General features: G+C 47.7%; 1 protein-coding gene across 2 annotated transcripts; it reads right to left on the bottom strand.

Moving 5' to 3' along the window:
• Positions 1–21576: 21576 nt before the first annotated feature.
• Positions 21577–198794, bottom strand: LOC142316937 (cytochrome P450 2C8-like). Of its 2 annotated transcripts, none has more exons than XM_075352721.1 (10): positions 198706–198794; positions 132124–132317; positions 130110–130272; positions 124112–124261; positions 94503–94663; positions 88898–89071; positions 84976–85117; positions 54807–54994; positions 22077–22218; positions 21577–21958 (listed from the first exon to the last, which is right to left on the bottom strand). In XM_075352721.1, exons 1-10 carry the CDS (start codon positions 198740–198742, stop codon positions 21759–21761), a joined length of 1551 nt encoding a protein of 516 aa, XP_075208836.1. In that variant the 5' UTR covers positions 198743–198794; the 3' UTR covers positions 21577–21758. The 2 variants fall into 2 exon arrangements, with proteins under 2 accessions (XP_075208836.1, XP_075208837.1); XM_075352722.1 differs by lacking the exon at positions 198706–198794 and adding an exon at positions 133231–133296 and having other exon boundaries at positions 21579–21958.
• Positions 198795–206603: the final 7809 nt, after the last annotated feature.

The raw sequence follows: 206603 nt of genomic DNA, 5'->3' as shown, positions 1-206603 counted from the left end.
TTGTCCACTTCTGTCCGCCTGACGGTAGAGTGAACCCTGTGGGGTTGGAGTCTCTGGTCCTGTCCCCGGTTCTCCCTTTGCTATTGAGTCTTCAGAATTTTTGGGTCAGCGAGGTCCTTGATGGTCCCCTCGCTGGGCAGGTGTTAACAGGTCGGCTTTAAGCTCTTTCCTGTCCTAGGGTCCTGTACCCTATCGGTGTGTAGTTCCGGGAGTACTCCACCGTACTCCACCGGCAACTACTCTCCTCGGTACCAGGTTACCGTTAACCTAAGTCAGGACGTTGCTTCACTTGCACCTTCCTCCCTTACTACTTTCAACTCTCTCTGACTACTCTCCACAGTCTGCCCCTCCCACCTGGTCAACTAGTGGACTGGTCTAGCATTACCTCTAGGCGGCCATCCATTGGTCTGACCCTAGCTATGTATTATTGTATGGGCAATTGTTGGGGAAAAACTGGGATCACCTGGGTTTTGGTGTTACCGGTACTGGTCTCTTGGAGCCCTAGGGGGTAGGCCCTGCATCCTTGAGGGGATGCAGAACCTTGTAGAGCCCTGATGGCTTCAGGGGCGCTACATTCCCCCTTGGTTAATTCCAGCATGTCCTCGGGCTGCAAGTGAAACTGGTTACACTTTTTATTTGCAACATATAACACATAACATAACAGGTCTCCCCACGCAGGGGAGGTTCATCACTTTAACGTTTCATTAACTGGAGTACCCCTCCCAGCACCCACCACCCAAAGATCCTGGTCCTAGAACCCTCTAAGGAGGCAGGTCACCGGTACCGTTAGTGACCCCGGCCTCTCCTGGTAGCGGTGCTTTAACAGGGTCCACTGGTGGGTGTACTCTGATGGTGCACAACTGGTGCAACTTTATACAGGTTAAGAGTTTTTGGCTGCTGCCAGTCCTGCAGCCTGGGGTCCATTTTTATCAAACACATGACTGGTAAACTTTTTCAATTTTTCAGGAACAGTTCAACAGTAAACAAAACAAACTGGTAGCATAGCAGGTAACAGCTACCAGGGTGCTGGATAGGGGCCATCTGGTTCACTTGGCTTCCTGGGATCAGCACTCCAGGAACAAACACAACACATCTCAGGAGTCCGGTCCACAGCTGGGGATGGAAGCGGTGCAGCTGACGATAGTATGGTCTCAGGAGGCTAGGCTGGCTGGTGCTCCACAGCCAGATTGGGGATGGGTTCTGCCTCTGGATGGGTCAGTAAAGTCAACAGGGTCTGCATCCCTACCTCCCGGCGCTGCTCTGCGTGCACGGCCCGATTCTTGTGGACCCACACTGTTGCCACCATTCTCCGTCCTGGTGCAGGACGGCTGGACTCCCGACTCCCCGGAGCAGCCATCTTGTTTTTCCTAGTGTCCAGAAACTTTCTTGCAGAGTTCTGGTGTCCCTGCACCAGCTTCCGCCCTCACATCCTGGACGCTCCCAAGGGGCAGGGTTTCATTTTGCACCTTTTGGTCTGCTGTGGCACAGTTATTTTTCAGAGCAAAATGGCGGTCTTTTTTTTCAAGGAATAAAGTACATTTCATAAAACACAGTCTTTAAGGCACACATCACCCGGTTTGACCGGGTCCAGTTCAATCCTGTTCGTGACGCCAGGAAAAAGGGTTGTCGTGCCCAGGCAACTGGGGGTCCCCGTCCGGTGGTTTGTCCACTTCTGTTCGCCTGACGGTAGCGTGAACCCTGTGGAGTTGGAGCCTCTGATTCTCTCCCCATTTCTCCCTTTGCTGCTGAGTCTCTCCCCGGTTTTCCCCTTTGCTGCTGAGTCTTCGGATTTTTAGGGTCAGTGAGGACCTTGATGGTCCCTTGCTGTGCAGGTGTTAACAGGTTGGCTTGAAGCGCTTTCCTGTCCTAGGGTCCTGTATCCCGTCAGTGCGTAGTTCCAGGAGTACTCCACCGTACTCCACCGGCAACTATTCTCCTGGGTACCAGGTTACCATTAACCTGAGTCAGGACGTCGCTTTATGACTCGCCCACCCCAGGGCTATGGGACACCCGGTGCCGGGCCGGACTAGTCCGGGAGTCGTCAGTGGTGGCGGGGCCCGACTCCGTGACCCTGGCGGGAGTCAATTAAGATGGCTGGTGACTTGGGGGTGATTAAAGTTTATATTCGTGACGCCACCTGTGGTTTGCGGCCATTAAGCCGCCGCTGCTGTATGAGGCCTCCGGGGTGATGGAACGGCAGCAATGGTGTTACTGCTCCCCACAGGTGGAGTGGTGCCCCGGGGCAACAGTTAGTGCTTGTAAGTGTCTATGCAGATAAATAACTGAGGCAACGCCAGAGGGTGCAATTCCAAGGTTTTTACTCACAGTTCCTGACTTGTGTACACTGGAGCCTCTGGACTGCTGGGACCCACCGTCAGGGACCTCCGCTGATCCCGGGTAGATCTGGGGGCAAAAGCCGGTACACCCTTCTATTGTGTCCTTTCTTCAGCTGACTTCTCAAGCCTTGCCCTTATTGGCTGAACCTGGCTCGGCCTCCACTACAGCCTCCGGGCTAGGGGCTTGCCTGTTGGTCGTGTACCCCCTTTCTAGAGGTTCTGCAGTGGGCTGTGGCCCGGGGAGCTTGCAGCTTTCCCTGGACCTCGGTTTTTACTTTTGGAGATGACTTTTCCTCCTCTAGTTTCTAGGGACCGTCCCCTGTGTGCAGCTTGATCCCTCCACCGAATCTTATTGTGGAACAGGCCACCAGCCTGAAAGCTTTTAGTGGCCCTGGAATCCTTTCTGTTCTGCTGTGGTGTCACCTGAGCCTATCTGGGCCTTAGGGTCTTCACCAGGAAGCGTCACTTTCTGTCTTTCTCTCTCTCTCAGCTCTCCTCCTTCACACTCCTCCTCTGCCTCCCGCAGACTGACTCATCTCCGCTCTAAACTCCAACTCCGACTAAACTTGACCTTCCTTGTCTACTCTGCTCTCGGGTGGCTCCTCCCACCTCCCCAGTTGCTAAGATACCACCCTATGGGAGAAGGGATGGGACTTACGGCCCCTCCCAGCATGCAGCATGGGAGGGTAGCTGCCACTATCCCCGGTCCCTGTGTGTACCTAACAATGGGTGTAGTGCAGATTTGTCTGTGGACCGGCGTTCACCCCTTTCCTTACCCAGGATGGGACATCACACCTCTGGCTGGGGTGCAATGTTCCTGTGGCGACGGAAGCCTCAGGGGCGCCACATTTACTTCCACCTTCCTCCCTTACTACTGTCAACTCTCTCTGACTACTCTCCACAGTCTGCCCCTCCCACCTGGTCAACTAGTGGACTGGTTTGGCTCCACCTCTAGGCGGCCATCCATTGGTCCCTCCCTAGCTATGTACCATTGTATGGTAGATTGTTGGGGAAAAACTGGGATTACCTGGGTTTTTGGTGGTACCGGTACTGGTCTCCCGGGGTCCTAGGGGGTAGGCTCTGCATCTTTGCGGGGATGCAGAACCTTGTAGAACCCTGATGGCTTCAGGGGCTGTACAAATGCATTTTACCTGGCCTTATACATTGTCACCAAGAAGCAAAAGAAGTAGCAGAACAGAAGATAGCTTTTCCCCAGCCTCGCCCCTCTGCCAATCCCTTCACTGGCTTCCCATTGCCCAAAGACTCCAGTTCAAAACATTACCATGACCTACAAAGCCATCCACAACCTGTCTCCTCCTTACATCTGGGACCTAGTCTCTCAGTACCTACCTGCACGCAACCTCAGATCCTCACAAGGTCTCTTTCTCTACTCCCCTCTCATCTCTTCTTCCCAAAATCGCATACAAGATTTCTCCCGTGCCTCCCCCATACTCTGGAATTCTCTACCGCAGCATATCAGACTCTCACCTACTGTGGAAAGCTTAAAAAGTAACCTGAAGACCCACCTCTTCTGACAAGCCTACAATAACCCTCAGTCCAGTACACCAGTACACAACCAGCTCTGTCCTCATCTAGTGTACCATCACCCATTCCCTGTAGACTGTGAGCCCTCACGGGCAGGGTCCTCTCTCCTCCTGTAGACTGTGAGCCCTTGCGGGCAGGGTCCTCTCTCCGCCTGTAGACTGTGAGCCCTCGCGGGCAGGGTCCTCTCTCCTCCTGTAGACTGTGAGCCCTCGCGGGCAGGGTCCTCTCTCCGCCTGTAGACTGTGAGCCCTCGTGGGCAGGGTCCTCTCTCCTCCTGTAGACTGGGAGCCTTTGCGGGCAGGGTCCTCTCTCCTCCTGTAGATTGTGAGCCCTCGCGGGCAGGGTCCTCTCTCCTCCTGTAGACTGTGAGCCTTTGCGGTCAGGGTCCTCTCTCCTCCTGTAGACTGTGAGACCTCGCGGGCAGGGTCCTCTCTCATCCTATAACAGTCTGTTTTTGTAATGTTCGTGATTGTTTTACTTGATTTTTATGTATACCCTTTTCACATGTAAAGTGCCATGGAATAAATGGCGCTATAATAATAATAATAATTTTTTTTGTTCTTAAAATTTAGCAAATAAAATGTTCAAATTGATAAATTACAACAGACTATCCTGCACCTTCTTAGCTGAATAAATTTCAGACCCAACATGATTAGATACATTTTCAATTTCTAGTCCCTACAACGACTAACATTACTATCCGATTCTCGCCCTACAACATTGAAATGTTTTCCAGGCTACTGTCCAAATCAAATCATCTGTTTATTTGTTAGAAGGGCGCGTGATTTTAAAGAAGAACCACAGTTGACACAGAAAATCATGACCCAACCTAACAAGAAATGGAGCACGTTTTGACCACCATGATTTTCTGCTGCTTCAAAATAGAATTACGGGGACGCACAACCACCCATCCAAGAGGCAAGGGTGCTTAACCACGTAAGGACAAAGCTACTCGGACTTTAGAAGTGGATGCTCGAGGGTGCATTGTGGAGAGTTTGGTGTCACTTCCCAGAGTCTTAAAATAGAGAGTGTCCAACCAGGTGACTAGACCTTCTTATCGGTAAACAATTAATACACCTGCAAAAATTTGATTTCAGCAGATGACTTGGACGCGGCCAGGAAATTTGATTATTTAATGCAAGTCATACTATATGTTCCTTAATATGCTGCAAGATGTCTCCAGATCCGAGATAATAAGCATTGGGTGAAAGAAAGGAAATCAACTCAGCACTTGTCTGTCAGTCTGGTTGTCACCACAGCATGATGTCAATGTGATGGCTCAGTAAAACCAGCCCCTTGCATAGGGGGTAAACTGTTCTTCATTAGGCTAGACGCTCTGTTAAATCAAGAGAAGTTAACCAATGTTTCTTCCCAGACTGATCGAAGCTCTATTGTCTGTTAGGCCCCTTTCACACGTCAGTGATCCTGGAACGTTTGTGCTTTTTTTAAAATGTACCAGAATCACTGACATACGTAGACCCATTATAATCAATGGGTCTGCTCACACATCAGTGATTTTCCACTGAACGTGTCTCCGTGCAGCGTGCACGTGTGGCCGTGATTCTGCACGGAGATATGTCAGTTTTTGTCTGGCATCACTGATGACCCACGGACCACACTATGGTGTGATCCGTGTGTGATCAGTGAAACATGTGCCAGAAAATCACGGACATATTAAATATTCAAAATTTTCAACTTACCTGGCCTGCGATTCGCTGTGCCTGCTCCGCTCTCGGCAACTCTTGCCTGGCTCATGAATATCCATGAGAGCAGGAAATGCCGACCAGGAAGTAACTGCACAGAGCGTGGGCGGAAGCTGGAGAGCCGAGGAGATCAGCACCATGGACAGCAGCAGTGAAGTCAGGTGAGTAACGTCCATATGCAATCACGGGATCACGGATCACGGATTGCACATGGACAACCCACGTGTGCCGTGAATCACGGAACACGGAGGGACATGTGTGTGTTTTACACGTCAGTGAAGAACGTCAGTGTTTTTCACTGACGTGTGAAACGGGCCTAAATGTGTATCCCCTCAGCCCCTTTCAAAAATGATGCGGTCAAATTGAACTAGCAACTAATGAAAGAGCAGCCATCTCCACCAATCTTGTAAGACCCAACACCTTGAAAAGGGACTTGCTTCTATCACCAGTAGTATTATTCTACATGACTCCAACCGAAGAGCTACGGTTCCAGCTGAGGGAATCACACAGCTTCAAGATTAGGACATATACCACATGAACTCAGCTGAGGTGCTATGGGACCAGCTGGAGGATAGAAAAACTGCTTCAAGATTCATTCCTAAGGATCCCATAGCAGTCTAAAATCAACAACCCCAGTCCCAAGCAGCCTGATCCAGGAGTTTTTGGATGCAATTGGGCCCAAAGCCTCAAGCAAGGAGAGGGCTTGTGTTTTTCAATCAGTTTTGGGAGTTCTAGTTTACCTACTACCAGCTACTCGAGCAGGACTACCAAACCACCCAAAAAATGCCCCACCAGGACAAAGGTTTACAATCAAAGCCTGTGACTTGCCCAATCTACGGGGCTATTATACGTGCTGGCGCTTTGGACATATGGACAAAGATTGTCTTCAAAGCGGGGCCCAATGCCTGGAGCCAACCTGCTGGCCCAGCTGAAAAACAACTGCCAAGGTAAGCCATCAGAGTTTGAGGGATGCTACACCTGGGATACACAAGCAGTGGAAGATGTGATCTACCCGGTCGGACAACCTGCCCCAGCCAACCTCTATTGCCTATGCTTGATGGTCCAGCCGTCTGTTGAGACAAGCCTTCAGGATCTGAGTGATGCTACGCCCAAGATACACCTGCAGCGGAGGAAGTGATCTACCCAGTCGGACATCCTACCCCAGCCAACTTCTAGTGCCCTATGCCTGGAGCTCGCCTGAGGGTCTAACTGGTCAACATCTGCTGAGACAAGACATTGGGATCTGATGGATACTACCCCTGAGATAAACCAGCAGCGGTGGAGATGATCTACTCAGTCGGACACCCTATACCAGCCAACCTTCATTGCCCCATCCAGCCCATCAAGTTCGGTGACATACAGGCTGAGGGGCCTTGAGACACTGAGTCTTCCATCACCCTGGTCAGCCCAGATAATGTTTCCCCAGAACACCCTTTACGAGTCTGCCAAGTGACCACCTCCCTGGCTGACTGTCAGCGCTCGGACATCACATTGGCAAATGTGCAGTTGGACTGGGGGACCTACCGTGGAGAAGTTGAAGTGGGGCTCATGGACGGCCTCTCCATACCTGTTATTTTGGGGAATGGCCTAGGACAAGAATTATCCAGCCATTTTGTCACAGCCATCACCCGCAACCAAACCAAGCTGCACCTTGATGCAGATCCTTCTGTCACCTCTTCTGAGGATAACTCACTTCCCCAGCCTCCATCACCCTGCTCTGAGCTGACTACAGTGTAACGCCGAGTCCTGCTACCTGCGCGGCACCCCCACACATCCCTTCTCCCAGGTCTCAGTGGGATCGCCGCTGTCAGTTCAGATGTAGCAGAGCTGGAATCGTCTTGGGACCTCACATAGATTACATCAGACCTGGGTCTTTTGGGGTTAATAAACTGGTGAAAGAGTATTTTTTTTTTTGCATATTATTTCAAATAAAGAATTTTTTTCTTTTCACTTACAGATTAGTAATGTGGTGGGGGTCTCATAGACATTTCCCATTACTAATATAGGGCTGAGTGGCAGCGAGGAAAGCAGTGAATAATAGTGGGATAATCAGCAGCCTTGGAAGTACAGCTGCAGGAGCAGTTATAGCTGTGGGTAGACTCGGTAAGTATGTCATGCTTTAACCCTTTTGCTTTTTTATACAGTCATTTCCCTGGCCAATGCTTGACATGGCTGTGATGGGTCCGAGAGTGGGTTTTCTGCAATCGAACACTTACCGAACATTGCCAACTTTTCAGCAAAGTGTTTAGTAAGCCGAGCCCTAACGAATCGGCCAAGGGTCGAACCGAATCTGAGATTAGCGAACGCAAACCGAATAGGTTCACTCATCTCTACCCGTCTGTACTATCACTGGCAGAGATACTATTCACAGCAATTTATTGAGGCAGAAATAAAAGCAAGGAAACAAAAAAGTTCAGCGCTTATATCAGCTCATCACTCCTAGAAAAGTCTTGCTGCAGCCAGTGCATGGAGAATCCAGTCCGGCTACTGGCTTGACAAAAGGTGTACGAAAAGAAGAAACTTTCCAGCACTCTTCGAAGTAAAAAATCCAAAGCTGAAGTTAAAACATCACGTTTATTGTGGAGTTTAAAATAGAAAAAATGAAAACCAAGCAGAAGGCACAGTCTACGCGTTTTGAGCACGCAGGCTCTTAATTCTGACAAATTGTGTCTGCAAGACGCAGGTACATCTACAAATAAAAAATAAAAACACAGACAATGAAGTGTTGACACCGATTTTAGAGAGAACCCTAAGATAAATACAAGTTCAATTTTAACCCTTAATAGGAAGTACAAGACATAGAAATAAAAGCACCAAAAGCCCAAATGTATAACTGCACCAAGAGCCCAGACGTATACCTGCACCAAGAGCCCAGACGTACACCTGCACCAAGAGCCCAGACGTATACCTACACCAAGAGCACAGACATATACTGGCACCAAGAGCCCAGATGTATACCTGCACCAAGAGCCCAGACGTATACCTGCACCAAGAGCCCAGACGTATACCTGCACCAAGAGCCCAGACGTATACCTGCACCAAGAGCCCAGACGTATACCTGCACCAAGAGCCCAGACGTATACTTGCACCAAGAGCCCAGACGTATACCTGCACCAATAGCCCAGACGTATATCTGCACCAAGAGCCCAGACGTATACCTGCACCAAGAGCCCAGACGTATACCGGCACCAAGAGCCCAGATGTATACCTGCACCAAGAGCCCAGACGTATACCTGCACCAAGAGCCCAGACGTATACCTGCACCAAGAGCCCAGACGTACCTGCACCAAGAGCCCAGACGTATACCTGCACCAAGAGGCCAGATGTATACCTGCACCAAGAGCCCAGACGTATACCTGCACCAAGAGCCCAGACGTATACTTGCACCAAGAGCCCAGACGTATACCTGCACCAATAGCCCAGACGTATACCTGCACCAAGAGCCCAGACGTATACCGGCACCAAGAGCCCAGATGTATACCTGCACCAAGAGCCCAGACGTATACCTGCACCAGTTCTAATTGTCTTGTGCCAGACACAAGCGAAAATTTATGTATGAATTTTATATTAATTGGTGTTTATAGTTCCAGATGTAGGAGGTGTGTGTGTATATATATATATATTTATAATATAATATATATAGCGTGGCATAACTACTGCGGTCGCAGGGGTCACCATCGCAATCGGGTTCGCAGGCTTAGGGGCCCGGCCTGCAGATCAGCAGCCAACTCCTCTCCGAGAGAGGAGCTGTGCTGTTCTGTGGCAGGCCACGCGGCCACTATATGAGTCGGGGGGCCCGGTGTCAGCGGCGACGGCAGTGGCATCGGACCTCCCCCTCCACTCCATGCTCCACCATTCTCCCCCTGTGCCTGCACTCAACTTTACAGTGCAGACAAGGGCGGTGACATCACCACTGTGCGACTACAGCCCGGGCTCAGACTGCAGAGCGCAGGGCGGGAGAACACTGACCGGAGCTGCAGGGGAACGAGTAGAGAGGTGAAGACGGAGCAGCAGGGGAATGAGGAGAGAGGTGAGGGCTTATTGTTTGATTTTTTTTAATTAGTGAGCACACGGTAGCCACTGCCAGCATCATGGGTCTGCATTATACATGGAGGTCTATGGAGCTGTATTATACATAAAGATCTATGGGACTGCATTATACATGGAGGTTTATAGGGCTGCATTACACAGAGGTCAATCGGGCTGCATTATACATAAAGATCTATGGGGTTGCATTATACATGGAGGTCTATAGGGCTACATTACACATGGAGGTCTATGGGGCTGCATTACACATGGAGGTCTATGGAGCTGCATTACACATGGAGGTCTATGGGGCTTCACTTCACATGAAGGCCTATGGGGGTGCACTACACATGGAGGCCTATGAGGCTGCACTACACATGGAGGCCAATGGGGATGCACTACGCATGGAGGCCTATGGGGGTGCACTACACATGGAGGCCCATGGGGCTGCACTACACATTGGGGCTTATGTAACTGCACTACATATGGAGGTCTATGGGGCAGCACTACACATGGAGGTCTATGGGGCTGCATAATGTAATATGAAGGACACCCTATATCTTATGGACTATTGGGGTGCATTATACATGGAGGACTATGGGGCTGCATAATGCAATATGAAGGTCTATGGGGCTGCATTATAATACATATAGGACTATGAAGGCTGAATTATAAATATATGGAGGACTATAGGGCTACCTTATACAGGGACTATGCTGGTGCAGTATAATATATGGAGGACTGTGTCGTGCAGTATAATATATGAAGGACTATGAGGGAAGTATAATATATGAAATTCTATGGGTTGAATTATAATACATGGAGGACTATGGGCCTGGAGGACATTTGGCGGCTCGGTGTCTGAGTGGTTAGCACTACAGCCTTGCAGCGCTGGGGTTCTGGGTTCTAATCCACTTAGGACAACATCTGCAAGGAGTTTGTATGTTCTCCCTGGGCTTGCGTGGGTTTCCTCCGGGTACTTCCATTTCCTCCCACATTTAAAAAGACATACTAATAGGAGTCATATGTTGTTGTGAGCCGCTCCGAGTCTTCAGAGATGGGGCGGCATATACGTTCGACCAATAAATATATGAAGGCTTATTAGGGCTACCTTATACATGGACCATGGAGGTGCATTATAAAACATGGAGGACTATGGTGGTGCATTATAATATATGGAGGACTATGGTGGTGCATTATAATATATGGAAGACTATATGGTGCAGTATAATATATGGAGGACTATGTGGTGAATTATAATACATGGAGGACTATGGTGGTGTAGTATAATATATGGAAGACTATATGGTGCAGTATAATATATGGAGGACTATGGGGTGAATTATAATACATGGAGGACTATGTGGTGTAGTATAATATATGGAGGACTATGGGGTTAATTATAATACATGGAGGACTATGGGAGTTGCATTATAATAATTAGAGTGTTATAAGGGCTACTTTATACATGGAGGACTATGGGAAATACATTATAATACATTGAGGATTAAGGGGTGCATTCTAATATAAGAAGGGTTATGTTGGACCCTTTATACTATATGGAAGGCTATGTGGGGGCCATTATTGTATTTGGAGAACTATATACGAGGGGGGACAAAGACACAAGCAGGGGATGGTACTTTTTTGTGCTGAGGGAAAAAGGCTCCTTCCCTCAGCACCCAGCTTTCCCATGCTCTGCTATACATCTTCTCTCAGCACCCAGCTTTCCCATGCTCTGCTATACATCTTCTCTCAGCACCCAGCTTTCCCATGCTCTGCTGTACATCGTCTCTCAGCACCCAGCTTTCCCATGCTCTGCTATACATCTCTCAGCACCCAGCTTTCCCATGCTCTGCTATACATCGTCTCTCAGCACCCAGCTTTCCCATGCTCTGCTATACATCTTCTCTCAGCACCCAGCTTTCCCATGCTCTGCTATACATCGTCTCTCACCACCCAGCTTTCCCATGCTCTGCTATACATCTTCTCTCAGCACCCAGCTTCCCCATGCTTTGCTATACATCATCTCTCAGCACCCAGCTTTCCCATGCTCTGCTATACATCTTCTCTCAGCACCCAGCTTTCCCATGCTCTGCTGTACATCGTCTCTCAGCACCCAGCTTTCCCATGCTCTGCTATACATCTCTCAGCACCCCGCTTTCCCATGCTCTGCTATACATCGTCTCTCAGCACCCAGCTTTCCCATGCTCTGCTATACATCTTCTCTCAGCACCCAGCTTTCCCATGCTATGCTATACATCGTCTATCAGCACCCAGCTTTCCCATGCTCTGTTATACATCTTCTCTCAGCACCCAGCTTTCCCATGCTCTGCTATACATCTCTCAGCACCCCGCTTTCCCATGCTCTGCTATACATCGTCTCTCAGCACCCAGCTTTCCCATGCTCTGTTATACATCTTCTCTCAGCACCCAGCTTTCCCATGCTCTGCTATACATCTTCTCTCAGCACCCAGCTTTCCCATGCTATGCTATACATCGTCTATCAGCACCCAGCTTTCCCATGCTCTGTTATACATCTTCTCTCAGCACCCAGCTTTCCCATGCTCTGCTATACATCGTCTCTCAGCACCCAGCTTTCTCATGCTCTTATATGGGAAAACTGAGTGCTAAGGGAAAGATGTAATAGCAGAGCTGGGGGAAGCTGGGTGCCGAGGACAAGATGGATATCAGAACATAGGAAAGCTGGGTGCTGATAGAAAGAGGCATTTCAGATCATGGGAAACCTAGGTACTGAGGGAAAGAGCTAAGTGTCAGCATCATTATCCTGTACCCCGAGTGTCGGTGCCATTATCCCGTGCCCAGAGTGTTGTGGGGGGGGCCCGGTCCAAACTTTGCACCGGGGCCCATCAAACTCTAGTTACGCCACTGTATATATATAGATATATATATATATATATATATATGCAGAGCCAACTGTATGTAATGTTCAGTGCCACCTAGTGCTGAAGCCTAATAAGATAAATGTATGTTTTTATGTGTTTTACTGCAGATTGTATTTTTCTGTATTTTGGTATATAAGGTGTGATTCATATATGACCAACGCATAACCATATAGTGTAAAGCATAGAAATGTTAGCAGATATTAGAGTAAGGTAGAAATGTGAAGTAGGATATAAAATAAATAGTTTATTAGAAACAGGAACTGTTATGTGCAGGTGCAGCAGCGCAGTGATACACTGGCAACCGAGGAGACAGGACAGAAAGGGAGTTCTGTAGAGAGATTCCTGAGGTATATGTGCCCTGGAAATGTGAGGGCTCCTCCATTGTATCCTGAACACTGGTGGACAAACCGCTAGTGCAGCCGGTGCACCTACAACGGGGTCCAGAGGTGAGTGGGGGCCCATGCAAGGCGGGTAATAGTGAGGGCAATCTGGCCACTTGTTCGGAGCCCGACGCTCCGGTGGGCAATGGTCAGATTGCCCTCATCTCTCAAGCGGTGAGCTGGCAGGGAGCGATCCTGCTGCTCTGCTGCACAGTATATACTGGGTCCATTCTCTGTGGCTAGAATGTAGTTGCTCCTGTGAGGTGCTGATGTCACCAGAAGGGGAGGGGCTTCCTCCTCCACTGCGGAGCTGATCTCCATCTGTTGCTCCATCTGTTGTTGGAGATGATGAGGAGTTGTGCAGAGGTCACACAGAGGACTGCAAGGCTGTAACAAGGAGCCAGGGGCTAAGGGTGAGCAATCGATGGCAGTGTTTGTTTTTTGGGGGGCACAGGATAACTGAATGTTCTTATATGATGGCAGCATATTGGGGAATTGCACAGAAAAGGTGCTGCATATTGGGGAATTGCACAGAAAAGGTGCTGCATATTAGGGAATTGCACAGAGAAGGTGCTACATATTGAGGAATTGCCTAGAGAAGGTGCTCTATATTGGGAAATTTCCCAGGGAAGGTGCTGCATATTGGCGAATTCCATAGGGAAGGTGCTGCATATTGGGGAATTCCATAGGGAAGGTGCTGCATATTGGGGAATTGCACGGAGAAGGTGCTGCCTTTTGGGGAATTGCATAGGGAAGGTGCTGCATACTATGGAATTGCCCAGGGAAGGTGCTGCATATTGTGGAATTGCCCAGGGAAGGTGCTGCATATTGTGGAATTACCCAGGGAAGGTGCTGCATACTATGGAATTGCCCAGGGAAGGTGCTGCATATTATGGAATTGCCCACGGAAGGTGCTGCATATTATGGAATTGCCCAGGGAAGGTGCTGCATACTATGGAATTGCATAGGGAAGGTGCTGTATATTGTGGAATTGCACAGGGAAGGTGCTGCATATTGGGGAATTGCAAGGTGCTGCATATTGTGGAATTGCCCAGGGAAGGTGCTGCATATTGTGGACTTTCCCAGGGAAGGTGCTGCATATTGTGGAATTGCCCAGGGAAGGTGCTGCATATTGTGGAATTGCCCAGGGAAGGTGCTGCATATTGTTGAATTGCCCAGGGAAGGTGCTGCATATTGTGGAATTGCCCAGGGAAGGTGCTGCATATTGTGGAATTGCCTAGGGAAGGTGCTGCATATTGTGGAATTGCCCAGGGAAGGTGCTGCATATTGTGGAATTGCATAGGGAAGGTGCTGCATATTGTGGAATTGCCCAGGGAAGGTGCTGCATATTGTGGAATTGCATAGGGAAGGTGCTGAATATTGGGGAATTGCACAGGGAAGGTGCTGCATACTATGGAATTGCCCAGGGAAGGTGCTGCATATTATGGAATTGCATAGGGAAGGTCCTGTATATTGTGGAATTGCACAGGGAAGGTGCTGCATATTGTGGAATTGCACAGGGAAGGTGCTGCATACTATGGAATTGCCCAGGGAAGGTGCTGCATATTATGGAATTGCATAGGGAAGGTCCTGTATATTGTGGAATTGCACAGGGAAGGTGCTGCATATTGTGGAATTGCACAGGGAAGGTGCTGCATATTGGGGAATTGCATAGGGAAGGTGCTGCATATTGTGGAATTGCCCAGGGAAGGTGCTGCATATTGTGGAATTGCCCAGGGAAGGTGCTGCATATTATGGAATTGCACAGGGAAGGTGCTGCATATTATGGAATTGCCCAGGGAAGGTGCTGCATATTGTGGAATTGCCCAGGGAAGGTGCTGCATATTGTGGAATTGCCCAGGGAAGGTGCTGCATATTGTGGAATTGCCCAGGGAAGGTGCTGCATATTGTGGAATTGCCCAGGGAAGGTGCTGCATATTGTGGAATTGCCCAGGGAAGGTGCTGCATATTGTGGAATTGCCCAGGGAAGGTGCTGCATATTGTGGAATTGCCCAGGGAAGGTGCTGCATATTGTGGAATTGCCCAGGGAAGGTGCTGCATATTGTGGAATTGCCCAGGGAAGGTGCTGCATATTGTGGAATTGCCCAGGGAAGGTGCTGCATATTGTGGAATTGCCCAGGGAAGGTGCTGCATATTGTGGAATTGCCCAGGGAAGGTGCTGCATATTGTGGAATTGCCCAGGGAAGGTGCTGCATATTGTGGAATTGCCCAGGGAAGGTGCTGCATATTGTGGAATTGCCCAGGGAAGGTGCTGCATATTGTGGAATTGCCCAGGGAAGGTGCTGCATATTGGGGAATTGCACAGGGAAGGTGCTGCATATTGGGGAATTGCACAGGGAAGGTGCTGCATATTGGGGAATTGCATAGGGAAGGTGCTGGATATTGTGAAATTGCCAAGGGAAGGTGCTGCATATTGTGGAAATGCCCAGGTAAGGTGCTGCATATTGGGGAATTGCACAGGGAAGGTGCTGCATATTGGGGAATTGCACAGGGAAGGTGCTGCATATTGTGAAATTGCCCAGGGAAGGTGCTGCATATTGTGGAATTGCCCAGGTAAGGTGCTGCATATTGGGGAATTGCACAGGGAAGGTGCTGCATATTGTGGAATTGCCCAGGGAAGGTGCTGCATACAGGGTAATGGTTTTACATACATGGGGCTGGATGGGAAAGGCTGTGTACAGAAAGGCTGTGTAGGAAAGGGGTTGGTGTTACTCTCTTGGGGAAGGAGGGGGTGATGTTACAGTTGTTAGGGGGCTGTCTGCTTGGGGGCTTTATGCTGAGGGGGCTGAGTGGGGAAGGATTAGGTTTACTTGCGTTATGCTGCAAGTTGGGGGGCTGCATGGAGAAAGGGGTGATGTGTGCTGGAGAGCTGCGTGGTGAAGGTGGTGATGTTACATGCATGAGGCTGCATAGAGAAGGGGGTTATGTTATATGTGGTGGGCTCTGCTGGGGGGGCTGAATGGGGAAGTTTTATGGTTACTTGTGTAGGGCTGCGTGGGGAAGTGGGTAATGTTACATATGTGAAGAAGGGAGTGATGTTACGTATGTGGGGAAGGTGGTGATGTTACCTATGTTGGGAAGGGGTTGATGGTACGTATGTAGGGAAGTCCTCCCCATCCCACAATTCATTATATAGTCCTCAGTGTCCTTCCCATCCGACAATTCATAATATTTACCTGATACTGTCCTTCCCACCCCATAATTTATTATGTGGTCCTCAGTGTACTTCCCACTCCACAATTCATTATATATAAGATATGGTAATGTACATAGCAAAAGAGGGCACTATAATGTACTGTATATGTATATACACATACATAAATATCTATAATTTGTAGCTTTGTCACCATAAAAGGAGGAGGGACCCAGGCACAATTTCGTGCATGGGGCTCCAAGCTGTCAGTCTGCCCCTGATCCTGACCCTAAAGGGGGCTTTACACGCTGCAACGTCGTTAACGATATATCGTCGGGGTCACGGTGTTTGTGACACACATCCGGCGTCGTTAGTGACATCGCAGCGTGTGACAGCTAGGAGCGACGATCAACGATCGCAAAAACGTCAAAAATATTTGATCGTTGACACGTCACTGCTTTTCATAATATGTTGGTGGTTCATGCCGCTGGTTGTTTATCATTCCTGCGGCAGCATACATCGCTGTGTGTGACACCGCAGGAATGACTAACATCTCCTTACCTGCGTCCACCGGCAATGAGGAAGGAAGGAGGTGGGCGGGATATTCCACCCGCACATCTCCGCCCCTCCGCTTCTATTGGACAGCTGCCGTGTGACGTCGCTGTGACGCCGCATGAACCGCCCCCTTAGAAAGGAGGCGGTTCGCTGGCCACATCGACGTCGCAAGGAAGGTAAGTCCGTGTGATGGGTGTAAGCAATGTTGTGTGCCACAGGCAGCGATTTGCCCCTGACACACAACCGACGGGGGCGGGTGCGTTCGCTAGCGATATCGATAGCGATATCACAGCATGTAAAGTGCCATTAAGGCTCCCTTCGTGTTGGCCAACATAGACACTATCCGAGGCGGTAAGGGATACAGGAAGCTGCAAGCAAAGAAACTGGGAAATGCAGAAGTCAGACTCCGCTGCTGGAAGGCTAAGGCTATATGCGCACACTACAGTTTTAACTGTACCCAAACTGCAACCAAAACTGCACCTTGGCATAGAGAGCCTGGAAATGTAAAACAAAGCCACTTGTAATGATGGTGCGTTTTTGCCGCATTTTTGTTAATGAGTTTTTTTAAAGGACAAACAAAATATGATGGGACAGGATAATTGATGGATAGCTAGAATAGATGGATAGAAAGAATAAATAGAAAGAATAGATAGATAGGTGTGGTCTGTGCCTGCTGTACCTGATGCCCAGTGTCTGATGACCTCTGCTTGATGTCTGGAGCCTTACCCGATGTCCTGTGTCTGATGACTTCTACCCGATGTCTGGAGCGCCTGACCCGTGCCTGAGGTCCTACTCCTGGTGTCTCGTGCTAGATGTCTGCTAATGCTTACCCTGCCCATTCCAGTTCAGGTCCCTGCTCTGTGTTTCTGCTTCCCCAGTGTGGATGTCACCCTGGCCTGCTCAGCTACCACAGTCCCAGTCGCTTGCCAAGCCCCTCCCTCTGCTTAAGGGTTTTTCCGGGTTTCCTCCTGTGGTCCAGTGGGTCCACTCTACTCTCTGACACTCGCTGCTCTCCTAGATTCGCTGTTGGTGAGATCATGACAAGTTCAACCCCCCCCACACACAAGTTGCCATTAGGGAGGTGTTTGTGTGTGGGTATCCCAATTGGCAAATCTTTGTGGTGATATCTCTGTAGGCAGTATGTCTTTCAGTGGTGGTATCCCAGTAGGTAGTTCTTTGTGTGGTGGTATTTCAGTAGACCAATTTTTGTAGTGGTATCTCAGTAGGCAGGTCTTAATGTAGTGGTATTTCTGTAGGCAGCAGGTTTTTGTATGGTGGTATCTCAGTAGGCAGGCCTTTGTGTGATGGTATTGTAACGGGGTGCCGGGGGTGCCTCGGGGGTTGTAGTCGTGGCCCCATTTTCTATCAGGCTAACCCCCGGCTCCGGCGTCACTATTGGGACAGGAGATTGTTTGGTGGGGCAGAGTGTGGTGGTGCAGATAACGTCGTCAGATGTACAAAGACTTGGCAGACGTAGATCGGTTGAACCAGAAGGCATGTTTATTGTATGCATCTTCATAACAGAGGCAATAATCAGATGGTTTCACGACTTCTGCTGGGGGAAAACCTTTTCTGGACGTCTCCTCTAGTGGGGATGTGCCCGGCTACTCCACTTCACCTAGGCTCCCACTCCGGCTATCACAGTCTTGACCCACACAATTCCTGCTTCACCTTTGAGGACACGTTCTCTTTCCTTTCCTTCGCTTTTCTGTCCACCCAGCTCCCACACTCTGCCCCTTCTGCTTCTTCTCTCCCGTCCCGGACTCAACTGCCTTCCACACACGCTTCTCTCCCTTCCCCCTAAGCTGCCGGCTCCTCCTCCCTCCTGTACAGTTTCTATGGGGACAGCCGTCCCACCCGGGCTCTAGGGGAACACCCACTACACAGTAAAGACATTTTTATTAATAACATCAACATTAACATTACTATCTACCCCAGCGTGGGGTATCTTCAGGGGGAAAACTGCACCTCCTTGTAAGGGGTCTGCCCACCCCTTACAGTATCCCAATAAGCAGGTCTTTCTGTGAGTGTATCTCAGTGGAAGGTCTTTGTGTGGTGGTATCAGAAGTAAAAAAGTCTTTGGTGGTATCAGAAGTAAGAAGGCCACTGTGTGGTGGTATCTCAACAGGCAGGATGGACTTTAACATTGCACATATGTCCATTTTTTTAACTGAAATGCCGCTTATAACATGTTCAGACACCCCCCTAAATATGGGACTATTTTATTAGAACAATAGAAATCATCATCACGTCTTCTGTACGGAAAACATCATAATTCTGTAATTCTCTAAACCGCTTCTGGTGTCAGTTCTTTGCCACTTTCGTGGTCCTTGTTTGCAATGAGTGAATGGAAACTCTTCCCTATCTATATATATAATTGCCTTATTCTGTCTGTCTGTCTGTCTTGCTCCAAAATTGTGTCCTTACGGTGACAAACAGCGGATTGGCCGCTGGGCTCGCCATGGCCCCGCCCCCCGTACGGATTGGCCGCTCGGCCTGGACCCGCCCCCTCACGCATTGGACGCTCGCCCCAAACAGCGGATTGGCCGCTGGGCTCGGCATGGCCCCGCCCCCACACACGGATTGGCCGCTCGGCATGGACCCGCCCCCTCACGCATTGGACGCTCGCCCCAAACACCGGATTGGCCAGGTGAGCGCATCAAGGTCCTGCAGCAGCGAAACACACACGCACACACATAACAACAGACACACACACATCAGATCACACTCACTCTCACACACACATCAGATCGCATCCACGTCCTGCAGCGGCGGAACACACGCACACACATAACAACAGACACACACACATCAGATCACACTCACTCTCACACACATCTCACACACACATATCAGATCGCATCCACACACTCACAACATCCCGTGATATCGCTTGCTTCTCGGTGACCTTCCAGGACCTGCCGGAGGATCACATGGCCGAAGCATGTGGTATCTCCGGATGTTGTGATTGTGTGAGCGCGTATGTGCGATATCGTCAGTGTGTGTGTGTGTATGCGATCGGATGTGTGTGTGTGTATGCGATCGGATGTGTGTGAGTGTGTTCTGATGTGTGAATGTGTGTGAGTGTATGCGATCGGATCTGTGAGTGTCGGCAGAGGAGCACGGCGTGCAGCACAGCTGCTGAGACCGTCCACCAGTGGGCACAGGGAGAAGTGGGGTGTGTGTGTGAGTGTATACGATCAGATGTGTGCGTGTATACTGTCTGATGTGTGACTGTGGAGCACGATGGGGGGTGCACAGCATGGGGGATAGAGCACGATGGGGAGTGCGCAGCATGGGGGATGGAGCACGATGGGGAGTGCGCAGCATGGGGGATGGAGCACGATGGGGAGTGCGCAGCATGGGGGATGGAGCACGATGGGGGGTGTGCAGCATGGGGGATGGAGCACGATGGGGAGTGCGCAGCATGGGGGATGGAGCACGATGGGGGGTGCACAGCATGGGTGCACAGCATGGGGGATGGAGCACGATGGGGAGTGCGCAGCATGGGGGATGGAGCACGATGGGGGGTGTGCAGCATGGGGGATGGAGCACGATGGGGAGTGCGCAGCATGGGGGATGGAGCACGATGGGGGGTGCGCAGCATGGGTGCACAGCATGGGGGATGGAGCACGATGGGGAGTGCGCAGCATGGGGGATGGAGCACAATGGGGGGTGCGCAGCATGGGGGATGGAGCACGATGGGGAGTGCGCAGCATGGGGGATGGAGCACGATGGGGGGGGTGCGCAGCATGGGGGATGGAGCACGATGGGGAGTGCGCAGCATGGGGGATGGAGCACGATGGGGAGTGCGCAGCATGGGGGATGGAGCACGTTTGGGAGTGCGCAGCATAGGGGATGGAGCACGTTTGAGAGTGCGCAGCATGGGGGATGGAGCACGATGGGGAGTGCGCAGCATGGGGGATGGAGCACGTTTGGGAGTGCGCAGCATGGGGGATGGAGCACGATGGGGAATGCGCAGCATGGGGGATGGAGCACGATGGGGAGTGCGCAGCATGGGGGATGGAGCACGATGGGGAGTGCGCAGCATGGGGGATGGAGCACATTTGGGAGTGCGCAGCATGGGGGATGGAGCACGATGGGGAGTGCGCAGCATGGGGGATGGAGCACGATGGGGAGTGCGCAGCATGGGGGATGGAGCACGTTTGGGAGTGCGCAGCATGGGGGATGGAGCACGATGGGGAGTGCGCAGCATGGGGGATGGAGCACGATGGGGAGTGCGCAGCATGGGGGATGGAGCACGATGGGGAGTGCGCAGCATGGGGGATGGAGCACGATGGGGGGTGCGCAGCATGGGGGATGGAGCACGATGGGGGGTGCGCAGCATGGGGGATGGAGCATGATGGGGGGTGCGCAGCATGGGGGATGGAGCACGATGGGGGGTGCGCAACATGGGGGATGGAGCACGATGGGGAGTGCACAGCATGGGGGATGGAGCACAATGGGGGGTGCGCAGCATGGGGGATGGAGCACAATGGGGGGTGCACACCTCCCCCCAAAACACACACCGTCACACACGCACTGCACAACACACCACACACACACACTGGGAACCACAAACACCGCCCTAAACAGACACCCACACACACAGACAACGCTGCACACACACAACACACAAACACCGCGGCACACACAAATATACGCACATACCGCACAACACACACATTGCACAAAACATACCTCCCACCAAAACACACACACACACACACCCCACACCCACACAATCCGCGCAACACACACACACAACGCTACAGACACAGCGCTCCACAAACAACGCAACACACAAACAACACCGCTCTCACCCCCCGCCACACCCAGACAACACCCAGAACATGTACAGCGCCCTACACAAACACTTGGAAAGTACACACAACAACATCTATATATATATAACAAAAATCATACATTAACTACACAATACGTAAATTCTAGAATACCCGATGCGTAGAATCGGGCCACCTTCTAGTATCCTATATGTGAGCAAGAATGGTTCACATTTGCTGTGAGCAAGTAGAGATCTTAAAATTATCAAGAATATAAAGTTTTAGATCTTTATTTGTACAGTAATGAGGCTTTATCGGCACATGCCATTTCCATGTGTAATCTGGAGGAGCCGCTCGCCCTCACGTCTTCTTTTAGGTGGTGGAGGACACAGCCCGAGGTTCAGCACAGACCTCAGAGAGGAACATGGCTTTGTCCTTGTCCTGCTTCAGCTTATTCCAGTCCTGACGTTCTGTTCCTGGGGGGAGGGTGAAGGTGAACTTCTGAAGCAGAGCGGAGAAGAGGAGGAAGATTTCCATGCGGGCCAGGCCCTCCCCGGCACAGATCCGCTTCCCTGACAGAGAGATTACACGCAGCTGATTATTTTGTGGTGTAACATATTAATACATCCAGGAACATTACCCGCCCCTCATCCTCATATCAATTAGCTCAAAATATAGGAAACACCTCACCTGCAGAAAAAGCCATGAAGGCCGGTTTTAGCTGAAACTGTCCCTTCTCATCCAGGAAATGCCCAGGATTGAAATCTTCTGGGGTCTCCCACTGGGTGGGGTCAGACAGCACTGATGATAAGAACGGGATTACTGTAGTCCCCTGTAAAGATAGAAGCATATAATGAAAGGAAGTATAATGGGGGTCGTTTATCTACTTATGAGTCTATCGGGGGAGGGGGGGTTGGGTGGTGACTCTCTGACTGTGTATAATGGGGGGTCTATCTCTGAATGAGACTCATGGTGTTTATCTGTAAGTGTTTATAATGGATGGGACTGGTCTGTCCTGGTCTAGAAGACTGGATCTAATACTATATAAATTTAGGGTGGGGGCTGATAGTTCTCCATCTTGTGGTCACTGCAGATTAATTCTGCTTCAGCCTCAGGTCAAACATCAGAAACATGAAAAGCTCTGCACTCCATTGGATGTGTAGTAATAATAAGTGACATTTTCACTGTTTATAATAAATCTTGACAAAGTTGCAGATTTTTTTTTTTTTTTAAAAAATAAGAATTGTTTTCTATACATCCGATGGCTGCTGTGGTTTTTCTGTTTTTGCTCTCAGCCTTATGATGCCTGGTTTTGCAGTCTAGTACAAACAAACTCATAGATGTTTCTCTCTCCAATTAATTTTTAAGTTAGTCCTCTCATCTGCTGAATTCTAACTCCGCTTTCTGTTTTTAGCAATGCAATGATATATTTTATCATTTGATCTTAATGAAGTTGTTTTTGGATGATGAAATATTATATCACTTGCTCATGAGGTTTATGATCATGCTAGTGTTAAAGAAGCCACTTTGTCTTGTCAATTCAGCCATTTTGTCAACTTATATAAGACAGTATATAAATTTATTATGTTCTATTGAAATATTCTGTTACAAAACAATGTATTGGCCTATGTCCTCTTTGTTAAAATATGTGATTTGTCATGATCTTCCCTGCCATATCCTTTCACATGTCCTTTGACTCCCTATCACATCCTTTCACTCCCTTACTAATATCCTGGATTATTATTCTGGAAATATTATTTTGTCCATTCTTTTTGTATTCTTTGTCTATTTCTCAGAAATATGCCAAAAATTAATGAATTACCTTGATAACATGTTATCCACCCAAATCCCACATTGTGTAATCTTGTATCCCGTATTGTGTAACCTTTTTTTTTTATACGTCAGGAGAGCTATATAAACCTCCTGTTAAAAATAAACAGTGTGACTTTGCAAATTAAAGACTTGTCTGTCTTGGTTTGTCAAGCGTCTCCACACACGATATGGCTGCCGATCCAACCAGCTGACTACCTGAGAGAAAAGAGTCTCCCATCTCTCACATTTTGGAGGCCCCAGCGAGATTCAAATCTTTCCTCTTTGAATTCATCCGAGACTGAACAGAGCAGTCTGCCTCCTTGCTTGAACAGAGAATACTATCAGAGTATGCAATCATGTTTGTTTTTCTGCAACTTATTGCCTTCTGCGGTCTAAAGTTAGCTGATTGATTAATGAGTTAAATTGACCCAGATCTAGGCACAAAGCTTGCTATATAAGTAAACTCAGCTAAGGGGAAGCATTTGTGCAGATTTTAAACAAGTGCTGATTTTAATAAGTGAACCGCAGTTATTCATGGCAGTTATACAGGGCAGGAGACAGTGTTATGATCCGGAACCATGGAAGACCACCACAAATCATTGGCAAAAAGGTGACAAGAGCATTGGCAACTAATCTGGCCGCCATCCCCTTACTAACCATCACAACTAGAAGTAGCCGAGGGGTGCACTAACATCCTGTGCACCGCGAACCCAGCCGGAGAACTAACTATCCTAAAGGTAGGAAAGATGAATAACTCTCTGCCTCAGAAAATAGACAAGAATAGCAAGCCCCCCACATTCAAAGACTGCGGTGATATAGGAAAAACACAATACACAGGTAGATGACAGGATTAGCAAAAGGTGAGGCCCCCGCTGACTAAAATAGGAAAGGACAGGATAGGGACTGATGGTGGCCAGAGAAAAACCCTGCAAAATACCAACTTCCTGATAGTACAAAAAGGCCCTCAGATCGCTCGATCTGAACTCCGTCCTATACCAGGTGCCCTTGTCATACCAATGAACAGAAAACAGAAATTATAACATTCAACAAGCCACAAACACATGGACCCAAAGGAGCTATACTCCACACAGAACTGCAGGGAATTCCTCAACAATCCACTGAGGGGGAAAATCCCTGGAAGGAAATAAACTGAAACCAACCACAACAAATGACAAACCCAGATAAGCAAAAGAACCAGACAATAAATAAAGAGCAAACACTTATCTGGAGTAGATGTGGTGTAGAGCAGGATTAAGCAGGCAGGAGATATAAAGAACAACTGACATCCGGCAACAGCCTGCAATCAGACCAGGACTTAGGGTACCTTCACACTTAGCGATGCAGCAGCGATCCGACCAGCGACCTGACCTGGTCAGGATCGCTGCTGCATCGCTACATGGTCGCTGGTGAGCTGTCAAACAGGCAGATCTCACCAGCGACCAGTGAACAGCCCCCAGCCAGCAGCGACGTGCAAGCGACGCTGCGCTTGCACGGAGCTGCCGTCTGGAAGCTGCGGAGACTGGTAACTAAGGTAAACATCGGGTATGGTTACCCGATGTTTACATTAGTTACCAGCGCACAGCTGTGTGTGCAGGGAGCAGGGAGCCGCGCACACTGAGCGCTGGCTCCTTGCTCTCCTACCATAGCTACAGTACACATCGGGTTAATTAACCCGATGTGTAATGCAGCTACATGTTCAGAGAGCAGGGAGCCGCGCACACTGCTTAGCGCTGGCTCCTTGCTCTCCTAGCTGCTGTACACATCGGGTTAATTAACCCGATGTGTACAGCAGCTACATGTGCAGAGAGCCGGAGCCGGCAGCACAGGCAGCATGAGAGCTGCAGAGGCTCGTAACTAAGGTAAATATCGGGTAACCACCTTGGTTACCCGATGTTTATCTTGGATACAGCTTACCTCAGCTGTCAGATGCCGGCTCCTGCTCGCTTCATTTGTCGCTCTCTCGCTGTCACACACAGCGATCTGTGTGTCACAGCGGGAGAGCGGCTTTGAAGAAAACGAACCAGGGCTGTGTGTAACGAGCAGCGATCTCGCAGCAGGGGCCAGATCGCTGCTCATTGTCACACACAGCGAGATCGCTAATGAGGTCACTGCTGCGTCACAAAAAGCGTGACTCAGCAGCGATCTCGGCAGCGAGCTCGCTGTGTGTGAAGCACCCCTTAAATAAGCAGAGAGTTAGCAAAGGAAACACCCACTGCACAACACACCTGGTCCAAGTGCAAACCATTCCTGGCCACCAGAGGGAGCCTCCCAGCAGCCAAAACATAACTAACATTCACAACAAGACAGGTAAGGCATGCAAGACAATCAAAAAAACTTGCTCCAAGTACATGTGTTCTTCAAAATGTTTCCACCCTATGTATTAGTATCATTTATGTGCTAGCTGCTTTAATTCCTCATTTCTACCACTCTTTCATACACCCAGTAAACTCCATCCATATCAGTCCTTCTCTCCTCCCCTCTCCTATGTACGGCTCTCTCATGCGCTTCTCAAAATTATAAGCCATCCAGATCCATTCACTCCCAACCATGAAACTTAATAGACACTCTCATAAATCTCTTAACCACATGCTCACTCTCTCTATTCTCCTTCTCCTTTTAGCAGAAGGTATTGCACCTAATCCAGGACCTTCTTATAATAATAAGTTAAATTTCTTCCCTAGTATGCTCAGAAAAACCCTAAATCTCATTAATATTCCTTGCATAGCATACTTTCTATCTCCTTTACCTGTGCCCTCTGGAACCCACTCTCAGCGTGTAAGAAACTCTCCTTCATCCATGACTCTTTCCTTTCCAATTCCCTTCACCTCCTGGCTCTTACTGAGACCTTTATTCAGCGGTCACACACCACCGTTGCTGCTCTCTCATATGGTGGCCTACAATTTTCTCACACTCCAAGACTTGACAACAGATCAGGTGGAGGGGTTGGTCTGCTTCTCTCTCCAAACTCCTTTTTTCAGGTCATCCCTCCTGTTCCCTCACTTACCTTCCCTTCTTTTGAGGTGCACACTGTCAGGCTTTACAGACCCTTTTCCCTGCAAGTAGCAGTTGTGTATCGCCCTCCAGGCCCAACCAGTCAGTTCTTGGATCATTTTGCCACCTGGCTTCCACATTTCCTAGCTTGCGACCTCCCCACTCTTGTCATGGGGGACTTTAACATCCCTATTCATGATACCCTCTCCCCAACTGCTGTTCATCTTTTATCTCTAACCTTCTTTCTTGGCCTTTCACAACTAACTAACTCTCCTACACATGAAGGCGGGAATACACTGGACCTGGTCTTCTCCCGCCTCTGCTCAGTGCATGATTTCACTAACTCCCCCCCTCCCACTCTCTGACCACAACCTTCTTTCATTCTTGGTCAAGACCTGTCTACCCACTCAGGACACCCCCACTTACCTCCCATATAGGAATATACATTGCATTAACACTCAGAAATTTCTGAAGTTGCAGTCATCATTGGCCCAAATAGCCTCCCTCTCATGACCTGACTTTGCTGTAAAACATTATAATGAAACTCTAGGGTGCCCTAGATGAAGCTGCACCTGCTACACGCAGAGCAACTGCGCATTTGGCAGCAGCCCTGGCACACATTGCAAACACGCTTTCTCCAGCGGTGTTCCAGGTGCGCTGAACGTCTGTGGAGAAAATCCAATCTAGCCGAAGATTTCATCCATTATAAGTTTATGCTCAAAACATACAAGGCTGCCGTTCACCTCTCCAAACAAGCGACTTCAACACCCTCATCACGTCTCTAGCCAACAATCCTAAACGACTCTTTGATACTTTCCACTCCCTGCTCGGACCGAGAATTCTGGTCCCAAGCACCAACCTCAGCGCAGACGACCTGGCCAATTATTTTAAAGAAAAAAATTGACCATATACGCCAGGAAATTTCCTCACAAACTCATAACACCGCACATTGTCTGCCCTCCTACACAACATCTAGCTCACTTTCCTCCTTTGATCCGGTCAACGAAAAAGAAGTCACCAGGCTCCTCATCTTCTCGGCCTACTACCTGCACCAGTGACTAGAGTTGAGCGATGTTCAAGGTTCGCCAATTTCATGTTCGAGTGATTTTTGGGGTGCTCGAGATCGAACTCGAGCTTTTTGCTAAAAGCTCGACAGTTCGAGTTACGTTCGATAACGGTTCGATCACCAAAAGCAGGGCTTTTTACAGCTACAGTGTGCAGGGAGCCATCGCTGGCAGCCTGCGTAAGCTGGTAACCAATGTAAATATCGGGTATCTAAGCAAAGCGCTTTGCTTGGTAACCTGATATTTACCCTGGTTACGTGTGCAGGGAGCTGACACTTCCCCGCTGGGCAGCGCCCCCTCCTGCACACGGCATGTACACACACACACACTCACACTCACCTGTCCCCAGCCATGCAGTCCCCGGCACTGACGTCCTCAGCGCCACATGGCCTTGCTAGGCTCCACTCACTTCGCACTCCGCCGCCCGCACACATGGCCCCGCTAGGCTCCACCCACTTTGCACTCCGCCGCCCGCACACATGGCCCTGCTAGGCTCCACCCACCTCGCACTCCGCACACATGGCCCCGCTTGGCTCCACCCACCTCGCACTCCGCACACATTACCCCGCTTAGCTCCACCCACCTCGCACTCCGCACACATGACCCTGCTTGGCTCCACCCACCTCGCACTCCGCACACATGGCCCCGCTCGGCTTACCTGTGGTGATGAAGTCCCGCCCTCTCGACCTCAGCGCTGTCACTGTCCTCCATGGACGCCGCTTGTCACATCTCCTCCTCTCGCTGTAGACCTGAGACTGTGACTAGCGGTGACGTCACTGGATCCCGTGATACTTGGCTGTGAAGGCGGCGGTCATTGAAGTCAGTGACAGCTCTGCTGTCAGCAGTGCAGGAGATCGTCACTGCAGGTAATGTACCTCGCTCCTGATAGCAGCACTTGTCATGCCTTGAATTGACCTGGGCAGACCTATAGATGTTAGCTCAGGTCACTACATTGCTCTCCCAGCCAATGGGGAACATTCTGTTCTTCATTGACTGGGACAGTGACTATGGTATGGATCGTCATGGGAACCACTTGGATTACAGCAGACCTGGATTTGTTTTTCTTATTAATAAATTGGTGAAAGAGGGAATGTGTTGGGGAGTGTTCTTTCAAATAAAAATGTGTTTGTCGTCTATTTTTTTTTTTATTACTGACTGGGTTGGTGATGTCGGGTATCTGATAGACGCCTGACCTCACGAACCCCAGGGCTTGATGCTAGGTGACATTACACATCTGGTATTAACCCCATATATTACCCCGTTTGCCACCGCACCAGGGCACGGGATGAGCTGGGGCGAAGCACCAGGATTGGCGCATCTAATGGATGCGCCACTTCTGGGGCGGCTGCGGCCTGCTATTTTTAGGCTGGGGAGAGTCCAATAACCATAGACCTCCCTAGTCTGAGCATATCAGACCCCAGCTGTCCGCTTTACCTTGGCTGGTGATCCAATTTTGGGGGGACCCCACATGTTTTTTTGTTTTTTTTTATTATTTATTTAATTTAAAATAAAAGCGTGGGGTGCCCTCAGTTTTGGATTACCAGCCAAGGTGAAGCTGCCAGCTGTGGTGTGCAGGCTGCAGCAGTCTGCATTTTCCTAGCTGGCTATCAAAAATAGGGGGAACCCTACATCATTTTTTTTAAAATGTATTTATTTTTTGGGCTAAATACAAGGCTAAGCACCCCTTAGTGCCACATGAAAGGCACCAAAGGGTGCAAAATTACAAAATGCAGGAGAGTGGGACATGATGTGTCTTTCTGCCATTATAATGACAGAAAAGACTGATATGAAGTGTACAAGCACAAGAAAATCACCAGAGCACTCTACGCTGTGAAAAGCAGTAGAACATGGCACTGGAGTGAACATGTGACCGCCTCATGTAGGTTGAAGCTTTGACATACGGACCGTATACGGAACGGAAACGGATGCCACACGGATGCACCCGTGAAAAAAACGAACAGTTTTTTGCGGACCGCAAAAACGGATCGGTCGTGTGAATGAAGCCTTATTCTGATCTGCCGTTTATAAACAGCAGGCAGAAATAAGTGAATAGCGCCCCCCAGTGTCAGAAAATCTCTGGGGTTTCAGGGGGTAGCTGAGACCCTGGAGATCATGATTCAGGCCGGTTTTTCCGGTCCCCGCTCATGTGATCACCGGTATACACCGTATACCGATGATCACGTTACAGTAAATGACAGCGCCAGTAAAATATTATTTATCTCCCATCTGGCATGAACAAACATGTCAGATGGGAGATAAATCTCCTCCCCGGTCCCCCGGTGTAGCCAAAGTGCCCCCCCCCCCAACTCCCTCCCGGAAATCCAAGATGGCCATGCGCACAGCAGCGCGCCGGCCGCATTCACCCTACTCCTCTGATTTCTGTCGCATATACCATGACACATGCGACAGAAGACTCCTCCCCAGGCCCTGCCAGGTCACCCCCTATAACCCCACCGGTGTTCCCCGGTGTCCCACGGTATCTGTGCAGCGTTGATCTCCCGCGGCCCCACTCCTTCACAATAGACGCTGCCGCATGCACAGAGTGGCTGTCAGCTCAGCTTCCTGTGTTCAGACACAGTGAGTGGTGGTAACCATACATCTGTAAGCTACTGCAATGCCCTGCTCATGAGGAAAGGAACATAGTTGATCAGGAGAGCTATACTACATTTCCAAATGGAGGTATTTGATTTTATAGTTGCCCTGCTGAACGACTAGCAAACATGAGAGTCCGTTATACGCCACAAGAAAACATGTCTAAATAGCGAGCTCTGTTGTTTAGTATTCATTCAGCTAGATAACTGGACTTAAAGGGGTATTCCATCTCCAAGATCCTATCCCCAATATATAGTAGGTGGAATAGCAATAATATCAGCAAATGGAAATATAGAATAGTTCTCCTGATTAGGCATGCCCTTACCTCATGAGCAGGGCATTGCAGCTTTGGTAGCAACACTTACGACATGGACTCTGCTGCTGTGGACCCGGGGAGAGTGGGTGCAGATTCATTGCACCCACACTCCTCACATGGAGGGTCTGCACTCCTAGAAAATGGGGGATACGTTCTCTGAGCATGTCCCCCCATTTTCTAGACGGTCCAGAGTCATCATGGGACCCCCTTATTTTTTTTTCCTTACAATAAATTGGTGAAAGAGGGAATGTTTTGGGGAGTGTTTTTTTTCAAATACATTTTTTTTTGTCTATATGTTTTGTTAGTACTAACAGTTTGTGATGTCAGGTATGTGATAGACACCATCACACCACAAACTGCAGGGCTTGATGTCAGGTGACCTTACAGCTAGTATCAACCCCATTTATTACCCCGTTTGCCACCGCACCAGGATACGGGTTGAGCTGGGGTGAAGCGCCAGGATTTTTAGGCTGTGAAGGGCCAATAACTATGGACCTTCCCACCCTGAGAATTCCAGACCACAGCTTTTTTTTTGTAATTATTATTTATAAAATAATTATAAAAAAGAGCCTGGGGTGACCTCCACCTTGGATCATCAACCACGGTAAAGCTGCCAGCTGTGGTTTTCAGGCTACAGCCGTCTGCTTTACCCTAGCTGGCTATCAAAAATGGGGGGGACCCAACGTCATTTTTTTTTAACTATTTTTTAAAATAAAAAAAATTAATGGGGTTCTCTGTATTTTGATTGCCAGCCAAGGTAACGCCAGGCAGATGGGGGTTGCAACCCGTAGCTGTCTGCTTTATCTGCGCTGAGAATCAAAAATACCGCAGAGCGCTGCGTCTTTTTTTTTTAGAGATTTATTTTTACAGCACTGTGATGTCAGGCAATCAAAATACAGGGAAGCCCTTTTTTTGTTATTTAAATAAATAATTAAAAAAAATATATATGGTCTTCCGCTGCATTTTTTGTATTGCTAGCTAAGAGTAATCCAAGCAGCTACTGGCTGCTAACCCCCACTGCTTGGTGTTACCTTCACTGGCAATGGAAAATCCAGGGAAGCATTTTTTATTTTTTTTGCCAAAAAACTACAAAAAAAATTACGTGAGCTTCGCCATATTTTAGTATGCTAGCCAGGTACAGCAGGCAGCTGGAGATTGGAATCCGCAGCACAGGTTAGCCCGAGGTTTCTGTAGTAAAAAGAATCCCAGCACTCAAAATGAAGACAAGGGGGGAAAATTATGCAAAAAGTGAATTTATTGATTACACTGCAAAAGGAACCTAACCAGAGCAACAGCACCAACGTTTCGGCATAGAGCCTTTCTCAAGGTTGTTGCATCACTGGTCAGAGTAAGGAACCACGGGTCTCGAAGGACAACCGGGGGTTTGCAAATAATGGCAAGGTTCCACACGTTTTTGCAGGGTATGCTCGTGGGTGAAGGGGTGACAGGATCACAGTGTGAGGTGAGAGGACGCCTGCAGTGGAGATCCGGGACTGGCATCAGTGGCAGGGAGAGAGGCTGCAGCGGCGAGGTTTCTGGGCCCCTCTGCTGCGAATCGCAGTCCGCAGCCGCCCCAGAAATTGGCGCTCTCATAGAAGTGCCATAATCTGGCGCTGTCTCCAACTCTTCCAGCAGCCCTGAAGCCGGGTGGCTTGCTGGGTAATAATGAGTTAATACTAGCTTTGTTTTACTAGCTAGTATTAAGCCAGAGATTCTTAATGTCAGGCAAGTTTGACCCGGCCATTAAGAATCTCCAATAAAGGGTTAAAAAAAAGACACCACACAGAGAAAAAATACTTTAATAGAAATAAATACACAGACACACTTAGAGACTCCATGTTTATTACTCCCTCTCACTCCTCCACGAGACATGGTCTTCTGTCTTCTTTCTCCTTCAACCCATGCAGCTCTGCTACATCAGACAGCACAGCATGGGAGGAAGAGGCTGCTGCTCCCCGTGCAGGCTTTTCACTCCGTGAGTGATCAGTGCTGCTGGCTGTTAGCGGTACTGTCACCGCTGACAGACGGGTTGCCATAATAATGGTGCTCCGATCACGTGATTCCCGGTGCCGCAGCGGCTGTTAGCGGTGACGTCACTGCTAACAAGCGCGTTGCTATGGCAACGGTGATCTCTGTTATTTACCGGCTGTGTCATCCGGTCAATAATGGAATGGGGAAGCAGAACGGGGAGTCGACCGTGTGCCAAAGCATGTCGCCGGTACACGGCGATACACAAACGTGCACCGTGTACCGGAGAGCATGACGTCAAAGCCATGTGACCAGTCTGTAGCCAATGAGATAATAGACACGTGACTGGTCACATGGCTATTTTGACGTCACGATAGGTCCTGCATCACTGCTGGTTACCGGGAGGACGCAGCGATTACCGATGGAAAAGCTGCAGGAGACAGAGTGCAGGACGGATCGTGGGCACCGGTAAGTGTTATGGCAATGTTTATTAACTGTATGTGTACATTTATAATCTGTTTTTATGTGTTTGTGATTGCCTCCCATTGTTTTCAATGGGGTTCGAGAGTTTGTCGAACGGCTCGTCGAACGGCTCACCGTTCGACGAACAGAACCAAACTCGAACTCCAGGGGGGTGGCTCATCTCTACCAGTGACCCTATTCCCTCACATCTCCTTAAATCTGTCACCCCGGCTGTCACCACTCACCTAACTAAAATATTCAATCTCTCTCTCTCCTCTGGTGTCTTTCCCTCCTCCTTCACACACACCAGCATACACCCATTACTTAAAAAACCATCCCTGGACTAAGACTGTGCCGCTAACTACAGACCTGTCTCTAATCTCCCCTTCATCTCCAAACTCCTGGAACGTCTGGTCCACTCCCGTCTAATCCGTTATCTGTCAGATAATTCTCTCCTCGACCTTCTACAATCCGGTTTCCGCTCTTTACATTTTACTGAAACTGCTCTTACTAAAGTCTCTAATGATTTACTAACAGCTAAATCTAATGGTCACTACTCCGTGCTGATCCTCCTGGATCTCTCTGCTGCATTCGATACTGTGGATCACCAGCTCCTCCTCACATATTCTCTGCTCTATCGGGCTCAAGGACACCGTTCTTTCCTGGTTCTCCTCTTACCTCTCTGACCGCTCATTCACTGTATCCTTTGCCGGCTCCTCTTCCTCTCCTCTTCCCCTTAAGGTTGGGGTTCCTCAGGGTTTAGTCCCAGGCCCCCTCTTTTTCTCTCTATACACTGCCCCTATTGGACAAACGATCAGATTTGGTTTCCAGTACCGTCTCTATGTTGATGACACCAAACTGTATAAATCTTCTCCTGACATCACCCTTGCATTATTACAAAATACTACCGATTGTCTGTCTGCTATCTAAAACTGAACCTGTCAAAAACTGAACTTCTCCTGTTTCCTCCCTCTCCTAACTTCCCATTCCTAATATTATCATTTCTGTGTGTGGTTCTACCATTACGCCCCAGTAGCACACCCGCTGTCTTGGGGTTATATGTGACTCCGATCTCTCCTTCACGCCACACATTCGTTCACTTGCTCGTTCATGTCACTTCCACCTCAAAAATATCTCTAGAATTCGACCTTTTCTTACCGTTGACTGCAAAAACTCTTACTGTCGCTCTCATTCATTCTCGCCTGGATTATTGTAATTCTTTACTAATTGGTCTCTGTGTTACTAAACTCTCCCCTCTCCAAACTATTCTGAATGCCGCAGTCATGATCATTTTCCTCTCCAACCGCTTCACTGATGCATCTGCTCTGTGTATAAAGTGAAGGGAAATTTGAAGTGACAAATATATCTATAAACCCTTAAAACATCATTTTATTATAAAATTTAAAACATCCAAAATACACACTATAGAACCTAAAGTGCACAGGTGGAGAAGGGAGGAGGGTAAAGGATAAAGTAACCCCTAAATATAAACCTCCCTCCTGTCCACTACCTCACGCGGGGGTTGGCACCCTAAAAGCACGATATGGCGCCCCCACTCACCGCCGGCTATCCTTAGCCTGCCCTAGTTAACCCTAGCGGCAGGTATGAAAGGTGCTCAAAAACTCATAAAGTGCATAAGTGCGGATAGCTAATGAGGTATAAAAAGAGGATCATGTAAATCAATTGGCCTTAGAGGTTAGGCGAGAATGCGCCAGAAAACGTGGAGGGGACCTTAATAACTGTCTCCTAACCACTCCCTACCTCAAGCGGGGGTCGGCACCCTGAATACACGATAACATATGGCGCCCCCACACCACGAAGGCTGCCCCTAAAGAGTCCCTATTGCACCCTATCAGACAATATGCATACAAATATAAAGTGCCTGTGCTGTGGGCCTAAAGTGCATAGTGATAAATAACGATAAGGAGGCACTTATACTAGGATGCAATAATAAATTTACAGCAGCATTTTAAACCAGAAAGTGCATGTGCTTAATCAAAGATGCAGGGGACTAAGAAAGGGGTGTACTCATCACTGATACATGATCCAATTGTCGCCTTTGGTTGCCTCAACGCGTTTCTCCCTCCAGGGTCATCAGGAGGCCTGATATTCAACGTGACAGACAGATGTAAAGATGAGCAGATGAGAAAAGGGGCCTGATGCCAGCAGCTCCCTTTTAAACTGAACCAGGCACCTCTGGGCCCACCCCCTCCCAGCCCCACCCCCCCATCCATCCACGCCCCATAGATATGGATAATATACCTAAATGTCCATGATTCATCCATCAGCATGTTTATCAACATTTGGTGCCACAAAGGCGTTACTCACACGCCTCGTGGTGACTAATGTAATCCTCCCTCCGGCCAATTCAGGCATGTGGAGGCCGTTTGCGTTCCAGGGTGAACCGCATCACATGACCGGGACCGCATCACATGACCGGAAGTGACGCTACGATATCCAGCATCAAACCGGAAGTGATGCGGTAACATCCGCGATCATGTGACCGGTGTTTGCCTTCCAGTCTGGAACGCACCACCATGTTAATAACTGGTGCAATAGGGGCTGAGAACCCCCCTTCTCTCCTCCAAACCACTGCTGAGTATATAAACCATGGGCATCAGTCATCCCTCATCCATATAGACGACCATACAAGGACAATAGATAAACAAAGTATACAAATGTATACATAGATAGTTTCTGTCCCTTCATCAATTATTCCAATATTTCATTATGGTTTAATTATTTACTGATTAAAGTCTCAAAAATGAGGCACTAATGTTCTTATGTTGAAAAAAATGCCATTTAATCATGTGGACAAATAAAACAAAAAATACCCTTAATGAAACACAAGGGAAAAATATTGGTCGGGAGTAGGAAAAACAGGGGGGGGGGGGGGAGGGGGGAAGGGGGAAGGGGAGGGCCCGCCGTGCCAGGCATCACATATGAATGTCAAAAATGCACAAAAATGTCATTTAATGCAAAGTATTTACCTCCCAGTTGCGGGATACAGACCAGCATGACCATCACAAACCAACAAAGTAGCATTCCTGGGCTTAAAGGAAAGAAACATACGATAATTGCTCATTAAGCCCCCCAGGGTGTACCGACTCCATCCTGAAGATCCACTCACACTCCTTTCTCAGGAGGATCCTGTCATGATCACCCCCCCTAGGGTTCTTTTTTACCACCTCTAGTACACGGAAGGATAACTGATGGATATCCCCTCCATGATGTCCATTCATGTGTCTCCCTAGCGGCGTATCACGCTGGTTGCGGACATCACCCAGGTGTTCCCCAACTCTCCTACGTAGTTCCCTCTTAGTCTTCCCTACGTAGTCTAGGGGGCATGAACAGGTGGCCACATATATCACCCCTGTGGTCTTGCAGTTACAGAAACTCCTCAGAAAAAATTCTTTGCCATTTTTGGCACTGATCACAGACTTTGAGGGTTTCATGGAGCCACAGTATATACAGTCACCGCATCTGAAAAAACCACAGAGACCTCTATTGAGCCAAGTGCCCACAGGTTGTGGTCTTGTATACCAACTGTGAACCAATCTGTCCCTGATCGATCTACCTCTCCTATATGTAACACTCGGTTTCTGGGATATCATCCCCCTCAAATCTGGATCCAGCGTGAGTACATCCCAGTGTTTTCTCAGGACTCCTAGCACCCGCTCATTCTGGCAATCAAAGGTGCCAATTAATCTGGTGATATCCTCATTGCATTTATCCCTATTGCCACATCTATGCAGGAGTGCTGCTCTGTCCTGTTTCTCTGCAAAATCACGGGCTGTATGTAGAATCTTGCCAGGGTAGCCTCTATCCAGGAAGCGTCGGGTCATGTCCCTAGCCTGTGTCCTAAAGCTCGTCATGGTGGAGCAATTTCTCCTCAGGCGCAAATATTGGCCCTTCGGGATACCCATCTTTAAGGGAGTCGGGTGGTGGCTATCCCATCGAAGTAGATTATTTGTCGCAGTAGGTTTGCGATAAGTTCGAGTGGAAAGACCACCATCCCGCTCCTTCAGTATAGTAACGTCCAGAAATGGCAATTCATTAGCATTAATCTCAAATGTGAAATGGAGCCCCAAATCATTGATGTTAAGCTGTTCTACAAATTTTTCAAACAGAGCACTCGTCCCTGACCACAAAACAAAAACGTCGTCAATAAATCTAGTCCATAAAATAATATGTGTCTGCCACCAATGGTCCTCATCAGTAAATACGACGGTTTCTTCCCACCAGCCCAGGAAGAGGTTAGCATACGAGGGAGCACAAGGGCTCCCCATAGCTGTCCCCCTGAGCTGGTGGAAGTACTTACCGTCGAACTTAAAGACATTATGATACAGCAAAAATTTAAGGAGACTCAGAAGGAACCGAGTATGATTGGAGCATTCAATATTTCTGGTGTTTAAATAATACTCAACAGCTCTAAGCCCCAAGTCATGTGGTATATTACTATACAGTGCCTCCACATCAATGGAGGCCAAGAATACCTCCTCCCCTACAACAATGCCATCAATTTTGCCCAACAGGTCTGCAGTATCCCTTGTGTAAGAAGGGAGTGAGATGACAAATGGACGGAGAATCTCGTCAATATAGATACCACTGTTTTGTATATATGAATCGACTCCAGATATTATAGGACGCCCCTTAAGTACATCAAGACCCTTATGAACCTTGGGCAAGGCATAGAAAGTAGGTAGCATCGGGGAAACAGGCTTCAAGAAATCAAATTCACTGTTTGATAGTAAACCACCTTCCCTGGCCTCCTCAAGGATCACCACAAGGGCTGACTCAAAATCATTCATGGGGTTAGAGGGGAGAACCGCATAGATGTTTCTATCCCCCAAAATGCGCTGACACATCCCCAGATATTTTTCATGGTCCATAATTACAAGGTTTCCACCCTTATCAGATGGTTTCAGTACGAGGTTATCATTTTTCTCCAGTTCCTCTAGTACTGACCATTCCTCACTAGAAAGATTACTCTCTGAATTGCTTCCCCCTTTACGTGGGATCCTTTTTAGGTCCCTTTCCACCAGTTCCAGAAAGATATCAATATTTAGGGTGTCACCTTGTGGAGGCATTTTCTTGCTTTTCCCCCTAAGTCTGGTGAATGGACCAAGACCATTTTCTGAGGTGGTGCTCTGTTCTTGCAGAAGCCCCATCAATGATTGATAGCCCTCCAAGTCTTCCTCTGTCAGCCCCATCCGTTTGCAATTCTCCCTATCATTGTTCAGAAAGAACTTCCTCCACTTCAACTTCCTTCCAAAGAGTTGTAGATCTTTCACCCAATGGAAGCAGTTGAAGTCATTTGTGGGGACAAACGATAGGCCCTTTTTCAAGACATCATATTGTTTCTCACTCAATGAACAGCTAGATAGATTAATGATTTGATTCCTGTTGAGTCCACCCTGCACTATATCACTAGACACTAGTTCACTCGACTCCTCAATTGATAAACCTTGGATATCCCCTGTTCTAAAAAAGAGGGTGCCTTGGATGCATTGGATGAAGCCGAGGATGAGGAGAAATTTGATTCCTGTCCATAAGGTCTTGAGTTTCCTGGTCCCTTCCCAGAGTACCCCTTTTTTCCCCGCCATCTCTTATTATACTGCCCCCTTCTGTTAATCCAGCCCTCTGCTCCTGTTTTTTCGGTATCTGAATATTCCAAGTCTGATGAGGAGACGTCCGTCTCCCTCTGGGCTTGGCTGGCAAAGTGATAGGCCTGATTTGTGTTGAATTCCCTTAGATCCCTCTGAAACTGTAGATGTTTCCTCTCCTTCAAATAACCCTGATACTTTTCGATTGAGGTCTGTAGGGTACTTTCACGTTTATTAAAATCAGGATCCGATTTGCATTTAAGTATGCTTTCAATATCTGTATTCAATTTGACCGTAGCTTGTTCTAGAAGAGCTTTTTCCTCCTGTAGGAGGATGGTCATTAGTCTAAGGGAAGATTCGACCGACTCTTTTTGCCAAGCCTCAAGGAGCTTTGGACTTGAGGTACGGGGGGATGGACGGATATTTATCCTGAGACCCTTAGGGACAATTTTGTTTTTTAGGTAATTTTCAAGTGCTTTAATTTCCCACCAGGACTTAGTGTACTCTTTGTAGGAGAGGTACAGATCATTAAATTTAGTTCTCAAGGAAGTAATTCCAATACCACCTTCCGGGGTTTCTTTAGTGCAGAACGCCTGGTTTGCGTCCTCCACCCAGGAATCACTATTTATTGGTCCTGACAAAAAACTGGCCATATTAAACAATATATAAAGTGAAGGGAAATTTGAAGTGACAAATATATCTATAAACCCTTAAAACATCATTTTATTATAAAATTTAAAACATCCAAAATACACACTATAGAACCTAAAGTGCACAGGTGGAGAAGGGAGGAGGGTAAAGGATAAAGTAACCCCTAAATATAAACCTCCCTCCTGTCCACTACCTCACGCGGGGGTTGGCACCCTAAAAGCACGATATGGCGCCCCCACTCACCGCCGGCTATCCTTAGCCTGCCCTAGTTAACCCTAGCGGCAGGTATGAAAGGTGCTCAAAAACTCATAAAGTGCATAAGTGCGGATAGCTAATGAGGTATAAAAAGAGGATCATGTAAATCAATTGGCCTTAGAGGTTAGGCGAGGATGCGCCAGAAAACGTGAAGGGGACCTTAATAACTGTCTCCTAACCACTCCCTACCTCAAGCGGGGGTCGGCACCCTGAATACACGATAACATATGGCGCCCCCACACCACGAAGGCTGCCCTTAAAGAGTCCCTATTGCACCCTATCAGACAATATGCATACAAATATAAAGTGCCTGTGCTGTGGGCCTAAAGTGCATAGTGATAAATAACGATAAGGAGGCACTTATACTAGGATGCAATAATAAATTTACAGCAGCATTTTAAACCAGAAAGTGCATGTGCTTAATCAAAGATGCAGGGGACTAAGAAAGGGGTGTACTCATCACTGATACATGATCCAATTGTCGCCTTTGGTTGCCTCAACGCGTTTCTCCCTCCAGGGTCATCAGGAGGCCTGATATTCAACGTGACAGACAGATGTAAAGATGAGCAGATGAGAAAAGGGGCCTGATGCCAGCAGCTCCCTTTTAAACTGAACCAGGCACCTCTGGGCCCACCCCCTCCCAGCCCCACCCCCCCCATCCATCCACGCCCCATAGATATGGATAATATACCTAAATGTCCATGATTCATCCATCAGCATGTTTATCAACATTTGGTGCCACAAAGGCGTTACTCACACGCCTCGTGGTGACTAATGTAATCCTCCCTCCGGCCAATTCAGGCATGTGGAGGCCGTTTGCGTTCCAGGGTGAACCGCATCACATGACCGGGACCGCATCACATGACCGGAAGTGACGCTACGATATCCAGCATCAAACCGGAAGTGATGCGGTAACATCCGCGATCATGTGACCGGTGTTTGCCTTCCAGTCTGGAACGCACCACCATGTTAATAACTGGTGCAATAGGGGCTGAGAACCCCCCTTCTCTCCTCCAAACCACTGCTGAGTATATAAACCATGGGCATCAGTCATCCCTCATCCATATAGACGACCATACAAGGACAATAGATAAACAAAGTATACAAATGTATACATAGATAGTTTCTGTCCCTTCATCAATTATTCCAATATTTCATTATGGTTTAATTATTTACTGATTAAAGTCTCAAAAATGAGGCACTAATGTTCTTATGTTGAAAAAAATGCCATTTAATCATGTGGACAAATAAAACAAAAAATACCCTTAATGAAACACAAGGGAAAAATATTGGTCGGGATGGGATAGCCACCACCCGACTCCCTTAAAGATGGGTATCCCGAAGGGCCAATATTTGCGCCTGAGGAGAAATTGCTCCACCATGACGAGCTTTAGGACACAGGCTAGGGACATGACCCGACGCTTCCTGGATAGAGGCTACCCTGGCAAGATTCTACATACAGCCCGTGATTTTGCAGAGAAACAGGACAGAGCAGCACTCCTGCATAGATGTGGCAATAGGGATAAATGCAATGAGGATATCACCAGATTAATTGGCACCTTTGATTGCCAGAATGAGCGGGTGCTAGGAGTCCTGAGAAAACACTGGGATGTACTCACGCTGGATCCAGATTTGAGGGGGATGATATCCCAGAAACCGAGTGTTACATATAGGAGAGGTAGATCGATCAGGGACAGATTGGTTCACAGTTGGTATACAAGACCACAACCTGTGGGCACTTGGCTCAATAGAGGTCTCTGTGGTTTTTTCAGATGCGGTGACTGTATATACTGTGGCTCCATGAAACCCTCAAAGTCTGTGATCAGTGCCAAAAATGGCAAAGAATTTTTTCTGAGGAGTTTCTGTAACTGCAAGACCACAGGGGTGATATATGTGGCCACCTGTTCATGCCCCCTAGACTACGTAGGGAAGACTAAGAGGGAACTACGTAGGAGAGTTGGGGAACACCTGGGTGATGTCCGCAACCAGCGTGATACGCCGCTAGGGAGACACATGAATGGACATCATGGAGGGGATATCCATCAGTTATCCTTCCGTGTACTAGAGGTGGTAAAAAAGAACCCTAGGGGGGTGATCATGACAGGATCCTCCTGAGAAAGGAGTGTGAGTGGATCTTCAGGATGGAGTCGGTACACCCTGGGGGGCTTAATGAGCAATTATCGTATGTTTCTTTCCTTTAAGCCCAGGAATGCTACTTTGTTGGTTTGTGATGGTCATACTGGTCTGTATCCCGCAACTGGGAGGTAAATACTTTGCATTAAATGACATTTTTGTGCATTTTTGACATTCATATGTGATGCCTGGCACGGCGGGCCCTCCCCTTCCCCCCTTCCCCCCTTCCCCCCCCCCCTGTTTTTCCTACTCCCGACCAATATTTTTCCCTTGTGTTTCATTAAGGGTATTTTTTGTTTTATTTGTCCACATGATTAAATGGCATTTTTTTCAACATAAGAACATTAGTGCCTCATTTTTGAGACTTTAATCAGTAAATAATTAAACCATAATGAAATATTGGAATAATTGATGAAGGGACAGAAACTATCTATGTATACATTTGTATACTTTGTTTATCTATTCTCCTTGTATGGTCGTCTATATGGATGAGGGATGACTGATGCCCATGGTTTATATACTCAGCAGTGGTTTGGAGGAGAGAAGGGGGGTTCTCAGCCCCTATTGCACCAGTTATTAACATGGTGGTGCGTTCCAGACTGGAAGGCAAACACCGGTCACATGATCGCGGATGTTACCGCATCACTTCCGGTTTGATGCTGGATATCGTAGCGTCACTTCCGGTCATGTGATGCGGTCCCGGTCATGTGATGGGGTTCACACTGGAACGCAAACGGCCTCCACATGCCTGAATTGGCCGGAGGGAGGATTACATTAGTCACCACGAGGCGTGTGAGTAACGCCTTTGTGGCACCAAATGTTGATAAACATGCTGATGGATGAATCATGGACATTTAGGTATATTATCCATATCTATGGGGCGTGGATGGATGGGGGGGTGGGGCTGGGAGGGGGTGGGCCCAGAGGTGCCTGGTTCAGTTTAAAAGGGAGCTGCTGGCATCAGGCCCCTTTTCTCATCTGCTCATCTTTACATCTGTCTGTCACGTTGAATATCAGGCCTCCTGATGACCCTGGAGGGAGAAACGCGTTGAGGCAACCAAAGGCGACAATTGGATCATGTATCAGTGATGAGTACACCCCTTTCTTAGTCCCCTGCATCTTTGATTAAGCACATGCACTTTCTGGTTTAAAATGCTGCTGTAAATTTATTATTGCATCCTAGTATAAGTGCCTCCTTATCGTTATTTATCACTATGCACTTTAGGCCCACAGCACAGGCACTTTATATTTGTATGCATATTGTCTGATAGGGTGCAATAGGGACTCTTTAGGGGCAGCCTTCGTGGTGTGGGGGCACCATATGTTATCGTGTATTCAGGGTGCCGACCCCCGCTTGAGGTAGGGAGTGGTTAGGAGACAGTTATTAAGGTCCCCTCCACGTTTTCTGGCGCATCCTCGCCTAACCTCTAAGGCCAATTGATTTACATGATCCTCTTTTTATACCTCATTAGCTATCCGCACTTATGCACTTTATGAGTTTTTGAGCACCTTTCATACCTGCCGCTAGGGTTAACTAGGGCAGGCTAAGGATAGCCGGCGGTGAGTGGGGGCGCCATATCGTGCTTTTAGGGTGCCAACCCCCGCGTGAGGTAGTGGACAGGAGGGAGGTTTATATTTAGGGGTTACTTTATCCTTTACCCTCCTCCCTTCTCCACCTGTGCACTTTAGGTTCTATAGTGTGTATTTTGGATGTTTTAAATTTTATAATAAAATGATGTTTTAAGGGTTTATAGATATATTTGTCACTTCAAATTTCCCTTCACTTTATATATTGTTTAATATGGCCAGTTTTTTGTCAGGACCAATAAATAGTGATTCCTGGGTGGAGGACGCAAACCAGGCATTCTGCACTAAAGAAACCCCGGAAGGTGGTATTGGAATTACTTCCTTGAGAACTAAATTTAATGATCTGTACCTCTCCTACAAAGAGTACACTAAGTCCTGGTGGGAAATTAAAGCACTTGAAAATTACCTAAAAAACAAAATTGTCCCTAAGGGTCTCAGGATAAATATCCGTCCATCCCCCCGTACCTCAAGTCCAAAGCTCCTTGAGGCTTGGCAAAAAGAGTCGGTCGAATCTTCCCTTAGACTAATGACCATCCTCCTACAGGAGGAAAAAGCTCTTCTAGAACAAGCTACGGTCAAATTGAATACAGATATTGAAAGCATACTTAAATGCAAATCGGATCCTGATTTTAATAAACGTGAAAGTACCCTACAGACCTCAATCGAAAAGTATCAGGGTTATTTGAAGGAGAGGAAACATCTACAGTTTCAGAGGGATCTAAGGGAATTCAACACAAATCAGGCCTATCACTTTGCCAGCCAAGCCCAGAGGGAGACGGACGTCTCCTCATCAGACTTGGAATATTCAGATACCGAAAAAACAGGAGCAGAGGGCTGGATTAACAGAAGGGGGCAGTATAATAAGAGATGGCGGGGAAAAAAGGGGTACTCTGGGAAGGGACCAGGAAACTCAAGACCTTATGGACAGGAATCAAATTTCTCCTCATCCTCGGCTTCATCCAATGCATCCAAGGCACCCTCTTTTTTAGAACAGGGGATATCCAAGGTTTATCAATTGAGGAGTCGAGTGAACTAGTGTCTAGTGATATAGTGCAGGGTGGACTCGACAGGAATCAAATCATTAATCTATCTAGCTGTTCATTGAGTGAGAAACAATATGATGTCTTGAAAAAGGGCCTATCGTTTGTCCCCACAAATGACTTCAACTGCTTCCATTGGGTGAAAGATCTACAACTCTTTGGAAGGAAGTTGAAGTGGAGGAAGTTCTTTCTGAACAATGATAGGGAGAATTGCAAACGGATGGGGCTGACAGAGGAAGACTTGGAGGGCTATCAATCATTGATGGGGCTTCTGCAAGAACAGAGCACCACCTCAGAAAATGGTCTTGGTCCATTCACCAGACTTAGGGGGAAAAGCAAGAAAATGCCTCCACAAGGTGACACCCTAAATATTGATATCTTTCTGGAACTGGTGGAAAGGGACCTAAAAAGGATCCCACGTAAAGGGGGTAGCAATTCAGAGAGTAATCTTTCTAGTGAGGAATGGTCAGTACTAGAGGAACTGGAGAAAAATGATAACCTCGTACTGAAACCATCTGATAAGGGTGGAAACCTTGTAATTATGGACCATGAAAAATATCTGGGGATGTGTCAGCGCATTTTGGGGGATAGAAACATCTATGCGGTTCTCCCCTCTAACCCCATGAATGATTTTGAGTCAGCCCTTGTGGTGATCCTTGAGGAGGCCAGGGAAGGTGGTTTACTATCAAACAGTGAATTTGATTTCTTGAAGCCTGTTTCCCCGATGCTACCTACTTTCTATGCCTTGCCCAAGGTTCATAAGGGTCTTGATGTACTTAAGGGGCGTCCTATAATATCTGGAGTCGATTCATATATACAAAACAGTGGTATCTATATTGACGAGATTCTCCGTCCATTTGTCATCTCACTCCCTTCTTACACAAGGGATACTGCAGACCTGTTGGGCAAAATTGATGGCATTGTTGTAGGGGAGGAGGTATTCTTGGCCTCCATTGATGTGGAGGCACTGTATAGTAATATACCACATGACTTGGGGCTTAGAGCTGTTGAGTATTATTTAAACACCAGAAATATTGAATGCTCCAATCATACTCGGTTCCTTCTGAGTCTCCTTAAATTTTTGCTGTATCATAATGTCTTTAAGTTCGACGGTAAGTACTTCCACCAGCTCAGGGGGACAGCTATGGGGAGCCCTTGTGCTCCCTCGTATGCTAACCTCTTCCTGGGCTGGTGGGAAGAAACCGTCGTATTTACTGATGAGGACCATTGGTGGCAGACACATATTATTTTATGGACTAGATTTATTGACGACGTTTTTGTTTTGTGGTCAGGGACGAGTGCTCTGTTTGAAAAATTTGTAGAACAGCTTAACATCAATGATTTGGGGCTCCATTTCACATTTGAGATTAATGCTAATGAATTGCCATTTCTGGACGTTACTATACTGAAGGAGCGGGATGGTGGTCTTTCCACTCGAACTTATCGCAAACCTACTGCGACAAATAATCTACTTCGATGGGATAGCCACCACCCGACTCCCTTAAAGATGGGTATCCCGAAGGGCCAATATTTGCGCCTGAGGAGAAATTGCTCCACCATGACGAGCTTTAGGACACAGGCTAGGGACATGACCCGACGCTTCCTGGATAGAGGCTACCCTGGCAAGATTCTACATACAGCCCGTGATTTTGCAGAGAAACAGGACAGAGCAGCACTCCTGCATAGATGTGGCAATAGGGATAAATGCAATGAGGATATCACCAGATTAATTGGCACCTTTGATTGCCAGAATGAGCGGGTGCTAGGAGTCCTGAGAAAACACTGGGATGTACTCACGCTGGATCCAGATTTGAGGGGGATGATATCCCAGAAACCGAGTGTTACATATAGGAGAGGTAGATCGATCAGGGACAGATTGGTTCACAGTTGGTATACAAGACCACAACCTGTGGGCACTTGGCTCAATAGAGGTCTCTGTGGTTTTTTCAGATGCGGTGACTGTATATACTGTGGCTCCATGAAACCCTCAAAGTCTGTGATCAGTGCCAAAAATGGCAAAGAATTTTTTCTGAGGAGTTTCTGTAACTGCAAGACCACAGGGGTGATATATGTGGCCACCTGTTCATGCCCCCTAGACTACGTAGGGAAGACTAAGAGGGAACTACGTAGGAGAGTTGGGGAACACCTGGGTGATGTCCGCAACCAGCGTGATACGCCGCTAGGGAGACACATGAATGGACATCATGGAGGGGATATCCATCAGTTATCCTTCCGTGTACTAGAGGTGGTAAAAAAGAACCCTAGGGGGGGTGATCATGACAGGATCCTCCTGAGAAAGGAGTGTGAGTGGATCTTCAGGATGGAGTCGGTACACCCTGGGGGGCTTAATGAGCAATTATCGTATGTTTCTTTCCTTTAAGCCCAGGAATGCTACTTTGTTGGTTTGTGATGGTCATACTGGTCTGTATCCCGCAACTGGGAGGTAAATACTTTGCATTAAATGACATTTTTGTGCATTTTTGACATTCATATGTGATGCCTGGCACGGCGGGCCCTCCCCTTCCCCCTTCCCCCCTTCCCCCCCCCCCTGTTTTTCCTACTCCCGACCAATATTTTTCCCTTGTGTTTCATTAAGGGTATTTTTTGTTTTATTTGTCCACATGATTAAATGGCATTTTTTTCAACATAAGAACATTAGTGCCTCATTTTTGAGACTTTAATCAGTAAATAATTAAACCATAATGAAATATTGGAATAATTGATGAAGGGACAGAAACTAATCTATGTATACATTTGTATACTTTGTTTATCTATTGTCCTTGTATGGTCGTCTATATGGATGAGGGATGACTGATGCCCATGGTTTATATACTCAGCAGTGGTTTGGAGGAGAGAAGGGGGGTTCTCAGCCCCTATTGCACCAGTTATTAACATGGTGGTGCGTTCCAGACTGGAAGGCAAACACCGGTCACATGATCGCGGATGTTACCGCATCACTTCCGGTTTGATGCTGGATATCGTAGCGTCACTTCCGGTCATGTGATGCGGTCCCGGTCATGTGATGCGGTTCACCCTGGAACGCAAACGGCCTCCACATGCCTGAATTGGCCGGAGGGAGGATTACATTAGTCACCACGAGGCGTGTGAGTAACGCCTTTGTGGCACCAAATGTTGATAAACATGCTGATGGATGAATCATGGACATTTAGGTATATTATCCATATCTATGGGGCGTGGATGGATGGGGGGTGGGGCTGGGAGGGGGTGGGCCCAGAGGTGCCTGGTTCAGTTTAAAAGGGAGCTGCTGGCATCAGGCCCCTTTTCTCATCTGCTCATCTTTACATCTGTCTGTCACGTTGAATATCAGGCCTCCTGATGACCCTGGAGGGAGAAACGCGTTGAGGCAACCAAAGGCGACAATTGGATCATGTATCAGTGATGAGTACACCCCTTTCTTAGTCCCCTGCATCTTTGATTAAGCACATGCACTTTCTGGTTTAAAATGCTGCTGTAAATTTATTATTGCATCCTAGTATAAGTGCCTCCTTATCGTTATTTATCACTATGCACTTTAGGCCCACAGCACAGGCACTTTATATTTGTATGCATATTGTCTGATAGGGTGCAATAGGGACTCTTTAGGGGCAGCCTTCGTGGTGTGGGGGCGCCATATGTTATCGTGTATTCAGGGTGCCGACCCCCGCTTGAGGTAGGGAGTGGTTAGGAGACAGTTATTAAGGTCCCCTCCACGTTTTCTGGCGCATCCTCGCCTAACCTCTAAGGCCAATTGATTTACATGATCCTCTTTTTATACCTCATTAGCTATCCGCACTTATGCACTTTATGAGTTTTTGAGCACCTTTCATACCTGCCGCTAGGGTTAACTAGGGCAGGCTAAGGATAGCCGGCGGTGAGTGGGGGCGCCATATCGTGCTTTTAGGGTGCCAACCCCCGCGTGAGGTAGTGGACAGGAGGGAGGTTTATATTTAGGGGTTACTTTATCCTTTACCCTCCTCCCTTCTCCACCTGTGCACTTTAGGTTCTATAGTGTGTATTTTGGATGTTTTAAATTTTATAATAAAATGATGTTTTAAGGGTTTATAGATATATTTGTCGCATCTGCTCTGTGCCAGTGTGACGCCCTGGACCCCAGGGGTCACAGGTCACTACACACACACCCTTCCCTGGACAGGTCACACCAGTCAAACTTAAAATCCTTGTTGCCATCCTCCAGGGTTGATGTTCACATCAGGTGGGGTGGAGCAGGCGGATGGCCCCACCCACCGAGGAGTTCACAGGCTGGAAAAACACGCAGTTGAAGGAGAGTCCCGTTGTGGGCAGTAGAAAAGAGGAGAAAAAACTGTTGGTGTCTGAGTCAGAACCCGGGCACGTACAGCAAGGTCGGCAGATGGTGGTGGCCGTCCGCAGGAGTTGGCGAAGGTCAGCGGAACCGTAGGACCGGGGTCGGGCGGTGGCCCGCCGGTACCGAAGCGGGGACCCGATTGGAGCCAAGCACCAGGCAGGGTTCTCAGACCCCGACTAGTCTTAAAGCCAACCTCTAGTCAAATTCTCTGATTGCGGTCTGGACCTCAGGGGTTCATTCCCAACCAAGTCCCGAATGAAGGCAACAGCCCAACCAGTACAGATAAGCTCCACTGCCAAGGGCCAAAGATCCAAAGGGCCAGCGTCTGCGGGCAAAGGGGCTCCTCCGGCACATATACGTTGGGGAGAGGACTACCGGTGCCCAGGCATTGGAGTCTGTGAAGATGTAATTTACCCTCTCACTGTATATGCTGTGATACTATGTCATGATATGTATATTTTCCTGGTTGTATTAGTTGTAATTCATGTATTTCCTTGGGGGAGCTACTGATCTCAATGTGTCTCTCTCATACAATTGCAGTCTTGGCATCTAATGTGATTATGTAAATAGCCTGTCCTCTTCTTTCCAGAGTTGTGTATCTAATCTGTAATTGAATTGGCCAGTGAAGGAATAGTCATTGTTCTGCACAGCAGGGGATCCCTTCATCTACTGTGGCTGGCAGACATATCGGAGCCCTGTGATGGACCAAACCATTGATGATAGGATGTGTGACCCCCACCCCCTGAATATGGTGGGCTGGTCAAGGAGCACAGACAATGCATTTCCCTTTTTGTAACTTCAGAGTGAGCTGAAACTTGAAGGGAGCAGGAGCTCCAGCCTGTGTGGCTGTGGACACGGACGGAGCTAGGCCTGTGTGGCGGCCCGTGGGATTGTGTGGAACTCTTTGGACTACTGTAAGGACGATTGCTTTGTAATCCGGTCCGAGGATTGTCGGGAAGGGCCCCCGAATCTGTTTTACGTGGACTTATCGTGTGCTGTTCCAGTGTTCTTGTGAATAAACCTGTTGGATCGTTCCTCGGCCTGTTGTCTCTCCTTGCTCTGCTGTACACCCCTGTCACAGAGTCAACATTCAAACACAGGTGCAGGGAAACGACAGCCACCATCACCCCATCCAGGAAAACACTGCAGCCGACTGCGGGCCCCGTCCATCCAGCCGTTTGGTTTTCCAGAGACTCTGTCCATCTGTATCTGAGTGAGTACACCAGTGCCATCTGGCACCACGCTGTGCTGCACCGCGACCCTGCACCCTCCGAGCCCCATCCTACTGGAAAGCAATCAGCCACCGGGCCCCGGGACCAACAGCTCCTACCCACGGAGGGGTCAACACCTAGCTGCTCCCCGCCATCGCTCCCGGGAACCCCGTCACCAGCAGCGGTGGTGCCCACTATCACCACGACCCGTGGGTGGCGTCACGAACTCTATACAAATCCCCAATTCCTCCCATTTTCACTCGTGGGTGAGGAGCGCTGCTCGAGCCCCGGGTCCGGCCCCACTCGAGCCACCGAGGAGAAGGCACCAGATCCGAGCGCGATCTCCCCAAGCAGCCCCCGCGACGGGGAAGCTGGCCCCCGCCCTCGACAACTTGGCGTCACGAACAGGATGGAACCAGTCTACTTACCAGTAGAAGTGCGCCTTGTGGTTTTCGTCAGCGGAGTCCCGCTGAAAAATCTGAAGATCCGCCATTTTGGGCGTGAAGATTTCCCGCTCGAGACGTCTTCCCGAGCAGTGAAGGAGCGAAAAGTGAAGCCCCGCCCCCGAGAAGGTGAAGTGCTGTGAAAAGACCAAGGGGGGCGGGCGAAGATTAAGCCCCATGTGACGCTGGGGATAAGAATCAGGGACGCCAGGATTCTGCACCCGCCTTCTTCCAGGAACCCGTGCGTGCAACACCCCGAGCAAGAAACATGTCCGCCCTGTCCGGAAGGCCTGGATTCCCGGAGCCCGCGCCTGGAACATCGGCGTGGGTGGAAGCCCGGACGACCCTCATGTGTTCCTGGCTGCAGGTCCAGGTGAGGTCCCTGATGGAGCAGTGGACAGCCGAGATGGGGGAGATTGCCGCGGCTGTGCGAGCGCGCGAGATGGGAATGAATTTGGAGGAGAGGGCGAGCGACCCAAGCCCCTATGTCCTTGAGGGACCGGCCTCTGCGGCTGAGGGACCCGGTCTGCCCCCGATTCTCCTGTCACCCCCTCCGCTCCCTGTATCGGCCCCAGCTTCTCCTCCGCTTGGCCTGCCACCCCCAACATCGGCGGCGGAGTCCGTCCCAGACGCCCTGAATGACCCGCCTGTAGACACAGCCCGCGGGCGGACGTATGTACGGCCTGCTCCCGTCCCACTCCCGTGGAAGGAGGACTCCCGGAGGAAGCCCGTTCCCGAAGAGGCCCTACTGCTCCCGGAAGCAACCGCGCCTGAGGAGGCCCAGGCCTCGGCAGTCCACCCGGCCAAGATGGAGGTGCCCGGTGCTCAGAGGACCACCCGGCGGGCAAAGCTGGCCGCTACCCAGACCCAGGCCTCGGCTGAGGCGGCGCCGGGTTGTTGCTGCAGGGCAGCATCTCAGGCCGCGACACAGCAGGGTTCCCAAAGCAAAGTGCCGATCGTGGTTGGCACAGGGGAACTCCAACTGGGCCCAACCCGTGTGCCCGAGGGGCAAGCAAGCGTCCCCTATTGGGAGCGGCAGCGGAGCTAGCTGGGCCGGGAAATTGAGGCCCGGGAGAAGAAGAAAGCTGAGGTCCTGGCCCGCACAATCAAGGAAAAAGACCACTTGAGATGTGCCACCTTCTTACTGCGGGGCCCGAGATACGAGGGCCAGGTTCGGCGCTTTGACCCCGATAAGGGATACGGATTTCTATACGAGCCGGGTCTGGAAAAAGAAGTATTTGTGGCCCGCCGAGACGTGTACCCTCATCTGCCTTTGGGCCACCCAGACCGTGACCTGATCCCCGGTGAGCTGATCACTTACACCTGCCACTGTGGCGAAAGGGGCTGGTTTGCCCTGAATGTCCAGAAGAGGGCACGGCAGGTCGACCCGCAGCACTCCCGGACCCCTCCCCCATAGTACAGCCCAGATATGGAGCTGGAGGAAGAGTATGAGGAAGACGACCAAGTAGGCAGCGGATCCCCGTTGCAAAGGTACTGTCCCCGTTGGGATACTACAGCAAGTCCCCGTTGGGACCTATAGTTATGTTGTGGCAGCGCTGAGCTGTTGAAGCGCCTGTTGGGACTCATGTTGTCATCTTTGCCCCCACTCCCAAAGAACACGGCTTGAGAACTTGCAGGCCACCCAAAAACTATTGGGTTTGTAAATATTCTGCCCCACTTGCCCTTCCCACAACTGCAAGTCTCCGGAGAGGCTGGTTGGAGGAAGGACCCGCAGCAGAGCAGGCTGGGGTCCGGTCACCACCAGGACCGGTGACCATCCTCCGGGTCGGGGGTCCCCTTGGACGTGGGGCCCCTGAATGACTGCCGGGTGCAAGACACCGTACCCGTTCCCGCTTGGGTAGCCTGGGCCAGGTTCCTGTTTCCGGACTAGGGAAAAGGGGTGCTGCCCATTTCTTAGGGGCAGCATCAAGGTCTAGGATGCTTGGGTGGGAAAGCGGAAGGACATGGACCCGTTCCCTGTTAGTAATAAAAATGTTCCCGTTTGTAACGGTTTAAGAAAGTGCCTCCCGTAAGGGAAGAAATGAAAAATGCTTAATGTTTACATGTTTTTGTTCTCATGTTTCCTATATTTTTCAGAAAAATAAAACCGGTGGTGGACGGGCAGCCCACGGACGGTCTGCATTAAACCAAGGGGGAATGTGATGCCCTGGAACCCAGGGGTCACAGATCACTACACACACACACACACACACCCCTTCCCTGGACAGGTCACACCAGTCAAACTTAAAATCCTTGTTGCCACCCTCCAGGGTTGATGTTCACACCAGGTGGGGCGGAGCCAGGCGGTTGGCCCTGCCCACCGAGGAGTTCACAGGCTGGAGGCGGGAAAAACACGCAGTTGAAGGAGAGTCCCGTTGTGGGCAGTAGTAAAGAGGAGCAAAAACTGTTGGTGTCTGGGTCGGAACCCGGACACGTACAGCAAGGTCGGCAGACGGTGGTGGCCGTCCGCAGGAGTTGGCGAAGGTCAGCAGAACCGTAGGACCGGGGTCAGCGGTGGCCTGCTGGTACTGAACCGGGGAGCCGATTAGAGCCAAGCACCAGGCAGGGTACTCAGACCCCGACTAGGCTTAAAGCCAACCTCTAGTCAAATTCTCTGATTGCGGTCTGGACCTCAGGGGTTCATTCCCAACCAAGTCCCGATTGAAGGCAACAGCCCAACCAGTACGGATAAGTGCCACCGCCAAGGGCCAGAGATCCAAAGGGCCAGCGTCTGCGGGCAAAGGGGCTCCTCCGGCACATATACGTCGGGGAGCGGACTACCGGTGCCCAGGCATTAGAGTCAACATTCAAACACAGGTGCAGGGAAACGACAGCCACCATCAACCCATCCAGGAAAACACTGCAGCCGGCTGCGGGCCCCGTCCATCCAGCCGTTTGGTTTACCAGAGACTCTGTCCAGTGAGTACACCAGTGCCATCCTGCACCATGCTGCGCTGCACCGTGACCCTGCACCCTCCGAGCCCCATCCTACTGGAAAGCAATCAGCCACCGGGCCCCGGAACCAACAGCCCCTACCCACGGAGGGGTCAACACCTAGCTGCTCCTCGACATCGCTCCCGGGAACCCCGTCACCAGCATTGGTGGTGCCCACTATCACCACGACCCGTGGGTGGCGTCATGATTGAACGCTAAACAAATCCCCAATTCGTCCCCTTTTCACTCCTGGGCGAAGAGCGCTGCTCGAGCCCCGGGTCCGGACCCTCTCTGTCTATCACCCTGTTAAAACCTTAATTTAGATTGATGCCATTCATATGATACGCATCTATCCCTTTGACACCTGTATTCCAAATTAGTAATTAAAAAGCTGTATCGCATGCAATATCTATATCTACACAAACCAAAGACAACCAGTCATGATCGATGCAGAATTCTGAATTTATTGAGGAAGTAAAGGGGATAATATTCAAAGACCCTTGGCTGAGGGCCAGGGGTGCCTACTATAATCCTATTAGTTAACTTGCAAAAACAGCTTACATCGAGTAATATATATGTATGCATTTCATAATGTTATATTAAGCTAACTCAGCATGTATAAAAATAAAAGTATGTCTTATGATAAAGTGGAAAGTCCCATGTCTGAAATTGCCAGACATGGGTGTGTTTAGATAGATCAAGCTAAATCAAGCGCCATTTTATTAGTCCAGTATTTTCTTGATTATATTCAATATGCATTAAATCCCATCCATAACAACCCCACCCGTCTTCTGCAGAGTGCTGCACCACCCTACATCTCCTCCCTCTTCTCTGTCTATCACCTACCCGTCCTCTCCACAGTGCTGCACTGCCCTACATCTCCTCCCTCATCTGCATATCACTTACCCGTCCCCTCCATGGTTCCGCACCACCCTACATCTCCGCCTCATCTGTCTATCACCCCACCTGTGCCCTCTGCTCTGCTAATGACCTAAGACTGACATCCTCAATAATTCGAACTTCCCACTCCCGTCTTCAAGATTTCTCACGAGCTGCCCCAATGCTCTGGAACACACTACCAAGAACAATACAATTAATTCCCAACATCCACACCTTTAAGCGGGCCCTAAAAACGCATTTCTTTAGACTAGCCTATCACCTCACTGCCCTGATCTAATCTAGTCCCTTTCTGCCCTTCATAAAATTTATTTCAGGTTCTTGTCCCCTGTATCTTCTGGTTTCTTCCTCTCCATGTACTTTTTTATACTCTGTACTTGTGTAAATTCTGTCTGGCGACCGGTCAATGCAGCTGGTTTTAAATCCCCTATTAAATCGATGGCTGGACCATATATGACAAGCTTTTCTCCCCCCTTTTGTGCCTCCCCTATTCCCTCAGATTGTAGGTTTACGAGCAGGGCTCTCACTCCTCTTGGTAATCGAATTATGTTATTCTGTAATGTCTCATATTGTCTGTACATGTCCCCTCTGAATTGTAAAGCGCTGCGGAATATGCTGGCGCTATAGAAATAAAAATTATTATTATTATTATAATTTGTTTAGTCTAATTAAGATCAATATTCGTCAGCAGTGAGCTCACATGACCAGAGAAGCCACCATGAAAGCTGTCAGTACGAAAGACCCCTTAAATATTTCTGCTTTTTCCAGTGAATTGGGAATCTAAGAGGCATAGAGTGGAGGTGGCCACCAGAGAAACTTCTGACTACAATCTTCTCGCGCTGCATAAGGCGTCCTCAGCTCCCAGTGGTTCTTATCTTAAAATTGCTAAGTATAATTTAAAGTGACCTACACCTGCGGTTACACTACAGGATTATATTAGGGACAGCCAGAGGCCGATGTCTCGAATCTCGTCTTATCTATTGGGCCATGAAGAACTATAACTTAGTGACCCTGGATCTGCGTCCCCTTCTTGTGAGTCCTTCGACTTCTGCTACAAATACTGTGATGAGAAATGGTTTGAAGACTAGCCTGAAAACATTAAATATATGGATAATAGTCCAACAGGTTCTGTACCTTAGGGATGGTGAATCCTCGGAATTGGGTCTCTTCGGTCACCGCATGATAGTTAGGCACCGGTGCCAGGTCCATGACCCTTTGCATCTCATGGACGACAGCATTGGTGTATGGCATCTGTGCCCTGTCCATCATCTCAGGAGCATGCGCTGACCCAGTAACCTCATCGATCTCCTGCTGGACTTTAGCTGGAAAAACATAGAAAGATCTTACAGAAACAATGCAAAGTCTAGAGTAGTACCATAATATCACATGGGGGTTCATTACCCAAAACTCTGATGGCAGGTTTCTTTTAAATTATTAAAAGAGAAACAAGTCTTAAAATTGATAAAGAACAAAATCAAACAAGAGTCAAAAATATAAGATTTCGTAATTTTTTATTGAGTAGAATAATCCAATATTACATCTGTAAGCAGCATAAGTATGTGCACCCGTAAGAGAAGAACATAATTTGAAGGTGAAATTAGAGTCTGATGTTTTCAATAAATGGGTGTGACCAGGGTTTTGCATCCTCATGTTACCTCTAGGGGATGTGGGATCATGATTTCATAATTGATTAGCGTGGATTTACTTTCTTTTGACGCTGAAAGGGTTAAAAACCCTCTCTGGTCTGGCTGAGATTACGCATTACCGTAATCACAGCTTCAGCATCGTATCATCACTCACTTCCACTATATTTACTTCTGGCTTCACTCCATGCTGGTTATAATTCTTCTATTCTGACCACTTTGAAGGAGCTTGAGGAAGCCAAAAAGCCTCTGGAGAAGCGGAGGTGTTTGTTTCTGTTGAATTGGAGACGTTTCTTGCTGGAAAAGCTGAGAAGTGCTATTTCTTGTGTCTTTCCCCATCCGTTTGTCTTAACTTCCTCGTGTTATTTTATAGCAATAGTGAGACCAGTGTCTCACTGTCCTACACATTAGTCAGGGTGAGTTCAGAGTCAATGAGGGCCTAGGCACATGACTGTGCCCCGGGAGGGGGCGACCCAACTAGGGACATTAGGGAGTGCATGAATCAGACTCCAGACTAAAGTGAGTGTTAGGGAGAGGGAAGTGGGGTTACTTCCTATCACCTGGGTCTTCCATTGTACTTTTTCCCTGGTTTTCTCTTTGTGTTGAGCCGCTCGGCAGGTGTCCTCTTGCACCCAGAGTGACATTATAATTGGCCCACATTTTTTTGTGATCTTATGATGGACCTCATCTAGACCATTGCACAACAGATGCAAAGTCTGTCACTTGAACTGACAGACCTGTGAGCTATTGTTTTGCGGCAACATTAGCAAATTGCTGGTCTGGCAGTCAGCCATGCTGAACCTAAACCCAAGGTGGTTCTCTCAGATAGGTTTTCTGTGGTTGGCATAAGTTTGTGTTTTTTTGTAACGCCTGCAAGCTCTATTTTAAGCTTCAACCATACACTTCTGGGAGTGAGGAACAATGCGTAGGAATTTTCATCTCCATCTGACAAGGAAATCTTCAATTCTGGCCTTTCACTTTCGTCTGACTCAGTTGCTTTGAACATTTTTTGTGTCTGTGTGCTCTCGTCTATGATGACCTGGACTATCTCTCTTTCTGAGTTTAAGCTAAATAAGCTCCCGCAGGGGGACCGGCTGTCGGAGGAGTTGTGCTCAGATTTCTGTAGATGAGTCACTGATACCAGGTGGAATGACCATGCGCTTTGAAGCCATTTTTGGCATGGTCAGTCTGAAAAGCTAAAAGACACACTGGTACTATATGAAACTCCCCAGTCATTGGAGGCCACTATGGCCCTAGCCATATGGAGCGATAGACGCCTTAGCTATAGACCTGCAATGATTCAACCTCCAGTAGTTGTCCCCGGGGCTGAAGTTTCCCAGGAGAGCTTTGATGAACCCATGCAGCTCGGAGGGCCTCATCTCAGTCTGGGTCTTTTACAGTTCACCACAAGATGGGGAGTGGAGGGGGGTTTCTTTTGTGGTTGAAGAGGTCATTTTATCTATAAACCCATGAGAGGGGGTGACCATCGAAGAAAATTTTGTAATAGGGAGTCTTTTTGGATTTTTAAATTGGGTACTCTGATTCCACATGGCATGAATTTTAGAAAATACCTCATCATGCAGTATTCATAAGAGGCAATTCCTCCCCCCTCCCCCTTCGGGGTTTTTTTTTTCCCCTCTCCTCAATTGGATCTAATAAACAAATAAAAAATAATAAACAAAAAATTATATATCATTTTTGCCCACTTAGTATTTGATCCAATAATAGATAGTGAGAAGAAGGTGAGACGGGGTGTTATTGGGGAGAGGAATCCTTTCTCTCTTGATCTCCTTTTTGCATATATGTTTTTTGTCTGTAATATAATTTTTATTAATTTTTCTTTTTTTTTCTGGTTCTTCCTCCATCGTATTCATTATTTTTATTTTTTCACAGACTGCTATAATGTGTAGTTTTTTTATTCTTTGTCTCTATTATGTTTTGTTATATATGTTTCACACATTCACTTTGAATGGACTGATAATCCATATCCCTTAATTAGAGCACCTGCTCTGAGGACGTGGTGTGCATGTGGTTTTAAATCACCTCTACTGGAGACCTTCCTTCATTCCATGACTAAGACCTCTACTGGTCGAAACATGTAGGAATTTTTCCTCTGTCCTTGGATCACTTTTTCCTGTACCCCCACGCAGTGGTCTGTATTTTTGTATTTTTATTCTGGATTCAATAAAGTTTGGAGTTTTACTACTCGAGTCTCCCTGCTAAGGCGCTGGATTTGCTTTTGTTCCTGCATTTTATTGGGGTCTGTCCTTCTGTACCTGTGCAAAAAAAGCGTTGGAAAACTTCTAAGCCAGGTTGTGTGGAGGATTACAACCTGGGTGTACATGTCTCTTCTGCATGTATATCTCATCTTACTTGCTGAAGTGGATTTAGTTATGGCAACTATGATAATTTTTGTCCTTTTAGATAGTGGTGTTGGAGCCAATATGGTGGATTCTCGGTTTGCTCAGACCCATGGTCTCTCCCATAGTGTCCTGATGAAGTCCATCCCTATATTTGCTATTGACATTTCACCTTTTGGTCAGGGAAGGTTTACGCAAGTTAAGCATAATGTGAACCTTTGCATAGAGGCTCTTCACAAGCAGCTCCTTTCCTGCTAGGGCTTGTAAGGTCTTCCTACTCCCATTGTCCTGGGCCTTCCCTGGGTGGTGATGCATAATCCTGTGCTTGATTGGCAGTTGAGGGAAATACTCAGGTGGAGTGATTTCTGCAAGAATAATTGCCTAAGTATGATTATCTCTACTGTCTTCACTAAAACTGTAACCTCTTTCTGTCCAATTTTGTGGATGAAGTCTAGGAAAAGGGGTGCCATGTACACCCTCTTTGCCGTGCGTAAAATTGTCCCATTAACTTGCTCCCCGATTCAAAATTACCCAAGACCAGGTTATACAATCTTTCTGGCCCTGAAAGAAGGCAATGAAAGATTATATGTGAGAGTCTTGCTAAGGCTAAGTTCACACACTGCGTTTGACGCTGCGTTATTGTGCGGTTTTTGCGGCAAAAAACGCACAAAAACGCACCCGCGGGAAAAAACACGGCAAAAAACGCATGCGTTTTTGCTGCGTTTTGGTGTGTTTTTTTTCCGCGTTTTGCTGCGTTTTTGCTCACTGCGTTTTTATGCGTTTTTTTATCAGTGAACAATGCCATTAAAGATTGTTGAAAAAAAAAAAAAAGAAAAGAAAAAATGTCTGATGTCATTTCCTTCTTCAATATGTTCTTCATTCTCCACTAGTGTATGCAGGACAGCAGACAGCTGCAGAACTACAAGGCTCAGCATGCTCCCTCCAGGACTGTATGCTGGAGGGAGAGGCAGGGGGAGCAGAACTACAAGGCTCAGCATACTCCATCCACTAGTGGATGCAGGGGAGCAGACAGCAGCTGCAGAAATACAAGGCTCAGCATCCTCCATCCAATAGTGTATGCAGGAGACTAGACAGCAGCTGTCAAACTACAAGGCTCAGCATCATCCATCCAATAGTTAATTAAAAGAAAATAGGAGTGTTTACACATAATACAGTACAAAAATAGCTTTATTATTACAAAAAATAAATGACAGTTGACACACAATAAAAACACTTAAAACAGAGTGTTACAGCGTACATAGCTCACAAATATAGGAGGAACAACTACAATGCCCTCTATTGCCGCCTGATTAGGGATGGTAGTACTGATTGGGACTCATAAATATGAACAATCCCGGTCAGGTGTCTTTTCCACATGCATGTAATTAATTGTTTCATACAATGAATATTCCGCTAGATCTGACTTGATTATTAGATATCTATAACTCCTAGTCGGAACAATATATATTTATACATACATGTGAATTGTCAATTCATATATTAAATCCTGCGGCTATGCCTAATCATACAAAAATGACTTATAAATCACCCACCGGGCGTAGTATAGATTCAAATTAAAGTGGCCAGATGCACCACAAGAAATCTGATGTATCCACGACCACGCCTGATGTTTCTGTGGAAGAGGAAACACTTAGGAATTTGAATTCACTCCTGGAAGAACAGGACTACACTAGCAGAGGTAATTACCCTAAACACTTGTATCCTAGGTCACAGACGTTCCCTCCTTTTTCACTAAGCCCAGCCATTGAGATCTTCACGGACCTAGTAATCCGTGACTTAAGGGAAATTCCGGCGACACGATCTACAGATAACCTTACGAAAATAGAGCGTGGGGCTCTCCAGGAATTACAATCACTGGATGATATAGTTATTAAACCGGCTGACAAAGGAGGGAATGTCGTGTTGTGGCCTAAACGGATGTATGAAAAAGAAGCATTTAAACAGCTTAGAGATAAAACAACCTATATCAAGCTGTCAGGTAATCCCACTGTGGCATATGCAGCAGAACTTGATCTGATGCTGCATGATGCTTTCACACAAGGAGTAATTCCTAAGAATATCTATGACGGCCTTAGTGTTAGATACCCTAGGACGCCTACGATTTATTTCACACCCAAGGTTCACAAAAATGCCACAGAGCCACCAGGGAGACCGATAGTGTCGGGCTTGGAGGGTCTTAGTGACCCAATAAGTAAATTTGTGGACTTTTACCTAAAACCCCTGGCAGAGGCCTTGCCATCGTACGTCCGTGATTCCACGGATGTGCTTGCAAGGCTTGATGGGATACATCTAGAGGAGGACATGTACCTCGTGACTGCAGATGTGGAATCCCTGTATACGTGCATTGGGCACGGACAGGGATTGGAGGCGGTGCGTTTCTTCCTCGGTGGCAGCAACTGGGATGGCTCAATATGTGAACTGGTACTCATGCTTCTGGAGTTCATCCTCACTCATAATTATTTTTCGTTTAAAGAACAATACTATCTACAGAGGAGGGGTACCGCGATGGGGGCGGCCTGTGCACCTTCGTTTGCAAACCTCTTTCTGGGGTTTTGGGAGAGAGGTTTGTGGGGGGGCGAGGGTGCACAGGCTGCGGACCATGTACCCCTCTGGATTAGATATATAGATGATATTTTGTTTATTTGGCAAGGGAGTGAGGATGGGCTTCAGGAGTTTATGAGGCATTTGAATTCGAATAATATGAATATCAGGCTGACCCATGTGTATAGCAGGGCTAAGGTGGACTTCCTGGACATCAGTATCGAAGTTGACACCAATGGTAGGATACAGACGGATCTGTTCAGGAAGCCCACCGCAGTCAATGCCCTGCTGCATGCAGGGTCTAGTCATCATTATAGTACTATTAAAGCCATCCCAGTTGGACAATACCTGAGGACGAGACGCATTTGTTCCACTATGGAGAAATTTGAACATCAAGCAGGCCTCCTTAGGGAACGTTTTCAGTCACGAGGGTACAGCAGAAGGTCCATTAAGCAGGGCTACAATAGGGCAAAAAAGTCAACACGTGAGTCACTCCTGCAACCGTCCTCCAAGCCCCGTAAAGTGGATAATAACATCAGATTTATTACTTCTTATAATTTACAATCTAATAGGGTAAAAGAGATTTTGCAGCGGCATTGGCCCATATTACAAACAGAGCCTAGTCTGCAGAATCATTTGTTGAATTATCCCCAGATGACCTATAGGAAGGGGAAAAACCTTAAAGATATGTTGGTTAAAAGCCACTATGTGGCCAATACACAAAAACTAATTGGCGCAGGCCCACCGGTCAAAGGATTTTACCCATGCGGAGACTGTATGGCCTGTGCCAACATGTCCAGAGCCAAAGTCTTTGGGTCATCTGGGGGTGATAAAGAGTTTAAAATCAATCAATATATCACCTGTTCTACAATGCAGGTGATATACTATGCCACCTGTGGTTGTGGTCTTATATATATTGGTCTGACATCCCGACAATTGAGAGTAAGGACCAGGGAGCATGTTAGGGATATTATTGCGGCTAAAAATATCACAAACCTTGAAGAACTTAAAACAATCCCTCGGCACTATAAATTAAAACACAACTGTGATCCGAGATCCTTTATAGTAAAAGGTATAGAACATGTTACCATGGGTACGAGAGGGGGTAATATTAAAAAGAAATTACTTCAGCAAGAATGCAGATGGATCACAGTGCTGCAGACCATGCACCCTGTAGGATTAAATGAGGCAAATTCCTTTGCGTGCTTTCTCTAGATGACTCCCTATTCAACATCAATGATCATATGAATATCAATATATTGTTATCTGAACTTGTTTGTGCCATCTCCTCTGCTCTCTCGTTTGCACAATTTTTAATCGGTGTTTTAATATAAATTTTTTATTTTATTACAGCTCTACGTTACTGCCTTGTATCAACTTGGTGCCTCTTCCCATCATCTATTATAGACTGGGCATTGACCTATTGAAAACGTGTGACCGCTGCCATCTATGGATAAATTATACTGAGCACGTATCAAGGAACTATCTGTCATTATGCTAATGTACTTGATGTGTGACATTTAATCAGGCTTTAGAAAAAGCTTTTTCATTATGTGGTATATGTGAGACCTGCCCTGCATTTTATATTTAGGGGCCGTATATTGCGGCCTTTTAGTTCTTATGTTAAAGGGCGTTGTTAGGATTTGATCCCCGCATTGTCGGGAATATGCTGCCATATACGGTGATAGTTACCAGTGAGGATTGCCTGCTGCCACATAGTTTTGTGTTGGTAGATGGCGGTAACATCACGGCTGTGGATCTGAGCGCTTGTTCGCTTCGCTCCGCCCCCTGTCCGGGATTGCGCCGCTGTCTATGGGCAGTATATGGGTGCTGGTTATTGTGAATCAGCATGCGTGTGCTCAGCCGGTGACGAGCGGCGGTCCAGGGGCGGTGGGCGGACGGAGGCGGGCACGCGCCGCCAATGATCCACAGCTGATTACATCGGGTCATGGTGGCTATATAAGATACGAGGTGCCGATTAACGAGTAGCCCCCTGAGGAAGCTCGATGTGAAATGCGCATCGGGGCATTGGAGGAAACAACTACCAGAAATTAACATGGGTATGCCTCGCCTAGCCTGATCTTTCATCTCAGCAATTGATCTATGTACCCTGAAAATCTGGCGATTATGCCTCTGTTAGATATAATGAACAGGGAGTAGTCATATGCTGTATGAGGCTGAGGGCTCTAACTTGTATAGTGGTTGATGGTGAATTAACATCACATTGCTGTTTGTTTAAAGGCTGTATCTTACCATGTCACTGACATAGTGCATATGGATAAACTGTGGTTTTTTACATCACTTAGCATTTGGCTTCCCATGGTTTATGTCTAATGAGACTGGTGACTTTCAGCCTTACATAGAAGGTATACCATCTGGCCACTTTAATTTGAATCTATACTACGCCCGGTGGGTGATTTATAAGTCATTTTTGTATGATTAGGCATAGCCGCAGGATTTAATATATGAATTGACAATTCACATGTATGTATAAATATATATTGTTCCGACTAGGAGTTATAGATATCTAATAATCAAGTCAGATCTAGCGGAATATTCATTGTATGAAACAATTAATTACATGCATGTGGAAAAGACACCTGACCGGGATTGTTCATATTTATGAGTCCCAATCAGTACTACCATCCCTAATCAGGCGGCAATAGAGGGCATTGTAGTTGTTCCTCCTATATTTGTGAGCTATGTACGCTGTAACACTCTGTTTTAAGTGTTTTTATTGTGTGTCAACTGTCATTTATTTTTTGTAATAATAAAGCTATTTTTGTACTGTATTATGTGTAAACACTCCTATTTTCTTTTAATTAAGTATCCAATGGAGTTAGCATAAAATTTTGCGTAACAATGAAAAACTGGGTTATTTTTTGTTTGAATCCATCCAATAGTGTATGCAGGAGAGAAGACAGCAGCTGTCGAACTACAAGGCTCAGCATCCTCCATCCAGGACTGTATGCAGGATTTCTTTGCCCCCCCCCAAAAAAAATGACATGGGCTTTGCCATATTTTTGTATGCAAGCCGGGTACAGCAGGCAGGTACGGGCTGCCCCCAACCCCCATCTGCCTATTTGTACCCGGCTGGGAACCAAAAATATAGGGAAGCCCTTTTTTTTAATTATTTCATGAATTTCATGAAATAATTAACAAAAAAAAAATGACGTGGGCTTCGCCCAATTTTTGTGTCCCTGCCAGGTACAACTAGGCAGCTGGGGATTGGAATCTCCAGCTCAGGGTGCCCAAGCTTTCTGGGCACCCCTGCTGCGAATTGCACTCCGTAGCCGCCCCAGAAAATGGCGCTTTCATAAAAGCGCCATCTTCTGATGCTGTATCCAACTCTTCCAGCTGCCCTGGTGACGGGTGGTTCGCTGGGTAATAATGGGGTTAGGGCTAGCTGTATATTAATAGCTGGCCCTAAGCTCGAAATTCATGGTGTCACGCCAATATTAGACATGGCCACCATGAATTTCTAGTAAAGATAAAAAAAAAAAAACACAACACACAGAAAAATATTTTTATTAGAAATAAAACACAACACAATTAGTGACTCCATCTTTATTGAAATAAAGAACCCCCCTCCACAGTAATCCTGGGTCAAGGGTCCCGCGCCATCAAATCCGGATCCAATATCATCTGATCGGTCTGATGGAAGGCAAAGCGATCAGATGATGTGTCAGGTTCAAGGGCCTGAATCACATCACACATGCATCAGTGCAAAAAAAAAAACAAAACACACACTTCTGTGCAGCGTTGTACTTGTTTACCGGAGGAAACTCCAGTAATGCCAGGCCTGGATTCAGGTACCTGCACTGCACTCCGGAGCTGTCACCTTAGCTCCAGAGAGCAGCCGAGACTGTACAGTGAGCGAGCGCCGAGTGACTGATTCCCCGGCACTTGCAGTCAGTTCATGACAGCTGCAGACATCCCGGGCTAATCTCCGGTGCTCTCACCTGAACTCCGGAGATCACTCCGGCCTGTCTGCAACTGTCATGAATTGACTGCAAGTGCCGGGGAATCAGTCACTCGGCGCTCGCTGTACAGTCTAGGCTGATGCATCGGTGCAAAACCCCCCCCAAAAAAACCACTACACACGGAGCTGCCGGTAATCATCTGATGAAGTCTCCTGATGGCATCAGCTGATCGCCCGGCCGGCTGTAAAAAGCCGGCATCACCACGAGACTTACGATCAGCTGATGCATCAGGTGACCGCATCAGGTGATCCACCGCCAGGTCCTGCAGGCATCGGACGTGCCCGGGAGTCTGCACACAGCCGGAGCGGAGGTGGCGGTACTGGGAGAGGAGCTGGGAGCGGACATAGCATCGGGAGTCTGCAGGCAGGTGAGTATGACATTTTTCTACTGTTCACTTTTGATTTAGCAGCAGCTTCCATGTCCCGCCCGTACATGGCGCCGCACGGGAGCTGACATGGCACAGGGCTGGAAATGGAAGCAGCGGTAGCGGTACCAGGAGGATTCACGCTTCTGTGTTTACTGACAGAAGGAATCCTCTTCCTGTACATGTGACTTTACTACCCACCCCTTGCGTTTATAGCTGTGTTTTTAGTCATAAAAATGCACTAAAACGCAGCTATATTTGCAATCTGCGTTTCTCATTGCGTTTTTCAACATCCCATTGCACTCAATGAATGAAAAACGCGGTGAAAACGTGGAAATAATTGACATGCTGCGTTTTTTTGGGCACCACAAAAACGCAGCTAAAAAAAACGCTGTGTGCGGACAGCAAAAATGAAAACTCATAGACTTTGCTGGGGAAGCAAAGTCATGCAGTTTTCTGAGCAAAAACGCACCCGAAAAACGCCTCAAAAAACGCACTGTGTGAACTTACCCTAAAGGATTGATTAAACCTTGTCCTTCTCTGGTGGCAGGGTTCTTCTTTGTTAGAAAGAACAATTGGAGTCAGTGTCCCTGTTTAGATTTTCATGGCATGAATGTTATTACTATCTGGGAACCGTATCTTCTCATTCCTGATTTATTTAATCAGATTATTGGATCTAAAGGATTCTCCAAGTTGGATCTCTGGAGAGCCCATAATCAGATTAGAATCAGAGATGGGATGAGTGTAAGCAACTTTTAACACTTCTGAAGGTCAATATGAACCTCTGGTCATGCTTTTTGGTCTGACTAATGCTGGGTCGGGGTCGGGGCTGTGTTATCTCAAAGGCCATGTCCTACTAAGTGGCATCCATGTGCCTTTTTCTCAAAATAGTTATCACCGGCTGAAAACAAATATAACATTCGTAATAGAGAACTTTTTTAGCCATTAAGTTGGATTTTGAAGAGTGGCATCATTTTTTGGAGGGGGCAGTGCACACCATCACAGTGATTACCGAGCATAAGAATCTGCTATACCTCGAATCCGATAAACGTCTTAGTTCTAGACAAGAAAGGTGGTCTTTGTTTATTACAGGTTTACTTTTGTTGTCACTTACAGTCCTGGGGTTAAGAATGTTAAAGCTGATGCTTTGTCCCGGAGTTCCCCTGGGGGAGATGTTTCTGAAAACTCTGGTCTTATTTACAGGAAGGGGTCGTCATCTCCACTGTGAGCTCTTATTTTAAGGATGACGTGCGGAAAGCTCAGGGGAACCCCCCTGCTGCTTGTGTGACGCCCCTGGACTATCAGGACGTCGCAGGGTATTGTGCAATCTGCCCTTCTGTGCAATATTCACCTCCCTTTCGGTTATGGGTCCCCAACCTATGGTGTTGCCTACAGCAGCTAAGCAAAAAGGTCCTAGATACACTCTGCACCACACCCACCAGACACACTAAGGGACGGCCTGAGTGGAATAGGGTCGCCCACCTGGGGGGGTCAGGAAGGGGAGGTAAGGAGTGTAGTCAGTAGTCAGTCTGGAAGTAGCCCTTGAGCTGAGAGGAGCTCTGAGGAGGTCGGGAGCGGGGACTCCCATCTGAACACTGTCTAGGTAGCAGACGGTGGTCGGGGCCTAGAGGGGTGGACCCCCAGTCGCTGGGGATCGTGGCAAGGGGCACAGACTGTCGAGGAGGACAGCCGGCGGCCTTGCACCATCACCGGGCAGGGGCCAAGACACAATGGGGTACGTGAACCACAGGTCAGGGAGTAGCTCCAAGCAACCTGACAATTTACCCGACGAGAACGGAGCCTTCATGATCCGCTCTCCACCTACTCCAAAATCAGGGTACTAGCGCAACAAGGGGGATAGGACTTTCCACAAAAATGGTCCAGGAAATCCCAAGCGTGAACCCTGAGAGCAAGCTTCCACAGTTAGTCATACTGGGGAGCGGGACCCAGCAAGTTTCACACTACCGGGACCACCAGAGAAGTAAACTAGGTGCCAGGAGGCAGGTGACAGACCAACAAGCAACACCATCAGGGATGGGACCCAAACTAGCCCCCCTCAGCGGCAGCGGTGTCCAGAACTTTGGTTTACCCAGTTGTCGATGTCAGCTTAATGGACTGAGTGAGTACACAAGTGACCCCCTACATCCCACGGCCTTCCTCTCTCACCGAGTCCCGGGGCATCCCCCCTACCCGTGGAGGGTCCCAACACCTGGGTGCCCCCCGTCATCACCCCGGGTACTCCCCAACGGCAGAGGCGGTATCCCCCTCTAGTTACCGCATACCACGGGTGGCGTCAAAACTTGATAACCATCTCCTGTAAATATCCCCCTTCATTTGAATGGCCGCACGACCCCCGGGTCCGGAGACCCTCGGGCCACCGAGCACCCAGATCCGAACAGCCCAGCTGCTGCTAAGGGGGTGGCACACTTGTCCTTCAGGGAAATAATTTGTGCCTTTAGGCCCTGTGCGCACACTGCGTTTTTTGCCGTGGATTTGCCACGGTTTTCGCTGCAGAAAAGGTGCGGGTTTTGCTCATAAAGTTCCTGCAGTTCTTCTCCAGCAAAATCTAAGAGAAATTCAAAATGCTGTGCGCACACTGCGGATTTCTTCTCTATAGGTTTAGCTGCAGAATTTCTGCAGCAAAAAGAAGTAGCATGTCACTTCTTTTCTGCAGGTACCTGCGGTTTTGCTATTGAATAATGGTTAAAAACCGCAAGGACCAACTCACGGAAAAACCGCACCAAATTCACACCAAAAACGCAAGAAAACGCGGTGCGTTGTTTTGCCGTAGGTTTGGAATTCTGCCAGAGTTTGCAGATTTTGCAGAAGAAACACATTTTCCCAGTGCGCACAGACCTTTAAATTTGCTCCTCGAAATTTTAGGGGAGCAAAATAACATCCAGGTAGTAAAGCGACATTGAACCTTCTTTCTGTTTGTTTTTGGAGGCAAAGATTGCATAGAGCTGTGGTTAATTTTGTGTCCACCTGCAATGTTTGTGCACATTCTAAAACCTTTATAGAACAGGAGAACACAGGAGTTTTTTGTGAAATAGAATTTTTAATATATCAAAAAGATTTTTTTGTATTTTTCACAAGAGAGTAACGGCAAACATGATATAAAACAGATACACACATTCAAAAGGTATGAAAAAAGTGAAGGACATAAAATTAAGGGCACCAGGGAGCATACTGACATAGGTTAGGATCATGATCGCATAATAGCCGCACGTAATGTAAACATTCCTCTTATAGGTAAGGTTGTAATCAATAAAGTGCTTTGTGCAAAATACTACCAACAATAGGGAGACTAAAAAGAGCTCAAATGTAAAAATACAGAGTGAAGGGCAATAATCCCCTTCCATAAAGTGCTAGAGTGCAACATAGCAGCTACAAAAGAAAAAATATAATAGATCCAAACATGGATTGCATACCAGAGAAGATTAGGCATAAGTCGCTCCAAATGGCTCGTGACCCCCAATGAAGAGAATTTCCCCTGTGCCCATCACCAGCATCTTTGGAAAGTGCAACCTTCAAACACCAGACAACTGGAGCAGCTTGCTTTTGAGGAGCCGCCAAAATACCTGTCAAGAGGCGCAGAAGTCTCATTGACAGTTACAGGAATCGGGAGCCGATTGGAGCCAAGCACCAGGCAGGGTACTCAGACCCCGACTAGGCTTAAAGCCAACCTCTAGTCAAATTCTCTGATTGCGGTCTGGACCTCAGGGGTTCATTCCCAACCAAGTCCCGATTGAAGGCAACAGTCCAACCGTTCCGGATAACGCCACCGCCAAGGGCCAGAGATCCAAAGGGCCAGCGTCTGCGGGCAAAAGGGCTCCTCCGGCACGTATACGTCGGGGAGCGGACTCCCGGTGCCCAGGCATTGGAGTCAAGACACAAAACACAGGTGCAGGGAAACGACAGCCACCATCAACCCATCCAGGGAGAACACTGCAGCTGGCTGCGGGCCCCGTCCATCCAGCCGTTTGGTTTACCAGAAGCTCTGTCCATCTGTGTCTGAGTGAGTACACCAGTGCCATCCGGCACCGCTCTGCGCTGCACCGCAACCCTGCACCCTGCGAACCCCATCCTACGGGAACGCAGCCTCCCACCGGGCCCTGGGACCAACCGCCCCTACCCATGGAGGGGTCGACACCTAGCTGCTCCCCGCCATTGCTCCCGGGAACCCTGTCACCAGCAACGGTGGTGCCCGCCATCACCACAACCCGTGGGTGGCGTCACGAACTCTATCCATCCCAAAACCAATCCAAATCCCCTTTTCACTCGTGGGCGAGGAGCGCTGCTCAGGCCCCGGGTCCAGCCCGCTCGAGCCACTGAGGAGAAGGCACCGGATCTGAGCGCGATCTCCCCGAGCAGCCCCCTTGATGGGGAAGCTGGCCCCCGCCCCAGACAATTGCCTCAAAAGGTCATGCAACAAAATATTAAGTTAAGGAGGAGGAGGGGGAGGGCGCCAATGGGAAGGAAGGCGCTTGTCTAGAAATGTGACGTGGATGACTGCATGCGAGGAGCCTTTTCAGCACTAAAGACCGCCCTCATCGCTGCTTCTGTCTTGGCCGCCCCGGACTATAAGCCCAGGTTCCTCGTGCAGACAGATGCATCCACATTCAGGATTGCGGCAGTTCTTAGCCAGGTGAACGCCGCTGGGGAGGAAAATCCTGTCGCATTTGTCAGCTGGAAAATACTGGATCGGGAAGTTGCCTATGCTACCATCGAAAAGGAGTGCCTGCCATTGTATGGGTAGTAAAAAAAAATGCAACCATACTTGTATGGCACAGACTTTACAATTGTGACAGACCACAACCCCCTCACATGTTGTGATGGAGCTTGCTCCTACAACCCTTCAGCTTTTCCATACAATACAAACGGGGAAGAGAACACCAGAACACTGGACTGTCTTAGTGTAGCGATGGCTCTCCTAGTACGCAGGCGTTCCTCTGCGTCCTAGTGCCATGTCCCAGCTTCCTCCTCTTCTCTGCACATCCATCCTCATACTGCATCCCCGGTTCGTCCTTCCTGCAGATGCCCACATGTCTATTTCCTGGTCTCCAGCCTAGACGGCACTCGCTCATGTTTCCTATCCTTTAAGGAGAAACGTATGTGTAAGATCTGTTAACATTTACATATATGGGTTAGAAGACTGTGGACTTTTCCTTGTTATGCTGCCACCTACTGTCAAAACAAAGAACAGCGGGCACAAACCCCTGCTACTTCATTTACTTGGTACAGTCCTGAACAGGATGTGCAGAGGAGCTAGTTTTGTTTGGTAGCTGTTTTTATGCAGAGAAGTGTGTGTCTGGACGTGCGGAAGAAGGCAAGGCCGCATTCTGCCCTGCTGAACAAGGTCCAAGTACCTGAGTGTTGCGTGACATCTCCCCAAGACACAGATCCAAGAAAGGCTGGATGTGGAGTGAGGAGCCAGACAGCACGGGCAAATTACAGATCCGGGACAAAGACTGAACTTTAGAGGTGTCTGCCGGCGGAATACGGGCCCCAACGGTGACGAGGTACCCCACGCTGAAACCTGCAGTTAAGTGTGCACACTACTTTAGTTAGGGACAGATAGGAAAAGACTCTGCACTGTGTTATATGAGTAAGGTAACAAGGACTCTGCGTTTTTTTTGTTTAATAAGGATTTCTGTGTTTTGCTTTTGGGAGTACAATCTGAGGCTTCCTATCCTTGACAAGCTATTCAAAGTGGTTGTATGTATATTGCATTATATCTACTGCTGTGCACATTCCCGCTTTTCTCTCCCTCCGTTCCCGCACTATTCCTACACCTGTGTTGTGCAATATGTTATTAAATTTGCATTGATTAACCCCCGTGGTTCCGTGCAGTCCTTGCGTATCCCGTTACCTGCAGGTTATTACATTTGGCGTAGTCGGCAGGATACGCAGGCTGGTACGGAACAATGGACGGACAGGGGTGTGTCCCTGATGGAGGTGTTCTAATACAACCTGATGGGGGAATACCAGCAAGGCAGCTGTCCCTGGGGGCTATGCTGACCCATATACCAAAATTTACTGGCAGCAATGTACCTCTCCATGACTGGGCGCAGAGAGTGAGGGGCATGTTGAGAGTAGCAGGAGTGACTGCTGAAAATCAAGGGGAGATACTGTTGATTGCCCTTGAAGGCCATGCTCAAGAGACCATTTTATTGCGCCCTGAGAGTGAACGAAAGACGTTAGAGCAGGTGGTGAAGATTCTTGAGAGAGTGTATGGCGGGAAACCAGAAGCAGGAGATTTACAGGCGCAACTGTTCTACAGGCTGCAGGGTGAAGAAGAAGGTCTGCCACAGTATGCAAATGCACTCCAGAGAATAATGAGACAAATGCTTACAGCAGAGCCAGAGCTAGCACAAACCCCCGGTTATGCTGACCGTACCCTACGAGATCAATTCCTCCGTGGGTTACATAACCCCAAGATCAAAGGTGCCCTCCGTGAACGGCTCAGGGTAGAAAAAAAACTAACTTTCCAGCAGATATTGGAAGAAGCAGTCTCCCGCACACAAACTAAAAAATTGCAACCCGCAGAACGCCTGGGGTGAAGTTTGTATGCATAAGGTAGTCCCGGGTGAGAAAAACCGAGAACCGAGCCAGCTTGAGGCTAAAGTGGATCAGTTACAAGAGACGGTTACTGCTCTACAAGAGTTGCTGAAGAATATGCAAGCCCCGGCGTCAGAAGTAAGAACGACAGCACCGCGGCCAAATACCCGCACGCATACCTATCAAGAAGAGAGGGGACAGATCGAGCAGAGACGATCAAGACCCGCTGGAGACTACCAGTGTTGGAACTGTGGAAATCGGAACCATTTATTCCGACACTGTCCGGAGAGGAAGACGTCTCAAGAAAGACCGCCGTTAAACTAGTGCCTCCCTCCATGGATGGGCACATGGCGGGGAGACCAACTGAGCTTAGAGAAAACCAACGCCCTGAAGATATAGCAGCCTGCACGCCGACGATCACGGCCGAATTTGAAGGGAAAGAAGTAAGATGCCTGATGGATACTGGATCCCAAGTGACCACCATGCCAGAACAGTTCTTCTACCAACATTTTGGACAAACTGTATCCATTGACAAAGGGGCACATATCAAACTGAGGGCTGCAAACAATGTTCCCATTCCGGTTGTAGGGGTCGTGTGGATGGACATACGTGCCTGTGGCCAGAACTTAGGCAAAAAAGGGATTGTGTTAACGAAGGGCCGGTACGAAAGAGAGGTGCCAGCTATCGTTGGCATGAACGTCCTGAAAGAATTAGACCAGTTGCTCTTCAACAAGGGGGCTGTGATTACTGGAAGACAACAGTTGCTAACAGGCCCGCCTAAAAGGTCTTCCAACACCTTATCCGTGCCCGAGGACTGTGGAAGAATGGTGGGAGCCGCTACCCGGTGGGGAGGGTTCGAGTCCCAAGACAGACAACAATTACTCTACCTCCAAATCGTGAGACAGTCCTCACCTTGCCAGTCGGGGCCCACCGTACACTCGAGGGGATGGAGGTGTTGGTGGAGCCTTACCGTGGTGAAGAGAACGGAGACGAACCGTTGGTGGCTCGCACTTTAGCAACAGTGAGAAATGGAAGGGTCCCTTTCCGTTGCGTGAACACCGGTGAACAGGCCTACACCTTGACCTCGGGAGTTGTTCTGGCCCATGTCTGCCTGGCGCCTGAAGAGGTGGCGGCCGCAGAATCGATTGAATTGCAGCCCATGGCAGGGGAAGCCTGGACTTGGGCTGTTTCTATGGAAAGAAAAGAGAAACCCACTGATCAATGGAACAGTTGCGTCATCTTAGGGCAGATGGGAGTGGACCTGAGCCCCTTCGCTTTGGAGCAAGCCCAAGCCATAGAGGACTTTATTTGGGAGAATCAAGCCACGTTCTCCCGTCACGCAGAAGATTTCGGCTGTACTGACAAGATTCAGCACGAAATACCCACAGGAGATGCCCCACCGATCAGGGAAAGGTACAGACAAATACCCCCAAAGTACTACCAAGAGGTAAAAGAGCTTTTGGCGCAGATGCTGAAGAGCGGGGTGGTAAGAGAAAGTCAGAGTCCATGGGCTGCCCCAATCGTGCTGGTCAAGAAAAAGGATGGGTCTACCCGCTTCTGTGTTGACTACCGCAAGCTTAATGGATGCACGGTTCGTGATTCCTACCCTCTGCCCCGGATAGAGGAGTCCCTGTCGGCGTTGGGAAAGGCACGTTACTTCTCCTCCCTCGATCTGGCCAGCGGATATTGGCAGGTCCCTGTGGCAGAGAAAGACAAGGCCAAGACCGCATTTATTGTACCCATGGGACTCTTCGAGTTCAATCGCATGCCGTTTGGACTAAATAATGCCCCAGGAACTTTTCAGCGCCTCATGGAAAGTTGCCTTGGAGACATGAACTTCGAGGCCACATTGATTTACCTGGACGACATAGTAGTGTATTCTGCAACCTTTGAGAAACATCTAGAAAACCTGGGCCAAGTGTTTCAGCGGTTACGGGCCCATGGGCTTAAACTAAAACCAAAAAAATGCCAGATCTTTCAGGAAGAGATTGAATATCTCGGACACAAGGTGTCAGAAGCCGGCGTACAGCCCTCCGATGGGAAAGTGAGAGCAGTGCTACAATGGCCCACACCCAGCACAGTGCGAGAGGTTCGAGCTTTCCTGGGGCTAGCCAGATATTACCGTCGCTTTATCAAAGATTTCGCGAAGGAGGCAGAACCTTTGCACGAATTGCTCCGAGGGACTGCGAAAGGACCAAAAGCACAGAAAATTTGCTGGGGACCAAGACAAGCAGAAGCCTTACACCGATTGAAAGAGGCCTTGGTTAGCGCCCCTGTGCTTGCCTATGCAGACTATAACCTCCCTTTTCGGTTGTATACAGACGCGAGCCTCTACGGCCTGGGTGCAGTACTGGCCCAGGTACAGAATGGTACTGAACGGGTGATTACACATGGAAGTCGGACGTTGCGAGAAGCCGAGCGCAATCCCGAGAATTACAGTTCCTTTCGGCTGGAGTTACTGGCACTAGTATGGGCAATAACCGAAAGGTTCTCGGAATATCTCACGGGAGCCCAAATTGAAGTCTATACGGATAATAATCCCCTGGCTCACATCTCCACCGCCAAACTGGGAGCAATGGAACAGAGGTGGCTGGCACGACTCTCCAGATACAATTATCATGTGCAGTACCGCTCCAAGCATGAAAATCAGAATGCGGATGCCCTTTCTCGTGTTACCACCGAAGCCCCAGTGGGGGAGAGAGATGAACAGTTGGAGGAAGACGAAATTCCGGACTTCAGTAAATTCACCGCTCAAGTGGTAGAGGCTCGTATGCTGGAAATTACATCGGGCACGACATCACGCCTGCTTGGCCAAACCAGAGAGGAATGGGTGAAAATCCAGTCATCTGACCCAGAACTGCTTCAAGTGAAAGAGTGGGTGATCCAGCAGCGCAAGCCTAGAAAGGAAATACGGGCCACGCTGTCGCACGTGGCCCTCCAGATTCTCAGCCAGTGGGATAAGCTGTCGGTGCAAGAAGGGATGCTGTATCGGAAGGTGCACCTAGCTACAGAGTTGGAAGTACGGTGGCAAGTAGTGATACCCCAGAAGATGGCAGTACCACTGGCCCGAGAGGCGCATGAGAAGGGAGCCCATTTCGGACCGGACAAGACTTACCAGTGGTTGCAAAGAATAGTATACTGTCCTCAGATGCTTCGGGCAGTAGAAAAGGCCTGTAAACTGTGCCGTTCCTGCGAGTTAAGTAAGGCTCCCCCACAGCGAGCACCAGTACAGACTATTGTAACCAAAGAGCCATTGGAAGTACTCATGATCGATTATCTGAAGATTGGTCACTCCCACCGGGGCTATCAGTTCTGCCTTGTGATGACAGATCACTTCTCCAAATTTGCGGTGGTGACACCCACCAGAGATCAGACAGCTGAATCAGCTGCTCGAGCCATCAGTGATGACTTTATCCGGGTGTACGGCTGCCCCAAAAGAATACATTCCGACCAAGGGGCTTGCTTTCAGGGCAGTGTCATGAGAGAGCTGCAAAGGATTTACGGAATGCAGAAGTCAAGGACTACACCTTATCATCCGCAGGGCAACGGAGCCTGCGAGAGATTTAACCGGACCCTCCTACAAATGCTACGCACGTTGGAGGATGATCGTAAGAATCACTGGCCCGGCTATCTCGCAGAACTCGTGTGGGCGTACAATAATCGTGTCCACTCCACCACTGGGTACACCCCATACGTACTACTGTTTGGAAGAGCCGGAAGAGGCATTGAAGAGCTCAACCTGGCTCCCCCCGAGATCAGCAAAGGTCAGAGCGTAGGTTCCTGGGTTGACTGTCACCGTCGACGGCTGGAGAATATCCATCGAATTGTCACCAAGCGGCTGCAAGAAAAGACACACCCGCAGCGGAAACCTGTGTGTGAAGCCACGTTCGTGCCAGGAGACCGAGTACTAGTTGCAGAGAAACACCCGAGACACAAGTTGAGTGAGCGCTGGAAAACGGAGCCGTACATTGTGATCAGAAGAATCTCTCCCCATGGATCAGTATACGAAGTGAGAGGCGAGCAAAGAGGCGGCACCCTCATCCTGCATCGTAATATGCTGAGGCCCTGCTATTCAGAAGACAGGACCAGACAAAGTACCCCGGAGACGGTGCCTGTGCCTGTTCCTGTTACCTTCGAAGAGGGCTCTGATGATGAAGAATGGTGGCGGGCCCCGACCAACCCAGCAGACTGGGAGAGATCCACACCCCCATCCGTTCAAGACACAGGTGCCACCCCTGCAGAGCAGGAGTCACTAATCTCCAGAGATGGGGACGGGAATACTGTACTCCCTGATACGGCGCCGACGTCTGGTGACTTAGCTGTAGTACCACGCCGGACTGAGCGGGCTAACGCTGGTATTCCCCCTGATCGGTACTTGGCAGATGAATTTGTGTGTTCTGTCACTGGATCCTGTTTTAAGACATTGGCTCCCAAGCACCAGGTTGTGAAGCAGGGCAGGAGTTGCCACCGTGTGCCCCTGTGCAGAGCGCCTCAGGAGAGTATCGGCCGGGATGGCCGAGGTTAAAGAGGGGGGAAATGTAAGATCTGTTAACATTTACATATATGGGTTAGAAGACTGTGGACTTTTCCTTGTTATGCTGCCACCTACTGTCAAAACAAAGAACAGCGGGCACAAACCCCTGCTACTTCATTTACTTGGTACAGTCCTGAACAGGATGTGCAGAGGAGCTAGTTTTGTTTGGTAGCTGTTTTTATGCAGAGAAGTGTGTGTTCGGAGGTGCTGAAGAAGGCAAGGCTGCATTCTGCCCTGCTGAACAAGGTCCAAGTACCTGAGTGTTGCGTGACATCTCCCCAAGACACAGATCCAGAGAGGCTGGATGTGGAGCGAGGAGCCAGACAGCACGGGCAAATTACAGAGCCGGGACAAAGACTGAACTTTAGAGGTGTCTGCCGGCGGAATACGGGCCCCAACGGTGACGAGGTACCCCACGCTGAAACCTGCAGTTAAGTGTGCACACTACTTTAGTTAGGGACAGATAGGAAAAGACTCTGCACTGTGTTATACGAGTAAGGTAACAAGGACTCTGCGTTTTTTTTGTTTAATAAGGATTTCTGTGTTTTGCTTTTGGGAGTACAATCTGAGGCTTCCTATCCTTGACAAGCTATTCAAAGTGGTTGTATGTATATTGCATTATATCTACTGCTGTGCACATTCCCGCTTTTCTCTCCCTCCGTTCCCGCACTATTCCTCCACCTGTGTTGTGCAATATGTTATTAAATTTGCATTGATTAACCCCTGTGGTTCCGTGCAGTCCTTGCGTATCCCGTTACCTGCAGGTTATTACATATGCACCCTGCTAAGGTTTTCCCAACCTGTCCCTGGGTTCACCGGATACTGAAGGCTCTCCCCCCTGATGAGAGGAGCCAGAGCATCTCATTATGTTTGCTACCTAGTACTTGTGTGTTGGTCCTGTCCCTTTGCTCTCGTCTGCAAGTCTCCAGCACCAGTCCTGCTTGTAGCCAGTTCTGCTGTGCTGTATTCCTGTTTGTTTCCTGGACCCATCTTGTCTGTTCCCTGTAGTCCATTGTGCTGATGAAGTCCGGTGTTCTACCCGAGTCTGGTCACCTGCTTAAGTCTGATATCCTGTCTGAGTCCAGCTAACCTTGGGTCCTGAGTATTTAGGTACCTGTGTATCAAGGGACCGGTGTATCCATATACCGGCATGTCCTGAGCCTGAAGACTCCAGCCTTATTTGTGTTTGCGGTACCTGAAGCCTTGCTGTGTTCTGCACCTGAAGTCTTTCTGTGTCTTGTACCTGAAGCCTGTGAGCTACTTTAAGTCTGTGTCATGTGAATAAAGCCCTGTTTGTATCTTAAATTTGAAGTCCTGAGTACCTGTTGTGCTTGCTCCAACCTGCTGCAGTCCATGCCTATTTTGCCTGACCTGCTGCGATTCATGCCTGTTGTGCCTGCACCACCCTGCTACAGTTAATGCCTGCTGCGCCTGATGACCTGTGCCTGAGAATCAAGTCTGGAAGGTCCGTACCTGCTTGTACCCTTTCTGCCTGCCCCTTTTCAGACTGTGTTCCTTGTGCTGCCCTGTTTGCTGCTGTTCTCCTTGTCCTGCTGTCACCCTGTACCGTTTAGCTGCCACAGATCCGGTCACTGCCTTTGGAGTGGTACATGTCACGGTGCATGTTTAGTTAAACTACTGTCACTAAAGGGTAAGCTTGGTTTCCCCCTGTGGTCTAGTGGGTCGACTCCTCCTCGATGCCTCATCCATGGCAGTGAGCGTAACACCTGGCAAAAAGTGCCATAGACTCCCAGAGGAGAGAAATGTGGACTAAAATGATGTGGGCAGAAGTTTGTGTAGACCTCATTGTGTGCTCGTGTGACGCCCGGGAAAAACCAGGTTGTCACAGAGTCTGCACAAATCTTCCAGGTGCAGGACTCTCTCCTCTCTGGTCACCAACACAATCCCCACACAGGTACACAACACCAACCATCAAACCCTAGTTTCCCCCCAGGACAATAGGGACAGCGAGACGGAAGCCCAACAAGGGGGATGGGGCATCTGCCTGTTAAGATCCCATGGGTCAGTTCTCGCGGGCCACAGCTCCCACAGGCAAAGTCACCGGGAGTGGACTTCCCCGTTTCATGCGGACTAGTCAACACACAAGACACAAACCTGAAATGCTGGAGGAAGGGCCCTTGTTCTGTTCTACCAGTGTGCAGGACCCGAGCACACCCCTCCGGAGGCTACCGGTTACCGGCAGTTGGTTTACTATCTGGACTCTGTGTGACTTTATTCAAAACAGTGAGTACACCGGTATCATCCGGTCCAACCCAGCAGACTGCGCCCCATCACTCCATCTCACCAACACCTGGGCCTCGGGACAACACCTCCCCTACCCGTGGAGGGGATACCATCCTGCTTCCCCGCTCCATCAGCCCCGGCCACCCCATACCAAGGCAGCGGCGGTGTCACCAACAATCACCGCAACCCACGGGTGGCATCACTGACACAGCCTCCCCCATATCGACTTAGCCCCCCTTTTAACTTGCGGGCGACGGAGCGCTGCCCAGGCCCGGATCCAGCTGCCACTCGAGCCACAGCAACCGCCCGGATCCAAGCGTCTCTCGTGAGCTCTCCCTGCTGAGGTCGGTTCCCCGCCCGCAACAGTCACTTATTAAAAAGGGGCGAGAGGTTGTGATATGGTGGGTTGGGTACCATTTGGTCTATGTTCATATTTGTACTGATTTAAGGAGGAGTGTTGCCTTGTTTCCCTGTACTATCCTTTATAGAGTCTTAATCACATTGGCTCAGTTACCATCTGCAGCCTGGATGTGTCCATGCCTCTTGATGAACCCCTGCTGACATTTCCTGATTGTCCATTCATGATACCCACTGAGCGTTTATACATTTTATATACACAGTGAGTCCTTGTGAGATGAGCGAATCGGTCGCGGTTCGGCTCGAGCTTGGTTCGCCGAACGGAGGTCTGGTTTGAGTTCGGTTCGGCGAACCGGATCGGCGAACCACTCAAACCCATAGGAAACAATGAGAGGCAATCACAAACACATAAAAACACATTATAAATGTACACATACAGTTAATAAACATTGCCATAGCACTTACCGGTCCCCGGGATGCATCCTGCACTCTGTCTCCCGACGCTTTTCCATCGGTAATTGCAGTGTCTTCCCGGTAACCAGTAGTGATGCAGGACCTATCGCGACGTCAAAATAGCCATGTGACCAGTCACGTGTCTATCATCTCATTGGCTACAGACTGGTCACATGACTATGACGCGTCATGCTAGGACCTGTCATTGCATCTCTCTGGTACACGGTGCACGTTTGTGTATCGCCGTGTACCGGCGACATGCTCTAGCACACGGTCGACCCCCCGTTCTGCTTCCCCGTTCCCTTATTGACCGGCTGACACAGCCGGTCAATAACGGAGATCACTGTTGCCCTAGCAACGCGCTTGGTAGAAGTGACGGTGACGTCACCGCTACCACACGCAGCGGCACCGGAATCACGTGATCGGAGCAGCGTCGCTATGGCAACCCGTCACTTACAGCCGGGAGCCTGTGGTCACTCTCACAGAGTGATTTCTGCATGAAGCACAGCGTCCTTTCTCTCATGCTGTCTAATGTAGCAGAGCTGCATGTGTTGAGAAAGAAGACAGAAGAGCAGGATCGTGGAGGGGTGAGAGGGAGTAATAAACATGGAGTCTTCAAGTGTGTCTGTGTATTTATTTCTATTAAAGTATTTTTTTTCTGTGTGGTGTTTTTTTTTAACCCTTTATTGGAGATTCTTAATGGCCGGGTCAAACTTGCCTGACATTAAGAATCTCTGGCTTAATACTAGCTAGTAAAACAAAGCTAGTATTAACCCTTATTACCCAGCAAGCCACCCGGCTTCAGGGCTTCTATGAAAGCGCCATTTCTGGGGTGGCTGCGGACTGCAATTGGCAGCAGAGGGGCCTAGAAACCTCGGGCTAACCTGTGCTGCGGATTTCAATCCCCAGCTGCTTAGTTGTACCCGGCTGGACACAAAAATGGGGCGAAGCCCACGTCGTTTTTTTTTTTTTTTTAATTTCATAAAATTCATGAATTAATTAAAAAAAGGGCTTCCCTATATTTGTAGTTCCCAGCCGGGTACAAATAGGCAGCCGGGGGTTGGGGGCAGCCGTACCTGCCTGCTGTACTTGGCTAGCATACAAAAATATGGCGAAGCCCACGTCATTTTTTTTGTAGTTTTTTGGCAAAAAAAATGCTTCCCTGGATTTTCCATTGCCAGTGAAGGTAACACCAAGCAGTGGGGGTTAGCAGCCAGTAGCTGCTTGGATTACCCTTATCTAGCAATACAAAAAATGCAGCGGGAGCCCATATATATATATATTTTTTAATTATTTATTTAAATAACTAAAAACAAAAAGGGCTTCCCTGTATTTTGATTGCCTGACATCACAGTGCTGTAAAAATAAATCATTAAAAAAAATGACATAGCGCTCCGCGGTATTTTTGATTCTCAGCGCAGATAAAGCAGACAGCTCTGGGTTGCCACCCCCATCTGCCTGGCGTTATTTTGGCTGGCAATCAAAATACAGGGAAGCCCATTCATTTTTTTTATTTAAAAAAATAGTTAAAAAAAATGACGTTGGGTCCCTCCATTTTTGATAGCCAGCTAGGGTAAAGCAGACGGCTGTAGCCTGAAAACCACAGCTGGCAGCTTTACCGTGGTTGGGGATCCAATGTGGAGGTCACCCCAGGCTCTTTTTTATAATTATTTTATAAATAATAATAATTACAAAAAAAAAGTAGGGTCCCCCCCAAATTGGATCACCAGCCAAGGTAAAGCGGACAACTGTGGTCTGGTATTCTCTGAGTGGGAAGGTCCATAGTTATTGGCCCTTCACAGCCTAAAAATAGCAGGCCGCAGGTGCCCCAGAAGTGGCGCTTCACCACAGCTCATCCCGTGCCCTGGTGCAGTGGCAAACGGGGTAATAAATGGGGTTGATACTAGCTGTAAGGTCACCTGACATCAAACCCAGCAGTTTGTGATGTCATGGCGTCTATCAGATACCCGACATCATAAACTGTCAGTACTAACAAAAAAATAGACAAAAAAAAGTCTTTGAAAAAACAGTCCCCAAAACATTCCCTCTTTCACCAATTTATTGTAAGTAAAAAACAATAAGGGGCTACCACGACGACTCTGGACCGTCTAGAATATGGGGGGAGACACTCAGGGAACGTATCCCCCATTTTCTAGGAGTGCAGACCCTCCACTCTCCCCGGGTCCACAGCAGCAGAGTCTATGTCGTAACGGTTGCTACCAAAGCTTCAATGCCCTGCTCATGAGGTAAGGACATGCCTAATCAGGAGAACTATTCTACATTTCCAAATATTGATATTTGCTGATATTATTGCTATTCCACCTACTATATATTGGGGATAGGATCTTGGAGATGGAATACCCCTTTAAGTCCAGTTATCCAGCTGAATGAATACTAAACAACAGAGCTCGCTATTTAGACATGTTTTCTTGTGGCGTATAACGGACTCTCATGTTTGGTAGTCATTCAGCAGGGCAACTATAAAATCAAATACTTCCATTTGGAAATGTAGTATAGCTCTCCTGATCAACTATGTTCCTTACCTCATGAGCAGGGCATTGCAGTAATAATATTAATAATGAATTCATTTATATAGCGCTATTAATTCCACAGCGCTTTACATACATTGGGAACACTGTCCCCATTGGGGCTCACAATCTAAATTCCCTATCTATATGTTTTTGGAGTGTGGGAGGAAACTGGAGAACCCGGAGGAAACCCACGCAAACATGGGGAGAACATACAAACTCCATGCAGATGGTGTCCTTGGTGGGAATTGAACCCAGGACCTCAGCGCTGCAAGATTGCAGTGCTAACCACTGAGCCACCACAAGACTGCAGTGCTAACCACTGAGCCACCGTGCTTCCCATTTAGCTTACAGATGCATAACCACCACTCACTGTGTCTGAACACAGGAAGCTGAGCTGACAGCCGCTCTGTGCATGCGGCAGCGTCTATTGTGAAGGAGTGGGCCGCGGGGGATCAACGCTGCACAGGTACCGTGGGACCGATAGGGGGTGACCTGGCAGGGCCTAGGGAGGAGTTTTCTGTCGCATGTGTCATGGCATATGCGACAGAAATCAGAGGAGTAGGGTGAATGCGGCCGGCGCGCTGCTGTGCGCGCGGCCATCTTGGATTTCCGGGAGTGGGTCAGGGGGGCACTTTGGCGACACCGGGGGACCAGAGGGGACCGGGGAGGAGATTTATCATGTTTGTTCATGCCAGATGGGAGATAAATAATTTTTTACCGACGCTGTCATTTACTGTAACGAGATCATCGGTATACGGTGTATACCGGTGATCACGTGAGCGGGGCCCAGAAAAAACAGCCTAAATCATGATCTCCAGGATCTCAGCTACCCCCTTAAACCCCGGAGATTTTCTGACGCTGGGGGGCGCTATTCACTTATTTATGCCTGCTGTTTATAAACGGCAGATCAGAATAAGGCTACATTCACACGACCAATCCGTTTTTGCGGTCCGCAAAAAACGGTTCGTTTTTTTACGGGTGCGTCCGTGTGGCATCCGTTTCTGTTCCATATACGGTCCGTATGTCATCCGTGTGCCTTACGTTTGTTTGCGTACTGCAAAAAAACTGAAGGAGGGAAAATACATAAATTTACCCAGGATCTGTGACGCCCTGGACCCCCAGAGGTCACAGGTAACAACACACACCCCCACCCCAGTGAGGCACCAGCAGCCAACAAGTCCTGACCGCCTCCCTCAGGTCTAGCCAGGCACACCAGGTGGGCGGAGCCAGGCGGATAGGCACACCCTCCGAGGAGTCTGCTGGCCTGAGGCAGGGAAAGGACAAGTGAGTCGAGTAGGGAGAGGAGTAGGGAGAGGAGTAAAAGTGGCGAGCTGAGAGTCAGGGGCCTAGGACCCCTTGGAACAGTCAGGTAGGCAGACGGTGGTGGCCGTCTGCAGGAGTCCGGTCAGGGACTGAACTGCGGAACCGTAGGGATCGAGAAGAGGGTGGTGACCCTTCGGACCCGAACCGGGGAGCTAACAAGTCAACCGGAGCACCAGGCAGGGTACTCAGACCCCGTTCTAGCCCAGAAGCAACTGGGCGCAGACAAATTTACTGATTGCGGTCTGGACCTCAGGGGTTCATTCCCACCCAAAGTCCCGATAGACGGCAACAGTCCACCGATTCTGGATAAGAGCCACCGCCAAGGGCCAGAGATCCAAAGGGCCAGCGCCTGCGAGCAAAAGGGCACCTCCGGTACCCAAAAGCCGGGGAGCGGATTACTGTTGCTGAAGCATAGGAGTCACTATAGCAAATTTAAAGGTGCAGGAGAAAGGCGACATCACCAACCTCACTGGGGACACGCGCAGCCGGCTGCGGGCACCGATCTACACCGAACTTGGTTTACCATTGACTCTGTGTGGTTTAATCGTGAGTACACCAGTGCCATCAGGCACCGCACCGGGACCAACAAACCCCCTACCCACGGAGGGGCAACACCTAGCTGCGACCCACCACCAATCCTGGACGAGCCCCCTCACCGCAGCAGTGGTGCCCATCACCTCACCACGACCCGTGGGTGGCGTCACGAACTGTTACCGGTCACCGTGGCTCCGGCCGTGAAACCGGTCCACCCCAAACCAAACAACCAAACCCCCCCTTTCCAGAGCGACGTGGCCCCCGTTCCGGAGGCGCTCGAGCCACCGACAACCCGAGCCCGGATCCGAGTGGCTCGGCGTAGAGCAGCCGAGCCCCCAGGGCGGTACAGATCCATAGCTTCAACCTACATGATGCAGTCACATGTTCCCTCCAGTGCCATTTTCTACTGGTTTTCACAGCGTAGAGCGCTCTGGTGATTTTCTTGTGCTTGTGCACTTCATATCAGTCTTTTCTGTCATTATAATGGCAGAAAGACACATAATGTCCCACTCTCCTGCATTTTGTAATTTTGCACCCTTTGGTGCCTTTCATGTGGCACTAAGGGGTGCTTAGCCTTGTATTTAGCCAAAAAAAATGAAAAAGAAATGACGTGGGGTTCCCCCTATTTTTGTAGCCAGCTAGGGTAAAGCAGACGGCTGCAGCCTGCAGACCACAGCTGGCAGCTTCACCTTGGCTGGTAATCCAAAACTGAGGGCACCCCACGCTGTTATTTTAAATTAAATAAATAATTTTAAAAAAAAACCATGTGGGGTCCCCCCAAAATTGGATCACCAGCTTGGAGTCAAGCGGGGTAATGTGTGCAGAGTGCCAGGTGGGCGGAGCCAAGCGGGGTAATGTGTGCAGAGTCCCAGGTGAATGGAGTCAAGCGGGGTAATGTGTGCAGAGTCCCAGGTGGGCGGAGCCAAGCGGGGCCATGTGTGCGGAGTGCCAGGTGGGCGGAGCCAAGCGGGGTAATGTGTGCAGCGTCCCAGGTGGGCTGAGCCAAGCGGAGTAATGTGTGCAGACTCCCAGGTGGGCGCAGCCAAGCGGGGCCATGTGTGCGGAGTGCCAGGTGGGCGGAGTCTAGCGGGGTAATGTGTGCAGAGTGCCAGGTGGGTGGAGCCAAGCGGGGTAATGTGTGCAGAGTGCCAGGTGGGCGGAGCCAAGTGGGGCCATGTGTGCGGAGTTCCAGGTGGGTGGAGCCAAGCGGGGTAATGTGTGCAGAGTACCAGGTGGGCGGAGCCAAGTGGGGTAATGTGTGCAGAGTCCCAGGTGGGTGGAGCCAAGCGGGGTAATGTGTGCGGAGTGCAAGTGGGTGGAGCCTAGCGGGGTAATGTGTTGCGTAGTGCAAGTGGGTGGAGCCTAGCGGGGCCATGTGTGCGGGCGGCGGAGTGCGAAGTGGGTGGAGCCTAGCAGGGCCATGTGCGCTGAGGACGCCAGTGCCGGGGACAGCATGGCTGGTGACAGGTGAGTGTGAGTGTGTGTGTGTATGTGTGTACATGCCGCGTGCAGGAGGGGGCGGAGCCCAGCGGGGAAGTGTCGGCTCCCTGCACACGTAACTAGGATAAATATCGGGTTACTAAACAAAGTGCTTTGCTTGGATACCCGATATTTATCTTGGTTACCAGCTTACCGCAGGCTGCGAGCGATGGCTCCCTGCACACTGTAGCTGTAAAAAGCCCTGCTTTTGCTGATAGAACCGTTCTCGAATGTAACTCGAACTGTCGAGCTTTTAGCAAAAAGCTCGAGTTCGAGTTCTAACTAGAACACCCCCCAAAGTCACTCGAACCGTGAACTGGAGAACCGCGAACCGCGCTCAACTCTACTTGTGTTATTACATAGTGATGTCCTTACCTTGGACTTCTGGATAATTACTGATTAAAACCAGGGAGAAATTCAAAGTTATGGTGGTTGAGTCAGTGCCACCTGCCATGAGTGAGATGAGGGTCATTAAGAGGCTGGTCTCGTTGAAATTACTCTCTGACCTGTTTTCCTCCTGTTAAACAGATATAAGATGTCAGCATTAAATCAGTCACTGGTTAGGTACAATGTCATCGTCCAGAGAAATCAGAGGCACCATAGATGATCCTTGTAAAACTGCAACCTTTCTCAAGCCTAAAAATTCCAGTCTAAAGTGGACCAGAGATTGAAGTTTTATGAGGACCATCTCTTCTGCCTTGGATTTTTCTGGATTTCTACTGTTTTTGGACCTAGTATGAAGGCCTGCAGAGCAAGCACAAGTTTATCAATGATGCACGGGATTTATATAATGGGCTGAGCAGTTACAATGTAGTCATTTATCTATTTATTACCCTCACTCTGTACAACTTCCATTTGGCCTGGGGCTGGAGTGGGGTGGGCCAGTTTCTGCACTAATTTAACTATGCTGTTTATTGCATAGATTTCGTTCCCTGACCCATCCCTTTCTTGCATCGTCTATATTAGTCAACTTCTCCCACCATTCTTTGACCCAACGTTAGTTCCTAGTCTGTTTATCTGCTAGCAACCGTTTCTTGAGCTTGTCAGTATTGATTCTCCCACTACCGACCCTGCTTGCATACCCAACCAGTCTGACCTCTGCACTCCTGACCATGGCCTTGTACTGTCAACCTGCACTGCCTGCCCTGACTGTGGACCATTTGACCACATCTCTGCTCACCTCTTGTACCTCGCTTCCATGCCTTTGATATTCCAGTCAATTGCTCCAGTTCCTGGGAACTGTTCTGGAGTGGTACATTGTGTCCAGAACCCTAGTGAAGACCCATTAGATACTTAGTCATTAGGGATGAGTGGAGAGCGCACGAGACAGAACGCGCGAGACAGAGCGCGCGAAAGAGTGTGTGTGAGTGTGTGTGTGAGAGTCTGTGTGAGTGTGTGAGAGTGAGTGAGAGGCATTCTGTTTGTCAAAAAAGCGTTTGGGTTTGGGAGCTGTTCTGGCGACTACGTAAAAGCCGCGTGCTGCTCTGAGCACGTTATTCCAAGACACCAGAAATACAGTCACGCAACTTCTACATACTGTTTCTGCCTTTTCCAATCCATTTCAGCTTGTTCCTCAGTCACCAAAGCTCGCCATTAGGTCCAACATGAAATTATTCGAGTTTCCTATAGACTTACATTGCGCATCGAGTATTCGCAAAAAGTGGAAAAGAGCCGAAATATTCGTCGGATATTCGCGAAGGCGGATATTTAGATATTCGATCATTCCTAGTAGTCATGTTTCTTCTGAGTAAGCCCAGCCCTGGCCACCCATGGGTGTGACATTACGTTTGGACTCAGTTGACAAGTCTGGATCCCAAGCCTTTTGCTCATATCTTATGCGAGGAGGTCCGCTCACAGCGCAAACCTCATGACCAACTGATGCAGACCATTAATGTGGTGGCAACCCAGCTGCAAGGTCTGTCCTCCACTATGTCTGCCTTCTTCCTGCACTTTTGGTTTGTGTCTTGTGTGTTGACTAGTCCACATGAAACGGGGAAGTCCACTCCCGGTGTCTTTTCTGTGGGAGCTGTGGCCCGCGAGAACTGACCCGTGGGATCTTAACAGGCACTTGCAGACGCCCTTTCTCCCGCGTTGGGCTTCCGTCTCGCTCTATCTGGGCTGTCGGTGGGACAAGACTTGGAATCTTGTCCCCTGCTGGTTAATTAGAAAGGTGCTTGAAGCTGTCCTTGCCCTAGGGTCCAGGTACCCTGACTGTGCACGGCCTCCGGACCGGATTCCCACTGTCGGCACCGGCGGGCTACAAACCTACCCCGATCCACTTAAGGTCTCCCGCGATCGGATCTCCGTCACCTGTGGCCCTGCTCTGCCGTCTGCCACCTAGTCAGCTCAGTTAGTCCAGTAGTCCGGGGCTCCAACCCCTGACCACCACTTCACCATCCTCTCACTTCAACTGTCTCCACTTCACTGTCTAGCACTTGACTGTCTGTTTCACTCCACTGACACCTCAGAACTCCTAGGTGGGCGACACCATCTGCCTGGCTCCGCCCACTGGTGTGTCCCTATTGTCCTGGGGGGTGACTAGGGTTTGATGGCTGGTGTTGTGTATCTGAATTTGGGGTTGTGTTGGAAGGCCAAGGAGGAGGGGATCCTGCATCTGGAAGATGGATGCAGTCTTCTGTGACAAGACAGATTTTGTCAGGGCATCACATATATATATATAAAAGAAATCCAATATGGTGGCATACAGTATAAACCAGCAAGGAGGCTAGGATGGAGTACATATATACACTAAAGAGGCCCAGGATGGGAGACTTTAGTACAGGATCGAGGACATTACTACATAATGGGGGGGCAAAATGAATGTCCTTATAGGATGTAGAATGCTACAAGGGCCCATACATCTGACCAACACACAGTACATTCTAAGGCTATGTGCGCACTTTGCGTTTTTACCTGCATTTCAGCTGCGTTTGAACTGCAGCGTTTTCATGCCAAAATGTCTGCGTTCTGCTTTTCAAGCAAAGTCAATGGGACATTGAGCTTTCTTGTGCGCACTTTACCGTTCAAAACGCTGCGTTTAATGTGCATAAATTTGGGCAAAAACTCAGCGTTCAAAGACGCAGCATGTCAATTGTTTTTGCCATTTTGGCTGTGTTTTGATAACATTGAAGTCAATGACAAATGTCAGAACGCATCAAATCTCAAAATTCTAGCATTTTACATGCTTTTTGGATGCTGAAAACATGCGTTTTTGACTTTGAAAACACATGTTCTTTGAACTTACTATTAATGGAATGATATGTCCCTTTACACACATACATAGGGGTACTTTGCACACTACGACATCGCAAGCCGATGCTGCAATGCCGAGTGCGATAGTCCCCGCCCCCGTCGTTTTGTGCGTCACCGGCAATTAGTTGCCCATGGCGCACAAAGTTGTTAACCCCCCCTCACATGTACTTACCTCCCGGGCGACGTCGCTGTGGGCGGTGAACATCCACTTCCTGAAGGGGGAGGGACGTTTGGCGTCACAGCGACGTCACACAGCGGCCGGCCAATAGAAGTGGAGGGGTGGAGATGAGCGGGACGTAAACATTCCACCCACCTCCTTCCTTCCGCATTGCTGGTGGGACGCAGATAAGCTGTGTTCGTCGTTCCCGACGTGTCACACGGAGCGATGTGTGCTGCCTCTGGAAAAATGAACAACCGGCACGCAGAAGGAGGAACGACATTTTGAAAATGAACGACAAGTCAACGAGCAACGATAAGGTGAGTATTTTTGCTCGTTCACAGTCGCTCGTAGCTGTCACACACTACGATATGTCTGACGATGCCGGATGTGCGTCACTAACGACGTGACCCCGATGACATATCGCCCGATATATCGTATCGTGTGACGCCGGCATTAGTTGTGTCTAGCAACCATCATGGCCTCATGGGCACAGCGCTCTGTAGCAGATAGTGTGTATAATTCACATTGAAGAGGACAATAATAGTCACAGATCACAGGATCATAGGGAGAACTTAAAGGATCAGAGGATGAGGGCCCCATCCAACACTTCAACCTCAGTATTTTCCCTAAGCTACTATGGTATGTCGCCAGTGCACAACTCCTGGAGCACAGTACCACAGAATGACACGCAATGTGTGACCATAGCGACCCGTGTCTCCCCAGCTCCACGGTGCAAACTCACAAGCACCCACTGACCCCAACTCCTTCCCTCATCTTTCCTGCCCTGCGATGACCGTGATGGATATTACTCTTATATTGAGTGATGTCATTAAAGGGACCGAGCTGTGACCCCCTAACCCTGTATGTGGAATCTCACATCAGTACCTCTTTAATCTTCAGCAGGAAGTAGTCAATGAAGTCTCGGGGGGCGGCTGGATTCAGACTTCGCTTGTGCTCTTCAATGTATTTTTCAACAAATGATTTAATCTGTGATCTTTCCTTGAAGATTTTGTCCCGGAGAAACGGGATCTTGAGGAGAACTGGAAAAATATTTCCAATCTGCAGGAGGAAAAATACGTAAAAATGTGTGAGCTGCATCATATGGAGACTGTTCTGCACATGCAACATTCACCATGAGGATGAGGAGGTCGGATCAGGAGCCCGGAGACTGCAGCGGACACTGGAGTTTACCGTGTGTAACACCGACAGATACAATGAGGATAATGAGGGGAGAGTAAAGGCCCCGTTACACGTAACGACATATAACGATATATATCGCCGGGGTCACGGATTCCGTGACGCACATCCGGCATCGTTAGCGACGTCGTTGCGTGTGACACCAACGAGCGGCCGTTAACGATGGAAAATACTCACCAAATCATCCATCGTTGACACGTCGCTCATTTTCAAAAAATCATTGATTGTTGAGGACGCAGGTTGTTCGTCGTTCCCGAGGCAGCACACATCGCTACGTGTGACACCCCGGGAACGACAAACAACAGCTTAACTGTGGCCGCCGACAATGAGAAAGGAAGGAGGTGGGCGGGATGTTCTGCCCGCTCTTCTCCACCCCTCCGCTTCTATTGGGCGGCCGCTTAGTGACACTGCTGTGACGCTACACGCACCGCCCCCTTAGAAAGGAGGCAGTTCGCCGGCCACAGCGATGTCGCTAGGCAGGTAAGTAGTGTGACGGCTCCTAACGATATTGTGCACCACGGGCAGCGATTTGCTCGTGACGCACAACCGACGGGACAGGTGCTTCCACTAGCGATATCGCTGCGTGTAACACCCCCTTAATGGTGAAAGGAAGACAAGTCCTGACAACATTACAGCATCCGTCATAGTGATCACTCATCTGTATATTTCTAGAGAGTAGAGATTGCAAACCCAAACTGCAAAGTCCAGGGTTTGTGTGAAGAGGTGGCCGGATTCCCACCCCGGAAGCCACAATCATAACTGTATATATTGATGTATAGAGTAATGTAAGAATGTAAACTATATTGTAAAGGGAAGATTTTGCCATCCAGTGACCAGTTAAGATAGTGTTACAGAAAACAGATTACAACGGTAAAAGAATGAGTTAAGCTGTGGGAGTAGCCCCCAGGGGAGGAGCTGCTTCCTGTGCTTAGAAAAGAGACTCCATCTGACTGTAAGGGGTGCTTCACACACAGCGAGCTCGCTGCCGAGATCGCTGCCGAGATCGCTGCTGAGTCACGCTTTTTGTGACGCAGCAGTGACCTCATTAGCGATCTCGCTGTGTGTGACAATGAGCAGTGATCTGGCCCCTGCTGCGAGATCGCTGCTTGTTACACACAGCCCTGGTTCGTTTTCTTCAAAGGCGCTCTCCTGCTGTGACACACAGATCGCTGTGTGTGACAGCGAGAGAGCGACAAATGAAGCGAGCAGGGAGCAGGAGCCGGCGTCTGACAGCTGAGGTAAGCCTGTAACCAAGATAAACATCGGGTAACCAAGGTGGTTACCCGATATTTACCTTAGTTACCAGCCTCTGCAGCTCTCACGCTGCCTGTGCTGCCGGCTCCGGCTCTCTGCACATGTAGCTGCTGTACACATCGGGTTAATTAACCCGATGTGTACAGCAGCTAGGAGAGCAAGGAGCCAGCGCTAAGCAGTGTGCGCGGCTCCCTGCTCTCTGCACATGTAGCTGCATTACACATCGGGTTAATTAACCCGATGTGTACTGTAGCTAGGAGAGCAAGGAGCCAGCGCTCAGTGTGCGCGGCTCCCTGCTCCCTGCACACACAGCTAAGCGGTGTGCGCTGGTAACTAATGTAAACATCGGGTAACCATACCCGATGTTTACCTTAGTTACCAGTCTCCGCAGCTTCCAGACGGCGGCTCCGTGCAAGCGCAGCGTCGCTTGCACGTCGCTGCTGGCTGGGGGCTGTTCACTGGTCGCTGGTGAGATCTGCCTGTTTGACAGCTCACCAGCGACCATGTAGCGATGCAGCAGCGATCCTGACCAGGTCAGATCGCTGGTCGGATCGCTGCTGCATCGCTAAGTGTGAAGGTACCCTACGTTGAAGCTAGGGCCAGAGAGAGCTGAGTGTGACCAGGTATGCCAAAATGGGCAGGACTCCACAAACTACTCGGCGTAAAGACTTCTGGATGTCTAGAGCATAAGGCTCAGGGCTGATATTGTAAAGACACCAGAAAGCCCCCTTCCCTATAGAGGTAGAAGACAAGTAGGCACCGGGAGGAAGTCAGGGAGCCCAAAGGTAAGAGAGGGAAAACTGGTAATGCTAGTGAAGACTATACGTTCTGTGCAATACAGAGTCAGCCCAGTTCTTTAGCGCTGAAACGTCTTAGACGTTTGGGGCAAAACACTTGAGTAGGGGGGCTAGTGAGGTACCTCAAAGGACTCCCAATGGAGGAGGAGAGGACGTGGAGCTACAGGTGTGTGAGAGAAGAGACTCTGAAGGTGGTGATAACCCAGTGAAAGAAACTGAGCCATTGAACTGTGTTGTAACATGAAACGGAGCCATTGAGTGTGCAGTATGTTCTCATTGTGACATGTTTCCAGAGGACATTAGTGTTGCTACCAAGTAAAAGTTTTTATATAAAATAAAATCCAGTGTCGCCTGATTTGCATGTGGTAGGACACCTGGGGTGGAGGAGACTGAAGGCAGCAGTGAACCAATAAGTGTACCGCACCCCACAGTGTTAACCGGGAACACATATTCTCTGTAGTGATACTGCAGGGAAAGCTCACCCACAACTACCACTTACATACTATAGGAGGATAAGGCTGCACATCGAACTTAGATAATGGTATAATGCCTCAAGCATATGGAAAAATATTGGAATATACAATGAAAAATGCTACTTGCTAATTTGAACATGTGAATAATGAAATGCATACCTGACATGAATATTAGGAAAAAGGAGATATTTAGCAATCGCATTGATCAATGTAACTGAGCCCCAAGACCTCGTCAAGGTATATCTCTATATTGGGGTCCCTAGCTGTGTGACCCTAACTGTGTGTCATCTCATTGCAATTAAAAACTGCTATGGGTGGAGAGGGGTAACTAAGGACTTTCTTATATAGGAGATGTTCAAATTAGCAAGTAGCATTTTTCATTGTTCCAATTATTCCAATATTTTTCCATATGCTTGAGGCATTATACCATTATCTAAGTTCGATGTGCAGCCTTATCCTCCTATAGTATGTAAGTTTTGGCTTGCACTCATATATATATATTAGTGCTCACTTCAGTTATCCTATTCAGTTATATGTAGTTTTTTTTTTTTCTGAATGTGAACACAGCTCCGCCCCTTTCGGCCATGTTTTTTCCATCTCCTATATAAGAAAGTCCTTAGTTACCCCTCTCCACCCACAGCAGTTTTTAATTGCAATGAGATGACACACAGTTAGGGTCACAGAGCTAGGGACCCCAATATAGAGATATACCTTGACGAGGTCTTGGGGCTCAGTTACATTGATCAATGCGATTGCTAAATATCTCCTTTTTCCTAATATTCATGGCAGGTATGCATTTCATTATTCACATGTTCAAATTAGCAAGTAGCATTTTTCATTGTATATTCCAATATTTTTCCATATGCTTGAGGCATTATACCATTATCTAAGTTCGATGTGCAGCCTTATCCTCCTACACCCACAACTACCGACCCCTGGTACCCTACATGCGTACCGGACACTTAGTGTCCGGTGCTCAAAGCCAAATATTGACCTTTCCTGGAAGTCTGTGGTGAAGCTCGGAGTTTGATGCTGACTTAAGTTTATTGAAAGGCTGCAGCACAATGTACATGCTCTGGGTACTTTGGCAGCCATCACAACCATGCGGAGTATTGGCATGGTTGTGATTGGTCAGCAAACCAAGCGACCTGGCTTGTATAAGCACCGGATCACGGGTAGTGCCACCATTTTGCTTTGGCTAGCGAAGGGACAGGATGTAGCTTGAGTGAGGGGCAGTGTTGGGTCAGTCCTCTCTCTGCATACTCATGAAAAAGGCTCTGTGAGGGCACTCTGCTCCAGGCTTTGTGGGGGGCTCTTAAAATAGGGTCTGTGGGGGGAATTTTAATCAATGATATCACTGACGAGAGGTGGACAGACAGGATAAAACATGACCTTTAATGTTTATATAAAAAAATATATTCCACTACACCTAACAAAGTACGAACTTTACTGTTTGGCTCCGCTCATCTCTAGTCATGATGAAGAGCAAACAGCCATGATCATCTGTGGCACCCCTGAGGTTTCCGTCGCCACAGAGATATTGCACCTCAGCCAGAGGTGTGATGTCCCATCCTGGGTAAGATTGAGGTCATATGCCGGTCCATAGACTAAAACTTGCACACAGCAATTGGTAGGCATACACTGGGTCAGGGATAGTGGCAGCCACCCCCATAGATGTATTCATGGGGCCATAAGTCCCATTTCTGGTCCCAATAGTGTGGGTCCTAGTCAGTGGGTGTGTGGGAGGAGTCAGCAAGTGTGAGTAGACAAGGCAACCAGGAAGTTCAAGTTCAGTCAGCCTGTCAGGCAGTGAGAGAGAAGGAGTGAGGAGGTGGGCTGTCAGGAAAGGACAGCAGATAGAGGAGAAAGTGACAGAAGTTCCTGGTGGAGATCCTGGGGTCTAGTTAGGCCCAGGTGACACCTAAAGAGAGAAAAGAAAGTATTCCAGGGCCACGGAAGGGCATATTGGCTAGTGGCCTGTTCCACTGAAAGATCGGGTGGAGGGATCTGGCTGCATTCGGGGACGGTCCCCAGACAGAGGGAAGAAAGACAATTCCTCATAAAGTAACACCGAAGGCCGAGGGTGGTTGCAAGCGCCCAGGGCCACATCCTGCCACAGATCCCCGGCAAGATACAACTACGGTTAGCCACCTTTGTACAGGCCCTGTGGTGGAGGCCGAGACCAGTTCAACTAATAGAGTCAAGGCTAAGAAGACAGTCAGGAGAGAGACACAGGAAGGGTGCACCGGTATTGACCTCTGAACTACCCGGGATCAGCGGAGGTCCCTCACAGTGGATCCCAGCATACCGTCGGGCAACTGGTTTGTCGACACCTGGACTCAGAAACAGTGAGTAAAAGACCTAAAGTGCAAGCCCTGTGTCATCTGATTCATTCTGCACCTCGTCCACAAACACCATAGACTTTACCAAGCACCTAAAGATTGCCCAGGGGTATCCGCTCTACCTGTGGAGAGCAAGAAACACCTTAGCTGCCATAACATCAGCCCCGGAGGTCCCTTCCAGCAGCTGCGGCTCCATAGCTGCAAATTACCACAGGTGGCGTCACGAATCTTATATAAACTTTAACACTATCATCACCCCCCAATACCGCCACATTAATTGACTCCACTAGGGCCACGGAGTCGGGCCCCACCACCGCTGACTACCCCGGACTAGTCCGGCCCAATACCGAGTCACCTAAGGCCCTGGGGTGGGCGAGTCACATCTACATCAGAATTTCAGTCATATCGGCCTTAGCGGCTCCTTTACCTCCTGTAGGGGCGAGTGTAAGTCAGAGACAAATTTCCTTGCGACTTTGATCAGTTCCTTTAATTCTGGGCTTTTACAGTGGAAATCTTTGCCAAGTATGGTGCAGCTGATGATGTTCGCCACAGTGCAGCCCAGGAGGGTAAAGGGATTGAAGGGTTTTCCTAAAAAAGAAAATAATGATTAGTGATGGGCGAGCATTAACACACTCAGATGCTCTTCTAGAGTAATCAGTATAATGCAAGTCAATGGGAAACTTTTTTTTTTTTTTCTGGCAGCACGGGGAAGACACCTGGACTCCCAGGTCGCTGCTGGGAGCAATGTGGTCAGAGGATTAAACCACTTTTATGGAGAGATGATAAAATATACAAAACTGAAGATATCAAGGATTTTACAGGAAAAACGTTAGGTAAAATGCTTTCCTGTATAATGATTTGTATATAAAGAAAATATAACTACGAAGAAAAAACACCTGCTCCACCCCTTTGGCTGTATTCAGACATAGTGATTTTGCTGTGTTTTAGCACATTCATTATTTTCAATGGTGAAAAAATGCTTCAAAAATGCTGCAAAAGATTAACATGGTGCTTCTTCCAAAAAATGCTGCATTTTTCCATTTCAGTCATGAAAAAAAAAATGAATCGTGTGCATGAGATTTCTCAATTTTTTTTCTCGTTCAGGAATGCGTCTCCTAGACTGGTGACGTTTTTGTACTAAGTAGAAGGCCTATCAAAAATTGAAAGGAGGGAAGGCAATACACCCTGGAACAAACATAGAGGAGGGCCTGAGAAAATATTTATTTTTCACATTTGTAAGGTGTGGGACTCCAAGACTGGTAATGCCTATACACTATGTACAAAATTAGAAAGAGTTAATAGGTACATCTGCTTGTTAACTGAAAATATGGACATGCTGACTGTTCTCAAGATGAGCAAGGCCTGGATTGGCACCGACTTCTCAACCCCAGCAGATGACAGCAGAGGAGCATAAAGACAATTCTATTTTTTTCTGGTGTATTCCCATACACCCCTTCCCACCCCAATAAGGGTATATGGTTCAGAGTTATCATGCGGCACTCGCATGTAATTTTTAGAGGGCCAGCAACCGGCTCTCACTCATTTTTTAGACAGCCAGGAGCTGGCCCTTCATACTGATTCCCGAGCTACCATTATTTTTCTTGGCTTTTAGTCCCTGCCTTACACCAGCACATGTCCCATATAATCACATGCTCTTCCCGACGCAGTTACTGGGAAGGTCTACAGGACAGGAATGCTACATTTGTCTGACAGCACACTGGGGGAGCCTTGTGGAGGCTGGGAAAGAGTTGGACCCTGGGATAAAACACATTGGCATCTCCAAGCGTGTCCATATCAGTCGCAAGTTAGAATCACTGCAGCACTGGCTCAGTGAAGCGGCAACAGGCTATGGTGTCACAAAGAGGTTTTCACAGGCATCGCCAACTGTCTTGGCAACGTCAGACTCTTGGGAAGTATCAGATTCCTTCACTCGGCTTGCTATCTACCCTGATGTCTGTGATGAGCACAGGGTGACTCAGGTGTCGAGGCACAGACCTGTTGTTAATGGGCAGGCTAGCAAGAGTTAATCTCTGCCAGATTGCTTGTTGGTCTCCTTGGTTACATGCTATGGGAGAGCCAGTCACGCTCGCTCTTCTCCTATATATGCTGGCTGTCTGATCTCATGTTGCCAGCTATAGCTTGGCTATATCTGGCCTTTGAGTTTCTTATGCAGACTTACAGGTGGATGTGATATTATTGTTGTATGTGATTGTGATGTTAACCCTTGTTGTCCTTTTGCAAAGACCAAAGAGACAGCTGTAGCTGTGGAAGTGGAAAGAGCCACAGAGGAAGGAAAGTCTAGTCTAGACCAGGGGTCTCATCAGGAGCGGAGAGCTCGACTGAACCTCCTTATAGGGCCAGGATTGAAGACATAGAGTTTGACTTGTTTCAGAAGAATGAGAAATCCAAGGTGAAAGGTGACAAACTCAAAGGCTCTGAGTCTGGGGCTGAGCCTGAGGAGAATGTAATTCAAGAGGAAAAAGGGTGTAAAAGAAGCAAGGAATGGTACGATGTCCATGAAGGCAAAGGGATTTGTCCAGTCTTTAAGTGCCATGGTGGATGTGCTCGAAGACTTGAAAGAAGCCTGACCAATGAAACAGTGCATGAAAAATTTAAGAAGGCTGTGGGGAGTCTAAAGTGTAATTCACCCCAGGTGTAGGCAATTGGTGGAGTGGTCTGCAAATGAAGCCACAGAGAAGTTGGTGGATATTATAAGTGACATGCAGCCATGAAGTATTCAAGTGAAATGGATGATCACTTTTAAGAAGAAAGAAGCCACTAGATTCTTGGAGTGTATGAAGTAGCTGACCACAGTGTTTCAGGAAGTGGTGGCAGTGAAAAAACAGTTAATTGGGCTTGCAACATGATCACTGAGAAATAACAGTCAGCGAGCTAAGAAAATTCTGGGTATCAATGCAATCAAATTCAAAGAAGACAAGGTAATACTTAAAATTTATGGAGAAACTGCAGATGCAATGAAAAGAATTCAGAATTATATGGAGTTCTGGTGAAATCTTGTTTGGAAAAAATTGAAAAATCAGTTAGTAGACTGAGGATAAGTCTGGTGAGATAAGAGTAATAATTGATCATAATGAAGCCAAGGTACCCTATGAAATTGGTATAGTTCCATTTGTCACTGTTAGAACAAAAGACTTTCGTGAAAATATATACAGTACAGACCAAAAGTTTGGACACACTTTCTCATCTTTAGAACAACTGTTAAGAGGAGACTTTGTGCAGCAGGCCTCCATGGTAAAATAGGTGCCAGGAAACCTCTGCTAAGGACAGGCAACAAGCAGAAGAGACTTGTTTGGGCTAAAGAACACAAAAAATGGACATTAGACCAGTGGAAATCTGTGCTTTGGTCTGAGTCCAAATTTGAGATCTTTGGATCGAACCACCGTGTCTTTGTAGAAAAGGTGAACGGATATAGTCTACATGGCTGGTTCCCACCGTGAAGCATGGTGGAGGAGGTGTGATGGTGTGGGGGTGCTTTTCTGGTGACACTGTTAGGGATTTATTCAAAATGGAAGGCATACAGAACCAGCATGGCTACCACAGCATCTTGCAGTGGCGTGCTATTCCATCCGGTTTGCGTTTAGGTGGACCATCATTTATTTTTCAAGAGGACAATGACCCCAACACACCTCCAGGCTGTGTAAGGGCTATTTGACTAAGAAGGAGAGTGATGGGGTGCTACGCCAGATGACCTGGCCTCCACAGTCACCAGACCTGAACCCAATCGAGATGGTTTGGGGTGAGCTTGACCGCAGAGTGAAGGCAAAAAGGCCAACAAGTGCTAAGCATCTCTGGGAACTTCTTCAAGACTGTTGGAAAACCATTTCCGGTGTCTACCTCTTGAAGCTCATCAAGAGAATGCCAAGAGTGTGCAAAGTAGTAATGAAAGCAAAAGGTGGCTACTTTGAAGGACCTAGAATATAAGACATATTTTCAGTTGTTTCACACTTTTTTAAGTATTTCATTCCACATGTGTTAATTCATAGTTTTGATGCCTTCAATGCAATGTGAATCTACAGTTTTCAGAGTCCTGAAAATAAAGAAAACTCATTGAATCAGAAGGTGTGTCCAAACTTTTGGTCTGCACTGTAAGTTCTCCTAAAATATCACCCGGAATACCTTTTAAGAACTGAAATAGTTGAATCTGGAAGGATGGAGGACTGCAGAACAACGTCAAGTTAGGCTAAGATCACATTTCCGTTGTTTTATATCAGTGACATGCGTTGCTTGACGCTTGTGACTGATGTGTTGTACAACGGATGCCAAATTGGAATTAGAAAGCGGATTCCGTTCGCTCTCAAAAGTCGGTGGCCGACTAATGAGAGCGATCAGCTGATCTCCCGGCCACCGGCTTTTGAGAGCGATCAGATGATCTCCCGGCCGTCGGCTATTGTGAACGATCAGCTGATCGCTCTCATTAGCCGGCCGTAGGGAAATCAGCTGATCGCTCACAGCAGCCGGCTGCCGGGTGATCAGCTGATTGCTGACAGCAGCCGGCCGCCGGGTGATCAGCTGATCGCTCACAGCAACCGGACGCCGGGTGATCAGCTGATCGCTCACAGTAGCCGGCCGCCGGGTGATCAGCTGATCACTGACAGCAGCCAGCTGTCGGGTGATCAGCTGATCGCTCACAGCAGCTGGCCGCCGGGTGATCAGCTGATCGCTCACAGCAGCCGTCCGCCGTGTGATCAGCTGATAGACTCACAGAAGGCGGCAGCCGGGTGATCAGCTGATCGCTCACAGAAGGTGGCTGTCGGGCGATCATCTGATCGTTTGGCCGCCGAGAGAGATCATGCGCAGCGAAATCCTAAGGATTCCGCTGCTCAAAAAAAGTTACACTCTGCGTTCCTGCTGCCCGATGGTCAGTCGTTACACGACTGATCAGTCGGGCGGAGGATGCATTGGAGGGTATCAGTCACAATCCGCCGCTCATACAAGTCTATTGTAAACAACGGAATCCGCCAAACGGATTACGTTGTTTATCAGAGCGGCGGATTGTGACTGATGCAAAACAATGGAAATGTGAACCTAGCCTTAGTATGAGGTGGCAACCGCTTTCGGTCTTGGGCCCAGAGATGGAGAAGTGTGGTCTACCCGGTAAACATGTTGCCTCGGATGTCAGAGGAAGCAGGTTCTATGGTGGGAGGGGCCAGCCCCCTGAAAGGAAATCTGAAAGAAATATGGAGGGAGTGATGGGTCTCTAACCAAGGATGATGATAGGAAAATGTATCAACGGAAAGACGGCCAACGATACCCTGGAAGAATTGGCCAAAATAGATCTGTAAAAAGAGAATGCGGAGGTTCTAAAAGTGGCAAATCTTCTTTCAGCTCGATGCTGTGAGACTATGACAGCAGCCCTTCTAGCGTACTAGGTAATTCAGAGTCAGACCGGACAGTAGTTTCAACTATAAGTGAGTTTCACTTCCATACTAACCATAGGAGGCAGTCATGGAGAGAGGTCTGACAAAGCGGTGTATCTAATAGATGGGTTGACTAAAAAGGGTCTGGTGACAATGAAAGACTGTGTTTTAAGGGTTGAAGCCCAAAGTAGACAGATAAAACTCTCTGGTCTAGAAAGAAATGATGCCAAGTCTCACGCCTTTAACCGTAGGGGAGCAATATGAAAGATGCTGATGTTGTGAATGGCAGGTATGTGTTAAATATACTTTCTTAAGTATATATTTTTCAAGTTCCAAAACTTGTTCACCAGATGTAATATTCAAATGAAAATATGATGATAATTATTATAAAAACATATAATGGTTTAATGGATTGTCTTCCAGAAGTATTACAGTTACAAAATACAAAATATGTAAGTCCATTTCACTTTTAAATCAGTAGGTTTAGTGTCTTTCTCACCCAACTTTGCTTGTATCCTGAATGGATTAAGTCATAATGTGACTACTGCAGTGTAAGAAAGCATGTGTTGTGCCCATGAAGTCTTTCAAGTGAGTGAGCCCCCCCCAAGTGTCATGTAATGAGGTACTTATATGTGTAGCTTGGCACCTGTTTTGTCAATCTTAGGAACTTCTGTCCTTACAACGTGGAATCACCAGAAATAACACATGTGAAATCAGCAAATGTATATCTGTACCCCATACAGTGAATTAGTGATTAAAATTGAGCTTTTTACGTTCTTACATTCATATACCTTGAATAAAACCCTCAAAGTAGATACATTCATCATTAGGATAATAGACCTTCTTTTCTTCTTTGTCTTTTGCAATAGCAAAATAATAATAATCAATATTGCATTATTGTTATAAGATCAGTAATATAATAATGTGGATTCATGTTATGGTACGCCGTGAGTGATATTGATATAAAACTCATAATTAAACTTCCCTAAATCGAAAACGACGCAAACGGCTCCGACCATCATCTGATGTCATCTAGTCATCACATGGTGTCATCTTATCTTCATCTGATGTCTTCTGGTCATCACAGTGTGTCTTCTCATCTTCATCTGATGTCATCTGGTCATCATGTGGCGTCTTCTCATCTTCATCTGATGTCATCTGGTTATCACGTGGAGTCTTCTCATCTTCACCTATCATCTGGTCATCACATTGTGTCATCTTATCTTCATCTGATGTCATCTGGTCATCACAGTGTGTCTTTTCATCTTCATCTGATGTAATCTGGTCATCACGTGGCGTCTTCTCATCTTCATCTGATGTCATCTGGTCATCATGTGGTGTCTTTTCATCTTCATCTGATGTGATCTTGTCATCACGTGGCGTCTTCTCATCTTCATCTGATGTCATCTGGTCATCTCGTGGCGTCTTCTCATCTTCATCTGATGTCATCTGGTCATCATGTGGTGTCTTTTCATCTTCATCTGATGTGATCTGGTCATCACGTGGCGTCTTCTCATCTTCATCTGATGCCATCTGGTCATCATGTGGTGTCTTCTCATCTTCATCTGATGTCTGTTAATTATTTCCGACATAAACACAGTCTTTAGATGATAAATCCTTCTGAATATAATATGACTGCATATCGATGTGATACAGTCCATTGTTGCATTAATTATTGTTTAGTCCGTAAACTTTATTCTTTGTTGCAAAATCCATATTTTTAATCAAATTTTGATAAGAAAGCAAAGTCCATAAATGAAACATCAAATAGCTTCTCATATTTGACTAGTGTCAGTTGGACTTTCTTTGGTCGCCTTGGATATTTCCGGAATCCTCTGTGCTGCCTGTTGTCAGTTCTACAACAGTTGTTGTGACTTCTTTGGTCAGCATGGCAGGGGTTAACTCTGACACTTCCCAGCTCTTCGTATCAACCATAGCTTAGAATAGTCCTAATGCACAGAACATGTCAGATTTGCAGATTCCTGACAATACGGTATAGTGAAGCTTTGAAGATGATAAAGATCACTGAGACTTTATAATCACATTCTTCGTCTTGACATCATAGGCACCTGTTTTGTCAATCTTAGGAACCTCTGTCCTTACAACGTGGAATCACCAGAAATAACACATGTGAAATCAGCAAATGTATATCTGTACCCCATACAGTGAATTAGTTATTAAAATTGAGCTTTTTACGTTCTTACATTCATATACATTGAATAAAACCCTCAAACTAGATAAATTCATCATTAGGATAATAGACCTTCTTTTCTTCTTTGTCTTTTGCAATAGCAAAATAATAATAATCAATATTGCATTATTGTTATAAGATCAGTAATATAATAATGTGGATTCATGTTATGGTACGCTGTGAGTGATATTGATATAAAACTCATAATTAAACTTCCCTAAATCTAAAATGATGCAAATGGCTCCGACTATCATCTGATATGATCTGGTCATCACATGGTGTCTTCTCATCTTCATCTGATGTCATCTGGTCATCACGCGGAGTCTTCTCATCTTCATCTGATGTCATCTGGTCATCACGCGGAGTCTTCTCATCTTCATCTGATGTCATCTGGTCATCACGCGGAGTCTTCTCATCTTCATCTGATGTCATCTGGTAATCAACCATAGCTTAGAATAGTCCTAATGCACAGGACATGTCAGATTTGCAGATTCCTGACAATACCGTATTGCTTTGAAGATGATAATGATCACTGAGACTTTATAATCACATTGTGTGTCTTGGCACCATAGGATCATCATCCGCTGCAGGCCTGAGGTGGTGAGTGTGGATTGTGATTCACAGTCTGATTTACGACTTTACCTTTGAGATCTCTGAATAGCAGCTTTTTTCTTCTTGCAACTTTTGTAGAATCACTTGGATTTAGGAATAGTACATGTCTTTATTAAACATTGAAGACTTTTATCATAATTCTAGTATCTTGATTGTAAACTTCATTCCCTAACAATATCCCAAATCTGGCGATGTTCTCCTAACCTATAATGTCACAGCGTAGCACAGTACTCAGTATTACCATGTCATTATTATCATCATCATCAGTGGATTAATATAATTGATGTTTAGAATAATAAAACAATAGTGGATAAGAATACATGTGATATAGCATCTTTCATGTGATAACATTCTAATGTCATTGATATAATTACCTTATTAACCCTTAAGTGTCAATGTGTTTAGATGCAACTAGTGTTTTCATCTTTATTACTCAAATTTATTTGATATATATTATTTTATTTAATAACCTACCAATATAAAGTACATTTATAACCATAAACCAGAATGTATGAATATACAGTGGAACTTTGGATTAAGACTAACTTGCTTTGAGAGCATTTTGCAAGACAAATGTGTAACTTGGTTTAAGAGCAATGATTTGCAAGAAGAGCAAATCCTCACCCAGCACACTTCCGGATCCATCCTTTCACCCGCTCTGGAGGCAACTTTCTGTACATATGTACTGTATACCATTGTACGGTATATAGTATATAGCATGTCTATTAATTTGCATTGGTGGATACAGTATTGTACTTTCTTTCTGTTAACCAGTACCGCCCATTGCTTGTATGTTACCAACAATTCTATTGTATGCTGATGTGCAGTTTAATTTGTTTTATGATTTTTACTGTCCAGTATTTTGTATTAGTGACTGTGATAATTTCATATGAATACAGGACATTATTTTGTATTACTGTCATACGTTGGTATAAATACAGTAAATATTTTTGGGTCATGGAACGAATTGTCTGTGTTTCAATTACAGTAGAACCTTGGTTAACGAGAACAATCCGTTCTGGGACTGTGCTTGTTAACCAAGTTACTCGTTAGGCAAAAAATTGTTTAAATTGTTTTTTTATTTTTATCTCTACTGGCTAACACGGAACAAAGATATATTTTACCTGTATCGTTAGGCAAAGCAAGATTTCCCATAGGAAATCATTGCAATGCAGACAATTCCTTCCACAACTTGTTAAATGTCCCATCCTGGTCCCTGGTTGTGCCATTCCACAAATGCACAAACACACACAAACTCACACGCACATATTATATGCTCACCTTACCTTCCGTTCCATTGCCGGCCTGCTGGGACTTGCTGTTCAGTAGCACGGGCTGTGTATCAGGTAACCATGACGACAAGGGAGGAACTTCCGCACCCAGAGTGCTGACATCAAAGGCAGGAGCCTCTGATTGGTCAGCGCGCTGCCTTTGAGTAGCGTCTGACAGCGGAAGTTCCTGCCTTGTCGCCGATGGTTACCAATACACATCCTGGAGCAGTGAACTACAAGACCCAGGAGGCCGGCGATGGAACGAAAGGTACACATATTATGCTCACCTTACCTTCTGTTCCATCGCCGGCCTCCTGGGACTTGCTGTTCTCCGGTACAGGCTGTGTATCGGGTTACCATAACGACGAGGGAGGGACCTCCGCTGCCAGAGCACTGACGTCAAAGGCAGGAGACGCATGTATCTGATTGGCCAGCGCACTGCCTTTGAGTAGCGGTGACAGGAAGCTCCTGCTTCGTCGCTATGGTTGCTGATGCACAGCCTGGAGCGGCGAACTACAGGACCCAGGAGGCCAACGATGGAACTGAAGGTACACATATTATGCTCACCTTACCTTCCATTCCATCGCCGGCCTCCTGGGTCTTGTAGTTTGCCGCGAGGACGTCACGATGTACCCGGGAACTACAAGAACCATGAGGCTGGCAATGGAATGGAACGGAAGGTAAGGTGAGCATAATACTGTATGTGTGTTTGTGCGTGCTTGTGTGTGTTTCTGTGGACTGTAAGTGCGGGTCAGAGCGCGGTGGATGTACGGAACCGGAACTGTGTGCGGTGAGGATTTTGCTCCTACAGCAAAACTTTCTCATAAATCAAGTTACAAATTTACAGACAGCCTTGCTTGTTAAGCGAAATTCTCCTTAAGTGGGTTACTCGTTAAGTGAGGTTCCACTGTATATCCTGTGGGAAAATGTGTTTTGATATAAGAGTAACTTGGTTTAAGAGCTCACGGCCGGAACCAATTATAGTCGTAATGCAAGGGTCCACTGTACTGTATAAGTGAATGAAATATTTCTTTCATAGAATTGAAATCTTTCCTTTTAATGGTTTAATTTCTTCATCAATCACATTTAATAAAATAATATCCTTATACTAAACATTTCTCTTATAAATATTAATGTGTTCTTTCAATTGAGATGTAAAAAAAAAATAGAATAACAAATAAAAATGTATACTAAACATTTTGAATAAAAATAGGAATAAGATTAAAAATAAGGCCTTCATTATATGGATGACAGATTGATATCCTCAGTAACACATGCCCTTAATATTACCAATATGCTGTATGATTTCCATGTATGTCCCATCATCAAATTATCAAAATAATGAAGTTATGTAACTTTGCATATAGTATTCTTATTACCAGACTCCATTTTATTATATAACAATGAAAAACAACAACAAAAAACAACCTCTACTCATAATATGTATTGCATGGTGTGCACAGTACCAATATTCCAAGCTGTACTATTTGAAAATGAGATTTTTGGCAAAAAATTGCAATTTTTCGAGCTACCCCGCCACGTCACGGCAAATCTCTTTGGGACAGCCCTAGAGGTTGTTGTTTTCCATTTTATTATACCCAATTTTAATTCCATTGAACCTTATTAATATTTATTCTCTATCAAAATGTTATGAAAAATATATGAATCAAACATAATTATGTAATTGAGATAAAAAAACACATTCCCCCTTTAATACCATGAAATATGATTTTATGAAATGATTCATAGATCAAGATCAGAATTAAAAGTATTTTTGTAAATCTTCTGTATAAATCTCCAGATCACCTTTATATTGAATTATTTGTTTCAAAAGGATGTTTCCCAATCTGTGTAATCATTATAATAAAATAATCAAAAATTCTCAAAAAGTAAATACATTGGAAATAATTATTCTACACCATTGGTCTTCTGTATATTTACTACCATTGATGCGTTATTGCTTTTCCACAATTACCGTAGCTAGTCATGATAACCATTATAAGGAAATAAGGGGTGCTTCTTTTAATCGGGGTATAGCTTTACCGGAAGGTGGAGAAGGGGCACTGTGATGGCTGCAGGGGCTGTGCTGGCTGCAGGGGCTGTGCTGGCTGCAGGGGCTGTGCTGGCTGCAGGGGCTGTGATGGCTGCAGGGGCTGTGCTGGCTGCTGTCACTGTAATGGCTGCAGGAGCTGTGCTGGCTGCTGGCACTGTGATGGCTGCAGTGGCTGTGCTGGCTGCTGCCACTGTGATGCCTGCAGGGGCTGTGCTGGCTGCTGGCACTGTGATGGCTGCAAGGGCTGTGCTGGCTGCTGGCACTGTGATGGCTGCAGGGGCTGTGCTGGCTGCTGGCACTGTGATGGCTGCAGGAGCTGTGCTTGCTGCTGGCACTGTGATGGCTGCAGGGGCTGTGCTGGCTGCTGGCACTGTGATGGCTGCAGGGGCTGTGCTGGCTGCTGGCACTGTGATGGCTGAAGGGGCTGTGCTGGCTGCTGGCACTGTGTTTGCTGCAGGGGCTGTGCTGGCTGCAGGGGCTGTGCTGGCTGCTGGCACTGTGATGGCTGCAGGGGCTGTGCTGGCTGCTGGCACTGTGATGGCTGCAGGGGCTGTGCTGGCTGCTGGCACTGATGGCTGCAGGAGCTGTACTTGCTGCTGGCACTGTGATGGCTGCAGGGGCTGTGCTGGCTGCTGGCACTGTGATGGCTGCAGGGGCTGTGCTGGCTGCTGGCACTGTGATGGCTGCAGGGGCTGTGCTGGCTGCTGGCACTGTGATGGCTGCAGGGGCTGTGCTGGCTGCTGGCACTGTGATGGCTGAAGGGGCTGTGCTGGCTGCTGGCACTGTGTTTGCTGCAGGGGCTGTGCTGGCTGCAGGGGCTGTGCTGGCTGCTGGCACTGTGATGGCTGCAGGGGCTGTGCTGGCTGCTGGCACTGTGATGGCTGCAGGGGCTGTGCTGGCTGCTGGCACTGTGATGGCTGCAGGGGCTGTTCTGGCTGCTGGCACTGTCATGGCTGCAGGGGCTGTGCTGGCTGCTGGCACTGTGTTTGCTGCAGGGGCCGTGCTGGCTGCTGGCACTGTGATGGCTGCAGGAGCTGTGCTTGCTGCTGGCACTGTGATGGCTGCAGGGGCTGTGCTGGCTGCTGGCACTGTGATGGCTGCAGGGGCTGTGCTGGCTACTGGCACTGCGATGGCTGCAGGGGCTGTGCTGGCTGCTGGCACTGTGATGGCTGCAGGGGCTGTGCTGGCTGCTGGCACTGTGTTGGCTGCAGGGGCTATGCTGGCTGTCACTGTGATGGCTGCAGGGGCTGTGCTGGCTGCTGGCACTGTGTTGGCTGCAGGGGCTGTGCTGGCTGCGAGCACTGTGTTGAGTAGGGCAATGCTGCAGGCAGGCGGCGAGTGTCTCAGATGGGCTGTCGGCAGTGTGGTCTTCAATTAATGGAGCCTGGAGTCGACGCGTGCGCATACTGCGCTCTCAACTCAAGATCTCATCTGCGCATACGCCGCCTCCGGCCCATTGATCTCCCAATAGAAAACAACACCCGGTGATGGTACATGCGCAGATGAGATCTCGGCTTGTCATTGAGCCAATAGCTCAATCTGCGCACGCGCTGACTCCAAGCGCCATTTCTTTGAAACCCTCACCAAGGACAGAGCATCTGGGACACCTGCTACACCGCCTGCAGCTAGCTTCACCCTGCTCCACCAACGCCCCTGCCTCCTGTGACCCTGCTCCACCACCACTGCACCCCCCTGGTAAGACACCACCGGATTATAAGACAGACCCCTTTTTGTTTTTACCTTTTTTCTTTAAATAAAGGTAAAAGAAAAGGTAAAGACATGTTTTGTTCAATTCTACTTTGGAAAGATTCTAAATAGAAAAAAATATAAAATTAATATAAAATGTATAAAAAACTTAATACTCAAGATATCTTATACATTTGTTATGTCTTATTAAATGTAAAATATTATTACTTTCATTAATATAAAGAAATCTAATGTATTAATTAAACTCTAATTTCTTTATCACTATGGAGGTATAGATAGAATTATGCTGAATCTAATCCAAATATACTATATATATATATATATATATATATATAATTAGCTGTTCTCAGTCAGCTAACGCTAGACTCAAGGGTATACAGCTCTCCTCCCCCCAAGGGTATATAGCTCACTTCCCTTGAATAGCTCCCCCTAAAGGTATACAGCTGTCCTACCCCAAATAGTATACAGCTGTCCTTCCCTCAAAGGGTATACAGCTCTCCTCCCGAGGTTAAACAGGTCCCTTCCCCCAACGATATACAGCTCCCCTCCCCCCAAGGGTATACAGCTTTCCCCCAAGAGTATACAGCTCCCTTTCCCCCAAGGCTATACAGGCTTCCCCCAAGGGTATACAGCTCTCTTCCCCCCAAGGGTATACAGCTCTCTTTCCCCCAAGGGTATACAGCTCACCTCCCTGGTACACAGCTCTCCCCAAGGGTATACAGCTCTCCTCTGAGTGTGCAATGTACACAAAAGGATTTGTCTCTGTGACAAGACCTGTAATGATGTCACATAGAGGGGAGGAGTCAGGAGTCACATGATCAGTTCCTCAGTGGTGGCGATGACGCCATAATCAGCGTAATCATCTCGCTTCTATTTCTACTCAAATGCTCTCTGCTCACAATTAAAGAGGAAGCTTTGCATGTGAACCTTGTGGAGATGGAGGGAGTACACAGGGGTTTACGTGATTGCATACCCTGACTTCTTACCCTGAAAATGTTGCCATTTAGACTTGTGGAGGTTTTCTGCAGCCTGATGGCGCTGGCTGTCCTGAGGTACTCGATCCCCAGCTTCCAATATATTTCCCGTTGTGCCGTCCCAGCCTTATACCTGCACATGTCCCATAATATCACCCATGTTCTGACCAATGCAGTTAGGTTGCAGCAGTAGTAAGGAGTGGTACCTTAGTTTTCGTTGATGTTGGGTATTGTTGGTTTCGGTTTTCCTTAATTTTTTCCACTGAAAATTTAACTCGGTTTTCATTTGTTGCCTCAGTTTTTGTTGTTTTTTATCAATATGTCCACATGATTACACTGCTAATTTTGCGACAACAATTCTCCTGCTCCGTGTGCATTGAGTGAGTATCACTGTCATGGGGTCCTTCTCAGATATCCCACAATCAACAGAGTGAGAGATGGATGAACAATCCAAAGCATATTTATTCCATGCAATACAGAATGACCATCAAATAATCCACCACACAGAGGGTAAAATAGTCCAGAAATGGAATAAATGTTCCGGGGATGAGTCGCAATCCTCCAGAAGTCCTTCTCCAGGGAAATCGGGGTTTCTCACAGTCTCTCTGGGGTGCTGCCTGCATCCTCAGAGGATCAATCCTTCTCTCCTGTCCTTCCCAGCCTGACTGACCAATTCTTCAGGTAAGCAGAGAGTTTAGGTGGATCACAGGTTCCCCTCCCCCAGACTTAGGGACAGAAACACTACAGGGGGTGATTACCTACAGACAATACAATGTACACACAAGGAATACACAGAATGGACAGTGAACCACGCCTAAACTATGAACCTACACAACATGATACACAACCCCCCATATTCCACCATCACAATCACTCCGCTCATCAAATTGAAAATGTATGTAACAAATGTAAGATGAAATGTATTTATTCTTTACATTAGTATTTTTTAAATCATTTATTATTCCTTTTATATTAATTTTATATTAATTTCTTATTGTTTTTAGCATGAAACACTATCTTTATTCCCTATAAAATGTGTTTTTGGTATGTATTTTGCAGTGTCTAAGACAAATTAATTGGATTTACATTGATTCCTATGGAAATAATTGCTTCGGTTTTCAGGATTTCACTGATTATTATTATAATTATTATTATTATTAATAATTATTACTATTATTATTATTATTATTATTATTATTAATTATCCACGAAAACCGAGGTATTTATAGAAGGACTGTAAATCAATGTATCCTAACTACAGTTTATGCCTCTAATCCAAAACTTTCACTCCTCTAGTAGCTATCCCTACGTACTATCCCTTCTCCATAAGCTTGCCCTACACTAAATGCAGTAAAGAGTGGTGTTATTATAGAATTAGCCCAAAAAAAGGCTGTTGGTGTACTGTTGTATCAGCAGGTACTGTCACTGTCCCTTCTCCAGCAGAACCTCTTCCTACACTGTTTCCGAGTACAGTGCTCTGAGCATGGCGTTACCGGGTCTTATATAGGTGATGGCTGATGGATGATGGCTGACCAATCAGAGTAATTACCATGATTGACAAGCAATCCATGCATGTATGTACAACACAGCTGGAGAAAAAGAGTTGAACCATACATCCAAAAATCATCAGATGATGATCCCCAGTGCCACGCGCTCGCTGCCTAGGAGTAACTGTTACGGGGGGCTGTCTGATAAGAACCTAAAGGAGTATCAGACAGTCAGGGTCCACCGTGCAAAGACTCTGCTGCAGACTATGGCAGAGTGCAATACCTCTGTTAACTCACAGAAGGATATAATAAGTAAGTAAAGCAATTCCTCCCTTACTTGGAGGGTGTGTGGAATGATCTCTGTTAATAATCACAGAGACAAAGGCAATGTGTGCGAAATGGCACCTACCTAGGTCCGCTCTTCTAGTGGTGCAAAAGAGACGAACAGCAGCGTAAGCCGCACAAAGCTCCTACCTGCGTTCGCTCCACTAGTGTGCGAGGACACGAACCACTAGATATGGCACCTGCCTAGGTCCGCTCTTCTAGTGGTGCAAAAGAGACGAACAGCAGCGTAAGCCGCACAAAGCTCCTACCTCTGTTCGCTCCCCTAGTGTGCGAGGATACGAACAACTGCCAGACGCAGTATAAGGAACGTTACCCTAGCGGCAACGTCCACCTACGAGTCGAACCACAAGGCCCAGCCAGACCATGTGCCTCAGGCACCTGCCTATGTCCGCTCCCCTAAGAGGTAAGGATACGGACAGCAGCCGAAGCTGTAAGGTATAAGAACGCTACCCTGCCGGTAGAGCTCACCTAGTATAGACAGAGGAATGCCTAGAGGAACGCGCACAGAGCGTCTACTCTTATGCATGAACCAAGAGGACTGAGCGCCATGCGGCGTGTGTCAGGGTCTTATATAGACTCTGTGCCTCATCCAAGATGGAGGACACCAGAGCCAATCCGCTGCCAGAACGACAGGAGTGACATCATGCTGGCCTATCACTGAGCAAGGCATCACAAGCACATGACCAGCGACCAATCGGCATAGAAGGTGTCAGAGACATGTGACCTCGTGTCAGCGATGATGTCACCCGCACATGTGCAATGGCTCCAAGATAGGACTTAGTCTCTGGCGCTCGCACATGTGCAGTAGCAAGAAATCTGGACTTAGTCTCCAGCGCTCGCACATGTGCAGTAGCAAGAAATCTGGGCTTAGTCTCCAGCGCTCGCACATGTGCAGTAGGAAGAAATCTGGACATAGTCTCCAGTGCTCGCAGCAACCGTAACAGTACCTCCCCCTCAAGGGCCCCCCTCCCGGCGACGCAGGTAATCGGCAACTAAGTCGGGAGCATGGACAGCCTCCTCAGGCTCCCAAGAGCGATGTTCCGGGCCGTAACCCTCCCAATCTATCAAGAAGAACCTGCGCCCTCTAACCATCTTAGAACCAACTATGGCTCGTACCTCATAGCTAGAGCGAGAGGAATCAGAGGCAGGAGAGTGCACTTCACGAGCGTGAGGTAAAATAGCCGGCTTTAGCAGTGAGACATGGAATTTGTCATGAATCCTAAGATGGACGGGTAACTTCAATTGGTAGACTACAGGATTTACCTGTCGAAGAACCTCATAAGGACCCAGGAAGCGAGGAGCAAATTTGACAGAGCTCACTCTAAGTCTCACGTGTTTTGCAGAGAGCCACACAAAGTCCCCTGGAGAAAAGACAGGAGCCGGGCGACGAAACCGATCGGACACCGTCTTCATACGGTCCTTAGCTGCTTGGATCGACTCTTGAGTCCGATCCCAAACTTCTGTGGCATTAGTTGCCCAGTCGGCCACAAGAGGAGGAGGTGCAGCAGCGGGAAACGGTACCGGTACCCTAGGGTGTTGCCCATTATTGAGTACGAACGGTGTCTGCCCAGTGGCCTCAGCCACGAATTGTTAAGGGCAAATTCTGCCCAGGGTAGGAGGGAGGACCAGTTATCGTGGTTCTCAGCAACAAAGTGTCGAAGGTATATAATCATAGATTGATTGGTACGCTCAACCAAACCATTGGTCTCCGGATGGTATGCCGAAGAGAGATTCAACTCAATTTGCAGAAGGCTACAAAGATCTCGCCAGAAACGGGAAGTAAATTGAGGGCCTCTATCACAAATGATACGATCTGGCATCCCGTGAAGCCTAAAGACATGCTTGAGGAATAGTTTGGCTAGTACCCTGGAAGATGGGATTCTCGATAACGGTACGAGATGAACCATCCGGGAGAAATGGTCCGTAATGACCCACACAAATCTATGTCCCTGTGAACATGGAAGATCACCCACAAAATCCATGCCTACCACCTCCCATGGTCTATCTGGCACTGGTAAAGGATGCAAGAGCCCAGCCGGTCTCTGCCGTAATGGACGGTTGCGAGCACACGAGTAGCAGGAACCAACATATCTCTTGACGTGGCTGGCTAAGTGTGGCCACCAATACCACCTCTCCAGTAACTCTCGTGTCCGCCTAATACCAAAATGCCCACCCACCTTTGAGGTGTGGGCCCATGACAGTATATCATTCTGTCGATCAGGCGGAACAAAGGTCTTGCCCGGTGGGATTTGGTCTAACGTCACAGGGGAGAGCGTATGAAAAACCCTGGAGGGTAGGATAAGACGAGGTTCGTCAATCTCTTCCTGGGTAGAAAGCATAGAGCGAGACAGGGCGTCTGCCTTGTTATTCTTACTCCCAGACAGATAGTTGATGGAGAAGTGAAAGCGGGAGAAAAACAAGGACCAGCGGGCTTGGCGAGGATTCAGACGCTGAGCGGTTTGTAAGTACGTCAGATTCTTATGGTCTGTATAGACCTGGAAAGGATGTTTTGCTCCTTCCAGCAAGTGACGCCACTCCTCCAAGGCTAATCTCAAGGCGAGCAGTTCCCTATCCCCAATGGTATAGTTTCTCTCTGCCGGTGAAAAGGTTTTCGCAAAGAAGAAACACGGCCTTTTTCTACCTGCACCGTTCTTTTGATACAAGACCGCACCAGCACCCACTGAAGAGGCATCAACCTCCAAGAGGAAGGGCTTACTCTCATCGGGTCTTTGAAAAACGGGAGCAGTTGAAAAGTGTCTTTTTACTGCCTCAAAAGCCTGAGATGTCTCAGTAGACCAGGCTTTGGGATTAGCACCTTTCTTAGTCAAGGCCACCAAAGGGGCCACCAAAGTAGAAAAATGGGGTATGAACTGCCTGTAATAATTTATGAATCCTAAGAAGCGTTGCACCGCCTTCAAGGAATGAGGTTCGGACCATTGCAGGACCGCAGAGAGCTTTGCAGGATCCATAGCCAGGCCCTCTTGTGAGATAATGTAACCCAAAAAAGGCAATGAGGACTGCTCGAATACACATTTCTCGAGTTTAGCAAACAATGAGTGCTCCCTTAAACGGGAAAGGACACGAACGACATCCTGGCGATGAGTCTCCAGATCAGGAGAAAAAATCAGGATGTCGTCCAGATACACCACTACTGAGGATAACAGTAAATCCCTGAACACATCGTTTACGAAGTCCTGAAATACTGCGGGTGCATTACATAACCCAAAAGGCATGACGAGGTATTCATAGTGACCGTCTCGGGTGTTAAAAGCGGTCTTCCATTCGTCACCCTTTCGAATTCGTACCAAGTGATACGCACCCCGCAGATCCAACTTCGTAAAAACTTGAGCTCCTCTCAGTCTGTCAAAGAGCTCCGAAATTAAAGGTAATGGGTATTTGTTCTTTATTGTGATTGCGTTGAGACCCCTGTAATCTATGCAGGGACGCAAATCACCCTCTTTCTTCCGAACAAAGAAAAACCCAGCTCCTGCGGGAGAGACAGACTTACGAATGAACCCCTTCTCTAAACTCTCTCTTATATAGGTCGACATGGCCTCCGACTCAGGTATCGACAGGGGGTAAACCCTGCCTTTAGGTGGAACCGAACCTGGGATAAGGTCTATGGCACAGTCATACGGCCTATGGGGTGGAAGAACCTCAGCACCCTGTTTGGAGAACACGTCAGCGAAATCCAAATAAGTGTAGGTGTGGAGGTCACCTGAGCTGTAGTATGTTTGTTTAAACGTAATAAGAATATCTGTGTATATAACTAAATCAAAATCTAGATGTAGATGCAAAATTATCTGTCTGTCTATGTAGCAATTGCACAGATCTATAGTATAATTCAAAGTTGTATAATCATGAAGGAGTTAACTAAAGATGATGAAGCCAGGATGTGAAGCTACAAAGTCTTATCAGTAATGTTCACATAGAAAGAATGTTTTAATGAACATCTGTTGGGAGAAATAGGGGAGTGACACTCCCACAAACTCTGTGTATCATTTTCAAGGCCGAAGGTGCCTTCTGTAATAATTAAGTTTCTTTCAATATAATAATGTGCTCAGTGGGTATTGCTGACTCAAGGAGAGAGCATGTTGTCTGTGTGTTCTTTGTCTTATATACATTGATATATATCGGCACTGGTATACAGCATTAATGGGGCACCGTCTCTGGATCCTAAACGAAGACGCCATTAGCAGTCTTGACCCAAAATTCCTCCCTTGACAGTTTGGCGCACCCAACGTGGAGCTCCTTCAAGGACGCAATACCGACCTGCAAATACCGATCGTTTGGATGTCACGGACTGAGACCTCCCTCCGCTCCAACCAGGCTGATCACCTCCGACCCCACGGGTAAGTGTTACATACTGTGTATTCACTACCGTTGTGGTTGGTTTTGGAGAGGAGGGAGTGACGGGCTGTGTGTCCATATCGGTGTTAAAAGGTACCTGATTGTGACTCAGGGGTGTTGCCCGCTGGAGCTTAGAGCACGATCCCAGCCCTGAGGTGTGGATCGAGTGTCACAAGGGATCCAGAGGACGGTTGTTAGGGCAGGAAAGATGGTGGTGGCTGGATATAGCTAGTTAGACTGACCCGGTCTGTAATTAAAGACGCGGGGGGGTTCCCGAGATCGAAGATAGTGAGTTAGGACGTTTAAATATTGGTACAGCTGACCAAGTCTGGAGGCCGGGACTTGTTTGTATGTGCATATGCATTCTTGTACGACCTCCTCCGTGACACGGAAGATTTTCACGTGACCGAAGATAGTGAGTTAGGACAATAAAAAATATTGGTGCAGCTGATCAAGTCCGGAGGGAATACATTTTGTACCCCTCCTCCGTGACGCGGGATACCCTTATTACTATATAGCTGAGGAGTTGCCAGCTAGTATAGAGGTGTAGCCTTAGGTGCCGGCCGGACTCTAACGTACACCGCATAGTCATATTAGTGTAATCCAGACACCACCAACATAGCAAAAATGTTCAGACAGAGGAGACAGAAAGCTGAGAGGCCTGAAGGTTCACAGAATGTGTTGGAGCTAGTTGCAGAGAGAGAAGGGAAGAAAGCTGTACGCCATGCCTTGGAGATTTTTAAAATGTTAGAATTACCAAAAGGAGGTCGGTTACAACCGTCACTATGGGCAACAGCATTGAAAGCAAAAAAGGGCAAGTTAAAAGACAGGAGATTGTTGAATGATGCAGAATTGTTTGGCAGAATATCGCAGGCATTGCTATCAGAAAGATATATTGAAGTCAAAGAAGAGGATGAGCAAGGGGATGTTGTGTTTTTCTATATGTTACCCGAGTCTGAGGACAGATCTGAGGGTCCTCCGGCAGGTTGTTTTGTTGCTGCCCCACAACCTGATCCCCATTCTATTCCCCGTCCCGGAGATATTCACAGATGCTGCAGTCACTAGACAGCATCCCTTAACCCTTTCCACACCCATACCCATTTTCCCTCCCATACCTGCAATGCCGTCTCTCCCCTCACCGGCCAGTCTGCCATCACACTCCCCAATTACCAATCCCCTCCCCTTGGATCCCCCTTTTTCCCTTAGGACACATAGTGAGCCTTACCCCGAACCTGACGAGGAACAGCCCTCATTTAAATATGTCCCTTTCAACCCCACCCAGTCAGCGGCATTAATCCCCTGCCTGCCAGATCCCAGCATTAACCCTATGCGATTTTATAGGAAGATGCTACAGGTCCATCAGTTATACTCAGCTGCCCGGAAGGACCTTGTTAATCTCACCAAAGTAAAAGCAGGAGACAGTTTTTGGCCCTTAATGGAGCCCCATCTCACAATGCCCCCAGGCACTGATGACACCATTTTCCAAAGTGGACAACAGTATTGTGCCGCTTTAAAAAGATGGGCTCAAGATCAATTGGTATATACAAATGTGCCGGTGCAGCCCCCGCCACAGCCCATGCCCCAACAAAGTCCAAACCCCGTATACGTAGCTCCCAATCAACAAAGCCAGCAACAGAATTGTTGGCGTTGTGGTCAGCCCGGTCACTATCAAAGAAAGTGTCACACCCCCAAATCTCAGTGTTTGGCCAGGTACCCTCAAAACCGTAACCAAAACTTGCAACACATAAATTTACAATAAAGGTGTTCCCTGTAGATTCAGTAATGATCTACCTGAAGCCAGGTGTGCCTTTTCCCAGAGTATCATAGTATCCCTTTAAATCAGTCCCAGGAGATTTTCCAAGATACTGCCCACAGTCCGGCTGCACCCAGGAGTCTGCCCCAACCTTCCCTAATGACACAGGGGGGAGCCCCGGACTGCTTGCTTTTGTTGCAGTGATTTCCAGTCCCAAGCTATCAATTTTAATGATGCTCTCGCACTCCTGCAGGGATTTGTGGGAGGGTATACAGTACGCTGCTAGTTATTATAAGTTGTAAAAAAAAAAAGTAGTTTCAGCAGATTTACAAAGCTGTTTCTGTCTTATGTACTAACAAGTGCTTTTTCCGGCTGGTGGAGTGGATTTTGTTTAATCCTTAGAGTTCAAAATTTCATAGGAGATTGTCAATAGTATTCTGCTGCTATTTAAATAATTAAATTAATTTTGCAGGGAAAAGTCTATTTTTTAAAATATACAAATTAGGTTTTTTTTGTTTTTATGGTTATGTTTTTGTTTTCTATTATTTTTGCATACAAACTGCCAATATTGATTATTTTCCTTTTTCTTTTGTAGATACAGAATATCTATGAACCCTGTTGTAAGGTTCCAAAATTTCCCAGTAGAGTATAAGTTATATTTATTTGTTGGTTAATCATATTGTTTACTGTTATAGATCTATATATTTTGTCAAAGTAGTATATATAAAAAGGGAGGAAGTAGATATCTATTATATTTTTCTAGCAGCAGACATATTGGATAGGCTTTAAAGCAGGCTTTAAAGCTGGCCTTTCTTTTGCAACAGTTATGTCATGTTTATTGGATTATTATGAATGTAGGAATATATGTCTGTTATAGGAATGATCTAATCTATATTTCTTTTAGTTTTTGTTTTTATAGATGAAACCAGATGATGGTCGATTCTGCACTGGATATGCTACAATTTGCACAACATGAGGTAGTCTAAATTTAGGCCACTTCCTCCCCTTCTATCGGTACGAAAGGAAGTGACGTAAGTGCCTCTCTAGATGGGTGGAGCAGAGGTAGGTAAGATAGTCAAAATGTGTATGTAGGATGTAGATCTTTCCTGTTGTCAAATAAGCTAGGCACGCCAAAAAGAAAGTCTAGATCTGAGCTGATGGAATCGGATGGAGATCCCCGCACAGGTGCAGCGGACCAAGAAGCAGTGAACGGGCCTAGAGTTGAGGAGTCCTTTACCATGCATAAAGACCATGCCTCGGTGACACCGGTCACGTCAGTGACTTCTGTCACTCCTTGTGTTCTTAAATCCCTACAGGATCAAGTGAACCAATAAGGAGTGGAGTGCGAGACGCAGGGAGCCGGCTGACTGAGGAAGGTCTGTGGATGAAGGGCGGTAAGCTTTCTCTGCCATGAGATCTCTTCTTAATGATGGCCCAAGTAACATGGACTAACATCTGTGAAAGTTGGATATCAGTGTGCGCTTTGGTGACGCCAGGGTTCAGTACCCAGGTAGATAAACTCACCCGGTCTTGTGGAGCACGTTTTTAAAACAATGAGGAAAAACTGTAAAGAGTCCGTAGAAACACCCTGCACCTGCTCTACCCATTCTTAGAGACTGCAAACTGATTATAGATGTTTATCATGAGCACGTTGTATGCAAGTCTGTGCGTGTTGTGTAGATTTCTTTCCAGGTCTGGTCAGAGGCTTTCCAGTGCAGAAAACGACGTCATTGCTGAAAATCCACATAATGCAAGTGGTATGTAAACAAACAAACAAACTGATAAGTTGTAAATCAATGCGTGTTGTATTTCTCTTTAGTGTGTGTTGTGTTTCTCTTTAGTAATAAACAGGTTCCAATGTAAAATGTTTTTCTTTGGTCTAGCGCAAACCATGTATAATTTTCATTTGATTGACTAATTAGAGAAATAAACAAGTCTATTTTCTAATTCCAGATCTTAAATCAGAGTTAGTAGTATATGGTTTTCGGTCAGGAGACTGATTAAGAAATTTCGATAAAGCTCAACGGCAGGACAACATAGATTCACGCCCCGCATTGCAGAAGGGTCGATCCACAGAAGCTGCACTGAGCGTCCTGCTTATATTTATCCTTTACGAAAAACCTGTACAGTCCCAAACCATCATTGCCGAAACAGTTAGAAGAGAGGACTTAGAGAACCTTGAGACATGGGAAAGTCCAACTACAAAGGGTGAGGACTCGCCTAGGGGTCCTTGGTCTCAAACCGGTGAAGAAATCCCATTTCCCTCTCCACCCATGCCTCAACGTTCAGTCAGGCAGGATTTACCAACAGATCTTTCTTCCTCTTTTCCTAAGGGAACACAGTACCCTTAGTATTTGGAAATGGCAGAAATAAGTCAAGGGGAGACTGTTGAAGGTACGAATTGAGTAACCTAAAATACTTAATTCAGCCATTTCATAGACCCAAAAATGTGGTTTGGTTAATGTAATCTAACCATTACAAATGTTTTTGTTTCCTACTAATTTCAGTAATTTTCCTTAATACAAAATGCTAGATATGGAAAATCTCATTTCAGGAAAAGTTTTGGAAGAGCCTATCCCATCAGGCTGATGTCTCTCCGGCCTAGTCTGCTGAGCACTGGCAGTGACACGCGAGTTGACGTCACATCTCAAAAACCAATGGACCCGACACAACCGAAGCAGAAAGCGGCTGCTATTCAACCCATTATCCCAGAAGGTTTTTCCAAGTCTGGGCCACAAACTGTTCACATGAAGCCTCATCATGTTTTGTTGTTTTTTTATCAAGAGCAGATTATCCAGGTTCACAAAGTTGCCCTAAGTGGACTAGCACTGACTAAGCATCCTCCTTTTTGTTTAATATCCAGAAAGAAGAACCATGGACAATTTTCAAATGTCCTTTTGTTTTTTGTTTTTTTAATTATGTGTTAATTTTTAAATAAGGTTTAGATTCAATTTTTCCTAATCAGGATAATGTGCCCTAATAAGAGTAATAACGCCAATTCTAATAGCCCCTATAAATCATAGAGTTATATTTAATAAATAAAAATAAGTACTTAAGGGGGGAGCTAAAAAAAAGCCTATAGTGTTAAATTAAACAACCGATTTTATGAAAAGCCCGCATATATAGATATAGATATAATTAAAGTCCCAAGGGCAGTAGGTCACAAATAAGTCCCAAATAATAAAATATATCTAAATGGGGAAAATTTTTAAATTTAAGGTTAATAATATTCACAGATATTTTATTAAAGGGGGGACTGTGGAGGTCACCTGAGCTGTAGTATGTTTGTTTAAACGTAATAAGAATATCTGTGTATATAACTAAATCAAAATCTAGATGTAGATGCAAAATTATCTGTCTGTCTATGTAGCAATTGCACAGATCTATAGTATAATTCAAAGTTGTATAATCATGAAGGAGTTAACTAAAGATGATGAAGCCAGGATGTGAAGCTACAAAGTCTTATCAGTAATGTTCACATAGAAAGAATGTTTTAATGAACATCTGTTGGGAGAAATAGGGGAGTGACACTCCCACAAACTCTGTGTATCATTTTCAAGGCCGAAGGTGCCTTCTGTAATAATTAAGTTTCTTTCAATATAATAATGAGCTCAGTGGGTATTGCTGATTCAAGGAGAGAGCATGTTGTCTGTGTGTTCTTTGTCTTATATACATTGATATATATCGGCACTGGTATACAGCATTAATGGGGCACCGTCTCTGGATCCTAAACGAAGACTCCATTAGCAGTCTTGACCCAAAATTCCTCCCTTGACATAGGTATGGGAGAGAGATCAGTAGATGCAACCGCAATGACCTTAGGTGGTAAGTGAAGACATCGGGACTGACCTTTCGAACCCCAACTAATAATGCTGTCAGACTCCCAGTCAATGTGAGGAGCATGAGTCCGAAGCCATGGGAGACCCAGAAGGACGTCGTCTATACCCTCAGGCAAAACAAGAAAAGAAATCTCCTCTATGTGACCCTGAGACAGGGAAAGGCGCAAGGGAACTATCCTCAATGTAATGGAGTCAGACAACATAGTTCCATTAACAACACGGACAGGAATAGGCGCCTCCAACATGATAGAGGGAATATTGTGTCCCTTTACAAATCCTGAGGACACACAAGTCCCGTCAGCTCCGGAATCCACAAAAGCCATAATAGGCCATGTATTCTCAGATAACGAGAGCTGACCTGGGATACAACACTTAGAGGGTGCAGAAGACGTCTCTAGTAACCCCCCTCTAATGGTTACTAGGCCAGGGAGTTTCCCTGACGACTAGGACACTTGTTGGCATAGTGCCCAGCCTGACGACATACGTAACATATAGGAGGACCAGACTTGCGTAATCTGGAAGACGTATGACCTAACTCCATAGGAGTGGGAGATGTTTCAGATGCTGATGAAGATGGTAGTGGACCCTCAACAACTGGAATAGCCCGATGCTTAGGGCGTAAGGAAGAGACCTCGAGTCTACGTTCCTTATGGCGTACATCGATCCTCGTTGCTACTGTGATCAAGTCCTCCAGAGAAGCAGGGACCTCACGAGTAGCAAGAGCATCCTTGACATAGCCTGCCAACCCTCTCCAGAAGATAGGAATCAACACCTTCTCTGGCCAATCTAGTTCTGCCACCAGAGTTCTAAAAGCAATGGCATAAGAACTAGTGGATACCGAACCCTGATATAGATCTAACAGTCTCAGGGCCGCATCATGGGTAACCTGCGGACCCATGAATACCGCCTTAAGAGCATCAAGAAAGTCTTGATGTCTCAGAGTAACCACATCAGAGCGCTCCCATAGGGGAGTCGCCCATTCTAAGGCTTTGTCCTGAAGTAAGGAGATGATAAAGCCTACTCTGGACCTCTCTGTAGAGAAGCGAGAAGAGTTGACCTCTAGATGTATCTGACACTGACTAATGAAACCACGACATGATCTGGCATCGCCAGAATATCTGTTTGGCAGAGCAAGTCGAGGATCATGTGCAGATGTCACCATGGTCTGAGGTTTATCCTCTATACTCTTGAGCCGTGACTCAAGTACTTGTATGTAACGGTGTAACTGCTGATATTCTGCCATAACTGCCAGACCCTTGGCTCAGTCCTAATGTTACGGGGGGCTGTCTGATAAGAACCTAAAGGAGTATCAGACAGTCAGGGTCCACCGTGCAAAGACTCTGCTGCAGACTATGGCAGAGTGCAATACCTCTGTTAACTCACAGAAGGATATAATAAGTAAGTAAAGCAATTCCTCCCTTACTTGGAGGGTGTGTGGAATGATCTCTGTGAATAATCACAGAGACAAAGGCAATGTGTGCGAAATGGCACCTACCTAGGTCCGCTCTTCTAGTGGTGCAAAAGAGACGAACAGCAGCGTAAGCCGCACAAAGCTCCTACCTGCGTTCGCTCCACTAGTGTGCGAGGACACGAACCACTAGATATGGCACCTGCCTAGGTCCGCTCTTCTAGTGGTGCAAAAGAGACGAACAGCAGCGTAAGCCGCACAAAGCTCCTACCTCTGTTCGCTCCCCTAGTGTGCGAGGATACGAACAACTGCCAGACGCAGTATAAGGAACGTTACCCTAGCGGCAACGTCCACCTACGAGTCGAACCACAAGGCCCAGCCAGACCATGTGCCTCAGGCACCTGCCTATGTCCGCTCCCCTAAGAGGTAAGGATACGGACAGCAGCCGAAGCTGTAAGGTATAAGAACGCTACCCTGCCGGTAGAGCTCACCTAGCATAGACAGAGGAATGCCTAGAGGAACGCGCACAGAGCGTCTACTCTTATGCATGAACCAAGAGGACTGAGCGCCATGCGGCGTGTGTCAGGGTCTTATATAGACTCTGTGCCTCATCCAAGATGGAGGACACCAGAGCCAATCCGCTGCCAGAACGACAGGAGTGACATCATGCTGGCCTATCACTGAGCAAGGCATCACAAGCACATGACCAGCGACCAATCGGCATAGAAGGTGTCAGAGACATGTGACCTCGTGTCAGCGATGATGTCACCCGCACATGTGCAATGGCTCCAAAATAGGACTTAGTCTCTGGCGCTCGCACATGTGCAGTAGCAAGAAATCTGGACTTAGTCTCCAGCGCTCGCACATGTGCAGTAGGAAGAAATCTGGACATAGTCTCCAGTGCTCGCAGCAACCGTAACAGTAACCCTAGACTCTGATCTCTCTTTCAAGCCACACATCCAAGCCCTTTTCACCTCCTGTCGGCTCCAACTCAAAAATATTTCCCGGATCCTTACATTCCTTTCCCAAGAAGCTGCAAAAACCCTAGTACATGTCCTTATTATCTCCTGTCTGGATTATTGCAACCTTCTACTCTGTGGCCTCCCTTCTAACAGTCTCACACCCCTACAATCTATTCTAAACTATGGTGCCCGGCTAATCCACATGTCCCCCCGCTACTCTCCGACCTCTCCTCTCTGCCAATCCCTTCACTGGCTTCCCATTGCCCAACGACTCCAGTTCAAAACCCTAGAAATGACATACAAAGCAATCCACAACCTGTCTCCTCCCTACATCTGTGACCTTGTCTCCCGGTACTTACCGCACATAACCTTCGATCCTCACAAGATCTCCTTCTCTACTCCCCACTCATCTCCTCTTCCCACCACCGCATCCAAGATTTCTCCCGTGCCTCCCCCATACTCTGGAATGCTCTGCCACAACACATTGGACTCTCACCTACCTTGGCAAGCTTCAAAAGGAACCTGAAGACCCACCTCTTCCGACAAGCCTGCAACCTGCCATAACCCTCAGTCTGATACAGCGCCGCACTATCAGCTCTACCGTCACCTACTGTATCCTCACCTATCCCTTGTAGACTCTGATCCCTCGCGGGCAGGGACCTCTCTCCTCCTGTACCTGTTTGTTTCTTGTATTGTTTATGATTATTGTACTTGTCCCTATTATGTATACCCCTTTCACATGTAAAGCGCCATGGAATTGATGGCGCTATAATAATAAATAATAATAATCTAATGCTGATGGGCAAAAATATATATACCTGAACATGAGGTTCTTGGTTCAGCATTCTCATCAGACTGAATGAAGCCCACTGGCATGTCACGGCGAACTTTTGAATAGATCCCTAACTTACATGAAGCCTTAAAAGGTGCAGTGCTGCATGTCAACCACCACCGCAGCGACAGTGCACCAGCAGGGCTGGTGACCTGGTGCCTCACAACACCCATGCTGCGGTGGTTTTATGTTGGTTGAGTGGTGTGGCCTCAAGTCATGGATACTTATTCTTGCACCAGGTCACCTGACTTGCTGGTGCACTGTTGCAGGGGTGGTGGTTGGCATGCGGCGCAACACCTTTTAAGGCTTCATATAAGTTAGGGACCCACTCACAGGTTCGCTGTGATGTGGCAGTGGGCTTCCTACAGTCTCAATGTTGAACCAAGAACCTGATGTTCATTAGATCAACTGATGATTTTTGGATGTGCGGTTCATGTCTTTTTCTCCAGCTATGTTGAATCCCTGCATCTATAGCGTCTGGAAAACAGCCATAGGGACTCGAGCATGGCGCCTTAGTAACAGGATCCTCTGGCTAGTACCAAACATACCGAGCAGCCCGATGCTTGATCGAGTACAGAGCAGTGCCGAGCACACTCGTCTCATCCATTTCCTGTGGTGCAATAAAATAATAATAATAATAATTCAATATTAACCCCTTCTTCACTGCAGAATTTACCCATAGACCTCTGTAGATGGCCACACATATCGGGAATCTACAAATAACCTGGCAGGCACTATGAAGACATCATGGTCACACAGTATACCGGGGCACATTTCTGCCTCCCTTTGTGGAGTCCAACGCTCCCTGTACATGTGCTATAATTTGTATAATCAGAGATGTCTTGTCCCGTAACAATCCGCAAAGAGCACTCACCTGCTTTCTCTCTCATGGCTTCGATGAGGTTCTTAGATTCATTGAACACGCGTCTTTCCATGGACGTCTTCCCCATACCGCAATTTCTCAAGGCGTTGATAGTGAACCTGCGGAGCTGCCGCCATCTCTCTCCGCTAAGGCTGGGGAAACCTGTGGAGCAGAAGATGTGAAATATAATTTCAGTTCTTCATGCAGCATTGCTGAAAAGATAAATAAAGCAAGGAGCTGGAAAAGTTGAAGAGTTTGAGATCTGCAGAGGGTCAGAGGTCATAAGTGCCCAAAAATTACCATTCAAATCTGTGAAATCACCAGACTGAAGACAAAAAGAGCAAGAAACACCAGGAGCTCGGAGAGTAGAGTCCTAAAACGTAAATTCTGTGAAAGGTCCTCACCACCATCAGAAAGTGAATCCAGCAGTGACCCTGCAGACTTGTGATACTTGTTTGATAAAGGTTCTCCAATTTCAAATTTGTTACGACTGTTCGGCTCGGGGTCGGTAACACCAGCACTTTCCCCAAGAGTCGACAATGTTCGGTTTTGTTCGATAACTGATCGCGTTTTCGAAAATGGCTTGTCTAATAACATCTTATGCTTTTTGATAGGATTGTGGCACTGTATGATGAATGGGGGAACCTGTTTAATGATTGGAGGGGGTGGGAGAAGCCAGAGGAGCAGCGCTTATTTTTTTATAAGTTTATTTGCAGCTGCTCCTGCAGCCAATCATGCGCAGAAAACATCCACAGATTCGGACACAAGGCCTTGTCATTGGCTACCTAAGTCAAATGTCCTTCTGGATATAAAATGAAAATAAAATAAATCAATGCCAATTTGTTATTGCTAAAGCTTAGGGAAGGTGCTGCTACCGGAGGCGTTAGACAGTGAGCTTAGCTAGGGGTTTAATCATAGGTAGTTGAGATAGATAGGAAAGTAATAGTGTAGAGTAGGGATGTGCAGTCTAGGGAAAGGTGTGTGCTATAAATCGGCATTTCATTATAAAAATAAGGATTGCTACTTGTAGTGCCTACTAAAAAGTTGCCAGTGAACAATCTAAATAGGTATTGATACTTATTTCTGCCTCCTCCAAATTAGCCAGTGAACCACCTTTCTAGGTGTTGTAGCTTATTACTGCCTGCTCCAAAGTACCCTGTAAACCACAATTCTAGATATTGTTACCTAGTAGTGCCTGCTCTAAATTTGCTAGAGAACTAGCTAAATAGGTCTTGGCACTTTTCAATGCCTAATCCAAATTACCCAGTGAACCACATTTCTAGGTATTGGTACTTTTCGGTGCCTTCCCAAAATTACCATCTCAGGCAAGAAATAAAGAATTTATCTTTTATGTCAGGTGTCTGACAGGTGTGGGCATAGGGTTGCGAAGTATTTGTTTCAATGGGTAGGGTACATCAACCACGAGTGGTGAATCATGACTAGGTTGTGGTGAAAGTGTGAATAGGCGGAGTGTTCAAGGTGTATGTGTGGGACGTTCTATTGTTAGTCAAAGCTCTTGTGAGCAAACACCCGCCCATCCTATCCCAAGAGAAATGAGAACAACGTCTGTTACTGGACAGGCTACTACACTAGATTTTTAGCACATTGTTTCAACTTCAAAATGAGGGTGATAAAAAGCATGTGCTAGAGTGGATGGCAAGCGCTGCATCAAGTGGCCTCTCCTCCTCTTCCTGCATCTCAACATCACACACAGTTCCTTCCTTTGAGGTGTCACCCCAATTACACTTGTTTGCGCCCGCATCTTTCAGCCTACCAATTAACCAGTTGATATGCAATGTGGCTATATGGTGGAATTCCTCTCTGCACCTGTTGCAGTGACATTGGTAGCAGCAGCAAGGCTTGGTGTACTATATCATGAGGCATAGCCTGGGACACCGCAGTCCAGATGTGGGGCAAATCACAATTGCGGAGAGGGCACAGATAAAATACCTCTGCACCCTCCTTGACAGTTTTCAAATGGCTGCAAAGATGGTTAACACTGATGATGCTATCATCAGCATCACTATTCCGCTCATCTACATGTTGGAGAACACTTTCAATAGTCTGTGGGAGGAGGTGGTGGTCCCAGAAGAACATTAGGAAGAAGAGGAGGATGTGAAAGGGATACAATTTCCTGTCAGGTCCGCACAGTTATCACACAGGCGGGTGTCATGGGAGAGTAGAGTCCATGGCTGGAGGCGGGCTCATGGTAGCAGACAAAGTGGTAGTGAAGGTGCAGGAGCCGAGGAACAAATGGAAGAGGAAGAGGTGATGGGCACAGAAAACTCCAGAGACAAAAAAGATCTTGATACCATCTCTTTTGTCCATGGTTGGTGGGAGGGGACAGAGGAGGCAAACTCGAGTGTTACACCACCACCAACAGAACATGGACTTGGACCTCATGAAAGCCTCCGACACATGAGCGCCATCTTGCTGCAACATGATGTCCGTATTGTCAGAATTAGAAATAGTGCTATATGGAGATAAGGTATGCACACCAGTGACTATGTAAGGGGAATATATGAAAAGCAGAAACTGCTGTGTGAATACTGACATGAAAAATCCAATAGCTATATGTAAGAGTGAATATGTGAAAAATGGAACCTGCATTACTGCCATGAACATATGAATCAAGAGAAATTTAGCTACTGAATTGATCAATGCAATAGAGCCCCAACACTACGCCAAAGTATTTCTCTACGTTGGGGTCCCTAGCTAGTGTTTGTCCTCTCATGCAGTTAAAAAACTTACCGAGTATGGGAAGCTGAGACCCAGGCTATTTTATACGTATAATGTGGACTGGCAATAGGTGTGGTGGGGAGGGTTCACAAATGAAAGACTACAAATCAATCAAGAAATAATGTCTGGAACACCATTCTGAGTCTGAACTGGGTGCAAAAACCTAAAAAATCTACACTATATGGAGATAAGGTATACACACCAGTGACTATGTAAGGGGTATATATGAAAAGCAGAAACTGCTGTGTGAATACTGACATGAAAAATCCAATAGATTAGATTAGAAATAGTGCTGACTGCTGGGTCGCCTCTCTGTTAGATCCACTGGAGGACAGAAGAGATCCAGCAATTCGGAATCTTCTTTTATTATGCAAAAAAATTAAAATTGCGGGACATGGTAGAAAAAAAATAAAAAAATAATACATAGGGACAACATAAACAAACAAACTTGTATTGGACTATCTCCAAAGTGATTGTATAGTTTGTGTCCAAGCACTATGGCATCTTATGTCATTTCCTATAGACCATGTGTGAAAATGGAACCAATCACATCAAATATGGGAAAACACGCATAAAAATGTAAAAAATGTATGTATAGTGATGTGTTAAATAATGTCTGATATTCAAGCTAGTTGGGGACCTAGTTTGTAACAGGTATATTCACTAGGCTTCTTTATTTAAGAGGGCTCTTCTGTGATCACCTCCTTGCTTGGATCGGCATATTAACTCTTTCTATGCCTTGAATTTTGCATGAGGACAAATTTCCCTCATGCTGTTTGGTAAAAGGTTTTGACACTGCTGAACATTTAGTAGATAATTTATTTCTTGCATCAGATAGATACCTGCGTATTCGCTCTTTTAGTGCACCTGTAGTACAACCTACATATTGTAGTCAACACATTGTACAAGTAATAAGGTACTCTGCAAAGCTGCTATTACAGTTCATGTCATTTTTAATATTGTAAGGATTATTGGTAACCGTGGAAAAAAAATGTTTGGAAGGATTAGAGTACTGGAAACAAAGACAAATAGTATGTGCGCAGCGGTGCATTATAATATATAGAGGACTATGCGGGTGCGTTATAATATATGGAGGACTATGGGGTGTGCATTATAATATATAGAGGACTATGTGGGTGCATTATATTATATGGATGATTATGGATGGTGTCTAATATATGGAGGACTATGTGGGTGTAATATATTATATGGAGGATTATGGATGATGTATAATATATGGAGGACTATGGGGGTGCATTATAATATATGGAGAACTATGGATGGTGTATACTATATGGAGGTACTATGGGGTGCATTATTCTACATGGAGGACTATGCAGATGAATTATGCAATTTGGCGGCCTATGTGAGGCATAATAAAACATGGAGGACTACGGTCGGACATTTTACCATTTGGAGGACTATGCGGCTGCATTATTCTATATGGAAGACTATGGGGTGCATTATAATATATGGAGAACTATGCGGGCCCATTAAACTATATAGAGGACTATGAGGTATATTATAATATATGGGATGTGCGTTATACTATTTAATATGCAATGTGTGGCACATTATACTATTTGGAGAACTATAAGAGAACCTTTATACTTAATGAAGGGTTATTTATTGGAGGCTATTATACAGTGTGAAGAGGTGTGAGGGCCATTGTTGTTGTGAACACATTTGGAGTGAGTTCCGGTTTGGGGCTCCCTCTTGTGGCCAGTGCTGGTAGTAGAGTTGGTCTGCTTAACAGAAGCCAGACAGCTGATGATGATTGGAAATCAGGCTGCTCAGACTGGGGCTATATAACTGAGTAGTGTCTCTTGCTCTGGGCCGGTGATTAATGTTGTCTCCTGTAATGCTGTGGATATTCTGGAGCCTGTCCTGTCTTCTGTTTCCACCTGAACTCCTTGAAAATAAGTTTGGTCTTTGTACCTTTTGTTGGTTGATTCCATTTCCTTGTTATTAATTTCTGTGGTACTAAGGCTTGTCTCCTGGTTTTGCTTTTGTGGAGTTCTGGGTGGAGTTGGATCATTCCCTGCTGGGAATGTCTGTGTACCTTGCTCCATCTTCTGCACTGTATTTGTGTCATGCTTGGTATTAGTTTCAGTCCTTCCTCTATATCAGTGTTTTGCTTGGATTCCAGTAACACCAGAGTACTGATATAGTGGGGGAGAGATCGAGTGGTCTCAGCTTTTTTCATATCAGGTGTGTTGGTTTTTTCAGGGGATTGTGCGGCTGCAGACAGTGCTCTTTTCTGTCCTTTCCTATATAGTTTGGGCCTCATCTTTGCTGAATCTGGTTTCTACCTGTGTACTGTGTTTCATCTTGTCTTATTTGGGGGTTATCTATATCTTTGGGGAACTGCTCCAAGGCAGATTAGCTTTCCGTGTTTTTCTCTCTTTAGGAATAATTAGCTCTCCGGCTACGTCGAGGCGACTAGGTCATCGTAGGCTTGTCCCACAGCTGCTTCTATTTGTCTTGTCAGTTACAGGTCTGCAGTTAGCTGAGTTTCCAACCACTCTGGTGATTCTCTGGGTATCCTAGTTTTTGCCCCTTTTGATCCTCCTCGGTCACTGAATCATAACACATTGTACTGTGTGGAGGGCTGTTTGGGGGTCACCGTTGGGGTCATACTGTGTTGGGGTCACCATACTTTCTGTAGTTTAGGCGGTACAGTAGGGTGATCATACTGTGTGTGGAGGGTACTGTGGAGGACTTCACTGTGGGGGATCATACAGTGTTTGTGGGACACTTTTGTTGGCATCATACTTTATGGAGGCAATGAAAGGGGAATTTAGGGGCTTCAACAGGTGAAAATTAAAATTGTGCGATATGTTCTTATGTGACCCAGAGAAATATTATGTTTTTTGTTTGTTATATTTAAGGGGGGGGGGGACCAATTAAATCTTCTGCTATGGGGCCCGTTCTGCTCCTGCCAGTGTTGTAATCCACTGCCTGCAGTTTTGGAGCACCTGCACCTGCACTACAATATGACTGTCCCCAGGTGACGGTGAAGCCTCCCTCTCCTCCCACCATGGATGGTCCCTGGGGGCTAATGGCACCTTCTCTCACACAGAAGGGAATTGCTTAGAGGGTTTTCCCAGTCAGATAGAGCAGATGGTTGTGTTTGGTTCCTTGAAGCAGGATCACGAGGATGTTGCTGTAACTTTCTATATGGAGCAGGTGATAAAGCCCCCAGAGACCCCCATGCTTCACCCTCGCAGTGTCAGCACAAAGCAGAACTTAAAGTGACATTTCTCCTTACTGTATCCATTAGAGTAGAGCTCACTGACGGGTGAGAAGGGACGGCCGCTGAACTCCTCGCCTTGATTTAATAAGGCGTCCTTCACCGCTTCATAGCCATAGACGACCACAATTGGATCCGTTAACTTCCAGATTGTGAACACCGGACCGTATTTTCTGTAAAGCTTTACACAAAACATAAAAAGGTTTATAATGGTGCAAAATGGCAACAAATGATCTAATCTCCCCACACCAGGATCCAGAGGGGCGGTATGGTATGGTGAGGGCACTGTATGGTATGAGTGATGGACATACCTCCCAACCGTCTCGGATTCTGCAAGACTTTCCCGATTTGAGGGCTCTCTCCTGCAGTCCCATGGCTCACAGCTGATGTCCCGGCTCCTCCCCTCAGTGCAGTGAATAAATTAAATTAAATTTGCATCTGCTCTGGTTTACCGGGAGGCTGGGACTCAAATTTGTGAACTCATTATGCATAAGCAGCAACTCTACCACCGAGCTACAGCCTCTATTGAAAAACATAGGAAGATTTGATAATCTTGACCTCTGTATTGCAGTAGAGAAACCAGAACTAGAAGCAGATTATTCAGCTACAAAGATGATAGATAGATAGAGGGATAGATAGATTATAGAGACATACATGATAGATAGATATTTAATAAATAGATGGATACATGATATATAGATATATAATAGATAAAATTGGGATAGATATATAATAGATACATGATATGTAGAAAGATAGATGGATAGATAATATACAGAGGGAAAGATAAATAGATGAATAGATAGATAGATGATACAAGATAGATAGATAGATAGATATAATAGATGGATAGATAGATACTGCATCTCCTTGTAAGTGAAGGAAAGAGTCAGATTCATTTCTTCCCACAAAACTACTATAAAGAAATGAGAAAATACAAATACAATTGTATTTTTTTATTTCACCACCTTGGATTCAAACCACCAACTTTCAAACATGTGTCCAGTTGCCTCCTAGCTGATCTAAGCTATTCAGCCACTAGGAATGATGATGTCAGAGGGAGGATATTATATAGATGAACCTACTGTACAGCCTCTCACACAGGACACAGAGCTCCATTGTACAGAGCAGCGTCTCTATCTCCTGTATTCTACAGGGAGAGGAAAAAAGATTTTTCCTTTCTTCTAATAAAATTACTAAAAAATAACTAATAATGTAATTTTATTACACTTTTTTTTTATAAAATAATAAACATCACAAATCAGCAAATAACATGGACATATTTGGTGTCCCTGTAATCATAATGACCCGAACAACGCAGCGATCAGATTTTTGACGAGGATCAGTAAATGGCGGAAAAAAAATTGCACAATTCATTATTTTTCTTTATTAAAACCCATACAAAATGTAATACAAATGTATTGTTGAGGCTGTGTTCACACGTAGCATAAATGCTGCGGTTTTTTTTCTTTTCAGGTGTCCGCAATTGTCCCCCTTATTTGATACATGTTTGGTGCAGATGTGAATCCTGAAGCTTATAAAGAAAAAAAACTCCAAATCCGCACAGTTCAGCAGCGTGTTTAGACGCAAAAGGGGAATATGGCCTTATAGGCACACATAAGCAACATGTCATATAGTGACACGTATAAATATAAGACAATTCTGCCTGCTATGACTATGAATGAACAGTCTGCGGCATCTGCTGAATGACCCTTACTGCCAAAGGGGTGTGGCTAGGGGCGTGGTCAAAATTTGTTACGGCATGCTGCGCGCACTGCAGACTTTGTCCCTCTTTCCTCTTTTCAAAAGTTGGGAGGTATGGTGATGTATGGTATAGGCACTGTATGGTGTGGGCACTGTATGGTATAGGCACAGTATGGTATAGGCACTGTATGGTGTGGGCACTGTATGGTATAGCCACGGTATGGTATGGGCACTGTATGGCTCTCTATAGTGTACATTGTAGAGACTACTAATATCACACCAGTAGCTGTAAAAATCTGCTAGTCCTGAGATCTCCAATATCACATACCTCGGGGAAGTATTTGCAGGCAGCACTGTCTCCAACATATTTAGGGGTACCCAGAAGCGGCAGAGGAGCAGGACCAGGGGGTAATAGCTGAAATTTTTTCTGCTTTTTCCAAAAGAAGAGAAGGAAAATGAAGATGAAGAGGACGGAGACGGCAACAGACAGCAGAGGGGAGACGATCATTATCCTGGAGGGTCCTGAAGGAAAAAATATATATATAACATGTGATTACAACATTGTATCCACTATACACAGCATCGCTCCTCCACCTCACAACTGCTACATAGTGATATATCCTGCAGATTATTACACCACTGACCTGTACAGATCTGCAGAACATTGCTACTCCACCTCCTAACGGCTATGTAGCATACCTTCCAACTTTGGAAGACCAGAAAAAGGGACAAATGATGCAGAGCACCCCCTAGCCACACCCATTTGGCAGTGAGGGACATTCTTTCTTTCATAGAATTTTCTCCTCTTGATGTAGCTTCACTATTAGGGATGAGTGGACCTGAACTGTAAAGTTCGGGATTTGCACCAGACACTAGAGATGAGCGACCCCACCACAGTTCAGTTTGCTGATCCGAACCGAACATAGGGTACTTTCGCCGAACCTTTATCAAACCAAACTTCGATTCTTTATCAAACCTTTGGATTCAATGGGACGCCAAACATAAGGCATAGAAAACACCTTTGGAGGGGGGGAGGGAGTTGAAAAGCTTCCAAAACAGCAAAAATACGGTTTACAGTGCAGCGCCACTGTTTTGGCATAGCCATTAGCTTTCTAGGCTATTGACAGAAGAAATGTACAGGAGGATGAGAGACAGGTGTAGGGCTGGTGCTCCCATACCACTGCCAGTACAGACAAGACACAATTTGGAGACTTACTATATGTAGTAGTCTCGGCATTCAAAATCCTTTTAGGGACAATAGCATTAGTAATGTTTTGCTTTGACCCATAGCAAAACGATTCTGGAGGTGGGTGGGTGGTGTTTTTTTTTTATTCTCCATGAACAATACATCTCAGAATGCAGAATATAAGTCAAATTTCCAGTAGCTTGCAAAATGCTGCACATCACTCAGACACCAGCACAGCGCGATACTCACCAGGGTGATTTTGACGTCAATTCCTGAGCCTGAATACCGAGTCTCAAGCCTGAGGTTTGCTCATCTCTACAAATAATAAAAGTTGAGTCATCCTTTGCTGTCCCAAAAAAGGCCCAGGCTAGTCAACTCTTCCTACATGTTTGTGCGTGAATCGCCAATGTAACATCCTCACCTTCCTCCTCCTCATCTGCTGAGCTACTCAGCTACGTGCCTTTACGTTCACCCTAAGTGGGACCTACAACTTTATCTTCAGGCTCCATGTTGTCCCGCTGCTCCCCTTCCTGACCTGACATCTTAGGACAGTACGCATGCGCCTTAGAATGTTCCTTCAATCAATCACGACGGAGCAAACATCCACAAGATTCAGACACAAGGGCTTGTGTCATTGGCTGCTTAAGTCACATGTCCATCTGCATATAAATTGCAGACGTGGCATTGGCACCATTTTGTAAAGGTGAAACATTAGGCAGGGTGCTGCTGCCTCTGTTGCCGCTGGTGCTGCTAGACAGGGAGCTTAGCTATTGGTTTAATGATAGATAGGAGAGCAATTGTGTAGAATTGGGACATGCAGTGTAGGGAAAGCTGTGTGCCACAAATCGGCATTTAATGATAGAAATAGGGGTAGGAACTTGTGAATGCACAGTTAAGAGTTGCCCATGAATGATTTAAATAGCTATTGCTACCTATTACTGGCTGCTCTCAATTAGCCAGTCAATCACATTTCTAGATATTGTTAGTTAGTACTGGCTGCTATCAATTTGGTAGGGAACTAGGGAAAAGGTCTTGGCAGTTTTCATAGCCTGCTCCAAAATACACAGTCAATCATAGTTGTACATATTGTTAGTTACTGATAAAAAGTTGTAACAGCATCCGCATAAAATGTCAAACTTTATTCCAAATCAATAAAAAAGAAAAAATGTTAAAAACAGCAGTGTAGACAGAGACCTACGCGTTTCGAGTTGAAAACCGTCTTTAATCCTTACATATCTCTACAGATTACAAGGTATTAGATATTAAATTCTTGATTAGACAAATACACACAAAGTGAGATAACTCTCACAATCAACATTAACCATGACATCGCCAGGGAACATGACTGACATGAACAAACACTACTTGGATTCATTACCCAATGGAAACAAACAAAAAAAGTGATTTGCATATAAAACAAAAGCTTTTTCCAAAACGTTTATGTAGAAATAAATGCATTTATCTGTGTATGTGCACAACTTATGTCCACATTATATATCCATTACAATAATAAACACACACAGAAACATACAGAGAAATATAAATTCAGTACAAACGTGCAAATATAAAAATAAATAATTCAATAAATACAAAAATTTCTAAAGCTCAAATAAATAATAACCAAAAAGGCCATGAACAATTTATAATAGTGGATAAACCCACCCAGTATCCATTCAAATCCATGGACAAAACTTTGGGCAACAATATTCAATAACATCAGATAATAAATCAGTGGCCAAATTTAGTCCAGGAAAACTCATAGGCATCAAACAAAGTGTCTTCAGTATCATCAGGTAGATACGGCAGCAGGCGAAACTTGGACATTCAAGATATGGTATCTTTAAAACTCCAAGTAAAAGGATCAGCAGCAGAGTAAAGGCCCATTTACACACAACGGTATCGCTAACGAGATATCGTTGGGGGTCACGGTGTTGGTGACGCACATCCGGTCTCATTAGCGATGTCGTTGTGTGTGACACCTTTTTGCGATCAGTAACGATCGCAAAAAGGTGTCAAATCGTTCGTCGTGTACACGTCGTTCATTTTCAAAAAAATCGTTCCTCATTTCGAATGCAGTTTGTTTGTCATTCCTGCGGCAGCACACATCACTATGTGTGACACCGCAGGAACGAGGAACAACATCGTACCAGCGGCCGCCGGCAATGAGGAAGGAAGGAGGTGGGCGTGATGTTTCGCCGCTCATCTCCGCCCCTCCTCTTCTATTGGGCGGCCGCTTAGTGACGTCGCTGTGACACCGAATGAACCTCCCGCTTAAAGGAGAGATTGTTCAGTGGCCACAGCGATGTCAGTGAACAGGTAATTGCGTGTGATGCTGCCGTAGAGATATTGTTCGCTACGGCAGCGATCACCCCGTGACGCGCCACCGACGTGGGTGGGTCCTATCGTTCGTGACATCTCTAGCGATGTCGCACTGTGTAAAGCCCGCTTTATTCCAGGAAAGGTGATAGACATTCAAACAAGGTGTCTTCAATACCATCACATACAATGGATCAGCAGGCAAAGTTTGTCCAGGAATGTCAAAGCTCAAAAACCATACAAACAAGGTTAAGAAATATAAAAAAAAATAAAATAAAAATCATCAAACCTAAGCCCAAAGGTTATCATAAATAGTCCACTGGGTACGTAATCTTCATTAATATTGCAATAAATAAACAAAATTAAACAAACATATAAACCATCCAAAAAATGAATGGAAATAATGATGCAATATTGCGATGTAAATTGAAATGTCTCATGGTGAGTGTTTAGCGGAATGTAAACTACATACCAAGAGATGAACGTTGCTTGAATGAAGGAAAACCATTGTAATAGTGAATATACAATTAGATGCAGAAAACTTGTCAGACTAAAGGGCGCGTTACATGCAGCGACATCGCTAGCGATGTCGCTAGTGAAAGCACCCGCCCCCGTCGTTTGTGCGTCACGGGCAAATTGCTGCCCGTGGTGCACAATATCGTTAGGACCCGTCACACGGACTTACCTTCCTAGCAACGTTGCTGTGGCCGGCGAACAGACTCCTTTCTAAGGGGGTGGTTTGTGCGGCGTCACAGCGACGTCACACGACAGGTGTCCAATTGAAGTGGAGGGGCGTAGAGCAGCCGCAGAAAAGTCAAGCCCACCTCGTTGCCGGAGGATGTAGGTAAACTGCTGTTCGTCATTCCTGGGGTGTCACGTGTAGCGATGTGTGCTGCCTCAGGAAGGACGAACAACCTGCATCCAGAACAAGGAACGATATTTGGGAAATGGACGACATGTCAACGATCAACGATTTGGAGAGTATTTTACATCGTTAGCGGTAACTCGTATGTGTTACACGCAACAATGTCGCTAACAAGGCCGGATGTGCATCATGAATTCCGTGACCCCAATGACATCTCGTTAGCGATGTCGTTGCGTGTAAAGTGGCCTTAACTCATAGATTGTGGATCGAAAAACAGATCCATTATCACGTAGTAAATACTGCTGTCCTGGAAGTTGCTAAACAATGATGACGTAGAAATTAAAAAACAACCCCTCCCCCCCCCAAAAAAAAACAAAAAAAACCTGCAAACAAAAACCTAAAATTTGGTAGACATGGAAAATCTTAATAGAGAAAGAACAAATGTGTTTTCAAATTTAAACCAAGTGGATGTTTATCCATGATACCTCCCTTAAGGAAAAGGGGTTCTAGGTATTGTTAGTACTGCCTGCTGTAAATTCGCTAGTGAACAAGGTAAGGGGCCTATAGATCAGGGAGATATGCTCCCGTAAAACCCAAAATAGATGCTACACTCAATATTTAACCCAGGAACTGTCTGATGTAGAAGCGGCGGTGATATTGAATCCAATAGAGGAAAATACAAAACTTTTGGAAAAGATGCAGGCGGCATTGGGGGAAAATCTGCTATCAGCGGCAACTAATAAACGCTTCTTCCTCAAACAGAAATTCTATATAGAGGGGGAGGGAGTAGGACATCTACTAGCTACAGTCATTAAGGCACAGGATAGCTCTTCCTATATTAATAAAAAGGTAACGGCACTGGTGGTGTGGTGGAAGATAGCGAGGGTATAGTTGAGGAAATGCATGCATTTTACTCTCGCTTGCATTGCTCGGGCTGTGATTATACGATGGATGAGATTATGCAGTATGTGGATGTGCTACCTCTTCCCAAATTATCCAATGAGGATAGGGATCTGCTGGATAGGGATATTCTGTGCAGGACTTGGAAGAGGCACTTGGCCAGACACAAAATGAAAAGGCTCAGGAGTGGACGACTTTCCTGGAGAATTTTTCAAAACTTACATTCCTTTGTTATCACTCAAATTGCTCAAAGTATTTGAGGAGGTGGAGAGGCAAAAGGTTTTATTATCCTCCGTGAAAGAAGCCCTAATTGTCCTAATTTTAAAGCCAGGAAAGAAATAATTTATCAGTCGGGTGTCTGACAGGTGTGGGCGTAGAGTTGTGAAAGATCAGTTTGAAAGGTGAAGGGTACATCTGTCGCGGGCGGGGAGGAGGGTGTCAGCACACCGCACTCACCCCTTCTGCTCGGGTCCGGCAGTTGCTCCTGGTGGCTCGAGCCGTGGGCCGGATCCCGGGGTGTCTCGAGCGACACTCCTTGCCCGTGAGTGAAAGGGGGTGTTTGTTGGGTGTGGGGATTGTTATAGTTCGTGACGCCACCCACGGTTGTGGTGATTGCACCACCGCTGCTCAGTGTGGGGGTCCCGGGGATGGTGATGCGGAGCAGCCAGGTGTTGTGTTGCCCCTCCGTGGGTAGGGGTTGGTGATCCCGGGGCCCGGTGATGAGATGTGAAGTGTAGGGCCTGGAGGGCGCAGGGGCGCGGGGGCAGCGCTGTGCCTTGCGGCACTATGGTACTCACTCAGCCTGACACACGGACACAGTTTGTACGGTAAACCAACGGCTGGTAGGACGGTCCCACAGACGGCTGCACCTGCACTCCCGGTAGGTAACGGTGACGTTTCTCTTCCTTGCACCTATGTTGTCTGATGGTAGCGGTGGATTCCCTCCGGTTACCCGCTCCCCGACTGCAATCTGGGCCGGAGGAGCTCTACACTTTGCCCGCAGGCGCTGGCCCTGGGGAAACTTGTGCCTTGGCGGTGGCGGTGTCTCCCCGGTAATGGTCGGGCTGTTGCCGTCAATCGGGACTTGGTTGCTGGGGGATCTGCGTCCCCGTCACTGACGGATTTGGCAAATCTGGCGACTCCTAGCCTTGCCGGGGTCCGAGAGGCCCCTGCCCTGGTGCTGACTGTCCTTCGGAACACTGCTCCAGACCACCGGGCACACAGCCAACGGGGTCCTTCCAGGAACTTCCAAACGGTCCCCCTCCAAACAGTCACCGCCGTCGCTGACCTTGCTGTTCTAGCCCTACACACAGCTGGGCTCTCAGGCTTTGCACACTCTCTGCGCTGTCACCACTTCTTGCTTTCCTCCTTTACTCCTTTTCTTTCCTCCACTTTCACTTCTTGGTTGTTTACTCTAGCCCCTGCCTGGGCTACTCCTCACTCCTTCCACTTCCTCCTCCCTGACAGTTCTGCCTGAAACTTCCTGCCTCCAGTGTTGTGAGCTCCTTGGTGGGCGGAGCCAACCGCCTGGCCCACCCCCTGGTGTGCATCATCAACCTCTGGAGGAAGGCAACAAGGATTTCTGGTTAGCAGGTGTGCCTACCTGGAGTGTGGGGTGTGGTGGTGTTGTGACCTGTGTCCCCTGGCTTGCCCAGGGCGACACATTCCCCCTTAGCAAAATGCAGACCGTCCGCGGGCTGCCATCCTACACCGGTTTTATTTTTCTGTAAAAAGGGGATAACAGGGTTAAACAAAACATCAATAACATTTTTAATCATAAACTCTTCCCAAGACGGGAGGCACATTTTCTTAAACGTTGCAACGGTATACGGTCACGGTTTCCGCTCTCTCCCACCCAAGCAACCTGGCCCTGATGCTGCCCCTAAAACCCAGGCAGCACCCCTTGACCCACAGTCCAGCACAAGTTACCCGAGCGGGATCTGTCCTTCCCCTCCAGAGGGTGGCCACCGGTTCCTTTGGTGGCTGGGCCCTGGCCTGCTCTGCTCAGGGCCCTCCCTCCAACCTGCCTCTCCGGAGGCGGCATTGCGGAAACGGTAACGGTACCCAATATATTTACAAGCCACTTAACGTTTGTGGTGCCCTGCAAGTTCACGGGCTTGTCCATGGATAGTTCCCATGCATTTCAAACTTTAAACGGTCCCCACGGGGACAACGGTGCCAGCTTCTGCCGGTTGCAAATCACACGGTGAATCAGGTGAAAACTCGGTCATTTTCCTTTTCATCATTTCAAACTTTCAAACTTTTTCAAACAAACAGCAAACTTCTGGTGGTCCCCACGGGGACGGTGCAACGGGCATCCGCTGCCCTACTCCGGTCCGTCCGCGGCTTCTTCCGAGGGAGGGGGTGCAGAGCTCACCTTGCTCTCCGGGCTGCCCCTCAGCTTCACATCCAGGGCAAACCACCCCCTCTCTCCGCAGTGCCGAGTATACCGCACCATGTCTCCCGGTATCAAATTGCGGCCAGGATGCTCTTCGGGCAGGTGAGCATGTACATCCCGCCGGGCTACAAACACCTCGGCCTCCAGGCCCGGTTCGTATATGAACCCGTAGCCCCGGCGGATATCAAATCGCCTCACCTGCCCCTCGTAGAACGGGCCCCGGACACGGAAGGTCGCTTGCCGCAGGTTTTCCTTCTCCCTTATGGCTCGGGCCACCAGCTCGGCTTTCCTTCGCTCCCTCTCCGCGATCTCCAGGCCCAGCTTGGTCGGCTCCCTGTCCCAGTATGGCTCCGGCGCACGGGTTGAGCCCCGCGGGACATCCAGCACGTTACCCACTGTCAGGAAGGTGGGTAGCGTATCCCGCGGTGTCATGGCCTTGGGCGCTGCCTTGCAGCGACAACCCGGCGCCACCTCAGCCGAGGTGTGGGGGATGGGCACAGGGGCTTTCCGCAGTTGGGCCCTCGGCTCGGAGCGGGTCATCGGCTCCGGCTCGGGAAGCTGCTCGGGGACTGTCTCTGGCACAATCTTTGGGGCCTTCCAAGGCAATGCCTCCGGTTTGCTACGGGCTCCGGCTACAGGTCGGTCCGCTGGGGCGGACGGGCTGGGTATCGCTACCGGTTGCGGTGGTAGCGGGCCTAGTGGCGGGGTCACGGCCTCCGAGACGGGTGGCGAGGGAGGCAACGGGGGGAGAGGGCTTGGACCGGGTCCCTCAGCCGCAGCGACCGGTCCTTCCGGGACATAGGGGCGTGGGTCACTCACCCTCCCTTCCTCCACTTCCTCCTCGCGTCTCCGCACGGCTGCCAAAACGTCCGCCATGTCGGTCTCCCACTCCTCCAGGAGGAGCTGCATTTTGACCTGCAGCCTTAGATGGAGCTGTGCGGTCCGGATCTCCACCCACGCTGCGGTTCCCGGCGCGGGGGCCACGGTGTTTCGGGATGGCATCCACATGGTGTCTTTGCTGTTTGCTTCCAGGAACGGTTTTCTGGCAAGGTCCTGGCGTCCTTGCTTTTATAGCGGCGACTACATGCCGCCAGCCGCCATCGCGTCCCCCTTAGCTCTTTTCGGCCCCTCCTCTCTCGGGGCGGGGTTTTGGCCTTCGTGCTTCTACTGCTCGAGAAGACGCTCGAGCGGGAACTTTTCGCGCCAAAGATGGCGGCTTCTGAAATTTTTCTGCCGGATGCCTCCGGCGGTAACAAGGCGCACCTCTACCTGACGGCAGAGCGGTAAGATCCTGTTCGTGACGCCAAGTTGTCGCGGGCGGGGAGGAGGGTGTCAGCACACCGCACTCACCCCTTCTGCTCGGGTCCGGCAGTTGCTCCTGGTGGCTCGAGCCGTGGGCCGGATCCCGGGGTGTCTCGAGCGACACTCCTTGCCCGTGAGTGAAAGGGGGTGTTTGTTGGGTGTGGGGATTGTTATAGTTCGTGACGCCACCCACGGTTGTGGTGATTGCACCACCGCTGCTCAGTGTGGGGGTCCCGGGGATGGTGATGCGGAGCAGCCAGGTGTTGTGTTGCCCCTCCGTGGGTAGGGGTTGGTGATCCCGGGGCCCGGTGATGAGATGTGAAGTGTAGGGCCTGGAGGGCGCAGGGGCGCGGGGGCAGCGCTGTGCCTTGCGGCACTATGGTACTTACTCAGCCTGACACACGGACACAGTTTGTACGGTAAACCAACGGCTGGTAGGACGGTCCCACAGACGGCTGCACCTGCACTCCCGGTAGGTAACGGTGACGTTTCTCTTCCTTGCACCTATGTTGTCTGATGGTAGCGGTGGATTCCCTCCGGTTACCCGCTCCCCGACTGCAATCTGGGCCGGAGGAGCTCTACACTTTGCCCGCAGGCGCTGGCCCTGGGGAAACTTGTGCCTTGGCGGTGGCGGTGTCTCCCCGGTAATGGTCGGGCTGTTGCCGTCAATCGGGACTTGGTTGCTGGGGGATCTGCGTCCCCGTCACTGACGGATTTGGCAAATCTGGCGACTCCTAGCCTTGCCGGGGTCCGAGAGGCCCCTGCCCTGGTGCTGACTGTCCTTCGGAACACTGCTCCAGACCACCGGGCACACAGCCAACGGGGTCCTTCCAGGAACTTCCAAACGGTCCCCCTCCAAACAGTCACCGCCGTCGCTGACCTTGCTGTTCTAGCCCTACACACAGCTGGGCTCTCAGGCTTTGCACACTCTCTGCGCTGTCACCACTTCTTGCTTTCCTCCTTTACTCCTTTTCTTTCCTCCACTTTCACTTCTTGGTTGTTTACTCTAGCCCCTGCCTGGGCTACTCCTCACTCCTTCCACTTCCTCCTCCCTGACAGTTCTGCCTGAAACTTCCTGCCTCCAGTGTTGTGAGCTCCTTGGTGGGCGGAGCCAACCGCCTGGCCCACCCCCTGGTGTGCATCATCAACCTCTGGAGGAAGGCAACAAGGATTTCTGGTTAGCAGGTGTGCCTACCTGGAGTGTGGGGTGTGGTGGTGTTGTGACCTGTGTCCCCTGGCTTGCCCAGGGCGACACACATCAACCATAAGTGGTAAATCATAATGACGTTGTGGTGGACGGGTGAATAGGCGGGGTGTTGGAGGTGTACGTGTGGGAAGTTCTGTTAGTGAGCAAACACCGGCAATTTAATGCATGTCATGTGGAAATGTGACCGTATCCGGGACTTCTGAAGGTAAACCCTGGGACTTATAGAACAGGTGTATCATATTCAAATACAGTCCTCACCCCATATCTGTTTGGTAGGTCTGTGGGAGGGGGGACAGATGCGGATTCTCCAGTGGCTTTGGGTATAGTGGGTATTCTTTATCAAGCAAGGAAATTATTGGCGTACCACTGGCTGGACCCTTCACCTTCGACTATAACGGAGCTTAAAACTAAGATGAAGAATGTCCTCAGACTGGAAAGAGTTTACTTAAAAAGGAAAGCACTGAGTAAATTTTACTAAATTTGGCAACCGTGGATGGATGTCCCGGGTCTCCCTCTGGTGTGTTGGTTCAGGATGGCATGTTACTTCATCTGCTACTATGTTTGCAATGAGGAGAGTAGTTTGGGAGTTAAGGGTCTGGCTAACCTATATGTTGCCATGAACTCGGCAGGGGGGGGTGGTGTTGAAAGTGATTGATTTGATGACCAGGTGGGAGGGAGAGGGGTGGACATGAACAGGAATATGCTATGGAGTGACGTGGCTGGCAAACAAATTTCAAGCTGGACAGAGGCACTGTTGTTAAATCTAACCTTAATTTTTTTTAATTTGTGTTAATCTATGCAATTAGGGTGTTTGTTTAACCGTTTCTTTTTTGCAAAGATTAAAATGGTCATATACATTTCTATGGCGGGAAGGTTTGTACCTTTGTAGAATATTACGACACTTACATTTCCATGTTATAAGTGTATACACGTCACGCACTGTCTATTGTTGTTTGCTCTGTACCAATTACTTTATGTTCAAACTGTGTTTATTAGCATAACATATTGACACATACTCAATTACAATGAATTTTTCCAGAAATAATTGTACATAGGGTGTGCAGGACAATATTGCTAAGAACTTCTTACTCTCTAATATTTTAAAAACCCTACATGACCTCCTAAACCGAAAGCATAAGTACATAAAAGAAGAAATAGAACAGATAGGGAGAAACCTTTAAGAACAAGAATTAAGAAGAAAATATGTTAGTGTAAATGATTAGGTAAGAATAAAGAAAAGGAAAGTAAGAGAGAGAGAAAAAAAAGGATTAAGGATTAAGGATTAAGAAGGTGCTAGGGGGAAGGGGAAGGAAAAGAGGGGGGGGATCACCTCTCCCACTCAAACTCGTTCAAGTATCTCTCTGAACTCAGGGGAGTCCAAAAACATAATCCAAGGTCCCCATATTCGAGTATATTTGTCACTTGTCCCATCTTTTTCTGCAGTAAGGTCCTCCATCCTCTGGAGATTGGCCATCTCCCTCACCCAGTCCCCCACGGCAGGACACTCCACCGACCTCCACAGTCTTGTGATAACCATCCGTGCTGCGGTTAAGCAAAATCTCAGTAAGTCACATCTCTGGGATTTGCAAGAGCCCGGGAGGACAGAGAGAAGAGCTATCTGTGGAGAACTATCCACCTGATTCCCACTCATCTTACAGTAGATTGAAAATACAGACTTCCAAAAGGGTTGAATCCTGGGGCAGCTCCACCAGATGTGTAGCATGGAACCTCTGTCCACTCCGCATCTCCAAGATCTATCTGAAACCGCGGGGAAGATCTTATGTAGGGTCGCTGGGCAGCGGTACCAGCTAGTAAGAACTTTATAATTTTTTTCTTGTGCTGAGCAAGCCATCGATAATTTGTGCGTCCAGAAAAACGCCCGCTGCCATTCCTCCTCCCCCACATCCACTCCAAGCTCCTCCCTCCAACCCATAATGAACTTGGGACTGTCCACTTCATTTCTTCGGTTCATATACTTATATAAAAGTGAGATAGAGTTTAGCGGGTGCCGCCCCCATAAGGAACAACTTTTCAAACTGAGTTGGACATACCCCAAATACCCTCTCTCTTCCTCCTTTGGAAAGAAAAGACCTCATCTGTGAGTATTCCAACCAAGACACCTCCCCCCTTGTAGCCGCAAGGATCTCCCGAGGAGGCAACACCTGGCCCCCAAGGATATGATGGAAACGAGGTTCCTCCTCCCGACTCCACCCCAAGAAACGTCCTGAAGAGAGACCAGGGGGAAACTCTGGGTTGCCAAAAAGAGGAGTCAGTGGTCCCCTCCCCGAGGATAATCCCCCAGCCTTAACCTCCAAGTCCCAAGCCTTCAACGCCACCTTTATCAGCTCCGTCTCCTTTCCCAAACGACCCCTGCACACCACTCCCAACCATGGGAGATACCGTAAAGGAAGCTCCACTGTAGATTGCTCTAAGTTCACCCATTGTTTAGACCTTCCATGGAACTGCCAGTCAAACAGTCTCGTGAGGATGGCCGCCTTGTGGTAAACTCTGAAATTTGTAAGCCCTGCTCCCCCCTGTCTTTGTGCCTTGATAGGGTCTTAAAACCAATTCGAGGTCTCCTGTTTCCCCACACAAATCTCGACAGAGCCGACTGGAGTTTGGCAAAGAAACTAGCTGGTAGTCCCATAGGGATAGTCTGAAACAAAAATAAAAATCGAGTGAGGATATCCATTTTAATTGCGTTGATGCGCCGAAACCAGGAAAGGCTACGTTTATCATATTTATTCAAGTCTCTAATTGTTCTTTCCAATAGGGGCAAGAAATTTAAAGAAAAAATTTGTATAGGGTCCTTTGAAACCATTATCCCCAGGTATTTTAAAGCCAAATTCTGCCATTTAAAAGGAAAATTGTCCCTAAGAAACTCCAAGTCCTCATCCGGCAAGGTCACATCCAAGGCCTCGCTCTTGGAGAAGTTCACTTTGAAGTTACTTAGATTCCCGAACACCTCAAACGCTCTAATGAGGGAAGGAAACGCGATCCGCGGCTGAGTAATGAACAAAAGGAGATCGTCCGCAAAGAGGGCCAATTTACACTGTCTCCCCCCCATCTCGACTCCCTGGATGTGATTGTTGCTTCGGATGGCTACTGCCAGATGTTCCATTGTGATAACATACAGCAGTGGAGACAATGGTCACCCCTGCCTGGTTCCGTTATAAATATGGAATGGGGAGGACAAAAATCCATTTGCCCGCACTCTTGCCGTGGGTCCATTATACAAGGATGCCACCCACTCTATAAATTTGGAACCCAACCCCAACTGCCGCAAAGACGCCAGCATAAACCTCCAGCTGACATGATCGAAGGCCTTCTCTGCATCTACCGAAAGCAGGCACATGGGTAATGACCGAGCCCTCGACCGTGCCATAAGGAGGAACAGCTTATTGGTGTTATCCCTGGCCTCTCGACCCCTAACAAACCCCACCTGGTCTGTGTGTACTACTTCCGGGAGCAACGGAGCCAATCTATTGGCCAAGGCCTTTGAATATAGTTTGATATCGATATTAATTAGGGAAATAGGTCTGTAATTAGCTACTCCCATATGATCCTTTCCTGGCTTGGGGATAACGCTTATATGTGCCTCCAGTGACTGGGCTACCCAGGGGGCACTAAGACTAAGACTAGAGACAGCATTAAATACTCTTGTTAGAAATGGGGCTATCTGGTCTTTCAATAATTTGTAGAACCTGGGTGTGAATCCGTCCGGGCCCGGGCTCTTCCCCGCCGGAGATTCCCCAATGATGTCTGTGACCTCCGCCTCCGAGAAATCCTCTTCCAGTGCCTCTATCGATTCCGCGGGGACAGACGGGAGAGATGTTTTTTGTATGTACTCCTCAATTTTTTGCTCCAAGTCCTCTGGGGCCATATCTCCAAACTGCCCCTTAATGTGGTACAGATCCCTATAAAATTCTTGAAACCGTTCCGCAATTTGAATCGAATTCTGAGTAACAGTACCGTCCCTGCGCTTAATCATTGGGATATAGCAAGGATCCCCCCGCGGGTGAAGGAGTCTGGCCAATGGTCTCCCGCATTTATCACTATGTTCGTATATAAAACGTTTGAATCTAATTGTTTGGCGCTCATAATGCTGATTGACCATAATTTTGAGGTCCTCTCTTACTCTGGTGAGATCGCTCATTACAGATGGCAAAAGTGATTTCTTGTGGGCCCGCTCCAGGACTGATACCCTCTCTACCAATGATGAGATCGCCTGCGCTCTTTTCCTCTTAAGCCTGGCCCCATTCTTTATTATAATTCCTCTTACAACGCATTTGAGCGCTTCCCACTGTGTTGGAAGAGCCGTGGGGTCCCCCGCATGCACCTCCAAAAACTCCGAAATAGTGCGCCGTATCTCGTCTATGCACCCCTTGTCTCTCAGCAGTGTGTCACTGAGCCTCCAATTCCATGGTTTCACCACCCCATCTGGTATAGTGACACATAGGAATATTGGGGCATGATCGGACCAGGAGATACTTCCGATAGAGGACTGTATCTGCCAGGTCAGAGCACGCTGGCTAATTAAGAATAAGTCTATGCGACTGTATGAGGAATGCGCCGGAGAAAAGTATGAATAATCGCGATCCGTGGGGTGTTGCGCTCTCCACACATCTACCAGACGGAGATGTTGAATGGCTCTTTTCACCGCATTGATTTTCCTTCGAGACAGGGGATGGGAGCCTGATGAAGAATCCAACTTAGGATCCAATGTGAAGTTGAAATCCCCCCCCACCACCAAAATACCCTCCGCTAACTCTGCCAGTGTGGACAGGAGGGAGGAGCACATAGACGTTGGGTCTCTATTAGGGAGGTACCAGTTTGTTATGGTGAAAATGGTGGAGTTAACTTCAATCTTTAAGAAAATATATCTACCCTTGGCGTCTATTACTTGATCCTTAACCGAATGAACCAGGGACTTATGCAAGCCTATAGAGACCCCCCTGATTTAGATTCCAGGTTTGTACCATGTATCCATGATGTATAGTATCTGTCTTTAAAGCAGGGGAGATGGCCAGTCTTAAAATGTGTCTCTTGTATCAAGAGAATATGTACCTTTTTTTATGCATATCATAGAACACTTGGGTTCGCTTTTGCGGGACATTCAGCCCCCTTGCGTTAATGGATCCCCATTTAATTTGTGTCATTTTGAGAGGGAGAGGTGATTCCAGATAAGGGAACGAGAGGTCAGAAGCTGATAGGAAAGGATATTAATATGGGGGAAACTAAGTCCAGAGGGGACCCAACTGAAATATAGACCAGGGGTGAGCCCGATGGGGATTAGGCAGGAGGAATTTAGAGTTAAAGCAGGGGAAAGGTAATATGGAAGAAAGAGGGAGAGAAAAAAGCACCTAGAAAGACCAAGAGAGAGAAGATGAAAAGGTAAGAGAAAGAAGAGAAAGGAAACTAAAAAAGGAAAACAAGATAATACAAACTATTGGGTACTATCGCACCCTAAATCACTTTTAATCTTTCAACTGAACAACAGTCTCTTAGAATACGTATATGTGGGATAGAACAACAAAGTCACTAACGCGTGACGTTGATCCCAATCGGGGAGTGCTTTCCAATGCATGGCTACCTGCCCCGGATCGAAAGCCAAAGTTACTTTAATGACCTATGTATCTATTAAAGAGAGGGACTGTGGGAGAGAGGAAAACAAAAAAAAAAACAAAAACCTTAGCCCCACATCTCTTACACATTTCCATGTATAAACCTGTGCACATATATAGACTTACTTGCCTACCCTGTTATATGTAAACGCCCCCTTACCCAGCCCCTCTAAATGGAAAAAGGCTACTCACAAAAGTTTGGATAAGTCCCATCTCAAAAACATATATCTCCAACTCAGATAACTGACCTAAACATTCCTGTTTCGTGGCGCTCGACACCTACGCTTCCGAGGTTAAAGCGTGAGACCTGTGGTAAGGCTGCCTCCCCATTAACATATAAAGAACTGCATCCTCTTACAACAATAAACATAACGAAGGTCCAAATGGCGCCACATCATATTCTCACTTGAGCGTCCAGAAGGGAGATAAGAAAAAACATTACCTCTTTGTCAGATAACCATTCTTTCCCTCAAGGGGGATGTGGAGCCACCCGTTCCCTCCCTCCCTTACGGGCCATACCCTCACCACCCACCGGACGCAGCGGAAAAGCAGGCCAGTCCTCAATATTGACCATAGGTATGTCCAGAGCCCTGGAGAAAGCTGACAGATCAGAGGGGGAACGTAGGCAGTGCAGGCGTCCTGCATGGCGTACTTGAAGACGGAAGGGGAATCCCCAACTATAAGGGAATTCATAAGCACGCAGCATATCCAGAAGGGGTCTCAAAGCTCTTCTCCTCTGCAAAGTGAGACGAGATAGATCCGGGAGGATGAAGATCCTTCTATCCTGAAAGGACACCGAGGCACCATTACGACTCTTATGCATAATAGCCTCCTTTAAGACATAGCGATGCACTCGACATATAACGTCTCTCGGACGGTCCAGTTCTGCAGGTTTAGGACCCAGGGCCCTGTGAGCTCTGTCAAGCTCCAGATTTTTGTTTGGAGGTTCTCCCATAATGTCATTAAAGATAGCTTGCAAAGTGTCAGGGAGGTCTCTGGACTCTATGGATTCCGGGAGGCCCCGCACTCTAAGATTATTTCTTCTCCCTCGATTTTCAGCATCATCCATAGCTTCTATTAAGCACTGTAGTTGATGGGAATGCTGATCGGTCGTCTTTTGCTGATCCTGAACCACTGCCTCCAGAGCCTGAATTCTCACATCATGAGCCTGACCCTGGGTTTCTATCTTTTCTACTTCTCCCTTTAAGGTCACCAGCTCCTCTTCATATGCAGATTCTAGCCTGGCTATGTAAGCCTCCATTTGCTCTCTGGTGGGGATGGTATTTATATGAGCACGCAGCTCTTTCAGCTCAGCAAGAACTCCTGATGCCTCTGAAGCAGATTTGGTGGTGGTGCACACAGAGCTTCTGGGGCCCCCCCTCGAGTCTCCCTCCAGTTCCATCTCCCCTCCCCCACTCCTAAGGCACTCCATTGCTTGTGGCTCCTGCTGGTTCTCTTTCTCTGATGGGGACTTTGCTTTTGTGCCTGTGGGCTGAGGGCTCTCCTCCAGTACCTGCTGACTCTGCCGTCCGGGGGTGTCAGGCTCATCACCTTCTCTTCCTGATTTGTCTGCCGACCTCTGCTCTGCTGCCGCCGGCGCCTCCAGCTGTTTGCTGGCTCCCCTTGTCACCGCTCCGTTTTTTACAGTGGGGAACCGGCGCTCCAAGCCCGACTGCTGTGGTTGCTGCTGAAGGGGCCCCTCACGCTGCACACCGCTCCTCTCTCCTCTCGTGCCCGCCGCTCCAGTACCTCGTGGATCCACCGCGGCCATCTTGGAAGAGCTGCAGGTATGTGAGGCTCGCGCTGGTCCTGGAAAAAACCTTGCGATGCCTTTCTTTTCTGGCTGGGGGTCCCGGGCGTCGCTCCCCTGCGTTTTCCTCCCTCTCCTCTGGCTCATACTCCGTTTTGGTCCCCGTCGGCTGGTTTAACCGGCTGTTTGCCGATCCGGGAGCAGGAGCGAAGCTAATGTGCTTCTTTACTCCTGCATGGCCAGACCACGCCCCCCGTACCAATTACTTTATGTTTATTAAAAATGGTCTGATTTAAAAAAAGATTACGGAAGTTAGGTGATATTTTGCTGCCTCAAAAAAGGCCCAGGCTAGGCAACCCTCCCTGTGAACTGCAGACCCGCATAGTCAGAGTTGAGGCTGAGGATACAGTGTTTCTCATGGTTGCATCACTACATGTTTGTGCGGGAAATGCATTGTAAGATCCTCAGCTTCCTCCTCTTCCTCGTCATCTGCTGAGCTTCTCAGCTGTGTGCTTGTGGGTGGCAAATAAGTGGGATCTCCAACTTCATCGTCATGCTCTATATTGTCCTCTTCCTCCTTTTCTTGACCTGACATCACAGCACAGTATGCGTGCGCCTCAGGTATCTGAGTCTATTCATCATCACCTCCATCCCCGGGGCTTAACATCAGTTGACAAGTGTAGGGATCCTGTTGGGACCCTACTTTGTCCAAGCCAGGATCCAACTCAGAAAAATTTTGGGCATCAGTGCAGATGAGTTTTTCCTCTTCAGTCTGGGAATCTTTGTAGCGGACCTGTGATGCCCATGGGATAGAATGTGTGAACAGCTCTGCAGACTCGCCCACGCTTGGTTCCCCACAGTCAGTTTGCCGGTTGAATATTTGTGACGTGGACGCAAAAAATTCTAATTGGAGTGGCACCTCTGAGTAATGAACTGTGTGTGATGTGGAGGTGGAGGAAGAGGAAGACGAGGAGAGGCCACTTGATGTAGCGCTTGCCATCCACTCCAGCACCTGCTGTTTATCAGCCTCATTTTGAAGTTGAAGCGATGTGCAGCTGCCAAAGAAATCTAGTGTAGTAGGCTGTCCAGTAACAGAAGTTATTCTCATTCTCTGTTTGCTCATTAGACCTTTCACCAACAGAACTTCCCACACGTACACCTCCAACATCCCGCCTATTCCCCTTTGAACAACAACCTTATTGTGATGTACCACTCATGATTAATGTACCCTTCCTGATTGAAACACGTTTCCCAACCCTACGCCCACACCTGTCAGACACCTGACACAAAAGATAAATTATTTAGTTACTAAAAGTTAGAAGAACACCGTTTTGTCTTGTTCAATAGCAATTTCTCAGCAGACACCACTACCAATACCTATACATTTATTTCAGTGCATCAGTTAGAACAGACTCAGAAAGTGGCAATAACCACTTTTTAGATACTGCAGTAAAAACTTTATTAGACCCGCCAATAATACGTGGCTATACCCAGAGCACTGTTTTTAAATTTTTTGAAAGGCAATTTAAATTCCCAAGATTCAGTGTGTAGATCCTGCAATAATAATTGTTTTAGGACTGCCAGTAATATGTGGTGTGAGGTAGCGACCACCAATGTGGTAAATGGTCGCTATGTGTCACAGTGGAGAAGGTACCTGCGATATCTAAACGGAAGAGGTTGCTATGGGACTTATAGTGCACAAAGGCTTCTTGCTAAATATAAGGGTCAGGTTCCCTTTAATAATCCCAGGGTGCTGTGCAGAGCTGAGAATCACAGACCTGCACCTGTGGGTGTGGCCAGCTTGATTTAGGAGACTGGCAGTGTGTGTTCGAGAGAGTGAGAGCAGAGCCGAGAGCTCTGGATGGAGCAACCTGTGTGGAGGCTGAGCACAGGGCTCCGATATCAAGTCTGAGTCGAGACTGAGGTGAGTGCAGCCAGACCAGGGCTGTAGGGCCGAACCTCTCCTGGAGGAGACACAGACCCAGTGGTCTGCAGAGGGCCCTGGGGCCGAGAAGGAACCTCAGCTAGAGGTGTCTGCTGGCAGGTGCCAGAGAGTGAGGAAAGTGGTTAAACTTCCACTATGAACTTGTAATAGAGTCTGTTCTGTAAGCTGCAGAGCAGGAAGCCTGGAAAAGCTCCAGGCCTGCGTGGACCGATTATAAGTCTGTGGACCCTCCCGGAACAGCCAAACGGGGCATCGTACGACCGTCTCCTACGGCAAGGGGTGCCTGTGTGACGGGGACCCGTATGGACGGTGCATAACCCGGCTGTGTTCCGGATGACTTTACCTGTACAGCGAGGATAATAAAGCTGTTTGGATCGGACTATTTGGGTCACTGCCTCTTTGTCGTCCTGGGGGACCCCCACCCCGTTACATTATGGTGGAGAATGCGGGCATGCGGTCTGGTTGCTAGTGGCAACACAGCCTGGTTGCTAAGGGCAACAGCCTAGGACGTATTGCTGTGGATCGGCGGGTCCACGAAAATTGTGTCTGCGCACTCAAGCAGCTGGCAGTGGATCGGCGGGTCAACGAACAGGGACAGCTGCTGGTGGTGAATCAGTGGGTCTGCAGGGTTCTGTGCTGCAGTGACGAGAGACCAGTGACTGGAGGTTCTAGGCCAGCCAGAATTGCGAGGCCCTGCTTGGTGAGCAGTGATACACCACAGGCTGGAGACCCTGGTTGTACAGGCGGTACAACCCGGAAAGGTTAGTGGTTCTCTAACCCCCCCTGTCTTTGACCACCGGGTATTACCCATTGGAGCGCCCCTCCTGTTCCTCTTCTCGTTGCAGCATGGAGGAGCTCCTGAACCAGCTGCTGCAGAGCCAGCAGCACTAACAGCATGTGCCAGGAGATCCAGCGACAGCAGTGGGGGCTGAAAGCCAAAAAGAGGGAATGGTCCCTGCGGACATTGTGGAACAGCAGGAGCTGTCAGAGTGTAGCGATGTCGCAGCCATGAACCAGTTTGAGCGTTCCCTTCGGGGGCCAGTATGGACACTGGGTGCCCCGGGAGATAAGGGCGAACGGTGTGAACTGGGGGCTAAGGACATTGCATGGAAACCCCAAAAGGGGGCGGAGTCCAAAAAGGGGTGGTTGTCAAAAAGGGGGTGGAGGCCTGGAACGGGGTAGTTACCCAACAGGGGGCGGGACCCCAGAAAGCGGTGGTGACCCACAAGGGGGTGGAGCATTCAAAATCCGAACAGATGGACTATGGCAAGGGGCAATGGGATTCGCCTTACCTATGTCCTACCTGCGGTATAGGCTATCCATCCAATGTGAGGCCACAGAAGTGCTCCGTGGACTTGAATGGGCTAAGTGTGTCTGGTCTGTTAGACCCGGGTAGCCAGTTGACCTTAGTGAGACCCATGTCCGATCTCCATTTTATGGTGGGTAGGACAATAGAAGGACGTTGTGTGCATGGGACCACTAAAGAATATCCTCTGGCCAGGGTGTTGATTCAGACGGCCAAACGTATGGGGCGCCCTGATGTGGGTGTAGCTCCAGATCTGCTATGTCCGGTTATCATATGACAGGACTTTGAGTTCTTTCGGGACTTATGGAAGACAGAGGCCGGGACCGATTGCACAGGAATAAGTCGGCTCCCGCCTACGGAAGCCTCTTTTCCGCAAGAGGTTATACAGGTTCCCGGTGGGACATTGAGGTACACGGAGCAGGAGGTACCTCCACGTAAGGACAGTCCTAAGTTAGGGGTGACCAAAGATAATGGGGGACATGCCCAACTTAGTGACATGACCGTTAAAGTAACAAATGATAGTGTGACAATTAAAAACGGGAGAGCTCCAGACAAGGAGTCCGACACCTGGTTAAGTGGGGACGTGGTAGTCCAGAACACCAGGGGGCGTGACGACGACTCCAGAATCGACACTGACGTTACTAAAGAGACAAATGAGTACAGTGACAGACTGATGAGAAAGAGGGGAAATCCTCCTCCAGTCGCCGAAGGCGCAACAGGCGCAGAGGGGCGGAGCTAGCTACAACCTCCGAAAATATGGACCAGGTAGAGACAGTGTTGTGTATTTCTGCCCACAGTGCGGATTCCCTTCCAGAATCTGAGTGTGCAGAGAAGGTTGAGAAAGGCACGTTACCGATAGCAACCGCTAATGTAGAGTCAGACAGCCACATCATGCAAAAGAAAGATGTGTCTGTGCTGGAACTGACACATTGTAACAACAGAATTCAGCAGGGTGAAATTGCAGGGAAAGAACCGACCAAAGAAGTAATGGCGGTGTCTTCTATAATTTCCAAGCATGAAGCTGATGGTCTGTCGGATGAAAGCGCTGTAGGAGATGACATACTACAGAGTAATATAGGAGAAGTAATCCTAGACAGTGTTGGTGGAGTACAAATCCACAAAGGTCCTGGTGAGCGGACCAGTAAGCTACCCAGTGTTGAGGTGCTGAATGTTGAAAATGGTGCCAAGGTTCTAAGAAGAACAGAGTACCGTGCTGAAGGGTGTGACACCCTGGTAGAAGGTGATGCTGTAAAGGCCCAAGAGAAGGCAGAGGGTGACACTGCAGAGACCCAAGAGGAAGTTGGAGGGAATGCAGTGAAGTCCCAAGACACGGCTGGTGCTGTAAAAGTGGAAAGAGCCTCTGAGGAAGAGGTGAAGACCGGACGTAAGGTCTCATCAGGAGCTGAGAACCTGACTGACTCAGTGGGTAAGACCAAGATTGAAGACAAGGCGATTGGCTCAGCTAAGAGCCTGAAACCCGAGGCGTGTGTAACTCAACAGGTGAAGCCTTTGATGGAGAATATGGAGGAAGACAAGAGACCTCAGGAACAGTCTAGTGTCCTTGACAGTGAAGGAAGCAGACCAGTCTTCAAGTGCTGGATAGACGTGCCGGAAGACTTAAGGGAAGCCTGTGCCAGTGAGAAGGTGCATGAGAGATTCTAGAAGGCAGTAGGGGCCTGTAAAGTGTACTTTGCCGCAGAGACTAATCGGTTGGTGGTGTGCTCTTTTAGTGACATCACAAAGAAGCGAGTGGCCATCCTAAGTGACATGCACCTTCGGTGTCTTCGTACGAAGTGGCTCATCACTGCCAAGAAGGATGAAGACGCCAGGCGCTTGGCGCAGCTGACCACAGGGTTTTAAGAAATGGTGGTTGTGAAGACAACATTGATCGAGCTGGCATTGAGAGCACTAAGAAATAACATTAAGCAAGCCAGGGAGGTTCCAGGGGTTACAACTGTACACTTAGAAAAAGACAGCGGAACCTTCCGTATCTATGGGAACACTGCAGAAGCGGTGAAGACAGCTCGACGGTTATTGGAGTTTGTTGAAGAGATCATTCAAGTGCCCAAAGAGATGGTTATGAGGCTTATTGGACGACATGGAAGAGCCATGCAGGAGATGGTTGATAAGACCGGCGTGACGAGAGTAAGAATTGATATTCATAATGAAGCTAGGATACCCTGTGAAGTCGGTATGGTTCCCGGTGCCTTGCGGGAACGACGGAGTGTGTTGCAGATATACGAGTCCTCCTAGAATACCGCCTGGGATACTTGGAAGACCTAAAACAGTTGAATTTAGAAAGACAGAGAATTGCGAACCAACTCCGCCAGGTTGGTTTTGGATGGCGACCATATAGGGGCTATGGCCCAGAAGAGAAAGGTAGCCTGCTCGATGAATGGGTTACCTCAGAGAGCGAAAGAAAGTCTGTTGATAAAATGGGCCGGGGTCACAGAGGACTCGGATATTTGTCAGGCTATAGTATGGACTCTGAAGGGTCTCCGTCCTGCGAGACACAATCCGAAGGACCGAATGAAAGGAGTGCTGCAGCGTTAGCCAAAGAAGCTGACAAGAAAGTACGCTATCTGAGACCCAGACGAAGATGCCCGGGAAGAAGAGCCCACGAGAGATCTGTGAACGGCTCATGCGGAGGTCCTAGTTATGGCGTCTCTTCTATCATCTCCCCGCGGAGGCCCCTCGATAGTGAGGCCCCTAGTGGTCAGGTTAGCTCAGGGACTGACAGGACAATGGTGCCAACTAAGGGAGAATCTCCCTCTTGCACAGACCTTGGGCGACAGCCTTGGAGGGATGGGTCTGGCCGGGGACCGTGTCTGAGAAGTGGGTTTCCTGTGCAGGGTTTGGTGACGGACGTTCTGGCGAGAACGGAAGCTCGAGAGTGTCCTGAAGGGCCCTCTCGCCTGGTAGCGCACGGTGGCCCTGATGCCCTGTCTCGGGGGCCCCTGTAGGGTATCGAGTGTTCAACCCTACAAGTTTGAACAGAGGGGGGGGGGATATGTGAGGTAGCGACCACCAATGTGGTAAATGGTCGCTATGTGTCACAGTGGAGAAGGTACCTGCAATATCTAAATGGAAGAGGTTGCTATGGGACTTGTAGTCCACAAAGGCTTCTTGCTACATATAAGGGTCAGGTTCCCTTTAATAATCCCAGGGTGCTGTGCAGAGCTGAGAATCACAGACCTCCACCTGTGGGTGTGGCCAGCTTGATTTAGGAGACTGGCAGTGTGTGTTCGAGAGAGTGAGAGCAGAGCCGAGAGCTCTGGATGGCGCAACCTGTGTGGAGGCTGAGCACAGGGCTCCGATATCAAGTCTGAGTCGAGACTGAGGTGAGTGCAGCCAGACCAGGGCTGTAGGGCCGAACCTCTCCTGGAGGAGACACAGACCCAGTGGTCTGCAGAGGGACCTGGGGCCGAGAAGGAACCTCAGCTAGAGGTGTCTGCTGGCAGGTGCCAGAGAGTGAGGAAAGTGGTTAAACTTCCACTATGAACTTGTAATAGAGTCTGTTCTGTAAGCTGCAGAGCAGGAAGCCTGGAAAAGCTCCAGGCCTGCGTGGAGCGATTATAAGTCTGTGGACCTTCCCGGAACAGCCGAACGGGGCATCGTACGACCGTCTCCTACGGCAAGGGGTGCCTGTGTGACGGGGACCCGTATGGACTGTGCATAACCCGGCTGTGTTCCGGATGACTTTACCTGTACAGCGAGGACAATAAAGCTGTTTGGATCGGACTATTTGGTCACTGCCTCTTTGTCGTCCTGGGGGACCCCCACCCCGCTACAGTGGTAATACCCAGAGTGGTGTTTTTCAAATTTTCTAAAGGCAATTAACATTGCCAAGATACAGGGTGTTGATACTGCACTAAATTTTTTTTAGGACCGCCAATAATACATGGTTATACGCAGAGCGGTGTTTTAAAAATGTTCTAAAGTTAATTTAAATTGCCAAGATACAGTGTGTAGATACTGCACTAAAACTTTTTCTTGGGCTGCCAATAATATGTTGTTATACCCAGAGGGGTGTTTTTCAAATTTTCTAAAGGCAATTAAAATTGCCAAGATACAGAGTGTAGATACTGCACTAACAATACCTATAATTGTGTTGGCCTGTGAAACTTGGAGCAGGCAGCAACACCTATTTGGATGCCTCACTGGCAAGTGGCAACTCTTTTTCAGGCACTACAAGTCCCTGCAATTGCCTAGCCTGAACGAACAAACTCAGGCTCGTGCCAAATTTGAAATTTGCGAACCTTTATTGAACCGCTTCGCTCATCTCTACTTGTGGGTCGTGCCAGGATTCTGTGACCAAGAGGCCTACACTGGTCACTATGGCATGTTTTCATTTTTCTACTTCTAATGCTGGTTCACAGACTGTGTTGCATGGACCATACCTCCCTGCTCTTTTAAAGCTCTATGGGGAGGGGGCGGAATTAATGTTACAGTACCACTGTATCCCTGAAAGGATTTTTACTGTCGAGACTCCATAATGGGTGTGAAAGTTAAGTCTTGTGGTTAGTGCCAGGATTCTGTGACCAAGAGGCCTACACCAGTCACTGTAGCATGTCTTCCTTTTTCTAATTGTATTTCCAGCCCAAAGGTCTGTGTGTTGCATGGACCGCAACTACCTTCTGTTTTAAAGCCCTATGGGGAGGGGAGCAATTGATGCTATTGCACTGCTGTGTCCTTTGAAGAATTTTTAATGTTGAGACTCCAAAATTGGTGTGAAACTTATATCTTGTGGGTAGTGCCAGGATTCTGTGACCAAGAGGCCTACACCGGTCACTGTAGCATGTCTTCCTTTTTCTATTTCTTATGCCGAACCACAGCCTGTGTGTTGCATAGACCGTACCTCCTTGCTCTTTTATCACCCTACGGGAAAGGGGCCAATTGATGTTACTGTACCGCTGTGTCCCTGGAAGGATTTTTACTGTCGAGACCAATACATAGGTCTCCAAGTTGTGTCTTGTCTGTACTGGAAGGGGTATGAGAGCACCAGCCCTACGCCTGTCTCTCATCCACCTCTATATTTCTTCTGTTAATAGTCTATGAATCTAATGGCTAGGTCAAAACAGTGGTGCTGGACTGTAAAATGTATTTTCAAAGATAAAGGTTCAAAGTTCGGTTCAATAAAGATTCATTTTCAGAAAATAAATACAAATTTTTTCCTTGGAAATTCGGAGAAATGTTGTCAGTAGTTTAAAGAATAAATGAACAATTAACATTTTACTCAAAACTATACTTGTAAAGAAAAAAAAAATCAGAAATACTGAGAACATTTTGTAGTGGTCTCTTAATTTTTGCCAGAGCTGTGTGTATATATGTATACTGTATATATCTATACACATCATATAATTGTATAAAAATAAATGATTTAAAAAATATGACGTAGCGCTCTGCGATATTTTTGATTCTCAGCACAGATAAAGCAGACTATGGGCTGCCACCCCCATCTGCCTGGCTTTACCTTGGCTGGCAATCAAAATACAGTAAAGCCCATTAAGGTTTTTTTCTTTAATTATTTAGAAAAAAAATAATTAATAAAAAAATGCGTGTTCTCACGCCGTATTTTGATCTCCAGTCAGGTAAAACCAGGCAGCTGGGGGCTGGGATTCTCCGCCGCCTCCCCTGGAAATGGTGCATTGTTTCTTAGCGCCATTTCCTGGCGCTTTACCCGACTCATCCAGTGGCCCTGATGGCACGGGCATGCTGGGTAATAAAGGGATTAATACCAGCTTTGTATTCTCAGATGGTGCTAAGCCCGAAATTCATGGTGTCACGCCAAATTAGAGATGGACACCATGAATTTCTTGTAAACAGTAAAAAAAAAACACAACACAGAGAATTTTTTTCTATTAGAATTAAAACAAAAAAAATTATTTAGAGACCAATTTTTGTTATAAAAAACTCCTTAGTCTGACGTAATCCACAGGGAGAGCAATGTCAACTCTGCTTCATCACTCTGTAAAGACAAGTGACTCTACAGAGAGAGAAGCAGAGAGCACTGTCAGCTCTGCTGCATCGTTCTGTAGAGAGCGAGATGCAGGCTGACAATGGGGGTATGATTCCACTTTCATCTCGCATCGTTATCAGCCAGTACAGCCTGAGGCTCTCCGGACAAAAGCCTCAGTACAGGAAATACATGCAGCCGACCACTCTTGTCAGGACAGTGTGCGACCGTACCGGATGATGTCGATGTGACACTCGCACAGTGACGTCAAAGTTCAATCGAGTCCATGAACTATGGACTCGGATGAACCCTGAGGTCACCGTGAACACGGCCGAAAACAGCCGAAGACTGCCGAGTGACGAGAAGTGCAGTGCATACCCCCAGAAGTTAACAGGACCTGCCATGACGTCATAGCGATGTGACCTGTCTAACTCAATGTCTGTACAACATTCACACCAGACTGGTCAATTGGCTATGATGTCATTGAAGGTCCTGTAAGTCAGTACTGGTTACTGGGCGACACAGCAGTGATCTCACGCTGAAGCGGAAGCGGCAGTCTGCAGGACGCGTCACTGGACCTGTAAGTATAATCATAATGTTTTTTAATAATGTGCTTTTTTTTTACAGCCCCTGGACCGAATTGGACCCCAGAAAGCTCGTGTTTGGGATCGTGTGCACGAACACCATTTGTTCGGTACGAACCCTGAACTTTACAGTTCTGGTGCGCCCATCCCTATTCAGTTTCCAATGGTCACAATGTGACTGTGGGATAGCAAAGGACAAGGGCCCCTTTGCTGTCTCTCACTCTAGGGGGCACTATGCTATCCCTAACCTCAGGGATACTCTTAATGTAACTCTGATGTGGATGGCACAAACCCCCTAAATGTTGGGAAAACAGGACCAATGCATTTATTGTATCAGGCAGCACAAAATGCTAGTAGTACTGCTTTGTATTTGGCAAGCCACTATCAAAATATTAATATAGCTAATATGGACGGCACAAACCAAGCTGTGACCCCCAAAAATAACGGGCCAACAGGATCGGAGTGTTTAGTGTATCAGGAAGCACAAAATCCTAGTAGAACTGCTTTGTATTTGGCAAGCCCACTAGCAACGTAGTTATGTGGCTGATGTGGATGGCACAAGCCAAACTGTGACCCCACAAATAGCGGTGAAACTGGACCGGTGCGTTGAGTGTATCAGACAGCACAAAATGTTAGTAGTACTGTTTTGTATTTGGCAAGCTCACTAGCATCGTATTAATGTGGCTTATGTGGACGGCACAAGCCAAGCTATAACCCCAAAAATAGTGGGGAAACAAGAACGGTGCATTTAGTGTATCAGGCAGCACAAAATGCTAGTAGTATTGCTTTGTATTTGGCAAGCCCACCAGCAACGTATTAATGGAGCTGATGTGGATTGCACAAGCCATGTTGTGACCCCAAAAATAGTGGGGAAACAAGAACGGTGCGTTGAGTGTATCAGGCAGCACAAAATGCTAGTAGTCTAGTAGTACTGCTTTGTATTTGGCAAACCCACTAGCAATGCATTAATGCGGCTGATGTAGATGGCTCAAGCCAAGCTGTGACCCCAAAAATAGCAGTGAAACAGGAGCGGTGGGTTTAGTGTTTCAGGTAGCACTAAATGCTAATAGTACTGCTTTGTATTTGGCAAGCCCATCAACTATGTATTTATGTGGCTGTTGTGGCCAGCACAAGCCAACTGTGACCCCAAAAATAGTGGGGAAACAGCACCGGTGGGTTTAGTGTATCAGGCAGCACAAAATGCTAGTGTACCGCCCCGCGCTCAGAGGCAACCGAGCCGCTCGGATCCGGTCTCGCCGGGTGGTGACTCGAGCGTCTCCGGACCCGGGGGCCCTGTGGTCCACTTCGATCTGAAAGGGGATTGGCGCTTTAAGGGGACGTAGGTGTACGGCCGGAGCCGTGTTTGAGTTCGTGACGCCACCCACGGGTTGTGGTGAAAGTGGACACCACCGCTGTGGTTACTGGGCACCCGGGGGAGATGTTGCGCAGCAAGATGTTAACCCCTCCGTGGGTAAGGATGGTGGCCCCGGGACCCGTTGGTTTCTGTGTAATGGGCGGTGCAGGGAGGTGCGCGGCCGGAGGGCACTGTTGTACTCACGATTAGTAACACACACAAGTCTCTGGTAAACCAAGATGATGGTGGTCGGTGCCCGCAGCCGACTGCGTCTGGTCCCCCACCCGGTTGGTGGTCTCTGCCTTTCTCCTGCATCGTGTTGTGTATCGGTGGGCTGCCTGCGCTTCAGCGTCAGGAGTCCGCTCCCCGGCCTTGTGGATGTCGGGAGAGCCCTTTGCCTGCAGACGCTGGCCCGTGGGATCTCTCTGCCTGTGCGGTGGCTTTCTATCCCCCTCGTTGGGCTGTTGTCTGTAGTCGGGACTTTGGATGGGAAAGGACCTATAGTCCTAGCCTCAATCAGTTAATTAACTCGGTCCAGTAGATTCTGGACCTCGTTTCAGGGTCTGAGTACCCCCCTTTGTGCTCCGGTTTCCAGTCGGTTCCCCGGGTCGGTACCGGCGGGCCACTACCCTGTCCCGGTCCACCACGGTTCCACTGAGACGTCTTCCCAGCTCCTGCAGGCTAAGGCCACCATATGCCTCCTAGCCAAAGGTGCCTGGGCTCCAACCCAAACACCTGTCAGAAAGCTGCAGACCTGGGCCTGCCTCCACTCTCCTTCAACTCTACTCCTCAACAACTGAACTGAACTACTGTGTTTTCCCACCTCAGGCTTCTGAACTCCTCGGTGGGCGTGGCCGACTGCCTGGTTCTGCCCCCTGGTGTAAACAATCAGCCCTGAGGGGGATGACTAGGATTTTAGTGGTTGGCTTCTGACACCTTGTTAGGGGACAGGTGTTTTGCGAGGCACTAACTGTGACTACCTGGCTAGTCCAGGGTGTCACACTCCCCCTTGGTTAACTACAGACCGTCCGTGGGCTGTCCGACCACCACCGTTTATTTTCGTTGTAACTGAAAAAGATCAAAAGAGGAAACATATCACAAGTATAATAACATTATTTACATCAAGAAAGCTTGGTATTCATCCCTTGACGGGAGGCACATTTCTTAAACGTTGCTTAATAAAAACATTTTTATTAACCGGAACGGGACGGGACCGGGTCCTTTTCATTTTTCCCACCCAAACAAACCTAACCTTGATGCTGCCTCTAGAAACCAGGTCAGCACCCCTTTTCCCCAGTCCAGGAAACGGGTTCGGGTCTGGGTGTTGCCCATAGAGTAAAGAGTTCCTTACCCGGCAGTCTCTCAGAGGCCCCACGTCCAGGGGACCCTTGACCCGGGGAATAGTCACCGGTTTCTTTGGTGACGGGACCCCGGCCTACTCCACCGCAGGCCCTTCCTTCAACCAGCCTCTTCGGAGACTGTAGGTATGAAAAGGGTGGTCCAGGGGCTATTTACAAGGCCCAATAGTTTTTTGGTGGCCTGCTAGTTCTCGACCTTGTCTTTATGGGCAGAACATCAATAGAACGGGAACTGGAACATTAACAAAGTCTCAACAGGGACTTGCAGTGAGGTAGCCGGAAACCGCTACCTATTTAACTTTATAAATGTGGGCATGCACATCCGCTCTCCTGCTCAGGAGCCAGGCCCACTTGGGTGCCCCCGGCGCCGGCTACGACCAGCCTCTCATACTGCCGTGGGCCCCACTGATCAGTGGCCTGCTCCGCCTCTCTGCAGGTGTACACCGCATGCTCCACAGCCGGGATGGTGTACTTAGGAGCGGCCAGCACCATGGCCGGGGTAGACTTCCGGTCGGGTGCTGCCTCCGTTGCGGCCGGGCGGACTGCTGGGGCCGACGTCATCACCGTTGCGGCCAGGCTCGGGGCCAGATGGGATGTCATCAGCGGTGCTGGAGTGATGGTGATGGCAAGGCCTGAGGGCCCAGTAGCTGGGTCCTCCCCCGTAGATGGTACGGGCTCCGCTGCCACGGAGCGGGGCAGCGAGTCGGTTGGGGCGGTGGCTGTGGACACGGGCGACGAGGGAGATGGTGTGGTGGACGGGAGCAGGCCGGGTCCCTCAGCTGAGACGGCCAGTTTGGGGAACATAGGGGCCTGGGTCACTGCTTACCTGCTCCTCCGAGATCATCTCCACTTCGCGCGCCCAGCAGCTGCAGCCAGGCCCTTCATCTCCGACGCCCACTTTGCCAGCATGAAGTGGGCTTGGGCCTGCATACTCCGACACATCCTGCCGTGTTCGTATCCAGGAACGGGTTGCCACAGAGTCCTGGCGTCCCTGCACTTCATAGCGTTAGTTACATGCCGCTGATCTTCACCCTCTACTCCTGGGATTTTCGTGGCGCTCCGCCAGCTCCTCCAGCCGGACGGTAAGTTTCATTTTGCGACTTCCGACTTTTCGGCACGGCCGTTTTCCCAGGTGGCGGGGCTTCAACTCTCGCACTCTTTTCGCAGGGAAGAAGCCTTTGGCGGTAATCTTCGCGCCAATAGATGGCGGCAAGATGGTGGATTTTGAAAATTTTACAACGGGTCACCGCTGACTTCAACTTCAAGGTGCACTTCACTAGGTAAGTGAATGGGTAAGTATCCTGTTCGTGACGCCAGAAGAGTCAATGTGTACCGCCCCGCGCTCGGCAGCAACCGAGCCGCTCGGATCCGGGCTCGCTGGGTGGTGGCTAGAGCATCTCCAGACCCGGGGGCCCCGTGGTCCACTTCGATCTGAAAGGGGACTGGCGCTTTAAGGGGACATAGGTGTACGGCCGGAGCCGTGTTTGAGTTTGTGACGCCACCCATGGGTTGTGGTGAAGGTGGACACCACCGCTGCGGTTACTGGGCACCCGGGGGAGATGTTGCGCAGCAAGATGTTAACCCATCCGTGGGTAGGGATGGTGGCCCCGGGACCCGTTGAGATTATGTTTGATGGTCGGTGCAGGGAGGTGCGCGGCCGGAGGACACTGTTGTACTCACGATTAGTAACACACACAAGTCTCTGGTAAACCAAGATGATGGTGGTCGGTGCCTGTAGCCGGCTGCGTCTGGTCCCCCACCCGGTTGGTGGTCTCTGCCTTTCTCCTGCATCGTGTTGTGTATCGGTGGGCTGCCTGCGCTTCAGCGTCAGGAGTCCGCTCCCCGGACTTGTGGATGTCGGGAGAGCCCTTTGCCCACAGACGCTGGCCCATGGGGTCTCTCTGCCTGTGCAGTGGCTTTCTAACCCCCTCGTTGGGCTGTTGTCTTCAGTCGGCACTTTGGGTGGGAAAAGACCTATAGTCCTAGCCTCACTCAGTTAATTAACTCGATCCAGTAGCTTCTGGACCTCGTTTCAGGGTCTGAGTACCCCCCTTTGTGCTCCGGTTTCCAGTCGGTTCACACTACCCTGACCCGGTCCACCACGGTTCCACCGAGACGTCTTCCCGGCTCCTGCAGGCTGAGGCCACCGTATGCCTCTTAGCCAAAGGTGCCTGGGCTCCAACCCAGACACCTGTCAGACAGCTGCAGACCTGGGCACAGGCCTGTCTTCACTCTCCTTGAACTCTACTCCTCAACAACTGAACTGAACTACTGTGTTTTCCCACCTCAGGCTCTCTGAACTCCTCGGTGGGCATGGCCTGGCTCCACCCCCTGGTGTGAACATCAAGCCCTGAGGGGGGTGAGTAGGGTTTTAGTGGTTGGCTGCTGACACCTTGTTAGGGGACAGGTGTTTTGCGGGGCAGTAACTGTGACTACCTGGCTAGTCCAGGGTGTCACACTAGTAGTACTGATTTGTATTTGGCAAGCCCACTAGCAACGTATTAATGTGGCTTATGTGGATGTGGACGGCACAAGACAGGCTGTAACTCCAAAAATAGTGGGGAAAAAAAGACCAGTGCTTATAAACAAGAGGCAGCACAAAATGACACTACTTTGTCTGCTGGAAAAAAAGAGTTCTGCCTCTGAGAAGAGCTGTTCTTATATGGACACTGGAAGAACAGTTTAACCTCTCTCTACCTAATCCACAATCTCTCCCCCCTGTGTTATGAGCTTGTTCAGTGGTTTCAGCTCTTAAAAGAGCTATTGTATTCTGCTTCTATGGAGGTAGTGACAGGCTCTTCTCAAATCTGTTACCGCTCGAAAATCTCTCCCTCTCTACACTACGCTGACCTAGTATACACTGCAGGTATCCCTGAAAAGGGCTTTTGTGTTAAGAGGCCTAAACATTCTCTCTAGCAGCTGCTCACTCTGTCCCTATGCTGGTACAACGCTGGCTTTGATGCAATGTGCATAAAATGGTGGCGGAAGTGCTTTTATAGACCCTATGACACTGCGGCCAGCCAGTCACAGTGATGCCACAACCAAGATGGCTGCAGCATTACTGTGATTGGTTAAGAAACCCAGCATGTTTAGTGGCTGCAAATCAGGCGCCAAACCTACTGGGCGGGACATACAAATATCGCAAGGCGAGGACACAAAAACTCGCAATAAAACGAGTAACCCGAATACCATGCTATCCATGCGAATAGAGAATAGTAACGATTACACTCACTCATCACTAGTCCAGGCATCTTCCTGTGCTGTTTCCAGCGATTTCAGTGATTTCCAGGCTCCTCAGACCTCCCTGGGGGTCTTCAAGAAAAATGCTTCCGCTTCCAATGGTCACAATGTGACTGCGGGATAGCGAGGGACAAGGGTCTCTATGCCGTCTCTCACTATAGAGGGCCCTTTGCTATCCCTAACTTCAGGGATACTCTTAAAGGGAATGTGATGCCCTGGCCTATCAGGTCGTCACAGGGTATTGTACAATCTGCCCTCCTGTACAATATCCACCTCCTCCTTGGTTACGGGTCCCTAATCAATGGTGTTGCCAAAATCAGCTAATCAAAATCTTAGGAACACTCTGCATCACACCCATCAGACACACCAGTGGACGGCCTGAGTGTAATAGGGTCGCCCACTTGGGAGGTTGGTTAAGGAGAGGTCAGGAGTGTCAGGAGCAGGAGAGTGTAGCGTTGGAGGTAAAAAAGAGAGGAGGTCAGGAGCAGGGCTCCTTGGAAGTACTAGGTAGCAGACGTTGGTCTGGGCCTGGTAGGAGCTGGACCTGGTAGGAGCTGGACCCCCGGTCGCAGGGGATCATGACAAGGGATACGGTATTGTCGTGGAGGACAGTCGGTGGCCTTGTACCATCACCAGGCAGGGACCAGGGCATTACGGGGTACGTGGACCCTAGGTAAAGGAGTAGCTTATGGCAATCTGACAATTTACCCGATGAGGACGGAGCCTTCAAGATCCGCTCTCCACCCGCTCCAAAATCGGGGTACTAGCGCAACGAGGGGGATAGGACTTTCCACAAACACGGTCCAAGAAAACGCAAGCGTAAACCCTGAGAGCAAGCTCCCTCAGTTAGCCATACTTGGGAGTGGGACCCAAACATGCTCCCCCTCAGCGGCAGTGTTGTCCAGAATTTTGGTTTACTAAGTTGTCGGTGTCAGCGTTATTGGACAGAGTGAGTGCGCAAGTGACCCTTACCTCCCCAACGGCACCTCCCTGTCACCATCACCGAGTCCCAGGGCATCCCCCCTACCCGTTAAACACTTGGCTGCCCACTCCATCGCCCCCGGGTACTCACAGCTGCAGCAGTGGTACTCCACCTTACCACACACCACGGGTGGCGTCACGAACTCTCAATACACCATCCCCTGTAAATACCCCCTTCTTTCGAGTGGCCGCGAGTGACCGAAAACCGCGAGTCAAGATCCACCATCTTTTCGCTCCAAAAACGTCATCTTCCGCCATCTTCCCCACGAAAGCGCGCGAAGCAGAAACCCTGCCCTTTGTCCTCCATCTGAGGCCGGAACCGGAAGTTCCCAGAGGGCCACAGCATCGAGAGGAGTGCTGAGTAAAAACCGAGGGGGCGTGCTGGAATGTAACTACAGCATAAAAGAAGCAGGGACTCCAGGACTCTGCCATAATGTTCCTGGACAGCGCAGAGGAGAGATGACAGAGCGGAGCTGGTCACCAGAACGTGCTGTTCCCGGGACCGTGACCTGGATTAAGGAAGAGACAGAGCAACTGTGCAGGAGGATGCGGATGCAGTTTCTGTTTATCTTGGATCACTGGAGGAAAGAGATGAGGAGCCTGGCGATGGCGGTGTGAGCCCGTGAGATGGAAGTCCCATGAGAAGTGAGGGTAAGCAGTTACCCAGTCCCTGTTGATTACTCTAATCCGGCCAATGCGGCTGTGGGATCAGGACAGCCCCCGCTCCCTGTGAGCACTCCACCGCCACCAACCCCGTCCTCGGCGGATGCCGAGCTGCCCACTGCTACCCCGGCAGCGGAACCTTCGGTGTCTTTGTGTGAAGCCCCAGCTGTGGGAACCTCGGTTCTGTCCCTCGACCCGGTCACGTCAGCAGTCACCCGACACTGGCCAGACCAGACCCGGCCGCATCACCGGGCCCGTTCTCAGAGGCGGAGCACCCGGACTCTGCAACCCAGGCTTCGGAGCAGTCGGTTCCACTGTCACCCAAGGCGGAAGTGGAGCCTGGAGAGCTGCCGGTTCCACCGCCGCGCAGCATCCCAACGGCTGTTGGGGCCGCAAGAGCGCACCTGAAGCCAGAACCAGCTAGGGAGCTGAGGCCGGACACCGCTTCCGCCTACTGGGAACAATATCATTAACAATTACAAGCGGAGATCACAACACAAAACCGGCGACGACGGGAGCTTGCCACCCGCAACTGTGAGGAGAAGGAGCAGGTGAGGAGTGCTGCTTTACGAGTCTGAGGGCCATGGTGCCATGGTCTGGTAGACCGCTTTGACCCTGTACAGGGATGGGGATTCATTCGGGAGGCAGGCCTCACAGCTGGGGTGTTCGTGTCATGACGGGATGTGGCGCAGCACCTCCCCAAGAGACAACACGAGCGAAATTTACAACCAAAAGATATGGTCACCTACACCCGGCATTGTGGAGAGCGGGGCTGGTATGCCTTAGAGGTGACTAAGCATGTGATGCCAGAAGAAGAGTCTGTGCCGGCATTGATTATACGTAGTCGCAAGGAAGTGTGGCTACGGGAACCAGTAGTATGATGTTTTAGCAGAGAGTGTTAGGTATCTGTGCTTTTGTTTATTATTTTTCAGATAGAAACTGTTAGGAGATAAGCATTTAATTAAAAGGGTTTAAATGACCGAAAAGAAGTTACCTGATTTGCAAATATAGTGTGTACACCCAGTACATGGACTCTGTTGATTATATACAGTCATATGAAAAAGTTTGGGCGCCCCTATTAATGTTAACCTTTTTTCTTTATAACAATTTGGGTTTTGCTATTTCAGTTTGATATATCTAATAACTGATGGACTGAGTAATATTTCTGGATTGAAATGAAGTTTATTGTACTAACAGAAAATGTGAAATCCGCATTTAAACAAAATTTGACAGGTGCATAAGTATGGGCATCCTTATCAATTTCTTGATTTGAACACTCCTAACTACTTTTTACTGACTTACTAAAGCACTAAATTGGTTTTGTAACCTCATTGAGCTTTGCACTTCATAGGCAGGTGTATCCAATCATGAGAAAAGGTATTTAAGGTGGCCACTTGCAAGTTGTTCTCCTATTTGAATCTCCTATGAAGAGTGGCATCATGGGCTCCTCAAAACAACTCTCAAATGATCTGAAAATAAAGATTATACAGCATAGTTGTTCAGGGAAAGGTACAAAAAGTTGTCTCAGAGATTTAAACTGTTAGTTTCCACTGTGAGGAACATAGTAAGGAAATGGAAGAACACAGGTACAGTTCTTGTTAAGCCCAGAAGTGGCAGGCCAAGAAAAATATCAGAAAGGCAGAGAAGAAGAATGGTGAGAACAGTCAAGGACAATCCACAGACCACCTCCAAAGACCTGCAGCATCATCTTGCTGCAGATGGTGTCAATGTACATCGGTCAACAATACAGTGCACGTTGCACAAGGAGAAGCTGTATGGGAGAGTGATGCAAAAGAAGACGTTTCTGCAAGCACGCCACAAACAGAGTCGCCTGAGGAATGCAAAAGCACATTTGGACAAGCCAGTTACATTTTGGAAGAAGGTCCTGTGGACTGATGAAACAAAGATTGAGTTGTTTGGTCATACAAAAAGGCATTATGCATGGAGGCAAAAAAACACGGCATTCCAAGAAAAGCACTTGCTGCCCACAGTAAAATTTGGTGGAGGTTCCATCATGCTTTGGGGCTGTGTGGCCAATGCCGGCACCGGGAATCTTGTTAAAGTTGAGGGTCGCATGGATTCAACTCCGCATCAGCAGATTCTTGACAATAATGTACATGAATCAGTAATGAAGTTGAAGTTATGCAGGGGATGGATATTTCAGCAAGACAATGATCCAAAACACCGCTCCAAATCTACTCAGGCATTCATGCAGAGGAACAATTACAATGTTCTGGAATGGCCATCCCAGTCCCCAGACCTGAATATCATTGAAAATCTGTGGGATGATGTGAAGCGGCTGTCCATGCTCGGCGACCATCAAACTTAACTGAACTGGAATAGTTTTGTAAACAGGAATGGTCAAATATACCTTCATCCAGGATCCAGGAACTCATTAAAAGCTACAGGAAGCGACTAGAGGCTGTTATTTTTGCAAAAGGAGGATCTACAAAATATTAATGTTACTTTTATGTTGAGGTGCCCATACTTTTGCACCGGTCAAATTTTGTTTAAATGCGGATTGCACATTTTCTGTTAGTACAATAAACCTCGTTTCAATCCAGAAATATTTCTCAGTCCATCAGTTATTAGATATATGAAACTGAAATAGCTGTTGCAAAAACCCAAATTGTTATAAAGAATAAAGGTTAACATTAATAGGGGTGCCCAAACTTTTTCATATGACTGTATAGTAAACATGGACCACGGTCACAGGACTGGTTGTGACCAGCAAAAACTTGTGTTTTGTAAATAGTTGCACCTCCTGCGCCCACCAGAGATGTCTATCACAATGCCCGGGACCTTAACCTGGTCACGGACCCACAGTAGGTTTGCAGGGGGGTCAGGTTGTTTGGGTGGTGGGTTAATGGGATCCGGGACATTGGGACGAGATTGTTGCAGGAAGATTCTGCAACGGAGCAGGTTGAGCCTCCGCTACTACTGAAACCGGTAGCGTTCCACCGTTGGAAAGTCCAAGAAATCCCAAACGTGAACCCTGAGAGCAACTCCCTCAGTTAGCCACACTGGGACCGATTAGTTTCAAGCTATAGGGACCAACTAGAAAAAAACAAGGTGCCAAGCGAAAGGTCACAGATCAACAGGCAACACCAGCAGAAACGGGACCCAAAGGTGCTCCCCCTCAGCGGCAGCGGTGTCCAGAAGTTTGGTTTACTAAGTTGATGGTGTCAGCGTTATTGGACTGAGTGAGTACGCAAGTGACCCTTATCTCCCCAATGGCACCTCCCTGGCACCATCACCGAGTCCCGGGGCATCCCCCCTACCCATGGAGGGGTTACACAGCTGGCTGCCCACTCCATCACCCCCGGGTACTCTCAGCTGCAGCGGTGGTACTCCAAATTACCACATACCACGTGTGGCGTCACGAACTCTCAATACACCATCCCGTGTAAATACCCTCTTCTTTCGAGTGGCCGCGAGACCCCCGGGTCCGGACGCCCCTCGAGCCACCGCGGATCCGAGCAGCCTGGCTGCTGACACAGGGGCGGCACAGGAACCTGTCAGGTGCAATATGCACGCAGAATCACAAACCATATGCTAATGACCACAGGGATTACCTGTGAAGAGAGAGAGAGAGAAGAGAGAGAGAAGATAGAGAAAAGAGAGAAAAGAGAGAGAGAACAGAGAGAGAGAGAGAAAAGAGAAAAGAGAAGAGAGAGAGTGTGAGAGAAAGAAGAGAGATTGAGAGAGAGAAGGAGAGAAGAGAGAGAGGAGAGAGAGAAGAGAGAGAAGAGAGAGAGGAGAGAGAGAGAGAGAAGAGAGAGAGGAGAGAACAGAGAAGGGGGAGAGAGAGAAGAAAGAGAGAAGAGAGACAGAGGAGAGAGAGGAGGAGAGAAGAGAGAGAGAAGAGAGAGAGGAGAGAGAGAGGAAAGAGAGAAAAGAGAGAGAGAAGAGAGAGGAGAGAGAGAAGAGAGAGAGGAGAGAAGAGAGAAGGGGGGAGAGAGAGAAGAAAGAGAGAAGAGAGACAGAGGAGAGAGAGGAGAGAGAGGAGGAGAGAAGAGAGAGAGAAGAGAGAGAGGAGAAAGAGAGAAAAGAGAGAGAGGAGAGAGAGAAAAGAGAGAGAGGAGAGAGAAGAGAGAGGGAGAGAGAGAAAAGAGAGATAGAAGAGAGAGGAGAGAGAGAAGAGAGGGAGAGAGAGAGATGGGAAAAAGCGAGACTAAATAAAAGAGAGGGACAAAGAGAGAAAAAGAAAGAGATAAAGAGAGAGAGAAAGAGAGAAAAAGAGTGAGAGGAGAGAGAGGGAGGGAGAGAGAGTGGGGAGGAGAGAAAAAGAGAGACTGAGAAAAAGAGAGAGAGAAAGAGAGAGAGAAGAGAGAGGAAGAGAGAGAGAAAAAAGAGAGAAAGAGCGAGAGAGAGAAAGAGAGAGAGAGAGAAGAGAGAGATGAGAGAGAGGAGAGAGCAATGCAGCCTCATTACGTGAACTGCTCCGATTTTAGAGGTGTGTCCCGCGGCTCACAGCTAGTGTCCGGCTCCTACCCTCAGTGCATAAATAAATAAAATTATAATTATAAATAAATAATAATTAGAATTTAAAATAAATTAAATTCTTTACCGGGACGGCCGGGACTCGAACTCGTGAACTAACTCTCCTTATGCGGGAGCTCTATCCATTGAGCCACTGCCACTCATGAAAAGCATGGGAAGATTTGGTAATCTTTACCTCTATAGTGCAGTAGAGAATCTAAAAGCCGATTGTTTAGCTACAAGGAAGGATGGATGGACGGTCGGACGGTCGGGCGGACGGGCGGATGGATGGGCAAACACCAGCAGTACCGCACACACGCAGGCACTACAACCCCCATCATCACCGCAGGCACTACAACCCCCATCATCCTCCCCTCAGTGCACAATTAAATTAAATTATAATTATAAATAAATAATAATTATAATTTAAAAATAAATTAAATTCTTTACCGGGACAGCTGGGACTTGAACTCGTGAATTAATGTTTCTTAGGCGAGAGCTCTAACCATTGAGCCACTGCCTCTAATGAGAAACATAGGCAGATTTGGTAATATTGACTAGAGATGAGCGAACCTCTGAAGGCTTCAGTTCGGTTTGGTTCGTCGAACGGAGGGCTGGTTCGGCAAATGTTCGACGAACCTCTCGAACCCCATTGAAAACAATGGCAGGCAAACACAAACACATAAAAACACATAGAAAACACCTTCAAAGGTGTCCAAAAGGTGACAAACAACTCCCAACACACCACAAACACATGGGAAAGTGACAAGGACATATACTCATGCGAAAACAAAACAGCTGGACAAGGAAAAAGAGGAGGAGACACAGATATAGGCATGTCATGCCCTTCTAAAATCATGTAAAACACAGCAAGAAGACTCCAAGCAGAGTCTCCCTTTTTTCCAAAAATTGGGCCCCACAGACACTACTTCAGTGGCAGCACTTGTGCCCCAGTTGCAAACTTGACAGGTAGATTTCCATCAAGTACATTCAAAAATACGCCAGCCTTAACTGTCCCCAGGATGACATCGGGGTAGGTAGCAAAGTCCTTGCTGATCCATGACTTGTTCATCTTGGATCATTTTTAAAAACGCAGCAAGGGTTACTCCAAGCAGAGTCTCCCTTTTTTCCAAAAATTTAGCCCCACAGACACCACTTCAGTGGCATCACTTGTGCCCCAGTTGCAAACTTGACAGGTAGATTTGCATCAAGCACAATCCAAATCCACAAGCATTTACTCTCCCCAGGATGACACCGGGATAGCAAAGTCCTTGCTGATCCATGACTTGTTCATCTTGATGAACGTTAGTCTGTCCACATTGTCACTGGACAGACAAGTGCGCTTATGTGGCAGCACACACCCAGCAGCACTGAAGACACGTTCAGAGACAACGCTGGCAGCTGGACACGACAAAATCTCCAAGGTGTAATTGGCGAGCTCAGGCAATTTATCCAGATTGGAAGCCCAAAATGAGCAAGGCTCTAGTTGCACAGTCATGGCATCGATATTCTTTTGGAGATACTCCTGTATCATCCTTTCCAGCCGTTGACTATGTGTCAGACTTGTTGTCTCTGGTGGCCTTGCAAAGGATGGTCTAAAAAAAATTATGAAACGATTCAATAAAATTGCTGTTCCCAGCACCAGATACGGTGCTGCTGGTATGGTTTGAATGTTGATGACGAGACCGTCCCATGTTTGTCAAGTTACAACTGGGAGATTCACTCTGTGCACCACTTGTGTTTTGTGTAAAAGCCAAGCTAAGATTGCGTAACAGCTTCTGCTGATACTCCTGCATACGTGCATCCCTTTCTATGGCTGGAATTATTTCGTAAAATTTGGACTTGTACCGGGGATCTAAGAGTGTGGCAACCCAGTAGTCATCATTACGTCTAATTCGGACAATCCGAGGGTCATGTTGTAGGCAGTGCAGCAAGAAGGTGCTCATGTGTCTTGCGCATTCCTGGGGACCAAGTCCTTGCTGTGTTGGTGGCGGCGAGGTGATAACCGTGCTGCCTTCCTCTGACATATCCCCCCAACCTCAAACAACCGAAATTTGACCAAGGTCTCCCTCATCTACTGAGTCTTCCATGCCCATTGCCAGTTCGTCCTCCATTTGTTTCTGGGCTCCTGCACCTTCCTCAACAGTTTGGCTGCTACCATGCGCCCTTGTTAATCCCTCTCCCCCACCGTCCCATGCCTGCCGCCTTGGTGATGCTGAACTTCTGGACCTTGTAGATCTTGTTAGCCCTTCTGCATAGGAATCCTCCTGTACTTCCTCCCCTTCCTCTTGTCCCACCACCTGACTCCGAATAGTGTTTAGAGTTTAGAGCATGTAAATGACTGGAATTGTCATGCTGATAATGGCATTGTCAGCGCTGAACATATTCATCGCCATGTCGAAACTGTGCAGAAGGGTGCATAGGTCCTTGATCTGAGACCACTCCATCAGCGTGATCTGCCCCACCTCTGCATCTCGTTGGCCCAGGCTATACTTCATAACGTAGTGCACCAGGGCTCGGCGGTGCTGCCACAGTCGCTGTAACATGTGGAGAGTCGAATTCCAGCGTGTCGCCACATTGCATTTCAGGCGATGAACCGGCAGGCCGAAAGACCTCTGGAGCGATGCAAGTCAGTCAGCTGCGCCGTTTGAACGGCGGAAGTGAGCAGAGAGTACCCATGCCCTGTGCAGAAGCCCATCTAGGCCGGGATAGTGGGTTAAAAATTGATGGACAACAAGGTTCAACATGTGAGCCATACAAGGCACGTGTGTCACCTTGCACCGGCGAAGGGCCGCACTCAGGATTGCTGCATTGTCGCACACGGCCTTCCCTGGCTGCAGGTTGAGTGGAGACAACCATTTACGAAACTCGGCCTCCAGAGCTAACCACAACTCCTCAGCTGTGTGACTCTTATTTCCCAGACATTTCAACGTAAAGACCGCCTGATGCCGTTGAGCTCTGCTGCCAGCACAGTAAGGACTGGGTGTGCGGGATTCCTTGTGCACAGTTACAACGCGGGTGGCCTGACCAGGCAGGCTTGGGGCGGAGGTGGAAGACCCAGACGAGGTTGAGGAGGCAGAAGCAGTGGAGGAACTTCTACATACAGAGGAGTGACGCATAACTCGTGGGAACGGCAAGACCTGTTCAGCAGACCCTTCTCCATCTCTCACCATAGTTACCCAGTGCCCAGTCAGCAACATGTAACGCCCTTGTCCATGCTTACTGGTCCAAGAATCTGTGGTGAAATGCACCCTGTCACACATAGAGTTTCTCAAGGAAACAGTGATGTTGTGTGCAACATGCTGGTGTAGCGCAGGCACGCCTTTCTTGGAGAAGTAGTGGAGACTGGGCATCTGGTACTGGGGCACAGCGACGGACATAAGGTCTAGAAAATCCTCTGTGTCCACCAGGTGGAAAAGCAGCATTTCGGTAGCCAAGAGCTTACAGAGGGTGAAAGTCAACCTCTTAGCTTTGTCATGGCTCAGAGGAAATGGCCTTCTATTTGTCCACATCTGAGGGACCGAGATCTGGCTGCTGTGTGGAGACGGTGTTGAGTAGGGTGTCCCTGGAAAACTGCAGGTCTGTGAGGAAATGTTGCCTTCATCCAAAGTTGTTGCTCTTGATGTCTGAGAGAGCTCTACACCAGCACTTGTTTCCCCTTCCAAAACAACTGACGACCTGCCAAGCAAACTGCCTGTTGCAGTTAAAGAGGTGGAAAATCTGCGTGGGAAAACATGTGTGACAGCTGTCCCCACAGTCATAGAGGATGAAGAGCGCGCGGATGCACTTGAAGGGCCAGACGGTGGTTGGCCCGCTCTGCTAGGCCGCATTGTAGCACGGTGAGCTACCCACTGGGACTTATGCTTGTTATTCATGTGACGATTCATGGAAGAAGTTGTCAAACTAGTGAGGTTTTGGCCTCTTCCTATAGATTGGCGACAAATCTTACAGATCACATGATTTGGGAGATCCTTTGCAATGTCAAAAAAGGACCAGGCTAGGAAAGGCTTAGAGCCCATGCGACCTGCAGAGCCACCCCGAGTTGTGCTCAGAGGCAGAGTGGTGGCTGAGGATGCAGTTGTTGACGGGCTTCCAGTACTCAGACTCTGTCCAGGAAGGTGCAAGGTAACTTCGTCGTCAGTCGCATCCTTCTCCACCGCCTCTGGTGACGTCCTCGAGTGCCTGACTGTGGGTTGACAGTAAGTGGGATCTAGAACTTCATCATCAAGCGTTGTGTTTGCACTGCCCTCGCCCTCAGACCTAACTTCTTCCTGCCCTGACTGAATAGTTAAGTTGTCATTCCAATCAGGTATCTGCGTCTCATCGTCATCAGTATGTTCCTCATTGTCTCCACCAACAGGTGTTACAGTTTGGGAATGAGGGTCTACATTATGAAACTGTATGAAAAAAAGGGGGGGGTGTTGTGTAACTAATCATATAACCCTTTAAAAATCTTGAATTTTATTGATACTTAATTAAAATCCACAACCTTTGTGCAAATACAATGAAATAAAGAGGGAAGAAGGTAAGATGCTTACCCTTTACAATAGCCCTCCCTCCTGTCCACTACCTACCGCGGGGGTCGGCACCCTGATAGCTACGAAAATGGCGCCCCCACTCTGCGGTGGCTGACCCTGTAATGTCCCTAAGAAAGCCCTCAAATAGATGATGAAAAACAGATAAAGTCAAGGGTCACAGACAGGGTACACTCATCCTTCAGTGGACAGAAAGATTGGGACAACACACATGAACACCTGGTTCAGACCACCTCTAAAGTCATTGGTGATTCCGGGGTAATCGTACAGACCGCAGATAGCAGATACATTAGGTGTATAGTCCTATATAACCCCAAAAGGCAATGTCTGTAGCAAATGCATGCATTAGATGCCGAAACGTAAGCCTAGGTATGCACAGTAATAAACATTAAGGTGCTTAGTGAAATAAAGTGTGCAGACTAATGAACACACCCTGGCCTCCGATGCTGGCTCTTACATACGGCCGGTTTGCTCCTGCACAAAATATATCAGCGCATACCCAGTGCAACTGCCTAGGAACAACCAAATATGATCATTGAGGTTGGTCAAAAATGAAACACATCAAACACTTATCGTGTGAGGAGGGTTCATGTGTGAGTCCCAGAATCGCCCCGGTTCCGCCTCTACGCGTTTCTCCGGACACGGATCATCAGGAGGCTTGATACCAGGCTTTGCCAACCGGTTTCAGGACAGCATGATGTCAGGATAAAGGGGGAGAGCCGATACACTTGGTTCTCCTTTTAAACCCTGCCGGTAGTGGGCCACCTCCATCCCCAGCCAAACAGCCCGTCCCCCCTCCCCTCCCCCATATGCCCAAGCACGCCCCCCATCACAGCATGCCCAGCCCTCATGATGTAATATTACAACAAGATCCCTTTTCAGATGTTAAATCCCTCCAGCAATATGTACAGTAGAAGGGCGCGTGATTATCGCACCGGTGAACCACATGATTTGTCCCGTTCACAGACCATCTATTTTGGAATCATACATACTAGCAAGATGCCTCTGGGAACGCCCCCTGATGCATTCCATGGTGTGACGCCGCTTGTGTTCCACGATCGGAACGTCAGGCGGAACCGGAAGTGACGTAACTGCCCGAAACCGGAAGTGACGTCAGTGGCCGAAACCGGAAGTGACGTCACGCGGTTACATACGGCCGGATGCATGGGCGGGGAACAGCATAAGCATACCCGCCCCACAATAGATGTCATCCCTCAACCACTCCCACAATGGGATGCTATAACTTATTAATGGAGAGGCGGGGGAAAGATATATTACCCCCAGATTCTAATGGGCATCTTAGATTCTCAAAATTTACTTTCATATATAATCCTGCTTTAACCTGGGGACATCCTGTATATACATACAGGCTATACTTATAACAACCCAGGGGTCGCATTAATGACCATATGCTATAACGTCACACCACCAAATTTACATCGAGAGAGCACCATCAGATAAACAGGGATATCCAGGAAACAGGGACAGATATGCAGGATTGGGGGAACACGCCAGACACAGGAGGGTGGGGGGGGGGGGGGGGCCACAGGCAAAGGGACGGAGCACCCACTCCAGCACCAATCTGAATCCATTACACATATGAACATGTGCGTTAGGTCAATATTACCTCCCTATAACGGGATTCGGGCCAGCCAACTCCAGGAACCCCTAGAATCAACTCCAGGAATCAGAGAAAACAGGCGTATGAAATCTGCTCATTCAAACCTCCGGGCTGGACAGACTCCATTCTGAAAATCCATTCGCACTCCTTTCTCAACAGAGTCTTATCATGGTCACCACCTCTGGGATTGCTCTTCACCACCTCCAGTACCTGGAATTTTACTTCATGAATATTATCCCCATGTCGAGAATTCATATGTCTCCCCAGGGGGGTATCCCGTTTATTCCGTATGTCACCAAGGTGCTCTCCAACCCTCCTTCGTAACTCCCTCTTTGTCTTCCCCACATAGTCCATGGGACAAGTACACGTGGCCACATATATCAGTCCCATCGTCTTGCAGTTAGCGAAGGACCTTAGGAAGAATTCTCTCCCATTTTTTGAGCTTCTAGCGGACTTCGCAGGTCTCATGGAGTTACAATAGGAACAATCTCCACACCTGTAAAAACCACATATACCTCTATCTAACCACGTGCCGGGGGGTTTTGGTCTGGTGTAGCAGCTATGGACCAATCTGTCCCTAAGGGACCTCCCTTTCCTGTACGTGATGCTCGGTCTCTGTGAGATCATGTGCTTTACATCGGGATCCAGAGTCAAAATATCCCAATGTTTAAAAAGTACTCTGCGAACCCGCTCGCTCTGGCAATCAAATGTGCCAATCAGTCTGGTAATATCTTCGTCTTCTTTCTTTTTTCTACCGCAACCATGTAAGAGTACTGTTCTATCCTGCTTTTCCGCATGGTCCCTAGCCTGATATAATACTTTAGAGGGGTAGCCTCTATCTACAAAACGTCTGGTCATATCCCTCGCCTGAGACTGATACGTCTCCATAGTTGAGCAATTCCGTCTCAGCCGAAGGTATTGACCTTTGGGAATGCCATTCCTTAATGGGAAAGGATGATGACTATCCCACCTCAAAAGATTGTTAGTTGAAGTGGGCTTGCGATAAGTACTGGTGGAGAGGACTCCGTCTGGCTCTTTCTTGATGATCACATCCAAAAAGGGTAGTTCTTTTATATCTGCCTCAAAGGTGAAATGAAGATTTAGTTCATTCATATTAAGCAACTCTACAAACCTCACAAATGATGCACTGGACCCTGACCATAGGACAAATACGTCGTCTATATATCTTGACCACAACAAAATATGTGGCTGCCACCAGTGGTCCCCATCCATAAAGACGACGGTTTCTTCCCACCAGCCCAGGAAGAGGTTAGCATACGAGGGGGCACAAGGGCTCCCCATAGCTGTCCCCCTGAGCTGGTGGAAGTACTTACCGTCGAATCTAAAGAGGTTATGATGTAATATGAAATCCAGTAAATTCAACAGGAATCGATTATGATCCCGATGTTCCCTAGTTCTTGTGTTCAGATAATATTCGATTGCTTTTAATCCCAGAGTGTGAGGTATATTGCTATATAGAGCCTCCACATCAATTGAAGCCAGAAGGACGTCCTCTCCGACCGAAATCCCATCCAGCTTCCCTAATAGGTCGGCTGTGTCACGTGTATACGATGGAAGCGAGATGACAAAAGGACGCAAGACCTCATCAACGTAAATGCCGCTGTTTTGCGTAAACGAATCCACACCCGATACAATGGGGCGGCCCTTCAACAGCTCCAACCCCTTATGAACCTTGGGCAAGGTATAAAAGGTTGGCATGACTGGGCAAACGGGTTTCAAAAAATCAAATTCATTATTGCTCAACAGGCCACTAGTCCTTGCTTCCTCAAGTATCGTGAGTAGGGATGCTCTATAATCCTCCAGAGGGTTGGAGGTAAGCACTTCATATGTATGTCTATCTTTCAATACACGGTGGCACATCTCAAGATACTTATCATGGCTCAAAATCACAAGGTTCCCACCCTTATCAGAGGGTTTTATTATTATATTCTCATTTTTTTCCAGGTCTTGCAGTGCCAAAAATTCATCATCAGTGAGGTTACGATCAAATCCATCATTCCTACGGGGGATCTTTTTGAGGTCCCTCTCTACAAGGTTCAAAAACAAATCGATATTGGTGGTGTCACCCTGCGGGGGCATCCTCACACTCTTGGCTTTTAGCTTAGTGAAGGGGCCACGTCCATTACTGTTAGCAATGTCCTGTTCTTGAAGGAGTCCCATGAGAGACCGAAATCCCTCTATGTCATCATCAGACAGTCCCAACCTCCTACAGCTCTCTCTATCATTTTTAAGGAAGAATTTTCTCCATTTTAATTTTCTCCCAAAGAGCTGTATGTCTTTAACCCAATGAAAGCAATTATAATCATTCGTGGGTACGAATGAAAGACCCTTTCTTAAGATGTTATACTGCTTCTCATTGGGAATAAAGTTGGATAAATTGATAATTTGACTCCTATTCAGCCCTCCACCCTGTGTTAGCTCAGCCGTTAATTCACCCGGTTCCTTAGATGATAGGCCCGGGAGACCCCCTGCTCTAAAAAAGATGGAGTCTTTGTTCCACCTGATGCTGCAGAAGTGGATACATATGCACACCCAGATTCCTGTCCAAAGGATCTCGTGTTTATGGGATCTCTTGTGGGATAGATATTCCTTCCTCCCCGTCTCCATCTTCTATTCTGCCGTCTGCCTCTATTATTAAACCGGGCTTCTCCTCCAACCCTTTCGGTGTCCGATACCTCCTGATCCGAAGAGGAGATATCAGTATCCCTTTGGGCTGGACTCACAAAATTATAAGCCTGGTTCGTGGAGAACTCTCTAAGATCTCTCTGAAATTGCAGATGCTTCCTTTCTTTGATGTAACCTTGATATTTCTCTATAGAGACCTGTAAGGCACTCTCCCTCTTATTAAAGTCAGGATCTGATTTAAATTTGAGGATGCTCTCTATGTCTAAGTTTAATTTGGTGGTGGCTTGTTCCAAAAGTGTCCTCTCCTCCTGTATCAGCAATGTCATGAATCTAAGGGAGGACTCTATGGATTCCTTCTGCCACGCTTCCAAAAGCCTAGAACTTGAGGTACGGGGGGATGGGTGAAGATTAATTCTCAGGCCTTTGGGAACAATTCTGTTCTTGAGGTAGTTTTCAAGAGCCTTAATCTCCCACCAAGATTTCGTGTACTCTTTATAAGATGAGTACAAATCACCAAACTTGGTCTTGAGGGAGGTGACACCAATCCCACCTTCAGGAGTTTCCTTGGTGCAGAACGCCTGATTTGCGTCCTCAACCCAGGAGTTAATATCAATGGGACCTGTCAGAAAGCTGGCCATACTCATGAAACTGTATGAAAAAAAGGGGGGGGTGTTGTGTAACTAATCATATAACCCTTTAAAAATCTTGAATTTTATTGATACTTAATTAAAATCCACAACCTTTGTGCAAATACAATGAAATAAAGAGGGAAGAAGGTAAGATGCTTACCCTTTACAATAGCCCTCCCTCCTGTCCACTACCTACCGCGGGGGTCGGCACCCTGATAGCTACGAAAATGGCGCCCCCACTCTGCGGTGGCTGACCCTGTAATGTCCCTAAGAAAGCCCTCAAATAGATGATGAAAAACAGATAAAGTCAAGGGTCACAGACAGGGTACACTCATCCTTCAGTGGACAGAAAGATTGGGACAACACACATGAACACCTGGTTCAGACCACCTCTAAAGTCATTGGTGATTCCGGGGTAATCGTACAGACCGCAGATAGCAGATACATTAGGTGTATAGTCCTATATAACCCCAAAAGGCAATGTCTGTAGCAAATGCATGCATTAGATGCCGAAACGTAAGCCTAGGTATGCACAGTAATAAACATTAAGGTGCTTAGTGAAATAAAGTGTGCAGACTAATGAACACACCCTGGCCTCCGATGCTGGCTCTTACATACGGCCGGTTTGCTCCTGCACAAAATATATCAGCGCATACCCAGTGCAACTGCCTAGGAACAACCAAATATGATCATTGAGGTTGGTCAAAAATGAAACACATCAAACACTTATCGTGTGAGGAGGGTTCATGTGTGAGTCCCAGAATCGCCCCGGTTCCGCCTCTACGCGTTTCTCCGGACACGGATCATCAGGAGGCTTGATACAAGGCTTTGCCAACCGGTTTCAGGACAGCATGATGTCAGGATAAAGGGGGAGAGCCGATACACTTGGTTCTCCTTTTAAACCCTGCCGGTAGTGGGCCACCTCCATCCCCAGCCAAACAGCCCGTCCCCCCTCCCCTCCCCCATATGCCCAAGCACGCCCCCCATCACAGCATGCCCAGCCCTCATGATGTAATATTACAACAAGATCCCTTTTCAGATGTTAAATCCCTCCAGCAATATGTACAGTAGAAGGGCGCGTGATTATCGCACCGGTGAACCACATGATTTGTCCCGTTCACAGACCATCTATTTTGGAATCATACATACTAGCAAGATGCCTCTGGGAACGCCCCCTGATGCATTCCATGGTGTGACGCCGCTTGCGTTCCACGATCGGAACGTCAGGCGGAACCGGAAGTGACGTCACTGCCCGAAACCGGAAGTGACATCAGTGGCCGAAACCGGAAGTGACGTCACGCGGTTACATACGGCCGGATGCATGGGCGGGGAACAGCATAAGCATACCCGCCCCACAATAGATGTCATCCCTCAACCACTCCCACAATGGGATGCTATAACTTATTAATGGAGAGGCGGGGGAAAGATATATTACCCCCAGATTCTAATGGGCATCTTAGATTCTCAAAATTTACTTTCATATATAATCCTGCTTTAACCTGGGGACATCCTGTATATACATACAGGCTATACTTATAACAACCCAGGGGTCGCATTAATGACCATATGCTATAACGTCACACCACCAAATTTACATCGAGAGAGCACCATCAGATAAACAGGGATATCCAGGAAACAGGGACAGATATGCAGGATTGGGGGAACACGCCAGACACAGGAGGGTGGGGGGGGGGGGGCGACAGGCAAAGGGACGGAGCACCCACTCCAGCACCAATCTGAATCCATTACACATATGAACATGTGCGTTAGGTCAATATTACCTCCCTATAACGGGATTCGGGCCAGCCAACTCCAGGAACCCCTAGAATCAACTCCAGGAATCAGAGAAAACAGGCGTATGAAATCTGCTCATTCAAACCTCCGGGCTGGACAGACTCCATTCTGAAAATCCATTCGCACTCCTTTCTCAACAGAGTCTTATCATGGTCACCACCTCTGGGATTGCTCTTCACCACCTCCAGTACCTGGAATTTTACTTCATGAATATTACCCCCATGTCGAGAATTCATATGTCTCCCCAGGGGGGTATCCCGTTTATTCCGTATGTCACCAAGGTGCTCTCCAACCCTCCTTCGTAACTCCCTCTTTGTCTTCCCCACATAGTCCATGGGACAAGTACACGTGGCCACATATATCAGTCCCATCGTCTTGCAGTTAGCGAAGGACCTTAGGAAGAATTCTCTCCCATTTTCTGAGCTTCTAGCGGACTTCGCAGGTCTCATGGAGTTACAATAGGAACAATCTCCACACCTGTAAAAACCACATATACCTCTAAACCACTACCGGCAGGGTTTAAAAGGAGAACCAAGTGTATCGGCTCTCCCCCTTTATCCTGACATCATGCTGTCCTGAAACCGGTTGGCAAAGCCTTGTATCAAGCCTCCTGATGATCCGTGTCCGGAGAAACGCGTAGAGGCGGAACCGGGGCGATTCTTGGACTCACACATGAACCCTCCTCACACGATAAGTGTTTGATGTGTTTCATTTTTGACCAACCTCAATGATCATATTTGGTTGTTCCTAGGCAGTTGCACTGGGTATGCGCTGATATATTTTGTGCAGGAGCAAACCGGCCGTATGTAAGAGCCAGCATCGGAGGCCAGGGTGTGTTCATTAGTCTGCACACTTTATTTCACTAAGCACCTTAATGTTTATTACTGTGCATACCTAGGCTTACGTTTCGGCATCTAATGCATGCATTTGCTACAGACATTGCCTTTTGGGGTTATATAGGACTATACACCTAATGTATCTGCTATCTGCGGTCTGTACGATTACCCCGGAATCACCAATGACTTTAGAGGTGGTCTGAACCAGGTGTTCATGTGTGTTGTCCCAATCTTTCTGTCCACTGAAGGATGAGTGTACCCTGTCTGTGACCCTTGACTTTATCTGTTTTTCATCATCTATTTGAGGGCTTTCTTAGGGACATTACAGGGTCAGCCACCGCAGAGTGGGGGCGCCATTTTCGTAGCTATCAGGGTGCCGACCCCCGCGGTAGGTAGTGGACAGGAGGGAGGGCTATTGTAAAGGGTAAGCATCTTACCTTCTTCCCTCTTTATTTCATTGTATTTGCACAAAGGTTGTGGATTTTAATTATCAATAAAATTCAAGATTTTTAAAGGGTTATATGATTAGTTACACAACACCCCCCCCTTTTTTTTCATACAGTTTCATGAGTATGGCCAGCTTTCTGACAGGTCCCATTGATATTAACTCCTGGGTTGAGGACGCAAATCAGGCGTTCTGCACCAAGGAAACTCCTGAAGGTGGGATTGGTGTCACCTCCCTCAAGACCAAGTTTGGTGATTTGTACTCATTTTATAAAGAGTACACGAAATCTTGGTGGGAGATTAAGGCTCTTGAAAACTACCTCAAGAACAGAATTGTTCCCAAAGGCCTGAGAATTAATCTTCACCCATCCCCCCGTACCTCAAGTTCTAGGCTTTTGGAAGCGTGGCAGAAGGAATCCATAGAGTCCTCCCTTAGATTCATGACATTGCTGATACAGGAGGAGAGGACACTTTTGGAACAAGCCACCACCAAATTAAACTTAGACATAGAGAGCATCCTCAAATTTAAATCAGATCCTGACTTTAATAAGAGGGAGAGTGCCTTACAGGTCTCTATAGAGAAATATCAAGGTTACATCAAAGAAAGGAAGCATCTGCAATTTCAGAGAGATCTTAGAGAGTTCTCCACGAACCAGGCTTATAATTTTGTGAGTCCAGCCCAAAGGGATACTGATATCTCCTCTTCGGATCAGGAGGTATCGGACACCGAAAGGGTTGGAGGAGAAGCCCGGTTTAATAATAGAGGCAGACGGCAGAATAGAAGATGGAGACGGGGAGGAAGGAATATCTATCCCACAAGAGATCCCATAAACACAAGATCCTTTGGACAGGAATCTGGGTGTGCATATGTATCCACTTCTGCAGCATCAGGTGGAACAAAGACTCCATCTTTTTTAGAGCAGGGGGTCTCCCGGGCCTATCATCTAAGGAACCGGGTGAATTAACGGCTGAGCTAACACAGGGTGGAGGGCTGAATAGGAGTCAAATTATCAATTTATCCAACTTTATTCCCAATGAGAAGCAGTATAACATCTTAAGAAAGGGTCTTTCATTCGTACCCACGAATGATTATAATTGCTTTCATTGGGTTAAAGACATACAGCTCTTTGGGAGAAAATTAAAATGGAGAAAATTCTTCCTTAAAAATGATAGAGAGAGCTGTAGGAGGTTGGGACTGTCTGATGATGACATAGAGGGATTTCGGTCTCTCATGGGACTCCTTCAAGAACAGGACATTGCTAACAGTAATGGACGTGGCCCCTTCACTAAGCTAAAAGCCAAGAGTGTGAGGATGCCCCCGCAGGGTGACACCACCAATATCGATTTGTTTTTGAACCTTGTAGAGAGGGACCTCAAAAAGATCCCCCGTAGGAATGATGGATTTGATCGTAACCTCACTGATGATGAATTTTTGGCACTGCAAGACCTGGAAAAAAATGAGAATATAATAATAAAACCCTCTGATAAGGGTGGGAACCTTGTGATTTTGAGCCATGATAAGTATCTTGAGATGTGCCACCGTGTATTGAAAGATAGACATACATATGAAGTGCTTACCTCCAACCCTCTGGAGGATTATAGAGCATCCCTACTCACGATACTTGAGGAAGCAAGGACTAGTGGCCTGTTGAGCAATAATGAATTTGATTTTTTGAAACCCATTTGCCCAGTCATGCCAACCTTTTATACCTTGCCCAAGGTTCATAAGGGGTTGGAGCTGTTGAAGGGCCGCCCCATTGTATCGGGTGTGGATTCGTTTACGCAAAACAGCGGCATTTACGTTGATGAGGTCTTGCGTCCTTTTGTCATCTCGCTTCCATCGTATACACGTGACACAGCCGACCTATTAGGGAAGCTGGATGGGATTTCGGTCGGAGAGGACGTCCTTCTGGCTTCAATTGATGTGGAGGCTCTATATAGCAATATACCTCACACTCTGGGATTAAAAGCAATCGAATATTATCTGAACACAAGAACTAGGGAACATCGGGATCATAATCGATTCCTGTTGAATTTACTGGATTTCATATTACATCATAACCTCTTTAGATTCGACGGTAAGTACTTCCACCAGCTCAGGGGGACAGCTATGGGGAGCCCTTGTGCCCCCTCGTATGCTAACCTCTTCCTGGGCTGGTGGGAAGAAACCGTCGTCTTTATGGATGGGGACCACTGGTGGCAGCCACATATTTTGTTGTGGTCAAGATATATAGACGACGTATTTGTCCTATGGTCAGGGTCCAGTGCATCATTTGTGAGGTTTGTAGAGTTGCTTAATATGAATGAACTAAATCTTCATTTCACCTTTGAGGCAGATATAAAAGAACTACCCTTTTTGGATGTGATCATCAAGAAAGAGCCAGACGGAGTCCTCTCCACCAGTACTTATCGCAAGCCCACTTCAACTAACAATCTTTTGAGGTGGGATAGTCATCATCCTTTCCCATTAAGGAATGGCATTCCCAAAGGTCAATACCTTCGGCTGAGACGGAATTGCTCAACTATGGAGACGTATCAGTCTCAGGCGAGGGATATGACCAGACGTTTTGTAGATAGAGGCTACCCCTCTAAAGTATTATATCAGGCTAGGGACCATGCGGAAAAGCAGGATAGAACAGTACTCTTACATGGTTGCGGTAGAAAAAAGAAAGAAGACGAAGATATTACCAGACTGATTGGCACATTTGATTGCCAGAGCGAGCGGGTTCGCAGAGTACTTTTTAAACATTGGGATATTTTGACTCTGGATCCCGATGTAAAGCACATGATCTCACAGAGACCGAGCATCACGTACAGGAAAGGGAGGTCCCTTAGGGACAGATTGGTCCATAGCTGCTACACCAGACCAAAACCCCCCGGCACGTGGTTAGATAGAGGTATATGTGGTTTTTACAGGTGTGGAGATTGTTCCTATTGTAACTCCATGAGACCTGCGAAGTCCGCTAGAAGCTCAAAAAATGGGAGAGAATTCTTCCTAAGGTCCTTCGCTAACTGCAAGACGATGGGACTGATATATGTGGCCACGTGTACTTGTCCCATGGACTATGTGGGGAAGACAAAGAGGGAGTTACGAAGGAGGGTTGGAGAGCACCTTGGTGACATACGGAATAAACGGGATACCCCCCTGGGGAGACATATGAATTCTCGACATGGGGGTAATATTCATGAAGTAAAATTCCAGGTACTGGAGGTGGTGAAGAGCAATCCCAGAGGTGGTGACCATGATAAGACTCTGTTGAGAAAGGAGTGCGAATGGATTTTCAGAATGGAGTCTGTCCAGCCCGGAGGTTTGAATGAGCAGATTTCATACGCCTGTTTTCTCTGATTCCTGGAGTTGATTCTAGGGGTTCCTGGAGTTGGCTGGCCCGAATCCCGTTATAGGGAGGTAATATTGACCTAACGCACATGTTCATATGTGTAATGGATTCAGATTGGTGCTGGAGTGGGTGCTCCGTCCCTTTGCCTGTCGCCCCCCCCCCCCACCCTCCTGTGTCTGGCGTGTTCCCCCAATCCTGCATATCTGTCCCTGTTTCCTGGATATCCCTGTTTATCTGATGGTGCTCTCTCGATGTAAATTTGGTGGTGTGACGTTATAGCATATGGTCATTAATGCGACCCCTGGGTTGTTATAAGTATAGCCTGTATGTATATACAGGATGTCCCCAGGTTAAAGCAGGATTATATATGAAAGTAAATTTTGAGAATCTAAGATGCCCATTAGAATCTGGGGGTAATATATCTTTCCCCCGCCTCTCCATTAATAAGTTATAGCATCCCATTGTGGGAGTGGTTGAGGGATGACATCTATTGTGGGGCGGGTATGCTTATGCTGTTCCCCGCCCATGCATCCGGCCGTATGTAACCACGTGACGTCACTTCCGGTTTCGGCCACTGACGTCACTTCCGGTTTCGGGCAGTGACGTCACTTCCGGTTCCGCCTGACGTTCCGATCGTAGAACGCAAGCGGCGTCACACCATGGAATGCATCAGGGGGCGTTCCCAGAGGCATCTTGCTAGTATGTATGATTCCAAAATAGATGGTCTGTGAACGGGACAAATCATGTGGTTCACCGGTGCGATAATCACGCGCCCTTCTACTGTACATATTGCTGGAGGGATTTAACATCTGAAAAGGGATCTTGTTGTAATATTACATCATGAGGGCTGGGCATGCTGTGATGGGGGGCGTGCTTGGGCATATGGGGGAGGGGAGGGGGGACGGGCTGTTTGGCTGGGGATGGAGGTGGCCCACTACCGGCAGGGTTTAAAAGGAGAACCAAGTGTATCGGCTCTCCCCCTTTATCCTGACATCATGCTGTCCTGAAACCGGTTGGCAAAGCCTTGTATCAAGCCTCCTGATGATCCGTGTCCGGAGAAACGCGTAGAGGCGGAACCGGGGCGATTCTGGGACTCACACATGAACCCTCCTCACACGATAAGTGTTTGATGTGTTTCATTTTTGACCAACCTCAATGATCATATTTGGTTGTTCCTAGGCAGTTGCACTGGGTATGCGCTGATATATTTTGTGCAGGAGCAAACCGGCCGTATGTAAGAGCCAGCATCGGAGGCCAGGGTGTGTTCATTAGTCTGCACACTTTATTTCACTAAGCACCTTAATGTTTATTACTGTGCATACCTAGGCTTACGTTTCGGCATCTAATGCATGCATTTGCTACAGACATTGCCTTTTGGGGTTATATAGGACTATACACCTAATGTATCTGCTATCTGCGGTCTGTACGATTACCCCGGAATCACCAATGACTTTAGAGGTGGTCTGAACCAGGTGTTCATGTGTGTTGTCCCAATCTTTCTGTCCACTGAAGGATGAGTGTACCCTGTCTGTGACCCTTGACTTTATCTGTTTTTCATCATCTATTTGAGGGCTTTCTTAGGGACATTACAGGGTCAGCCACCGCAGAGTGGGGGCGCCATTTTCGTAGCTATCAGGGTGCCGACCCCCGCGGTAGGTAGTGGACAGGAGGGAGGGCTATTGTAAAGGGTAAGCATCTTACCTTCTTCCCTCTTTATTTCATTGTATTTGCACAAAGGTTGTGGATTTTAATTAAGTATCAATAAAATTCAAGATTTGGGTCTACATTATGCTCAGAAATGACCAATCATCAGGGCCTGAATCTGACTCACAAAGCTTCCACTGCAGACCATTTCCTGGTCTGTACTCACTGTAGCTTTGGAGCAGTCCTCTTATTCCCAGGCTATAGTGTGACTGAACAGCTCTGCAGACTCAGCCATCTCTGTTACACCATACTCTGCAGGGTGGGTGGAGACTTGAGAGCTGGGAGAAAGCAAGTGCGATTGGGGTGACAACTCAGAGGAATGTTGTTTTTTGGATGTTGAAGTGTAGGTGGAGGAGAGGGCACTTGTTGGAGCACTTGAGATCCATTCAAACATGTTCTTTTTTTGTGCATCATCTACCTTTGTTACAGTTGTTCGGTTCCGTAAAAAAGGGAGCACATTAGATTGTCCACGGAAAGTAGTAGACATCTTACTTTTGCTGGAAGATGGCCTTTCTTCAGCAGATGTTAATGTAGCCTTCCCACCTACCCCATGGACACAAACTTTTTTTCCTTTTCCAACATGCCTGTTCCCCTTTCCACCAGCATTTGTCCTTTTGCCACTCATTTTGTTTGCGACAAGATTGGACACTTAAAATGTGGTAGCAAAAATGGAGAGGTGGTGTAGATTGCAGAGGTGGTCTAGCTTTATTGACAGCTGAAGAACCAACACTGACTATCCCAGTCAATTTTAGTATGCCCCTAACAGTGGTAGCACAGTTTGCAATTAGCATTGCGTAGGAAAAATGGACAGGTGTGTAGCATGCACAGGTATTGTACCGTGATTGGCAGCAAAGGAACACTAAGGTAGTATCCCAGACAATTTTAGTATGCCCCTAACAGTGGCAGCACAGTTTGCAATTAGAATTGTGTAGCTAAAAATGGACAGGTGTGTACAATGCAGAGGTGGTCTAGCTTTATTGACAGCTGAAGAACCAACATTGACTATCCCAGTCAATTTTAGTATGCCCCTAACAGTGGTAGCACAGTTTGCAATTAGAATTGCATAGCAAAAATGGACAGGTATGTAGCATGCACAGGTGCTGTACCGTGATTGGCAGCAAAGGAACACTAAGGTAGTATCCCAGACAATTTTAGTATGCCCCTAACAGTGGCAGCACTGTTTGCAATTAGAATTGCGTAGCTAAAAATGGACAGGTGGGTACAATGCATAGGTGATCTAGCTTTATTGACAGCTGAAGAACAAACACTGACTATCCCTAACAATGAAACTATGCCAGTAAAAGCCTCAGCCCTGTGTGCAATTAAAATAGCGTGGCAAAAATGGGCAGGTGGGTAGAATGCACGGGTGCTGTGGGTCACTGGACAGCAAAGGAACACTAACTTAGTATTCCAGACACTTTTAGGATGCCACAAAAAGTGTCAGCTCTTTGGGGAAATAAAATAGCGTGGCAAAAATGGGCAGGTGGGTAGAATGCACGGGTTCTGTGGGTCACTGGACAGCAAAGGAACACTAACTTAGTATTCCAGACACTTTTAGGATGTCACAAAAAGTGTCAGCAATTTGGGGAAATAAAATTGCGTGGCAAAAATGGGCAGGTGGGTAGAATGCACGAGTGCTGTAGGTAGCAGGACAGCAAAGGAAGCCTCACTTTCTATCCCTGCCAATGAAAAACTGCAGCAAGGAATTGCCTGAGCTGATGTAGCCAGACGCTGTGATCTAAAGCCCTGCACAGCATTGGCACAGACCTGCCTAGCAACTATGGCTATGAACGGCTGTAATGCAGCCCTGAAAAGGGCTGAAATAACCAGTAGCTCCTAACCCCTAAAGCGCTGTGAAGATTGCACTGTATCTCTATAGCACACACAGCAGCAGCAGCAGCGTGAGCAATGACTGTCACCTGTACCGCCCCGCGGCCTCGGCTGCGACCGCCGAGCCGCTCGGATCCGTGCTCGTTCTGCGGGTGGTGGCTCGAGCCTCTCACGGACTCGGGGGTCACGTCGCTCTGCAAGGGAGGTTGGCACAACACACGGGGGATGCGGGGATTTGGTTTTGGGGATGGTGATTCATGACGCCACCCACGGGTTGTGGTGATGGTGGACACCACCGCTGTGGTAGAGGTGAGGGACTCCCGGGAGCGGTGTAAGGGGCGCATTTTCGGTGTTAACCCCTCCGTGGGTAGGGGCGGTGTGTCCCGGGGCCCGGTTGCGGGGAGATGGTGCAGGGCGCAGCACTGCGGTGCGGTGCCGGATGGCACTGTTGCACTCACGATTAAGGCACACAGAGTCACTGGTAAACCAAACGTAGTGATAGATGGGAAGCCCGCAGCCGGCTGCAGTTCACTAGGCGGGTTGGCAGGGTCCACCTTTCTCCTGCACCTAAGTGTAAGTGGACCACGGTGCCTAGGCACGGGTGGTCCGCTCCCCAGCGGGTATGTCGAAGGAGTTCCTTTGCCCGCAGGCGCTGGCCCTCGGATCTCTGACCTCTGCCGGTGGCTACTATCCAGTCAGGTTGGGCTGTTGCTGTGGAGGTGGCACTGACCTATAGTTTGTTTGTTCAAACATAATAAGAATATCTTTGTATATAACTAAATCAAAATGTAGATGTAGATGCAAAATTATCTGTCTGTCTGTGTAGCAATTGCACAGACCTATAGTATAATTCAAAGTTGTATAATCATGAAGGAGTTAACTAAAGATGATGAAGCCAGAATGTGAAGTTATAAACTCTTATCAGTAATGTTCACACAAAAGGAATGTACGGGAGGGCAGGAGTGATGTGAGAAATTGGGGAGTGAACGCACTCCTTCGTTAGTTTCAAGGTTATTTATGCTTACTTACTGTATAATTGGATCTATCGTATTATACGAGTCAGTTGGTGATGCTGGCTGAAAATAGAGCATGTCTGTGTTCTTTGTCTTATATACATTGATATATATCGGCACTGGTATACAGCATTAATGGGGCACCGTCTCTGGATCCTAAACGAAGACTCCATTAGCAGTCTTGACCCAAAATTCCTCCCTTGACAGTTTGGCGCACCAACGTGGGGCTCCTTCAAGGACGCATACCGACCTGGAGATACCGATGGTTTGGACGTCGCGGACTGAGATCTCCCTCTCCTCCAAACAGGCTGATCACCTCTGACCCCACGGGTAAGTGTTACATACTGTGTATTCACTACCGTTGTGGTTGGTTTTGGAGAGGAGGGAGTGACGGGCTGTTTGTCCATATGGGTGTTAAAAGGTACCTGATTGTGACTCAGGGGTAGTGCCCGCTGGAGCTCAGAGCACGATCCCAGCCCTGAGGTGTGGATCGAGTGTCACAAGGGATCCAGAGGACGGTTGTTAGGGCAGGAAAGATGGTGGTGGCTGGATATAGCTAGTTAGACTGACCCGGTCTGTAATTAAAGACGCGGGGGGGTTCCTGAGACCGAAGATAGTGAGTTAGGACGTTTAAATATTGGTACAGCTGACCAAGTCCGGAGGCCGGGACTTGTTTGTATGTGCATATGCATTCTTGTACGACCTCCTCCGTGACACGGAAGATTTTCACGTGACCGAAGATAGTGAGTTAGGACAATAAAAAATATTGGTGCAGCTGATCAAGTCCGGAGGGAATACATTTTGTACCCCTCCTCCGTGACGCGGGATACCCTTATTACTATATAGCTGAGGAGTTGCCAGCTAGTATAGAGGTGTAGCCTTAGGTGCCGGCCGGACTCTAACGTACACCGCATAGTCATATTAGTGTAATCCAGACACCACCAACATAGCAAAAATGTTCAGACAGAGGAGACAGAAAGTTGAGAGGCCTGAAGGTTCACAGAATGTGTTGGAGCTAGTTGCAGAGAGAGAAGGGAAGAAAGCTGTACGCCATGCCTTGGAGATTTTTAAAATGTTAGAATTACCAAAAGGAGGTCGGTTACAACCGTCACTATGGCAACAGCATTGAAAGCAAAAAAGGGCAAGTTAAAAGACAGGAGATTGTTGAATGATGCAGAATTGTTTGGCAGAATATCGCAGGCATTGCTATCAGAAAGATATATTGAAGTCAAAGAAGAGGATGAGCAAGGGGATGTTGTGTTTTTCTATATGTTACCCGAGTCTGAGGACAGATTTGAGGGTCCTCCGACAGGTTGTTTTGTTGCTGCCCCACAACCTGATCCCCATTCTATTCCCCCGTCCTGGAGATATTCACAGATGCTGCAGTCACTAGACAGCATCCCTTAACCCTTTCCACACCCATACCCATTTTCCCTCCCATACCTGCAATGCCGTCTCTCCCCTTACCGGCCAGTCTGCCGTCACACTCCCCATTTACCAATCCCCTCCCCTTGGATCCCCCTTTTTCCCTTAGGACACATAGTGAGCCTTACCCCGAACCTGACGAGGAACAGCCCTCATTTAAATATGTCCCTTTCAACCCCACCCAGTCAGCGGCATTAATCCCCTGCCTGCCAGATCCCAGCATTAACCCTATGCGATTTTATAGGAAGATGCTACAGGTCCATCAGTTATACTCAGCTGCCCGGAAGGACCTTGTTAATCTCACCAAAGTAAAAGCAGGAGACAGTTTTTGGCCCTTAATGGAGCCCCATCTCCCAATGCCCCCAGGCTCTGATGACACCATTTTCCAAAGTGGACAACAGTATTGTGTTGCTTTAAAAAGATGGGCTCAAGATCAATTGGTATATATAAATGTGCCGGTGCAGCCCCCGCCACAGCCCATGCCCCAACAAAGTCCAAACCTCGTATACGTAGCTCCCAATCAACAAAGCCAGCAACAGAATTGTTGGCGTTGTGGTCAGCCCGGTCACTATCAAAGAAAGTGTCACACCCACAAATCTCAGTGTTTGGCCAGGTACCCTCAAAACCGTAACCAAAACTTGCAACACATAAATTTACAATAAAGGTGTTCCCTGTAGATTCAGTAATGATCTACCTGAAGCCAGGTGTGCCTTTTCCCAGAGTATCATAGTATCCCTTTAAATCAGTCCCAGGAGATTTCCCAAGATACTGCCCACAGTCCGGCTGCACCCAGGAGTCTGCCCCAACCTTCCCTAATGACACAGGGGGGAGCCCCGGACTGCTTGCTTTTGTTGCAGTGATTTCCAATCCCAAGCTACCCGCTTTAATGATGTTCTCCATTCCACTCCATCAATCTTAAGGTTTCTATAATATATGTTTCTGTAGTACTTTTGTTTCTGCTGGCTGACACGGTACAGAAATATATTTTATATATTTCTATAGTGAAAGTTCTGCCCATGTTTTTTTTTCTTGTATCTGTTTTGCCCACCAGCTGTTCTAACATCGCGCAACCTGAAGGAGACAGGGGGACATAAGTCAGCGCAGGGATGTGTGGGAGTGTTTTCAGTAAGCTGCTGCTAATCACAAGTTGTAGAGAGCAGAGGAAAAAAAAAAATAAAAAATAAGGAAGTAGAAAAAAGTTGTAAAAAAAAAAAAAAGTAGTTTCAGCAGATTTACAAAGCAGTTTCTGTCTTATGTACTAACAAGTGCTTTTTCCGGCTGGTGGAGTGGATTTTGTTTAATCCTTAAAGTTCAAAATTTCATAGGAGATTATCAATAGTATTCTGCTGCTATTTAAATAATTGAATTCATTTTGCAGGGAAAAGTATATTTTTTAAAATATACAAATTAGGTTTTTTTGTTTTTATGGTTATGTTTTTGTTTTCTATTATTTTTGCATACAAAATGCCAATATTGATTACTTTCCTTTTCTTTTGTAGATACAGAATATCTATGAACCCTGTTGTAAGGTTTCAAAATTTCCCAGTAGAGTATAAGTTATATTTATTTATTGGTTAATCATATTGTTTACTGTTATGGATCTATATATTTTGCCACAGTAGTATATAAAAAGGGAGGAAGTAGATATCAATTGAATTTTTCCAGCAGCAGATATATTGGATAGACTTTAAAGCAGGCTTTAAAGCTGGCCTTTCTTTTGCAACAGTTATGTCATGTTTATTGGATTATTATGAATGTAGGAATATATGTCTGTTATAGGAATGATCTAATCTATATTTCTTTTAGTTTTTGTTTTTATAGTTGAAACCAGATGGTGGTCGATTCTGCACTGGATATGCTACAATATGCACAACATGAGGTAGTCTAAATTTAGGCCACTCCCTCCCCTCCTATCGGTACGGAAGGAAGTGACGTAAGTGCCTCTCTAGATGGGTGGAGCAGAGGTAGGTACGATAGTCAAAATGTATGTAGGATGTAGATTCTTTCCTGTTGTCAAATAAGCTAGGTACGCCGAAAAGAAAGTCTAGATCTGAGCTGATGGAATCGGATGGAGATCCCCGCACAGGTGAAGCTGACCAAGAAGCAGTGAACGGGCCTAGAGTTGAGGAGTCCTTTACCATGCATAAAGACCATGCCTCGGTGACACCGGTCACGTCAGTGACTTCTGTCACTCCTTGTGTTCTTAAATCCCTACAGGAAAAAGCGAATCAACAAGGAGTGGAGTGCGAGACGCAGGGAGCCGGCTGACTGAGGAAGGTCTGTGGATGAAGGGTGGTAAGCTTTCTCTGCCATGAGATCTCTTCTTAATGATGGCCCAAGTAACATGGACTAACATCTGTGAAAGTTGGATATCAGTGTGCGCTTTGGTGACGCCAGGGTTCAGTACCCAGGTAGACAAACTCACCCGGTCTAGTGAAACACGTTCTTAAAACAATGAGGAAAAACTGTAAAGAGTCCGTAGAAACACCCTGCACCTGCTCTACCCATTCTTAGAGACTGCAAACTAATTATAGATGTTTATCATGAGCACGTTGTATGCAAGTCTGTGCGTGTTGTGTAGATTTCTTTTCAGGTCTGGTCAGAGGCTTTCCAGTGCAGAAAACGACGTCATTGCTGAAAATCCACATAATGCAAGTGGTATGTAAACAAACAAACAAACTGATAAGTTGTAAATCAATGCGTGTTGTATTTCTCTTTAGTGTGTGTTGTGTTTCTCTTTAGTAATAAACAGGTTCCAATGTAAAATGTTTTTCTTTGGTCTAGCGCAAACCATGTATAATTTTTATATGATTGACTAATTAGAGAAATAAACAAGTGTATTTTCTAATTCCAGATCCTAAATCAGAGTTAGTAGTATATGGTTTTCGGTCAGGAGACTGATTAATCCTAAAAGGACACAGAAATTTCGATAAAGCTCAACGGCAGGACAACATAGATTCACTCCCCGCATTGCAGAAGGGTCGATCCACCGGAGCTGCACTGAGCGTCCTGCTCATATTTATCCTTTACAAAAAAGACCTGTACAGTCCCAAACCATTATTGCCGAAACAGTTAGAAGAGAGGACTTAGAGAACCTTGAGACATGGGAAAGTCCAACTACAAAGGGTGAGGACTCGCCTAGGGGTCCTTGGTCTCAAACCGGTGAAGAAATCCCATTCCCCTCTCCACCCATGCCTCAACGTTCAGTCAGGCAGGATTTCCCAACAGATATTTCTTCCTCTTTTCCTAAGGGAACACAGTACCCTTAGTATTTGGAGATGGCAGAAGTGAGTCAAGGGGGGACTGTTGAAGGTACGAATTGAGTAGTCGAAAATACTTAATTCAGCCATTTCATAGACCCAAAAATGTGGTTTGGTTAATGTAATCTAACCATTTACAAATGTTTTTGTTTCCTACTAATTTCAGTAATTTTCCTTAATATAAAATGCTAGATATGGATTTTCTCATTTCAGGAAAAGTTTTAGAAGAGCCTATCCCATCAGGCTGATGTCTCTCCGGCCTAGTCTGCTGAGCACTGGCAGTGACACGCGAGTTAACGTTATATTTCAAAAACCAATGGACCCGACACAACCGAAGCAGAAAGCGGACGCTATTCTACCCATTATCCCAGAAGGTTTTTCCAAGTCTGTGCCACAAACTGTATACATGAAGCCTCATCATGTTTTGTTGGTTTTTTTTATCAAGAGCAGATTATCCAGGTTCACAAAGTGGCCCTAAGTGGACTAGCACTGACTAAGCATTTTTCTTTTTGTTTTATATCCGGAAAGAAGAACCATGGACAATTTCCAAATGTCCTTTTGTTTTTTTGTTTTTTAATTATGTGCTAATTTTTAAATAAGGTTTAGATTCAATTTTTCTTAATCAAGATAATGTGCCCTAATGAGAGTAATAACGCCAATTTTACTAGCCCCTATAAATCATAGAGTTATGTTTAATAAATAAAAATAAGTATTTAAGGGGGGAGCTAAAGCCTGTAGTGTTAAATTAAACAACAATCCCATAGAAAGCCCGCATATATAGATATAGATATAATTAAAGTCCCAAGGGCAGTAGGTCACAAATAAGTCCCAAATAATAAAATATATCTAAATGGGGAAAATTTTTAAATTTAAGGTTAATAATATTCAAAGATATTTTATTAAAGGGGGGACTGTGGAGGTGGCACTGAGCTATAGTTTGTTTGTTCAAACATAATAAGAATATCTTTGTATATAACTAAATCAAAATGTAGATGTAGATGCAAAATTATCTGTCTGTCTGTGTAGCAATTGCACAGACCTATAGTATAATTCAAAGTTGTATAATCATGAAGGAGTTAACTAAAGATGATGAAGCCAGAATGTGAAGTTATAAACTCTTATCAGTAATGTTCACACAAAAGGAATGTACGGGAGGGCAGGAGTGATGTGAGAAATTGGGGAGTGAACGCACTCCTTCGTTAGTTTCAAGGTTATTTATGCTTACTTACTGTATAATTGGATCTATCGTATTATACGAGTCAGTTGGTGATGCTGGCTGAAAATAGAGCATGTCTGTGTTCTTTGTCTTATATACATTGATATATATCGGCACTGGTATACAGCATTAATGGGGCACCGTCTCTGGATCCTAAACGAAGACTCCATTAGCAGTCTTGACCCAAAATTCCTCCCTTGACATTGCCATCAATCGGGACTTTGGGTGGGAAAGGACCCCGGGAGGTCCAGACCTCAATCAGTTAATTCGACTATGGTGGTGGCCTATAGCCTAGTCAGGGTCTGAGTACCCTTCCTGGTACTCCGGTATACTGTTGGATCCCCGGTTCGGGTCCGGCGGGCTCCAACCCAGTCCCGGTCCCTACAGTTCCACCGGTGGTCGTGTTCCCGGTCTCCTGCAGGCGGCCCCTGCCGTCTGCCTGCCTGACTGTTTGGGGGTCCTAGGCTCCAACCCATGCCCCGCGCAGAACTGTGTGTGTCACGCTCCACTACTGCACCGAACTCCTACTTCAACTAATCTGCTCTAATCTGCTCTTGAACTTCCTGCCTCAGGCCAGTAGACTCCTCGGTGGGCGTTTCTTTCCGCCTGACCCCGCCCACCTGGTGTGCCTGTCTAACACTGAGGGAGGCAATCAGGACTTGTGTGTGACGGGTGTTTCCTTCCTAGTGTGGGGGGGTGTTAGTGGTGTATGTAGTGACCTGTGACCCCTGGGGTCCAGGGTGTCACATCACCCACAGCAGGGAGAACATGGCGGTGATGGGCAAAATGGCCGGGTCTTATAAGGCAAGGACATGTGACATGCACAGCCTATGACACATGCCCTTGCTTGTCTGGCAAAAATCCACTTAGCTGTGTGTGTCTGTGATTTGCTGACAGCCTGGCCCGCCCCACTGCATGCGCACTTAGGAAAAAAAGAAATAAAAAAAATGGCGATCGGCATTCTCTCAGCAGCACAGATCTAAACCGTGTCCCCCCCCCGCACACTATATGCTGACTTTTGATAATAGCGTGATTCACAGTATTGCAGTGAAAAGCCAGCTAGTAACTAGCTAGGCTTTTTGTTGATCGAACCGTTCCCGAACGTAACTCGAACTGCCGAACTTTTAGCAAAAAGCTTGAGTTCGTCGAACGACTCGAACACCCCCCCCCCCCAAAATCACTCGAACATGAAATTGACGAACCTCGAACCTCGCTCATCTCTAATCTTGACGTCTGCATTGCAGACTGAAGTCTCCGTTGACAGTGCGGCTCACTTCAGGTGCTGCGTGGAGAGGACACAGAGCGCTCCCTGTATCTTCATGTAGAAGAGCTGACAGTGTCGTGTGGATTACGTCAGACCTGGATTGTTGTTTGGGGATTAATAAAGAGGTAAATGAGGTTTTTTTTGTCTTTTATTCCAAGTAAAGGATTTTTCGCTGTGTGTGTTTCTTTACTTTCACTTACAGGTTAATCATGGAAGGTATCTCAGGAAGACATCAGCCATGATTAACCCCGTTATTACCTCGATTGCCACCGCACCAGGGCAATTTGGGATGAGCTGGGTAGAGTCCCGGGACTGCCGCATCTAATGGATGCGGCAATTCCGGGCGGCTGCTGGCTGATATTGTTAGGGTGGTTGGCTCCCGATAACATGGTGCTCTCCATCCTGACAATACCAGCCTCCAGCCGTGTGGCTTTATCCTGGCTGGTATCAAATATGGGGGGAACCCCATTTTTTTTTTTTTAATTATTATTTATTTATTTATTTTACTGCACGATATAGACACAACCGCCGGCGGCTGTGATTGGTTGCAGTGAGGCAGCTTTCACTCATCGTGGGGGTGTGTCTGACTGCAACCAATTCATGGTCACCGGTGGGTGGGGAAAGCACGGAATAACTGATTGAATAATGAAGCAGCAGCCATTTTCAAAAGAGGAAAAGCCGCCGCAGATTTGTGACAGTCGTGCAGCGTCGCGCCCGTGATCGGTGAGTAGGAAAGAGAGAGGGATTGTGCTGGGGATGCATGACACATGCAGATAGCAAAATGCGCACATTGCCTTACTGTGAAATGCCACGCTGTTGGTGATCGAACCGTTCTCGAACGAAACTAGAACTGCCGAACTTTAAGCAAATCGTTTGAGTTCGTCGAACGACTCGAACACCCCCCAAAATCACTCGAACATGAAATTGGTGAACCGTTCGACTCGAACATCGCTCAACTCTAAAGAGAATTTCTGAGGCAGAGTGTCAGAATCAGTAATCTAAACAGAACCTGATGCCACCATGACAGTCAGCATAGTTTTTGACAATTTCTGTGGGACACCCATTGACTTCCATTATGCTCATTACTCAACATGGAAACAAGAAAGCCGCGGAGACACCATCACATGTTTCTCAACGCTGCCAGGAAACTATCCAGGTTTTTCACCGGGAAGGAACAACCACGGGAACGAAGGAAACTGCCTATGCCAAAATATGGTATTAATCCACAGACAGCTGTTTCGGGGTATTTGCCCCTCATCAGTGTGGAGTAGCCCTTCCCGTGGTTCTTCCTTCCCGGTGAAAGACCTGGCTAGTTTCCTGGCAGCGTTGAGAAACATGTGATGGTGTCTCCGTGGCTTTCTTGTTTGCATATTTCTCAGGGGGCATTGCTCTAGAATCACTGCGTTGATAAACACGTTGTAACGGGGGGACAGGAGATTAGGACCAGAGGGTATATATCCCAATCGCCAGTCGGGGCCCACTATGCTCCAGATGGTAATGGAGCTGCTGGCACCCTGTGGGTTAGGCGGAGACTAAAGAGCTGATGACTCAGAGATAACCCAGGAGACCTGGGAACCGGTCACGTGTGTAAGGACATGTCAGACCGGACGACAACCCAGTTAGCGTTTCGGTGGAGCGGGCGCTACTCCGACCACGTGTGACGGGAGCACGTCAGGCCGGGTGGTGATCAGGTAGCATTGACCGAGAAGACCGCTGCGACAGCGCCCTGTCGGCCACGTGTGTAAGAAACGTCAGGCCGAGCGGTCCTCTAATTGGCGTTTCTGGTCACCACTCGACTGGCCACGTGTGTGAAGGACACGTCAGACCAGGTAGTCACACCAGTAGCATTTGACTGGGAAGCCGAGGAGGGAAATAGGGTTCACACACCCAATCCAGGAACACCCTGTTAACTCCACAGGGGTTCTGGAATATGCTGTCCGTGCGCGTAGAGGCACAACCGGACCGGTGGCGCAGCAGGTACGCCGTCAGTGTGCATAGAGGGCACTCTTGGACAGGTGACGCAGCAGGTATGCTGTCCGTGTGCGTAGGAGGCACAAACGGACAAGTAACGCAGCAGCCGCAGTCCAGTTAGGCGAAACACTGGACTTAGACTCTGGCTGGGGTAAATCGGGGCGTGCATGTGCACTAGCCGCCTCTCCACACTTAGACGTGGAGGAAAAAGCAGCCAGCTGGACGACCCGAGGCACGGCCAAAAACGGCTGCCGGCGCCTGGGTGCAACAAGAACCGCAGCAGGCTGCTTGCGGCAATGGCAGTTCCGATTCGTAACACATGTGATGGTGTCTCCGTGGTGTGGATATTGATCTTCCTAAGGTCAACCATCCTTGCTTATGTAGTCTTCTACTAGGCATTACTCCCAGTAGCCAGATTCCTACTCCACACTGATGAGGGGCAAATACCCCGAAACAGCTGTCTGTGGATGGATACCATGTTTTGGCATAGGCAGTTTCCTTGACTGGAGACTGCCCTTTCCGTGGTTGTTCCTTCCCAGTGAAAGATCTGGCTAGTTTCCTTCCAGCGTTGAGGTGTCTCCGTGGCATTCTTGTTTGCATATTTCCCAGGGGGCATTGCTCTAGAATCACTGCGTTGAGAAACACGTGATGGTGTCTCCGCGGTGTGGATGTTGATCTCCCTAAGGTCAACCATCCTTGCTTATGCATTACTCAACATTAACACCAAGCATTAGAAATTGTTCGGCTCAAGTAAGAAAGATACAAGCATTTTATTGCTCACCCGACACTACTAATAGGCAATATTTACTATTTTACTACTGGGTTGTCTGGCTAATTTTGACTCTTTGAAAAAGGGGAGGAAAAAATGAAAATGCATGAACAGAACTTGGTTAAACCCCTATAGTCAGTGACAGATTGTACTCACATGAGCCGGTCCTGCAGCCTCTGTGTATGGAGCAGTCTCAGCTCTGTGTATTTATACCTTATTATGCTCCATTCTTCTCCTCCAGCACTGCCCCATCTCTGCTGTCACATGTAGGTTACCAGTAAATTCACGCCCTGAAGTGAGATATTGCTCATGACTGTAAATACATATAGAGGAGAGATTTCTAAGCAGATCTAAAACTTTTCACAGAACAGTTTATTACATGCATCAGTGTAAACCAGTGACTGGTCCCCAACCTTTCTGACCATGAGAGCCACATTTAGCTCTGAGCGAGGATTGCAAGCCACAATTAGCTCTGAGAGAGGTTTGCGAGCCACATTCACCTCTGAGAGAGGGTTGCATGCCACATTTAGCTCTGAGAGAGGTTCGCGAGCCACATTCAGCTCTGAGAGAGGGTTGCAAGCCACACATAGCTCTGAAAGAGGGTTGCGGGCCACATTTAGCTTTGAGAGAGAAGGTTGCGAGTAGAGAAGAGCGAACCTTTCAAAGTTTGGTCGGCTGAGTCTTTTGAACCTCATTGGATTCAATGGGAGGCCAAACGTAAGGCAAAGAAACCTTTTTTAGGGGGGGTTGAAAAGCTTCCAAAACAGGAAAAACACATTACTGTTTTGGCATAGCCATTAGCTTCCTAGACTATTGAAATAAGAAATATAGAGGTGGATGAGAGACAGGTGCAGGGCTGGTGCTCCCATATCCCTGCCAGTACAGACAAGACACAACTTGGAGACCCATCTTGGAGTTTTGATATTTAAAAACCATTCAGGCAGACAGCAGGACAGTGGCATCAATAGCCCCCCCCCCCATTTTCCCATAGTGGCTTTGCACATCAGGGAGGTATAGTCCATGCAACACAGGATGTGTTTTGACATTTTCATTTTAAGAACAAAGGGATGCTGAGTGACAGGCATAGGCCTCTTGCTCCCAGAACCCCGGCAATACAGACAAATGACAACTTGGAAACCCATCTTGAAGTCTTGACATTAAAAACCTTTCAGGCAGACAGCAGGACATTGGCATCAATTGCTCCCCCACCCCCCCATTTCACCATAGTGGCTTTGCGCATCGGGGAGGTATGGTTCATGCAACACACAGAATGTGGCCTGGCATTTACTGTATATGTTTTAAAATAAAAAGTGGGATGAGTGACAGGATTAGGCCTCTTACTCCCACACTTCTGCCAGTACAGACAAGACACAACTTGGAGACCCATCTTAGAATCTCGATTAAAAGCCTTTCAGGCAGACAGAAGGACAGTAGCATCAATTGTCCACCATTTCACCATCGTGTGTTTGCACAGCAGGCAGGTATGAACCATGCAACACATAGCATTAGCCTCAGTGTCTCATATGGGTCACAGACACCAAGCATGGTCTCTTACGTAAAAGCTGAAGGGCTCTCACTCACCACGACTGTAGCCGGTAAACAAGTGAATATTCTGCGGTCAGAGACCTGTGTGAGAATGATTTCAATGGTGATGCAGGAGGAGGAAGAAGCAACAGATACGGTTGATTTGGTGGCTGGTAGTTGGGTATGCCCAGTCGTCCTCAATTTAGCGCAGTTAGATTCCCACAGTCAGGGCCGGCGTCAGCATGCGGCATACCCGGGCAAATGCCGGGGCCCTGGAGAGCCGGGGGGGCCCACTCGGCCTCGTCAGTTCTGGTGCCCCTTGGCAGGGGCCCCCTCGCCTTAGTTCTGCTGCCCCCGGGCCGAGTTCCGGGGACCGCAGTCCTCGGCAGGAATCTGCAGCGCCGTCCCTTTAAGGCGCACAGACTTCCTGGTTTGAACTTCATCTGTGGGCGGAGCTACCGACCGGCCTGCTCAGTCTCACAGATGAAGGAATTGCAGTGCCAGCCAGCGACCCCCAGCACAGCGCGTCCCTCCGGCGCTGTGTGGGCCCCCTCTCCGGCGCTGTGTGGGCCCCCTCTCCACCGTGACCTGAGCAGTATGTGCCCTCCCCGCCCCCCGATTTATGGGCCCTGGTGAGCTGTATGGGCTTCTCCCCCCTTAGGTGTATGCCCTGCCCCCCGCGGTGCTGTATGTGCTGGCCCCTGGAGCTGTGTGTGTCTGTATGTATGCAGCAGAGCTATGTGTGTATGTATGTAGCAGAGCTATGTGTATGTATGTAGCAGATTCATGTATGTATGTAGCAGAGCTATGTGTGTATGTATGTAGCAGAGCTATGTGTGTATGTATGTAGCAGAACTATGTGTGTATGTATGCAGCAGAGCTATGTGTGTATGTATGTAGCAGAGCTATGCGTGTATGTATGTAGCAGAGCTATGCGTGTATGTAGCAGAGCTATGCATGTATGTAGCAGAGCTATGTGTGTATCTAGCAGAGCTATGCGTGTATGTAGCAGAGCTATGCGTGTATGTATGTAGCAGAGCTATGCGTGTATGTATGTAGCAGAGCTTTGTGTGTATGTATGTAGCAGAGCTATGCGTGTATGTAGCAGAGCTATGCGTGTATGTATGTAGCAGAGCTATGTGTGTATGTATGTAGCAGAGCTATGCGTGTATGTAGCAGAGCTATGTGTGTATGTAGCAGAGCTATGCGTGTATGTATGTAGCAGAGCTATGCGTGTATGTATGTAGCAGAGCTATGTGTGTATGTATGTAGCAGAGCTATGCGTGTATGTAGCAGAGCTATGTGTGTATGTATGTAGCAGAGCTATGTGTGTATGTATGCAGCAGAGCTATGTGTGTATGTATGCAGCAGAGCTATGTGTGTACGTATGTAGCAGAGCTATGTGTGTATGTATGTAGCAGAGCTATGTGTGTATGTATGTAGCAGAGCTATGTGTGTATGTATGCAGCAGAGCTATGTGTGTATGTATGTAGCAGAGCTATGTGTGTATGTATGTAGCAGAGCTATGTGTGTATGTATGCAGCAGAGCTATGTGTGTACGTATGTAGCAGAGCTATGTGTGTATGTATCTAGCAGAGTTGTGTTGTGTGTGTCTGTATGCATGTATGATGTGTATCTATGTATGTCAGTGTATATGACTGTATAGATATGTCAGTTCTATACGTATTTTTGTGAGTTTGTCTTTAAATATGTATATGTATGTGTGTGTCTGCGTGTGGATGGGGCCCACCGGGACTCTTCCGCCCAGGGCCCACAAAAACCTGGAGCCGGCCCTGCCCACAGTAATGCATGTTGGTTGCGCATGTGCCTGTTCATGCATGTAGTAGTGAAATTATTTGAATTTTTGCCTCTACTGAGTCGTTGTTTACAACATTGGCAGATAACGAAAGTTGGGTAATCCTTTGTCGTCTTAAAAACGGCGGAGGCTAGGCAACCCTTCCTGTGAACAGAGATGAGCGAACCTGTTCGTAAAAGGTTCGCCAATTTCAAATTCGGTACAAGCTTTAGCATGTGCACTCTGGCTCGGTAACCTCAAGCACTTTCTCCGAAAGTCAATAATGTTCGTTTTTGTCCGATTTCTGCCTCTGAACACTGGCCGTGTTTCAAAACATGCGTTTTTAATAGCATTTTCTGCTTTTGTATAGGCTTGTGGTACTGTCTGATGTGGGATGTAAAATCAGTGGAGCAGGTTGGCACCTTGGACCTGGAGAACCCTTTTGGTGCACCATTTTTTGTCTTTTTTTTCTTAAATATATTTGTGGATGTTTTTGCAGCCAATCACGGTGCAGCACACATCCACAGGGTTCAGACAGAAGGGCTTCTGTGATTAGCTGCCTAAGTCACATGTCTGTGTATATGTAAATTGCTGACATGTTGCGTCAGCTACATTTTTGAATGTCAAACGTTAGAGACGGTGCTGCTGCCGGGGCTGCTAGACAATGAGATTAGTTAGGGGTTTAATGCTAGGCAGTTGAGATAGGAGAGCAATAGTTTAGAATAGAGATGTGCAGTGTAGGAAGTGGTGTGTCTGTGCCACAAATCGGAACATTTTATGATAGAAATAGGATTTGGTACTTGTAGTGCCTGCTAAAGAATTGCCAATGAATCATGTAAAAAGGTATTGCTACGTATTACTGCCTGCTCAAAAGTATGCAAACACATTTATAGGTATTGCTATTTAGCAGTACCTGTCCTAAAAAGTTGCTAAGAAAGTATGGAAAAGTCAAAGTTATGCAAACACATATATAGATATTGCTAATAAGCCGTACATGGCCTAAAACGTTGCCATGGAAGTATCTAAAAAGTGTTTCTTGCCAATGTTAATTGCTTGCTGAAAATTAGGTAAAAACACATTTATAGTTGTTGCTAGTTAGCCGTGCGTGGCCTAAAAAGTTGCTAGAGAAGTATCCAAAAAGTGATTCTTGGTAATTTTAATTGCCTGCTGAAAGTTACGCAAACACATTTATAGGTATTGCTAGTTAGCCATGCTTGGTCTAATAAGTTGCTAGGGAACTATGTAAAAAGCATTTCTTGCAAATTTTAATTGCCTGCTCAAAATTGCGCAAACACATTATAGGTATTGCTAGTTAGCAGTGTGTGACCTAAAAAGTTGCTAGAGAAGAAAGAATATAGAAAGTGGTTCTTGCCAATTTTAATTGCCTGCTGAAAATTATGCAGATGTGACACCCTGGACTAGCCAGGTAGTCACAGTTAGGCCCTTGCACAACACCCATCCCCAAATAAGGTGACACCAGCCAACCTACTAAACCCTAGTCACCTCCCTCTGGGTTTGATTTCTACACCAGGGGGGCAGAGCCAGGCGGTTGGCCACACCCACCTAGGAGTTCACAGGCCCACAGACAGATGAGATGAGTTCAGTTTAGGAGGAGAGGAGTGCAGTCGGACAGTGAAGTGAAGTGACAGGAGTAAATCTGTCCAGTGTCCTGGGTCGGAGCCCGGGCACTTTGGCTAGGAGGCAGATGGTGGTGGCCATCTGCAGGAGACGGGAAGACAGCCTGATGGAACCGTAGGTAACCGGGACAGGGTAGTGG

Source organism: Anomaloglossus baeobatrachus, chromosome 6 (assembly GCF_048569485.1).
Source record: "Anomaloglossus baeobatrachus isolate aAnoBae1 chromosome 6, aAnoBae1.hap1, whole genome shotgun sequence".
Taxonomy (NCBI): domain Eukaryota; kingdom Metazoa; phylum Chordata; class Amphibia; order Anura; family Aromobatidae; genus Anomaloglossus; species Anomaloglossus baeobatrachus.
This window is presented reverse-complemented; position numbering and strand designations above follow the sequence as displayed.

Coding starts and splice junctions, on each gene's coding strand:
- LOC142316937 (XM_075352721.1), bottom strand. CDS start 198,742: ATGCAGACGTCAAGATTAGAGATGAGCGAGGTTCGAG. Junction 124,262..130,109: donor GCTCTACTCTAATGGATACA/GTAAGGAGAAAT, acceptor TCTGCTCCACAG/GTTTCCCCAGCCTTAGCGGA. Junction 94,664..124,111: donor AGCCATGAGAGAGAAAGCAG/GTGAGTGCTCTT, acceptor TTTCTTTTTTAG/GAAAACCCTTCAATCCCTTT.